Source organism: Numida meleagris, chromosome 3 (genome assembly GCF_002078875.1).
Source record: "Numida meleagris isolate 19003 breed g44 Domestic line chromosome 3, NumMel1.0, whole genome shotgun sequence".
Lineage (NCBI taxonomy): Eukaryota > Metazoa > Chordata > Aves > Galliformes > Numididae > Numida > Numida meleagris.
Genome location: NC_034411.1, coordinates 45394337 through 45682694, shown reverse-complemented (window position 1 = coordinate 45682694; position 288358 = coordinate 45394337). Strand labels below are relative to the sequence as shown.

The window sequence follows — 288358 nt, the reverse complement described above, 5'->3', positions numbered from 1 at the left end:
GCATTGATTGTTGAAATTTAAAAAAGGCTTACAGTTGATTGGTTTGAACGTACTAAATAGTAATAGATTCAAAAAGCTTCACTTTCTCAAAGCTATACTGTGCCTATGAAAGACAGCATGCAAACATTATGAATAGAGAAAACAGAGAAAGAATACTAGGAAAAAAGCCAAACGTAAAATTATCACTGAAAAACATAAAGATTAAGACATGGTGTAAAATTAAAGTCACCTATTTTGAATAACAATAATAATAAAAATTGTGATGGAACAGCACAGATTTCAGCTACCCTAGAAAACTTAGAATGAGAAGGAAAATTCCCTTGAAAATAAAAATAAATATGGATAGAATGAACAAGTGTGTCATGAGCTCAAACTTATGTTTTTAGATCAATTTGGGAAAGCAAACTAACAAAAAGAGCTATAGAACTGTTCAGCAATTAAAAAAATATATGATTTTTAAAGCCTAGTGTCAAATTGCAAGATACTTTAATCAGGCTTTCAGCTTGGAGAAAGATACAGATTTGCACATGGTTATTTGTTTTACATCTTCACTGGGAACATCATTCAGCTCTGCTGCATTGGCTTGAAGTGTGTATTTTTTTTTTTTTTTGATGAACAGATGACTTGTCCGTTAATCAAAGAGATGCTTCAAGCTACTGATTCAGTGAAGTCTATCGGTGGCATAGAAATATTTCTGCTGGCTTCAGAGGGCTTTTAGAAAGGCCTTGTGTATTCTCTAAATCTTTAAATTGGTTCCTACTCTTGTAGGAAAACAAGTTTAGGAACAGTAAAGAAAATGATTGCATCTCCTAACAAATGAATGAGAAATCAAGTGTTTCTTGTCAAGGATAGGTCCTTGCATGAGGAAATAACAACAGAGGAATTTATTTGAGACCTTGCCTGAAACAATTAATGTGAGTCACAACCTCCACGAAATATAGATAAGTTATCATTTTCCTGTCAGACGCAAATTCCATTCAAAGAACAAGTTTCTAAAGTACTTTGTACTTCCTCTAAACTCTTGTTGTTCTTTCCTGGTAAAGACACATTGATGGAAGGAACAAGTGAGAAATCAACTACAAGAAGTCATGGAGTAAGTAGTGAGTGGTCAGCACAGCTTAATATTTATTGGCCAGTTTTTTTATTTTTCAGTGTTATACTCCATGTTTTCTGGGTCTGGCCACTACATTCCCAGTCTCAGGCTGGTTTCCAAGGGAAGTGAATGCAGTGTCCTCTAAATTTCATTAATGGTTTCGTCCTTGATGATTCTTCTGCCCCAGTGTGTCAATACACAAAAATTAATCAGGGAGACTGTTCAGAAACACTAAGCACAGAGCAGGACCTACCTCCATTCCTCCGCTACGTGTGAAAGCCATTTTTATTAATTTTGCTACCTTAGTTTTGGTGAGGAGATAATTTGCTTGTTCTAGTGGATACTTCCTTTTTCTTTTTTCTAGAGGATGCTAGTGATGATTACTATTATCAGCATCAGAGCCACCTGAAACACGGGCCAAAGCATTAATTGTCTCAACCCTGGAGAGTTTACTCCAGAAGGAGGCAAGAGATGAAGAAATGAGATGTCATGGATGAGGCAGTAGCATGGTCAGAGATTCATATGCTCTGCCTACTCAGCTAACGGGTGGGTGTGGGGCACCACCCTAAACAGCCTGTTGCTTGCATTTTTAAGTAGCTACGAGAATAGAGGCGAGAAGGCGGCAAGCAGCTTGACTTCCCTGCCTGGGCAAATATGTCTGCTTCGTGTGTACCTGGAGCTCAAGAGTACTTCTGACGCACCTACATGTTAACACCTGTCCCATTCATGATGTCTCCCGAACAAAACACTACAGCAAGTTTCTTATGTATAAAACAGAGGCAGTATGCTTCACTGTCCCTCTTTTGTGACATAAAGAACAGACTGAGTAAGTGCTAAGCATATTACCTGGCTGGAAGGCATATAAGGTTCAAAATCTGTAGGTATTTATTTAGATTGTATAAATAACACTGACATGAGGCCTGATTCAGACATCTGAAAAATGACGTGAGGGTGCCTGATGCAGCAACACCTCACTTATTCCAAGTTAAACAACTCTGCAAATCAAACAGAACTTGCTGGGAAGCTGTGTGGGGTAGGCTGTAGAGAACAAAAAAGGATAAAAAAAAAGAATGGGTTGATTTGTGTAGAGATATATTGTTAAAGAAATACAGATTAAGAACATTCAAATATGGAAATACAAATATGTATCTACTATAACATATGTATATGTTGCATAGTGATTACTGCAAAGAAGTGTTAGATAGTTCATAAACATGGAGGATAAGGCAATCAGTACAGATTTAAAGATACAAGAGAAATTTTAAGATCATTATTAGAAAAAAAATGTGATGGTGCTAAAGAAAACAAAGCACCGGCATTTTGCCTGTGGGAGGTTGTGGGATCTTCTTCACCGCTGGAAGTTTCAAGAAGAGGTTTGATAAATTGCCACTGGATATTCCAAATCTGAATGTTCCTATCATGTTGTGGTTGAACTAGGTGACCCTTTTTGTTGTCCTTTTCTTCTAATTCTGTGAATTAGATTTAGGATCTAAAAAATTCCTCAAAATGATTGTACCCTCCAAAGGTACTGGCAGTCACTTTTTTCTTTTTTTCCCCCCCCCCCCCCTCCCTCCTGCAGAATGGCTTTTGCATTTGCCCTCTGCCTCTCTTCTCCAGTGGTCTTTCCGCACAACTTGTAGACATAGAAAGAGGAACTGTAACTGTAGGACTACAAGGCAATTTCCAGCTTTACATATCCACCATCCCCACTAACCTCCCTCGTTATTCCTACATGCTAGGTGCAGTTGGCAGGCTGCAGTGCTGCAGCTCGTCTGGTTCAGCATTTTGGTTTCCTGTGGAAAAAGAACAAGACACAGAATCCTTTCCCGAGGAAGACTTCCTGAGCAGAGTAACTCTTTTTAAAGAAAGATTTCTTCTTTTCCTAACTGCCCTGGAAACACTTAAATCTTTCTCAAAATGTTTCCAGTTTGAGCCTACAAGCATAATTTCATTCCACTGAGAGATCCCTCTGCCCTGGAGGATACTGAGAGCTCTTCGTTTGCCCCTGCTTCTCACAAAGTAATTGTGACTGCTGGTGTTGCCTCACCTTGATACTTCAATTGTTTTTAGCAGGAGGGCCCCTCAGCTATGAGGAGAAACACATGCAAGTCAGACTTGTTTGGGCCTGCTGTCCTGACCTCTGCAGCTGGTGGGGCTCTGGCTCTCACCCAGCTCTGCTCTCCTTTCCAGGCTCCCAGCAGCACCCCCGCAGAAAATTCTTTACCTAGAATAGCGAGATAATGAATTACCAGATAATAAAATGCTTTAGAAAGTTGTCCAGACCTAAATGGCCTTGTTAAATAAGAGACTGATACTCATTTTAGCTTGCACGAGCTCCAATCATTTTTGTATATAATTATGACCCACTTGAAGGACAGATCATTCAAATGGAGCACACTCAGAGTTATGTCTCCGTTAATAGACAGAAGATGTTGATTCTCTTGGCTGAACAGGCACCAGTTGAAGATGTCCCAGCTTAGTGTCTGCACACCCTTCTCAGGAAAGCAGCTGACAGTTATCCTTGCAGTTAGGTTGTTACTGATGTCTATCCTAAATTTTTTGCTGTACTATAGTCCTTTCCTTTCTTACAGTATATGGAAAAAATAAAAAAAAAAGCATCAAGTAAAATAGCAGAGTTGTAAAAATAACCCAGGACAGTAAAAACCTAATAGTTCCTAATAGTTGCTTGGTGTAAATGGATTGTTTACATAACAAATACAATGGCAGGCTTTTTTGAAATGGTATTGGTCAACTTGATGCAATGGTAGATTTGAACAACGTGCAAAATATCTCAAGCAAAACACATATAGCTCTAGCATATTGATAAGATAGACACGATAAATTTCAGCATTGCTAAAGCATGTAGTCTATGACAGTAATGTCTTAAACAGATATTTGAGAGTAAATATCTGAGCTGACCTTATTTAGGTGTCTGCTGTGCCTCATAGGCCTTTGCTGATTCACTTTCTTATGGCCACCCCTGTGCCACAGGGCCCCAGAGTCTACTGCTCCATTTGTGGTCCAGTTGTACCAGTCAGGCTGAGCAAAGTGTGCACATGGGCAATGCAAGAAAGAGCCACATCCCTGTTTCCCCTGTTGTTCATGTTTATTCTTCTCCTGTAAGTGGTCTTAGAGTGTCTTCAGCATAGCTGCAGCCAAAGCTAGACCGGCTGTATCTGCACTTGCTCTGACACCTCAGGTGATAAACACACTCTTGGCAGATGGGAAGCCTTGGGCTAAGCAAATCCTTCCAGATCCGTAGCTACAAGAAAAGCTTGGCTCAAGTCAACTCTGCACAAGGTGTTCTAATCAGCTCCTGCTGTGAAACAAGCTCTGACAGGGCTGGAGACAGTGTGAGTTCTACAGGAGTGAATGAAGAGAGACAGCTCTTGAAGGCTGTGAAGCAGTTCTGCTTGGAGGGGGCTTCACAGAAGCCTGGAGTGAGTTGTGCTGCCCTACCCCACTTTCACTGACAGCCACTTCTTGTACGTCCTCTGGTCTGGACTCAAAATATTGCCTACCACAGGAATTGCTTTGTGGAGATAGCTGTAAACACTTTCCTGATGGAAATGACAAGGAGAAAATTGTTTTGCTTCCTAAGGAACTGGGGCTAGGGTGAGCAGGGGCTGCCTATGGTTGTGTCAGGGCAAGGTTTGCAGCCTATCCTGCCCCTTCATTCCACCAGGAGCATGGCACTGAGGACACTGAGCACCTCCCTGGGCTTGGGTACAGGCTGAGGCTGTTCCATGGGCCTGCAGTGGGGCAGGGCTATGGGAAGCTGGAGCCTGGCAGTGCTGTGGCCTCATTGGGGCTGGGGCTTAGGGGTGGGCAGGAGCAGAAGGCTGGTGGTGCCTCTGACATGCTGACAACCACAGGCCAAGGGACTGAGGCAACAGGAGCTTTTCCCTCTATTTTGCACCTCATCTTAACTATAAATCCCTTTTCTCCACACAGTGCAGTTTCTTTTGTTATAAATGCCTTCTGTGCAGAAGATTCCTGTTTAGTTTCACATCTTTTAAGTGCCTTCCTGTTCTCCCCAGGCCAAGTTGGCATTCAGCACTGACTGCAGGGAAGAATCCGAGGCTAGAGGCATTTCTGGAGAGAAAAAGTCAGTGAAAGCAATTTCTTTCAATGGAGAAGCTGAGTATTCAGGACACTTGACTGCCTGCTATCTCTATGCCTGCAGATGTACAAATATTACACTTACAAGGGCCTTTTCAATGATTTTTTCCATGCTTACATTCATCATGTCCTTTCCTGCATGGTGTAGGGCTGGGAGCTGGGCTGGCACAGGGAGTGTTGTTGCAGTTGCCTCTTGGAAACTTTGGGACAAACTTACTCATTCCTCTTAGACATTTCATTAACTAAGGAGATAATAATCTGCTATGACATTTCTTAGTACACGTTTTACTGGCCTGAAAGTAAATGTCAAAACTGTACGTAAGGCCACAATGAGCTGCAGTGCTGGCCAGTATCTTACATGCACAGTGTCTGGACTATTTAGCCTTACATTTGCTTTGTCTCTGTCTGAGGTACTGTGTTGAAATTTATGCTTTTTGCCCTGTGAAAGGCCTCCCTTTAAGGGGAATCTTATTCCTTCTCATTTGAGGAAAGCATTTCCTACTCATACCTCTCCTTTCTGCCCAATAAAAGTGACAGTAATCAGCTGCATATCCAGTCACAGGCCACTGTTTTTAGGAAATCAAAAAGATTCCCAAAAAGCCATACCAACTGGGCTGATGAAAAAGCATCTGTCTGACAGAGGATAATGCTGGAAAATTTCTGTTTAAAAGCAAAACAATATTTTGAACAATTTTGTAAAGTACAATGGCTGCTATACAGAGTGGAATGGAACATAATAGAATAGTTCACTAGGAAAGGACCTTCAAAGGTTGCCTAGTCCAACTGCCTGACCAATTCAAGGCTAACCAAAAGTTAAAGCATATTAATGAAGCAGTACGGTTAGGTTGCAGTTGGACTTGACGATCTTGAAGGTCCTTTCCAACCTGAGCAATTCTATGATTCTATGATTCTAATGAGGGCATTATCCAAATGCCTCTTATACACTGATGGGCATCAGGCATCAACCATCTTGTTAGGAAGCCTGTTCCAGTGTTTGACCACCCTCACAGTACATAAATTTTTCCTGACATCCAGTCTGAACCTCCTCTGGCACTGTTTTGTTCCCTCATGTCCTCTCATCAGCACCTCCCTCTGCACTTCCTGTCCTCATGAAGTTGCAGAGAACAATGAGGTCACTTCTCAGCCTCCTCTTCTCTAGACTGGACAACCTCCGTGCCCTCAGCCTCTCCTCATAGGACATGCCTGCCATGCTTGGTGCCTCCTCTGGACACTTTCAAGGACCTTATCATCCTTCCTATATTGTGGAGACCAGAACTGCACATGATATTCAAGGTGAGACCACAACAATGCTAAATACAGTGGGAGAATCACCTTTTTTAACCAGCTAGGTGTACTGTGTTTAATGCAGTAACTAGACATGGGTAGCATATTTGCTATTTAAATTAAATCTTCTAGCAAAAGCAGCAAAGGGAATCAACACAGAAATAAATTTGGTTTTTGGAAGACCTAGATAAAAATGTTATCAGTTACTATGACATACCTATAGGATTACTAAGTACAGCACAGGTGAAACCATAGACATAAATGCATAGTGATTAAGATGAAATAAAGGTGATTTTTTTTAGGGGAGCAATATGGGCAACTGCATTTGTAATGTATTAACGGGTTTGAAATGAGTTGAAATGGGTGTTGTTTATCTTTATTGGGTTTGAAAGCTTTTTAAGTAAAGTAATAGAGATGTGTTAGTCTTGTGTTTTCATAAGACATAAGTCAAGACACTTGTAAAATTCATGTCAGACTATCATTACTTTTCTAATGAGTGGTTATAATACAAGTCATAATTAAATCAAATAGAATAACCGAAGTCTACTGCATAAATCTTCTAACTGATATTACTTCTAAATATATATATAAAGTGCATAGCTTAATGATAAAAACTGTTCAGCAGAAAAGTAACTACACACTGTAGTGTTCTCTCTGACAGATGTCATCTGCTTTGCTCTTGCCAAGATAATGGGCATGATATCAACTGTTAGAGTTCTACGCTGTTAGAAAACTTACTTAATACTAATAACTCCCATGCCATTATTCTCTTTCTACTGTGCAAGTGTACATTTATTATAATAAATCTAGTAACTTCTACACAATTTTTTAGGCAACAGATTTACAATTACCCTCCATCATTTGTACAGAATATCCAATGTGGGAAATATCTGGGTTATTTGTTACAAAGCTTTCTCAGCTCTTCGGAGAGGGCAAAAGTAGTAACTGGGGATATGGGATAAAAGACACAGTAACATTTTAACTGATAATATACAGGCAAACTTCCCTTAGGGCAGGGATGAACGAGTGCTCTGTCATACATGTCTTTGCTAGCAATCACAATTTTTAAATTGAAATTTAGAAGATAGATGCTGAAGAAGAAAGATGAAAGTTGCCTTGGCCTTTGAAATCTATATTGACTGCAGAGAGATAAACAAGGCAAGCATTTTTTTTTTTTTTTAAGAGTTAATGCGACCATATCATAGGCTGCAAAATTCACAGCTCAAACAGCCTGAAGTCCTTAAAAACTGATTTCAGTCTATTCTCTGCTCTCCAAGGAGAAGAGCAGGGTGATGAAAGTCTTGTGCAATAAATATTTGAATCTAGTCCAGGGTAACTGTTATTTACTCACACAGTAAAAATTACTCCTTGGGCTATGAATGGCAGATGATCTTTTGGGTCTGTTGACATTTCTAGACAGCTTGACAGTGTTTGTCTTAATGATTGCAGTTCACTATATTTTCAGACAGAAAACGAATTCTTATTTGACATATACTGGGAGAAATGATGTTGTGTGGATGCAGAGATGACCATGGTGGAATGAGCTACTGAAGTATGAATATAGAAGTGCAAAATGAAACATTAAAATAGCCATTCAGAGATCTGATTGTTTGTTAGTTTAATATTATAAAGCATGGCAAAGAGTAAGGTATTCCAAAATGCGTTGCAGACTGTTTGTTTTCTTTTGTTGCATGTCTTAAATTATCAGCAAGCAGTTAACTTACTTGTGTATACATAGCATATGGGGAAGACAATAATCCTCCTCCTTAGTAGTCCCCTTGATGGCTGTCAGGTAGGTTCCAGAGCATGGAAACTGCCAGTGCCATATCCTGCTGATTGAAAGAGGCTTTCACAAATCCCAAACTCAAATATGAAGAAACTTGGCATCCCACAATTTAGCTTCATGCCTTTATGACCTCTGGCAGCCACTGGGAGAAATCTTGAAGTGTAGCCATTAATAATAATGCAGGAGGTCAGTGAAAATGTTGAGAATGCAAAAGACCTAGAACAATGCAACATTTCTGTAGGTTTCCATGAGATCTATGAATATGTGAGGTTCAGCTAACAAACAGAGCAGGATGTTTTGAATGGGTTCTTCCCATGTATTGTAGGATACACTGAGCATACCGAAAGAGTGTAACAAGCCGTCAGTTAGACTACTTATCAGTGTTCATTTACAGTAATTTCTAATGGATGACATTTCTTTTTGATTTTTAGAATGTAATATGAATTCAGTGACGTACTTGGAATCTCACACTTCAAATACGCACACAGCTTTCCAGGAGAGGGCAGTCCATTCCCAGGACCAGTTGGCTCCCACTGTTGTTAATCCAGGAAGCATAACTAGAAACTCCGACAAAAAGAGAAGTTTCTTAGATGGAGCACAACCAAGGCCCCCAGATGTATTCCATATTGGGCAATCTGTATTGGAAAAGAAAAGCTATCAGTTTGCTTCTGTATTTTGAAAGAAGAATGAATGTAAATAAGTTAGTGACATCACATTGGTAATCGTAATGTGCAGGAAGGTGGCACAGAAGTGAATATATTGCCACAGCTGCACAAGGGTAAGTAAACAGCACAACCTGAGCTTTGACAGGGGAAGATTTTTCCCTATCTATTATGGAACTATCATAAATTGGTATGCTATAAATAGCTCTAGAGGCAGCAAGGAGCTAAGACTGACCTTATATTTTATTTCATTTTTCAATTCATTTCAAATCATTACATTTCAAATTTATGCTTCATATTTTTATGGAATGATGCGAGGGGATATTTCTGCAAAAAAAAGTAATGCAATGAGTCACTTCAGTTATGTTTCTTCACTTGCGATCCTCCCTGTCCCCTATCAGTCTCTCTACCATGGATGTGACTCACCCAAAAGAGCCTTGAACTCTGTTCTGGAGTAAAAGCAGAGCAGTAATATTGACAAGAAATTGCAGCTGCTGTAATTCACCTTAACAGCATCTGGCTCAGGCACTCCTAAGCTTGTTTGAGATACCATGTTCATGCCTTATGTTCCAGGGCTATTGAAATCTAGAGGAGAGACTGGATCCTATCCTGATGTGGTGTAGCAGCATCAGTGTAGTGCTCAACAGCAGCTGTTCAGGTACTTACATTGGCCTATTCGCAGCTATTGTTGTACTGCATTGTAATCTGCACAGCAGAAATCAATGTAAAAAAAAACTAGGCATGGAGAAGGAGAAAGTGATTGTTTAAAAAAGGGTCTAAAGGTGTTGATTTTACCCATTCACACTTATTTTGTCATAGATGTTATTTACTCACAGTTTTACAGTCAAATGCACACAACTACCAAGATCTTCCTGTCCAAGCAGTCTGACCAGGATTACTGGAGTATAATGTGAGGGACAAGGGGTGCTGATAATGAATTGTCATCGTATCTCTGGGTTACTTGTGATTAATGATGGCTAATTAGTTTTTGGACAAATCCTTTTCTAGGTATGTCTTCCTAATGGGCACAATTGGATGTGCAGAAACCTTGCTGCCCTCTTCCTGTTCTCCAAGCAAAGTTCTCTGGAGCAGTGAATATACTGAGAGGATCAAAGAACTAGGAAAGTAAACTTCAAAGAGCAGTGTACCTTTGGTAGGCTTGCAATAAGGATAGAAAATGATTGATTACACGATCCCAGGCTTTTCTTACCTCACAGGTATCTCTGCTACAATTAGTGGTCCCAGCACAGAAATTAAAGTTTTTAAATGTTTCATCCAAACATTCAGATCTATTGCATACCTTATTTTCAGTCATAGTGACTGTGATTATGTCTGTTTTAGGACAGTCTCGACTTTTTTTTTTAAATATTTTAAAATAATTTTTTAAATAATAAAATTTTTTAAATAATAAAAAACAAACAAACCAACCCCCAAAAGCCCACACCATAAATACAAAATAGATTGTTATCAAGAGCTTTGTACTGAGAGGAACTCTTGTCCTTTAACGTGTTCTCCCATTCTTTACTTGAATCAGCAAGACCTCTTTGCACTTTGTTCCTTAACAGGCTTTGAGATGGAATAATTTTAGTAAATAATTTAGTAAGGAGTATCAGAAAACATTTGATTTGGAAGTGGCAGGGGGGAGGAAGTTTACAAGTATTTTATAAGCTTAAGTTATTAAACTTAAGCTTGGAAAAATCTACCCAAATCAGAAGGAAAGTCCCTTTGTGTTATAAACCAGTGTTAACTTCACAGTGGTCCTCTGGTTGCCAGAGTGATTGTTGCAAGCTTAGAGAAATATCACTCCATAGCAGTACAAAAATAAGACAAATTCTCATGCTGGAGAAACATCTTAGTGTGAGCTCAGTATGAAATTTGGATCAAAGGCTGAGGAAAGAATGGTTCAGGTTTTGAATTTCCATTCAATTCTTGGTACAGTGAGTTTCCAGCTAGAAAGCTTGGATACTGAATTGAGCTTTTTGTGAACTGCCAACTGTTCAAAGATGGAGCTTTAATTCTCAATATTTTTTGCTACTGGGACAGAATCTTCACTTAAATATCATACAACCTTGCCAGAACAAATTTGATTTAATACATGTTTCTTCTCTTTTGGTGAATCCTGTAGGTAGTCACTTAGAAGAAGGCAGTGTTTCCCATTTGTAGCCCAACTGTGCAAAAGAGCCAAGGAATTTGGGAAATGGTATGCTGTAAGATACAATGGCACACAATGAGATGGACACAAATATGCAAATCATTTTCTTACACGTGCCTGAAGCTCCATGTCTTTTGTGTTTGGATTGAAAAATGAAGCTACTGCACAACTGCAAAATCTCCACCTGAAGAGTTGTGTGTGGGTCAAGTGTGTTGTTAGGTGAGTTCACAGCTGGAGGGACTGTATGGCTCAAAATCATCAGTGACTTGGTATCTGCCTCGGCCACAATGAGAAGCGGTCCCCAAGAGTCAAAACTGCAACCCATATGGTCAGTATCTTCACTAGTGACCCAAATGATGTACCTGACCGTACTATCATCAAATTTGAGGGTTACATTGAAGTAGGGGAATGCAGACCCCGCATCTGCACCAGGGATACAAGAAGCCTATGTGCTGGGAAGAAGCTTGCTGAGGAGGATGTCACAAAAAGAGCCTGCAAATAGTGTGAGATGAATATCAGACAACTGCATGCTCTCTGTAGGAATAAGGCACATTGCATATTGCAGTGCCTTAAAAAGAGTTAGGAAGCAGAACAAGGGAGGTTTTGTCCTTTTTTATCCAGAGCTGATGATGCTGTATCTGAAATCCTATGTCTGACTGTGAGTCATCAGTTCAGGAAGGAGTCTGAGAATCTGAGGAGAATCCAGATGAGCCAACAAATAGGGTTAGAGCACGTGGTATGTGGCCTTAGAGGAGAGGCAGAGAGAGTTGGGCTTGTTCAGTCTCACAAAGAGGAGAGTAATAGAAGTTCCTGTAGTGGCCTACAACTACTTGAAGGGGAGCAGCAAAGACAACAAACTCTTCTTGGTAGTACCTGACGAGATAACTAGTGGAAATGATCACACATTGGCTTTGATAGTTTGATTTGCAGACCAGGAAAGAAATCAATGAGAAGGGTGCTGCAGCATGGGAGCAAAGTCCAAGGGAAGCTGTGGAATACCCATACTTAGAGTTTTTCAGGCCTCGGTGAAACAAAGCCACTCATGACCTGACCTGTGGTTAGTGGCCCGCCTATCAAGAGTTATATAAATCTATGGCTCTGACATAATAATTACCACACTTGATGATTTCACAGTATTCTCAAGTTTTCTGGAAGTCTGTTAGGTAGCACAAAGGGCCATTAACATCTCCATCAGGCTTTCTGCAATACTCTTAAAATTAATGAATAAAGAACACAAAACCTCAGCTTGATGTTTTCCTAATTTCTATCACTAATACAAAATCTAACTTTTGAACAGTTTTTTTTACATTCTCTTTTATGACAAATTCATCTTCTGAACACATGCTTCTTTATTTATCTCAAAACCATTAGTTTGTAAGAAAATTTAATAAACATAGGAGAAGAGTTCTGTGTCGGCAGAGGCAGGCAGAAGATGCAGGATTCTAAGGGCTCCTGAGAAGCAAAACAAATCATAGAATGGGATTTTGCTAAGTGTTGGCACTGCCTTGATGCCTCTTAATTCAGTAGAATTCAACTGGCTCAACACTTACAATTCCTTAGACCAGATCTAAGAACATTTAGTCCCGTTTTCATAGTACTGGAAAAGTAGAAAAGGTTATTGCTCTTACATGCACAATGTAACTCATACTTTGAAAGGCTGAGGACCATTAAATTTTCATTTGCATGGTTGGCACACCCATGTCATATCCCATCCGTGTTTTAAGTAGTAGCGTCCAGGTAAAGTGCAAAGTCCTCTAAGTCTTCTGCTTGTCTCCTCTGCTAGATCTGAAGAGAGAGAGAAGATTTCTAGCTATTGCATCCAAAACCGTGTGATTGTAGAGGAAATTAATCACACAACAGCACAAATCAAGCAGAAGACAGAAAATGAAACATCAGAGCAATTGCAGATGCTGCTTGGAATAAGGCATGTTAAAGTGAGCTAGAAGAAGAAACAAGATTGCTGGGGAACTAGATTGGGCTAAATTCCCAGGTAGATGGAAATAAGCAGATGGAAGTATTCTATTCTCTCCTGCTTACATAAAGGAGTTTTTGATTGTTGATATCTGAGAAAAAAAATTGCTCTGAAGAATGTGCCTGTTAAAAATACCAGTTTGAAGACTATGTTGATTTGTAGGTTCTGCTACCAACCACCACATATACAACAAAAATATTTAGAAGGCTTCATTGTGCTGTTTAGGATGCAGTTAGAGTTAGTGAACTATTTCAAAGTAAAAACGTACTAAGCTCCTGTTCCCCACAGATATTTCAGGCTCTTTGCCACCCAATAGATCAAAATATATTGTTTATAATCTTTTCATTTTAAGTTTTTCATTTTCAAGTTTACATCATCCAGAAGAATCACACATCATTTTTAAAACCAAAGTTAAATTCAGATAGCTCTCGCTGTTGTAAGAAGCAAGGATCTGGGTATGTGCCCATTTTCAAGTATGTTATAAGTTCAAAAATTGCTCCTGCAAGGCTTTGCAAAGGGTACTCAGTATCTTGCAGTGCTACGATTTAATCTTGTCCTGCCTTTTTATTTTCAGAACGTGACTGGCCATTGCAATGCTTTACCATATGTAACACCATGGGACTACATCACTGCCTGAATCTCAGCAATAACTCTCTCTTAAATCCCCAGAAATTTAAGTGAGATGCACCTCAGCTCACGTATGGAGCTCTGCAAAAATGTGTGGGAACATTTCCCAGAACAGATGATGTGTAAAGTACAGAAATGGTACAAATTTGTTTCTTTACTATATTTCACAGAACATAGATTTTTACCAACTAAAAAGAAATAAAACAGTATTAATACAGTACAAGTAGCATGATATATTTTATCCATGAAACTGTATATTATATTCTTGATAAACTTAACAAAGTGTGTGGAGTCTTGGCTGTACAAAGATTCTCACTGAGTAATGCCTGATAACTATAGAATAGAATCATAGAATCATAGAGTCCTTAAAGTTGGAAGGGACCTTTAAAGGTCATCTAGTCCAACTCCTCTGCAATGAACAGGGACACCACAGCTAGATCAGGTTGCACAGGGCCTGATCCAAGCTGACCTTGAATGTCTCCAGGGATGGGAAAGCCACCAAATTTCTGGGCAACCTGTTCCAGTGCCCCACCACCCTCACTGTAAAAGATTTTTTCCTTATATCTAACCTAAATCTACCCTCTTTAAGCTTGAAACCATTTCCCCTTGTTCTATCACAACAGACCCTGCTAAAGAGTCTGTCCTCTTCTTTCCTGTAGCTCCCCTTTAGGTACTGAATGTCTGCTATCAGGTCACTTCGCAGCCTTCTCTTCTCCAAGCTGAACAGCCCCAGCTCTTTCAGCCTGTCCTCTTATGAGGGGTGTTCCATCCGTTGGGTCATCTATGTTGCCCTCCTCTGGACATGAGCCAGCGGGTCTGTGTCTCTCCTGTACTGAGAACTTCACATCTGGATGCAGTACTCCAGGGGAAGCCTCAACAATGCAGAGCAGAGGGGCAGGATCACCTCTCTCACCCTGCTGTTCATGTTTCTTTTGATGCAGACCAGGATACGGTTGGCTTTCTGGGCTGCAAGGGCACATTGCTGGCTCATGTCCAGCTTCCCGTTCACCAGTACCCCAGGTCTTTTTTAGCAGGGCTACACTCAATCCTTTCATCTCCCAGCTTGTATTGGTAGTGGGGGTTGCCACGACCCAGGTGCCAGACTTTGCACGTGGTTCACCTGGGCCCACTGCTCAAGCCTGTCTATGTCCCTTTGGATGGCATCCTATCCCTCTGATGTGTGGACTGTACCCCACAGTTTGGTGTCATCAGCAAACTTGCTGAGGGTGCCCTTGACCCCACTGTCAATGTCATTGATTAGGATATTGTATGGGTCCCAGCACTGACCCCTGGGGGACACCACTCATCCCTGATCTCCATACAGACATTGAGCCATTGACCACCACTCTCTGGAATCAGTCCTGCAGCCAGTTCTTCAACCATGATGAGGCACTCCTCTTTACTGACATTCCTTAGAATATATATGCAACTATGCAACTGCAGAAAGCATATTTTTTTTAATTTACATTTGACCTCAACAATATATTTCATGAATAGTAGCTCACCGTAAAAGTAAAATGATCTTTTTTTTTTTATTGTCAGAAATGGAGCAAACAACTTGTCAGTCCCTTCTAATTTTTTGGTCTAAGAATCTAGGAATGTGTCTATGCATGTAAGTTTCAATAGGGACTAGTTGTACCAAATTCACAGAGCATTTCCTCATGTAAGTGTTTGCATAGGGAAGATTAAATGGGACAGTGAGCAGAACAGTGTTTCTCTCCCTAAGAACATTAAAGAACTAAATCAGTTATTTTCCCCACCTTAATTCAGAACAGTGATGAAATGTCCAACAGCTTCATAGCTAGAAACTTTTCACGATAAAAAAGAAAATTAAACAAATCTGTTGATCAAAAAAGTGTAATTTGGGATAGAAGAGAAAACAGGAGATGAGTTGATACCAGGTTTCAACAAGGATTAATGCGGGAAGCAGTAATGGAAGAAAAAATGAGAGATGAAGGGAATGAAGAAGGCAGAAATCACATTAGTTATATTGGTTTCATCATTTCCATTGCAGTTTACAACTAAGGGTGGACCTGATAGCCATTGTGATTACTTTGTCATATAAAACACATTCTTGACCACTGGTAAATATTTAAGCCATTTAATTCTTCCATCTATTACTCTCTGAAGCACTTTAAGGACTATTACAGCTCTCCAGCGTTTATAAAGAGATACTTTTGGAGAGCAGACAGCTATTTTACCATACTCATGAATGACTATTCTTGAGCAGGTTCTTGAAGACTAATGACAACTCTTAAATTTTCAAGGGCAATTTGAAGGGACCTTCTTCATTTCTACTTAGTCCACAATTTGAGTTTTGTGGGGAAAAAAAAAAAGACTTTTTTTTTTTTTTGATCAAACACATTGTTGTGTTTTAACCCAGCAGATGGCTCAGCACCACACAGTTGGTCATTCAACCTCTCCCAGTGGGATGGGGGAGAAAATCAGGAAAATAAAACAAAGTAGAACTCTTGGGTTGAAATAAAACTATTTACTGTGATAGAGAAAAGGAAAAATATAATAGTTATGGCTATATGCATATATATGAATGTATATAACAAGTGATGCACAAGCATTTGCTCACCATCCCCCAGCCAATACCCAGCTAGCCCCTGAGTAGTGGAAGAGAGCAAGATGAACTTCCAACCCCTTCAAAACTCTCCTGCCACATGATGTCATATGGTATGGAATATCCCTTTGGCCAGTTTAAGTCAGCTGTCCTAATTCTGTTCCCTCTCAGCCAGTTGGGCCCTTTGATGAGAATGTCCTTGGCTCTGTATAACACTGCTTAGCAGCAACTATAAATGCTGGTGTGTTATCAGCATTGTTTTTCTCCTAGAACCAAAACATGGCATCACACCAGACACTGAAGAAAACAATTCCATCCCAGATGAAACTAAGACACACATCCTCTTCTACTTTCAAGTACTGGAAAGCAACTATGGGGAAAGGGGAGATCAACTGCCTAACACAAGATAAAAATGCAAAAAAAAAAAAAAAAGCATTTGGGAAATTCCTTGCTGTTCTACAGTGACAATACATCACCAGTGAGCTCCCGGTTTGGCATATCTTTTCTATGGTAATAAAAGGAGATGTTCCATGGTGGTATCTCTCTCAATAGCACTCCTTTACACTGGAAGATTGCATTGGCATATCTGCATCTGTAATGGCGAACTGAAGTGAGTTACTTAATTTTAGTATGTCTAAATCTATACATTAAAACTGTCATGGTTTTATGATTTTCGGTTATTGGTACTCCACATCATAACATCATGTAATGAATGTACCTGGTTCTCAGAAGAGAAGGACTACTACAGTCCCCACGGTACTTTGCTCCTCTGTTACCATTTTCCAGCTGGAGGGAAAAGATAAAAGCTTGCAGATCACGAGACCTCGTCCCTTTTTCCGCCCGTCTCTCGTCCTGGCAGCTCCTCGCTCTCCAGCCGTCTTATCGTCGGTAGTAGAGTAAGGCCTACCTTGATTTTGGGACATTCTCTCTCTCTGTATTGGATTTATCAGCTTAAATTGTAATTATATTGTATTATAGTGTGTTGTTTTGCATTCCGATATCTTATTTAGTAAATTAGTTTGTTTCTCCTCAGATTGTTGCCGCTGTTCTTTGCTCTCAGGGCCATCTCCTTACCCTTTTTTCCCTTTTCCCTTTTCCCGGGGTGTGGGCCCGTGGGTCCCCCGTCCCCTTCGTCACGGAACCAGGCCAAACACCCATAAACCGTTGACAAAAACAAACAAACAAACAAGGAATACCTTCAGGAAATAGATAAAAGTTAGTTAGAAAATTCAGACAGATTAGCAAGCAGTTGCAGGAATGTTTGAGAATAAAGACCAGAAGGCATTTGTAAGGGTATTTGGAAAGACTTCATGTACCAGATGGTATCTGCTAGGAGCATTTGCATTTAAACTTCACTTTTGCACACCAGATCTGTTTTTCATTAGGGAAGCAAAAGTTTCACATGCAGATCTAAAAATTCCTAACATGTATTTCTTCACAAGTTAGATTTGAGAGATTAATGCTCAGTGAGGGGGTGGGTGGTGTTTTTCAGCAGTGGTGACAGTGACAGTGGATCACCTTCACTGGTGCAGAATTTTAAGAGTGCGGCATGAAGGCTCTTGTTTGTGGCTGGTGAAAATGCATAGCTAATGGTGTTGACTACGCTGAAAAATAGTGTTTTGTAGCTGAGAATTTGCTGTATCAAATACTATTATTGTGCTCTTCTTACCTGTTGTAGTTTCCAAGGAAATAACAAGGAGGCATTATTTTCAGAGTGACCTATGTATAAAGCAATGAATTTATGAGCCATCTGTAATTCTCTCAATGTCTAATACAAATTCCTCATGATTTTCAAAAAAATCTCAGTTCATCTCCTCATCCAATTTTTTTCTCATAAAGAAATGTGCATTCTATCTGGTTCAAGCTGAGTGGAAGAGAATTTCTGTGGCATACATACTCAAGTGGGAGTGAGACTTATGCTGAATCTCTAAGCAGCAGCAAGAAAAGGAAAATGTGGCTTAAACTGTCTGACAAGGACTTTGAAACAAAAAATAAATACTGATTTTAAGACATAAGAGATATGCATCATCTTGGTTTGAAGGCCATTCCATTATAAGCAGAGGAATGGTGCAGGAAAATTAAACAGAACCGTCACAAAAATAAACTAGTCTAACATCTTACAGATACTTATCTTAGAAATGAACTTGGATTAATCAAAAATATTTAAAATTTAGCTTCTCTGAGGCACTATATTGCATTACCTGGAAGTAATAATGATGATCAGATAACCCAGTGTGCACAAAGCACATTCCTGCCACATTTTTGTAATTTTTCTATAAATTTATGTCACATGGCATTTTTGAGTTACTACAAAATTGTACAAAATATACAGACATGCTTGTTAATGTATCTTAAAAATGCAGTTGCAGATATAAAATAGACGTATTTTCTGTCTAAATGACCACACTATCATATTTGATGTTACACGAGATCAGACTATGCATTGTGTTCACTGAAATGTTCAGTCCAAATGCCCAAAGCTTTTAGAGATATCCTAAACAGTAACATACATTTTTAGAAAAATATATTACCATATTGCTTAGAATTTCATAAATCCACATATGTTGAAAAACAAATCTTCCAATACCTGGGCAAATGAAGGTGTCATTTTAATCTGTGAAGTCTATTTTGCTCCTACTTTTGTAAGCAATAAGAGAGTAACTACAAAGTTACCCTGGATTACAGGATATTCACCCATTGGCACACTTGCGCCAGCCCCTACAAAAGATTTTTCTCAAAGATGAGATGAGAGCTACAGACTCTCATGATTTGCTACAGATCGTTAATGTGGAACAAATTTACTAATAGTTGTGATTTAAATATACATGCTGCTAGTTTCAGATGATAGTCAGGCACCTTAATGATTATCCTTTATTTCTGGCAATCCTGAGCTATCACTGGTCTGATGCTCTTATAGCAGCTGTGGCAGCAGATCAGCAAACCTGAAAATTACAACCTGATTTTGCTAATTTGAATGTAATGCATAAAATTTTTACCAGAACATAGAAATGAAAGAGAAAGAACTCTGCCTTTGCTAATTCCCATTTTGGCCCAGCTGGCTGAGGCTGAAAGCCGTGTGTCAGTGCACAACACTTTACTGATTCCCACTGGAATTATAGATCAACAAACAAGTATGAGAAATGAAGTTAATCATTTTCTCAGTTCCAATCTCCATTCTTTAATTTCCAAACTTTACCTGGAAGCTAAGAACTTACAAAATAATATTTACATGCTTATACTGAGTAATGGGAAAAGTAAAGGCACTCTCATCTTACTTAACATGCTGTTATTCTGAAATTGTTATGCCTTGTTTTATCTAATTTAAGATGTAGATAACATTGCTGGAAATTATGGGCAATATCTCTACGTAGAATTCCAGGTTCTGCATGTTCAACCCCCACTGTCTGTGTTATGAAAGGGTGACAAAGGAGATAAGGAATGCAGGACTGAAAAGGACCTTCAGTCTACTTCCCTGTAATTGGAGAATTACCTTGCCATCACACGTGCAAAATTATCAAAGTCCAGTGTAAAATTGTGTACGTTGAAAGCTTATCTCCCATGCACTATTCCACCAGGAAGGCTGTGCTTAACCCTTACAGCTCTGGAAAACCCACGAAAGCAAGAACTGATGTAGATGGGGAAGGAGTTGGATGAACTGTCATTTACAAGACCATGAAATCTCAAAGGATTTGGAGTGAATTCACTCTAACCAAAATTTCTCTAATAAGATCTCCTAACAGCAGTTTGTTTGCACTGAAAACTATTTGAAAGCACCTGGCAAAGCCTAGAACTACACAGTCTCCTTAAGGCAGACTCTGCCTGAAGTCCTGGCAGCAGATTAAAACCAGAATTTCTCTTGTGGAAGTTCTTAGCTCCACAGACAAAAAAAGAAAGGCTTTAGTCCAGGTAGGTAGCTAACACATGAAAGACAGAAGTGGTTATAGTAATCATAGATGGGGGAAAAAACCTGAGCAGAGAGAGAAAAAGCAGTCCAGTTGTCCTAAGGCTTGACACTACTTTGTGTACTGTCATTTTCAAGAAGGAAGGACAGAACACACTGAAAAATGTATGATGGTTCTGGCGTTTGACCTCAGAGGTCCCATCTCTTTACCAACTGGATGTGCCAACACTTTGTGTTCGTGGTCCTGCTGTATAATGAAATAATTAACACTGGCCATGTTCAGGTACACCTGAGGACAGGAAGAGCTCTCCACATTACCTTTACAAATTGGAGGAACAATCAACAAAAAAATGAAGAGTAAGAGCTTAATTTTATCCAGACAAAACAGTTAAGAAAATATGAAGCGGAAAATAGCTTGATGTGCGGCAGTTGTTTGGAAAGAGTGACTGAATATTTCAGTTGTTCACAAGATGAGGAGGGCTTAGTATCAAAACTGTACAGTTTTGGCATAGCACTTCCAGTTTGAGAGAGGCCATTAAGAATGATCAATTATCTTGAAATATTATCTGTGAGGCAAGCCCACAAGAGGTAGACTTTTTGTAGTCAAGCGAAAACTTGCAGTTCTGTGGTAAGATGTTCTGTACTCATGATGCATAAACTTAAATTTAAGTTTGAAGGACTCCTGCTATGTCATAACAAGAAAGCCTTGGAGTAGAATATCTGAAAAGTTGTCTTAAGGGCAGATTATACAACATCTGATAGGACCAATATGGAGGAATTTGCTCTGTTGGAGGACAGAGGAGTAGAACAGATAATTATATTTTTCTCTGAAACTTTCTACTGTCTTGGACCTCCGCTCTTTTTGCTCTCAACAGTCCTTGATCTGTCATGTAGCACTTGGAACAAGTGTGTGTCAACTTCCACTACTAGTTTCAAAGATGTTTTTGTTTTTGCGCACTTTTACATATCTTATTTTCCTGTTCTGGTTTGAAGCACAAACTCCAAAGTTTGAACCTTTGAAAAAAGTTCAAACCTTACTGAATAGGTTTCAAGAAGCCCAGCTCTATGTTTTCAAGCTCTCTAATAATACAGATTTCTTATTCTACAAGCTCATTTTGCCATTTTGATGTTTCACCTTCTCTGCACTTAGAATATAGCAAGTGTTCTTAAATATTTTAGATGTTCAAGTTTTACTGTCATTACTGGATACCAGGGAAATTAAAATAGTAGAAATAAATAAAGTGTGCCTCTGGATTTGAGCTTTGTAATGGACAGCCAAAACGGCATTACTTTTTTTTTTTAAACTGTAATCACCAAGTTCAAACAGTAATGCCTGGATTACAACAGGGGATAAGCAATGCAAAATGAAAAGGAGGTTGCTGGCTAGCTGTCTGTAGCATTCTGAAGAGGAATAGAAAGCAGAGAATTTGGAACCTTTTAAGGGTAGGGATAGGAATTTTATTTCCTATAAACTGCAAAACAACTTTGAGTTAAAGTAATAAGCTAGTAAGTATGTAGATCAATTTAAAAGAAGTGTAGGAAAGTATTCAAGTGGCAAGTATTTTAACTGTGTTTTTGAACCGATAGAGGAGAGGATGGATTTGGAATTAAAAATAGTTGTTTAACAATATATAGAAAGCACCTAAAAGCTTTCAACAGCTTGAATTTTGAACTTTGCCTCAAAAATGTTCAGATGCTTTTGGCTGAGTAGTAGCTGCCGCCTGCAGCAGGAAGAATACTTCAGTGGATGATGGATTATCTGAAACTCAGTACCTGTTCCCCACAGCATGCAGTGAGATCAAGTGGCAGCATAATTTGTGAGGAATATACAGGAGCACCTTCTTGTGTCTTGTTCCTATCAGAAAAGAAATGCAGAACAGAACTAAGATAAAGATAAGATTAAGTTAAGATAAAGTTAAGATACTAGGTAAACACTCATTTCTAACTAGTCTGTAACTAGTCAACCAACAGATTCACTTTCCATCTGGGAATAAACATTTGGAAACAGTTTGTCCGACTCAGCATACACACAAGACTATATTGGGAAGAGCCACACCCTAGGAATTTTTATTTTTCTCATTGATTACAACACAAATTTAGTGAGACGAACATAGCAGGAGACATCTACACCACAGATCTTCGCATTTAATCAGATAAATCCACCTACAGTGAACATAGTCCAACTGAAAGAGAGCTTGCTTCACTTCCATTTGTTCTTAAGATTATGCTTAACAAGCGTTCCTTCCATGTTGACACACTCACCACTAATAGGATGGGAAAAACAATGAATCTTTGGGCAATTCATGCAATTTTCCATGCAAGTGGCATTCATACACACTTTGAGAAAGTTTACCCATTTTTCACATTACCGACACGTTCATATCATCAAAACAGTTTCTGTTTTGATTTACCCATTTTTTATATTCATAATGGATCACTTTGTTCCTTTTCTCATTTAGTCTTTATTGTCATATTATTAACTGGATATAATTTCTTTCCTATGCACAAATCAAACTAAAAATGCTAAAAAAAACTATATTTCATTCAAAATGTACACAGAATCATAGACTCATAGAATAATCTACATTGGAAAAGGCCTTCAAGATCACCAAGTTCAACCATAAATTTGACCTACCAATCCCATCACTAATGAAATCACCAGAATGCTACTCTAGTCACGAGGAGTTGTCACTGACTTCAGCGGAGCTAAAATATCACCCTCAACAATGTGATAAAGACAGCTGAGCAGACTTCAAAATGTACCTATGTAAAGAAAAGTAACTGAGTAATACTTGGTGTATTTGCAATGCTATATCAATATAGCAATGTAACCTCTTTTTTTTACACTTAAGAAATCATTATTATGCATCAGTTAGAAATAAGACTACTTTCTTTAGAAAATATCTGCTACTAGAAGTATGGCATCCATGTCTAAACTAACACACACTTGTAAAACTCAAGTTAGTCCACTGAAGTCTCTTGGCTGTTACCATCCATATATATATATATTTTTTGTAATAATAGTATACACTGCTGCTATTGAAAATATATATCCTGATATCAAAACAGCTAGTGCATTACTTATAGTCCTTTTGCAGACAAATTCAGTTTATTTATGTTTCAAGATGTCTTCAGTCAGACCTGAATTAACAAATATCTCAATCGTATTTTTTATCTATTCTGTTACTGTAAACGGTACAGAAACGACATACCTCTTTCTGAAATACCTACAATGCTTATTTCAGTAACCAAGTCTGAGAAGAAAAAGAAAATACGCAAAATACATGTTTTCCAGTGGAATCATGCACACGAATACTTGTTCTTGCCTTTTCTGTAGAAGGCATCTTGTGAAAAGTGTAAGGAAGAAGATCCTCTTCTTTCAAGGAAGCAAGAGATATCTTAATATAAGGCTGCACACCAACATCAACACAAATACCACTAAATTCCATTGAAATTCTTCCATTTTGAGAGGTACACTTTTTTAAAAAACATCTTGTTATTGTGCTCAGTTTGTTGTTTACTACTGAAGACTGAAATACTGAAGACCACAGCTCAAAAATGTATAGTAGTAATGAAAAACCCTTCCTTCTTCACAAACAGTTTTAATTTTCATAGAGGGAAAGCAAAAATAGAGGTAAAATGCAGGTACTTTCTAATTGATCTGCCTACAATTTACAAAATAATTTACTGTGGTTGCAGTTATCTGAGCATTATATAACATATGTAGGAGTCTTTTGTCCTTAGGCAGCAACAAGTCCTACAGTATAAGTATAGATGTGATCTGAGATCATACTTCAATTTTGGCAGAAGATAGTATGGAAACTTTCTTGCCATTGAATCTCCTTTGGTCTTCGGACTAGTCAGAAGGATCCAAGTCAAAGTAAGCTAAGCATGGAAATTGAATTTTCATTGATCCAATCCATCCTTGGATCTTACTACATTTCTGCACAAATTTCCTTTTGAGATTATGCTTTTCTGTGGATGTCTGGAAGTGTGCTGCTTATGACATTTTATTTGAAAAAAGGGTATAACAGCACAAAGTACAGCATTATAATGGTACTAGTAACCACATTGTCACTCATATGCACACTAAGCTAATTCACAACTCCTTCACTATTTATTTCCTCACCCATTCCACTGATCTAAATTTATCCAGAGCTAGATCACTCCCACAACACTGGTTATGTCTTGGTAACTTGAACCACTCTGCAACAATAAATGGAGTTAAACAACAGGAACGGCGTGACCAAGGTAAGGAAATTCAAGGTCTTTCTTGCAGTTTGGGAGCCATATGACTAAGTAATTTGCACTTTCTTTATGTCCCTAGGAAAGTAATTTATAATCAGAATGATAAACACTCAGAATAGCTCTTCCATGAATTCAACCTAGTGTTGAGATTGAAAAAGTTTAACCTTAGTAAATGTTTTGGAAGGTTCCTGCTTCAGTAATACAGATAAGAAAAGAGGAGCAGGCATGACATAAAAAGTGGAATAAGACTGAGTAATTAGGAAAGAAATGTTACAGATACCAGCAACGAAAGAGCAAGGAGAAATGAATCTATGAAAATGCAATGAAATGTTATGAAAACAGCAGGCCAAAAATACAGCTTTCATGACAATTTGAACCAGAAGACAGTATTAACAAGGCCAAGTTTCCATTAACTAGCCAAGATGCATTAACATTTTATTTAATGCGCAAACAAAATCAAATTCTATAAAGATCCCCATAACAGCAGCAAATTGAAAATGTGAAGCTTACGATGAGACATATAATAGAGAAAGACAAAGATTCCAAATAATTTATCAGTAGGAAATATTATTTGGCCTTGTTTTTCTGACTTCAAATACATACCCATATGCACTTTGTAAGGAGGGGGCAAACCCTCTAGCCTGACACAGCTTCTGCAGCTCAGTGTTCATCCAGTTAGAGGTTCCTTTTCCATTACTGAGTTATTCAGTGTTCCCCCTTTTGACACTGTGTTTCTGCATTTTGTCATGTCTGTAGGGGTGAGCCTTTTAACACATAACACAACACTGCGAGGCACTGTTAGAGAAGTGCAGCTAAGAAACTAACCATAGTAGTTAAGAAACTAACCATTGGCTATAGGCAGCTTCAGCACACCACTTGCAGGCCTTATCCAAAGATTAAACACGCAAATACAGTGATAATGACCTACTTCCGCAAGCCTTCATAGACTTTCTGCTAAGCTTTTTGTTGTCAGTTGCGTTTGCCTTAGATGTGAGTTACAAATCCTTGGAGGAAAATAAGCGTAGAGAATGAATAAAATGAAATGACAGTATTTTTAGACAAAAAAAAAATGGAAAATTAGACACAGAGCTTCCATTTTAAATTAGTTTTGTTAGACTAGGAAAAATCTTTTCAATATCCAGCTCTTCACACATTCCTGGACTGACTTGTTACACGCAGCCAGCAGCAAGTCATGATCTTGTGAAATATGAGTACCTGCAAATCTCAATTCCATTGTGGACACATACACACATTATTTCCTTTGCTACTCTGCATTTTTTCCTCTGATATCTGATGTTTCATAGTTCTCTATTGAGAAAAATATTGTAATGGCAGTGAAAAAGGAGTAGCATAACAGTCATGGGGTGTGATGTAATAACAGTAGGCACAGTGTTGCTCACAGTATCGCAGTGTTTGGTTGTTTTCTGAAGTGAATGAGCCTGGTGACCTTTAAATCTGTTCCTGCTACTTCTGCACTGTATTTCTTACCCACTGCCACTCCATCAAAGCCACTGGACCGTGTTCAGCACAGCAGAGCTCTGGAGGAGTCCATCATATTGGGAGTAAGTAAAGAAACTTTCAACTTCTATGCTCTGATTTCTTTGAGTTTCAGTCTTGCCTGTTTTGTTTGTTTGTTGTGTTTGTTTTTTGGGGGGAGAGGTGATTATTATTTTTTGTTGTTTTTGTTATTTTGTTATACGAGATGCCACATTTAAAAGAATCATCGCTTATTGATCATTGCTATTGCCATTAGAAGTATTACTGTGAGTTCTCCTGGCAGAGATTGGGACCCAGGACTCAGTGCCATACAGCTGAGCAGACCAACCAGGAGAAAGTTGCTTAGAAGTGAAACAGAGGTACAAAGAATAAAAACAATTTGACCAAAGATGGGAACTAAAGAGTGGCAAGGCCAGAAGCCCTAGTCGCTTCTTCTCATTGTTGGATTGTGTCCATTTTTCTCAGATAGCATTTCTGGTCTCTGGGTGCATTCTCCTTTCCCCTCTTGGNGTCGCTTCTTCTCATTGTTGGATTGTGTCCATTTTTCTCAGATAGCATTTCTGGTCTCTGGGTGCATTCTCCTTTCCCCTCTTGGGTGGGAGAGAGCTGAGAAGTAATAGGACACCTGCTGCCCACTGCAGGTCCCTGGCCTGGGCTCTGTGTGAGATGTCGCCCATGGGCTGGTGAGTACCAACCTGAATCCTGCTCTCGTAATCCTAGCATATGACACACTTTGTCTAAAGCAGTGCTCCCTCTCCCTGTGATTAAAATGAGGGTGACAACACATGCCCATCTTCTTCCTCCATGCCTGGGTAGTGAGTGTGAGCTTGCTGACAACTTTAAAAATGAAAAGCATCGCCTACCTTCCAAGAGGTACAGTTATATAAGGTACTCGTTAGCTTTGAGGCATGTTCCTACCACAAGTTACTGGTTTAGAAAGACATTTGGAAAGCTGCAAAAGTCCTTATTTCAGCCAAAGCACTGTAGTTTGGTACACAGTGATGCACATGGAGCTGAGTGATTTTCCTGGTTTTGCAGAAATCTTCCCTTGAGACCTGAATACCTAGAGGGCTGGTATTTTTATGTACCTAGCCTGTCTGACATTGTCCAGATAGCTATATGACTGAGTCTTACAAGGAAAAGAATCTCTGTCTTTTCAGTAAAAAGTGAGCTTTCACTTTTCAGTCAACAAATATTACTTTCCATGAAGCCTCAGTGGTGTGGTGCATTTCTGGAGGGGCTTTAGGATAGGATAGACTAGGAGCTGTTTCTTCAGGGAAGACAGACTAAAATTTTGATCCTCTCTTATTTTCCTGATGTTTGGGCAGTATATTTATTATCCTGTGGATTAGTACAAGCAATCAGATGGGGTCATCTGAAAGCTTCAGACTGCCTTCTGCATCCCAGAGAAATTGATTGACATATCTATGTATTATTACTGTATTTTGTTACAGTTACTTGTATAAAGTTAGCAAACCATCAGGCATACATAAATGCAGTTATAACGAACATAAATTCTGTATTTTGAGAGGATTTTTCTAGCACAAACAAGGAAATAAATCCAATGTGGTCATCTGCTGCAGCTTTTCTGAGTTATACATCCACTCTGTACAAACCTGAAATTTTCAGAAATGAGTGTAAACATAAAAAATCAATCTAGCTGTACAAAATACAATATATTTTGCTTTTATTAATCTAGTTTGATTAAATATTAAAATATTCCATTTATAAGGACATAGACATTTCAGATGATCTGGAATTTATAGTGACAGGCAGGGTAGTTTAATATTCACAGCACAAGCACCTTTTATCTTTACTTAGATCACAGCCTGATAAAAAGTTTCGGCTATCCCTGAAACCAGACTATTTCCCCAAAATGATCATTCTATTAACCCACTCCTCCGTATGCTGTCATTAGCAGGTTGATTGGCTTTGATGCTTGTATGATTTCACAGAACAAAGCAGCTGAATTTGAGCGGTCAAGCCATAGCAAATAGTTGGCATGATAACCTTGTAATCCAGCTCATCATAATAGTTCATCTGACTCTTCTTTACAAAGCAGATTGAAATGAATAGGGCAGCAGAAGAGACTGAGTGATGTGGCCTGCTGTGGTAACAGAGGTGACTAAAGTGGCAGTTCCTGGCCACGGCGCCTGGCTGCGTGACTCAGGCTGATAGGGATGGATGAGGCCATCCGCTGAAAGCTCCAGGTGTGACTCCTTCCCACACCTCTGCTGTGTGTGTTTGTTCTCCCACATGCTCATGCTCATTCTGACACCTCTTGCTGCATACCAGCGGCACCATGACTGATCTGAGTGTTCCTGAGTCCTTGATCCTAAATTCTGAGGGCTTGGCTCGTGTACATATGGTTTAACCAGGGAGACCTGCTGCCAGATGAGGTCTCTATCAGGTGACAGGATGGCTTGTTCCAAAGGGCAAGGGAGGTAAAGTAACTTCAACCTCAAAGACAACCTCAGAGCTCCCATGGATGCTAAGCAATGCCCCACATCACCCATTCTACTCAGCCAGTACCTGTAATCCCTCTGGTCAGGACAGCAGATGCTGTCAGATAGGAGCTTCTTCCATGAAATAGTCGCAGGCCACCTCTTAGTTTACCTCCTGGTACAGACCAGTGTGGGAAGAAGAAATTCCCTTTCCAGAGATCCCTGCTGCTGGTAGCCCTTGCCCAGCATGTCTTGTGAGGGCCAGGTCCTGACACCCAGGAGGCATCCGTCTTGTTGGGGTGCCCCCCACCTGGGTGGTCTGCTGCCCATAAAGCAATAAATCATTCCACAGTGTGTGAGGAGCAAATGTTCAGCAAGTCTGGCTGTTATTTGTCAGGGTCAGAGGAAGTGGCTTGGCTTTGTCATGCAGTGGGTTTAGAAAGAAACACAAAAAGGTGCAGCTGCTCTGGGCCCAAATGCAGAGCTGCAGGACACAGAGCCTGCCAGCCTGCCCTAGTCAGCCAGCTCAGGGGAAGTTCAGTGGGATTAGTGGGCCCATCTAATCACCTATTGGCAAGAAAAGCCATTCACCAGATTGCCCAGAGTAGTATTGGATGTCCCATCTCTGGAGGTGGTCAAGGCCAGGTTGGATGGGGCCCTGGGCGGCCTGATCTGGGGGGTGGCAACCTTGCCCATGTCAGGGGGTTGCAACTGGGTGGGTTTTGAGGCCCCTTCCAACTAAGCCATTCTATGATTCCATGTGCAGGTTCTGCCTCAGCATATCCCTCTGCAGAGGTTAGCAGCAAAGAGCAGAGGGACAGGGAATCAAGAAATCAAACAGAGTCCATAAAACAAACAGTGCCAACACTTCCCTATACCAAGAACTGCAGAAAAGGCTTCTGCAGTTTCAGGCAATCTCTCTGGGACATTTGGTGTCAGTGCAGAAAAAAGAGTTGGGTCATACAATTTTTATGAGGGCTCCTCCTGCCATTCTAATAGTTAGTTAATTTCACAGGTAGAAGAGTCACCTAGGATGCAAGGAGGGCATTACAAGCAAAGGAAGTTATTTGACAGAAATAAAATTATCTTGTGCAGATACTGTAAAAAAGCAAGAAGTTCTGCCTGCCTAAAAAATGCAAATTTTCTTTTGTTATAATTGCTCATCTAACCGGAAGAAGTCCATTTGGTTTCATGTCTTTTAAAATTCCTTCCTTTTCTTTCCAGAACAAGCTGGCATTCAGCACCGTAGGAAAGAATCCAAGCTAAGAGGCGTCTTTGTAGAGAAAATACTGTGAACACAGTTTCTTTCAATGGAGAAATTGAATGCTCAGGGCACTTGGCTAGCTGTCATCCTTATCCCTACAGATGTACAAATGTAATATTTAGCAAGGACCTTTTACATATTTTTTTCCATGCTTACGTTCACTGTGACTTTTCCTGCTGAGTACAGGGCTGGAAGTTGGTCTGGTAAACAGACTGTGTTATTATAATCACATTTTTTAAATCCTCTGGAAGAGCATGTGGGTTGCACATTTCACTCTAAAGCATTTAATTTGGAAAATGAGTAGCATAATAGCAGTTCCTATTAATGAAGGTTTTTTGTCTTTTTTTATAAAGTAACAGAAAAAGAGCATGGGCAAATTTATATTAAAAGAGCCAAGCATTTTGGGAAAAGGAAGAAAGGAAGGAAGAAAGAAAAGAAGGAATAACTTAAGCATTACATATGATTCTACAAAGCTGGACCTGTCTTACATCACTCCTTTACATAGTATTGTTTAGCTGTGTGTCACACACTCACTGGGTATTTTGGAGAATCCTGTTCAACAGTGATAACGAACTCTTGCGAAGATAATTTGGAACAGCATCAGATCGAACTAAGAACAAACATAATGATTTCTGCAAAAAGCAGAAAGAGCTCAATTGCAAAAAATATCACTATCAGTTTTGTTGGTAGTCCAGAAAGGGTAGCTCCTCAGGTCGATGGTGTGAATGTTCACTGAAGAGCAGGCTTTCAGCTCCGCAGAGCTAGAATTTGCAGAAAAGCAGAGTAACTCTTGCTTCTTGTGGGACTTGAGCCTGTTTTCTTTTCGATGTCTTGTTGCTATAACAGCTTGCTGTCCTGGAGGGAAGGTAGAAGGTGGAGAGAAAGTGAGTGTCCTTCCTACATGGCAGAAGGAACTGATACAGAACCAGTGCAGGGCAGACCACACTGCATAGTTACTTGCATAGTTCACCCAGCATGTATTTTGCTTCTTACACAGAACTGCCATTTTTGAAACGAACTTTAAAAATTACTTGGCAATGTGTCCTCATACTATCTCACTTACCAGCTGCCTTTGTTCTGGATTATACAGACCAATAATGTATCAGTGAGAGAACATTAGGACATAAGCCACTAATGGAGATAAAAATCAAGGTTATTTCCATGTCCTTCTTTTACATATTTAATGAAATGTTAAGTTAGGCTCTGTTGAATAACGTGCAAGAATCTGCCTTGCAGAAGCTATCAAAACATCGTTATACAACTAGCTACATTTGGCAAAGCATGCAGTCATCCAAAACACCTTTGCATAGTTTAAAATCTATTAATCTTTAGATTAATTACCAGAGTTGCACATGCCAGAATATTTTACAAGTTTGTCTCATTAAAATACGTGTAACATATTCATGTAGTTATGTACAGAAAAGAAAATAACAGAGAGCAGTAAATAGCTCAATTAATGCAACATGACTTTAAAACACAGAGACGCAACAAGTTCTAGAAAGGAAGGGCATATAGGAATTCTAGGCAAAATAAATCACTTGAAAATGAAAATGAGACATGGAGAATTTTCCATGGCATGGGCCTGCATACTGGTTAGTGGATTGCAATATTGCTACGTTTTAGTTAGAGAAATACAGGAGATCACTGCTGGAGCACTATACATACTCTTTTTACAGTCTTTTGCTTATTTGTGGTTTATTTGTGTTTTTTTATTATTATTATTTAAGAATTCTAGGGTTTTTTTGTTTGTTTGTGCTAATAAATACAATGACAGACACACCCTGTGCTCCTTTCCTGCTCCCCTAGACCAGCACATTGAGAACAGCTGGTGCCCTAAGGAGGTGCAGTGTGGTTGACTGACACTTGTGCAAGCAGGTTGGGGTAAGAACAGGCTGGCTACTGCTCTGATGAAGTGTTGGCTGGATTCTGATTCTGGACATTAGATAAAGTGCCTAGATCAAGGATTTGGATTGGAGGAGTTGTAAGGAGTTTCTATAGCACTGAGGATGCTAACATAGGGCACACAGGAAACTATTTTAACATAATAGTCTTAATTTGGATCTAAAATACGTATGTATAAAAGAAAACACGTGCTAGAGAAGAAAACTTATTTGCATTACTCTTGTAAGCTTTTAAAGCCTATGCTCTGGAATGAGGAAATCTCCCAGAGAGAGGCCTGAACAAACTGATTTCAGTACTTCACGTACTCCATCATGGCTTTAGACACCACACTGAGGCTACGAATTGGCCAAAATTGTTATTTATTTAATGTTTACAATACTGCAAAATGAAAAATTTCTACCTGGTTATTCACTGTTATCTTAAAAGAATAAGGAAAGTTCAATCAATTTCTATGCTCTTGCTTTCAGACTCTAAGGAAAAGTAGCAGAAGAGGAGGAGTTCTTCAGAGCAGCCCATCAGTCCCATTCACTGCAGAGAAGAAAGAACTGAGAACTTCAGTTTCAAGAGGCACTGTTGCACATTGATCTCTGTGGGCAAGCTCTGCTAACTGCCAAGGTTTGGGTTTCTTTTTTTAACAGCTTAGCATGGCTTTTAGCAAGCATAAATATAGCTGTACATATAGTGAGAAGCTATTTTTGAACATTTTGTTCACTGCTAAATACAGAATTGCTAACTCAAGCATTCAGAAGTCATGACTCAGGTCCCCAGAATGAGGAGGCTGGCCTTAGTATGTAGATCCCTTTTTTGTTTGCTGTCTGTTTTGCCTACTGAATCTTTAGAATGTCTCTGGATCATGTCTTCAGGCTTTTCACTTCAAAACTGAAAATAGAATTTTAATCTGAGTTTATATTTGCAAGCTCTTGGAGCCAGGACTTAAAGAATTCTTCCCTATGCTTTGATACAAATAGAAACCTTGGAAGCAGTGTAAAACAAAATCCTTGCATTCTTATCTCCAATTAGCTCTTTAAGAACTGTCAAGAGGCTTTCTTTGTTTATCTGCCTGCCAAAGTGTATGTCATCCTGGTTAGCTGAAATTTCTTTAGTCAAAAAGGGGAATATCACCGCTGACCAGACAGACCAGCACAGGACTGACCAATGCACCATTCATCTCCCACCTTCACTTGTTTTCAGAGCTTTGGCAGAAGGAGAGCACAATGGCTCCCTGTACATTAGTCAACCCAGCACAGAACAGCAGCAGTCTCTGAGTGAAGAAGCACTTGCTCATGCAGCATAAATATATAATGAATGTCACTCAGAACACAAATATCATAGCACAAATGTCAAATACTCCAAGGAATATTTGCAACAGGCATTAGCTTAAACTTGTTTGATGAATGTTTTGTACAAGTAATTTCAATTTGTGACGCATTTGGAAGGGCTTTTGTTTTGCAATTTCAAAAGCTGTTAACAGGCAGCTCATAAACAGGACAAGGATTTGACTTTGTCCAGTGAAAGGAAAATAATACATTGCTTGTCCAGTTGTAACCTTAAGCCCAATATGATTTTGTACATCCTCAGCTCCCACTCTCTAACAAATTTTAAACTTGGCTAATGTTGTTAGCAACTGAGCCTTCCCTGCAAGAATGGTTTATTGTCCTCCTTCCCTTGAAAGGATCCATTTTTAGACAATCAGTGTCATAAGAGCTGGTGACTGTTTCATTTCTAAGAGCACTTGAAAATATATTTTTGTGGATGAAGCACACTTTATTCACTATTATACTTTTCCTGGAAACACCTCAAAAACAAATTCCATACACCATGAATACATTGGCCTTTTCAACAGTATGGATTAGCAAGCTTCCCTTCTTCCTTTTAGCATCCTTCTGTACTGCAAGGCTCTCAACTGGTCTTTGCTGGCAATTAAATTGTTCTAGCACCATAATAGTCAATTATTGGTTCAGCAGTCATCTACGAAACAGCTGTTCTATTTTCTGTTTGCTCTCCTGAATTCCATATTTTGCCTTATACTGGCATCCTTTCACCTAAATAAAATTACTAAACGTACTAAAAATACTGTAATAATGCCAGGCTTTATTTGTCTGTAGCTCTCAAAGAAGGCTGTGTGCTTCTTTTACTCCCACACTTAAAAGTGGCAGTCTGCTTGATACCTATGAGGGAACAAATAGTCTGGCAGGGAAGGGCATGGGCAGGGCTTGCATCACCCTGACCCGTTCCTGCTTGTTGAGCCAGCTAGGCCACCGAAGTCAGAGGTTACACCTTCCCTAAACAGGTGTAACTTGAATTGTCCTGCAACTATACTAGGGAGCTAGGGAGAGAGAACCAGAGTCCCTGAACAATTTACTCTGGGGCTTTCTTCCTGTGGCTTTGTTGAAGTCCAACCGAGAGCAAAAGTCATGTTGTCCCTTCTCTTACCCTTGCAGATATAATGCAGCATGTAGCATGCTTATGACTCACATCACAATAACCTGAAAGTTAAGTCAGTATGGGCTGCTGCTACACATGGAGGTGAGGAGATGGAGCACTTGAGCAAAGAAGGCACAAGCAGAAGCTCTGCAGGGCCGTTCCCTGTCAGGCTCATGGCAAGTCAGGACTCTACAGAACAGGAACAAAGAGGCCTGCAGCAAAAAAGAGCAGGTTTAGGATGTGTCTGGCCATCTGCAGTGACCTCATCCTCCTGAAAAGCCTCAGGGATTTCTTGCCAGGTCACTGCTGAATTTGCAGGTCTTTGATTTTGCATGTGTTATATTTGAGGCTTAACCCTACTAAATGCAGATTAAATGCATATCTACATACCCTTGCAAATATGTTCAGAGATTGTGGGCCTGTCATTTCCCGCCATACCTTTGCTTTTCATGCAAAACAGTTTATCTTGATTTAATGATCTTGAGCCAGACTGAAAAATGTTAATCTTAATTATTTTCCTTATTTAAATGGAGTCTGAGGGTTTGGAAACAATTCTTTCCTTATCTAGCTCTTTAAAGAAATAAGAACCTTGAATATTAGGATTGGTGGTGGTGCTAAGGAGAACATGCAGACTTTTTTTTATAGCCAAGGAGTCCAGGTACTGCTCTGATAATGTGATTGGCAGACGGGGAGCACGCAGCTGGCTAAGCATTAGACAATTAGGCTGAGCAGCCCATCCAGCTGAGTTCTTTGCTCTTGGTAAAAAAAACAAGTGGCTTCTTGGCAGTGAAACTGGGTCTTATTCTATTGATAAGAATACATGTTTTTCCTACTTGCATGCACAATAAATGCAAATTTCACGGTAAGCTAATGATAGGTGTTCATAGTGTATGACAGTATCAGCTCAATTATTGATTTAGCTATTCTGGTAGAAAATGCACCTTATCAGTTTCATACTGCAATAAGAAGAGATTCATTTGCACTCACAAGCACTGCTGGAGCTATATTTATTGTTCTGATGGTTTATACCCAATATAAATACACCAAGAAACCCTTTTGCAGCTTTGCAGATTGTAAGGAATGAAGAGCACTCTGAGTAAGAAAGCGATTGAACAAATCGTCAAGTAATCCAAACATATGGAACGGAAAAATCAAGCAGTTTACAGAAGTGAGAGGCATGGTTCACATACATGTTGTAATCAATACATGACATAAATTAGTTTGCAACTAGTTATTTATAAGGTAGGCTTCTTGCTTTGAAAAGTAGCTACTACGTTTAGTCCAGTCAACTGCTGTTTAATGAATACTTCAAGCAGGTTAGTATAATGCTCAGTTACCACTAGAAAAGCAGCATCTACACTATCCTCTTTTTTCTGCTGTTCTACACTTTCTATTTCTGCTTTATATACCCATAATTGCTGACAGAACCTACCATTTAATATCAGATCTGGATGGGACATATCGTGGCTGTAACTATACTTACCTAAGGATATTTCTTAATTTCCCCCATGCATATTATACAACAAGTAAATCTTTCTAAATGTATCTTTCTAAATTAAAAGTTAAAATAAAGGCAAAGAATGAAGTATATTGAAAAGAGACAGGCAGAAAGACTAGCAGACCTGCTTTGTAACATCATGTAGGTAAGCTGGCTGATTCTTTACGTGGTTTTCAATACAGATACTGTATGTTTTTAGACAGTGTCTTTCACATTCTTTTTATATGCAAAAAAGACATTTTCATAATCAGCTTCTAAAACTCTGATTAGCAATGTGACAGTTTCATGCTGAATCCCCAGATTTATGCATGAATATAAGGCTCTGTGGATGTTAAACTAGTAATCAGATCCACTTGTGGTTTACATTAAAAATTGGTAGTAGCATTCCATGAGCCGTGGACCAAAGTGTCGGTGCTCAAATAGAAAAGACCTTTGTTTTCACATTTAAAAGGCTGCTTGCTTGTTACTGCTTTCTCAGGTCAGAATATTTAAAATTAATATAAGAATCATTTGACCTTACAGTTTAGATGAACCAGGACTCTGTCATGGTAATCCTACAGGCTGTGACTGTGACACCTACAATTTGCAGCTTTCTAGGAGACTCATACTTACTGCATTGCATCAGAGAGTAATTTTGATAGCTCTGCCCTTACCCTCTTTAGACAAATGATTACTACACACACAGAACTTCCCTTTCTGAGCTAGTGGCTCCAGGAGAGGGATCCATTCATAGTGAAATCCTCTCATTCAACACTCTTGTTGTCAGGCTGTTGTGGATATGGCATGGACATTTTGAACAGCTATAATAAATGTAGTATGAAAGGTAACTGAATAATACTAGTAGCATAAATAGATTTTAGGTACTTTCCACACTAAACACGCTTGCAGATTATTATTTGAATACAGACAGTGTGATAATTAAAATACATCAGACAGGCTTGATTTATTTGACATGTAAAATGTAATGATTTATGATTTATGGAATTTGAATATCAATTTTTTTTCATTAATTGAAGTATGAAAGCAAAATATATTGTTGATGTTAATTTTTCTGTACGAGTTTCTTAAAACACTTTACTTACAGTTCAGGCATAAAATGCAAAAAAGGCAGGATGGTCAACCTGGCTGTAAAACTTCAGAAGGAAACAACACAACTTTGTAAAGGAGGAGAAAGGAGACTTTCAACAAAGCTGTCCTCATATAAACAGTCTTTGTGCACCTTATTCTGACAGGAAGTTACTACTGAATATGCAGAATTGGCTACTGAACAGCAGTGTGAATTATGATATCTTAAAGAATAATTTAATTCTTACCTTCTGCTGCTCTCTATTTAAGATCCATAATTTAAAAAAGCAAACAACAACAACAAAAAAACCAGCAACAAAATCAAACACATAATTTGTGAGAGAACTGTAAATAATAACAAAACGTTGTGGTGCTGTGTGCTTTTAAATAGTTCTGTTTCTCAGTGATCTTTGCGTGTTGGAGTTTGCTTGTAATTGAAAAGCAGTTATGAGGTCAGTCAGGTCACTGAATCACAGAATGGCTGATGTGGAAAAGTACCTCTGAAGATCATCTAAACCCCAGCCCACTCCTCAAAGCAGGGGTCAGCTGGAGCAGGTTGTTTAGGGCCACAGTTAGTGGAGTTTTATATATCTCCAAGGATGGAAACTCCATAACCTCTCTAAGCAACCTGTGCAGTTGCTCAGCCAACCTAGCAGCAAGGAAAGGGTTTCTCATGTTTAAACAGAATTTCCTGAGTTCCAGTCCGTGTCTGTTGCCTCTTATCCTTTCACTGGACACCACTCCCAGACATCAAGTACTTATTCACTCTGGTAAGATTCTTCCTGAGCCTTCTGTCCTCCAGGCTGAACATTATGTGTCTCTCAGCTTCTCCTCAGATGTCAGATGCTGCATGCTATTAATCTTGGTGGGCCATTGGTGGATCCATTCCAAACAGATGGGCTATGGCTCAAAAAGTCCATCTAAAGTGTTAGTGTCCATCCAAAGAGTTAGTGAGAAGATAAATAATTCTATGATCTCATGCAGGCAGGTTGCAATTACACAACGTGTGATAAAGTTTTGTAACTGACCCATACTGAATGCTTCTGACAGGTGAACAAGCAAGCTCGTCAGCAGTCCCTCTCCAGATCTACCAAAAGAATAATGTGTGCTCATCCAATTTAAATCTGTTTGCTGAATCTCCAGATAAGCAATTTTTTTCCTAGCTCTCCAAAATGTCCGTGAACCATTAGAAAGCTAGAGTCTTTCAACTGAGTTCAGGATGCTTTATGTTAGCATCTTAATGTCTATACCTATGTAGCAGGACTAATTGACTACTGTCTCTGCTTAGATTAAGGAGGAAGAAATCTAGACTTCAAAATATGGATAAACATCAGAAACAGGGTTAAAAACATTAAAAACATGTAACGACACTCAGCCTGTAAGAGAGGAAGAACTGAGCAATGACAGATCCTCAGCTTCAACGGTCACCCCATTCTCCATCAACATGCTATTTAATTCTATTTTCCTTGATTAAAAACAAGAACTAAGAAAATTCTGTCACCTTTGTTTCTATTTCTGATTATCACTATAGTAGCAAGCAACCACTATGGATTTGAATCTATTCAGAGTGCAGCTACTCTTAAAAAAAAAAAAAAAAAAAAAAAAAGCCTGTTTTATCCTCACGGTCACAGTGAAACCCACACAAAGGTGGCAATATCAATCATCATTAAAAAAAAAAATTGCAAAGGCATTTGCAGTGCTAAGAAAAACAGAATATGGTTACAAGTTATGTTTGGGATACATAACATTTTAAAATAAAAATTGGTTAAAATCAGTGACATCACTTAAAAAGATTTCTCTTTGGATTTTTGGGGTTTTTTTGGTCTCAAGTAGAATACAGTCATGATATATCAGTGACAACATTGTCACATACAGCTGAGACTAACACTGTATCCATAAAGGTAATAGGAACTTTATCTGTGTTTTAAACAAAACCAATATAAACATGTAATGCTTGTTAATTAACACTGCTGTCTCAGATTATGTTACTGAACATTCCTTTGGCAGATGCACTAGAAATAAATATTTCCCTGGCAGTCTGCTCTTCCCTTAGCTTCAGTATGTTAGTGACTGCAAAGCGATGACTCCACTGCCCTTAGACTGGCTTACAGATGTGTGCATGGTTATCTTAGTAAACGACTTTTATCTAACATGTTCTTCACCCAAACTATTTCAAAGTCACTTCACATGCTTTTCTCTTTTTCTTTTCTTTCATTTTTTTTCTTTTTGTAGGAAAAGAAAAAAAGAAGGAAAAATTTTTTCCCTTAGGAATTAGAGGTCATTAATCAGATTTCAAATTGTTAAATGCTTTTTGTATGAATTTGGACAAATCTTTTTCTTGGGGGAGGCCTGTATCTGGAAACTATTATTTTGAAGGTTTCTGGACAATTTTAAACCTAGGAAAAAAAAAGCAAAATGATGCACCCTCTCATAATTACAACCAGAACACTTTCAATAAAACAGTTGCTATGGTTATAGAAAACAGTTACATTAAAATAAAAGCTAACAATAATTTTCAAATTTTGCAAAAAATTGATTTTCCTTTTTCCAAATCAAGGTTACATGGGTAACTCTAACTCACATGATAGTTAATATAGTGGAAGTAGATTATATTTTCTTTATGTGTAACATATTTTCCTGTCAACAAGTGAGAAAGAAGAAACTCTTATGTCACCTGTGAGATAACAGGATTACAAAGGAAAGAGAACTTTACAGGGGATCCACTGCCAAAAGGCAGAAGTTTTTCAAACTGTGTACAGAGGCAGTTCTGCTTGTTCCATGCAGCCTCTGCAACTGTGATGGATGCATGTACATTACTCAGGCAAATGGGGGACAGGAAGGAAGATGGCAGAAAAAAGGTGTAAATGGGATAAGATTCATGCTTTTGAGAAATAAGAGCTTCGCGAAGCGATTTTGAGTTTCAGGATTCAGCAGTCTGTCCTGGCGAAAACATACCACTGGACAGAGTAATTGTCAGGTGAGCAAACAGTCCTAAAACTTTGCCTTACAATTCATCACCTGGGCAACAACCAGTATGGATTTGTAATATACCTGGAGATCCTAGGGATCTCTCATCTCAGTTAAAGGTGCTAAGTAGGTCAAACAAATGCTGTATAATACCTGTGCATCTGTAGTGCTCTGATTCTTTAGAGAAGGATGTGTGAACTCCAATATACATAGTGGATAGGGAAAAGAGACTCTTTAAAATTGTATAGGATATGAGTTTTGTTTAGTTGAAAGTCAGGAGGGAGAGTAAAGAAAAATGGATGAAAGAGCTGTTAAGCTTTGACAACAAGTTTTTCATAGGTCTTCCAACATTTTCCTTTATAGTGTTCTGTTATATTTTTCTAGGAAAGTTTCAGAAATAACATTGATAACTAACTTCCAGGCCTCTTTCCAAACTGGCTCATAAAGGTGCTAAATGCGCAGATGCTCTATCTTCTGCAGCTGCTCAGCGGAGTGTGTCACAGAGACCACAGAGACAGCTCCATGGTATAAGGGTCATAAACTGGATTCCTCAACTGGCTATAGCTGGAGAGATTCCTGTTGCCAGGAAAGCAGATTATCTCACATCATTCAGCAGTTATTTCAAGTGCTGTGTGCTGTGTTTCCTATCAAGGATGTGTCTTAAAATAATCATCAGTACCTGTGAAGATGAAGAGACTTGAAACAATTACAGAAATAATGATAGGGAATAACAAGACACAAATGAGAATAAAAACTTGGAATGCACGGAAAAAAACATAAAATGGCAGGTGATTATCTCTGAAGGATCAATCTGTATAATTATTTAGAAGGATGAAAATAGTAATGTTCATAATGTGGTAACAGGTTTTTTTTTTAAACTAATGAAGTGGATGTAGGTGTAAGTGTAGATGTAGGTGTAAGGTAAGACAGAAACACGGAGGAATTTGAGACAGCAGGGGTTGCAGAATGAGATACAAACTTGTCATTCCCTAGACAGGGGTGCACTGTGACAAGGAGAGAATACGTTAGTGCCTATCGCTGTTCACCAGAACTGAACCATCAACAGGATTAAATCATGACAGATTAATTCACCTTGTGAAATCATGGGTGTTAAATTACTCCAGCTGATTCAGAGCAGAAGGTGGAATCCTCCAAACATTGCTGTATATATGAGTAACTACTCTGTTGGGGTTGTCCCATTGATTTTGATATGCCTATTATATAAATGAATTGATACGTATATAAATGTTTGGAGAGATTAACATTAAGTGAAGATTAACATTTTCTTATGGTTGCTTATAATGTCATAGAGCTGATGCAACAGCCACAATCTACTGAGATGAAGGAATATACCAGCTACACTACTTTCCTGTGACTACTATCACTTCACACAAAGCTGCTGGAAGGAAGATCAGTGGACCAGAGCTGTAGAAGATATTTCTAGGCAGGAAAGCTTGATATAGATCTCACAGCTGTTTTGCAGCTGCTGTAAGGCAGATGCACAACCGGTTATTTTAAAAGACAGAGTATGGAACTTTTAAATTGTTTTCTGAGCTGATAAAAAAATAAATAGCATCTCTACAACTTTTAATATAAGCAAGTGTTCAGACACGCAAGATCCACAAAAATACCAAGTGTTACATGCAATGAGGCACTAAATTGCACTGCCAGACATACATAGAAAGCAACTGGGTATGCTCTGGGTCTATAAAGCGTGGCTTCAGAGAATAGGCCTCAATTCTTTTAATATTTTATTATACCATATTGAACTCAAACGTAGACAAAGCACTGCCATGATCTTGGTCTTCCTTAAAAATATCCCACGGTTGGCTGCTGAGTATATCTATAATACAGTTAGGGAAAGAATTATAGTGTGATTCACAGGAACAAAGTTAGCTTTAAATGAACTCACACTGATACGTTCAAGCTGTACTAAATTCAGCTCAGGCTTTATTGGCAGGTCCAAAGTAAGTTGTTGCAGAGATATGAGCTACTGTAGCCACGGAAAATATTTTGAGTCTCTTTATATCTAAAGATGGTCATTTCCATGCCCAGTCTCTAGGTACCTTTGAGTATCTGTCAGTGATTGTAGCTCTGCCCAGGAGTACAGGCACTAAGCCCCAAGGCCAGCTCTACACACCAAAATCATACTGTTTTAAGCACAACTCAGGCTCATCCTTCCCTTATGTGGGTCATGTCATTTTAATAATGGCTGCACACAGTTGCCTTTTAGGACAGGAAGTACCAAAAAAAAAAAAAAAAAAAAACCCAAACCCTCAACAACAACAACAAAAAAAACAGAGTTGAAGTGATAAGACAGTAATCCCAGGAACGCTTCTGACCTCGTGCTACTGTTACTTACAAATACTCCTTTAATAGTGATGAGTCAATGATATCAGGCCCTGTGTGATCTGACATGCAGCGTGTGAGATGACAGCGTTTGGACAGAAATACTCTACCTCCGTCAAGCTTGCTGGCTCCTATTATAGCTTGGCTGTTAAATCATGCTGCTGAACAAGCTTTGGCAGTTATTATGCAAGCTTCTGCAGTGAATGAATCACAGTGGTTAACAGGTGATTGAACAGAGCTATATAGTGTGATTTCTTAATTTCTTTCAGAGGTTCATGCTTCAAAGCAATTGCAGCAAAGCTCAAGTCATATAACACTGAAAACAGAGTCCTCTTTCTTTTAGAAAAAAAACCCACTCCAAACATCCCAATCTTCTGTGAAAGCAACAAAACTGTAGATGGAAGAATCTGCATATTTCCAGGTAGAAACGCATCTTGGTATTTTATTTTGGCTCTGGGGTAAACAGCTGCGATATCTACATGAGAAAGAAATGTTGTCACGCGGTCTTCCTCATGTCAAGTGCAGGTATGGTTCATGCTTTATTCTTCACAGGTCTGCAGAAGAGCATTTCTAACCAATGACCAAGAAAAAATAACAATTCTATCTTCAGCAGATTTAACTAGAGCTGGACTAATTGTATCTAACAGGCTGCTTTCCAGTGCCGGCTGCTGAGGGTAGGACTATGTTTAATTAACTTCCCTTTGCTTTTAAATAGCTGTTAGTGGAAATGAAATAGTTTATTGGAAGGAAAACCTAAATCTACAAAATGTTTTTTGTCCAGGATTTTATTTTTGCACGTAATTCATAGAGCATAACCATTTGATTACCATGTTTCATTAACTCTGCTTAAAAAAAATAAATAAATCTGGCTAACATTCATGAGGTGAAAGGATGAAAGTTTGAGCCTGTGACAATTACTGAGAGAATCAACTAGAAAGATATTTTAATAACACATTTAAGTATTTACACAGACAATCTTTCTTTTCCTTATTTTTTTTTTGTATATAGAAAAAAGCTGTAGAACTCACAGATGACAAAAGCACACTTGCATGCACAGTCCTGTCTGATACTATAGTTTTGGGTCATGATTAATTGACATCTCAGGAGTTAAAATCCATTAAAATTACTAATATTTCAACTCATATTTTCTGCTACATCATTTATTGTGATGTCTCTTCTCTTTTTGTGCCTTTCTGTGTTTCAGCAGTAAAATCAAACTGAACAACTTTATCAATTTTCATGCACCTGTACACTTTTGATATACTTAGACTCACAAATTGGCAGTCAAGGAGTCTTTGATATAAAAGAGCATTTTTGCTCTTTTATAAATGAAGACAAAATCACTAGAAGAACTTCATATGTATCACTTTTTGTCACAGCTCTGCAATTTCTTTAATTTTTGCATGTCTAAATATCATCTCTAGTTAGGCTCTGACAGTCTTATGTCATCAGCTGTTTCCTGCGTCATCAGCTCCATACACTCCTGCCCGTCTGTGTTCTCTGCAGGCCCTTCATAAATCTCTTCTGTTAAGGAGATATATACAGAGATTTACACTCTCTCCTCTTGATTCTAGCAGCTATGTTGCTCACTTTGGCCTACTGTATGCAGGGAACTGCTGTTATATCAGTTACAGTCTTGCTTGGCATTATCTGTAGTTTTAGCATACTCTCCATTGGTATACCACAGGAATGTGATGCTGGGTTGCCCTATCAGGAAAGGGAAAGAGGCATGCTGGGAATTTTGTTCTGGATCTCCCCATTTGAGATGCTGCAGTGAACCCTAATTTACTTCAGTAAACCATCTACATGTTCATAGAAAGTAGTAGTTATGGGCAGTCCCCATCTCCACCTCTATCATGTGCCCCTGGAGTGTCGGCACATCCATGCTATCACATCATCACATCCATGCCATAAGACATCATTTTTTTTTGCTAGCTAATGAAAATGTTGTGCTTCTAACACAGCATTACAGTGACTGGTGTCAGATGACGACCCATAACATAACTGAAAATATTGCTAAAGCCATTGTCATGCAGTTATTTCACCAATGGCAGTGAACCTTTATTACCTGCAGTCATTCTAGAGAAATGTGCAAATTGTGAAATAAACAGTTTTGCTTTAGACTTGGGGAATTATGTTAGCATTTTACTTAGTTCTTAAACTTGGAGAGATACATGAATGGAGACTTCATAACTAAACACCAGTATCAGGCTAGAAATCTGTAAATTTATTGTATAGTTAATTTAACTGAGGAATTAATCACAAAGCAGAATTGAGCACTGATTCCAGTCCTTTCTGAGTTCAATTTTTACTCTTCAGAAATAATATAATATTAGAACTTATATTACCAATGCCAGGGTTTGCTGCTCTTCTTCCAGTCCTACAAAATATAAAAGATGAGGCTGTTACCAACTGGAATATTTAACCAACCCGTTGCATTTCTCTGTATTTCAAGGGCGTTAGCCCATATTCCTGCCAAGTTATAGATGTAGTTCAGGAAATTACATTTTTCCTCTTTGTATTTCCAAATGGATAATGTGGCTGCGGGTCTTTGTTTTAAGCTGATAAACAGCACTGCTGTAGGCTTTAGAATGTTTCTAAAGTGAAACAAGCTGTTCCAGGAGCATGAAGCCTGCTCCCCCCCTCACATCCCCATGCTTATAACTACTCTCTCCTGATTGTTCTTCTGTGAGAATGGAAATCACTGCAGGGCCTCCAGCCTTTCATGGCTCTGAACTATTTGGCTGGCTCCAACCTCTACATGTATAGATCATCACCCACATACCCAGAGCTGGTAAATGTACAGGTAAACCCCGCAGCCTTCCTCGCAGTAATCACTAACTTTGACTTTCCTTCTGTCCCTGGATGCTAACGTCCAAGCTGCTCACTCACTCACAGTGAAATGCTGATGTCGGTAACAGTTCTGTAAACCACCTGATGGATGGTAGCACTGAGATAACCAATAGGGAACAAGTGAGCGCACTGATCAACGTGGTTTCCTGAGAAACCCCGAAGAAACAACATGCATAATACGGCAGTAAGGCAGGGCTGTGTCCCCTCCGTTTCCTGGTGAGTGCACCATGGGATAAGAACGAGTAAATCACCAGGTTATGGTACTTTTTCCACATTACGCTGTTCTTCCTACCGCCCTGCGCGAGTGTCCCTTTGCTCTCGGGATGTGTTCCGAGCACTCATGGCCCTGAACGAGCCGGTCCAGTCACAGTCCGGACGAGACGCTCCGGAGCGGCGCTGTCTCAGCAACCTCACGGCCTGCTGTCGTGGGACAGCCGTCTCGGGCCCATCTCATCCCGCCGAGAGGCAGACAAGCGCCGAGACGGCAGCTCCCTGTATCCCCAAACAACCCGCGTAATCCGGCTCGCTCATCGGCTGGCGCTGCAATCAGCTCCTCCCGCTACCCCGCGCCGCCGCCCTCCCGTCCGAGACCGGGTCGCGAACACCGGGCGGTACCCCCGCCGCCGCCCCCTGGCCTTGCAGGCGACAACGCCCCGCTCCCGAGGCGCGCCCTGCTCCCACCGCCCAGAGGGCGGGCGGCCGCGGGACGGATAGCACCGCGCGTCCCGGGCGGGGAACGCTGCCTCCCCCGCACCGGTCCGGCCGCGGCGCAGCGAGCGCCTGTGGCTCGGCGGGTCCCTCCTCGCGCGCCGTAGCGATGCTCCCGGCTTCGCTGCCCTCTGAGGCTGATTCCAAGATGGCGGCCGCGCGGGCGGCTCTTGGCGGCCGGGTCCCTGCAGCCGGGTAGAGCTCCCACCCCCGTCCCCTCCTCCACCGCTGCACCTCTGGCGCCGCAGCGGGCCGGGCCGGGCCGCGCACTGCGTTCCGCCGCCATGGCGGCCTCGGTGCATGCATGAGAGACGTCGCCGCGCTGCTCCCTGCCGCCGCCGCCATGGAGGAGCCGTCGCCGCCGCCGGGGAGGTCAGTGCCGAGCGCTGCCAAATAGGGAGCTCCGTGCGGGTAGCGCGGGCCGGGGGCGGCTGCCAGATTGTGTCTGCACGGCGGGCGAGCCCTGCTGCAGGGCGGCGGGTGCGCGTCGCGCTCTGCCCGCGCCGTGCGCGGAGCTCCGGCTCTGCAGCCTCAGCGCTTTCGCACCGCGCCCACCGAGCCAGCGAGAGCTCCGATAAGAAATCTCTAGCGGCTGTGGTGGGTAAGGCAGTGCTTTGTGGGCGCTCGGCAATTAGCAGCTCATCGCCTCCTCCCCCCGGTCGGGCGGCGGAGTGGACCGGCGTTGCGAGGTGTTCTCCGGCTCTCGAGAGAACTTTTGCCGGAGTGGGGACGGACTGTGTTCTGCGGGGGCGGGGGGAACGCTGCGAGCGGCGGCCGTGGGCTGGGGGCGGACGGCGGAGTCGGGGCATCGCATCGCATCGCATCGTATCGCATCGCATCGCATCGCATCGCTGCTGCTGGCTGCATCCTCGTCGGGAGGTGCGGCTCCGGGAAAGGCTCCCGCACAGCGGCTGCGTTGTGTGCGCTGCTTCCAGCTCTGTGCCGCCGCCGCCTCGGAGCGAGCTGACCCCGCATGGGCTCTTCGCCTGCCCCGTCCGTGCCCCGCTGAGAGGTGGGGGTGCAGGTTGCTTCACGGCGTAGCGTTTCTAACTGGCTGCAGAAGCGTTGCATAAGTCCGAGTTGTTAGTTCGCTGGCGCTTGTTTCTCTTTTTAAAATAACATCCTGTTGATGCGCTTCGCTCCTCGCTAGGAGGCATTCAGGAAGCGTTTGGAAGCGCTCGGGTGATCGATGAGTTGCGCAGGGCTGGAGGCGGGCGGCGTGCCGCAGGTGTGCAGCGCGGCGTGCTTCGCGCTGCCGTGTGCCCCGCGCGGTGCGAGCTGCTGTTCTGCGCCGCAGGGACGGAGGGGACGTGGGGATGCTCGCGGTTTGCATTGAGGCTGTGGGGCTGAATAATGTCCGGTTTGGTTTTTTGCGGATGTATTTTAACGATCCGATTTTCTTACGTTGTGGGGAATGGCAGGAACAGAAGGAACGGGAAAGTTATTTCAAAATACTTTTGCGATATGTAATTATGAGTGCCAACAAGGCAAGTGAATGTGTAAGTGTCAAGGTCCCTTTTTACAGCAACTTCGAGGAGTGATACGTACAAGTTAAGCGGAAAATGCTTTCAAGTGAAGCTTGCGCACCAACGTGGACCTGGGCTGCCTTCGTGTAGAGGAGCAGTGCAGTGCCTCATTGGAATACACCCAGGCATTTCCTGTCTGGGGCCATTTCTGACCTCTGCTGGGTTCTCCTTATTAGCAGACAGTTTATGTGAGTCGGATGTGGGTGTGGATGGTGTGGTGGCAACCTTACCCGGCAAATGAAAACAGAATTAGTTATTTCGGAGTGAGCTGGTGGGTGGGAAGGAAATGTCGCAAAACAATTAGGTAGTCTTAATTGGTGTGGGGCAACGCATGCACTTTGCTGTGATTCACTTCGGTGTGGACTTGGTGTACGGCTTTAGAATTGCTTCTCTGGCTTTGTGCAATACTGTATTTCTGCATTACTTTTAAGAAAAAGCATCGGAGGCTTTTTTCAACATAACTAAAGTTTCTTTGGATTTTGGAGCTATTGTTAAGTATGTCATTCTTGCTTGTGAGGTCAGAATCTTGCTGAAATCACCATGATTCACCAGGCTGACAGTGTGAAATCCATTTGGTGGGATAGGCTGATTGCTTTCAGTCCTACTTGTGGCATACGAATGTGTTTTTATGTTCCTCTGGCTAGCACTGCGTCAGTATAATGCATTCTTTTTAAGTTAAATTTAATTTTGTTGGGCAAGTCCTTAGCCATTCTCATTTGCAAGACAGCTACATTTGTTTAAAAAGAAAGTTGATTGCTTTATTGTTGTGAGACAGCCTTTTGTGTCAGAAATCTTTTGATGTGTGAGGATTCTGTCTTGTCAGAGCAGAAATGCAGCGGTACCTTTTCTAAATGTAAGGTAAGCATGCAATACATTCGTGGCTTTATTTGGATGATACAGTTGTTCCAAGATGTCCCAAAGCATTTAATTTAGAACTCCTCTCTAAAAGCAAACTTTTTTTCCCCCCAGGTCTTCCTTTCCTTCTTGAATGTACACTTTAGGGTCAGGAGAGAAGGGAGGCAGCTCCAAACCAAATGAGGTGCTTGGAGCATGAGAGTAGATGCTGAATTTGAGACAGGATTGCACTTGTGTGATGGACAGGCTGCTGTGATTATGGATAAAGGAAATAATGCTCCTAGAAAGTTCTGTGAAGAATTCATGTTTAGGTATTGATTCTTGTTACCAAGCAAACAAAGAGTTTTCAAGGTCTTTCCCCTTGGGTAACGTAGAACACAAGATAAAACAGGTGTCTCTTTGGTACTTCATGTTCATGGCTTATAGGCTTTATATCTTCTCATCTCAAACTTAGGCACTCACAAGGACTTTATGGCACAAAATTCATTATGGCGATAAATGAGGCCTTAAGCATTTCCTTTGTTGGGATGCCATTTTCTTGGGCACACTGTAAGGGTGTGAGGAGCCATAGGGCTACTCTAACCTGTCCTTGATTGCTTGTAGACCTCTTTTGTCCTGGCGTAAATCCTGTGCAAGAGGTGAATGAAGGAGCGGGGCTGTGAATAGAGCAGGACAGAATAGGGAATGATGGTGGAGGCTTCCTCTGCACTCGGGAGTTTTTCAGTGGTCTGTCTCTCTTGTTGTCTGTTTGATGACAATCAATTGGGCTGTTAGTCTGCAGCATCTGTTGTTTGGGGGAAACTCGAGGTCATGACATGAATTGTGCTTAACGTACTTTTCTGCTTGCCAGACTGTATCTGTATGATTGATTGTATATCAGCAGCAAAAAAAGTTAAAATTATTAGCTTAGGATGATAGCTTCCACTGGAAAGTTGATTCAAGTGTAGTGATTTACCACTGCCTTCGTCTTCATTTTTTTCCCCATGCATAAATGAGGTAAGATGTAATCTCTGTTTTTAATGTATCACATTTTCTTGTTAGCATGTGCAAGATTGGGATGAGTGATTGCTCCACCTGCACGCAAACACGTGAAGTGCTTGCTGAGATGTCTATGGTATTTACAGCAGCAAGGATTACTCTGTGTTGTGTGGCTGCTGGAGTTGGTTTTGTGTCTGCTAATTACAGCTGCCCATGTCAAGATTGGTTTTACTATTATGTAAGCAAGTGGTATTGGCCCTTGTGGAATGCAAATTGTGCTGAGATGAAAAACAGATCTACCAAATCTAATGGAAATGTTGAGGAGTGTGCAGCGATACTTATTCTAGGGAGCGAGCTGGGACTTTTGGAAGATTTTAAAGATTTGGTTTCCGTGACAGCCACATATCATAAACCATTCCAAGTGTATTTTAGATACAGTTTAACAGAAGACCATTTTTTATGCTACCCACTACTGGTTAAGTAGCATGTTGGCCTTTGTCAGCGCAGGGAGGTATGGGTCCATCAGCTTTAGTTCTTCAGCTGTGCGGTTGGATTTGCCATTGTGTATGTGCCATTTATGTTTGCAGGGCTGTTGTTCTCCTTAAGGTTTCTTCTACTCTTCAGTATTAACTACGTTAATGCTATGTTTTGCCTGTAATCTAGTAACAATAGTTTATTCCTTTAAAAAGGTGAAAATTGTTCCATACTCAACCAGCTGCAAACATAAAGCCAAACTGCAATGTTTGCTCTTACCACCCTGATTTGTATGTTACCAGCTTGTCTGATGTTGGTTCACGTGCAGTCCAGCAACTCTGTGTGTAGGAGCACAGCAGCTTGCCGTGAACCTTCACCTGCTTTATTTTGGATTCAGACAAGCAGGACATAACTTCAGTGCCCAAATGAATGTCTGCTGCTGTCACGAGTTGGAGGAGGAGATTTGTTCTGCTCCTGTGTCCAGTTACCACTTAGTTGTGTTGACTGTTCTGAGGCACTGGAGAGAAGGAAGCTGGATACTGGATAGGCTGGGTGAAGCTTTCTTAGCTCCTGTTTCTCCAGGAAACTTTTTTGCAGCCTCTCTTTCTAGGCTTAAAAGTGAATGTGGAAATCTAACAAAACCATCAGCATTTTCGCAGTTTTTTTCCTGACATGCTACAGAGTGATGTCAGAATTAGATGGTTGCTCCTTTTTGTTAAAATAAGTTTTGATATAGTTTTAATCAAGTAATACCTTTTTGTATGGGGAGAGCACTGCGAGGAAGCTCAGATCACAATGTACATGCATATGCTATAAATGCTGTTATGTCATCATCCACATTTTCATGAAAACCTAAAATAGTCCAAGATGAAAAAATCAGTTAACTTTTTTGTTTCCAAATTTACTAGTGAAAAAGAACAGGAAGTCCTGATTATTATTATTATTATTTTTTCTGACATCAGAACATGAAGAACTGCCAAAACATTATGAGCTTTATTTTGTTTATTTTTATGCTTATTCCTAGTTGGTGTAACATGCAGGGAAAAGGAAATTTAAACAAGTCTCAATAACTGTTACTTCTGCTTGTAATAAAAAGGTATGATGAAAAGTAATTTCCGTTTTGGTTAATTTATTTTTAACTCATTTGATGGTTTCTGTCTTTTTGAAATTTATCAGATTTTACTGTCAGTTTGTGGTGCCTCAACACCTCTCTGCTCTTTCAATAACTCTTGTTGCATTTCCCTGTGACTGTACATCTTTCTGCCATAAATACAGTAACCAAATGGTTGGAAGCTTCTGCTCAAGAATTTTGGGAAAAGTGTCAAAGTATTAGTAATTTACCAAACTGACTGCAGGAGTTTCTGGGTCTCGAGAAGCAGAATATTTAGTTTGAGTTTCTCTCTTCAAATAAATGTAGCTGGTCTCGATAGAGATTTCTGGTGGCTTCATTCTGCAGTGACTTCATTCAAGTACCGTGCTCTGAAGATCTTTGTACAAGGGGGAGCAGGCTGCAGGCAAATGTGCTTGAGGTCTGCTCTAGATATGAAGGGTGTTCTTGCTTGCTGAGCCATTCTGTTCTTATTAAATGGCTCAAACTGAGAGTTGCCAAGGGGGAAAATGTGTCAATGGGAATCAATCATAGATGAACTGGTTGGCTCCAAGCTTTGAATTAGGTTGGTTTTTTTTTTTTTCCACGGTAATTACTTTTTTTTTTTTCCTTCTTGATTTCTGTGGAAATACTGTTTGTTCTATTGCAGTGAAGTCTTGCAACAAACTGCTGTTGACCTTGCAGCAGAAATACTTGTTTTGTTCTTCTCTTCAGCTGAATCTGGGATTTGTTGTCCTTGGTGCTTAACTGTTAGCGTGGCTCTTGCAGGGTAAGCCCATAGTTCCCAAGCTGGTGGATGCAAGTCAAGCCTTCATAGTGGCTTTGTGTGTTAGTGTTTGTGCAGCCGTGCAATAGGTTAATCTCTGAGTGGAAATAAGGTATAAATAGTGAGTGGAAGATGCTATTACAGTGCTGCTAACACATTCTGGCTATTTACTGATGAAGTTATAGTCTTTCTGTAATTTTTTCTGTGCCACGGTGCCCTTGTTCATAGTTTAATTTATAAATAAGCTATCGGAATTGTGTAATTCAACCAGTTCTTGGACTGATACAGGTATTACCTTAAGCATCTTCTGCTTTTATCATTGCTGCAGATATAGAATGGCATTAATTCTGAAGCTGGCCCAGAATGGAAGTTATGATTCTCATCTCCCAACAGCTCTGTCTTCTCTTCCACTCCCAAACTAAGGATTTCTGCCATAATGAGATTTGCTAGCATAGCATTATGTGTATTTGGTTGCCCAATCAAATTCAAAGTGATTTAAGTTGGAAAAATTCTGCTAACAAAAGCATTCCAGCTAAGCTGAATTGTTTTGGCAGAAGAAGTGAAGAACCAGGGTTGGTATGCTCAGTTACACCAGTGCATCCTGGGGGCTGGTGACCTCTGGCAAAGTGTCACTGGAAACCAGCAGGAGCAGTCATCTTCCAAGTTGCTTCACATGCAGCCAGAAGAGTGTGACTGAGGGAATTATTTCACATCATGCTCAGTGTGTTTGACCAGCAGGTTGCCTTTTCTTTCCCGTGGTCTCTTCCTGAGAGGAAGACAGGCTTGTTCTGCAGAGAAGGACTTTGGGTCCTGATGGACAAAAAGCTGGACATGAGGCAGCAGTGTGCTCTTGCAGCCCAGAAGGTCAACAGTATCCTGGGCTGCATCAACAGAGAGGTGGCCAGCAGGGCTAGGCAGGTGATTGCACCCCTCTACTCTGCCCTCGTGGGGTCCCATTTGGAGTACTGCATTCAGGCCTTGGGCCCCCTGTACAGGAGGTATGTGAAGCTGTTGGAGCAGGTCCAGAGGAGGGCCACAAAGATGATCAGAGGGCTTGAGCATCTCTGCTATGAAGAAAGGTTGAGGGAGTTAAGTTTGTTTAACTTGAGGAAGAGAAAGCTCTAGTGATACCTCACTGCAGCCTTCCAGTACTTGAAGGGAGCTTGCAAGCAGGAGGGGGACTGACTGTTTACACGGGTAAATAATGATAGGACAAGGGGGAATGGCTTTAAGCTAAAAGAGGAGAGATTTAGGTTAGATGTTAGGAAGGAATACTTTGTTCTGAGGATGGTGAGGTGCTGGAACAGGTTGCCCAGAGAGGTTATGGATGCCCCATCCCTAGAGGTGTTCAAGGCCAGGTTGGACTGGGCCCTGAGCAGCCTATTCTGGTGGGTGGCAGCCCTGCCCATGGTAGGGAGTTGGAACTAGGTGATATTTAAGGTCTCCTCCAACCTAAGCCATTCTGTGATTTCCCTGCATTCTTTCTGGATCTATCAGTAATGTGGCTGTATAGTTTTCACTTGAGCATCTTGGTCTGATGAGTAATTGATGTGCTGATGTACCAAAAAGTTAACATATTCCCCCATCAAGTCAACTGCTGAGTTTGATTGCTAGCTTCTGTGCACATACCGTGCCTTTCTCTGTTCCTCTGAAAGGAAAAAACATAATGATGTACAGCTCAGTTTGAATTATTATATGGTATTATTTCTTCTTTAAAATATTCTTTGGAGGTGCTTAGCAATTTGAAAAAAATACAGAAATGTGCTATATTTCTGCCTTAAGATGTTTTAAGGTGGCAGCATAATGAAATATTTTCCCCTTCCCTCAAATAACTTCTTGGCATTATCTTTGGCATCACTGTCTCTCCTTCAAACTTTCTTCTACCTTTAACATAAGTTTCAGGTTTGTTTTTCACCCACTTCTATTAGCCCTGACATTGATGTGCTTTACATTATATCTATTTTTAAGAGTAGAGAAAGTGATGAAAGGTTCAGTGTGACTCATAAATATTTACATCTTAGCTTTCTGAAGAGGTGGGACATGGATACTTTTAACAAGACAGGATTAGCCACTTCCTCTAGAAAGGAAGAATGCTGCAGATGGAAAGGTGTTAGTAGGGATATACAAATAGGCTTAGAGAAACATGCTTGAAAAACAGGTCCTGAGAAATGAAAGGAGTTAGCAGTCTTGCTTTTTACTTACCAACTGGAAGAAGAGCTGCAAGGGCAAACAGTGTTTTAAAGAACAATGCTTTTTCTTTGTGCTTTTTTTTTAATATTGTCTTCATGCCCGTAGAGGCAATAAGCTGAAGATCCCTTTTTCTGCTCATAATGTTTCTGTTAGGTCTTCAAACAGAAGCTCTCCTGCCAAGCTTTACTATCAACTTTGGTTATCCAGATGCCTCTTTTCTGGAGTAAAGCAATGACTACAAGATTTATGACCTGGAAACAAAGTTTTTGTTGCTGCTTTTTCCACCAGTTCGATTTTGCTTTCAATGCTTTTTGTTGTAGTGTTGAGATGTGGCACAGGTGTCCGTGTGTTCTTATTCTCTCTAACATTTGGGAAGGCAGAAGGTAACAGATGCCCGTTCCAGTTCCTTACACAAAAACATAGGTGTTTGCCAAGAAGCAATATTTTCCAAATGCGATGAAGTTTTCCTTTTTTTTTCCCTAAAGAGGACAACGATCCATGACCTGATAGAGAGATGATGCTCAATGGAAGTCTAATTATTTTTGCCATTCATACTTTGAAGATTTTTCTGTTCTTAAAAAATTATTGCATTAGAAGAACCTTTAAAAGGACCGTATCTGCTGTTTATCTTGGTAGTAGCAATTCCGATTCAGGAAAAAAGAAATGAAAAAGCTTGATGCTTAACCAAATGATCAGAATAACAGATTGAAAAGCCAGACATGTCCTTAGTTCCAAGTACAATTTAATTATACTGTTAAAAATCTTACATATTTCCAAGTTTGTAACAGTAAACCTTATTAATATGTGGACAGCAGTCATGAGTTATTAGTGACTAAGATTGAGTGCTGACTGCTTGCAAATGCTGAGCTGAGGCATATACATTCACATGTGAATACAAAAGCAAGCATCTTCATTACTGTATATCAGTATAATGCTTTAATGTGAATTAATTTTTTTTAGCTGTGTCTAGCTAGAAGTGTAGTCACAATAGGCATATGATGTACACCACTGCAGTCTTTGTGCTGGTTACAGAATTTTTATGTCCTGCTAACCAGGCTATTTTTTTTTCCTCATGAGCACTTAGCCAGATTTGCACAGGATTTCTTTAGCAAAAAATTTTATTTGTATGAACGGTGTGCAAATTCCTGCTGTTCTGTAAAAACCAAAAAATCCTAATCACACAACAACAAAAAACCACACCTTTTTGTCTTGCCTTTCTCCTGAAGGCTTTTATATTTCTTTTCTTGCCATTAATCTGTTTGTAATATGTACTTTAAATGCACCATCTGCAATCACTTGCATCTAAAATTTGCAAATGTAGATCAGTAAGAGAAAGCTGTATGCAAAAATGGTTTTATAGTTTTTTCTGCACAGAGTTCAGAAACTTTTCAGAACCAAGAAATTAGAGCTGCTGATGACAGAGTTGTGCCGTGTTTAGCAGCTCTAACTGCAGACTCCTTTGTTGTTCAGTTTCAACAGATGGCTCCCTAAAAGCACGCGTTTGCATTACTAGCAGCTGCAGCACGATCTTGATTTGCAATTCTGTGCTTGTCAGTATGTTGGTTATCTTGGAAATAAAATGTTTGCAACTGGATTTAGGGATAGCTATGTTGGTTTAAAGAAGGTTCACTTGGCAATATCTAGTGATTGTATTTCTATCCTCTTAGCTAATTGAAAATGTGCAATACAAAGAGCAGGCTAATGAAGTTTTTTCTTCCTACATATTTTGATTACCAGGCTGTATTCTGGTTAAAGAACATATGTGTGAAAAATTATCGCTTTACCTTTAAAACAAAGTTGTTGAGTGTCAAGAACTTGGTCGTTTGGTGGTGGATTTTGTACAGATCTTGCAGTGCAGTGCACGGGAATGGCAGCTTGCACTGGGAAGTACTGAGAAACCTCTCGGGTGTATGAGAGGTGTAAGCTCTTCAGGAGCTGTTTGCAGCAGCGCTGGGGAAGGCCGGGCTGGGGAACTCCTGTGGTGGCCTTGTTCTGGCTGCTGCCCTGTGTTACTGCTTAGTGCTGGGAGTTCAGGTGACCTCTGCTGCTTGGATTCCCAGAAGCTTTTAAGCTGTGTGTGGGATGGTGAGCTGTGGCTGAACCTGATACATGTAAGTGCCTAGTATATTTGAACTCCAGCTAATGAGAATCAAGGGCAGCTGGTAGAGAGGGAATTTTATCTCTGTGTTGCTCAGAGTTCTTCGTGTGGCTTATTTTCACTTGTTACAACCTTTGAAAGTTTTCATAATTCTTCCGTGAAGTGCAAAAAGCATTTACTGGTTAAATATCGCGCTCTTTGGTGTGACTTAATTCTAAAGTGTTCCAGTGTGGTCTTCGGTCTTTTCATTTGTCAGTTAATTTTTAATGACTGTATTTTTCTAATGGCTTATGCCCTTCAAATATTTTTAAACTCTGAAATCAGTGGCATCTCCACTGAGCTTGACTTTTTGGTTTTTCCTAAAATGTAGAGGATATGGGGTGCCTGGGTGTGCCCATAAAGCAGTGGAGATGAGGTGCTATGTGACTGCTGGTTTCCTACTACTGAAGGAACAGCTCCCAGACCATGTGCTGCCAGTCATGCTGCTTCATACTTCATACTCCAGTTCTTCCCTCTCCTGGTTTTGTTTGCAGACCTTTGAAAATCTGGGAGATATATCTCAATTTTCCTGATTGAGATGAAATGTTAGATATATTGCTAACACTTTGATTTAGTTTACAAATAAAATATCTGTTGTCAGCTACATGCAACAAGCTAAAGAAGTTCTCTCTCTCTCTCTCTTTTTTTTTTTTTTTTTTCAGATACTGATTGCAATGCATGGTGATGTAACACACTGTAGTTACTTGCTGGAACCTTTTTGGTTATTTATGCTTAGGTACATTTCAAAGCTGTTGGTTTTATTTATGTATTTATTTATTTTTTTAACCATGCTGCTCCTGCAACTTTCCTAATATTCCTGATTTATGTTTCTTGGCTATGGTCTCTTCTGTATTCCAAGAATAAAACTCATGAGAAACATTTTGCTCTTTAAAGTTGAGGATTGAGCAGCCTGCAAATATTCTACTGTGAAGGCTGTGCACTTCCAATTTTTCTCCTAAGCATTGGGCTTAACCTGTCCTAAGTACGTGTGAAAATGAGTAACTTCAGCAGTCATCCATCTAGATCTTCCTTTTCATGTGTACTCCTAAATGCAATTAGCGTGGTTTTCACTGGCTGTGGGGGAGAAGACCTGTAGTTCTTCGGAGCAACAAGAAATCTACTTTTATCAGTATTGCCAAACTATTTCAGTTAAAACAGTATTTAGGAACCAACGGTTCTGTGTAATAACCAATGCTGTCATTTGATTTAGGTTTGCCAGCAGCGCATTTTGAAGGTTTGTGGATTTAACTAGTCTTTGGCTAATTCAGAAGAGTAAGTAGCACACTAACATTACAAATGCTGTGTTAGTAATCTGTTAAAATGGCAACTGTTCTTTATACCAGAGAGTTGCTACTGATGTTCATGCATGTCTACAAGCTATTTGATTTTGTGTGCATGAGAAATCCTTACATCAGTATAGTCCTACCTGTGTACTTCCTTTAGTTCAGAACCTGTATATCTAATGCACTGCTGTACAATAAGGCTTTCATTGGTGAAAATGAATCTTCGTGTTCCCTGGCATTAATTGGGCTCTGGCTTTATTTACGTACTTCCCAAGCACACAAACCTTAATCTGAGCGTGCTGGATTTTTACACTTGAGTTACAGCTGATGTTCTCCTCCCTCTGAAAAGATCAGCCCATCTTGTCAACTGCTAGCATTGTGGTTGGGCATGGTTGCTATTTGACAGTGTGACTTCTGGTTCTGTATGTCTCGTGATAAATCTACTGATGTTTTTTAGAAATTAAAGAACTGTTTACTACATTAGCCAGAAAAAAAGTATCTGAATTGTAAGTAAGGCCTACTGGGTCCCACTGTATAGATATGTATATAGTTCAGGTGTGAGGTTGGAGGGCTTTTTGAATACATTTGAACTTCATGCCCTTTCATCAGGCGTAGCAGGAAAGACGAGCCAGTGGCTGCTGAGGAAGGAATTGACTTATGGGTCTTAAAGATCAGTTCAGCCAGCTTGGTGAAGAGGTATGGTCATTATGCTCTTAGAAGAGCTTACTCATTTAAAAACAAAAGGAAAACAGTGTCCTCACTGGTCTTTTACAGCAAGGTAAGCTGTCCTTGTTTAAAACTGTCTTGGCACTGAGCCCTTGTGCAAGCGCCTCGAGATGTGTTCTGCCAGGCCCCACAGAGCATCAGCACCCCACCCTCTGCCTTGAACGGCCAGTGAGATCACTGAACAAATAAATAGTTCCATAAGCATTGGAAGTAATGACTTCTTGTTTCATGTGGTCTGGTCTCTTGTGGTTGATCTGTCTTTGGCAAACTCAGAGGGGTGTGCTCTGCCTGAAGTTTTCTCTGCAGTAATGTTGTTTGCAAGAGTTCTTGGGAACAAAATCCTTTTGGTGTCCAAAAAGATGTAAACTTATGTTCTGCTTTCCAAGCTCAGCTTTTACAAGATTTGTCAGAGTAAATTATATCCAAAAAAGCTTCTTTGTTGTATTTGGCCTGTAGTGCTTACTCAAATCGGGTTGTTAGAAGACACACAAACAGCATGATTTCTCAGGGCTAGGAAACTATATATAAGTGTTGCTGATTTTGTGGGGATATTGCTATGGCCAAATCCACTGCAGGGCTCTCCTTAAGCTACAGATGGTGCTGCGGTACCACCCAAGTTGTTCTTCTTTGGTAACCTCTGAAGTTTATCTGCAGAAATTAGCAAGCTTGCCTGCCTTCTTCTTGAAGCTGTAATGTGAGAAAGTAATTTCACACACTAAATGCATCCATGTCTTTGGAGAGAGCAAGGCTGTTCTGCGTGTTATGATATTTATTTCTGGTTGTAGCTAAAGGCAAAGAGATGATGCAGTATCTGATTTTTTTTCTTAATCTTACTGTTGTGTTACTGGCTGGCGCTGTTCCGTCATATTTCTTCCTGCAGACACTCAGGCTCACTCTGCCAGAGCATGAGTAATGTTCCTTGTCTGCCTCAAAAATAGCAAGGAAAATGCTCCTTATGTTTCAGGTGGAATTGACATGGAAGTGATCAGGTACTGATGCTAGCCATATTCTGTCTGACTTTGGCCAGCTATTTCTTTGCCTCCATGATTTCCTCAGAGTCAAGATGGTGTTGCTTGCACACCTGCTTCAGAAATAAAATGTGTGAAGGGATGGGGGCAGCCTGCTTTTTTTTTCCCCTCATTCCAAGCTAATGGGGTGTGTGCTTTCCCAGGTAGATGTTAAAGCAAAGCATCTGCAGATGTGACACCAGCAAGAATTGGTGGTGGTAAGAAAACTGTGGAGATCCTGGTATCCTGGGAGAAGGAGAGGTCCTGCTGTCCCTTTTGAGCTGCAGCCCATCTGTGGCATTCAGTCCCAGGGGCTTGTTCTGGCCTCGGGGTCCTCTACTTCTCTTTCCTTCTCTCTCATTACCCTGTGTAGATAAACATCAGATGGCTAGAAAGGAGTGGCAAAAAGGTAAAAACCCTGTCCTGGTGCCATTTACATTCCCCCGAAGCCCCAGTTGCCCAAAGGATTTTATTATTTGTGGTACTTTCTAAGGTTGTGAACAATTCAAATGATACGTTATTGGTGGGGCAATGGGACCGTTCACAGACTGTCTTTGTTTGTTTCTATGTATAAATTTGCTTTGTAAATCTCCTAATATGTTAGTAAGCAACAGAAAACGTACTGAAGTTCAGTTGGTTGTTGTTGTTGTCCTCTGAGAGTAGTGTGGTTGCGGTACATCACTTGATTAGTCAGTGGAGATGGAGCTTGTAGTGTCACTGTGCCCAATTGCCACTCTGCTGAAGTAATCTTATGATGAGACAGAGCAAATGCTCCTGAAGAGGAGCGAAAGGCTATCTAACGTTACTAGTTGTTCACTGTCTTTGTCATGCTTTATTTTTAAAGCAAACCCTTATGTGAGGGTGCATGCGTGCCGTATCGTGCTTGTTTTATATCTGACCTCTTCTCCGGAGAAGAAGCTGGCACTGGAAGTTGTGCTTTGAGCTAGCCTAGAGTTTACATATGAAAACTGACGTGTGTGGTGGTTTGTTTTCTTTTGTTGGCTTGTTTTGGTTTGTTTATTTTTGCCATTTAGCTCAAAGCCAGACCGGCTCCTGGCATGGGCTTGTGCCAGAAGTGACTCAAAGGAGAGGCTGGGAGAGTTCTTGGAAGAGGAGAAGGGAAGACCAAAATCTCAATGATACAAAGTTCGATCGTATTGTTCTGCAATAGAGCGGTGTGATACCAGGCAGGGGTTTTTGGAATATGCCTGTTCCTTGCTGAAGGAGAAAACTTTACCCTGTGGTTCTATCATTGAAGGATTCAAACTAATTTAGAATTTGGGACAATTAAAAAGATAAGTCAACATTTTAAAAATGATGAATTGTCTTGTGATACTCTACATAAGGCTACTTTACCATGCTTGCTTAAATGTCTCTAAGAAGACTTCACGGTGTTCTTCCAGTACTTAAAGGGATCTCGTAAACAGGAGAGAGACAGACTTTTTATACATTTTTTGACAGTGATAGGATAAGAGGCAATGGCTTTAAACTAAAAGAGGGGAGATTTAGATTAGGTGTTAGGAGGAAATTCGTTACTCAGAGGGTGATGAGGCACTGGAACAGGTTGCCTGGAGAAACTGTGGATGCCCCATCTCTAGAGGCACTTAAGGCCGGGTTGGATGGGGCCCTGGGCAGCCTGAGCTGGTGTTAGCAGCCCTGCCCATGGCAGCAGGTTGGAACTGGCTGATCTTTAAGGTCCCTTCCAACGCACACTACTCTATGGTTCTGTGATTCTATAAAATGTAAATGGCAGTGAAAGGTCCCACTTGGGGCTGAAAAGCTATTGTGCTTGATTCTTTGCTGACTTTGCAAAGATGCATGCTTTGTTTTGAACTCAGTGATTCAGAATCCAGTTGCTAAGCTGACCGTCTGAACTTCAAATTTGAATAACATTCATAAAATTTCATTTTATCTTAATTTGATGTTTGCATAACCTGTGAGTTCTTTTAAAGTATTATCTGTATTTTTCCTAAGGGCCAAAGTTGTTGAGGCTAATTAAAAAGTTACTGTGAAGAACCTGTTATTTTCTTGCTACAGAAAAAAAGCTCTGGGCTTACTTCATATTAAAAATCAGTGGAAAATACATCAAATACATCCTGGTCTCATGGGCTAGATGTTGGTTTTGTGTGCGATGGAGATGTTTTCAGAAAACTGAAAGTTATCTGCATGGTGTGTGCGATTTAGAGGCATGGAGGATGGAAGGGAAGTCCTCTGCTGTTATTTCTGCCACTCAGTAGACTGACTTTCCTGTATTATATTTGAATTGTTGAACTTTGGTTTGTTTCATATACCTGTTGGTTTAGAGTTGCCACAAGTTTTCTGAGGAACAAATAAATTGTATGTAAGGTTTTCTTTACTTTGTATTCTCTTAGTGACACTCTCTGACTGTATATCCTCTTTACTATATGTTGGCTATGCTTTTCTTGGTTGAAATGTTGTCTGTATGAGTCTGAAAAAACGTGGTAAAAATTTACATGACTGTCACAGGAAAATGTGGAAGATTTGTGCTGGTTCACAGAATGCTTGGGATGCACTGATGGATTTGCTTTTTAAACAGATATTGCAAGTAAAAAATTCAGTATCTTTAGCATCTTGGTTTAACTTGATCTTTTCAGGAAAGAGCGCAAATCAGAAGATGCTACTTGCAAGATCTCTGAATCTGAACCAGATTCGTCTGAATCAGATGAAGCAAGTGCTGACACCTTCTATGGAACTTCTCCTCCTAGTACACCCCGCCAGATGAAGCGTATGTCAACAAAGCATCAGAAAAACAGCGTCGGGAGACCTGCTAGCCGCTCCACTTTGAAAGGTAGGTGTGTTTTTTTTTGTTGTTGTTTTTTCAGTTTTGGCTATAAAATGTCATAGTAGCATCCCTTTGTTTCCTAAAAAAGGAAACGTGCAGAATATGGAGTGGGACTCTGAGGTGCAAAATGAAAGGACAGTGAAAATGCAAGTGAAAGTGACTTTCACAGATTTCAACAAAGGAAGATTCATTTGGGTATAGTAAGCAATATTTTGCCATAAGAATGGTCAAACAGTGAATTTAAGAACTTTTATTGCTTTGTGTGATTTCTTTTAATTCTGTGTTGTTGTTTACTAGAAGATTAGTTTATAAACAGAGAAAATTGTGATACTAAAAAGAACAATAATTTATACTAATTCTTTGGCCATTGGTGCTGAGCATGTATTGAAGATTGATACCTTCATGAGAAATAGAGAGCTGTTGTTTATTGTTGTGAATAGATGTTGAATTTTTGGAGCAAGTTCTTTCTATTTGTGAGGGAATGGTTCATGTTTCTGGGATAATAAAATTATGTTCTTGGATGCTGTGAATGTATATTCAAAAATGTGGATGTGTTTTTAATCTTGAATGAATTGGATAGTGTTGTATACTGTAAAATATTTTTTCAGGTAAGATCATTTTGCTTAACTTTGCCTATATGTATGACCTGAGAAAGATTATTCTGTATTTAAAAGGTAAAATTAAAAAAAAGAAAAAGAAACACCTTAGAATGAGCTAGTTAAGAGCATCTATCTGCCTGTACATTCAAGGTCAGTTACTCAGATTAAATTGGTTTTATTTCAGTAAGAGAATTCATTCAGGGGTTAAGTTAATTTTAACTAATGAATTTAAAAAGTAATTTTGAGGTAAATTTTATTTAGACAACTGAAGGAATTTGACTTGATTTCTTGTGCTTCCAGTGTTTATTTCTTTGTTTAATTTGTCTCATCAACTTACATTTAGTATCAAAAAAACAAACTGGCACAATAAAACCTGTTTAAACTAGTTTATGAATCATTTCTTCTGTAGTCCAAGACTCAAGTGATTCAAGTTTTTAAGCTAATAAATGCGTTTCAGAGATACTCATAAGATGCAACCATGTCTTTTACCTGTTTCTTTGACTTGGATGTTATAAATGTCAGTTCAGTGATGCTTTCCTATTTTCTGAAGTGTTAAACTTGGACTATGTAAAGAGCAGCATATCTCTATCCCTTTTTAGTGCATTGGAAATGTGTGAAACTTATGCAACAGAATACTTAAACTGAAACCTCTGTCCACATCCCTCCCCTCCTCCCACACTTCCTGAAGTTCTCCTTTCCTATAAAATTAAGGATTATCCAAAGTGCTGAAAACTAGAGAAATATTGGAGGCTACAAAGGGAAGCTCTTTCATAGTTTATTTCAAGCTGTTATTATCCTTTTTCAGTCAAAACAAGAGGCTTAGATTTCTATTTATTTATTTAGAATCTCAGTGCATTTTGATGAAAATTTTATTTGGGGATGAGTTCTTTTTCACAGAGCAGGAATCTCTGAAAGCTTTCTGGTTAATTGAATAAATGGTAAGGAGTCCAGCAATCTTTACGTTCATCCTCTGTAACAGAAGACTTGATCTTTCTTATAGATGGTGGATACTAGAAAGCTCTGTGGCTCACTAAATACCAAGACCAGTAATTGAAAATGGAAAATCAAACCATGCAAAAGATACTTGTCTTTTGATACTCCTAAGCAAACATAAACTTCAGATGGTATTTTGCACCTCCACCCTTTCCTTTGAAGACGTCTTAATGCTTCTTTTTTTTTCTGTTCTTCTTTCTTGCCCTAAGTGAGAATTTGAAGCTCTTAATCAGGATAACTCAAACATCATAGAAGCAGGAGACACCAGACTTACTTGAACATCCACAACAGAAAGTGGTAAATACCACTTGGATCATACCATGTATAAATATCTTTTGTTGGAAGTTGTAATTATTGTCCTGGCAAAGCCCTTTGGAAATACGTAACAAATGTGAAAGTTTAGACTCCTTAAAATTCCTGAAGTGTCCCTGCTTGTAATTATTTTCTTCATGTTCTCTGAACACAGAAGAAAAAGTAGCACTTCTGATAAAATGGATGAGGATTTCACAGAGAAGTCTTGAAAAATACCTGCAGGTGAACTTTCAATCTGAGCTGATAATTTTCTTAGTCATTTTAGTGGATACATTGTTCTTCTCTGTAACTGCATCATTCTCATGCAGCTTATAGGATGGTGGCCAGTTCTGAAAGATGTCTTTATTAGTCTGTTTTGTATGTAATGGTCCACTCTATGAAGATTTTATTTGTTTAGTTTAGGAGAAAGATGCCATTGTCATAGATTAAATCAGCGGTGGATTGAATATAATCTATTTTCCATAAATGATCTCTACCTGCTGTACATATTTACTAAACTCTTGTTTCCAGGGTCACTGGCGGTGAACCAGAGAGTGCTTTTTTGAATGGAGCTGAGAAGGGCCTGTGGACTGGGGCACGAGACTCTTAATGGGCAGTGGTACTTGAAATATAAGGAAACCTAAGTAGGTGCTGCTGTTTATGAGGAGGAAGCTTAGAAACAGAGAAGCTGATAGTAAAATCTGATAAGTGAGCATGAGATCTTATGAATTTGTTCTTGCCCAAGATCCATTGTCAAGGTAACGAGACCGCCAAATTGCAGACGTTACAGGTATTATAAATCATGCACTTTCAGTCTTCTATTTCTCAGGTGCTTCACAAATTGTAGCATTATAGAGTTCTCAAATTGGAGTTGTGCATTTCTGGAGAGTCGGCAATCATGTATAAAAAAAGTTCTACAACAATATTAGACAAACTTAGCCTTCAGAAAACGGTGTGCCTGGGCAAATATTATTTATCTTTAGATATGGAAATTCAGCAAATGGGAAATGAATCTTGAATAAAGACTTTTGAATGTTAACACTTGAAATCATAGGTTTTCTCCACCTCCTTTCTGTTACTGTAGGAGGAAAAAAACAAAGTCCATTTGACTCCTAGCCACATGAGATCCATCTGCTTTAATATGAGAATAGGATTCTCTGTTCTTTTGCAACTTTTTAAGAGTTTGTGTCTTTTAAATGCTTTTCTGTCCTCCAGTTAGTTGAAAATGACTCACTACATAGAAACAGCAGAATGGATAGGATATATGTGCTATAAAGTACCAAGGTTTATTAAAGCCAAAAATTAAGGAAGTGTTTTTAAGACAAACTAAGGCCGAGAACATCTCTTCATGTATTTCAGAATTCTGTGCACTTGTTTAAGGAAAAAAGATTATAAAGCACATAATTATCGGAGAGGTTATTTTCTTTCTAGGGAAATAAATGAAATGAAAGTTTTTGTTATTTAGCTAAGTAGAGTTACCTTGATTGGAAGATACTTCATTGCTTTATCCTCATGGGAGACTAGAAGCAGTGGTGAAGAATCTCACTAAACTACCATCATCTTATGTTTCAGAATAGGTTAAAGGACAATGTAATTTGGAAGAAAGTGAACCCCCTTGCATTCCAAACTTGTCCTCAGATATCAGAAGGGCTGTGAGTGGCTGAGCTTAGTTTCTGAGTAATGTCCAATCTGGCACTATAAGTCTGGGGATGTTCAATATATGAGGGCACTAGCGGCGTTAGTCTAGCGGCGTTCAAACAGGCTCCCACAGCCACTCTTAAGAGTCTGGGCCATGCCCAGACTAAGAATGCTCATGGATAGATTAGTAAATAGTGCAGTTTATTAAAGAATTACCATGATTATGAATTCACAAACAGCATACTGCCCAATTCATCTAGCGACGTCTGAATGGGCTCCCTGGACCACTCTTTAAGAGTTTGGGCTGCACCCAGACTAAGAGTGCTCATGGCTAGATTAGTGCATTTTATTAAAGCAACAGATTACAGGTTCTTTTGAATTGCTGGTGATAAATACACTGTCTGCAAAGCATGTGAGGTTAACCAAGAACATGAATAATACGTCTGACTACAAATACATTATAAACATCTCCGAGATTTCTAAGTTTCCTTGGGAAGCACTCAGTATAACCGAGTGTGTGAATTTACCCTGTAGGCATTCCTATGGGGGGAAGAAAGGCTCAGCCTGCTTACTGGTCCCAGAAGTCAGAGATGCTCCGTGTCTGACATCCAATGATATCTTCCCTGACATCCTCCCTCTCTTAAGCCATTTTTGTACTATTTCTTATTTTTCAGGTGGAACTTGAGTGACTCTATCATATATACCTTTGTTTATGTATAATTGTCTCACCTCTCTTTTAAAGATATAGGCTAAAAAATAAAGAGCACAGGCTCAGTGAGGGGTTGTCACTCCTTGAAGGCAAGTAGTGTTTGGGGTAGAAATGTGTTCTGGTATTACAGTGATCATATGATGAGCATAGTTCACCCAAAGGATGGCACTTCGTCAAGAGATGGCAGACTGTTGGCCCAAGGGAGCAAATACGCATCTTATCAGTTCTGTAGTACTATCAAGTTCCCATCTATCACAGAACCTGACCATAGTGTCTTCACTCTGCTCTACCTTCCATGCCATTCCTCTTAGAGTCAGCACATCAAGCTCCCCGATATTGCCAACACCTAAGGTTGCCTAGAGAACTCCTGTGGAATAGGTGCCATCCATGCCAGCTGCACTCTGCTTTTGTACCCCTGTGAACAGTGTTGTACCTTAATTTCCAAGTCACTTGTAGCAATTATTCCACAATAGGAAATAGGAAAGCAAATTATGTGCTGAAAATAGTCACAGAAATTCAACCATAGTCAAGGATCAAGGGTAGGGCAAATGTTTGTGTTCTAGCTTAACATGAACTAGAGAATTCATGAAATTGAGATATGCAATAAATCTGTCTCATGTGGCACAAGTGATGGGAAATTATGTGAAAACCATGGTGGTACAGAACTACAGAGCAAAAGTTGTTAGTGAAAAACAAGAATTATTAAAATTATGACGATTATAAGTAAGAGTATTTTAAGTTGAGATTATGTAAACGAGTAACTTTTTGAGCAAGTGATGCAGTTGCACATCTTTGAATGGCCTCATTTTGTGCTTGATAGCACATGAGACACAGGAACCATGATAGAGTATACTCATTGACAGAAACTGAATGCTATAATCAGAAGCTAAATAGAGGAACACGGATCTGTCACTTTGGATGGGCAATAATTGCTTTTGGATGCTGTTTACTTTTGGATGTTTTCGTTCTTTCTGACTCAGATCCTGTCCCCGTGCACTCATTAACTTCTAGTTATCAGCTGTTTTAGCTGATAGGGTCTCAAATGCAATTTCCTTATATTTTCTTTACAGCTACACCTCAGTCTGCATTGATTCAGCTGAACCTGTAAGTTTCTTTCGTAGGGAAGCTGTTAGTTCTTATCCCCCTTTTTTTCTGGAAGGACTTCTCAGCAGCAGCTTTTATGTGCAGGGAGCCTGTGCAGGCTCAGGGGAAGAGGCAAAGGCTGATTGCAGCCACCTGTGTGATTTTTGTTATGACTGTGATTCATACAATGGGAATGTACTCAGTACTCAAAGGAATTTTGGTTATTTGTCATTTTTTAATTCAAGTTGCTGCTTATTTATATACTATGATGTGTTCATGGATGCAGCTTGTATTGTCTGTCTTAATAAAGGGTATAAAAATTAGTGCTGTCTGTTAAATAGCATTCCACATAAGGTGCTAGCAAGAGTGTGCACATTAGTATACTGTTCCTATTACATCTTACTACTTCATTGCATTTCAGACTGACTTGAAGAAGAAGGTTCCTATTTTCATCTTTTGATCAGTTGGTTTTTTTATTTCCATTTTTGAGTGAACTCTGAGATCTCAGACTCTAGTGTGCCCCTCCTCTTCCCCCTCAAGTCAGTTGTTGCTTAGTCATAAAACCTCTCTGCCTCATGCAGTGTTAGAAGTAATAGCAGCTGAATAACTGTTAGTATGGCTCAACTTGCTTTATAAGTTAAGTCATGTCTATAATATAGAACTACAATAAAATTTCTAGTAGCAACTTATTCAGTTGTACCATTGACTTTAACATTTATTGTAGAATTGTCAGGTATATTCAAGTCATTAGCATTTGTTTATGCAATGACATTATTTTGAAACAATTTGTGGGTTATTGTGTGAGGGCTTTGTTAGGATTGATGAATACTCAAGTATTAAGACACTTCAGATGTCTCATAATCGTGTTTTTAACTTGTTTTTCTGTTTCGTTGGGGTGGGAAATTGAAGATGAATATAAGAGGAGAATAATGTTAAAAATATAAAATTAAGTGTTTTAGAAGCCATGGTAACTATAATGTAAGTTCAGAAAGTGATTTAATTTATTTTTCACGGTTGCCAACACTTTTAACATCAAAGAGCTTTTAAGTCAATCCACTGCTAATCTATCTCAGAATTTGAGAGGTTTGGTGTGTATGCGTTTCATCTCTGCTAACTGCCTTAATTGTCCTGCTTTCCTGCAAATGCAAGGCATGTGTTCTTGCTGCTTTCTCTTTCTTAGCTTTTTGGGCTATTGTCTCCTTTCAGCAGTGCCGGTTGTGACGTGGAATGCAAGCTAATATGCTCAGCAGTGCTCTCAGTCTTAGGCTGGTGCTGGCCTAATATCAGCAGATAGCAACCAGTAAGAATTTGGTGCTGCTGTCTGACACAGAGTGTTTGAATAGATAAACGTAGAATCAGCAACAGCGAATTTCATAGCTCATCACCTAGATTCACTGGTAGCTTTCCATTTCCAGGGGCGTAACTGTGCCTGTATTCTTTGTGTGTTGTCAGCTGTTGTACTTCGTAGCTACTGAGAGAAAGACGCAAAAATGCCTGAAATGGAAGTACTATAAAAGTGTTATTGGTAAACTTAGTATTTGCAAAGAGCAGCTTCTGTGCTAAAAATCTTGAATTATGTTTGATTCTGGATGTATGGTAACATATACTTAATACTGTAAAGTTTCTCAATGCCACCACATATTATAAGATGAAGAACTTGCAGCATTTTAAGAAAAAAATGTTTAAACATGCATATAGAATGCAGCTGAATGCTTTAAAACTGCTTTACTGACCACATCTTTTGTATTTGCCCTTGTAGACCTGTTATAACATTTCAGATTCCAAATTTATAAACAAATCAGATGGTATCTAAATGAAATACCAATAGCTTCATAGACAGTTATGCTTCTCCTAAGTATTTTGCGTATAGAAATAAATTATCCCCAGAATTACACTTGCTTCAGCTTTTGTGTGGTTAATCTGACATGCTGCCTGCTCCCCACTCCCTGACAACGGGGTTATTTAATAGAAAGGCATGTTCTGAAAGTAGAATTCCAGATTACTTTGGTTACAAGTCTTGGTACAATTACTGAGTCCAAGTACTTAGACCTGAAACCAAGCAGCTTTTTTTTTTTTTTAGTATTTGTTTGAAAAGCTTGATTTAGTTTGCATTCTTGAGAAAATTACTTGGCTGGAATCAGAAGTATGATTAAGTCTTCTAGAATGACAATCATTTGCCATAACCATGAAATTCTTTTCTCCTTCTGCATGTCCCTACTTTTTTCTATGCCAAACTTTCAGTTTTTATAGCAATACAGATGGTGGTTTTAAAGTACCAGTAACAGCCCTGTTGACTATTCTACTCTCCAGTCATTTTTCTTCTTTAGTCATTCAGTGAGAACCAGGATCTTCATGCTGTCCTCTTCTGAGGCTTTGTGTTTCTCCTTTCTTTCTTATATCCTTTAGAAGATACTTTCTTCTTTTTCAGAATGAAGTGCTATTATGCACATTGTGGCCTACCACAATGCTGGGGGGGGGGTATGGTTCATCTCTGGCAAGGATTGATTATATTTTTTTAGATATGAGGAGTGGAAGAAAACAGTGTGGCAGGTCACACCATTATTAATTTGCATGTAGCTCATTAACAGCTGAAAACATGGTTTGTAATGACTGTTTGAGATTTTAAGATTAAGGTTTGGCAATCTTCCTTATCAAGATACGTTGCTGAGCTAATCCTTCGAAAGACAATGTCTAGTGAAATGTTATTTCCAAGCAATAGGTTAGTTGTAATATATATTAACTCTTATGAGTATGTAATTAAAAGAGATTAAAAAAATCCATTCATGTGTACCATTGGAGTTTGGCAGTCTTAAGCAAGCTTTGATCTTCAAGCAGAAGTTTTCCAGGAATTTGAACATCATCTCTGCAGCATTCTGGTCTTTGTTCATGTCTTGGACTAGAAAGTTGAGAAACATTTTGGTACTCTTAACTGTTGGGTGTAGGGGATTTGGAGAAAGAAGCTGTCAGCCTGTAGCAGGCATGTGAGCCAGAACTGTGAAGAGTGAAAATATGTACAAGGATCCTGCAGAACGGGATGAAAAGTTGATCACCAGCAAAAGGAGTTTGAAAGGTGTGGCAGAAACAAATGGGTAGATAGAGCAGAAGCTGGTTGGGGATTAGGAAGATGGAGAACAGAAGCTGGAGGGGAAGTTAACTGAAGAGAAGATAATCAGATAAGGAGTGATCTATTGTGTTTTTAATGCTCTATTTTTATTAATCCCTTGTTTTTGTCAATAAGTTGCCTGATGGAGTTACTATGATAGCTTAGAGATAAGGAAAGAAGAGTGAAATAGATGGCATCTTGAAAAAATTCTGTGATGACTTATTTTCAACTTTTATTTGTTATTTTAGACCTCCAAAGGGGTTAGTATGCCAAAAACTTGTCTGAGTTTCCAAATTACCTGTTGGGCTAAAAAAAGTTACTGTCTTTAGCAGCAAACCTTGAGTGTGATCCTTTGGCAGAATGCCTGATTTATTTAGGATTTTTCCTTTAACCTAAGAAGCTCTGCTTAAATGTGGAGTTTGTTGGCAGATCTCTGTAAGCCTCCAAAGAGAGATGTTAAAAAATGCCAGAATTTGTTCTGCATGGGTTATCTGGCACTTGGTTGAGGGGTTGTTCTCTACCACCTGACGAGAACTCTTACTCCAACCTGAACACCTGGCAGCATAAGCTTCCAGATGTGCTTTGCTTGGAAACTGAGAGGGCATACTTTTCAGAGGGTCCCAGAACACTTGGAAAAGAGGAAGAGAATACGGATTTCATGAGAGTGTCTGTGTACTTGTTTGCCTTACCTGGCCAAGCCTCTAATGTTAGAGGTGAACCTGAAAGCTTTTTCAGCAAGGATTTCTTTCTGGTTTTTAAACTCAGATTGGAGACTAAATTAGAAAGATGAAATAATGTTTAAAACAGAATTCTAAATTGCACATAGCTAGAGGCATTTTTTTTGTTATTTTCCCCACCTGTCCTGTAGTCCAGCTGCAGAAGCTGGAGACTCTTGCTCTTAGTCATCAGCTGTGTGGGATGCTTTTCTTTCAGTATATCTTGTTTAGAGGAATGATGTTCATGACTTGTATTTTTAACTTTATAGTAAGCAGATATTCTCCTCCTTTTCTAGGACCTTAGAAGCTGCGTAGACTTAAAATTCTGTATGTATATGTATATATTTCTCCTTTTGAACAAATCTAGAGCTGGAGCTTGAACAAGCTGAAGTGATTGATGCCTCTTGCTGCTGCCATCAAAAAGAATCTGAATCTGATCACTATCACTGAGGTCTGAGTTAAAGTTTTTGAGGTATACACTCTTTTCAGTTCCCCATTAGGGGCTGAATATTTCTGCCTTTGCATTCTTCAGCTAGCATCTTCCTGTGAATATAAATGACTATAACGTGCATTCTTATTTATTGAGCTGTTACCTTACTCTTAAAACTTCTGTAACATCCTAGAAATTATTTATCACAAGAGTACCTGAGGTTTCAGGAGAATTTGTTAGTTAGCTTTCTCTGAAGATTGCACGTATGTGGTATTATATGGTATATGGCACTGAATATGACAGATCTGGGAGGAAAGTGCTTTTTCCACATATTTCTCCACTTGCTTCTGTTTCAGACAGCTCTGCAGCGCTAATACGATGCCTTTGCATTGTACATTATATATACACTTTGAGCTTTGTTATCGCACGATTTTTTTTCCTCCAGAGAACTGCTCTCTTACCTGAATAGAGGTTGAATGAAATTTTCTAATGAGAAAAACTGATTCTTGTATGGTTGTACCTTCTTTTGTTGTAGATATAGGAAGATACGTTGTGAATGAAACAAGAATGAAGAGTGATCTGGTAATTAAGGCAATTAAATATATCATTTGATGTCATTGATGATGATATCATTCTGCCAGAAGAATTTTTGTGATGCTAGGCAAATAGCACAAATGAAAGTCTTCGTGTGTGATTATTAATTGTCCATTTCTTGTTTTCCCAAAAGAAAGCCAGAATTTCTGGGATGTTGATTGCAAAAGCATTGAGAATTTGAGGTGCAGTTGAAGTTGGGAAGCTTTGAATACAAAGTGTTCAACATTATGTAAAGTTGAGCAATAGCTCTTTCTATTTTTGGTTTTGTGGTAAGGATGAAGACAAATGAATAGAATGGGGAAGAAGGATTCTGGTGCTCAGGTAGTGTATTAGGACTACAAAGGGTTTCCAGAACGAAGATCCATGAGTCAGGATCGGATCATTCAAGCTAAGTTTCAGAATCCATACGTTCTTCAGTTTTTGAGATGGCTCATATAATGGAATTTCTTTAATTCTTTTTGACCTAGAAATCTTAATAATATTCTGTTGCATTTTGAGTTTTTATTTTTGAGCTTGTGGAACAAATATATAGAAAATGAATTTGGAAACATACTTTTCTTCTTGATCGTAATCACTTCTCTATAGATGACATATTCAGGATGATGTAAATTCTCTTGAGGTCCTTTCTACATAAGAAGTAAAATAAGAGGAGAAAAAAAATCCTTTGGTATTACTATTGATTCTGCTATACTAATGGTAATTTATAAGACTTCATTTTACTTCTACCCCTGCTTTTTTTGTTTTACTGGTATTAGGAAATGTTATATGCATGCCCAAGAAATATGATTGGAAGCTGGTTGAATGATGCATTTTCTTGTTGGTTTAGTCAGATTCATTCTCTCTTTTTTTCTTTTATTACAGAAAAGATGAGTATACCACCTCAATCTGTGCATAAAGACAATGGGAAACCCATTGAGAATGTGGAGGAGCACAGCTATAAGCACGGGAAAAAAATTCGAGACACCCTAAGGACGACAGAACGAGATCACAAGAAAAATGTACAGTGCTCATTTATGTTAGACTCAGTTGGTGGGTCTCTGCCAAAAAAAACAATTCCAGATGTTGATCTCAATAAGCCTTACCTCAGCCTTGGCTGTAGCAATGCTAAGCTTCCAGTCTCTGTGCCCATGCCAATTGCCAGAACTGCACGCCAGACTTCTAGGACTGATTGCCCAGCAGACCGCTTAAAATTCTTTGAAACCTTGCGGCTTTTGTTAAAACTTACCTCAGTCTCAAAGAAAAAGGACAGAGAGCAAAGAGGACAGGAAAGCACCTCTGCTGTCTGGCTGAACCGATCCAATGAACTGATCTGGCTGGAGCTGCAAGCTTGGCATGCTGGCCGGAGCATTAATGACCAAGACCTCTATCTCTATGCAGCCCGTCAAGCTATCCCGGATATTATCAATGAAATACTTACATTCAAAGTGAACTATGGAAGCTTCTCCTATGTAAAAAATGGAGCCAGTCTCAATGGTACGTCAGGAGAAGGAGTTTGCAAAGCAACGCATGGAACTAGTGCTTTGGGTTACTCAAGTTACCATGAACACCTCCATCGCCAGCGGATCTCATTTGAGCAAGTAAAGCGAATAATGGAGCTGCTAGAGTATATAGAAGCACTTTATCCATCTCTGCAGGCTCTTCAAAAGGACTACGAAAAGTATGCTGCAAAGGACTTCCAAGACAGAGTGCAGGCACTCTGTCTGTGGTTGAACATTACAAAAGACTTAAATCAAAAACTAAGGATTATGGGGACTGTTTTGGGCATCAAAAATCTCTCTGACATTGGCTGGCCAGTGTTTGAAATTCCTTCTCCTCGACCATCTAAGGACGATGATCCAGAGGATGAAGAAGCTGATAGGGAAACTGAAGTAAAGGAATCCTCAGGAACATGCACAGAGGAGAGTGATGGCGAAGAACAAATCTCTGAGGAGAATGTTGAGGAACTTAGACAAGCCATCAAGAACAATTTTACTAATCAGCCAAATTTTGACTTTCAGGACCATTTTTCAAGGAAACCCGATAGGCTTGAATCTGGGGATGACTCTGCCTCTTGGATTATTCCAGAATGCAGTGCTGAGGCAGTCTGCAGCAAACACTGTTTGACTTCTATTTACAGGCCATTTGTAGACAAAGCACTGAAGCAAATGGGGTTGAGGAAGCTAATTTTAAGACTGCACAAGCTAATGCATGGTTCATTGCAAAGGGCTCGTATGGCGTTGGTAAGGAGTGATTGCCCACTGGAGGTAGGTTGTTACTGGTGTCAATGAGTGCCTCCATCTACAGTACTGTTTTTAATTGAAACTGGAGGAATTAGAGCCATACAGAAGTATTGATTGCTTTGCTGTTTTTGGAAAATGATGTATGTTATGATTAAAAGCCCTATTCTACTTCTGCTGAAGTGAATCTGTTATTTGACTTGAATTAGAATCTGTGAAGCTCATACAATTTCTAATGGCCAGAGCCACAAGTCAGAACAAGTTAGCTATGGAAGTGTTATATTTTACGTCTCTTCAAGACTGAATGTCTCTCTGCAAGACATCCTTTATCAAAACATAATTATTGTTTTGCTTTTTTTCATTACCTAAATGAATGAAATACTGTGGTGGTGGATTATGCTTGAGGCCAGGTTGGATAAGTAAATGGACTCTCTTGAAATCTATCAAAGCAAGTCTTGTTAGCGTGCTACCTTTTTCAACTACCTCTTAATTTTTTTTTCTTTGGATGAAACTATATTCTCAATAAAGAATAATTGTGAGTTAATAAAACTATGAGATAAGGAATAAATGATGGATAATAACCTAAGTTTCATATGGTAACTTGTGGCAGAACACAGTTTTTTTAAACTGTAATCTAACTTCAATTTCGTAAATTTCATTTTAGGAAGAGCTAGTAGTTAGGATTATTTGCCCTCCTTGATGATGTGGCAAAGTCTGAGGCCTAATGATGGATTCTGGTTTAAGGATTTCTAAGCTAACATTCCCCTTCTAATATTGCTATTGTATGTGATGTGGAACACATTACTGATCTCTAAGTGTGTGTCACATTTGCAAGAGAAACAGGAATGCTTATCTCCCTTGGAAGTTATTTTTAAGGATAACTGAACGTATAAAGTGATTGGATTTTAAAAATGTTTTTATTTATGCTGTTGCTGATGTAGAAATTACTGTAAAAAAACAGAGCATTAAAATAGATTGGGACCTCTAAAGAGTCATGTACATAAGCAAAACTTACAGGTATCTGTTGCAGTAAGCAAAACTTAGGTGGAAAGTTTAGCTTAATGTACAGGCAGAGATATCTTTTAAAAAGAAAGGAAATAAAATATAATTTGGGAGGATTGAGAATTATTTTGAACCATTTAGTAATTTAACAGTGGTTGATTTGTATAAGATGTAAGGAGAATCTTTTCTCTCCTTCTCTATTTTTATGACTTCGAGTGTTCATTTTCTTTAATTATTCCATTTTCTTTGGAGTATTGTCCACTTTTAAGAAATGATATCATAACTGAACATGAACATTAAAAAGTCATAAACTTTCCTGCTCCAAAATTAAATGAAGGCAATGAAAAAAGAGAAACTTGTGTTTATCAGAAGTATAGTACTTTCTGTAGCAAAAGGTGATGTCACACTAACATGAAAGAGAGGTTTCTAATAGTTTTGAATCGGTTGGTCTTTGTGACTGGCAGTATATTGAAAGTAGAAATTAGTAGATGAATGGTAATTTCATCTTAAGTGTACATAAATACTTATACAGATGGGTGTTTTTAGAGTTTTTAAGGTACAAGTTTGATTCATCATAGTTGCGCTTTGATATTTTAGCAAGGCTTAAGCACTATAGACTGTTTTATGGAGAAGCTGTATAATTTGATTCTCAAAGAAAAATGACTATTATTTTTTATTGTATATAAAATTAAAGAAGTTATTTTATTAGAACATTATTTAAAGCCATTGTATCCTGTTTGTTGTTTATTCAACTGGCTGCACATTCTGATTTTATGCAGGATCTTAATAAATGGGTTGGGTTTTTTGTTTTCTGGTTTTTGTTTGTTTGCTTGTTTTAAAGAAGCATAGACACTTGAGAGTATTTGATATTGGACCCGTTGAAGATTAAGATTAGTCAAGCTGAACAATAGAAGGTTAAATGTCTAAAACTAAGTCCTAATGTCATGTGCTGATGTCCTAATATTAGGAAATTAAATGGCACATTTATTCAATTTTGTTTCATTACTTTTATTCATATCTTAGTTCTTTAATATTTTTAAAATAGCTAGATTTTTCCAACAGTATGCTTGCATTGCTATGAGGATTGTGTTTCTCAAATATTTTATTGTTCTGTAGAGATGAAGCATCTTCATAATTTATTATTAATGAAAGTCTCTTGTGTAAAAGCCTTTTGCACTGGTGATATTCTTCAGAAGCTAGATTTATTTAAAAGAGATTTAATAAAAAGAAGACATTAATATGTCTCTTAAGAAGCTGATCAACTAGTGATTAGACTTCAGCTAAACTAGGTGTAGAGGAAATCCCCACTGATGAACGTTTGATATCTGCATAATGAGCTAGTGGTTTTTAAACCACATGAGAATCTGCAGCTCATAACATTTTGTACTAACATTAGACTGTAATGAATGTGCTGTCCCATCCTCTGTGCTAATTGAGAAACTAAATTAAATTGAAAAAATAAATACATTAAAAAATGGACTTTGTACCTGTAATTCTGTGTTGCTCTTCAGAGAAAGCAGAGCGCTTTAGGCATAAATGAAAAAAAAATGTGTAGGTGTAAAATAATAAACTTAAAATTTTTTTTTTTCTGTTAGATAATGAGCTTAAAAATGACTTAATTTTTTTTATCTTTGTATGCCTCACTGTAGAGCCTAATCTTATTTCTGAGGTTTTCCTTTCCTTTGAAGTGATGTTTTTTAAATTTAGTGTTGAAGAAAAACCTAGAACATGCTAATTATATCTAATATACAAATAAAAGATATTCATACTTAGCAGCTATGCAGGAAGAATTAGAATAAAATGGACTTAATCTTAAACAAATCTTATATTCTGTATCATGTATTTTTATCACTAAGATCTGCACACATGTTAAGATACACATTTTCTTCCTAGATTAAAACCCTCGATGACTACATGCGCAGTTTTTCATTGAGTATTATCAGAAGACATATAGTTTAGATATCTAGAGTGTACAGTTCAGATATTTTCAATTATTTTCTCTAAGAAATGTCATTTCATTTAAACGTATTTTTCATTTAAATGAAAAAATAAGTTCAGTAATAGAAAAAAGCAATTTGATCTATTTTTCTATCTTCCTTTTTAAATTTCATTTTCAATTTCTTATACCTACCAAAATTTAGAGTGTATTATTTTACAAGTTTTGTTCAGCTTAGCTAGTGACACTTCTGTGAACATTACATTACTTTACAATGTGGAGTTTTGTATAGAACAGTTGGAAAACAGAAGTTGTAGAAGCACCGTGAATTAAAAAAAAAAAGATGTTACTTGCCTGACCTAACAGAGTGCAGACTTGTTTCTTAATTCGTAGTTATTAGTGTAAGGCCTTTTTATTTTTTATTCTTATTTATAATATATTGTGAAAATGTCAAGTACTGTACCTCATAAGAATCTGAGTGTATATATATTCCTATATTATATTAGGCTTAATTGATATGTTCATGATAACCTCAAACATCAGTTTCTTCCTTTGTAGTGAAGTGATTTTTAATCTTTTATCAGTGATTTAATTATTTTAAAGCAGAAACATAAAGTAAAAAATTGTGTTGTTCGCTCCCAAGGGTGCATTAGTGTTAACCTCAGTCTGGTGATCCTGAAATAAATAAATAAATACAATAGTGTTAGCTTTAAAAAGAACAAGAGGAGAAAATAAACCACCACCTAAACAAAAAATAAAAATAGAATTGAAACTTCTGTGGTTGATTTGCCAATTAATTAATAGGCAGCTCTAACAGAACCTTACCTTTTAAAAATAGTGTTTTTTTTGTATGCTGCTTTAATCAGACCCTAAATCGTAAAGAGTTTGGGGATCCTTTTTATGATACCTATTTCTTGTTACAGTTTTCAGAATGTCCAGATCCCATGTTGTGTTCAGATTATGTGCAGTTATTAAATTCCCCACCTTGCTGTGAGCATAAATGCAGCACTGTATCATGGGAAGAGCTGAAATCCATGGATTTGCCGTCTTTTGAACCTGCATTCTTGGTCCTTTGCCGAGTCCTGCTCAATGTTATCCATGAATGTCTCAAGCTAAGGTTGGAACAAAGACCTGCTGGGGAGCCATCTCTTTTGAGTATTAAACAGGTTTGCTTCAAGTGTTTTTAATTTTTTTTCTATTTGAAATTACTCTGTGTCTTTCATTTAATGAGGTCATCTGTTTAGATTTGTTTAAGAAGTGAAAGTATATAATTATGTAATAATTTCTATAAATTGTCTTTATTTCATATGGAGATGTGGTTTTTCCATGGTAAACAGCTGGTTATGTATGCCTCTCTGATTTAGACTTCCAGGAATCAAAACTGGTGATTAAAGAATTATCAGCCAGAGAAGGTAAATAGCGTTTGTTCCATTTGCACTACAAGCTATGTAATCTTGTCCAGCACACTTATCTGTACGTGGATTTCCTAGACAGAGTAACCAGTTTCATGGGGACAGATTTAAGGATTTGTATATATGTTATACATTTCATTTGATCCTTTTTTCTTTGTGCATGTAAGACCTCTACCAATATGGTGTGGACACGTAGTGTAAGTTGACTAAGAAGAAAAACGGAATGAAGAGAAATCCATGAGGATTTCTCTTCTGGTAATCATCTCATTTGAGAAAGGCTGTTCAGATAGTATGTCTTGGACTGGACTTAGAAAAACATTGATCTAAACTCATGTCCCTGCTCCCTGGAGAATATAACCAGAATATGGCTTTGTCAGGTGGTCTTTCAGGGTAAACTTTTAAATACGCTCTCTGGCTGAGTATGATTTCACATTCCAGTTATCCAGTACTCAAAACATCGATTGCTAAGGTACTTTATGGCCTCAACCAAATAAGTTTCTGACAAGTCTTTTAGTGAGGTACTTAAAATTTCAATCTTAAGGGTCATATTTATAGAATAGTATACTTTATTACAAGGTGCAACATCCTTCTTTCCCAGAGACAGATTATATTTTTTCCCCTTATGTTGCATTTATGGATTTTGAGTTGTGCAGAAGTGACCATTTCTTTCTGGAAAACAATGTATTTATTACTAACTGCTTTGATTGTATGTACTGTCTCACTAATTATATTGAAAAAATGAATTTAACTCAGCAAATGCTTGCTATCCCACACAGTATTCGGTAGTTCAAGTTCGTTCTCACCTGTCCTGAATTTGTGCTGAGAAGTGGAGGGGAGCACGGGTGTGTGCATGCACTTAGGCTTTGTTTCTGTTAGGTTTCTATTTAACAATTAGTCACTTTTTGTCCGTTACAAACTGTGTTGAGTTCCTCATAGTGCCATGATCTTCTGCAAAATAACTGTTACATCTCTGGACTTTTCACGCCAGTTTGCCTATTCTGATGGTGGTAGAAGGTACTGTCATAAAAGCGTTTTCCTAACAAAATTCAGTGGAGAAATTAGATCAGTACGCCTGAAGATTTTTATTTCCAGATTACAGGATACTGTATTAGAAGAGTGCAATTGACATACTTTCTTCTTCAAGATCCATTAGATCTGTAACCAGAAGCACTGTAGCATACTGTAAGTTGGTGCAGGTGCTGATTTCTTACTTGGGAGTTCCGTTATCCACACATTTGTTAACGAGGCAATGTTTTAATAATTAAAGAAGGCGGCAGTCAAAGGATTTGTTTTTGGATGGTAAAAACAGTATCTATCAGCACTCTATCTGGTTGGCCTTAACAGCACATGTTGCTTCCTGAAATTTTTGGATCAGCAGTCCTTGATGTCAGCTGACAACATTTTGTGCATAATGCATATTGACTGTTACTGTCATGTAACACACTTTGCTCTTAGGTAGCCTGACCTGGCTGAAAAGGGAAAAGTTGCAGCTACGTGGTGTCTGCCTAGTGACTATTTCCATCTGGAGCAGAACCACAGTGTCCTGACTAGTTGACTGGTTCTGCTTGATTGGATTATATGTATTAGGTATAGTTATAGGTCATTTAGAGTAGGTGTTGATGTAACTTTAGCAAATTTGAAATGGATAAATTTAAATGTTTGGGGACAGATAATGAATTCGTAGGTCAAGTAAACACTTAAAAAAAAAAAAATTGTAAAATTGCTCGCTCTAAACTGCGGTACTCCAGAGGCTCTGTGACCCATTCCACCTCCTCTGCAGAAAAGAGGAGCTTCTACAAGCACCCTGAACAAAAAATGACTTCTCAAACAAACCAATATTGGTTATTTTATTATTTACAAATTTAATTAATTGATTTATAAATATTACCAATAACGGTAATCGACCATGTTTTTGATTTGCTTATTGCCTTGTAAATTTATATTCCTGAAGCTGTCATTTAAAATTAGCATTACATTTTTTTTAGTTTGCTTTTTAGGTAAACCCTGTGCTCTGTTATTGAATAACACTATACCTTACTGTATGGGCAGTACTATTTAAACAAGAAATCTGTTTTTAATGGTGCTTCAGTAGTATTTTATCTTGGAATAGACAAGTGATCCCGTGCAACTTTTAGAAGTACTTTTCTAGTATCTATAAAGTACACCATAATATGTAGTAAAGTCTTAGGGAGGAGTGATACTGCCAAGTCCCACCTGTCTCTGTGGATAACGGATTGATAATTAGAAATCAATTTTAAATTCTTTGAACAAATGACATTTTTCTTTTGTGGGTGTCAACGGTTTACGGGCGTTAGGCCCGATTCCGTGACGAAGGGGACGGGGGACCCACGGGCCCACGTCCCGGGAAAAGGGGAAAGGGGAAAAGGGTAGGGAGATGGCCCTGAGAGCAAAGAACAGCGGCAACAATCTGAGGAGAAACAAACTAATTTACTAAATAAGATATCAGAATGCAAAACCACACACTATAATACAATATAATTACAATTTAAGCTGATAAATCCAATGCAGGGAGAGAGAATGTCCCAAAATCAAGGTAGGCCTTACTCTACTACCGACGATAAGACGGCTGGAGAGCGAGGTGCTGCCAAGACGAGAGATGGTGGAAAAAGTGATGAGGTCTCGTGATCTGCAAGTATTTATACTGTGAGCTTTTATCTTTTCCCTCCGGCTGGAAAATGGTAACAGAGGAGCAAAGTACCGTGGGGACTGTAGTAGTCCTTCTCTTCTGAGGACCAGGTACATTCACTACATGATGTTATGATGTGGAGTACCAATAACCGAAAATCATAAAACCATGACAGTGGGTCCAGTGGTAAAATGAAACAATAGATTAGCACTGTGTACACTGTATGGGATTGAGTGGAGAGTGGAGAGCACACTTTAATTTTTAAATAAGACACACTGGGGACATAAATGTCTGATTTTTAGATTTCCACATTATAGTAAATTATAAAAAGCATAAGTAAACTGTGGTGGTTTTTTTCCCTTTTTTTTCCTTGAACTGTTAACAGATCTTGGACTGAGTTTAGAAAGCTACCATTGTTTTTCCCCTGCATGCTGAGAAGACACAATGTAGTGTGTTTTGGCCTGTAAAAGATTCAAAAGAACTCTTGCCATATTGTGGCTGTGGGTTTTTTGCTTTCATGCCATTGTACCTTCTCATACATTGAGATAGTGATATTGTCTTTTGCCAGGACAAAAGGAATTCAAAAAGGTTAATTGACCAACAACTCCATCCCCTCTGACCACCCTTCTCTTCCCTCTTTTGATCTCAGACTCTTAATGAATTTGGTGCTCAAAAAAAGGTCAGGATGTCAGACCTGGAGACTGATGATAATTTCAAATAATACACGTGTAGCTCTGGAAGGGATTTTGAGAGAGGCATTTGCTAGTGTGGGTTTGAAATCTATTGTGTTATGTACTCCTGTGTTTGTGCTTGTGCATGTTTCTTTAAACAAATAAAAGGTGTAAGCTTTCAGGTAAGGATGACCGCTGTCTATTGATCAGAAGATCTTTTGCACGATATTAGCCTTTTCCAGTGAAACAGCTAAAGGGGTACCAACTGCTTTTCAAGCACAGGTTTTGGAGTCGTGGACACCCAGTCAATAGATTGAAAATCTAATTTGTGTAGTAATGTATTTCTCATAAGTCTCCAAGTGTCTGACAAATGCGCTGCATGTTATTCCTGCCTTGCTGCTGTTCAAAGTGGTGTTTGATCTTTGTGAGGCCTCTTGCCCACTTCCACATTCTTAGTCTGTCCAACAAGGTGCTTACTGTGACCCTGGGTGGAAAACAGAATATGAAATGTCAACTCCCATCCCAGTTTACAGTTATGTGGTGAACGATGTGATGGTAATTGGGTAATACTGGAGAACTAGTGCAGATCTCTCCTGGAGACATACAGAGTGACCTGCATGCATTTCCAAAAGCTTTTAGAAATTGCTCATTGATAAACTAAGATAAACATCTGACAAAATTAATTTTTCATGTCGTGGAGACAATTTAAGAGTAGTGTCTTGACTGACTCCAGTTTTTGGGTTTTTCTTTTGCAGCTAGTGAGAGAGTGTAAGGAGGTTCTGAAGGGTGGCCTTTTAATGAAGCAATATTACCAATTTATGTTGCGTGAGGTGTTGGATGACTTGCAAAAGATTGATTGCAACATTGATGCTTTTGAAGAGGACCTGCATAAAATGTTAATGGTAAGCTTCAAAACAGGAGAAGGCATTTGGAGTTCTACTAAGAGTATTGATCTGAATAATACTCATAGATGTGTATTGTTCCCTCTAGATATAGATATTGCTAATCTGTTGTTCTCCTGCATTAACATAATGTTATTCTTTTAGTGGACTTGTAAAGATAATATAATAGCCATTGTCATTTAAAACAAACTAGCATTCAAAAACAATACTCATTCTTGTTTGCTAGACTGTGGAAGAGTAGACCTGTAAATAGCATGTGCTTAAAAGAAAATGCTTCATAAATAGACCTGTCAATTGCATAGTTTTTTTAAGTGTTTAATAACCTTTTAGTGATGAATTAAAAAATACAATTGTTTGACTAACATCATGTCTTAATACCTTAATACCTTACATTCATCAACGAAAGGTGCCTTATTTTTAATTTGTGTTCATTATTGCAATAATTGAAGCACAGAAGTATTTTCAAGGTAAGTGCTTTACTTCTGAATAATCCTAAATGAAATATTTCTATCAAGTAAATTTAATTTGAATTACTGTTCCTTTAGATGTGACCTATTTATATTATTTTTATGAGTTGTATAGGTTTAGTCCTCAGTGTTCTGGGGGAAAAATGCAAAACAAAGAACAATGAGATCTACTTCAGTACCTTGTTTACTAGTGTTTTATCAGCAGAGCTGTTGGTTCTATCAGTTGTTGAGGATACATAGCTTTTTCCTGTTACCTGCTTTTTGTTACCTGTAATGAGGAAAATACACTGTTGCACCTGAAGTTTCTTAGGCAGCTTGTCTGTCTTTATTGCCATCTGAAATTTCAAGCAACTTCCAGCAGAAATGACCTGTCTAGGTGAAAGGAAAATTATTCACTTAGTCTGTTTTGAAATTCCTTACTTATTTTGTTAGGTAGCTGTAGAGTTTTTTGTGCTGTGAGGCAAGAGCTTGAACTTTGACAGCAGTTTTAATTATGTAAGGATCTTGCTTTTTGTAAGTCGTGAAAGGGCTGGTGACAGGACTGTGCAAGCTGAAATAATCTTACAGAATTCAGAACAGCACCACAGTGTCTGCCCCCCCTGGAGTAGAGTTTTAAGATTTTTCATAACACTGTGATCTGAAAATACCTGAAACGGATAGGAAATTTTATCCATTTCTAATGAGGACCATTTGTTGATTTTATGGATTATCCAACAAAAACATGTAGTTAAGTAGTTGCTTTTTTTTTTTCTTTTTTTTTTTTTGCGTTCAGCATGATCCCTAAGGGCAAATGTTGAAAGAATTGTGCTTACCTGGATTTTTTTGTTAGTTTAAAACTGTAATAATGAAAAAAAGATGAGAAGTAAGGGTCAATATAAGGGGATATAAGGTATAACACAGAATCTGAGGGGCTTGTTATCTGCACTTGTCCGTACCCAGGAGTATGGATCCAAATCTTTTGGAATAATCCACTTAATAAAAGATTTAGAAATTGTTTTTCAGTAGTTCTGCTTTAAAGAACTCTAGCTACAGTATGTATTCACCAATACTGTGGTGGATATCAGCACAGCAAGTAAGGTGGTGATACTGCAAGTATTTTCGGGAAAGTATTGTAGAGAGTATACTTTAGTACCACTTTTTATTTCCTGAGTCATAAGTGTCACCATCTTTGTGGAAACACATAACTCATTTTCATTGGTAGCAAACAAAACATGTAGAAATGTTTTCTATGAATTGTATAATACTAAGTTTGCTTGTTGATCTGAGAAGTTGTAGTCCTTAGTTGCAGGTTGTGTAACAATTTCTGTTAAAATTATCTCTTTCCATATGCAGGTTTACTTTGATTATATGCGAAGCTGGATCCAAATGCTACAGCAGTTACCTCAAGCATCTCATAGTTTAAAAAATCTCCTAGAGGAAGAATGGAACTTCACCAAAGAAATAACTCCCTATATAAGAGGAGGAGAAGCTCAAGCTGGAAAACTATTCTGGTAGGTTTTAATTACTCTGTTTATGACGTCAATTTGTACCAGGCTTTTATGCAAGTTAGTACTTGTTCAGGGTTCCCAAATTGGGCTTCTTGAGGCTCCAGTAAGCAGTTAATAGTCTTTCTGTGAACTCTTGGATTGTTGCAATGAATGTAGCTACAGGACTCAGTAAGCGCAGATTGCTCTTACTCTAGCTATAACTGGAATGACTACTAATATGGAAAGCCCCTGTTCCTGCTAGCCCCACATACGTATAGTAACTGAGGGCCCCCAAGATGCTCCTTGTTTCTGCAGACAGACTTGGCAACACGGCTCTCTTGCATTGGACAGTGTAGGAGGAAGTTTAAGGTGCCATGCTACCTGAATAAGACTGATGTTCCACCATTTCTGTTGCTACAGTGATATTGCAGGAATGCTGCTGAAATCTACAGGAATATTTTTAGATTCTGGACTACAAGACAGTTGTGATGAATTTTGGGCCAGTGCCGATGACAGTACTGCGTCAGATGAAATAAGGTATTAAGCCCTTTGGCTTAACAATAATAAACACACTTGTATTTCTTTACCTCTGACAGATGCATACTGTATTTTAATTCTTAGAATGAAAACTTAGTAAATGTGACATTCTGTAGACTTTTTTGATGATATTTCTGTATGTAGTAATACTGAATCATTCTTTTGAAACCTAATAGCCTTCTTTTAATTCAGGGTATCAGAAATTGTTATCTAACATTCTTTAAATGCTCTTTATATATCCTTAACAAAAATGTGCTTGGACAAGTTCAATTGATTTCAATCAGCTGCTTGAAAATATTTTTTTTCTGTGCTCTTTCTATTGATATATGTGTTAAAAAATCTAATAGCTGTGTAAACGTTAACATGCTTTATTAAAACACTGTCACTTCATTGCTACCAATGTTTCAGGAGGTCTGTCATAGAGACCAGCCGAGCACTGAAAGAACTGTTTCATGAAGCTAGAGAAAGGGCCTCCAAGGCTCTTGGATTTGCTAAAATGCTGAGGAAGGTAAGTTAACAGTAGAGTTTCATGTGATTTTCTGATGTTCGCTATTATTTATATGCTTTAAATAAATATAGTTTGAAAGTATATTCTTTTGTTTTGATGTTGCTTTTAGGACCTTGAAATAGCAGCAGAGTTTGCATTGTCAGCCCCTGTCCGAGATCTTCTGAATGCTCTGAAAACAAAGGAGTATGTGAAGGTAAATTCAGCTTAAAGGCATGAAATTAGTGTAGAGATGCTAAGCAAAACACCAAAGGGTATTTATATTAATATTTTCAATTTTTTAATGTCACCTGTGTATCTCAACATTTTAAATGTCATGTATTTAATACTGAATAGTGGCAGTAGAATTATTTTCTTTGCCAGTGTTAGTGTGAGAACAATAGCTTATGTTTTGGGAAATCAAAGTCTTAATTCCTTGTCTTTCCAAAGATTTGTGATTTAGGAAATGCAACTTTGCTGCAATAGCACTTCCCCATTTTGTGAGAGAGGAATAATAATACTTAGTAAGGAGTGGACATATGGTGATGGGTTGATGGTTGGACTGGCTGACCTTAGTGGTCCTTTCCAACCTTAATGATTCTATGGTTATATTAACTGTTTCTAGAAAACTGCTGCACAGCAAAATTAAATTAACTGTTGGGCACAGATGCCCAAAACTTACTGCGTTATAAACTCCTACACAAATGGTTTCATGCTGGGTCATCAAGTCTTTATTGTAATTTGAATTTAAATAAATCAGCTGTTTCAATGAATTATATTTATTTGGATCTGCTACACTATTTTTTGTCCTTATATGTGTTTAAAGTATGTAATTTCCAATTGGGTAACAATTGATTAACTCTGCATGAGAAATTTCCTGTTGGATTTAAATGAGTGATTGCTAAAAGGGGACATTAGTTTGAGGGAAGACAGACAAATTCATAGGAGAGACACACATCAGGTGTTGCTAAATATGTGGATAAAATTGTTTTGGATCAGATGACCTTCAGAACTCCTTTCCAGCTTAAGCTAATCTGTTAAAACAAACAAACAAACAAAAAAAAAAACCAACGAAAAATGGGAAAACCTGTTTAGCAGAATTTAAAGAATTCACAGACAAGAGTTTAGCAGACAAGAGTTTAGCAGGACTCTTGTCTGTGAATTGTTTAAAAGTGAGAGCAGTTAGGGAAATTTTCAGTTTATGTTTACTTTTAAAAAATACTGTTTCCTAGTCACTCTGCTGCTCTGAGACACAATACTGGATTTCGTTAAAGGCAGTATCATTGTTCCTATGCACATTGTTGAAGAAAAAATGGAATCTTGACTTTGAAAAGTTTGTGAGCATGTGGGTTAAATAATCCATTGTGAAGTCTTGAGGTTTATCTGCTTTTATGCATTGCCCTCTCCCCTTTTTTAAGTTTCTCAAGAAGACACATATTTTGGTGATAACACTTCATATACTGGCCCTCTAGCATTGTGTAGGGAGTTGAATTTTTTAAAAGCCTTTTCACTCAGATGCAGATTAGTTTTGGAAAACTATTTTAAATTTCATTAACAATTTTACAGTTTTTATTTTGACCTTTGGATGATAGTGATTTTAATTAAGAAATATATCTGCTTTATGGTAAAGATGTTGAGCGCAGTGTTTTGTCTTAGCTTGATGACATCCAACTCTGAAAAGAAAGAGCTAAACTTAAACTCTATGTCAGTTACCTTATGACAGATCACAGAAATCAGCTATTTTGCTGTTTTCACAGTCCGATTCTGATTCCTGACTTGGTTAAAAATATTGCTTTAGCATGCATATTGTACAGCTGCTTGAGATAACTTCTTGTTTAAATTTTACTTATCTCAGGAGAAAGTGAAATTCATTCATTCAGTCTCATTTTATTTTCTTCTACAGGTACAAATTCCTGGACTCGAGAATTTACAAGTATTTGTCCCAAATAGTATTGCAGGTGAAAAGTCTGTGATTTTGCAGCTCCTAAATGCAGCTGCTGGAAAAGATTGCTCAAAAGATTCAGATGAGGTTGCATATGAGGCCTATTTACTAATGACCAAACACAGTGACAAAGACCATGAATTAGGTGACATGTGGAGCGCATGGGAGGGCCAGCCAGTCAAAGTAGTGCCACAAGTGGAAACTGTTGATACACTGCGAAGCATGCAGGTGGGTTTGCTTCTTTTTGTTTTGCCTGTTTGTGTGATCTCCACACTTCTTTGAAGACTTCTCCTTTCAGACTAACCAAAGTGATTTAAGTGAGACATGTTCCTTTTTATGCATAGTAATTTAAATTATAGCGTAAGATTGATTCTTAGCTGCATTAGTAGACTCTATTGAATTTTAATATTTCTTAAAATTAATCTCTACCGTGTACATTTTCCAGGGATAGATTTTTGTAGTAAGATATTTTAAATATCTAATTTGGTGTTCAGATGGGTTGGACTTCATGTTTTATTAAGAACTCACCAGTCTTAAAGAATGTAGGTCAGTTGTGTGCTTTCCACACACTGACAAATGAAACAAATTAGTTTCAATCTTGAGTGAATTGTGATGTTTGAAGTAAAATTTCTGTGGAGTTACTGGATGTTCAGCAGCTCTTCAGGAAGAAATATTTCCAGTCATGCTTCCCTTAATTCCAAGCCAGTGGGTGTTCCTGCCAGTAGTTCTGCTATGCTATAGTATCTGAGCCAGCTGTAACTCCCTGCCCATCCTGTTCTCATGCTGTTATGTTAAGCTAAGTGAATTTTCCTTTTAGTATGTCATGCATTTCCTTGGATCCCTACCATAAATGGGCTCTTCTGTCTACTAACAGAGTGACTTTCCGTATCACTGGGCCAGGCCTCTGATGTTCTGAGGGCTACAGCAACTACGGGCAGTTGAAAATATCACTCCTGTATATAGCAGTGTTTATCTGTAGGCATGACTAAACAATTAAAAAAAAGGCTTTTAATAAAGTTTTTAGAATTTCATTGGACTCCTAGTAGAGGTAACATTTCATTCAGTAAGTGAAAACAGCAAATATGGAATTTAGTTTGCAAACAGCATCCCATCTAACTTAGATAACATACTGTGGATGCGTTTATGTTTGTGTCTATATAGCATTTAATAATCTCTTCTAAATTGTATGTTGAAAAGTTAAGAGGTAAACAGTTCTTCTGAAAGGTTGTGTCCTGTGTTGTAAATAGCATGCTTTAATTATAAATTAGAGAAAATATTTAAACTTGAGAAATGTTTTTTTTAAAAAAACAGAAGAATGCCATGAAAATTAAAAAAATTTTGAGCTTGAAAGTATTGTTTACTGGGGAGGTTTAAAAAATGCAGATGAACTAAGTATTGTTTAGTAATATTTTTCGCTCCTTTTTCTGTATTTTGAAATGGACAGTGTAGGATATGAACCACAGTGCCAGGGCAAAGATAGCACCATTTGCTATTATATGTACTTTTATAAAAGTCTGTAATATCAGAGTTCTGGTTTTCCAAATGTACTCTTATATTTCAGTAATTTTCAAAGTCTGAGCAAACGCTGTGGGTTAAATCAATTTTTTTTTTTTCAGTTCCCCTCAAATATATTACCTCACTTGGATAAAATCTGCTTATTTTTGATGATTGTTACCTCTGTCAGCTTGGAGAAAGTATAATTATTATACTTAGATACTGTCTTTGTATAACTATTTTGAAGACAATTTTTAACATAGAGTTTCCCAATTTTCAAAAAGTTAATCATCTTTCCAGAAATGAATAGTAGTGTATTCCCATTGAAAACTTCCTGTGGCATTTAACCTTATAGACGCCTGCCTGAAAGATGAGTGTTTATGAAGGTCTGTTGCCAGCATCAAGCTTTTCTGTATGAATTAAGAATTCTGATGAGTAGCAAAGAGAGAAACCGTATAATATGTTAGAATTCCAAAAATTTCCAGTTGGAATTTTGCAATGCAGGATGTGTTTGTAGAGGGAAGGTTTTGTTTATAAGGACTAGTGGTATCTCATATTCCTAGGTTGACAACCTCCTTCTCGTAGTCATTCAGTCTGCCCACCTTGTGAGTCAGCGAAAAGCTTTCCAGCAGTCTATTGAAGGGCTCATATCGCTCCACCAGGAACAGACATCCAGCCAGCCAATCATTGCCAAGGCTCTGCAGCAACTAAAGGTAAGCAGTATTCCAGATTATCTCAGTAAAAATGGTTTTACTTTGATCACTGATAAGTAGAGATGTGTAAGGAGACTTGATTGCAATGCTAATGACATTCTGCAGCTGTAATTTGTGTAAGATCATTGGAATTTATTTTCAGTACAATTTTCATTCTGTTTTTGCTAAGGATGTGTGAGTATAATTTTGAGCAATATTAGTATGAGCATTTTTATAGTAGTCATACAGGAAACAAGTCAGTAACGCAATAGAAGTATAGTAACAGAAAAAATAACATCTTTGTTTGAGGGCATTATTGGAGGAAAGTGATTGATTTGATAAAAATAAATTCTGTCAAAATCCAGGATCTGTAAGGAGTGACTCTTTTTTCTGTATTTGGAGGGGATGACCGCTTGTGATCATGTGATGTGTAAATGAGTAGGTCTTGTTCTTTGTTTACTACTTTTCTGTTCGTTTGTTTTTTAGTGTTTCTGGATCCTTAAAAAAATAAGAGATTTCTGTGGTGAATTTGCAGTATCAGGGCCCTGTGTTTCCTCTTGAGTTTAGTAGAAGCTATGTACACATCATGGTTAAAATACCACCAAAGACTTGGTCACATTATAGATAGTAAAACTCATTTTCTTTTTTATTTCCTTTGGTTTCGTTGTTTTTAAAGTTAGTCTCATACAAGCAAACAAACTGAATTGCGATACTACCGTTAATTATAAGACTTGCTTAATGCAAGTTGTGAAAAGTATTTGCTTTTCTGAGACTGAATTAATTGTGGTGACATTAAAGTACATTTGCATTTAAAATAATGTAACCATCAGATTTGCATTTGCCTTAATCTACTCAATAGTAGAATATAAATAATATTTTTTTATTATTATTATTTTTTGTTTTGTTTAGAATGATGCATTGCAGCTATGTAATAAGATAAGCAGTGCCATTGACAGAGTTGATCATATGTTCACATCTGAGTTTGATGCTGAAGTTGATGAATCTGAATCTGCCACTTTGCAGCAATACTACCGGGAAGCCATGATTCAGGCTTATAATTTTGGGTTTGAGGTAAGGAAACAAAAAATTAATGACAGTAATAACTATGATTTGTTTTGTGAATTTGACAGGAAACGGTTGTAGTTTCTTTTTTACTTTGGTACAAATAATTTAACTACCTGTGAAAATATGAAGAATTCTAGCAGAACACTTAAAAAATATGAGTTGCCACAGAAATCCTGTGTGAAAAAAGACTGAAACAGAAAAGAGGGATATTACAGACTCCAGTTAGTAATGTCTGAAACTTCAAAAGGCATTAAGAACTTGCTAAATTCAAGTGTAGTCTTGAAACTCTGCTGGCAGGTTACATTTTAGATGAAATCAGAAATATTTTTTGGTATTGAGCGTCATTGTGTAACTTGGCTTCTCACTCTTTTTCAACCTGGAGTAGCACAAAAAGACATTTGAGCCTTCCTTTCGAAGTTTATGATGGTTCTTTGATGTAGTGAATATAGCTTTTGAGTGTCTTCCCTACAGTGCTGATGAGCAAATGTCATGTTTTTATAATATATAATGTTTCCTTGTTTGATTCCTGTGACCTTTGTAAGTTTCTAGATTTTTTTGAGATTGTGTAGTACAGTAACGTCCTTCTAAGAATAGTCTTCAAAAAAAAAAAAAAAAAAAAAACAGCTGGTATTTCTGGTTTGTTTGTTTTTTTTTTTAATGTATATATACAACTCCGTTTTTTTTCTCTGGATTATCTGTAATATAACTGAAAATAAACGTTACTTTGAGGTTCAACCTCTGATTACGGGGCTGAGCATTTATGTAGGATATTACTTAAATGCTGTGTATGCTGTTAAACATCGGCATATGCCCATATGTACACAATAATACAATATGACATAAGTGCTGCCCCTCACATTTTGTGTCATATACTTTTAAAATTTCGTACTGTAATCATGCAATTGCTAGCATGAAATCATTTTGTTTAAGAATAGGATGTGGTTGTTAACCCTGTGCAAAGTTTTGTTATCCTGCAAATACTCTGGTGGATATTCCAAATAATACTTTTGATATTACTGTTATTATTTGAAAAGTAATTTTTAATTTGTTACAGTACCATAAAGAAGTTGTTCGTCTGATGTCTGGAGAATTCAGGCAGAAAATTGGAGACAAGTATATCAGCTTTGCCAGAAAATGGATGAACTATGTGCTAACAAAATGTGAGAGTGGCCGAGGCACTCGACCCAGGTATCAGCAAACTTGTTAAAGTCATAGTAAAATGTGTTACTTTCAAATAATATGCAGAACTCTTCATGCTGTGAACAGTGCTTAATTGTTTAGAAGCATTTCTTTTAAACTATTAATGCTTCTTGGATTTTGAAAGTAATTTGAAATGTAAATACGTAAAGCCAAATGAATTCCCTAGCTGCTTTGCAGAGTCTTCTGCTGAACATCTTGCCTTCTGTTAGTTGTTATGAAGAAAAGGTGGAGATCATTGAACTCAAACAGTTCAGAAACTAGGTATGGGCCATTAGCTCTGGACAAAAGTAGTATGCAACCAGGCGTCAATGAAGACTGCTGAATATGCAACAGTCATTCTCAGAGTATTGTACAGAGAAAGGAGTGTTGTCTTGTGCATTTGCAGAAATGATGTCCACATAAAAGCTTTTGCCTCCTGTACAAGTCCTTTCTATCAGTCTCTTCTGAAAGTATGGCCCACAGATGAGGAAAAAGTGTTTCCACTCGGGTGAAAATTCCTCAGATTGATGATTGCATGTAAATATTAGAATTCAGCCTTTGTATTTGTGAATGGTTTTTGTTGCAGTCGAAATTACTCCTGCTTGCATGTGACTCCTTTTCCCAGTTTTATTTCAAAACCTCTTTTTTCGTATGTAACCTAATCTCAGAAATTAAATGGATTGAACAACATTTTCTGCTTTGAGTAGTATGAAGCTATAGTTAAACTAACTATAACTAGAACTACATTAGAATCGTAGAATCATAGAATCACAGAATGGCCTGGGTTGAAAAGGACCTCAAAGATCATCGAGTCTCAACCCCCCTGCTAAGTGCAGGGTCGCCAACCACTAGACCAGGCTGCCCAGAGCCATGTCCAGTCTGGGCTTGAATGCCTCCAGGGACGGGGCATCCACAACCTCCCTGGGCAACCTGTTCCAGTGCGTCACCACCTTCTGTGTGGAAAAACTTCCTTCTAACATCTAACCTAAATCTCCCCTGTCTCAGCTTAAAACCATTCCCTTCAAGTATTGGAAGGCCACAATGAGGTCTCCCCGGAGCCTTCTCTTCTCCAAACTAAACAAGCCCAGTTCCCTCAACCTTTCCTCATAGGAGAGGTGCTCCAGCCCTCTGATCATCTTGGTCGCCCTCCTCTGCACTCGTTCCAAGAGCTCCACGTCCTTCTTGTGCTGGGGGCTCCAGGCCTGGACACAGTACTCCAGATGGGGCCTCACAAGAGCTGAGTAGAGGGGGACCACCACCTCCCTCTCCCTGCTTAGACGTATTGAAATGTATGTTTCCTCAGCCTGTTGAGAGTATTGCTGGGCCTAGTGGTCTCTCAAATTGTGCTTAGAGTTAGTGCTGTGAAACTCTATTGATGGACACTAACAGAAAAAAAAAAAAGAGGAATTGCATTATTTTAAGGATGTAAACTAGGGGCTGGGACACCTGAACAAGAAGAATGGTACTGTAGCTTGATTTATTTATGTGGTTTTGCAGTATTTTGTAGCTGGTATATCAGAATTTTATGGAATTCTGTTGCTTTGTAATAGATGCTTTATACTGATCTGTGCTAGCAGATGTTTGGTTGTTTTTTTTTTTCCTTAAAGAATAGTGCTGGTCAGTCTTTCGTGGAGGATGTCTGTTTTACTTGCAGGCAGAAGAGGAGGAAAGAATGGGTAGTCTGAAGCATGTCTGGATAGCCTAGTTAGCTTGCTGAGATAATTTACTTGTATTTTGTAGATCACCCCTGCCAGTTTTAGTTAGCAGTGTTGGGTTGGTGGTTGGGAAGTAGCTAAAGGCACAACTCACTCAAGCCAAGTTAATTGTTTGTTCTTTACCAGTCAAGGCTCTGAAACCAGTGATGCCCAATTTGTGCTGATCAGATTCTTAAAAAATCATTAGTATTCTTTTTATCTTGTTTCAAAAATGATAATTTAGGAAGGGGACATTGTGGTTTGGCTTGTTACTCTAAAACATCATGAGTGAATTGATGGTACCATCCCTGAAGGTAGGACATACATGAATATTTAATGGCTTAGTATGGTACATACATATATATTCAGCGGTCTGTTTGCTTCATTTGGCAGTGTCCTTGTTAAAATCGGGCTTTATCTGCATGTAACTCAGCAAATATTAGTAGAAGTTAATAGAATACATTACCTTTAATATATTAAATTGTTTTCTTATTTTTCCTCTTGAAAGTGTGAAAAAAATCTTTGTAACTACCGTTCACTTTTCTTTGATGTTGTTGAAACTCTTGTGATGGCTTCAGTCAAAGAGTAATTCATTCTGTCTATCTTTGAGATAGGTGGGCAACTCAAGGTTTTGATTTTCTTCAAGCCATTGAACCAGCATTTATTTCGGCTCTCCCAGAAGATGATTTCTTGGTATGGAATAAGTTATTCTGATCGTTATTTATTTTGAAATAATTGCAAAGCTTTTCTGTCACTGTCTGTTATCAGGAGTGTTTTTTATAAAGCTGTGTCTGGCTACAGATGCTCTGAAAATTGCTATTGTGTGTAACTGATGATGATGATGACATCTCTTCAGCTTATAAAATAATGAATAGTGTATGGTTATGACCACTGGCTTTAATATTTTCAAATTGCTGACAGTTTGCCTGTGCTGTCTTGGGAGGCTATCTTCTTCTGTCTCTGGGGAAATTTGATAGAAGCTTTACTGCAGAGTTAAAACATGTAGTTGTCCTAATAAATTTCTGAATACAAGCTTCTGAGTCTTAGCACCCAATGTTCACTTACTTTATGAATACAAAAGCACAATTGCTTAAGCGTATTTATTCAAATTGTGCCAACATCAAATTGATTTTAAGGAATGTCTCTTTTGTTTTTACTATGAAAAAACAGTAGACTGGCTTTTTTTCTTTGCTCTGCCTTCTCCTTTCTCCTGTGGAAATAAAATCCTGAGAATTTATTTCTGATCTTGATACAGTACAACAGAGAAGTGAAAGTACAGTTGCCATAAAGTAGCAGATATGAGTGTCGCTGATTTTTTTTAGTTTCAAGATCTGTTATGAAATGCCAACCACTTTAGTCTTGCTTAATACAGAAACTATGTAGTTTAGTTTCTACTTACATTTTTGTCAACAGCTCTCAAGTAAGTTACGTTTTTTTCTTCTGTGTCTATGTTGTTGTAAAAGAGTCATCTGCCTAAATGACAAGGTTAAGCTTGTGATGGTAATACACCAATACTGTAGTTTCAGGAAGTAGCCCCTCAGCTTTACTTATCTGATTTGATGTAGTTTCTAAGGTACCTGCTATTTCCAAGAGTAATGTGTGTATATTTTAGGGTTACTGTCTTGCTAGAGATCATTATTTAGAGGGAAGCCTCTAAGGAGGAAAGAATGCCTTTGACATTAATAACTGGTAATTTTGTCCATAAGTGGAATTGATACTTTCTTGTGACCATGAAAGTGTGCTAACAAGCAGTCATGCTGGAGTTAATTTGTTGACTGTTGTAAAATACCTTGACATTTCCTCAAATAGGGTTTTTATGACCAAAGTTTCACATGTACAAAGAAAATTCAAAGCCAATATTATGTAATGTAGATTAAGTTCGGACTTGTACAAGTGGGAGAGAAGGGGAGAAAAACCAAAACCTTAACTGCATTTCTGAAGTTTTGCTTTGTTAAAGCTGGATTTCAGTTTTGGAGAGCATTACTTGAAGCTCCTTATGGTAATTTAGTCTGACTGCTGTATAACAGCAGCTTACGGCATTTTACCAAGAAATGCCTATGTCATTTCTAATCTCTTATTCAAATAATACCTGATGTCATTAAAAAAAAAAAAAGTCTGCAGTTGACTCTCTAGATTTAAAGCGGAGATAGTTTTGAGCTCAGTCTAAGTTGATAAGATACACCAATCACAGACTAAACACTTTTTTTTTAATTTAAAAAATTGAAAAATTTAAGCACTGTTATTCAGTTAGTCTAGCTTCAAGTTCTAGTCTTTTAAGTTTTTGAATTTCTGAAAGAAATGCTGACTGGGTCTGAATGACTGGTATTTAGAAGTGGCTTTCGTAGCAGCTACTGAAGAACATGATTTTATTTTGCCCTGGTGTTCTGACAAGTGAATTGAATCAGAGTCAGATTTAATAGTTTGTGCAAGGTTACATGGACAGTTGTGAGTACAATTCATAATTCAGCTCAGATTGCCTGAGCCTAAGTTCAGTGATTTGACTACTAAACATTCTTTCCCGAAAGCTTTACTTAGTTCTTGGGTAGGTTAGGAAAGTGGATTTCTTTTATTGTGCAGTGCATCGTATTCATTCTTTTACAGACTTTCATCTTGTGATTCAGGCTGTCATACTCTCACCCATATTCTTTGGCTGTTTCTTCTTGAGTTGGATCAGGGAAAGGAGAGAAGGCAGCAGAGGTTGTTGTAACATTTTCTCAGTTCCAGCAAACTTAATTGTACATTTTTATAAGTGATGGATAATTTTAAGTTTCACTAGCTTTATATTATGAAATATTTTTATGATGAATCATTGTTCAGTTTTCATGGTTACTGCATTTTGGCAAGGTCAACAGACAAGGCAAAATTAAGACTTTCTATGTTAAAAAAAAAAATCAGTCAAAACCCTTTTATGCATCCAGAAGTTTAATATCATTGGTAAATTGGGGAATGAAGTGTGTAAATTTTGAGATACTACGTATTTAACCATTATCATTTTATTACTTTGAGATTTACCATATAGTTATGAAGTCTCTTGGAGTGTAAAATGTCATCACATTTTCTGTTTGCATTTTCTAGAGTTTACAGGCTCTGATGAATGAGTGCATTGGCCATGTTATTGGAAAACCTCACAGTCCTGTTACAGGTCTGTACCTTGGTAAGGCAGAAGTTACTGGTGTTGGTTCTTGAGTTTTGCTTCTATTATATTATAATTTTGATTGTAAAGTCATTTTAAAAATTTAGAAAGAGAAATAAAGATTTTATTTCAAGGCTTTTGTGATTCTTGATGGGAAATTGTGATTGTCTGAGGAAAATGTAGATAAATGGTGGTTTTACTCAAGAAATTTAGAAGCTTTACAGATGCTTTTCTCTGATTTTGCCCTTGAATCCTTGTGCAGTTTTGCAGGTCTCCTGGAGGATTGTGTTTTCTAAAGGTTGGTTAAAGAAGCGGTTTTAACTTTAGGCAGACAGTCACAGCTCCCTCTCCCAAATTTTCTTTGTGGTGCTACAGGTGTTCACACTCCTGACAGACTTTTGTATAAGTGTTGAGGTACAGAGCAGATACATTTGGTGGCATGAGATAGAGCTGTAGGAAATAATTCTCTGGTACCAAAATTTGTCATAGCTTAAAAAATACTTTTGTTTGGCATTAGAAGAAAATCAAGATATTTCATTATTTATTGTGAGAAAAATGATGTTTCCTCAGCTGTGTTTTTCTTCTACATACCTCTCTCTCAGCACTGTTCCTCTCTTCTTCCTCCCAAGTTCATTGAGTGGTTTAACTTTCAAAATACCACATCTTCTTCCTGTCTTTCTCCTCATGCCCACTTCCTGGATAGGGTTGATAGCCGAAGACATGAGGGGAAGGTAAATTGACTTGGCCAAGAGGAAGTTTTTCAGTATTTTGGGAAAGTTTCACTTTTAATGAGTAACTCTTGTAGCTGGGAAACCTTTCACAATCTAAGTTAGTATAATCCTTTGCATAAATTACTGCCTACATATTAGTCGAGTTCTGTACTGTGATGCAAAACCTGTACATTCACTCTTTATACTGTATTGTAAATAAATATAACTAAACATAAACTGTATCCTAGCTGCAGATATTCCTTTCTGTCTCATGATCAGGAGTAAAATAAGAATTCCTACTTCCATTTGTATTCTGTTTTGAGTGACTTAAATCCACTGTGATCTTTGCCCCCTTTCCCAAAGCTGAGGATTCAGCTGCATTCATGCTGTTGCCTATAGATACACAGCAGGGTGTCTCCTGGTGTTTCATCCTCTCTTTTTCCTTTGTGAAGCAGTATATATCCACCTTCGTGGGCTGGATTCTACCTTCTGCTAGTGTCCTTGCAAATTATAACAGGGAAACCAATACTGGTCCTGACAGTTTTTGTTTTTCCTGGTATTGCGAACAAGACAGAAAACAAGCTTGCCATGATTAAACAAGCCTTGCAGAAAGTGAACTGTTCTGGGTTTTGATTAGCAATCAGCTATCTAGTGTCACCATATTTTTCTGACTGCTTAGGGAGAGGCTGGTGAATGGGAAGACACTGTAAACTTATTTTCTGGGCACTGAATGAGCTAGACATAAGGTCAGCGTGGCTGATTTATGTATGACCCTTTTGCTGTTCACCATTTATTTGCAGACTGGCATGGGAAGAGCAATAGTATTGGTAAAACTGTCATATATTTTTTTCCCTAGTTCATTTTGGTTTCTATTGCCTGAGAAACCCAATTTTGATGCAAAGTGGACGTAATAGTGTTGTTTGCTTTTTAATTATTATTCAATTTGTTAATATTTATTTTGAAGTAAGATAATAAAACATCCTTAAACTATGAAGCTGAGGATTTAGTTTTAAATTTTCTAATTGCTGTTTTTTTGTTTTCTTAGAAATTTTAATAATTTTCTAAATGAATGTTACACGATACAATGTGAATTATATTTATTATTCATAGCTTTGTAATAGCTCTATTTAAAATTTGAATGATCAGGGAATTTTCTTAAAGGAAAGGAAAATATGTACTGGTTTGCACATAATTCTATGAAGTTGCAGTTAGTATTAATTTTGTGTCTTGAAATGTCCTCAACAGAGCTTTTTTGACATTTGAGTCAAGATCTTAATCTTGTTTGTTTGTTTGTTTGTTTGCAGCTATTCATCGAAACAGTCCCCGTCCTGTAAAAGTACCTCGATGTCATAGTGATCCACCAAATCCTCATCTTATCATCCCCACTCCTGAAGGCTTCAGGTAGCATGAGTTTAGATTTCTAAACTGTTTCATCCTCTCATGGCTGTGCTGACTCTTGGAACGCCATGGGTGGAACATCATATCTTTCCTCTTGGAGGCAAAACTGCTAGAAAAAACTAGCATGTTAGTGATCTCAATTTTATAGAAGTGCTTTTAAAGACAGTACAGCTTCTTTCTTTTCCTCTCCTTCTGTCTCTTTATTTTACAGTTTTTACTGGTGCATGCTTCCCGGCTTTGAGGTCACTCTTGTCCTTCTTGTCTTTCCTGAAAACTCTGTAAAAATGGAACAAGTTTTAGTTCAGGGAAAACTGCTTGATAGCAAGACTTGTTGTTTTTTTTTTCTTTCCCTACTTAGAATCTCAGTCTACATGACTGCAATAGTGGTTTCTGTAGTTTAGCTTTAGGTAACATTTGAACAGCCGTAGCATTCTGGAATATGGTGGCATTTCTGCATCGTTAACAATCTTTGACAACTTAAAAACAGTGAATGGGTTTGCTTCCCACTGAAAGAGTAGACATGAAAATTTTCATATAAACCTCGCCATGAATCTTTTTTTACACAGAAGGTCTTCAAGAACAGCAGCACAGTCAAGCTACACACTTGACTTTTATGAGAATTGCTTAGCTGCTGGCAGATGCTGACATTAATCTAAAGATGTGGGGGTCATTATTTTAAGGATGATTTTTCTTGTACGTATTGACATTTCCTGAGGCTTCTGAGACCCAAGATTGTTTCACAGATAAGTCTTTATGTACTTGGAAGACATTTAAAGCCATGCCTCAATGTGCACACTTCAAAGTTTCTTTTTTAAAGTAAACTTTCAGCTCCATCCATTATTATTTTTTGAACTCTTTCCTGAAGTTTTTCTTCTTGCCACAGCACACGGAGTGTCCCTTGCGATGCACGGAACCCTTGCAACGTTACTGTCAGTCGCCCCGCTCCCATCGGTAGCGACTCAGCTCAACCCAAATCTGTCAGCAGTGCAAATGATACCAGGTAGCTCAACGCCATGACATAGCAGTCTCATTCTACTTACATCATCCATATAACTGTTTCCACCTACTTGCATTCCAGTAGATCATTTACACCATGCTTTTCCGTCCCATCAAATTTTCCACTGGCCTCATTCATGTTTGACTTGAGTAGAATCTTATGTTGTAGAAATTGATGATAAACCCATTCTCAGAATTAAAATCTCTAAACAAAATTAGTAGTTTGAGTATGTGCTCCTGACATTTTGAGTCAGTAGATAACAAACTTACTAAGTAAAAATGTCCGTGAAATTAACATAATCCTGTCAGTTTGGTATAACTTTACTAAATTGTATTGATAACTAACACTTGGCACTAAGTTGACTCTTACATATATATCAACCCAAAATGTGGTATTTATTTTGTGTGTTTTGTTTTTATCTTTGTTTTTGTTTTGTTAGATAACAGTTTTGGCATTGTTATTACCTGCCATCGTTATTTTGAAACATTAGATGGTGGCAAACAAGATTAGACAAGTAAAATATTTCATTCAATAAATGCAATTTTCAGTTGCTACGGATGCTAACCGGACCACAAAAGCACATATTAAGGTCTTAAGAGGGAATTAAATTGCAACTTTGTATATAGTATCCTTCCTGCAAGTCTATTTTGTTGACAAAAGGCCTGAATTTTTGTCATTCATACTATCTGTTTTTATCCTTCATGCTTCCATTTTAAGCCCTCTCTTGGAGGAAAAAAAAAAAAAAAAAAAAGACAAAGGCAGTAATCTGCAGTGCTATGCACTTGAAAAGCCCCTTTCAAGTAAGTAAAATTCTAGAGATTTTTTCACTGGGAGGTTCTGGCAGCTTTATATGCATACAGGGTAAAGATTAATTTGTTTTTATGATTTTGAAAATCAAATGCAGAACTTGTTTGGTTTTTTGACTTCATGCAACAAATGAAGAGGATTTTTAACTTGAGTATTTACAGTGCTTCAAGCCAAGGTATCTCTTTGCTTGAAGATAGTTTTTTAGAGGGGAGATAGGAGCCTCTTTTTCAGTTTCTGTAGTCTTTGTTGTGATTTTATACCAAATGAAATGGTCACTGTTATAATTTGACACACTTGAATACAGTGACGTGGTTTCTGTATGTGCATCTTCCAAACTTCAATCAAAATTTGTGTAGGTTAGCATTTTGACCTTTTTTTTCTTGTGCTGGAAGATAGTCATTAAGAATAAAAGAAATAAGAGTTCTACTTTTAAATGCAATTCAATATACAGTACTTTAATGGATTGTAATATGAAAGTCAATGTGAATGCAGTGCTTTAGTCTAATGGCTATGCCTGTTTATGACATGCTTGTGATTTTTGTAGAACTCTGTTTTTTCTTTTTCTGGTGGTTAGCATTAAAATATCTTGTGACTTTTTTTTTCACACACTGCTTGGATTTTTAATTAGTGTTGCTTAACCACCTGTTCTCTATAGGATATCTGCTGGTTGTTATTTAGTTGGTTTTGTTAAAAGGATGGCCAAATATTACAATATAATGTATTTATTGCAAGTTTCTGCTGTTAGTGTAGTCAAAAGAACTTATGACATGTTGCAGTCCTAATTACAGGTTTCATTTATTTGTGCTTCAATAGAGAAGTGAAATCTGTTGGGTAAGAAAATGGTGTTTGGCTCTGTATGCCAGAGGTGTGGGGTCCAGCTGCTGGAATAGTGCAGAAACATGAACTTTGTACACTTTCCAGAATCTCATTAGACATTTATGGCATGATTATAAGCATTACATAACCATAAAAGGTTGAATGTAGAAACTTGATACATCAGTTGCACTGGGCAGTGCATAGTACACAAGTGCCACCACAGTTCTGTTGAAGTTTTGCTTTAAAAAGAAAAAAAAAACAACAAAAAAACACAACAACTGTTCAATGTAACTGGAAAGTAAAATCCAGAGCAGTAATATTTATTCACATTGAGCTTGATGATGGTCATTAATTTATACCACGTTTATACTAATGACCTATATAAAAGTTTAATTTCTGAGCTAGCTGAGGTTATTAATCATCATTTTATATTTATCCAGGATCAGAGATGAAATGTAGCAAGTATCTCTCAGTCTATTTCTGTGCCTAAGAACATGCAGGCAGTCTTTATAGACACGGCAGTAAAGGATTTGGATGGCTAGGATGCGGCTAAGGTGGATTTTAGGCATTTGGATTCAAAGTTTTGACACTTAGACTTCTCTATTCACTTACTACCTTATTCTAGAGACACCAGGAGTTTTTGAGCTCTTTGTGCAATTAGAAATGTTACTCTTTATCTCCCTAGTATTAGTGATTAAAAACTCAACTTCCCAAAGAGCTTTGAGGGTTTTTGCTTGTTCAGTTCCTCCTCAAACTTCAACAGTCTAGTTGAAGTTGCAGGCAGTATAGAACAAACATCATGTTGAGAACATTCACATGGGAGTAGAGTACCCTGATCTGTGGCTTCTGTTTTCAAGGTTGCGTGTGTTGCTTTTTTATACATATATAATTAGAAAAACACATTATAGGACAGGGAGGTCTTCTCATACATATTCAGCTGTTGTGTTCCCAGCTGTCTTTCATCCCTTTGTCACTGTTAACCGTTGGTGAAGGATTTAAGTGTTCCTCATTTTCCAGTAATGTTTAGCTCATTCTTCTAAAACATTAGGAGGCATCAATCACAGCTCTTCCCCACCATGCCTTAAAAAATGAAAGAGAGCCTTGTGTAAAAGGGATTTACCGTAGAAAGTTTTGCAGTTTTTACTGTAAAACCTGAGTAGATTGATCAATATCTTGGTAGCTGGAAAAAGGTGCCTGAAGACTTAAGGGCTTAAGACTCATTTCTCTCAGTACTGTTTCTCTTTCTGTTCAACATGCTTATTCATCTGGGTCTTATTCTGAGGTATTGAATTGTACTCTGCTTTTTGGAGGATGTAAGGCCTGGGCTACGGATAATTTAACTTCGTGTGTCCTGTCTGCTGAGTTGTGGCTCTACCCACTAGTTCTTACTTAGTGATGATGGGCTATGACTTTGTACTTGTCATGCTCTAGAAGCATATGAATTAGGTTACCATTCTTCATCTGATAATGTGGCTCAGGTTATCACCAAGTTGAAATCACTTCCGACTGTATATCCAAACCTGGCACCAGCCACGTCCTCCAGCAACTGTTACAAATCAGTAGTAGAGAGTCTTATGACCAACAGTGGCTTCACATAATTAATGCTTTAAAAGCTGAAGGTTTTTATTATTGACAGTGGCATAGTGAAAATTATATAAAAAGTCTTCAACTGGGGAAAAAATAGCAGCAGGTTTTTCCATTTGCATCTCAGCATCGGTTTTTCTTTCATGGTTCATGTCCTAGGCTTCATAGTTTTTTTTTTTCTCTTTCAAACTGCAGTTAAATTGTCATTAGTAGTTATTTAGTGCAATATTAATTAGTATGATGGCTCTGTTTAACAGGGGTTCCAGTGTCCCCGAAAATGATCGACTGGCTTCAATAGCAGCCGAGTTGCAGTTCAGATCCCTTAGTCGTCACTCCAGTCCCACTGAAGAGCGAGAAGGTGATTGTCACAATACTAGGTTGTGACTTGAATATGCTGATGATTTATGTCATTAACATATTTTTATCTGCTCCCAGTTCTTAACTCTCTCAATGTTTTTCACATTTTCCATTCAGACTTAGATTTTTAACTTCCAGATTTGTACTTTAAGTTCTTTGGTTTTCAGATGTAACTGTTCTCTTGCTTTCCTCTTTTTTTGAATTATACCTGAAGGAATTTCCTGGTGTCTTACTAAGTTTACATTATTCTAAATGAAATGAGTACCGTGGTTGCTGAATTATACCCCATCAGATAGTAAATTTCTAAGTGCTGTTACTGTAGTGTAAACTGGACCCACTGAGGCAGTGAAGAGTTTCCAATCAAATTCTTTAACTACCGCTGCAGTATTCATAGAATCATAGAATGGCCTGGGTTGTAAAGGACCTCGAAGATCATCTAGATCTTTGATCATCAACCCCCCTGCTGAGTGCAGGGTCACAAACCACTAGACCAGGCTAGTGGTCTAGGGCAGACGTGCCCAGAGCCATGTCCAGCCTGGCCTTGAACACCTGCAGGGACAGGGCATCCACAGCCCCCCTGGGCAACCTGTTCCAGTGTGTCACCACTCTCTGAGTGAAAAACTTCCTCCTAAGTCACATATTACAGATACTTGCTGTTACCTGAATTCAGAACAGCAGAGGTGACTTTGTCCTGATCAAGGCTGTTACCGAACTCTGGCAACCCTTTTTGTATTACCCTTGCACGCAGAGAACCAATACCCGGTCCTGACCAGCTGCTGCACAAAGCACATCAATATGATGAGCAGCAAAATGGCGTTTATTGGTAAAAGCTACAGAACTATATAATATTTCTTATCTTTTACTAGACTGTTCCAGAAGCTCACGCGGGCTTCTGGCCAATCATATTGAATCTCCCGCTTCTGACCTCTTACTTCCGAAAGGCCATGTACAGGGTAGTTATACACCTTGTTATGAAAACAAAGATGTACAGCCTCTCCTGTAGGCCAACCAATAGCAAGCGAATGGGGAAGGGCCTTCTGCGTTACAGCCCGAGTGCTCCGTAACACGCCTAATACACAACACAAGGCTCCTCCTTCAGGTGTACCCAACCCCTGTATGTGTGGTATTTTTTGTAATAAAAACAGAATCACAGTGTGGCTGAGCTTAGAAAGGCCTTCTGGGTCCATCTGCTCCAACCTGGCTCCAGGAGGGGCACTCAAAGCAGAATGCTCAGGCCCACATACAGGTGGGTTCTGAAGATCTCGAAGGAGGAGACTCCACAGCCTGTGCCAGTGCTCAGTTACCTGCACAGCAGGAAGAAGTGCTTCCCAGTGGTCAGATGGAACATCTTGCGTTCCAGTTTGTGCCCATTACTTCCTGTCCTGGCACTGGGCACAATTGAAACGAGCCTGGCTGTGTCTTTTTTGCACCCTTCCTTCAGGTAATCCTACACATAAATAAGATCACCTCCTAAGTCTCCTCTTGTAAGATTATGTTCTCTGTGCAAATTAGAATGAAGTATGAAATCACAAACAAAGCAGAGCTGATACTGTGGTCATTCTGCAAAATGAAGCAAAACGAATATAGTAGAAATTTATCCTAAGTGTTGTGTTTTATTTTGTTTTAAGAAGACAGTGAAATTATTGTTTGTCACAGGCTTAATCCCTTTTTAATATGTATGTTTGAATGGGAAACTGACTTAGATTGGAATGAAGCAAGTCTTTTTCTGAGGAAGCTTGGAAGCTTACTTTCCTACTGAGTTGTATCCCACATGTGATTCTGCATGCCCTGACTTGAAATGCTTCCTCAGTTGTTGAAGAGCTCTCTTCCTCTATACATTATATCTCATTTCAGAATAGCTTTTGTAGAATCACAGAATGATTAAGGTTGAAAAAGACCTCTAAGATAATCTAGTCCAGTCATCCACCTACCACCAATATTGCCCACTAAACTGTGTCTCTCATAACTTGTTTTCTAAAGATAAATAATTTTTTAATTTAAGAGCTTACATTGCTTTATGTACTTCTAGGGTATATTAGTCCTGGTATGTAAGATTTCAGTTTCTGCTGTATATGACTGCATAATCCTTAATATGAGATAAAGCCACTTTTATGCTGACAGTATTATTTCTCTAGAACCATCATATCCAAAAGGAGATTCAAGTGGCTCATCCCGGCGGAGTTGGGAGCTCAGAACCTTAATCAACCAGACCAAAGGTAGGAGTCGAGGAGTCACTGTAATGTAGCATTTCCTAAACTATTGTTGTGTTATAAGGCTGAATTTTAATGCTCATTTGAAAAGGTTTTCACAGCTGTGTTCCCATAAAGGGGATTTATATATATTTTTTTCTGAAATCTAGAAGACTTCTTTTTCAACATAAACACTGAGTAAACTGAGTTGGTTTAAACAGGAAGAAAAAGAGGAATGAGGGGTAACCAGAAAATTTCTAAAGGAATACTGCAAAGGGAACTGCTCTTACTGTACACTGTAGATAAGACAAGGATTAAAAAGTGGTATTAATTATAGGCAGGCAGAAGAATATGGGGATATTTCAGTATCTCCATCTTTTGGAAGCTGTTAGAAAAAGGTTAAACTACTGTCTATCAAGAGTGACAGATGCATGATTTTTCTTCTTAACAAGGAGGGTATAAATGATTGCTTTATTGAAATTTTTCTAGCTTCACTGGCTAGGATTCAGTTTCATGATAAGACTTCAAATCTGGAGTTATGTAATACCTCTAAATATTTGAAATAACAGAAATCTCTTACAATTTGTTAGAGTAAAAACTTAACTGCCCTTCTGTCCTTAATGACCCTAACACATTTCCATTATCTACTTGTGGTTAAAAAAAAATCATTGCATTTAAAACATTTAACTTCCTTTAAACAATTAAAAAATGAGTAGAAAAGTACTAGTATTCTTATTTTCCTTTAGTTTCATATTTGATTCATATGTGATTTCTAAAATGCTTTATTCTTTTGCTACATCTTAAGTGTGGTGCACAAAATAGTCATCTTCTAGGTCAAGTCCCTTGATATGATATCAAAAGGTAACAAAATAAAATATAAAAATAGAGAATATTTCTCAATCATTTAAATTGTTCATCGCTCTTTTAGACACTGTTTCCAAACAAGCACCAATTGAAGCTGTTCAAAAGTCTGTTCAATTGTTTGAAGAAAGGAGATACAGAGAGATGAGGAGGAAGAACATCATTGGCCAAGTTTGTGACACACCAAAATCTTACGATAATGTCATGCATGTAGGTTTGAGAAAAGTGACTTTCAAGTGGCAAAGAGGAAACAAAATTGGTAAGTTTGTTATACATTCATTTATGAGACTGGAAAAAAAGGTTAATTTTTTGAAGGAAGTCTGAGACCATCTTTTGAAATCTTGCATCTTTGCGTAGATAATACCAGCTTCACTGAAATCAGGATCTTGAACTACAAAATTCAATTGCAGCTAGGATTTCCTTTATGCAGAAGTTCAGTGAAGTTATCCCTGCCCAAATAATGAGAAGCGAAGGAGTAAAATAATTAGGTCAGGATGATTACTTATGTATGATCCTGCAGTTCCTGCACACATTCAACTCTATAAAAGATTTGTTGAGTTCTGCTTTTGGAAGAACCACAAATATGAGTGGAAATGAGCACAATCTTTGGGATTTGTTTTATTCACCAATATTGTTGTTGCTTCCCACATATGACTATTATTTCCTCTCTGGTCCAGGAGTTGTGGGAAAATCCTCATACGTGAGTGGTTTTCTTTCAGATCAGCCTCTTCAGTTGATAAAAAATGAAAACATGACATTGAATTCAGGACTATGAATGTTTTATTAGGTGCTACAGGTTAAAAGCTACTTGAAATTTTAAATGAGAATATAGGTAAATTACTTTGGCAAGGTGAGTTCAGTTGATATGAGTTATTCAATGTAGAGTAATTAATTTGTCTTATTTTAACTGCAGGTGAAGGCCAATATGGGAAGGTATATACCTGTATTAGTGTTGACACTGGAGAGCTGATGGCTATGAAAGAAGTGAGTATTTAGTGTATGAGAATCACTGCTGCTCTTACCTTTTTTCCAAACCAAATATACATGAGTTGTTGGGCAGTAAGGGCTTCTGAACATTGTTGTTAGCTAGCTCGAAAAGGATAGGAAGACAAATTGTTTCTTCATGTAGCCACAATTGCTATTTGTTGCTTGTTTTTCTTTATGTTCCTTAAGCCTTTTCTTTCAGTGTATGAGTTTTAACTTCAGCGTATGTAAAAAGCATATGGATAATTCCACATGGAGTAAAATGAATGTTGAATGAATATTAATATGTGTGAACTATAATGAAGAGATCTTAAATTATTTTGGAAAGAGTTTTCTGAGTTGTAGAAACAGTGTACAAGTTTGTCTTACTTTACAGTATTTCACATTTTATTTACTTTTTCTTCATTTCTTTGATAAAAAGATAGAAAGTGTCACATCAGATGTTTTTCAGCTTCTCCTGTAGTTTAAGTAAGCTAGGCTGAGTCACAAAGCTGTTGATAAACCTGTTGGTTACAGAAAACCTGATTTTCATTATAGAAGTAAAAGTAAAGCTGTGTAGGCGTAGAGATCCTTCTCCCCTGCAACATTCTGTTTTTAAAAACACGTATATTGTTTAGTTTTACTGCATTTCCATATCCTTACACAGTGACGACCATCAAGTGTTCACAGTAGTTACCATGGCAGCCATTCGGTGCTTGAGCAATGACATTATTATGAGCCAGTTTTTCCATATACACTATATGTATATGAGCTCACAAAAGTATGGAAAAGAAAAGCTGGGCTTGTGCTTAACTTCTTTTGTGCTGTAGTCATGCACTGAGTAATACCAACTTTGAAGGTTTGAAGTGACATTTCTCCCCATCAGATAGAAGTGCTTCATTTCTTCAGACTTCGCTGTCTTAACCACAGAATCATCAATATCTCTACAAATAATAATGGAAGAGGTTTTCTGCAAATGCACAGTGTTCTGACTTTGGAGAGTTAGAGTATGTGAAACACTTGAACGCCATTTGCACAAACTGTAGCAGGAGTTGTTGTGCAGAACAAAACAATTGTAATGTCCTAGTTAAAAGAAAAAGCTTTTATGTTTTTAGTGGTTGTCTTGTACACAATCAATGAAATTTCTGTGTTCTACCAGAATAGTAAAAATAGCCTTTCCCACAACTTTCTGAGGATTTTGCTTATTTTTGTGTGAGTGGGAGCCTTAAATCAGTTTTGCAGACGATTGGTGATTTTTTTCCCTCCGAGAAAAATGCATCTCAGCATATTGTAGGAGAACTAATGAAAACTGTGCCTTTAATCAAAGCCTTTATGATTATTTTTGTTTCATGCCACACCTTTTCCTTGCAGCTGCCTCATTTTCAGTAAAGAAACCCCTCAAAGCAAATCCCTAAATCTCCCTTGATGAAATACACGGTAATTATTCTTTCTTGAGAGAAAGCTGTCACTGATGTTATTCTCAGATCCTCTTGTACCACTACATTTAAGCTAGAAGGCAAGCTCTGAAGAGATACACACACGTGGATACATGTGTAACATTTAAGTAACGGCTTTTCTACTTGTAAATGGAGATGGAATTTTGGAACAACTTCTGTGATCATACTGTTTTGGAGAAAAAAATTCCAACTTTCAGCTGCTTTCTTGATTTTTATATTTTTTCTTGTTATAGTTCCTTAACAGTTTGAAAGTTAATAGCAGTAAAATAATGAAAAATATTTCTTGCAGATAAGATTTCAACCTAATGATCACAAAACCATCAAAGAAACAGCCGATGAACTGAAGATTTTTGAAGGCATTAAACACCCTAATCTCGTTCGGTATTTTGGTGTGGAGCTCCATAGGGTAAGAAAACATCAGTCATGGGAGTGGTTGTATATAGGGCCGAGAAAATTTCAAGAAGCTTTGGTTCACTGGAGGTTTTACTTCAGAACATTCTAGTTTAACTTAATTGTCTAGATGCCTCTGTGAACTGCAGTGGTGTGTCTTTCTGCCTATGAATATTAAGATCTTTCTAAAATGTAGTTTACAGAAATTTGCTGGAACTGATACATAAACAAAGAGGGTTCACAGTAAGTGAGTAGAGTGAGTGATGCTGCAGCTATTCAGTGCTGCAGCTCCATTTGACTGTTCCAAGTGCAAACTGTGTTATGTACTTTTTGGTAACTTTTGTGTGTAGGTGAAGACTAAAGAACCAGTCTAAAACTTGTCAGTGTCAGCAGCAATGTTTTCTTACCTGAGCAACAGAAACCTAGGTGTCTTAAAGAGTTGGATCTCACAGCTGTGTGTTGAGATACCTGATTTTTTTTCCTACTCTCTGCTTTCCATATGCCTATCCCCCCTTCCAAGTCTCAGCTCTTTCCTGTATCTCTACCTGTTCCCCAGTAGGGAGCAGGAGTGTGAAGTGTTGAGCTGGAAAACAGCGTGTTTTTGACTGACTTAATCAAAATGGATGTGTTGATTGCCTGCTCACTGCTGTTTTGGAAGGGGACAAAGGTTGCTTTCTCTCTGCATTTCTTTACTTGAAGACACAACTTTGGGTGTCTATGCCACTGGGTCATTAGTTTCTCAGGCTAGTTCTAAGAGTTCAGCATCTTTGCCATCTTTTTGTCTTTTAAGTCTGGCTGCATTTGGCTGCGAGTTCCAAAATGGGCTTGGAGAGAGAAAGGGAACGAGTACCAAAGTTTTCTTTAAAGGGAGCTGGAATTGGCATGCTTGTTTGGGGAGCAAGCATAACAAAACCTTGCCCTCCTCAAACAATCAACACGTTAGTGCAGAAACTGGGGAAAAAAATGCATCTTTCTAACTTCTTGCTAAATATGCAAAGGGCCTTTTTGTATTTTTGCTTAATATGCCTGTAAGATTTCCAAAGTGCTGTTTGGTTATACCACCACATAGTATCAGTTTCGTACAAGTGACACAGATAGATTTGGGAAAGAGATTTTCCAGAGTTGCAAAAGAGAATATTAGGATGAAGCATGCCCAAGAGAATAGAGTTTTGAAGAGATGATTTGTTAAATATTCTGTAGTCAGAGGTAATTCCACTAAAACTTGCCCTTTCACAAACAGTTAAAGGTAGAAGGAAAACTTAGTCCTAATTCAGCAGTTAAAGAAAATTAAAATCAACGACATTTGGTTTGATTCCCGCAACAGGAAGAGATGTACATCTTCATGGAGTACTGCGATGAGGGCACTCTGGAGGAGGTATCAAAACTGGGCCTTCAGGAGCATGTCATTAGGCTCTACACAAAGCAAATCACGATTGCTATCAATGTACTACATGAACATGGCATTGTTCATCGAGACATTAAAGGTAATGTGAACCAAAAAGGTAATGTTGTTTTAGTGTTGTAGAAGAAGGTGGGGGGGGGGGGTGAAGGACAGGATGGGACTTTTTTCAGATACTGCACGCATTATCTATACAACAGATGAGTAAAATATCTTTCACATGTTTTTCAATTTCCAGTTTACAAGTTGGCTAGTTAAATGTTCCTTTTTAAGCACAGAACATAAAAAATAAAAATAAAAACATTCACAGATGGCATTGCAAACTCATAAATTCTGCCCATGATTTATGTAGTTTTTGTAGAGGTGGTGAGGATGGTTGAGGATTCTTCCAAACTCAAATGTTGGTCCTTGTATTTCTACCATTAACGTACTGAGTTATGTAATGCTGTTTTTCTTCTCAGCTGAGCAGGAAACTATGGCATTTTCTGGGAGCTGACAAGCAGTGTACTATGCTAGAGTGGTCCAGCAGAACTTTTCCTAGCAATTCCCATTCTGCAGAAGAGTTTTAGTTTTTCAGACAAAAAGTTGATTAAGCACAATAATAAAAGCTTTGTTAAAAGAAGTTTAATGGATATGGTAAAAATACGTATCATGGCTGTTTTGTTGTTGTTTTTTTTTTTTTCCTCATACATTTATCTGCTCATGCCTGGCTCTCAGGTTTTGCTTACAAAGTAAGCAGAATGGAACTACAGTAACTGAAGGGGAGTTGGTTTTGGTATTTGCTTAAGATACCCGGTGTCAGTCTGCATTTCACATTCATTTTTCTTTTCCTGCACCTTCCAAGAACATCTTCCATTTTTAGTTATCTTGTTTTTGTTAGTTTGACGTATTTTGCTCACCTCTGGCAAAAACTTAACAGAAATTAGGGGAACAGTGCACAGAATATGCCCCGTGAATGCTCATTTTATGACAAGGCAGAGCAACCCAACGATGCTGGGTTTCTATGTCCCTCTTGCTCACAGGGTTTTGAACCATCGCAGCAGTGTAGGAGGTTCCCAGTTGCTCTTGGTCCTTTGGCCTCGTGCTTCTCATTTGGGAAAAGAACTATCTACGATCCAGAGGCCTCCCACCCAGGTAGGCCACTCTTGAGTCAGTTTTGGCTTTTTTTCCTAGAAAACACTTTCCCTCACACCCATTCCCCAGCAGTCTTGTCTTTTCTGGTTCTCCTTCCTGACCAAAGGTTTCTCTGCAATTGTGGATTTCCCTCCGTGCTTTTCACAGTGCCTTCCTTGTCCTTTACTTGATCATTCCACATCCAGGTTATCCTTAGCTGGATTGCGCTCTCCTGGAAGCTCATGATCCAAATCAAAGGCTGACTGACAGAGATTTCTTTTGTGCTGCTCTGTGTCATTGCTGATTTCTGGATATGTTTCCAATTAGGTCTTCTTCTCGTCAGGGAAATGCACTGAAGTGAGAAGAGCTGTTTAACAGAACTGTAATGCTATGTTATCCGAGGGCATTTCTATTGCAGCAGGTTCCTCATACCAAATGCTGGGGCATTCCTTGAGAGTAATAGCAGCTACAGAGGGTCGCTTCTGACAGAACTGTGTGTAGACTTTCTCTAAACTTGAATGGCAGAATTTGAAGGCAGACTGCAGAGAGGGTATTTCTATAAAGGCTGCCTTATGGTTACATTGCAAGCCTCTTGCTCTATCTCCTTTTGTGCTGAAATTGCATCCTCAAGTTCTCAGGCAACAGCCGTAAAGAAAACTCTGTTTTTACTTTTAGCATAATACCAGAAGATTTACAAATGCTCAGTTAGTTACTCTTATTTTTCTCATAGGGAAGAATGATAATGTGTCATTCAGACTGTGTTAAAACTGCTTTTCTATGGGAATCTCACTGACAGATCACACTAGATCTCTCAGGGCCAGTTTGCCAAATATCACTGTGGATCTGTTTCTTTCAGCATCAGATAAATAATTACTTTTAAGAATTGTTTCATCGCATCCCACAGTTGGCATTAACAAGCACCTGGTGTTCAGAAATTAAGTCATGAGGTTAGTAGTGTCCACTGGGGCAACTACTGCCCTTCAGATGCTGCTTTGGCATCCAGTTCTGTAAGTGTAAAAGATGCAGCAAGGCCGAGCTGTGGTGAATCCTTTTTCAGTCTGTGGTTGTGAGAGATGCTGAGAGTAGCATTGGTTGCAGACCGGGCGCTACTTTTTATTAGCCTGCATCTATGTATGAAGAAGCTGGTGCCAGTATGCCGTAGGTGAGTCAGTCTTTTTGGATGCTTGTACTTTATCCTACCTACTGGATTTTAACCTCTGTGGCTAAGTCCAGGTTTCCTCAGTTATAATTACTTCTCTTTTTGCAAGGAAGCTGTATCTCAGAATGATAATGATGGAATATTTAATGCTGAAGAGAACCTCTGGACATCTCTGGCTGAGCCCTGTGCTCAAAGCAGGACCAGCCTCAGTATCAGATCCAGTGTCAAGTTAGGTCAGATTGCTCAGGATCGTGTCTGTTTGAGTGACGAGTATCTCCAGGGATGGGGATTCCCTCTTTCTTGGGTCTCATCCCAGTGACTGACCATCCTCATTGCAAAGAACGTCTTCCTAATATCTCCCTGGAATTTGCAGATGCTGCTGTTTGTGTCCATTGCCCTGTACCATTTCACTGTGTGTCTTTGAGGAAAATTCTGTTTCAATCTTCATGATACTGTTGAAGTTGAAAACAGCAATAATTTCCCTCTCTCTGCACACTCCCCCAGCCTTCTCTTCCTCAAGCTAAACAAACCCATCTCTCAGCCTTTCCTTGCATGTCATGCGTGGCAGCCCTCTGACCGTCTTGATGACCCTGGGCTGGCCTTGATGCAGTCTGTCAACATCTGCCTTGTATCGAGCAGCCGCAGAACAAGACACAGCACTCCAAGTGTGGTCTCAAGTGCTGAATTGAGAAAAGTTAATCGTAAGGTCATGCCTAGTGCCCTCTATTTGGGAGAGCAGGGCATGTTACATAGTGCTCAAATTACATTTTCAGCCTGAATACAGAAAATGAAGGCATTGTATCTGAAACGTCAGTAAATCAGAAACCTGTGAATGAGACGCTCCAGGCCATGAAGTCTTCATCAAAGTGTTATTGTACTCTTGGTAACTTTTCTGTTGGCTCTCTCAGAATTTCTGCAATTCCTGCCTTCATCTCTTTGTGATGAGCAGAGGGAAGGAAGGTCATTCAACAAGAGGCAGAAGGTTATTCAACAGGAGACTATGGGCATCTCATGCTTTCTAAGAGCCTGTGGAAAAGAGGATGATGAAGCTGATTTTCTCATCAAAGGGTAGCATTTGGCCTGAAGCAAGTGGTTTCTTGAATGCATTTGGCTATTTTGCTGCTAAAGCACTGCTGAGGAGTGGCTATGAGCTGCCCTGTTGGTGAAATTATGCCATGTAAGTCATGGGGATTTTGGCAGTGCTGCTTGGGCTCACAGTATTGAGACCAGCGGCTCTGGAATATCACACTGGTGTCAGTTCTCACTGTGCTTAATATGGGACTGATCCTCTAAACTTGAGTTTAAATGCTTTGAGTCACAGCTGTTTGCTCTAGCAAGAGTACCACTATTGGTGGTGTAAGTGGCAGCAGTGTTTTGCAGAGCTGTGCTACTTCCTTCCCTTCACTAAGTACAATGGAGCTGCTTTGATAGTGCATGTGTAGGAGAGAAGGAACAGGTAAAGGTGTTGAGCCTTTTTATTGTTTTAGTCGTGGTTTCTGGTTTTACTTTGCTTATTAGCCATACAGGTATGGTAGGAATTTTGTTACATTTCCATTCACATTGACTGTCAAGGGTAAAAAGGATCGTGCATCCGCAAAGAACTGCTTTTCCATCCCCTGTTCTCTTACCCAGGTCCTGCTGGCTTCTGTGCAGGTTTCATCTATCTAATGAGATCTTTTTTAAAACTCCTTCTAGAGCTCGGTCTTGTTCTCCAAAGCACAGACCGAATGGTGTAGAGGCTCCAGCAGACAGCGCGTCAGTGGAGGACTCATTCAGCACCCAGAAAATGTCAGCAATGGGAGTCTTCGAGTTCTCTCTTTTTCTGTCTGGTGAAATTTTGAAATTTAGGTTTGTTGCATTTGACAGTTTTCAGGAGGAAGGCTGATAGGAGCTTTCGCAGTAACATTTATGCTAGAAAAGTGCCATTATTTTTTTTTCCTTTTTTTCAAGGATCTGAGAAGCTTTAGAGGTAGTTTCTAAAGTGCATTAAGTCAAGTTATCATATTAGCTTCATATTCAGTCAGCAGGGAAGTCTTGGACTTTGGCTCAGGCCCTTTCCACCCACTTGAGTTGCTTCGGAACCTTCTTTGTAGCCTTTTGTGATATTTGCATGTTGCTTTCTTGAGGAACCAGAGTGTGGTTTCAGGAACATTCTTGTGAAATATTTGCTAGTGATGGCCAGCATTCCTTTGCTTTTTGTGTGGGCTTACTGTACCCACTGGCTATGTGACAAATCATCTGAAAAAGAAAAGCTGTGCCTGGCTGAGCTGATCTTGAGCATGCGCAGGCACCTGAATGCTGAGATAGGAAAACGGAGGGACACAATGTCTACAAGAGTAGTATTTACTGAAAGTTAATTCTCCTTTCAGAAGGTTTATAATAGTCAAAGGTTGGAATTTATTTCTGTTAACAAATTCTGTTGTTTCTCCTCCTTAATGCCTAGCGCCTCTTGGACTAAATACATTTTGCTTTAGTTATCAAGCATTCTCATAGCTGTAGGGGGAGTCCTTTGAGAAGTGGGTAGTTTGGGGGTTTCATTGACTTGCACTGCCTTTTTTGACTTGAGCTCTGTAAGGACTCTTGATATTCCATTCAAATCTTGGAGGTGCCCAGGCAAGCTAGCTGGGCATTAAGTCATTAACCAAGAGAACATAATAGAAAGGAGGAGGAGCCAACAGTTCACGCACTGGCCCATGTTCAAGGTGAAACAAAAATGAGAAACTTCTTTTGAAAGATCATATTCAAAAGAGCCCTTTCTAAAGAATCTTCTGTGTGACATGGGGAAAGGCGCTGTGTAACGAACCCCTGCGGGCCATTCTGTTCTGTGCATACCATTGATCTTTCCTGAAGAGAACTCACAGCTCAAGAGGCATTTCTGCCAGGTGACTTGCAACCTACCTGTGGTTTCATTGTGATTCTTGCAGGATTGGCCTGACCTGTACAGGGAACTCCTTCTGTGCTGTTCTCTCTTGCCTGTCAGCATGTGTTTTGGCAGGATGCTGGATGAAAAACACCCACTGTTTATCAAAAGCACTTGGCTTATTTTGCAGTGTTGTGTAGAGCAAGTGACCTGAAGCCAACTGCAGGTTTCTCTTGGAGAATTTCAATTATGCTAGGGGAATTTTTGGTAGTGTAAGCTGGCAGTGTAGCCAGATGGTAGCCCTCCTCCAGAAATTAGTCTGGAAGTAGAGTGAAAAAGGAGTGGGCATTTGGTGATTTATGTAATAAATGCTATAAGCTCAATTCTGTATGTCTCTCATGATGACACAGATGTATTGTATCATCTGTCTTGACTCAGCAGAACTGAAAAGATGGACACTGGGAGGTATGCATCAATGGTCTCTGCCACTGAGCTTCTTAAGAACAGCTGTTTTTTCGTGGTGCAACTCACAAGGATAAGCACCGACATACATGAATTTCTGGAGGAGTATTTTCTCATAATGAAGCATATGTGTGGAAAGCCTGCTGTAGTGTTTTGTACTTTGAACATTTCTTGTTGTCATCTTCCAGTATGTTTAGTATTAACTGAAACTCATTGAAAAGCCAGCTGCCTGATTGGTAGGGTACCCTTTGGGGAACATCTCTAATGCTATCAAATTCCCCACTTACTTAATCCACCAGTACAAATCTAAGTGTGAATTCAGCTACCGTGTAACTTGCAATAGTGTGTCATGTTGAGAAGTCCTCCTGCCTCAGTTCAGCACTGGTTTGACAGTTTTTCCTGTTTCTCTTTGTGTTTTGTAGGAGCCAACATCTTTCTTACCTCATCTGGACTCATTAAACTGGGAGACTTTGGCTGCTCAGTGAAACTAAAGAACAACACTCAGACAATGCCTGGAGAAGTGAACAGTACGTTGGGTACCGCAGGTAAGGAAGCAGGCATGAGGCAGAAACTTGGCTAGTTACCGTAAAGGAAGATACCTCTGTCAAAAGTAAAACAATATGGCTCAGGGAAACTTTGTTTAGCCTTTACTAGTAAGATGTGCTTTACATCCATAAGCCAAAAAAATCAGCAAATGTTGTAACTGGAAAGATAAAATGTTATTTGTCTGGTTAACTATAAAGGTTCTAGACATATGTTTTCTGGGATATTGTCTTTCTCTATAGCCTTACTGAAACAGTAGCGTTCTTAGGGAACAACTGCTTAATCTCTTTGTTTTAAAAAAACAAAAAAAAAAAACAAAGCATGTACTGTACCAGTACTTTCACCATCACTTTTCAAAGCGAAAGACAGTTATGCTGCAAATGTGTCAAAGAACAAGAAACCAAAGCCAGCATGTGACAAAACTTAGCAAGAAAAGCTAAGTGGTAATTCATTACTGATGTATTAAAAAGGATTTGTTTTGCTCAGTTAATCACTTAAGTATATACTGTTCCTTCTGCTGTATAAAGTGATGACATTGTGTGTCTTGTTTCAAAGCATACATGGCTCCAGAAGTAATTACGAGAGCGAAAGGAGAAGGGCACGGACGTGCAGCGGATATCTGGAGCCTGGGCTGTGTTGTTATAGAGATGGTCACAGGCAAGGTACGTGTGTTATCTACTAACAGAATGCGAAATGTCCTTAGCAGTTTCTCTAAAAATCTCTGACCTCGCTCCTAACAGTAAGTCCAAAAGTATCAGGGAGGCTTTTAACTTCCCGGGGCATGGAAACATAGGCTTTATTCCATCGTCAGTTACTCACTAAACTTTGCACTTAGCACTTCTGTTCCCTGTTGCAGAGGCCTTGGCACGAATATGAGCACAACTTCCAGATCATGTATAGAGTTGGGATGGGTCATAAACCTCCTATTCCTGACAAAGTGAGTCCTGAAGGGAAAGACTTCCTTTGCCACTGCCTGGAAAGTGACCCAAAGATGAGGTGGACAGCCAGCCAGCTCCTCGACCATCCTTTTGTCAAGGTTTGTCTCACAGCTTTGGCTGCAAAGACTGCAGCTTGGCTGTTATGTGCAGCTGTGTCACAGGGCTTTGTATCTTGGTGGGAGGCTGATACTAAGTCGATGCCCAACAGAAAGCAAGGTGTGGAAAGCTGAGGAAGCACATGCATTGTTGCTCACAGCTGCAAGAACGTGGCACCATGCAGTAGTATGCTTTGCTTCCCTCGAGGTGCATTATCCTTATGTTGAAGACTTGTCAAACTTCATGGCACTTAATTGGATTTGGAGGGCTATATGTGTGCCTAAAGCTTCAGTGAGTACATACGCACAGACAACTGTAACAAAGACAAATGGGTCCCCACCAGAAAAAGTGAAACAAGCAAATGCTTAAGAAATCTACTGTCCTTCTGTTAAAGGGTCAGCCTTTAATTTCACTGTGTTATTGACTGTTTGCCTGGCACTTGGCATTACTCTAACAAGCTGAAGTTATTGCATGATTTTTGGTCTAATTTTTAGCTGAGAATGTTTTTGCCTGGTCTTAAGCAATGCATTTGAGTGTAGTAGTAATGGTAGCTAAACCCCATCTGTCACAGAGGCAGAATAAATTGTTGTGGTGACAGTGGAAACATCAGTTGTCAGATAAGAACAGTTGTAATGCATTACATCATTATAACAAGGGAGAAAGAAAACTTACTTAAAAGATGTCCCTTCTGTTCAATGAAAAGTGCTAAAGAGATGGAACTACCGCTGTCTTTTTGCTGCAGTAGAGACACAAATGAATTCCTTGCCTCTTGTCTCCTTCACAGGTTTGCACAGATGAAGAATGAAGTTATTCAGTTGATGGCCTTTTTTATGCTGGCAAAAATACCTTTTAAACACTACTGTATGTAATATTTACATAAAGACTGTGCTGAGAAACAGTATAAAAGTTGACTTACGAAGACTGCACAAGTGACACGCGTCACTTTCTCTGCTGCTCCTGTATGTTTTACTTGGCACATGTTGCTCATGTGACGGTGTCTGCAAGTTGAAAGAAGCTGCATGTTTCAGTGAAAGTGCCATTACTACTGTATATGGACCACACTTTTTTTTGTTCTTTCTCCTGTTTCTCATTTGATTGAGAACCGTAATGTTAATATGTAGTATTTTTGAACTCTTTAGGTTCAGAAAAATGCTGTAGTGTTATCAGGCGTTATGGACCTTGTTTTTTAAATCTGTTTGTTGAGTGCACTGACTGTGAACTTTTACTGGTTTTTTGTTTATTTGTTTTTGGCAAGCTTCGGATTTGTTATGCACAAGGCTGATTAATGAAATTTAAAAAAAAACAGTTTTTTTCTCAATAAATGGTTTATTTTAGGAGTTCTTGGTGAAGGGTTTTTCTTCTGAAAGTAACTGTGGAACAACAGGAGATGAGGGGAGGAGATAAACCGTTAACTCGTAAGACTGCAGAGCTAACAGAAGTAAGTGTCTCTTACAGTGCTGTAGTCAGTATCTTGTCAAATACAAATATCTAAGAAGCATAGTGCACTACACAAGAGGTAAAAGAATTAAGGGTCTCCCTTCACTCCCTCCTGAGGAAATAAAGTGATGTGCACTTACTTAGGCTATCTGGTATGTTAGGGATAGAGTCCAGGGCTGAATTAACTCAACTTTCTTCTTGGACGCCAGAACTACAGAGAATGGTGGCAGTGTGCCATGCTGACTAAAAGGAGAATCAGTTAAGATTATTCCTGTATAGTGTTTGGCTAAAACAAGAATCTCTTTTAAGAACTTTTAAAATCACTTTCTGATCCTAGACTTTAATCTCCCTTTATTTTTTTTAATAGTCATCAATCTCAAAAAATGGAGACATTAGAAGAGGTTAGCAATTAGAAGAGGCAGTCTGCAATGTTTGCTCTATTGAGGTATGATTATTTTGTTTGGCCTGCTTTGTCAAATATTTACCTTATAACTGTTATTTGTAAACTCCAGTGCACGTTTACCTATTCTTTTTACAGCTTTAGACCTTAAAATGGGTAAGTTGTTAAGCAGAGAACTCCCTTTTAATATTCTGTCTCTCTCTCTCCTCTTAATGTAGAAACTGCTGGTTTATTATAGGTGAGGCACAGCTGGATGAGCTGCTGAGAAGGTATCACAAAATGACATTTAAATCCAGAAATGCACCATCTTCACTGGGCGGGTCACCAGTGCCCTATATCTAGGCTTTCAAAAAATACAATGCTCAATTAAGACAAAGAACTTTTCCTGTCTTTCCTACTTTCCGTTATGACAGGAGGGGAATTACACCGTCATCCTAAGCAACCGAGTAGGAAAGTACATGAGGTTGACGTCCACCCCTGGCCTGCTGTGCTCTTCACATTTTTGGCACACCACAGGTATCCCAGCAGTTTGTCTCCTCCTTTGTCTTGTTTGAGGTGTCACTGAAGAGAAGCGGGAATCGAGAACAGCTTTCAGGAGTCAGGAGAAAGGCGACAACTGCGAGGAGGTTGTTACTGCAGCCCAAAAGAAAACTCATTCACTGCACTTGAGCTTTTTATATTTTTATTTTTTTTTTGTATAAACAAATGTAAGACTACTTTTGTTAAGGCAGTTGTAGACCATACAGTTGTTTGTGATGAAGAAGGGCAAACACTGATTCCTACTGACATACGTCATTCTTTTAATACAGTGAACAGGGCTAGTTTACCTTTGGCAAGTACAATAAGTCTTCTCTGTTGGCCAGTGAACATTAGAAGTACCTTGGGTTGCAGCCCTTGTCTGCTGGGACTTCCAGAAGGATCCAAGGACTGGCGTCTTTGGCCCTAGGCCTGTTATGATGTCTGCTCCAAGAGAAATCTGTATGAAATATTCTAAATGCTCATTGAGAAGTACTTATGTGTTTGGTATTTTCCTCTTGGAGAAGCAGTACTGTATGCATTTACAGAAAAAAGGAGTAAGATTGATAAGGGATGTTAAATGTCTTTCTATCAGCATGTTAAGTCAATTGTTCTTTAAAAAGGGGGAAAAAGAAGAGCTAATCTTTATCACACGAATATGTATTTGCTGCTCAGAACTACTTTCACCTACCTGTGGGGTTCATTCTACCATGATGAAATGCTAGCTTGAAGAGATGTTTTCTCTCTTCCCTTCCCACCCATTTGCAAAGAATTGTGTACAGTATCTTCAGGGCTGGCTCACTTCCACACCTAATGCATTATTGTAGTCTTTCAGATGTACACACTGCCCATTACAATTGTGTTTTCCACTGTTAAGATTGTTTTAGCCAATATGGGTGCATGTGCTTTAAGAGATGATAGCTTTACAAGCATAACAGTATCCTCTGGGCTCTGGCTACATTTTGTATGTTCAAAAAATAAACCAAAGTCCACGATTATTTTTTGACACATCATACAACTTATTCCAGAATGCTTCAGAGCATAGGGAATGCATGCACACAAGAGACAAAAGCCTACAAAACGAGACCCTCACGAGACTCAAGGCCAATTTCTTCCTTCATATCATACTTCTCACTAACTGCATTCACTCTCAACAGATACTAGTTACTGCCACATGCTAAATGCACCACTGCAGCTGCTCTTTAGATACTGCCTATTTGAAGGATTACTTTCTTGATGATCTGATGGTACCGAACAGCAAATGCATATTTCATGGAATGATTCATACACTGTTGTATTAGCCTCTGTTGCTTCTGGCTTCAGTTTTATTATAACAAAAGATAAATGATCTTTACCAGCTGCTAAAAATAGAACTCTATGAAAATGTAACACTGAACATGCCAAGAATACTCCCCACTGCTTGGTATCGATATCTTTCGGGTTTAAAATTTTGTTGTTTTGTTCCCTTAACTGATAGCAGTTGCAAGTCTCCTCTCTTAAGAGCAAAACAACAACAAACGAAGAGGAGGACACCCAGCAATCAGTACTAGGGACGTGAGAGAAGCACAGTTTTCCCAGCGGACTTCATCCTACTTTTATTTAATTGAGAAGGATGTCAGTAAACTCCGTACAGGCATAAAAAACTGCAAGCCATACCTCTGTCCTAGGTCCTTCTCCCACTTGCCTTTTTTTTTTCCCCAAAAGAAAAGCAGAAGATAATTTAAATATTACCTCAGACAATGTTAAGAGGCACTACATAAAGTAATTTTTCAGAAAAGACAGACAAGCAGATTAATTAGGTTTACAATGTAGGGGTGTGGGGCAGTAACTTTTAACAAACACTTTGTATTACTTCGTTACAGCACGCCCAGTTGTTTTCTGTTTCCATTGCTGTTAGGAAGGCCTAGAATTTGAATCTGTGTTTAAAGCTGAAAGTAATTTGTTAGCTATTTTTCTTTTTACAAACTATGAATGGCATTTATTCTCAGAAGTTTCAGCTATACCGCTAAGTATTGCGTAGGGAAATTTGTGATGGGGGGTAGCTTAGCTCTCTGCTCAGGCCACAGGTCCAAATTCCACTCCAGGTTGTGCCACTGCAAGGCTCTGAGCCAACAACAGGCCCCTAGCCAGTCTGACTAGGGCCGATGTGGTGCTCACTGGGGGAATAAATTCTAGATGTAAAAAAACTCTACTGCACTCCTGTCAGTTCAGTAGAGTTGCAATACTGGTATGACCAAGCAGTGCATCTTACTGTATTTGAACACTGACAAATTATTGTTTTTTAAACTGCTAACGTGTGAGCTAGACAGCTATCAGTTTTAATCATCTTGTAGCAATCTTCTGGCATTTATCCCTTCCTTAGAGCAAGTTAAGATAAAGCCCATACCTCAGCAACCGTCAGTTAGTTTCCGGGTCGAGTCTCATCGTACCAGCACACTGAATGTTTTCTCTTCAAAACTTAAGACGCTTTATATGAAAACAAACCAACCAAACAAATGCAGACCTCTTGGGGAAGAGTGTACGAAGGAGTCCCTCTTTCAAGAGCATAATCCAGCCCAATCCCCAGGAGAAAAATAACAGGACTGCAAATTCAGATATGCATGGCAATTGCTCATCCTACCCTTCCTTTGACCTCACTTGAAGGACCATGATATGCACTTAAGAGTTTTCAGAGGTTGCATTTGTTCCCTTTGGGTTGAAGCAGTCTCTGAAGATACTACTTTTGTTTCTGCTTGTTGTCATTGTTGCCATAGGTAGAGCCCTTGTTAATTTCTGTAACACCTATCATCCATCTGACACCAACGGAAGCTGCAAAATAAAAAGAAAATAAAGTTAAAAGCTCCGCTTGCAGGCAGAGACTGAAGGTCTGTACATACACAGCATTTTGAAAGAGACAATCAGCATTCTCTGCTTTACAGTGTGACTGTGAAGTACTGTATCGTATAGTGCTACAGCATTAAACTACTATACCCACACTCCCATTTGTCAGATAACTTACACACAGTTACTCTGTTGTGGAAAAACCTGTTTTTGTTTTGCTGGCCTAAGTCAAGACTTAGTCAGGTCTTGACTTAGGCCAGATGGCTGCCCTGCCAGACAGAGGGACCTCAGCAGGGTGGATAATCCAGAAGTTCAAAGGGCAATACCTGGACAGGAATAACCCTGTGCACCAGGACAGGCTGGAGGGCATCATGCAGTGCACAGTGCCGAAAGAGAGATGGTTCCTAGCAAGCTCACTGTTACTTACAGTGCACTGTTAATCCATGAATGGAAACACAAACAGTTGGAATGAGCAAAGGATTTTGCTCACAAAAAAAAACCAGAAAAAAAGAAAGAAGTCTTTGACATTTAAACACTTACTTATGAGCTAGAAGACAGAGGAGGATCTAACACAGAGCCTGCAGTCTGGGATCGTAACATAACAGTAAGCATGAACTCGTTAAGGCTGTAACCGAAGGGATATAAACCACATCTGGAGATGGACATGGAGCGTAAATAGGAGCGACTGTTATAGCAACCACACAGCACAGTGGGGATTTCATAAAGTTCCAGGAATGCTGCTGCCTGGACACCAAAAAATACCTATCTCAGTAGTTCAGATTTTTTCCTTCTCCTTTGCTCTCTGATGGAAACTGTTACTGCCCTTCCACTCTCATTTCACCCCACAGTTCTCGGCACCCTGGGGAAGGCTGGGTGCACGAAAAGACTGCTCATATTTGCCAAGCCTGTGGAAGCACAGCAGAGAGAAGTAAGTGGTGAGGTGCTGCAGGTGCTTCTCCCTATGCTGACTTGTCTCTTCTCCTCTTAGAGTTCAACTTCCCCGAGGCATACTCTCCCAGTAGCTTCTGGGCAGCGTTTCAGTGTTCCCCCCCAAGAATACATCCCCATCGTGGTAGGGTGCTGCTCACCTAATTATGGGTGGCGTAAGATGAAAAGTGATGGGCTCAAAGCCGGGTGAGAGGGCTACACTTCAAGAAGAGGGTGAAAACACAATTACGGCTGAGGAATACCCAATCCAAGCATTAGGTAGGAGAGGTGAGCACCATTGAGCTACCTGGGATGAAAGGAGCAGCAACATAAAAACTGCTCTTCAGGTATGAGGTAGCTGCACACTGGGGGCCTCTTTGATACCCAGAGTCTGATTCTAGTGCTGCAGTAGACAAAGCCTTGGCATTCCGCGTTATGTCAACTTTGGAAACAAAAGCTTTCCTACATTTTTTTCAAAAACCTCATCAAACATCACAGGACGATCTCTTCACATTACTACTCGCAGATGGAATGCTCTCATCAATATCTACCAAACTTTTGTAGGTAGCGTAGTTCCAAAATGGTTTTGTGACTACAGTAAGTACCACATATGAGAACTGAAAAAAAAACGACCACAGAATTAGGGCAAAACCTCTTCTGCAGCACGGCAACTAACAGACTAACTACATTCCCCTTACAGAATGTGTTGTTGCAGCATATACGAAGACAACTTCCTGTTGTAAATAGGCCTCATTCAGCCAAATCAGAACTGCAAATGAAGGAAAAGGCTAAAAGGGAATCAGTTTCTATTTGGTTTTATTAAGAGGGAAAGCTACAGTTTTCTTCCTTACTGTTGCAGGGTGCTACAGGGAAGCTGCCAAATAGCATGTCAGTACAGTGCCTCATGCCTACAAACAATTCTTACCTTACCATATGTTCCAATGACAGCATCATGTTTAAGGACTTACTCTGCTGTTGTTTAAAATACAAATACGCTATGGGAAAGGAGACGAAGAAATCAAAGAGAAACTGTGGCTAACCATCAGCTGTGAGACTTTAAGCCCTCTCCTGAACAGCAGGAGAGAGAAGCTGTCTGCTGGGGCATCCCTGTGGTGCTCCATGGCAAGGAGCAGGAGGTAGCAGAGCTCCTGCCGTTTTTCTGCCCATCACTGCCCACCCACCAACTGACACAAGATGTTGCTACAGACCTGCTCTGCCTGCTGGAGCACCAGGGGCTGAAAGAGGGCAGAGTTAACACAAATCAACATAGTTCTGAACACGGAATCTGTTTCTTGAACATTTTTTAGCTCCAAGAAAACCACTACCCACATACATCATAGTACCACAACCCTCATCACAAACCTTTGCTCAGAGCAGAGGCTTTCCCCTTTTCCCTCACACCTCAGGAACCGCTCTCATCTGTTTCCTGTTTTGCACCACACAGCAACTGTAGCAGGGATACAGAAATCTCCCATATGCAGTCTGCTGAACAGTTGTGTTGTATTAGGTTATACATTGAAATGAACTTGTACAACTGAAGCTTATACTAATTGTAGAAATTTCTATTTAATATCTATCTTATCCACTATAAAGGAGAAGAAAGAAGCAAGTAGTGACAACAGCAAACATCAAACCCTGCAGTTTCAGGCACCACGCTCCAAGGCCAGACTGTCTGGCAGCTCCACCAACAGGCAGAATCCTGCACACGGTTTGAATCCTCGAGGTGTTGTAAAACCTCCCACAGCACTGCTGGCTTACCCTCTACTCACCTTTCTCTCATCTTATCCTTGCTGCCCAGATCACATCGTGCCCCGACCCTCTGGTCCGCATTCTGCACTTGGACACTGTCACGTCAAGACTCCCCCATTTGCGATCTATGGAAGCAGGTTTTCTAATAGCACAGTCCACACGCTCTATAGCAGATACACAACAGCTCCTGCAGAATTGAAGCTGGCTCATTACTGTTTACGCTTGCTTCAAATGAAATACTTCTGTCTCTAACTGATACATAACTGCTGGAGCCATGCCATGAACTCACATGCCTAATGCTAAAAGCATAATGGTATCTAAGAGCTACTGTCAGATACAAATATGAACATCTGACAGACTCACTGCTTTAACACTGTGATACCAGCTCCAAGTTTTAAACAGTATCTGTGAGTTCAGTACATAAATCGCTTGCCATGTGGCCTATGAAACTACAGCTGCTGGAGCAGGTCCAGAGGAGGGGCACGAAGATGATCAGAGAGCTGGAGCGCCTCTCCTATGAAGAGGGGCCGAGGCAGCTGGGCTTGTTCAGTCCGGAGAAGAGAAGGTTCTGGGGAGACCTCATTGTGGTCTTCCAGTACTTAAAGGGACCTTATAAACAGGAGGAAGACTGACTTTATACACCATCTGATAGGACAGGGGGGATCGGATTTAAAATAAAAGAGGGGAGATTTAGATTAGATATGAAGAGGAAATTCTTTACTCAGAGGGTGGCGAGGCTCTGGGATGAACCACCCAGAGAAGCTGTGGATCCCCATCCCTGGAGGCACTCAAGACCAGGTTGGATGGGGCCCTGGGCAGCCTGATCTGGTAGGTGGCAGCCCTGCCCACGGCAGGGGGTTGGAACAAGGTTATCTTTAACATCCATTCCAACCCAAGCCATTATGTGATTCAAAAGAGACTTTTGTCCTTTGAGCTGCTTGAGCATTTATCCTCTGGAGCAGGGACTGCCTTGTGTCAGTTCAAGTAGCATCACAAAGGGCTCCTGGTCCCAGACCAGTAGTTAGATATTCGCACAATGCAATGATTATTATGAGTATAAATAGCCAAGCTGCTGCACAGCAAGGCAAGAGGGGATGGCTCAGCACTCTCAGTATAAAGAGAAGACATTGTTTATTTAGGGCTGAAAGGGTCTGAGCTGAACCAGCAGAGCTATATATATACACATTGGTTATTCATTCCTCAGACCTGAGAGTTAGGTTGTGAGGTACTACTGTTTTCACTCCAGCTTGACTGCCATGGGGCATTTCTCTTACACATTGTTCCACCTGAACAGCCACTAACAAGCCAGTAAGCATTTTACTGAGAACACAATTAGCAAGGGCTGTTGGAAAGACAAATAATGCTCTGAAAACACACCAGAGGATCAGGTTGTAGAACCTCCCAGACCCTCCTCCCTTTTCTATCACAGAATACTCAGCATAGGTGCAGATAGCACAATGGTAAAGGTAATGTTATCGTGTACTGAAGCCTGGCCTTTGAAACAGTGAAGTCTATCTATAATGGGTGATTTGGGACCACAGTAGAGAAACTGCAACCTGCAGCATCCTGCAAATGTTGCTGATAACGTATGGTGCATCAATGCAAATCATACAGTGGACTGTTAATCTCACCATTCTTAATGTGCTCCTCAGCTGTGCTTTTGCAGCCTGGAAGCTCATGCCATTATTCTGGAAGCTGACTGCTGCTATAGTTCACCCTTAGATCCTGCATCACAAATAACCTGAAAAAAGTCCTTTTGATTCCGAGGACTCACAGCAGCCTATTAATCTTGCCTTGTGGCCAGAAGCAGAAGAAAGAGCTAAGTGGGGTGTAAGATATCCCCCCAAAAGTTTGTTTTCCTGCCCATTCTTAATAGAATCAGACTTTTTTCTTTACAGGGTCTATCCCTCCCTTCCTGATAAAGCAGATGTGACTAGACTGTAAAGACCATCTATATTTACTATCAAGAGATACTAAGATGATAACAAATTTGGTGGTGTCAGGGTTGGGGGGTTGTTATTAATGGCTAAATCCAGAAATATCACATATGACAATGCATTAAAGCTTCTGTCCCTGAGGTTGAAATCCAAACCCCTGAATTATGCAGTGAGGCTCCCTGTAGAGGGTCCACAGGGCATAAGGCATCTTGGAATGGCATCTGAACAACAAGCCCACAGAGTGGAGATGCTGAATTAAGAGGAGAATGCTGAAGAAATGAGGAGGAGTTAAAAAAAAAAAAAAAGTCACAATAGCTGAGCTTCAGTGCCCCATTAGACTATAGTTCCACTGCCCAGTACCAAACAGACTACTCGAGCATTTCTTCCAAAGGCAGAATATCAAGTACTATTGCCAGAGAAGTAGCATTTGCAGTGGTGTCATACCTCATCCCATTCACTGTTGTGAAATTCTGTTTCTTTTTAAAGCATATTTATAATATACTCAGATGTTAAAGCGATGAAGCCTTAAGTACATGAGACAGCGGCCATACAAGATACTTGCTTTATAAATGTATGGCTTATTCTGGATAGGAACTTGTTCATCCAACACATACTCACTACCCCAAAAAGTGCAGACACCCAAATGCAATTTTGTCTGCCAGTCTGGGCTGGTTCCTCCTCCTGTGAAGAACATCATAGGAAATCTCCCTCCTTTTCTGTGGGTCAGCTCCTTGTTTTGTTTTCCTTCCTCTTTTTAGGTAACATAACCACCTTAACCACAAACCAAGACAACCCAGAAGTGCCACAGGTACTGTAGGTATCACCTATGGGAGTCTATGCCTTAAGCTGCATAAATCAGACCAGATGGCCACAACAGGCTGTCCCTGTCTTAAATCACAAGTTTATGGATTTCCAATGAATTATGTACCAGACTACAATCACATTACAGAATTCTCAGAGTAAATAAGCTTTCAGTACTTGTAGACATTCAAGGTGAAATCCAGCACCACACTACAGAGAGGAAGAAATCCTCTTGTAGGCAACCCGCTGGAAACTTATTATTTGATTTCAACAGAAACAGAAAATTTTGTATGTAGATCTTAAAAAAACATAATACAACTATACAAAGACAAATAAGCAAAGGATCTACCTAAGCTATTCCAGGCAGAAATTCACCAGTCATATATTTAGTCACAGAGGTTTAGTAAGGCTCAGTAAGTCAAGTCAATTATCCTGTAAGTAAACTTGTTTGAGAAAACTTACCCATTACAATGACAAATCCAAAACTAGCCAATGTTAGTGATGATCCACTGTTGATCATGTTGACGAGCAGCTTGAATAAGGGATATAGCAGCAATAAGGCCCAGAAAAGCCAATTCAAAAGCGTCCATGGTCGTCGGGGTGGTACTATAGGGACTGCTGGGTAGGTTCCTGTTCGGTAGTACTCTTCCTGGAATGCATCCTGGTAGAACAAAGGAGGGCAACAATTAAATCCCCATCTGCCAACAAAACTATCCATTCCTGACTTTGATGTTTTGTCTGCATGTTTGTAACCCTGGGGGGAGATCAAAGACCAAGTCATGGCTGGAAAGCATGCACTTTGAAGTCAATGAGCATATAATCAGAAAAAAGAGCTCACATGGATGCATATGCATCCTCCCTTTCTCTTACACACAGAAGCCTGAAAAACAGCATGCCTAGAGAGTATAACAAACCCAGTAAGGGAAAATGAGTGAGGAGATGTACGCTCTTGCAGCTGTGTAGACATCACTGTTGCACTTCTTGCAAGAGCTGCAGCCACTGGACAAATAGTAGTGGTAAGCCAGAGAAGTATTTGGGCTGCATCTGCAGCAGCAGATCCTCTGCTCCTTAATGTTTTTCCATACACTGCTCTAAAACAGCCCCGTCAGAAAAGGTGAACAGACACCATCTTGTATCATCCTCCAAAGAACGCCTCCCACTCCTGTTCACTTTGTCCCACAGATATAGTCTAACTTATCTTGAAAGAATCTTTCACTGTTTTTGATCTTCTTGTTTAGCAGAAGAGGAAGATAGTAGGGTAGGGTTTTGTTTGGTCTGTGGTTTTGGGGTGTGTGTGGCGCTGTGTTTTGTTTTGGTTTTTGAAGCACAGAAGGTTTAGAATTCAGTACCTTGCTCTAAAGCTTACATGGCTGAACAGCATTGCCTTCAGCAGCGCGGTCAACATAACATATCAAAGCTGGTGGGAAAAAAAACCAAACATCTTCCTTCTGGTTCCAAAGCAAAGATTATTAATCTGATTAACACAAGACTAGCTAATTGAGTCAGAATTACACTAATGTAAGGAACCCCAATTAAGTCAGAATGAAGGGCCACATTTCTTCAAAGAAAGGAATGCCTCATGATGGTTTCAAAAAATGCAGGCAAAGCCAAGATTGTCCTAATCGACCACAAGAAGATTAGTTCTACTATGCCATGATTTTACATTTACTTATGCTTCAGTTGACATGGACAATTCTTTAATTATTTAATGGCAATTTGAGCAATTACAGGCTGCTACCATTTTTTTCTAATTCAAAGGGAGCATTTAACTTTTAAGAGATTACACAGTAATTAAAGCATTGCTTTCTCTTTACTGAGATTAGAAAAATTATGACTGCTTTGCTCATGCAAACTAGATTGTACTAGGATCGTTATGACCAATTAATTAGCTGTCTTCAATAAATTATACAACGTATGAAATTTTCTTTACAGTGCTTTGAGAATTTCAGTTTATGACTGGTTTAACACAGTTACTTATCATCGGCAAATTGAATTCTACTATATACAATTGGGCTTCTAAATATCAGCATTACCTAGAAAAATACGAATAATTTCTGACTGTTACTGGTAACACCATTAGGGGGCCTATTACTACAGACTGCAACACAGACACTTAAAACAAGCAGAATATTTTCCCTCTTGTCGGCTCCGCAAAGCACTGGAGTCAGCAAAACCACTGACCCTGTCTCACCAAGATGTTTGAGACAGATGTAAGAAATACATAATGGATAAATGGATGTCACTGTGTTCACCTCCACTAACATACTATACACCACTGTGGGGAACAGCTCCTCAATTCAGTTAGGATTCCTTGCCCTTAAAAACATCCCTGTTCCTCACAGAACAGATCTGTGTGTTGATCTGTCTTCTGAGACTTAGAGGGTGCCTATGGTACCCACGTACAGCTCAAGACAGTATTTAAATCCATTATACACATCAATATTCCCCTCAACCACCTCCCCCACAATCATCTCCTTTCATTCCCCAGCATGCAGAGATTCTTTTCTGTTTGCAACGAGTTTCACCCACTCAAGAATCATTTTCAGACGTGGAAGAATGCTGTCCTTAATGATTCCACCAAACTTGAGTTTCTTCAGACACTGAGGTGAAAAACTGGGAAAATCCATTGTCTTGCAAGAATCTAACTGGATTCTTGCCCCCTGCGCCCACCAGGGAGATCTAGCTACAGAAGGATGCCACTGCTCTTCCAAGAAGAAACCCTCAAAGAACGAGTATCCAAAAATATATTCTTAGTTCCCAAACACTCGAGTTCTGTACTCTTTCCCTCTTCACTTACCCTTTACTAATTCCCTGAGGCATTCTGGCATATATTTTCACGCCCTGTTTTCCATGCTTCTCTTACAAATGAGAAGAATCAGAAACTCACTTTCTTTTTAATGGAAATTAAGACTCTCAAGCAGAACTCCTATTTCAGGAGCTGAAGCTGTAAAGAGGTACAAAGAAAAAAAACATGCAAGGGCTAGCAGAGCCGTGACAATTATACAATACCTCTTCAGACTGGGCACTAACATGCACTAACATGCTCAATCTATTTCTTCTTAAAGTCAAGGGGAGTCCTTCTAGTAGTAACAGTTTAATAAAAGAAAAATGAAAAAAAAAAAAGAAAGAAAAAAGGCTATTTGCAACCCAAGTTGCACCTTTGTTATGAGCCAGCATTAACTAAAACACTGCTGGCAGTCTGTGGAAGGACAAAATTCACCCCCAGGAGAGGAAGAAGCACAAGGGCATGGCATCTGTGTATGGCTGGAACCATAGGAAGGACAACAGTGTTTGGTTTATAATAGGGAGTGCCACTGTTCATCTGTAAAGGTCCCGTTTGGTACATTAGCAGCAGTGGCTAAATCAGAAACCAGGAGTCTGAAGTAAAAAGAACATAAGGCAGATTCCCAGAGAGCAGTATCTCTGATTGAGGAGCATGAAACTGAGCCCAGGCAGTGTAAAAAACACAATACAAGCTTTTCTCAAAGACTGGCTCCATTATTAATGATTAAAAAGGGTCATGTTCCTTGATGTCCACTAACATCATATTTCTTTCCTCATTCAAACAGCTTCGTGTCCCTGATGATTGTGAGTGCCTGGCACTCCAGCCTTGTCCTGTGGCATGCCACAGCCACTACGTTACGCTGCTAGAATACAATCCAGCTCTGCTCAGTAGTGAAGGGAAGGATAGAGGAGCTTACCATTAACTTAATCCCACGCTCAGATGCTAGAAGCAAAATGTACAGTGTCATGCTTTGGGGAGAGCAGGACTCTTTAGGAGTGATTTTTTCACATATAAGCTAGAGCAGTTTGATTCACAGCTTGCAGAATGACCCTGCTTCTGCTCACCCCTTTTATTACCACGGCCTTGCAAAAAAGACAGGGCAGCAATTACTCTTGGAGCTTCACAGCTGATGAATGCCCCTGAGTGCACCTGCACAATGAGAGGCACATCATGGGGCAACTCTGCAAAGAGCACATAATTCATCTGTGAAGGTGTCCCAGAGCTGGCAGCCAGTGCACAGTGCAGAAAAAGCTCAGATTGCCGTGAACCAACCGTGCTGCATGCTCTCTCCCATAAGGGTATTGCAAAATTACAAATATCACTAAGAACAAGCAACAGCACATGCAACTGTAATGCAAGATAAAACGGGGAATCTAATTTTCAGTAGCGTGCATACCTTGTCTTATTTTAAAACAGTAAGTGGAGTGCTACAACCAAAATAGACAAAGCAGCTGGTGAGTGCATATCTTGAAATGAATTACTGTCCTTTGAATACAACTTCGTTACTTTTTATCATTAATATTTACTGACTCTGGAGATATAAGCCTAAAACAGAATTCATTTTTGGAAGCAACACTTGAGTATCAATGCTGCATATCATCTCACCTAAGAGTCAAATGTTGTCTACCAGAAATATGGCAGAAAGGTGAAGCAGAATTGCATTTCCACTCTCCACAAGGGCTTTCATTATCTCAGAACTCTTTAACAAGTTATCCCTGCTCTGTACCCTCCTGAACAGTCTGATTTCACAGAGACGAATGACTGCAATGAAATAACATCAAACAGTTGAAGAGGAACATGCCATCTTCCAATTCAAAATCGATCAGCTAACAGAAAAAACAAAACAACAACAACAAAAACCCAAACCCAAAACATCCACACTAACAAAAAGCTTCTCAAGGAAAGGAAAACAACATATGCTCCTTCCTCCTATACTTAGATGGGAAACTATGGACTCAATCAACCAGCAAACTAAGTGGTTAGGAAAAAAGTAGGATAGATATACACTCTGTTTGCACTAGAAATAACTGCCAGAGAGAGAATAACAGAAAACAAAGTGAGTTACTGCAAAGGATGTAATAGAGAATTCAAGAAAACAATTCCCACATTCTCATTTAATTTACGTTCCTGCAAATATCTAAACATTATCTTAGCAACATGAAACATGGTTAGAAATAAAGGTCTAGTAGCAGGAAATTGACTTTTGCAATGTTCAACAATATGCCCATTTTCATTAATATTCTTGTAGAGAGAGAGCACAGGCCTATAGGTGACATAATGCCATTCTGCAGAAATGCATTAGAGGCAGGGACTGAATCAGTTGTGGAAGGCACAACTTACAGAAAGGGAGGATCAAAGGCAGTTGGTCTGTAACTGGAGACTAAATACTCATTTACTTTGCATATTCCTGTAGACAAGCCGCTTGCAGGTGACATTAATTAAACTAGGAGTGGTCGTGGTTTGAAGCGGAGAAAGATTGGGGCACAGTCAATACAGAAATGCTAACGTGGTGTTCTGGGTTGAGTACAACAAACTGCATCGCAGAACTTTACTGCAGTAATGAGTGGAAAACAGAACTTGGCTACAGTCTAAAATTTCTAAATCCTAAGCATTGCTGTATGCCAGTCTAAATACATAACTGAGATCATATCATGCCTTGTGCACTTATGACTCCCACTGACTGAAATGGGAACGCTGTGTGTGTTCTAAGAGCACACTCCCAATCACTATCTCTTACGTTCATAGAAACAAAACCCGTGACAAACAGATTCTGAAATCCTGAAGGATGAATACAAAAGCATTTGAAAAAAATCAATGGGCATCTACAAGCATGCAGTCATTACTATTCTGCAACTGTCCTATGATTAAGAATCCTAAATGCATGCTCCCATTGCTATGCACACAATGTGAAAGCAATTTATCAGCTTATCTGGTTAATGTTGGATATTTGCCTTGTAAAAGAGACAGGTTAAAACAGGGACAAACGTTTTAATATACTAAAGCAAAATACACTTCATTTAGCCCACTAATTACTTCTTGATTTAGGAGGTGCCTCTTCTATCAAAGAGGAGGCAGTTGCTACTTTGTATACTTCCTCCATAGTAGAGTCTTAAAAATACTCCCTCACTGAGGCTTGCTTAAGTTTCCTTCCTCCTGCTCTTTAAAAAAAAAAAAAAAAAAAGGCAACTATGACTGACAGCTCAAGGCCTCTTTGCAACTGGAGAAGCACAACACTTGTCTGGAAAAACAAACAACAAACCCACAAGCCCCCAAAGCACAACCACTGCACATGAACACTGTAAAGATCTACTAATGGTATAAAGAACTGAGTACCAGTGGCTCATGAGCTTTCTTTAGACAAAACACCAACCTTTTCTTGATATAGTCTGTGGAGCCAATTAGAACACTCCTGCTCATCTTCTGGGATTTCTTCTAATGGAATCCGCCTGCCAATAGCAAACAAGAGAAACAGTAGAATATTAAATAATTCCGCTCTGACAAACAGCACTTACATTGCAGAGACAGATCATCCATCTGACAGGGAAACTCACTATACTCTCCCCACCACTCTTACTTATTAGATAATTTGTGGTAACAGCACCCAGATCAGCAAAGTATAGTTTGCTTCTAGAGTTACCTTCAATTCTCATACGTATCTGAAACTCAAATACTGATTTCTGAAATAGTAATACATTCTACCTGAGCTCACTTTCTAGCCAAAGGTTTGCAGTTTTCTGTTTCTAAAGAAAGGTACTGAATGAGCTGACTTCCTACCTCACTTAAGGAGCTCAAGGCTGTGCTTAACAAGCTAGGCACCAGAGAGAACACACTATTCTCCCCATAACTAGGGTAAAGCAGATCTAATATTTTTCAGGTAACTTTTCTGATTCATTTCATTTTTTTAAATGTGCATGCAGCTTTAGATAATTTCCAGCAAAATTTCCAGCTTTAGATAATTTCCAGTTTCGTTCACAGAAAAACCCTACTTAGAAAAAAAAAATTCAACAAATTATGTGAACTTTGGTCAAGAATTCTGTGACAGAAAAAAATCCCTTTGTCATCTTCACTTAAGAATGCCAATAACAATTTTTAATAGATTTTATATTTTTCAGTAAAATGTACACTTTAATTCTTCTCAGTTGAGAACAACATTGGATTAACTTCCTTCAGCAAAGGAGAAAATACTTCTCATAGTCAAGACACTCCTGTTTGTAGTTAAATAGAAGAGGTGTGACACTACTGTTTTATATCCTTAATTTATAATATTCTAAGAAAACAAACATCAGAAGTCACAATTTAAGCAGAGACAAACAATGCGATCCAAATTTTACAAACTTCTATGCGCAACACCTACAACGCTTCAATAAGGAAGTATGGAAGATTTTGAAGAACATTTGTGATTGCCTCAATTAACTGTCAAAACAGACTGAGCCATGAAGTTTACTCTGCCTCTAAGAGCTTGTTGCGAAGCTCAAGAGGACAGAATGGCAAACAGTAAGCCCAAGTCATAGAAAGCAATTTCCACGCTACATCAAATTGATCTGGAGCAGGCTGGAAGGGTGCAAAGGGAGACACAGAAAGATGCACACCTCTACGCTGTTGGAGGAATGGCCCACACAGCTAGGACGGGACAGCTGATCCTGCATGAACACTAGCCAGCCAAATCATATACACAAAACAAGGCCACAAGTCTGAGGTGCTCATGACAGCCAAGTAGGTAAGCAAACTCATGTAGCATCCATGAAGAATCAAGAGATTGCCCCTGGCAAAAATAATTCTCAATCAAAGTTTTTTTTTAACAGGCAGAAAAGAGGAGGTAAGAAGAAAAGGTCACCAGAATCTATTTCAAGACAATTCAATTGGACCAGCAAATTACTTACAATGATTATTTATGGGATGACTTCTAGGCTCCCATGCACCCATCCTAACCCATCACATACCTCAAGTACCTGCACAGCATGAGCACTGCTGGAAGAACCTAGCTTGGGATGGGAGATCTTTGAAATTGGTTCATCAGTTTAAAGATTCTGGGAAGCCATTGGAGTGTTCATTGTTTACAGAAACATTAGTGCTACAGAATCCTTGCTTTTTTAAAATTTCATTACATAGCCACACAAGGCAGTCAAACTTACCAACAGCTACACCAGAGATGAGAACAGTCCTGAGCCTGGCTTCCATCTAGAAGCAAACCACTGTGCCAGAGGGGAAGTGTGCCGGTGAGGTTTCTTGACTCCCATCTCTGGCACAGGACTCAACTAAAAAAATAATAATAAAATCCCGGAGAGCTCCAGTGGGGTCTTCATGTCCTCATGTATTTACAGTTACAGAACTTTACACAAAACCCTGACCAACCCATATGAGTTTTTCCATCTGGAGCGCTGTGACGCCAGGTTGATAGAGATTTGCTACAACCATTACCCGCTTGAAAATATTTCCTTATTTGTGCAAGTATACACTCTTGTGTGCCAAAAAGGAATTAAAATGTAGATTACTTGCCTTACATATAAATCTGCATGATATTTCTTTCCATTTAGAACGCCCAGCAATGTTGGATTCTCGTTATTTCTAAAATTGAGGGTAGAATCATAGACTGCTGAAACTACAAGAAGAAAAACAGGTTATGTGACTAGAGAAGTAACAGAATGGAAAAATCAGTCATTCACTCTCAGGCAAGGAGAATGTTTACACATGAAGTGATCAGCAACAGCACCATAGTTTGAGCTACCATCAAAGTAAAGATAACGATGGAATATTCAACATGCAGATTATCAGAAGCCAAATTTCCAGTGGCCCTTATATTATATTGCTATATACTTATATTATATTACTATATTAGTATTATATTACTGGTTTAACAGGAATTATCCCAGTAGAATGGATGAGTTTGGTCTCCATGCTTGTCTCCTTCCTCCAGCAGACATCAAACACTGAGCACAGGGAACATAATGACAGTTCATAAATCACAGGACAGTGATAGAAGGACTAGAAGCCCAGTGCTTGGAAAATTATCAGCTTTCTCAGCTTTCTCTGAATTACACACTCCTCTCTATGTCCTCCTACTGGGCAAATAAGCAGGCAGATAAACACACAAACAATGAACAATATATACGGTTTGTCTAAGAATGGGTAAAGTTCGTCTGAGATATATCCTGCAGCCAGAGGGCTTGATGCAACTGTTATTTAGGGTACAAAACAATTTCCCCTTCACATCCATTCATGGATAACAAAGGCATTTGCTACAGGGCAAAGGCAGGGACAGATTAACAGAACACGACCTGTGTGAGCTGGACTACTGCTAAGGCGACATGCAGCAATGACGAATATAATATCTAAGTTCCAAAGAACTAAACTGCAAGGAAGCTTTTAGCCTGAAGAGAACACTTTCTGCATTTCAGTAACAGCAAAAGCATTTGGCAAGCGAGGGTCTTAGTTGGACTAGGAGAGTGACAAAAAATAGTTTCTACAAAGAAAGAGTTCACTGTTTTTAACTCAGAAAAAGTGTTTCAAAATTAAGAGATTCTTTGAACACAGGAGACAATTTTTTTTTATAAACTCATGGTACCAGCATGTCTATGGCAAGGGGGTTGGGACTAGATGATTTTTAAGGTCTCTTCCCACTCAAACCATTCTATGATTCTAATGTATCCCTATATGCACTGTTTTTCTGATATGCCAGAAAACAACTGAAACTGATTGTATATCATTTTATGAAATCTAAGATCAATGGCATCAACAACAACTGAACTGACCAACATGTGCTTCATTTTTTCTGCTCTAGTTTTGCAATAATGAACACTACAGTGGACTTCTATTGTTAAAGGTGTTGACCCCTCTATGGAAGCATTATTGTTACATAAAATAGATTTAGGTTTATTTTTGAAGTTTATCTATGTGAGACAGTTATGGCTTGGCCATAACATCCAGCCCAGCAGAAATTCCCCCACAAAGCAGAATTTATAGTCTAGAACAGAATCCCATTTAGTGCTGCAAGGAAATCCTGGAAATAGAGGCCCAAACTGTGTCAATGCATAACGACTGTATCCCTCACTATTAAGTCTTTTTTGTTCTACAGCTGGGTTTTTATCCCAAGCTCATAACTATAAATTATAAGCCAAAATCTCTTTCAAGTACACTACTTTCAGTGTACAATAAAAATAGATTATTTTAAAAAGAAAAAAAAGTAATTTCCTATCTCCATTTTAAAGCTCTGAAGTGCAGAACAATTTTACTAATCCACTCTAATTGACTAACAGAATGTAGCTGAAAGAATACAAAACCTTAATCTGGATTGTACAAAGTAGACTTGTTAGTTTACAATAATCTCAAATTATTAAAGAATAACAACAAAATGAAAACAATAAAGGAAAGTATGACGCATCCAGCACTTGTCCTTTTTGCCTTTTAGAAGACACTGACATTAGAGTTTTGATACATTTTGGGTTCTTGTTCATCACATTAGAAAATGATTCTCCTGTTTTGAAAAAAACTGCAGAGTTGGTCAGGGTGATCTTTACGCGCTGGTAGGTCACACACCATTTTCCGTCACTCCACCAAAACAAAATAAAACAAAGCAAAACCAAGCCAAACCACACCAAACCGAACTCTCCTTTTCCAGTTTGCAACTTGTCTGTATTTTGATATGCAGCCCAGCTCTTTTTCGTATCACACAGATCTTTTGCTGGCAAAGCAGTGTCAAATCCAAGATAACAACAACGGATGCAGGAGTAAATAGACCCCTATTATATCTGGATATAAAGTAACTGAAGAGCTAAGCTTTTCCATTTTAAAAGTGCAGGAAAAGAAGTATTGTGGAAGTGTCAAAGAAAAAGATCACACGGGATTAAAATTTGCCAGAAAGCATTTGCCAAAGCAGCATATTAGTATAATGTATGACATACTGAAATTGTTTGGCATTAGATGTGTACTTTGTACATATTATTTTATATACATTTATATATATATACACACAATTATATACATATTTGTACATAACTAGAACTGGAAATCTCGTTACTTTCACATTCAAAAGCTTAAGAAATTTCATGTCCTAAATCAAGTAAAAAATACCTTTCACAGTATCTTCAAAACATTCCAACTGTCTTAGTCTCACACCAGTTTACACAGTTCTTTAGAAGTTTTGCTTTATGAAATAATATTTTCCTCAAAGAAATTATCTTTAAAAATCTTTTTCATTAAAAAAGAAAGATATTTCATTATTTTGAAGCCTTCTGAGAGAACAACATTCTATTTAAATTGCTATTTTCTGACATTAAATAAAAATTATAAATATTATTTTTGTTTTGTAATCTATATCTATTTTGGTTCTCTGTACAGAATTCTGATAAAGAACTATAAGGGTTGAGAAATCCTTGCATTGTGTATTTAGAGTATTTTTCTTACACTTGCTTTTTTGTTTTAACTGGCCTCTTGAATTTCATGCATTATTTTGCAGACATCGAGGACCATGCCTGAATGAATGTCCAACAAATCAACCTGCCAGCAACATAACCTCATTCTAGCAAATAATGATCTGAAGTGAAGATTCAGGATCAGAGTGGGGAAGAAGAGGTGGAATTCACCGTACTGTCAAGTATGACAGACATTTTGGCACAATCCTTTAACATATAGTAGCTGGTTATCATGCTCCAAAGTAATCTACCTGCTCAAACTTGCTAACTTGCTCAGGTAGGACCTGAGCAGGGGTCTAAACACTGAAGAATTCCAGGACTGAAGAGCAGCTCATGAAAAACAAAAAGTCAACCCAACAGCATAGTCATATTGAACTCCATGAGAACATCACTGTGGAATTTGTCCTCATGTGCTCCCTCTAGGATAGTAGTTTCCAGCACGCGCAATTGGAAGAAGTTGACAACTTGGAATTATCCACAATCCATCTTGAGGTATATTTATGAGGTAGCCTAACTAAACAAAAACAGCTGAAATGAACGGCCCAATATATAGACAGGCAACAGAAATAGCTAATAAATACATCTTTTCTAGTATTTATGACATTTATCTTTACTGTGAGTAAAGGATAGGTATTTTAGAAACAGATCTACGTTTTCATTTGCTTCCAGGTGAACAGTACAGGCAGCAAACTCTACACTACAATCTAACAACTTATTAGAACAGCACACAACCTCTAGAAATTACGTTCCTGGGGACTCCAAGTGATACTAGTGAACTGGTAGAGATGACCACCAATAAAAATATCAGAACAAATTTGAAAATATTGGAAGCAAGCTGTGTTTAAGGACACTGGAATTTGTGAAAGTCACTGAAGGGAAGAGAATTCCGTTCTTACTTATTAAGGAAAGAGAATAAATAAGCCTGTCTGTTTCATGTAGAATATTTTAATAGGGAAGTATTTCTCAAAATGACCATTAGAATAAGAATTCTGAATGTCATTCAGTGTCATTCTGAATGGCACTTGCAGCCACTACAGTAGAATCAACCTCTTGAGGTGATAGTATTCTACACAGGCACCACTGGCAAAGATACTCTTGCTATTATAAAAAGGCCCCTGTGATTTCTTAGAGATGGAAAAAAAACCCTTCATTGGAGGTTTTGACAATAAAAATGCGTTCACTCAAACAGGTGTATAAAGTTCTCTCTATTAAACTTTTAGTGGGAGTAGGGGGAATAAATTAATTAGGAGGTAAGTTTCTTTGTTACTTGTGTGAAAGACATTTTTTCCCAACTATATCTGCGTATACTGACAGATAGGGTATCTACTGGTGCAGAGACAATTTCTCATATATGCACATGAAATAAACTCCATCTGAGGCTAAGTTTTTCAAAACATGAGTTTGTTAGACTGATTTCATCTTCACCTGTTTCCAACAGATACAAAACTACTAGACTAAGTGACATCAGAAGTTGAAACAAAGTTTTAGAAAGCATCAACCTTTGATCGCTGCTTTTGTGTCTGAATTACACCTCTACAATCACAGCAACCACCACCCACTCATCCTACAGTACTTCCACCTCAGATAGCTGGAATCATACCATTTTTAGAAAGAAGAGCTAAGAAAAGAGGAAAACGAAAAGCTGACCTCAGTCACAGCCAGCTTGGAACTGGCGTTTAGCTTTCCTTCACTGCTATGACAAGCCACAGCTAACTTCCTTAGCAAGGCACTCCAGCTAGATCCACCATCCTTTCTGGAAGAGCAGAAAGTACATTAGCCTAAGTGGCAGGTCCCAAAAGAGGCTTGGGTAGCTTAGAGCCATGCCTTTTATAGACATGCAGGGATATCCTGCTCCAACTTAGTCACTGAAATGGATGTGAATCAACCTCCAAGAGTCATTCTTGTGGATCATTAGAGATGTCACTGAACTGAAGCTATGAACATTTGCATGTCGCCATTGCTTTTTCTCCAGAAGCACACAAAAGCATCATTACAGCAGTCACACTAATACTGTTTGGAACAAGTAATCTGGTTGCAATATGAGGGATACAGCCAACTGCTGTGCCACATTATGAAGTAGAGTGTAACACTGAGACTAGGGATTTACAGTGAAGAACTTAAATAGTACTACTTATTAATGTAAATATTCAAAAGAAAAAAATGTCCAAATTACTACTTTATGCATAAAGCCTCTGCATATGTTGACACCTATAGCAACACTTTTTTTCCTTATAACATTGATACTCCCTACCACTTATAACATGGTATATGCTCTGTGCCTGGAAACATTCGAGGTCAGGCTCTGAGCAACCTGATCTAGCTGTAGGTGTCCCTGTTCCTTGCAGTGGAGAGATGGCCTAGATGGCCTTTAAAATGATGGTCACATGTACCCCTTGTCTCTGTAAGAGAGAAACAAATAATAACCCAGATCTAATTACCTCTCTCTTACTCCAAAAAGTGACAGTGCAAGTAAAGCAACAAACCCACAAGAACTGCAACAATTATCAGGGATCATCAGGTTTTTCCCTCTGTTGACTGGGTTTAAGTTACAACATAGTTTCAACAGCAACTATCTATGAACTTTCAGTGCTTCTTCCCCAACCCTCACAAAGGAAACCTTGCCTCCTTGGCCTCACCCTGATAGATCTAGCAAGGATTGAGGTAGTAACATACTGTTCCCTAAATAAGTAATTTAAGGAATTTAAGTCATTGTTGTCCTGAAAGTATATCAAATATTTAGGATTCTAAGAAGGGCTATGTAGCTTATGCTATGCATATCCCAAACTTTTTATAAATGGCACTTGAGTTCCCTGAAATTATTTCCTTCTGAAATATTTTCACATAAATCAGCTGCTTGCCCACAGTCACACTGTGTTTTGTTTTGCTTCATACTGAACAGCGACAAGAAAAAAAGGTCACCGCTAAAATCACCTGTCCTTGACTCTCAGCTCAAGACTCCGGAGGTCAGAGAGTTCTGACTCAGATCTTCTTCAGTGCCTCAAGTCTTTCTCCCCTCCTCCTCAGCAAAATAGTCTTATTCAAAAGGGAAGGTTAAACTGTGCCCTTCAGGAAGTTGCACATAACTTCCATCTACTTCACATAACAGAAGAGATCCAAGCAATGCCACCCCAATCCCATTTTGGGGCTGGGAAATCACTGATGCCTGACAAGCTACAATGGTGATATCATCTACCTGACTTGAGAGAGGATATGAAGAAGAGACATGACAGACAGCAAGACAGCTGACTGCAAAGCTTTTTTTTACATCAGTTATCCCAGATATGCCAGATGAAAACACGTCTTCAAAGACAAAAGAAGCTTTGACATTAACTTCAGTCACGGTAGAACATTTTCTTCTAAACCACTAACTACTTTGTCTTCCTTATATATCAGCCTTCTAACAGTATGTAAATCCACCAATGCCCAAAATGAAATGCTGTAGCAATTTAGCACCATCTTTCCCTTCTCCATGAAGTACACAGCAGAAGACATAGCTGGATTTTATTAGTCAAACAAAATCACTTTAATGGCACTTGTGCCACATTCTTACTGACAGCACTCTGAAGTTGGTTAAATTCAAATCAGGTAACCAAAAGGAGACCGGGGGGATACCGAACAACATTAACAAGGAAATATTTACTCATGTTCTGTAATTTGTTTCTGAACTTCTCCTACAGATATCTTCAGAAAAAGTCAACTCCCCACATGTCTGCTCCACAAAGGTTACCAAAATTCTAAGGAGCATATTTACTCAGAAATTTTAAAGCATAACATTTTTTGATTAAGAGATGATATTTATATTTGCCACAAGAAAACATTTCGGATACCTTCTTAGATTCTCTGAAGTGATTTATTGGTTTCACTTGGAATAAGAATTCTTAGTAGTACAGTAAAAACTAAGAATTATTATCCCTTGGGAATACATAGAAAATCTGGAACTTGGGATTCCCCAGTACAATAACAGACCACAAAGCAAAAATAAGAAACTAACCAAGCCGCCCTTGGCTTTTACTAGTCAAACCTGATCTTAATTTTCACAGACTAGTAGAAGAAAGCTCAGAAAAGATTCCAGCACTCTTCTGATAGAACCTGCACTATGAGGAAAAGAAGAGCACGGCAAAGTGACAGCAGTTACATAAAATAACCATTTAGCATTGTTCCTTGTGACTTTCCTTACCTACATTTCTCAAACACTGCACAGTGACAGCAAATCCTTTTGTTCGTGGCAGTAGGTGATACTTGAGCTTTGGCAAGCCTTTGGCTTCAGCCACCTGCATGCTAGCCTGGTGCTTCTGTTCTGTGAATCTTGTGCCCTCACAATGAATCAGGAACTAAAAAGCAAGAAATAACCGCAGTTAGAAAGCAGCTCAGGTTTTCTACATATGCCTGACCACAGCCATCTCTAATTCCCACCGATATGGTCCAAACACACACTGCTAGCAGGGACATGAGTAGCCAGATACACTACTAGGTAATTTAATTGCCCTGGAACTATTTAAAAAAGAAAGACTCTCTCAATTGCCTCCACCCATGTAACTTGCCATCCTGTGGTATTTAACTTCAAAGTTAAATTTATTTTAACTTTAACTTTAAAACCTTTTTAAGCTTTGCTGCTCATGGTTAAATGACTTGATTTCTCTAATGGGTCACTTCTCTAAAGAGGTGTTAGAAAACAGTCAAAACATATTTTCTGTTGCAAATCTCTTACTGACGCCAAGGTGCTCTGCTACCAGATGTCTGTCTGAACCAAACACAATTCTAGGAAATGCCTCTTTAGCCCACTTGCTTTCACTATGGCACAAGAACCACAAGCAACAGCAGATACTACCTTTGATGACAAGGACGGGGCTGATAACATGCGTAGGGAAGTAGATGCAGGAAAACTGTAAGTCTCAACCCCTTATGAACTACATAGTTTAACTGCTCAGACATGAACAATTACAATTTTGCCAGTGTCAGGCAAGGGAGACCACAGGGATCTCTGGAGATGTACCACTTGCTCATCTGCTTTCTGCCAAACTTGAATCCAAACTAATGCATCAGAGAGCAGTGCGTATTGCATCAGCTATGCCTCAATAACCCACAGCAAAAATTTAGCCCGTTAGATGAAGAAACTGAAGAAATCTGTCCAAGTTTCCAGCTTCAGTTCCAGCCTAAGAATTTTTACTCACTTATAACATGCACCATGTTAAATAGTCAGATGAAACATAAAGAAACTGCTGAGAAAATCCTTCTAACACACCTAGCACGCTCTGCCTTTCTACCTACAAGGTGCTACCACTGTGCCTTTTGACATTACATCATTCCACCACAATTGAATAAATCCAACTGTGCAACAGCAACTAAATATTTCCTATAACAGGCATAGCCCTTTCTCAGAAATTCCTTCATAGCAGTGTATAAAGGATGGTGGCAATCTGAGTTTACCAATTAGCACTGAACTGCCTACGTCTGCAAAAACGCATTCAACACCTTTTAAGAGTGACAGAGCACTGACACTCCTCCTCCTGCTCCTATATTTAGAGAAATTTAATCTGCTTTAGATGAGGGGTTGGACTCGATGATCTCTAGAGATCCCTTCTAACACCTACAGTTCCATGATACTGTGAAAGTTTATTAATGATCACAGTGGGGACATTTTTCAGATAACATCTGTAGGGCTCCACAGAGGTAGAAAATAGGATAGATTATTATATCAGAAATTCAAGACAGAATTCAGCTCTCTTAAAATATTCTCCTGATACTGCCAGGAAGTTCATGAATCAAAGTTCTCATAAGCAACGTGGTTACCACCAGACATTGCCTATGCCTTCATCCTTCCAAGCACTGCAGCACCTCCTACTCCTCTCATTAGTCATTACTCACCCAAAAGTTTTCAGGGTAGTCCCGGAGATTCAGCAACTTCTGCATGACTGTTTTCCGATCTTCCTCCCACTTACGCTTGCAGAAGACTATCTCCAGGAAATACCACATCCAGCCAATGATAGGCATGTAGGAGAGCTCCTTCTTTGCCAGCACTTTGGAACTCTGAAAGATAGAGTGAAAGGAAGACAGAATCACACTAGTTACTGAGTTCTGTTTGGACGTGGCACATGTATAGCTGGATATTAATGTATTGATTCATATATGGATCAGTTCCAGTTTTAAAACCAGTACAAAAGCAAAACAAAGCGAATTTTTCCTTGAGTGACATAACAGCCAAATGTACTAAACACTCATAAAGCCTGCGCTGTACAGCAGCATATCGAGGCATACTTCTGTATCACAAATGCTTTCCCAATGGGGAATTCTTAAACAACACTAGAAACAGCAGCAGCAATACAAATACTTTGTGTTCAGATTTGTTTATGGAAGGGCAGAAATACTTATACTAGTGAACTACTCTTCAGAGCATTCTTCTGGAATAAAATAAGCACCATTCTTGTTTCACAGGCTTGACGACACTGAAGTGATTAATCCATACTCTGCATAACAAGCCTATTGCTTATCAAGGGTTCAACTCGTTTCAAATCTCAAATCTTACACTAGAACTCAGTCCTGTTATTACCTCAGAACAGCTCTCCTTTGGGCAGATCTGACTCCAATTGCTCATTTTCTACCTTCCAAGCCACCCTGCATTGGTAAGCTGTCTTACTTTCCTATTCAATGGATAAAACAGTATGTCCCTGTGTGTGTGTGTACACAAAAATTATTTCAGCACTTCTTGAGATAGCTGCATTTTCCTAGAGGATAGATGGAGCAATTACACGGTCCAGTTTCTATCCCTGATATCATTATAAGCATTACCATGCTTGTGCTCTGCAGATGAGTTCCAGGACATAGCATGTGACCAGAAGAAATTATTTACTGGTAGAAATTATGAGCAACTGCTATTTGCTTTTATTTCCCTTCTTAGTTGCTGTTGTTCATTTGGTTAGTAGGAGAAGAGACTTGACCTAATTCTTTATCTCAGTTCATTTCTCGCATCTGCTCTCTTTCCTTGAGGAAGGAAAATACCTTAAATAATTAACCTATCTAAAAGCTCATAGGATTGGAAGGCAAATGCACATAAATAGCTTCCAAGTGACTGTTACAGAGAAGAAGTGCAAAAAAAGACATGAGAATTCAATTTCTAAGAATGCAAGAATTAACGCTGTCAAATGATTTAATACTTTGTAATGAAGTTATCTCTCCCAGTCATTTGGTGACTGAGTGATGGGCCCAGACCAGGCCCCCAATGCCCGCTCTCCCACAAGGAGCAGCTGGAAGACTCAATGCATGGAGCCGAAGCAGACTTTCTTCAATTTCAGTTTTTCCTGGACATTAATCCATGCTGCACAGCAGCAGTAGCACTGAGCCCAGTCTCCTCTTCCAGCTCCCCAGACCAGTCACAGGGAAAGGCTCTCCTCCCACCACCTTCCTTAGCTCTCAAACTTTTTTTGTCACAGTATTGCTTTTTCTTTTCTCAGTTACTCTTGATAAAAGTCATCCTTTTTTTTTTTTTCCAAAATAAATCTAAACGGTTTCAGTATACACTTTTAAAAATCTCCATGGTGCATTTTTTGTTATTGGCCACATAGAACATCCACTGAAAACACACACCAGTACAGAAGCTCTTTCATACTCCTCTCCTGTACAAGACTGAGGAAGATACCTGAGCCAATGCTTTGCCCCATTAAAAGCCCAAAAGATGCCAAGCGTTCCCAGCTGAGGGAAGTAGGACAAAACCTTAGGGAACTGCTACCCACACCTCAGTCACAACCAGGTTGGCCGTTAGCCAGCAGCCCAGCTGAAATCCTAGCAGAAGCCACCAATTTGTTAGGCAAGCAGCAGCAGTCACACGCCATTCACCCCCAAAACCAAAAGAAACAAAGACAGGCCTGATGTGAGCTGCAGTGCCACAAGGCGCAGCATGACCACAACGGTAGAGCAGATGTTTGAGTTCTTCCACAGGACACACTCCTCTGCATTTTCTGTGTCACAGCATTTTTGAAATTTAGAAACGCTTTTCACATGAATGTGAATGCACATCTTAAATGCACATAAAAAGGAATTACATCTCTTAATGCTACTTTGTGCACCTCACCTACCCCAGAAGAAGAAGGAAGACTGATGACACAGAAGCATTTGGCAAAAGAATGCTATGCAGTCACTACACTGGTATGAGTGCTCTTCTGTGGGAGGGACAAATTAGGCCTGGCCCTGGGGTGCTCTGATATCTCTTACAACAATGACAGCTACAGTCTGCTCTGTTTCAGCTGTCTACGTATCCACAGCTCCCATGTAAATATGAAAGGAAGAACACGGATGTGGTTCATTTCTGCCACCAATTTTCGCTTCACCAAAGTGCTTTGGAAAATATGTGACAGTCAACCTCTAACCTTTAAAATTCAGCTCACTCAACAGAATAAACTGAGTAAATCATCACCTCTTTATGAAATGTACATTGCCTTCCTGAAGGAATTTAAACATTTCCACTGCTTGGAGCTGTGCAAGTCCAACAGACATCTTATGAAATCACTGCTGGTCAAGGACAGCTTATCTATGGTCATAGCACTTTAATGCAGGTTCATTTCTTTCGACCAAGTTAGTTCGGATAGAAATACCCACAAAATTCTCCTTGTGCACTAGCACCACATACAAAATTTAATTTTAAAAGGTCATTTTAGATATGTTCATATAGCTTTGCTGATTTATGTCTCCAGCCTCAGTTATTCAGCACCTTTTAATCACAGAGTGCAACAAACAGCACAAAATCTACTTGCAAGCTGAGGACGTCTAACAAAATTTGTTCTACAATTTCAAAAAAAAATTATTGTAGCTGCAAGCCAGTAACAGCAGGCAATTTATGTTGTAAATTATTTTCTCTATCGGCTGCCCTCACCGCTGACATACTTTTGATAATTGTTTGCTCTATTTTTGAAATACAGCACTCTTTCACATTATAGTATTAGGTCACAAAGACAGAAAGATGGATTTCTTTAGGCGGAGGGGGAGGGTCCACACATTCTCCGTGTTGGAAAGGTAACAGCAATATTTTAGTGGATGTATGCCCAAGCATATGCTAAGATGCTGTATTAAATGCAAATAATAATGTGTTTTTGTCTAACTGCATGAACATAACTGCATAACAATCATATAACTTCTATTAATATATTAAAATGTACAAACAAACCAGTGCTAAAAAGTAATCAATAGTCACACATCTATCATTCCCACACAGCAACCTAGGGAAAGACACCTATATTTACGGTCATGCTCAGTTTCTCCAATAACAAGCTTCAACATAAATAACGTTTATTTAAAATTCATTTTTTCTGGCATATGAAACAGATAACTAGGGTTAAAAATGACTACACAGGCTGAGCAATACCTGTGTTCAGTGGAAGACGAACGAGTAGATTTAGCTTTAAACTGGAGGTAATTTTTGCTGGTATAAATATCATCTCAGGAAAAGAATTACTAAAATGACTAAAAAGGTAATTTGGCACTGCTTGTTTATATCGAGCAATGAATCAGAAGAGCCCAGTGTACCCTGGCAGGGAGTATACCAGTCTGTTCTCAGTGCAAGTCCTGAATAATGTCTTACATAGAACGTGACTTTGTCTTGATTACTCCCAGGCTTTATGAAGTTTGCTTCCTTCTCCTAATTTCCAACAGCTACCAAAAGTCTTCTACAATTTGGTGCTACTAACACATGCTAGTAGCTTCACTTGCATAGTGCCTAGCTGCAAGTAGCAAGATAATCTGTGGCTTAAAATAAACTGCAGGAGAAAAAGCAAGCAGAGAATTGCTTCTTGATGTGGTTTTTGCCTTCACCGCTCTAAATGAATAGGTCTCTGGCTCTCACTCAGCACTGTCAAGCCAGTACCTCCTAGCACTTTGAATGGGTGCTCCATGAGTATCGCATTAAAGAAAGTAATTAAAAAGTAAAATAAATGGGTTTTTTTTTGTTTCTTTTTTACTCTGTTCCATCCTACTCCAAACATATACATATACACATGTCCTCCAGTGGCACAGCACAGTACACAGCACCTCCACTGGCTCTTTTTGCCAGGTTTTCTTCTGTAGACAAATAAATCTTTCATGAAATTTGAGAACCTCATGCCATCTAGGCATAAGAATCAAATAACAAGAAGACACAGTATCACAAACCTAACACCAATGTACAAGAGACTAAACTCCCCCCACCACAACTTTCTCCTCTCCTCGTCTCCCTGAAAAAGGGAAAAAACAAAAACAATCAAAACCACAGTAATAGAATATTATAAACCCAATGGGACTGTATCAATTTAGCCACAAAGACAGAAGAGAAAGCCAGTATGAAGAAGAGAGATGAAAGGATAAGAACAATGCACAGATTGAATGTCTGTTGCTGTCGTGGTTTTGTGATTTTCAGTTGTTGGTATTCCACATCATAACATCATGTAGCATATGTACTTGGTTCTCAGAAGAGAAGGACTACTACATTCCCCACGGTACTTTACTCCTCTGTTACCATTTCCGGCCAGAGGGAAAAGATAAAAACTTGCAGATCACGAGACCTTGACCCTTCTCTTTCCACCTGTCTCTCGTCCTGGCAGCACCTCGCTCCCCAGCCGTCTTACTGTTGGTAGTAGAGTAAGGCCTACCTTGACTTTTGGACATTCTCTCTCGCTCTATTGGATTTATCAGCTTAAATTGTAATTATACTGTATTATAATGTGTTGTTTTGCATTCCGATATCTTATTTAGTAAATTAGTTTGTTACTCCTCAGACTGTTGCTGCTGTTTTTGCTCTCAGGCCCATTTCCCTACCCTTTTTTTCCCTTTTTCCCATCCCATTCATCACGGAACCGGGCCGAATGCCTGTAAACCGTTGACAGTTGCAAAAAAGATCAGCAGGGACAGCTGTCACATTGTGTTTTAAAATAAATAAATAAACAGAGGGAAAGATAAAGATATATTTTTTCTGGTGCCAGGAAAGACTAGAAAGGTTTAAGGAGTTTAATTTTCTTTTAATATGAGCAAAACCACCACCACCAAAAAAAACCCCAAACCAAAAAATCATAAGAATTTATTGGCTTCATTTAACACAAATTCAAGGCATAAAATGGAGTCTGGATACACACTTGCAATATTGTTAACAGCACGGTCATTGTCTATCACAGCTGTAGGGCGCTGCTGCACGTTACAACACTACCATTCTCTCTGCCTTTTGCAGCTAAACACAATCACTCCCACTCCTTTGGCCATGATTTGTCTTCATCTTCTTTCTCTTCATCCTCCCCAGCCATCTCTCCTTTTTTTCAGAGAATTTGGTATGACACGAGAGAGAAGGGGTGCCTGAAACATGATGTACCAGGCAGATAAGTACCGGAACAGATACTGGAAGTGTCATGAGCAAAATTCCAACAGCAGGGGACACAACATCAGCTTAGTGAGATGTTGGTAGATGTCTATAAGGTCTACACAGACACTTTGCAGAGTATAAAGCTAAACTACATTAAATATAAAGCCCCATTGACTCACAATGTCCCTGAGCCACAAATTGCTAGAGGCTAGGACAACCCCTAGAAATTTCTCTGTATGCTCACCTTGCTCTTGCAACTCATTCCCAAACATCTGCTTCTTGCTTCTGTTAGAAGAAAGGGCAAGACTAGCCCCCAGCATAATGGCTCTTACATTCTTAATTGTGGTGCCACAACAAATCCTGCAGTTTTGTACCCTGCAAGCTGGTGTAAGGCAGCATGAAGTCACACCAAGATACACACCTCACCCCTAGGCTTCCATCTACTCCTGTGCTGCACCAAATCAAGTACCAGGAAAACAACACAGTAAATCCAGTTAGGAAACTATCTTAGGATGAAAATTGGGGTGGAGAGGTGCTGGCTTTTGGTGTCTGTTTGGCTTGAACCTAGTTTATGATGAACCATGACTGGTTACCTCTACAGGGAAATGTACTGCTTTCCTGTGCCAAGACATCTATGCAAATAAAAGCATATGGGAATAATTTCCTCCTGGAACATTTTCTGGGAAGTAAAACCACAGTACATTAATCAAGACTGAAATAGCTTAAAAAATAATTACAAAAAGATATATCAGTTCCTAAAAGAATTCTAAGATTAGCAAAGATACAAATTGAAATAATAACTCAGCATTTAAAGACAGGAAGAACTATTTTCAGTTCACGCAGCACAGTAATTGTGCAATAGTTTATGTGGTGGCTTTCCTACGTGTAGGCAGCAATATGCAAAATTAAAAAATAATCCTGATTATCTTGGGAAAACTATTAAAAAACATCATTAAAACCAATGAAATTCAATCCAACCAGACAGCACCAACGTAAAACAAAAGACCTTTGACCTTGTAGGCCCTTACTAGTTTGTATAGAAACAATCCTTTAATTTTCTACAATGGCGCTTTCTGAAGAAGGTCCTGACCCTCTACAATAGCTTTATCTACAGAACTGCAATCATTAGGGTAGACTGTTTAATTTTGTAAGCCTAAAGCACCACTGTGTAACTAGCACACAGAAGGGAGAATGCTTTTGGCATACACGTGTCTGCTGTGAACAGGTTTCCCTGCATCCACTGTTGTCTTTGATGATACTCTCCAGCTCTGGGCTTGAGTGCCAGGCATGACAGTAAAATAGCTCCACGGTAACCTGAAGTCAACAGCCACATCAGTAATAAACAGGACCTTTAAATCTGTGTGTGTTCTGTGGTGATTTTTTTTTTGTTTGTTTGTTTTAAAGCAGACCTTGTGTCTATAATTTGAAAGGGGTTAAAATGGTGCCTAAACATACAGAAAAAGCAAACTGCTCAAAGGAAAGGCTCAGAGTAGAAAAAGTCAGATTCATACAAACCAAGTTCAGGACTTTTGAGAGCAGCCAGTAGCAAAGTTAGAAGAAGATGCTATAGAAGACTGCCAAAACGAGACATTAGTCTGCTTTCTTAAAAGAGTAAAACAGTTTTCTAAATCAACTGTAGGTAGAAATTATCACCACCATCACAGAATTAAGTTAAACTGGCTTAGGAGAGGTGCTAGAATCACCTCCATGACCTGACAGGGAAAAGAAGAAAAACTGAAACAAAGGCACACATACTCCTAGCCTTACATAATAGTATATTCAATTGTTGAAAACTAATTTATCCACTCTTTATTATTTACCACTTGACTACTGCTTTCACTTCACATGGCTGCTCTTCCATTCTAGAGCCAAAGTGAGCACATGATTCAAGCTCTAGCTGTGTGTTTGGTGGATTTGCAAGATGACTCTAAAGGCAAACAAAGTCTACAGTTTACTGGGAAAGAATCACAGAGCAGCTCACCTTTCTGCAGCACAATCAACCAAAAAGGCACCTAGCAAGCACACAGAAAGAAACAATTGTAAAACCTCCACAGGTTAAAAATCTTAATCAGTTTTAACTGCAATACTTACAAAAATTTCTACGAACATCCAAGAAATCCTGGTCTCCACGTACTTCCACTGCACTGATTTAAGATCATCTCACTGAATGAAATTTGAGCAGATATATCACCTTACTGTCCCAGTTTGGGCTGGGATAAAATTAGTTTTCTTCATTGTAGCTGGTACGGCACTGTGCTTTTGATTTAGGATATTTCAATTCTTGCAGAGCAGTGCTTACACTGTGTCAAGGACTTTCCAGCTCCTCATGCTGCCCTTACATGGAAGAAGCTTAGGTATGCAAAAGAAGCTCGGAGTGAACAATCAGGACAGCTGACCAAAACTTATCAGAGGGTGCTGTGCTCAGCACTGTAAGCTGGATGAAATAAAAAGGAGAGAGGGAGCATGTAGTGATTCAGGGGAATGGTGGTTGTCTTCCCAAGAAACCATTACATGTAGTAAGCCCTGCTTTCATGGAAGTAGCTGAGCATCCACCTGCTGATAGGAAGTTGTGAGCCCCTTCTTTTGCTTTACCTAGTAATCTGTGTTCATCTCCACCCATGAGTTCTTACAATTTTATTTTTCTGATTCTCACCCCATCCCACTGCGAGGGGTCTGAGTGAGCGGCTGTGTAGCATTGTGCTGCCTGCTGGGGTTAAACCACAACAATTACAAACAAACCAAAGATTTTACTTGTGTGATTTTCAGCCCATCCAAGAAGAGGAAGCTTATTTAAAATGCTAATCAAAACTTACCCCCAGGACTCCAAATCTTTCACAGAAATTCCAGCCACAGAGAAAGTCTATTTCAAAGTTGTGATTAAGGATTACGATGGCATTCTCCTTCCCGTACTTGTGGTAACTCTCTGGATCAGTGTAGAGGGTACAATTGGTGCCTGACCACCATTCCAGTAACATTACCATCTCTAAAATAAAGAGCAAATAATAAATGAAGGTAACAAATTATATGCAAAGTCACAAATTAGTAATGTATTGAAAAACATCATTTGTCTCAAAAAACACATGGCAAAAAAAGGACGCAGAAAGCAGCAGGAGAGACAAAGGAAATAAGGAGGTAGCATGGCAAGAGAAGGAATTTTCCACAGTGATACTGAGAAAAGGAGTGTCAATTACTTGAAAATTACAAATTTAATATTAAACTGTATTATCAAAAAACATGTAAAAATAGCATTTATGGTTTATAGTAGTACAACAAAATTACATGAAAATCAAAACAAGCTTGCAGGAGGAATAAACAGACCTGCACATGGGTCCCTGTACTCCTAGGAGTTCTGCACACAAAACTTCTGTGAAGCACTGACAGCAAACAGGACCTCAATCCATGTCAGGATCATTTGGCTCCAGGCTAGATAGGCTCAAACTGCAGTGCTTTCAGAAAGTCTTACTTGTAGTGTAGGTGACAGTACAGCCAGTGACTGCGTTTTGCACTCAGTCTGACTGCTCGTGCTGGTAGCCCAATGACAGTCCCAAGCAAAGAGCTAGAGCTGGCAAACCCACAGCACTCTCCCCTTCAAGGCACACTCAGAGAAGTCGCTGGTCCTCAAACTCACTCAGAAAAACTCAACCGTTCCAAAGGGGACTGTTATCTGAGGTATCCCACACACATAGCAGACTTCAGCATCTACCCAACAGAAGAGCTGCCGCCTGGGAAAGTTCCATCCAAGGCAACGTGCCCATTCCAGATAACTGTGAGAAAACACCGATGCCAGCTTTGGCTACACTGTGTCAGGACAAAATCCTCTGTCCTGAAAGCCTCTGTACTGTTCAAGGTGACCAGAACTAGGGCCTTGATTCAAATGTCACCACAGTAAACTGAAAGGCTGCATTTTAATTTGACAGCTGGAATCAACAGCATGGACACGTATCCATGAATCATACCTGTAAGCACCTAGTTCAGTCAGATTTCCTGGTTGTAAGATTTTGTTTTGTCATTGTCTTATTTTATTCAGCTGATGGTGCTACTATTTTGTTTTCCTCCTCCACTTCAATACTTTTCAAGTTTCCTTAAAATGCCCAGAGCTGGCATGAAACTGACATTAACAAACTCTAACAAAAGAAGAAGCCCTGACACATCAGGGCCTTCCTAAAGTCACCCAGAGTTGGGCCTAAAAACACGTGCAGGTTAATGCTTATATTGAAGCCAGCTCACTTTGCCCCCCAGTCTCCTTTGCCATACAAATGTCTGTCCCAACATAAAGCCTGTGACAGGCTGGGCTGCCCAGAGCTAGCCAACATGACCCAGAACACCAGCCTCCAGTGGGCACTGAGGCACAGGGTCAATCATCTCACTTCCACATACCTTACAAAAGTCAGTTAACTTCGTCCATGTAAGTCTAACACGAGCACCTCTCCAGACTGCTTCACCCTTGTGCTTTATGTATTCTGTGTAACACAATTTTGATTTGGCCTAAAGTGACATCAGTGTCCAAATGTCACCATTGTTAAGTCACATTCAAGTGACAGTTTGAAAATGACCCTTCAGCATTTTGAAAGTTCTGTCCCAAGCTCCAGAAACAAGCATCAAGGAACAGGCCAGAGAAATGTTCAAAAGTTGAATGTTGAGAGGATCAACTTAAAACTGTTTTTCTGTTTTACTATATTTCCTTAATTCTATTCAAATCTTCTCTACAGACATGCTTCTGCCAGCTGGGGCTGTCCAGCAGAAGAACTTCTCACATGAACCTTCTCCTAATTCTGTACTACACTGTCAATGTCCTAAAACTAAATGAAGACTGAACTATATATCAGATGGCAAAACTCTTGATTTTCTGTTGAGAATTACACTGCTACCCACTAGGGTGTTTGACAAACAAACAAACAGCAACAAAAAAAAACAAAAAGAAGTGGTATCTAAAATCATGAATTAAATGGCACACGGGTGAAAAAGAAGCAACTGTAAATCAATTAAAAGAAACCATAAACAGAAGAACTTCTAAAAACAGTATAATTATAGACCAGAAAGCAGCTTGGGCATCTGGAATCAGGTCTGCTGCACGTATACCTTATGCATCATCCTTTTAACTTGTCAGAAGTAGCAGTTATATGTTCCACTACAACAGATGCACTCTGCATTTGGCAGGAGTGAATCAATCATTCATAGCAAAGCCAATAGCTCAGACAGGATACAGAACTGCCATCCCCAGGGCAAAGATAAGAGTTTGGCTGGCGAAGTGTACAGAGCCAAGAGGAGTTATTAATACGAAACACATCTGCACATCCTTTTGCTGATAAAATAGTTAAGCAAAGGGAGCGGGAAGAGCCTGTAACAAAGAAATCAGTGTTAAGCGCCTCAAAACTGCTCTGGATTAGCACTCAGATTTATTCCTAAAACTTTAAGAAACAGATACTTGGAGAGATAGGAGAGTGAAAGCTGTTTAAAACAAAACTGTACTTAAAAGCTGGAGAGTGGTTCCTCAGCAGCCTCCTAGTGACTATCACACAGGTTTTACCTTTCTATTTGCTTATCCTATTATCAAGTACAGGTGAGAATTCAGCCTCATATTTGTTTTGCTTGTAATTACAAGCCTGACCAGCAGACTTGTGAATTTAACCTTTAATTAAGAAAGTTTTTCTGGTCTGGGGCAAGAAGCTTGGAGAGCTTTATCTTGATGAAGAGGGAAATAAAAAAGCAGTGGCTGTCCTTTAGGAACCCATGGCCGAGGAAGATCTAAAGGGACCACAGGATAAATGTGCTCTCAAGGTGGAAAAGGAGGTGATAAGTGACGTTTGCTTCCTGCCAAAGCTATCACAATACTTCTCCATTGAAGCAAAGGTCTAACATGAGGGGCTACTCTTTGCTCAGAGAGAAGCACCTTTTCCTCACGGCATATGTCCCTGCTGGAAGGATGAGATATCTGAGATGCTTTCCTGGCTTCAGGTAAATCCCAGCGCATCACACATCCTCTTTCACCTCAGAGAAGATCAAAAGCAGGCCAGACTGCTTATGGCCCCTGTTTATTTCTGATCAGAGCAGGCGTAGGGGAACTGTTAGGCCACGACTTGAACTGGTGATTGAGCACCTGGTGAGGGGTGTGGCTGGCCTAGGGAGCACAGGCAAATTGTTGGCACCTGTGCTCTCCATGTGACCAGAAGGGGTGGAACCACCCTGGGCTCATATAAGGGCCAGCCACGAAAGGAGAGCATCTCTTAGAGCTAGTGTGCCTCATAGCCAAAGGACCCCTTCACCAGTTGCCCTAAACTCCCCCAAACACAGGGAAACTGAATAATTTTTAAAATATTTGCAAACATTTACAGAATCTGCAATCACATTCTAGGGTGGAACACTGAGAAGGAATTTAGCGACAGCTTCTTGTTTGTCTGTTGCTTAGCTAGAAACCTTAGCCATAAGAGAACAAATGACTGCCAGACAGGATTTTCTCTTCTCTCACCTTTACTGCCATTAAGCCTATTGCCTAAAACAAAAAAGTAGAGATGATGACTATGAGGCCCTCTTGAAGAAAAAGCCAGCTTTACCTGAGGGGGGAAAAAAGATACATCTTCAAAGTCATCCCCTTTCAAGTGCTTTTTTCATATTTTAATTTTCCCCCAACAATTTGAACAAAATGAATAATGTACCAGGCATCTCACTACACAGGTACGCCACATGCATAGAGCTCTTCACGTTTTCAGCTTCAAGTACAACTCAAAGAAGCACAGACAAAAATATGTCTGTACGTACTTTTGATTCTGCAGGCTTCACGTGACCAGGATTTGTGTCTGAATTAGGTACTGCAGAAGTATGTCCCTGCTTCTCACCTCACATGCCCATTTGTCACTGGTGTGTTGCTGAAAGCAGAAACTGAACCCTTTCGTAGTAACATCTTACAGCCTCTCAGTTCTTAACACGTATTTTTCTTAAATCTTTCTATTCTTTCTTTTCCCTCCTCCCAACATCCCTTCTCTTTATGGCTCTCAGCAATGACTAGTAATGCCATTTTGCAGTACTCTTGCATCATGCCATCAGCTTACACCCAGAATCTCCCACAGAAATGTATTACCCAGAAACTCCTTGTGGTAGTTCAGCAGCACAAGGTCACTCACACATGCTCTCTTGCCAACTCCAAAGAGCAAACAACCAGTGAAAGCCTTCTTTTCTTTGTACACCAGCCAGACTATATAACTAAACATCAGTTTACATAGGAAAAAAGTTAAAAACAAAATACAATCCTTCCTCCCAACCAGGGCTGGTCCAAAATTTCTAGCGTAAGGCTTTTCCCTACCCCTTTTTCAAGAGGTTTTGGAGTTTGAATTTCCCAGCTGGGCTGGTCAGTTCACATTCACTCACATCATGGGAGTTCCCAGCTTACAGACTCACTCCTCCACTGACGCTTCCACACAATTCATGCATAGGAGAGGAGAAAAAAAAATACGAAATCTCTCATGTCTGCTTGGAAAGGAGCATTCCTGCAGTAAGTTACAACCAGATTCAGGAGCGGCTGATCATAGGGAGAAAGCGTGCTTTCAAATGCCTAATACTGATTCTTTGTCTACCTGAGAATGTCTATTTTTCTACCCTGAAAGAAAAAAAAAAAACCTTCATCCTGCTACATATAATGGCATCTACCCTTTGTGAGGTTAGACTGCTTCCTGCCCCTTCAGTGCCACAATCTGATCTGCCTCAGTGCCTGTACTTCAAGAACAAACAACTGACAAGAGAACATCTCTGATGCTAACTAGTTAAGTGAAAAACATTTAAGGGAAACACACAAAGAATTTACTGAGACTTGTTATTTTCCATCTCACAGTTTTGAGAGAATGAGTCATTAAAACAGCTAACACTAATCTTCTAACCTTGCCTGACTTTCGTCAGTAAATTTCTTCAGCTGGACCAGAGGTTTGAAACCCTGGATGATGCATACTATCTCAACTGCAAAGCTACTTAGGAGGTTTTAAAAAAACTTCAGGTATTGGCAACTCCACAGCTCCTGACACACACTGTTCCAGTGCTTCACTACACCATCTACCCTCACTAGTCATTTATTTTGGTTGTCTATTCATTCCCTGCAGCAAGTAATTATAAGGAAAAACCTGAAGACCAGCATTCTGTTCTAAGCTTGCACTGATTAGGTACAGGAAAGAACAGGAGCTCAGAGCTGGGACATTACTGAATGTCCAGGAGACGATGTATTATAAAAAGCTTACACATATTTTCTGTCTGGCACTGCCTTCACAATTCTGCTCCAAGCAGATTCTCATTCTCTACTCTGCAGGTGAGTAAGGGAGCAACAGTGAGGTACAATGGAGAAATCTAGTCAACTCCAAGACAGAGGTTTGGTTTTCAACCAGTACAAAAATGTTTAAGAAGAGTGTTTTAAACAGAAGAGGAAACCAAAACCCACACTTCTCTTGCCTTAGCCCCTAGCCCACCCTTAATTACCCTAATCTGGTCATTTAAACATTTTTACCTTTGGACTTATTTTTGTTCCCCTTTCAAGTTGTTTTTAGCAAACGAGTGGAGAGTGATGGCAGAGGATCATGCACACAAATTTAAAACAATAACAAAAATAAAGAAACCCTCTCCCTATTGGCTGCAGGTCTGCTCTTGGAGATTTTTGTCCCAGTCCCTGTGGGAGATCCTGTCAGCAACTCCCTTGAATAACACTTCAAGGACTTGCATGGCTGTGCTTTTAGGGCCAGAAATCACCAACAGAGGAATCCAGAAATGATTATTTAATTCCCCACCCAGCACAATAAATTACTGGATGTGCTTTCAAGGCAAAAGATAAATGCAGTCCACCCCTTTCATATACTCAAGCTGAGAGACTCATTTATTTCAGCATTTGCTTGCAGGAAGTTCCTTTAATGTAGTTTTTCTTCACTGATCTTATAATCCAGCAAAGACCATGTGCTTTTTTTTTTTTTTTGCCACAAGTAACTGAGGTCAATATAGAATGTGATGATCAAAGGAGTTAGTACCAACCAACACTGGAAAACAACATGCAGCTTGGCAAGTTTCCATGACACCAACATCTGCTTTGTACAGACATGAAACCAGGCAGTCACATCTCTTGTGGATGTGGTTTCTTATTGTCCAAAACACCACCGGTTTTCTAATATTGCACATAGGAACACCACCACAGAACTGCTTAGCAAATAAGAAACGGTAGCAAGCCACTCACTGCAAGTCTCTGTGCAAAAGGAACACCAGTCTTATTTCAGCATTTTCTTTTAAGCAACTTCCTGTTTGTTTAAACACATTGAAAATAATTTTTTCTTTTTCCTAGGTTTTACTACCTTTAAGCCAGCGTATCTTAAATTTAAGGGACACGTTCCCACTTAGCTGCTTTCAGTACATATTTTCACTGTTAAGACTTGTACAACACGATCATCACATTTAAAACAACGACGCCATTGCTCAGCTCTCCATTGGAATTAGTTATCACCAGGAGGGAGGTGACAGCCCAAAACAAAACCAAAAGACTACCAAATCCAGCTTGCAAGTAGCCCCAAGTAGTTCACTGGGAAAAAGTCTAGTCTTGTAGAAGATAGTTCATTGAGAAAAAGAAACAACATAAATCTGTCCTGAGCACACATGCTATTTTTTTTTTAAACTTTGTAACTTACTGATAATAATGTCAAAGGTGATGAGAGATACAAAAATGAACATGACATGCGAGTTGAAAGCCCAACTCCAAATGTTGATCTTGGCCACAGACCTGCTGCTGCTCACTGGAATCTGGAAAGGAGTCAAAAGAACTCCTTGCTGTCTTTATACCAGTCTTCTGTTCAGAACAGACTCCACATCAGACTTCTAAATACATTGGAGAGAAATGCATAGAAGCTTAACTCAGAATTAAAGCTGATGAGTTGTAAAGAGGAACACTGATTCCTCTCAAACAAAGCCTAGTCTATGATTTGCCAAAAACATTCAAAAGATTGCTGGAAATTATGATTATGAAATTACAGTTTTTGTCACCTCCATGATTCCTGTGTACCACCAACTAATGTCACTGTTCCACTGATGATTCCCCTTCTTCCTCTGTCTTCCTTCCCAGATCCACAAGCACCAACCCTCCTTCTCCCCTATCTCAGGCTAATGGGTGAATAGCAAAATTAAATTCAAACAGAGGACAGCTGACTGAAGGTTAACCTGAAGGTTCCAACTCTCTTTTAAGCTTTAAGAAGGATTTCTGCGTGCAAATTCTTTCCAAAGACTCAGGCAAGACAACTGGTTCTAACAAGAAAAATTACTTTTGACTGCAAAGTTGCATCATTTACATTATCCATTTTGCTTAACCCCAGTTGTGTTCAGTCAATCAGACCACATCATGCCAAACAGAAAAAATATGAGATACACTACAGCCTACCGTTATCCATGCAAAGACAAGATAAGATGTCAAAGCATCTCAGTCCCTCAGATTATTCCCTCGGGATCTCTGTAGCACAAGCTAACTATTCCCATGTAATTTAACACATCTGATTGTGTTAAATTCCCCAGGACCTGTTTTGACCACTCCCCATAACTTATCAGAAGCAGGTTTATATGACATTATCTGATAATTCTCATTCTATAGACAAAAGAGAGACCCCAAATCTAACACATCCAGGCTACACTGAGCCATTCATATGGTATGGTAAAAGAAATTGCCATTAAATGAAAGAGAAATTGAAGATTAGTAAACTACTGTAAAGGAGAACCATGCTAAAAAGTGCAACTATCTGTTGTTGTCTTTTACTCAGTCTGGGTAAAGAAGGATCTCCATGAAACATTTTGGACATTGGATACTAAGGTATCCAATTCTTATTAATAAATTTTGTCAGTGATTCGAAGTCAGAACACACTTTACAAATCAGATGACCTTGAGGGGTAAGGTAAAAGAAATGGCATTAATTTTGATAGCACAAGCCTTGCAGAATTAATAAAACAGAAATGATACAGGACAGAGGGATCTGGCAACATTAGCTTACTTTCTGGTCTACTCTTATTATGCAGCTCTAAGAAGGAAAAAAAGATGGCATTAGGATGTTCTTTCCCAGGGAAAAAAGGAATGGCTTGTTGCAATAGTGAGATCATCTCTGGGTCAGCACAACAGTATCAGACATTCATGCTCAGGAAATAAAACCTGAAACAAAGCAGATGTAAACCAGGGCTACCAGGGTGACAGTAAACCGGAACAGCTTGGCTCACTTAAACTATCAAAAAAACATGCAGAAAGAGGATTGCGATGCCCTCACAAATATGGCTTACGGATGTGGGAGGTTAGCAGCAGGGAAAGATAGCAATTTAAGCTAAATACCATTGGCACAAGAACAGCTGTGTAAAGTGACTGGAAGCACAGATATCTGTATGTTCTCAAGCTTCTTCTAGTTCCTTTAACAGATACTCCTATTTCCTATCACTAGAAAAAAAGTGCAATATTTTCCAAACAGACCATACGATAGACCAATTCCCCTCCTCTTCCACCACTGCAAAGCTATCCCACCACAGATGAGGAGGAAGCCAGCATCTCCCAGGCAAAGGCTTCTGGTTTAAGGAGGGAAGTGTCAGTCCAAGGGAGTTCTCAGTCAAAAATCACCTTCCAGGGTAAGGATCTCAAAATCTGAGCATGCACAAAAGCGAACATGAATCAAGTTAATGGATGTCTTAGTCTTCCCTATTATTTACTCAATCACAGTTGAATTTGCTGACATAATGAATCATTAGCATTTCCTTAATTAGAGGGCTATTGGCAGTGTCCATGCTTAGGATGCAGAACAGCTCACACGTTCCTGTGACTTTTATTTTTTTTTTCTATATGCACTGCTTGCAAGTACTAATTAAATCATACAATGATTAGAAAAGTTATTTGACTCAAGTGAATTTTTTTGTGTTTAATGCACATAGGAATGGAAGCTATTTTCACAAATCTCTCCTTCTAGCACATATTCTGACAAAAGTCTTCATTTCTACATAGATCTGGGCAGCCTGGTCTAGTGGTTGGCGACCCTGCACTCAGCAGGGGGTTTGAGACTAGATGATCTTTGAAGTCCCTTTCAACCCAGGCCATTCTATGATCAAGTTTCAAATCAAACCAGAATTTAGACTTTGGAAAGAAAGCAGTTCAAAACTAGAAAGCACATCAAGAGAGAAAATCCTACTGTTCTCATTGCTATAGATCCATGTCTTCAACATGTTTAACCTTCACTTTCAGATGCTGATAAAATGGATGGAAATTAATCTCTGAGAAATATGACTGATGATAAAAGAGACTACCAGTTGCTATAGAAAGTAATCTCTAGCACAAATCAGGAGAAATGGAGAATTTAATTAGGAAACTGAGCAAAAGGTAATTCAAAACCTAAGAAAATCTGTGGTGCTATTAAGTAAACCCTCTAGTTAGTAATAGCTACATTTCACAGAGGTGTAAAAACAGAAGGAATTAAAGTCTGCAAAAAACAGCAAAGTAAGAAAACCAGGCTAGTGACAGCCAAGCTTCCATTCATATTTCCACTTACTGTTGATTTCAGATAATGAGCGTGCTTCTGAAGAAACAACCATATATTACCAGAAGTAATATGCTATGAATAATGTATTTTTAGGAGTTAAGGCAGATAACTTGTACTTAAGTCTTCCTATGAAAGACTGAAAATCTGTCTGAATTTCAGGATGGGAAACAAGTTGACTTCGTAACTATATTGTACCATCGCAGTTAATTCAGCATTCATTTAACAAATAGTCACTGAACCTCTATCACTCTGAGAACACTGTTCAGGACAAAACCATTACTCATTTTTCACTTGCATTCCCTGAATTCCCTGTCTCTGCCTGTAATCTTACAACATCTCATTGCGTGAGGTCTTGAGAGAAAAGAGCTATGTCTCCTGATACTTATTTCAGCTTCCAAATTCCTAACAGTGACTTTCACCAAGTGTACCTTGAAGGGACAATAAGGTCACAAACTACAAGTCAAACAAATGGCTTTCATGAATTAAAAATAAAGTTCAACAGATCAAATATACCCATCAAGTACTCATAAAGATGTGACACTTGCATGGGGTGTGGAGTGTAACTCCTCAAATTGAAGTTATCGGAATAGATAAATACATTAAAAAAAATACTTCCTAAAACAAAGAAAGAATGCAGTACACATCAGAAATACTACATTCAGTCAAGACAGACATACTCCCAAAAACTCAGTAATATAACACCACAGGTAAGGGACAGCTGTGCCTCTCAGATAACATTCAGTTTGATTACTTTAACATTTTCTCAAGCTTAACTGCAGGAAGAAAGTTAGAAGAATCTCCATGCATCCTGGTCTGCTCAGAAAGCTGGCAGCTTGTTTGCTCCAGCAGGAGAGGATGCATATGCCCTGCTGGCATTTCACTCTTCAACTTTATCACAAATATTTCAAGCAAAACAAGATTAAAGAAACAACATAAAATACTTCAAGACTCTCACAGGTGTTAAGCCACTTGAAACTATTAGAGACACAGTAGTAGCCCCATTTGTTGGCCGTTGCATCAGATCCACAAAGAGCAGGCTGGAGATGTTAGGTTGCTAGCTGGCACTGTGCCTGAAGTCTGCGAGGTTCCATGCAAGCCACTTAGATCTTCTCTAAAGTCTGGAAAAAGCTAAAACCTTCTACAAAGCCGGAAAGCCAAAAGTCAGTGCAAATAAATGCTATTTACCGTATGAATTTAATAATCTTATTTGAAGGCTTAGGCAAATAAGACTGTTACTTACACCGCTCCTTCAATGTATTTAAAACAGCTTGCACCACAACAATCAAGGAGAGGAAGCACATAAGGGTACTCCAGTCCTCTCTCATTATGGGCCTGTTTTTTGAAAACTGCAACTTTTACCAGTTCAGATCCTTTTCCAGTTACAACGTAGGCTGATAGCAGTGGAAGAAGCTACATCAGCAAATTCATTTGAATTGGCTTGCTGTGGTTATCATTCCTTGTAATTTCTTTCTGACTGCTAGAGTGTGACTGGGAAGCTTGTGAAAACACAGCAGTGGGGAAAAAGGGCGACACTAGAGCCAGATAGCATGCAAAGGCTCCTCCAGTAGCCTGGCCCTGTGAGATGATGCCTGCTTGGAGGTTTCCAAAGAATAAACTCATCCTGGAATTCTGCAAATCCAGGTCTTGCAGCACATCTCGCAGTACTCCTTGACACAGTGCTTAAATAAGACAGACATCTTGAAGTTCTTAAAGGAAGACAACTTTTATGAACTTTGTGCAAAGCATACACGTTCTTGCACAGGAAGACACATAGGAGGGAGTAGAGCAAAGGCAGCACATGCAGTGTAAAGAGCGAGCCCCCAGGAAAGCAGGTGGGAAGGTGTTCTTTTATAGAGCTTGGGGCACACACGGGCTGCTGTAAGCAGAGCACAATGATAGTTGCTCAAAGGCATGCTCTGCGCAGAGGTAGCCTGTGACTGGCAAAGAGTAACATGCTAAAAGAACGGTTCATAAATGCACAGTTTGGAACATTAATGTACAAACCAAACCACCAATTTAAAATGATAACAACCCCCCTTCCTCCTGCCAACATGCTCAGTAATTTTGCTAATCTAACTTTAAGATTAAAATAATGGATTAGGAGACAGGATGATGTATTAGATGTGTTGTGGAGTTAAAAATCAAAATTAAAAATAAATAAATCCAATTCTACCCCCAGCTGGTTTTGTAAACTATAAAAACCAAGCACAATTGTAAGCTGAAATGTGATTTTTGCATTAGTCTTAATTAAACACTTTTTCCTCAATACTGGTGATACACACTCCTCCCTTTTTCTTTTTCTTTTTAATATACACTGACATTTACTTAAGTTGGCCAGATCCTCAACTGGTATAAAAATAATCTTCAACTTCTGTGTAGTCAGTGCTACAGCAAATTGAGGAACTCGAAATAAGGAAGAGACTCTTCACACCCATTACAAAGCTAAGGCTCTATCTGTGGTTTGTTCTTCTTGGCAATTTGACCTCAATGCTTGGTTAGTCACTGAGATAAAACTTACTGCACATACACATGCAAGAATTGGCTAATGTAACAAGTGAAAAATACTTGGCATTATTGAAACATTCCGGCTGAAATTTTGATGGCAGACGTTACCAACTGCAGTTCTGGTGCTTTCTGTGCCTCAGCTCCCTGAATGTGATCCATTTCATGTTCTTACAGAATGAAGACAAGAGCTTTATCAATAAAAGTGTTTCACGCTTTTGAAGGACCGTCATCAACATTTTCTCAGATGAAACATACTGAATTAGGTCCAAAACTACTGCCAATTTAGTATGGCTATGCCTGCATTGCTGAAATGCAGCCAGGCTATAATTGCTTTGGGAGCCAAAATCAGAACCAGATTTAATGAACTATTTTAAGTGCACAAGCTTTCAAAGAATCCTGAAAGTTATAGAGTATTTCAAATCTTCATAGGGGTACTACATACAACAGGCAGTTGAGAACTTGTGATTAAAAGAGGACAGAACCTTTGCACCTCAAGGTGTGCCTCTGGTACTCAAGCTAGCAGCTCTGCTGTGGCCACAAGCCAGCCCTTGCCCAGACCCTGTCCAGTTACCACTCTGTGCTGACACAACACCACCTCATGCCAGCTTCCATCTCTCCATTCCTGCATTCCTCTTCCATCTCTCATTCCTGCATTGCCCTCCCATTCAAAATGCGCACTGATCATTCTGGTTTAACCAAATGGATTCTCCCCTCTTTCTAACCTAAGGCCCACAAAACATAGACCATATTTTTAGTTCATGGGAAGCAGAAAACATGTTAAGTCTGCATATGTGCTCTTGAAACAAGAGCTTTCAACTGGCGCTGCTTTCTCAAGTGCAATCTGGAGCTAGAGAGGTGGAGGAATGTGGAAACACTGTTCAGATCTTTAGTCATTGTTCCTTTTAAACCATCTCCATATTGAAAGCTAAAAGCAACCCTCCCCTATGGAAAAAACAGCTGCACACTTCACACATCTCATTTCACGGCTTTTTTCTGTCTTTTATCCCTGGACAAGCTGCCTACAAAACAGCTTCATCTCTCCAAGTTACACTGCGTGTGGAACAAAGCCAGCCTTGCAAGCACAACGGGTTTAACACATACGCAGAACTTCAGTAGTCACTGTTTTGAAATGCTCTTTTTAAACCCTCTGGGGAAATTAATTATTAAACAGCCACGTGTCAGAGAGATTTGTCTCACATTTGAGGGCTCCTCTTATCCTTCCTCCCCAAGGAATTTAGCAATACTCCTATGTTTCAGCAAACCAGGAGCTCCTTGTGGCAACAGGACCAGTCAGTGCCGATAACAATCAAGCAGACAATCACCAGAGCTGCCCCCAAAGGCCAGCATGCAACTCCTTGCTGTTGACTTAATAAGGCACCAAAGAGGGAAGTAGGAATGACCTTCCAATTGCAATACCGTAGTTTAGCAAAACTGCCCAAGACAAGCTGATGCCATTCTATTGTTTTTCCCTACTGAAGTTTATTTTCCGTATCTCAAGAAAGCTATCCTACCACAAAAGCATCTACCTGCACCAGACTCCGCCCATATATGACAGCCAACAAGCTTCCTATCTCTCTTTTGGCCGCCTTCATTTAAAAACGGGATTATGACTACTGCACTTTCTCACATCAACAAGTCAATGACATGAGCTGGAAACAAAGCACAGAATCATGCATCCTGACTCTTAATGATTTATGAAGGTCAGCAACAGCATTACATTCCATCCAATCTAAGTCAAACTACTCCACAGTATTTTCAACCTTCTCATACTGTTCCCAGGAACAACATCTGAAAAACAGCTCTGAAGATTATTACAGCACTTCAAAATCCTACAGAACACAGGAATAATCTAGCATACCACTACTCTTAAAGGAGATCCAGTTTCTATCTTTCCAGCACAGACAAAGAACTTCTCAGTGACTTCTTTACATGCCCTACACATCACATAGCACCAAACATTAGCCCTAAGTCACTAAGTATTACCTACGAGGCTTGGGATGCTCCCAGGACATTGCTTGCCCTTCTACTCACTTGCACTTGCATAATGGGTTATTTGTTTTCCACATGGAGAAATATACCATTTCTTTTCAGAATGAAGTCCAAACATCAGACTCATGGATCTACTATTCCAGCCTTTTGAATTCTCATCTGAGGACTGCATGCACTTACAGGAAAATATATCAAATACAATCAAGGAAATCTAAATCACCATCTAGGAAATCCTGAATTTTAGTCATGAATTAATGAAGATTCTACGACTAGGTTTGCATTCAATTTCTGGAAAAATAACCAAATCCAATCAGTAAAATAACTCTGAATACTGAAGGGTTAATATGTCCTGTCATTTGTATGAGGAACAGCATTGCAAAAAGCAAAGTCAGATAAACCCCATTAAAAATGTTTCCAATTTGAAGGAAGTAAGAGATTCTTAAGTATTCTGTATCTACCTTGCCAATATAGAACCTTCAGCAAACTGTACAGAGTGTTAGCACATTGCACATCTTTGGATAAGACCCCATTTGAGCTAGGGAAAAGGTCTGGAAAATGTCAGAGAACACTGAGTTTGTTTGCTTTTAGAAAAAAAAAAACCAATAAGAGATTCTCCACAGCATTCAAGGATGGTACCGGAAAGGCGCTACTTTACGGCAGCAAAGCAATATTAAGAAGAGCACCTGTCAGAAGCTTCACAGCCGCAGATCTCCCACACTCTCCCAAAAACAAGGGTAAGTTGCTTTAGAAGTGGCAGTCAAAAATTAAGCCTGTACAATCACTCTATCTCCTTACTTACCACAACCAGCAGATTCATTCATCAAAATCGTTTGTTAGAAGTACATACTGATTCCTGGATTTTTGGTCTTAAGTACATACCCATGTAAGCACCAATGAGTAGTGAGAAATCTAGGTAAAATGAAAAAAAAAAAAAAAACCAAACAACCTCACGTATTAGGATGTTCACCTGTGTTTTAACCTTCAATGAAAACTCTACACTCATAGGTGCAATATAGCGTTCCTAAATCAGATTTCAAATAAGTGAAGAATAATCAGACTGAAGTGCGCTTTCCCCTTCAACACCATGAGACAACACAAATGTTTGGTACTGACACCCCAATGTAATTTGAGTACAGAAAGAGCATACAACTTAAGAATACCAATAAAAGTGGGCTAACAGAAGAACAGAATCTACCCACAAACAATCATACAGTAATCTCTATTATCTCTCTCCCTTTGGTCTTTTATTTTGCTTTGAACATTGTTTCAGCAAGGACCAAAATGGGTCTGACAAAATGATAACTGCCTCCCCCAAGCCCAAGCAGACTAAAGAACTGTCTTGCACACATTTCCATTTGCCTCTCTACCCAGCATTAAAGGATTCAGAATTCCAAATACTGTGTTGAAAGAAGCATGTTTAAGAAGAGATCACTACAAGACAGATGTAAATGATATTCAGCAACATACATTTAGAATGCCCAACAAGACCTTGCTACCTTAACAATAGTCTCTAAGTGAGAAAATAACATAATCCTCAAGTAAGAAGTTTTAACCTGATGTTTGCAAACAAGTCACAAACTATCTTGCCATAAAGGAGTACCAAGCACGTGCAATCAGAAGTTCTTTCCACTCAAGTATCACAATGAAAGACCTCAGACAACTGCTGAAAGGAAATACAGCTTCCCACTGGTTTCAAAAAGTTCCTGCACAAAATGGTTAAGACATCACTGGAGAAGCTGCTGAAATCCTTGACATACAAAGAGCCTAAAAATTTACTCCACAACATGTTGTTATGTGACTTTCACACTTTTGAGAGAGGGAGAAACACCAGGGTACGTGCTTCTAGTGATGCACGCTGCTTAAAAGGGAGCAGAACAGTAGGAGATGTAGCCAACTGACAGCAAGCCCCAAGACAAGACACATTCCATCTCACCTGCATGTTACACCAGCAGATGAATTCCCTGACCTAACAGAACACAAAATTCCTCCAGTAGTTCTGCCTACGGAAATAGTGCTCTTCCCCAGATGGTAAGGAAATACAAACTGGCAGTTGTGCTTGTAAGTATTGACGGTGATCCATGAGGTATTTTCTCCATCTCTGCAGGAAAGTTATCTAAGATTAAGAGGCTCTCCTTCAGATGTTGTTCTATTCTAGCAATAAAAATCATCCCTGGAGCTAAGGTGGGGGTTTCTACAAATATTCAAGGTCTCTTAAGAAGAATCTGGTCCTCTGACTGTAATACTCACCCTTACCAAGGCAACAACTCTAGCAACTTTTTCAGCGCAGAACTCATTTCAGAGTAGAAGAGATCAACCTGGACCTTTTGGACAGCTTCAAAAGGGAGATCACCCATGAAACCAAATATGAAATAATAAAAGAGAAGTAAACTACATACACTCATGTCCGGTCATGCCTACACAAGCTTGTGTGACAGCAGACAGTCGGATACTGGGTCTCATGCCATAATATGCTGAGAGAATATTTAGCAATAAGAAAACATGTCAAAATCATGGTCACGAACAAAAATGGTGTAATCCCCCCACTACCTCTAAAATAGATCCTGATTGATTTCATGAATGGCATTATATAGCCTACCACTTGAAGAAAAAAAATTTATTTCAGATTTATTTTATATGGCATACATGCTGATGTCTACTTTTTCTTCTTTTTTTCCCCCCTGTCTACTCAGGTCTCTGTGCTACTGTAACTGTTCTGCCCTCCCTAGCAGAATTTATCTAGATTAAAACTAAACAAGGACACCTCTTTAGCACAGTGTTTTCTACAGTCATCCCCATGGTTTGGCTTGAGTGAAAATAAGAAAGGCTAAGGTGATGCTCTCAGAACGTTCCAATCAACATTTTTTCTTCCCATGACTATCAAATCCGGCCTTCAATTTTTCCTCAGGATTTGTTGTAAACTTTGCATAGTGTTTACAAGTGGTTTCATATGGATCTGCCTCGTGGAACCTAAATAAGAAAGACTTACATGAGCAAGTAACAGCACTTGAGAAAAAGTAATTTCATACACATTACTGGAAACAGCCCTGCAAATAGGCTAAGAAAACAACTCCAAATAACATATGAAAGCTCTTTGTTACACCTATGGTGACAAGCATGTTTCGGTTTGTATTATAAATAAAACTCTACAGATTTATAAGAAGGATACTGAGGTGTACTTCAAACAACACCAAACTGCCTCCTCTGAGCTACAAGATTACAATAGAGGGAACTTCAGAAATAAGAAAACTCTGCCTTTTAAGGGCCCTCTTGTTTCCCATCCCTTCCTGCCTATTCAACTGCACCAGCATCACTTTGGTACAAACAACATGCAAAATGGCCAAGAAATCCTCTGAACTTCATGTGGGCACTGGGAATGCATGCCATCAAATAAAAACTTGAGGATTAACATGGCCCTGATACTACCACACATCCTTATCTGGATGCCCATTTCTTGTACTGTGATGCTTATAGTTGTACACGGGAGGAATTAGTTTTACTGTTTCATAACAATCAGCTAAGATGACGATCAAGAAGCAGTTCTCAGTTTCACCTGATTTTGTTTCTAGAAAGCTCAGTTATAAGAAGAATCAATTTCCATCTTGTTTTCTCTGCAGTCTGTGAGCAGGCATCAAGAGGTGCCCATTTGCATGCAAAGAAGGGCCTTCCCCTCAGAGGGATTTACAAACTGCAGCCAACACACTGTAACTTTACCCAGAGGTGTAATAACATCCCTTTCAAAGCACAGGAACAGCTATTAGTACTACTATAATTAATTTATAAAGGCAAATTAGAAGCTAAGACAATTGTTTTTAAAACCCTTATGTATCCTTCCACACAATCGTACTCTTATTGGCAGATCTTTCGTTCATGCAGCACAAAGTTCATCATCTTGGGCTGAGAGTCAGTGAAAGGCCAGTTAGTCATTCCCATGAGGAGCACAGGCTGCTTCTCAACAGAAGGAGAAGCTAATTTTCCACCAAGATAGGGGCAGCAAGAGGACAAGTTATCAATCACTGCTCCACTCTTAGCCAAATACATTCCTGAGTAAGCACACCCAACACCATTAAAGAAGCCATTCATCCAACATGTGTGTGTGTCAGTCTCAGCGCATGGCAGAGTTACGTCCCAGGCAGCCAGCAGGTGCCCAGCATACCTTGCTCACCCTGCAGTAGCACTGCACCAGCCTACAAAGCACAAAACAGTTCTGGACGTACAAGTCACCCTCCCACTGCCTCCACAAGCTGCACAAGCATGTGCACACATAGCACCATAGCCAAGACAACCTGCTCTCTCTACAAGCTTGGCCAACTTCACAGGCAGGTGCAGAAGAGCTGCGCATATCCTTCGTGGTGGTTTGCTTTCCCCAGGTAACAAGAAAGAAAACGTACTCTCATCTCTTCCAATTTAGGTACAAGCATCGACAAGAACTGAGATGTGTTCCTCGCTTGCTTTCTTAGCACTCTCCTTGGCTCTCCATTTGTTGGAAGAAGAGACTGAGAACAAAGTGCCCCAAAATCATTTAAAAATAGAAAATAAGACCGATTGCTTGCCTAACCTACATTCCAATGCCATTTTCCAAATGCACTTATTTTTAAAACTTGTTAACATCTTCCACAGGTTTGCAGTGTTCAATTTCCCCACTAGAGCTGCACTTTACAGAGTTCAGTATCAGGAAGAACTTATCAGGGCTGACATTTTACAAAATGGGGTTAGTAGATAATTGAATCAGTCAGTGAATACACACTTGGAGCCAGAAAATATTGACTGAAAGTTCTAAGCCCAAAGGTCTTTTTTTTTTCCTTACATTTGAAATATAATAGAAGTTGTGAAACTCTTGGCACTTTTCAAGAGCAACAATGACAAAAGAATAAACAAGATTCCCTCTTTGATTGTTGAATTTATCCACTCTCTGCAACTAACACTCCAGTAAGCACTGAGGCATACAGGGTAAGGAAGACTACAGCTAACCACTACCTTGCAGATATTTGTCAAAGGGGTTAATGGGACAAAAAAGAGAGTTTATTCACAGTAAAAGACATAAAGTAACTTGGACATCTAAAAGCAACTCAAATTACAATCTGTCGAATGGCCACCCTTTGAAGAGCAAGAGACTTAAGCTGAACAAGGCTTCCAATGTGCAATTAAGAACTTTTCACCAGCTCCAATTGCCTAAAATAAAAAAAAAAAGCACAGACCACCAAAAAAAACCCCGCATATTTAACAGAACCAATACTTTTCAGAACCAATAATACTGGCATCAGAAAGTACCCCTCATCTCTAAAACATAACAAATCTGGTCAGTACAGAAGCTAAACTCACCCAACCTGACCAACTCATGATTCACAATTGGCTTGAACACAGCTTCAGTAACTGGAGTCAAGAAGTTAACTGTGTGCAGTTCTGTTCCCTTCCCTTAAAACCAAGTTATTGCTCTAGTAAATACTTCCTACTATAAATTCAAACAAGATACAAAGATTTTACTTCTTTTCTAACTTTAATCAATAAGCAGTAGTTTATACTATATGACATTAGCCTGCTGGGTTGTCAGTTGATATGGTAAGAAGATAGAGAGCTACTGCCATATTCACAGCACAGTGGATAAGCAGCAGCTCACACAGCTATGTCTTCAACTATGGCATGAAGACACTTATTTGAGGTGGTCTGACTCAATTCAGATAAGCAGATACGCAAGCATCTCCAACTCAGGCTGAACTACTGCAGTGAGGACAAGTCATTAACCACAAGAACAGACTAGCTTCCTGCATGCAGCATGATAGCAGAAATCGCACTTTGAAAAATGAGAATATTACATTCCCATACTAGAAAGAAGAAGGGAAGAGAAGGGGTAGAGGAAAACTTCACCACCATTCAAAATACAAGAATACTTTCCCAAGGGCATGGTGTCTAGGGTGAAATGCTCTCCTCCAAATCCAACAGTTGGGTTGACTTAGTGATTCAGGCTTTAACAGCCACTCAAGGCAATGTGATGCATATCACCACTGCAAGGCACAGGGCTCCGTACATTCTCCACAGCAAAGTTTCAGCATCTCAAACAGTAGGTTGAATTTCCACTACTTTCATCAGGCCTACACAGATGCAGCTTACATTATGTGTTCATCAGCACACCAACGCCCCCCAAAAGTCATTATATTACACACACACTACTACAAAAACACGTCAGTTTTGACTAACTGTTCTTTCAAATACCTTTTTTAATGAACTGTCATTTTCCCCTTTTCAAACCTCACTCAGATAAAGGTGAGTCATTTGCCAGTTTGCAAAGCTCTGTTGTAAAGCTCAAATAACTGTCTTTCACCTAGAGCTAGTCTGTTCTGAGCATGACTATGCAGAAATCTCACAACAGAACCTGTTCCAGTGGAGACTAAAGACTAGATTAACAACTCTGAATAAAAAGCCATCTACCCAATCAAGGACAAGCATGTAGTATTATATGCTCCTATTTACATAGTGACCAGCTGCTGGTATAGATGAGACCATGCTGAGGGCAGCTAAAGGCTTCAGCCTAAAGACTCTCAAGCCAGATGTCTCTGCATCAAGTAGACAAAAGACTGAATGGGGCAGAAGGTATTGCCTTAAAAATAATATAGCTATAAAAAACTTCCTCTGTCCTAAAGGAAAATTTACACACTGTGTTTTCTACATTCCATGGCTTCAAACATATTCTGTGCCACCAGAAAAAAAGTAAAAACTTGGCCACATTCATGGCATTGTTCACATATAGAAATGAATACTACTTGCAAACTTACAACTTCAGGGACGTATGTATGGACAACAAACATGAAATTCCTTTATTACATTTGTCCCTTTATCACAGAAATAATAAAACAGAATCTGCGATTTATTTGGGCTCATACATCCTGATGCAGCTTTGAAATTTGAAACAAAAGTCTGCTCAAAAAGCAATGCTTTGAAGAATAGCACGGCAGACTCACTGACGATAGGTAAATAAAGCCTCCGTTTGAGATATGTGGCAGATTTCTCCCTCAAGTGGTTAACTATGATTACTAACAATGCTTCCCCCTTCTCACATTCCTAGCAGTGAGTAGGTAGCCTGGAGGAAACCATGTTGCTGCATTCCTGCAACACATCTCTTAATCATTGTGTTGAAGGGCTGTTTCCTTCATATGAAACCACCCATAACTTATTCGTCATTGACAGTAACATTGCACTCAGATCATCCTTAGGGAGCTTCATAAGGCATGCAATTTTTAACAGTTTCAGTTTTAGAAACCACTTTGAAGTTTCAGAAAGACCCAGGTCAGTTGCTGTGGAACACGGACACATTTAACAGCACATGCAGCTACCAGACACAGGGACTTGTGTATTTGTTAACAGCTTCTGGTGAGATTGCACTTTCCTGCAAGTTGATAGCAATTATGTTGAAGTCAGAGTTACACTACAATAAATCATTGCTGGAGCTCTGCCATAGCTCTTTAGAAACAAACATATAAGCAGACTGGTATTATCGAGATGCTCTGATCATCCAGTGCTGATGGGTGGAGATTCTACCTGCCTCCTATTAACGAAGAAGAAATAAAAGGATATAGATCTCAGTCATCGTACTGGAACAGTGAGTCAACAGTCAGTGAGCTGTCACGTCTCCCAGCAGTTGTATGGTTTTGGCCTTTCTACAAGTTACATCTGGAGCACATGCTCTGCACTCCCCTAGAGACTCCCATTTCTTTCAACGCTTACAGGCTACCCGTTGTACTGTACGTTATCAACTATATGCTTACACTGAGTACATAGAGATGCAGCTTAAGGTCTGAAATGCTTATTCAAGCAAACAATTTACAAGTGGCTTAAGAAAGCAACACATTGAATTAGTGTTGTTTTTTTTTTAAACTATTTCCTCTTTCTGAATAGCATTCACATATGAAAGCTTTACAATGATTAAAAACAAAATCATGCGTAAGAGATTGAAAGTGCTATCAGAAATGACTTGTTAACAATGTAAACCTACAGATAGTGCATGTCAGTGAGTTATGCTATTACTTGGTCAATATTTTTCATTTGGCTTAATGAAACGTGATGGACAGACAAATGAAAGGCAGTCTTTCTTCATTATTCTGAGTCAAGCAAGTATCCCAAGATCAAAGAGCAAAACATTTCAGCAGAACAGTATATTTCAACAATGCATACATCTCTTCACACAAATGCAAGCGCTGTAGGAAGCAGTAATGAACTTTATACATGTTACTTTGACATCTATTTCAGAAATTTTTTTTAACAATTCCCTCACGACAAAATATGAAAATAGCTTAAAACAAAATAAAACAAAACAAAATCTTACGGCTTGAAATGCAGTAAGCCAGTCTGCAGTTGATCTTCCTGAACAGTTGCTTGTTGATAGGCCAAAGTATAAGTGTAAAGAGTTGAATGAAGTTAATGATCAGTCCTGACACTATAAATATGTAGCAGATCAGCAGGTGGCAAATGAACTGAGACTTCAGAAAGCCAACGATGTCCATGATTTGGTGAGAAAGCAAGAGGGTACCGTCAGACACAAAATTCAGAAGACAACCTGCAAAACCAAATAGTATCAGCGGTTACAGAATGCATTTGTTTTCACAAACAGATTAATACAGATGTCCCACTGTACATTTAAATATCTGAATGAAAGTTAATGTCTTTATTTAGAGAAAGGCCTGATTAAAATATTTGCAAGAGTAAGCATGGAAAGAGAATACCATATTACTGTATCAATTTACATTTGGCTTTGGAAACAAATTTTCACATTTCAATTCTAATTCTGCAAAAGACATGAGCATGTGACTCCATTCCGCACAGTGTCATCCTCCTCTATCAGGTCTTCATTGCTAACATATGAGCAAAACAATCTACTTATATTTTGAATTGTCAGTACTTCATAAGACACATGCTGTGGCCTCCGCTATATTTAAGAGCAGCTCCAAAATTTGCAAGTCTCAAAGCACGCTGTCTCAACAAAGGTTTGACAAGTGTTTTTCTGGAAGTGTTCATGATACTTTATCCAAAGAACTGTATCACAGCTGGGACTTTTACCATACCCACAGTAGGATAGTTCTTTAATTATGGTCCCATGACCTCTCTTTATGTGCGGTATTTTTTCTAACTTGAAATTTATTTCCTATTCAAGACTATTCCATAAATTTCTCAGAATCCAGGGGGGGCACAGAGCACATTCCACATTACCATAAACAATTTCATATCTGTATCTGGGTAACCTTGCATGGCTACGTTATGCAACACCCTAAAAAGGTGTTTCCAACTTTCACTCTATTCAGGACTATTTACTTTCAGATAACTTTACCAAAAGGTTTGCTTTATTTGTGTATGTATACGAAAGTCCAAAACACTGCTGGCTTTTATTTTTTTAAGCCACATTTGTCTAATGATTGATACTGTGACACTTCCGTTCAACCTTATTTAAAGGAAGCTGGCAAACTAGGAAGCTTAAATACAGGTGTACAGTACTAGCAGGGGTACGAACAAAATTTGCTTCTTTTACTTGGCTGAGGAAAAAAATCCAATGCATCAGAGATCCCACTGCCTTCTCTGCAACCCAGAGCAATTCCTTATCACACGCATGGTTTTAAACTAAATATAAATAAATAAAAATTGAAATATGTTTCACAGTGTCACTTTCCTCAGTACATCCCATGCATAATCAAGAAAGGGTCTTTAAATATACACACACACCATGTATATCCATTCCAGAGAACAGGAAAGTACACTGATGATATGCATGGGAGTAGCTGTGCTGATTTTGAGCAGTATTCCTCAGTATGCACACAGCCTAAGACTTCAATGTTATCATAGGAAGATAAAAACTCAAAAGTTTTCTGCCCCATTGCAGAAGAGAGTAATGACTCATTTCATTTGCATAAGGTTGTTACAAGCAAACAAAAACTTCTGTGCACACTCACTTCATTCTTGTCTGTCGAAAATAAATACAAGGTTTGCAGCTTTATGTTTAGAATTTTTGCCTTCCTCTGCAGGCTGTTCCAACCATGCTCCCAAACCAAGAGGCAGCAGCAGCTTCCACCTTTACTGGCTTGTTCCCTTGTTACATTCAAATACCAGTTGATTTTGGCAGAAGAATAAAAGCTTGGCTATGCGCAATATACACAATTTGTTCAATTATTCCTTGACACTGTAACTCCGACAGTTATGCTCCATAAACCCAGAAAGGAAACATCAATAGCAGCAGTGTTTCCAGAAAACCAGTTCTCGGGTTACTTAAAAAGGTCTGTACAATTTTGGAAATGACCGATCCAACCTTAGCAGCTGAGAATCCAGAGGAAACATCCTCTTGCCAAGTACACCAGCCTGTCAAAAACCATATTGAACCTCTGCAGCCATTGTTACCACCAGCTCTCGGCTCACTTGTTAGGAGAAAAAAATATCAATACATGATCTCTCAGTAATCAATACCCTAGTCTTTTGAATGTGATTAAGGAAGAGGTGCTGCCACACTGATCCCTTCCTAAACCATCTCTCCTTGTGAGGCTCAGGAGAGTTTGTCCAGGGAGGAAGCCCTGAGACAGTATTTCTGAATATGTCAATCATAGCCAATAACAAAACAGCAGTGGTCAGCATCCCACGGAATTAACTGATAAAAAAATCTTAATGCCCATTCTTTTCGTTTATACAAGACTGCACCATGCGAAGCAGTGAGTCTAGATCAGTGTCCTGAAACATTTGTTTTACTGCCCTTGCTGACGATGCTTACTACAAGAATATGCTTACACAAAAGAATTGCTACAAAGCAATAGGAAGATATTCAGCCAGGTTTTCAACCGCAAGGAAGATGAAGTAAAAATTAAGAAAGAGAAACTGTGTTGTGGGATGATTTATATAAAGTGTTTATGGCAGTCCCAAGCCTATTATTAGCAGTTAAAATGTGTCCTTTGTGTATTACAGACATTGTTCCCTTTATCTTGCCATACTATTCAATATCAAAGCAGACACCATCTGTAGCTCAGAGCTGCAGAGCAGGCCAGTGGTCATTGTAGTAAGCACTGTCATTATACTTGTAGAAAACTTTTCCAGCTTTGACCAACTGTGTTCTACAGATAACATTTCTTAGGATGGCAGGCAATTTATAACATGGCTTCGCCTGAATACCTTGTTTTTGCTGAAAGTTAAATAGAATGAGAAATGTTGTCTAGTAGGAATCATTGTAGTGATTCATCCTGGAGCCCTCTGTCTTACACTGTCAGGACAGAATCAAATACTGAACAGAGGGAAAAAACAAACAGTAGTAAAGCCAAGTTTTGAATAGGTATACAGTGAAAGAAAAATACTTTTCTAATTCAGACTATATTACTTTATTGAGTATCAGGATTAGATCATTTATTTTAAACTGTTAGATTGAAAGAAAACAGTGGCTTACAAGCGGATGGTTTAAAAGACTGCAAAATGCCTGAAACCTCAATGATTGGTTTTAGCCTACTGTCCTTGGTTAAAACTGATCAAAAGCTGTTTGTGCTAGTTAGCCCACTTAATTCACAAAGATCAGGAAGAGAACATATCCAAAGAACCACCCATGAAACAAAGTGAAAGCATGGCCTACTTACAGTGGAGACCTGGAAATTCACTATTTGATAAGATCAACAAAAATCTCCAGTAGTAAGCAGCTGACTGACAGTATTTATGAAGAAGAAAAGCAGTTAACTGACAGTCTGTGAGGAGAAAGAACTAACCAGAATGCTAGTACATCATTTCATTTTTTCTACTGCAACAGTGGTTAAACTACATTAAAATGTTATATTTTATGCGCACCGTTTACTTCATGTTGGAGCTGTAAAACAAAGCTTCACAGAATTAAAAGAGACGCTGATGAGCTGAATGTGATAAAATGTATTTTCTGTCTTATTGTTTGGTGAAGCCACAGTGGAATACTTAAAACTCATTTCTTCCTCATGCTCATACCTCAGACATGAGATTTCAATTCTGTAATGCTTCCATGAAATGTTTTACAAGTAAACTAAAACTACTTAAGCAGTACCACTGAAATGAACGTAACCTAACTTGCCAAAAAAACTAAGAAGAAATTAGAGACATTGCTTGTATTTTAGTTTTCTGAGAAGTAATGAGACTAGAGATACCAGAGATTGATTTTCTCTTCTGATTAAATGAGTTATTTTTCCTACATAGCACCAATTCAGCGTTTTGTTTGCTCACACAAACTTATTCTTTATACCATTTTTTTTCAATATGATACTGATAGGACTATTTCCATTACTCAAACTCCAAGAAGAGCAGCTCATTCTTCATACAGGCTATAAAGAAGTTGAAAATTAATTTTCAAGAATCAAGACTGATCTTGTCAGAAGTCTAGAAAAGCTTGCTTTCTAAGAGTTCACAGGAATTTTTCCCACAAGCTCAGCCTTACTTAAGTTCCTCATGGGTAATATCAATGTCACACTGGTCCAAGTGATAAAAGGATCAGGTCTTTAATTCTTAATCCTTGATGCTAGTTTAATAAACTACACTGATTTCCTTACAGATAATGGCTGAAAATTACAGCAATCTTCTATAAAACAAAAGGGCCAATTGATGCATTTTCTCAGAAGCTATTAAGATCAGATTGCTGCCAAGAAGCTCTCCTCTATCAGACACCCCTTAAAACAAGTTAGGAGAAAAAGGCCAGCCAGTGCATCAAAAACAGATAGGAATGTTCTTTAATATGTTCTTTAATAACAGTTTTCAGTTGGATATGAAACAAAAGACTCAAACCCCAAATGTCTGTCTTGGGAACAAGTCAACAAGCATCTATTCACATGATTAAAAGTCACAGGATTAGATTTAAAAGAAGATGATCATTCATTCTCTCCAATTCTTCCCCTAGTTCCATTCTTCAGCAAGATCCACTCTGTTTTCTACTTAAACTAGTCTCTGCATTCCCTTCTGCTTGGAAAAGAAATGGTCAGGAGGACACAGAAAAGACAAGACAACATTACACCAGTGATATACAAGGTGAACACCTCTCTTCTGGCAGAGGCTGCTGCCAATTAACTACACTACATAGTACTTCAAAGTCTGCAAGAGATTTCAGACTACAACTAGGGCTTATCTTAAAGAACAAAACTGTTTGCATTTTTACAGAAAGCATGAGAATGAAGCTGAGAACTGTCACCCACCTTGTTCAGGGGTTATTCGCTTTGGCATCTGGGCTAAGCTAATACTGCATATACTTACAACTATAGGCAGGACAGCATTGGAACTGGTTATTTTCAGAAAAGCACGTTTCAAGCCTACACAAAAGTTTTTTGCTCATGTTTACTCTTTGATAAAGTGCTAACACTTAAAATTTAAATGCTCTGCTGCAATTTAAGGAAAAACAAGCATACAATGATGACACCTATTCTTCCAATTTCTTGTCTAAATCAGATTCTTGGATAGAGAAGAGTAAGCACAGGTCAGATTACAGCAGTTTCTATACGGCCTCTAAGTGCCTTTCAATTGCCATCAGAACAGCAGAGATAGCAGCATTGTATTTCATATCAGAGTTCATCTTAGCACTGCTTCTGTATATGGAATATATAGGCAAGGCAGCCACAGGAAGCCCTTGTGCTCTTCCTATCAGTGGACATCAAAAGTCAGCAACAGCAAGGCTGTGTCCACAGGTGTACTTGCTTTCAAGGGGTATGCATTTATACACGCCATGACAAAAAAAAGGTCTGAAGGAAGAGTCACCTATATGCCTCATGCTTAACCAGAGTTTGAATCGCTTCTCCCTCTCCTCCAAAGACAACTACCGTAGCATCACCTCTTCAGAAAAGTCCCAGACTGGGGAAACATTTTAGCATATCTTACACCCTTTCCCTACAGGAACTCCAGAAAGCTTTTCAGCTTTCCTGAGAGGGCACACATTCCTAATCCGCTTATTTTGTAACCCACTCAGCTACAAAGGAGAGATCACTCCATCTGTTTTAAAGGCTGAAGAATGAATACTATCTACCAGCAAATTTCCAGCTTAGAGAATTGACATACGTATTGGGTTCACACAGCAAGACTTTGGCAGTGGTGGGATGGTCTCTGTGAGCACAGCCCAGAAGCTGCCCCTTGTCATATCAGAGGCCAGCTCCGAAAGGGACCCACACCCCTGCCACGGCTGAGCCATGAGTGACACTGGGTGCACCCTTGGGAAAGCAGATTTAAGAGAGGGGAAAACTGCTGTGCAACAGCAGCTGGGAGAGTGGAGTGAGAAGTACAAGAGAAACAGCCCTGCAGGCAACAAGGTCAGTGCAGCAGGGCAGGAGGTGCTCCAGGTGCACAGCAGCAGCTCCCTGCAGCCCAGGAGAGGCCCATAGTGGAGCAGGCTGCCCTCTGCAGCCCACAGGCACCACGGAGCAGCTCTGCACACACAGCCACGGAGGAACCCTAAGTGCAGCAGTGGCTGAGGCCTGACAGAGACACAGCCCATGGAGAGCCCCGGGGCCAAAGCTGCAGCCCATGCGGACCACTCCAGTCCTAAAGGATAGGCCCTATGGTACAGAGCTGCGTTGGGGCTGTGCTTGGAGAGCTGCAGCCTGTGGGACGCTCACATAGGATTGGTTCAGGAAAGATCCCACAGGGGCAGACAGCAATCACAAAGGAGTGGCAGAGACAGAAGTTCATGGATTGACCACAGCCCCCATTCCCCGTTCCCCTGTACTGCTCAGAGGGAAGAGGTAGAAGAGGGTGAATGGTGGAGATGGATGGAGGGCAGGAAGGGAAAAGTTTTTAATTCACTTTTAGTTCTCACTGCTCTAGTCTGTTAGGCAATAAATTACATTAATCACCCTACACTGAGTCTGTTTACCCCATGACAGTAACTGCTGAGTGATCTCCTTGCCCTCTCCTCAACCCTTGAACCTCTTTGCACCCTGCTTTCTCCCTCACTGCTTTGAGGGGGAGTGAACAAGCAGCGTGGCAGAGTTTAACCACCAATGTGAAGTCACCACACTACAAAACTGAATTTTTATTTATCTTCTATTAAGCACAGAGACAATTAGCATCACAGAGTCCAAACTAAAGAAACAAAAGTAACCCAAGCTTTTCCCCCGTTCTGCTTTCTTCTCGCTGTCATCTAATGTTAGAGCAAGATAGCCATGTCAGCCCTTCATGCTCGCCAGAATATGAGTTCTTTATCCCTGCACACATATTGTCTGCTGGTAGAACACTGCATAGATGCTGTTTGTACTGACAGCCTCAGGGCTTGCCCCCTTACCGCATGGAAAAGCATCACACAAAGGGAAGCTGGCTAATTGGGAGAGGCATGCACAGTCCAGAAAAGGGAAGGCAAGATGGTGAGCTGCTGCCAAGTTTGGGTGAACAGCAACTCAATGTTGCTGCTTTTTCCAGAAGAATTAAATATTCAGGAAGGAGGAGGCTGAAAGAGGGCACCAAAGGGAGCTGCGCTTAAACACAGGGCAGTCTAGAACTCCTGGGGGTGCTGAGTTTAGGGAACACAGGGCCAGCAGAGCTTGATGTTGAGGGAAACATTTATTTGATGGAGGTAAACTCTTTGAAGTTAGGCACTTCTTTTCCAGGCCCCTACAGCAATTCTGAAAAAATGTGACTGGGTGAAGCATGGCAGTCATCTGGGGTGAAGGATAGGATGTTCACAAAAATGGCAGTAGAAGGCAAGTTCCTTCTTTCCTGCATGCCAAATGTTGCCCTTCAGCAGTTTCCCACCCAAGTTCCTGGATTTTAATTCTTTACAATATATATATTTCACAAAAGCACAACTATCTGCTTTTTGCTTGGGAAAAATAAAAGAAAGAGCTGCATGAAGATACTTAAGAGCTGAAGGACTCTATCAGAGTTCAGTTCCGTATACCACAGAGTTCCTCTGATTCCTCTTACTTTCTCTACATCCATCAATCCAACAAGTTACTTGTGCAGCCAAGATGGACAATATGAACACTAGATAAATTTAGGACTAAACAAACACAAGCTTACAAGAAAATATTTAAGAACCTAAGCATGGTGTGAACTAGACTATCTCACAGATGTAAGTGACCTGGACAGTTCCTCAGACGTAACTGAGGTGAACAACACACACAGTCCATGACAAGTATCTGTATCACATACTTGGGGCCAATGTTATACTCGCTCTCAAGTCACCACAGGCAACATTAAGTGCCCAGTCAAAGGTAACCAGGATTGTGTATTATTGTTATCTGGCACTCTCCTCCTCCAAAAATAAATAAATATGCAAAACCCTCAAAACACATTTCTACCAAGGCTCTTCAGTGAGCAAGCAGCTTGCTGCTGAAGTACAAGAGGCTCAAACAACAACATCTGAATGTCCACAAAAAACCCATCCTTCTCTCATATATACTCTACATACTATATCTGTTAATATATATTATAAATAATATATTAATATGTTTTATATATACATATGTATGCACATGCATATGCTTTTGTGCTGATTAATGAATTTGTACCGAACACTCAAGCTGTATGAGGTACATGAGGCAATTCCCTATTTGAGGGACAGAGATGAGTCCTCAGTGCACAGCCTGGGGGTAATATCTCAGTGGTGAGATTCATAACACTGCTTCCACGCACAGAAAATTAACAAATTAAAAATTAAGAAGATGGGAGGGACAGGAGAGCAGGACATTGCCACTTGCATCATGGCACTTATCCAGCATCAAGGGCACACTTCACAACCTCTGTGTTGGGCATTTCAGGAATAGATCCAACACGAGACTAGCTAGCAAGTTCTACAATGCTTTTTCATAATAAGTTTTTTAGAAGAGCCAGAAGAAAAGAGGTGAGATGGTGGGGGCTGGAGGCAACAGACAAAGGTTCATTCAGTAGCTCGCCTTAAACCAGGGTTAACTTAAAAAAAAAAGTGCTGGGAGCACTCTTCACAGGAGGCCTCTCCTATGAAGACTCATGGCGGGATCGATGCCCGCATTCTCTTGATTTTGGGACATTCTCTCTCTCTGTATTGGATTTATCAGCTTAAATTGTAATTATATTGTATTATAGTATATTGTTTTGCATTCCGATATTTTATTTAGTAAATTAGTTTTGTTTCTCCTCAGATTGTTGCCGCTGTTCTTTGCTCTCAGGGCCATCTCCTTACCCTTTTCCCCTTTCCCCTTTTCCCGGAACGTGGGCCCGTGGGTCCCCCATCCCCTTCGTCACGGAATCGGGCCTAGCGCCCGTAAACCGTTGACACTTGTCCAACACTGATCACTTTTGTCTTTTCAAAGAGTTGTAATCACATTCACAACAACACAAGGGCTAGTGCAAGGTACAGGAACTGCCTACACTCCTGACAGACAAACTCCTTCCCCTGCATCCAAACCAGCTTTCGGTGTGAGGCACCAATGAAACACAGGTCACACTATTAGTTTAAAGCTTTAAATATTTAATACTCCTGTTCTTACCCCTAGTTAGGTAATTAAGAAGTTAAGACTACAAAATTATTACTTTCAACTCCAGGTCAGCAGCAGACAGCTTTCTACACCATTAACACACTGTTTAATGCAGGCAGAGAAGTTTTGCATCCACTCACAATAGACCTGGAGCGTAAGCAACTCCATTTGTACATATGGAAGATCAAATTCCTTATTGATAGGATTAGAAAACATTACAGATTTTTGGTACTCATTTCAGATGAAAGGAGTGGACGGATCCAGGCAAAGCTCTAGTCATTCAGCAGACCTGACAAGATCTGCCTTGCTACTCCTGTCTTAGATACTGGGAGCTCACAAGGCTGTTCCAAAGCTTGACAGTCACATGGCCAATCCATGGCAGAGCCAAGTTTAGAGCCATGGCCTGCCAGGTTCCCAGGGTCCATCCTCTTTTATTTGCCTTCTTGCCTGTGCTCCAGTATCCCTTGCAACAGCTTCTGACAGACTAGGTACACATAACAGAGAGGGAAAGGATGCACCCAACATAGCCAGGACCTTCAGCGGCAGCAGACGGTGTAAGTAGTATAAATGCAGACTGCTCAAACCAGGATGCATGTACAGATCTCACGGTCTCTACTTTCCATCCATTTCTCTGTTCCTCAAGAAACAGAAATCAAGTATTCAGCAATTTAGATGGGGCTGTACCATAAACTAGAAGGTACAGCTTTCATACCAAATCGATAGCATTGTGTGCACATGTGCACAACAAACGCAGATCTCTGTCACTTTATGTATCCAAAAAGGAATTAAAGCTGGAGAGCACCAAGTTCTCCCCCTCTCCTGCAGACCCAGGTGCTGCCAGGGCACATGGCGTTATCTATGGATCTGTGTCCGTTGACAGGGGGACAGCAGGCCCACAGGCCCAGAAAAGATAGAAAGGAGGAAAAAAAGCTGTCGGCCGTTTACGGGCCGGCCGGGCCTGGGGATGCGGCAGGGGACCCGCGGACCCACGCCCTGGGGTTAGACAAAGGGAAGAGGAGAAAGGTAGGGAAATCGTAGACAGATCTAAAACAAAACAGCAGCACCAATCTGAGGAGCAACGTTAATTTACTAAATATGATATAGAAATTGAGTCCAGCAGATCAAAACAGAGAATTCCAAGCTGTGATTCTTACTCTGTAAGCTGCAGGGGGACCATGTGCTTCTCTGCCGCATAGGAAGAGAGAGATTCTGGGCCTGCCAGGCGGCCCCACCACCCCCTCCAGACGTAAAGACCCCCGGGGCATGCAGCTCCTCCACTCCCCCTCGGAGAACCAAGCACCCAAAAAAGGCAGTCCCCAGAACTCAGGACATTAACTCTTTAACTGCCAGTGCTTTAGATGATGTTATGATGTGGAATACTGACAACAACAAAAAAAAAAAATCACAAAACTATGACAACAGGCCAGGCAGCACCCACTGCACTTCCTCCTCACAGGGGTATGAGGGAACAGCGCCGACCTCTTTTGTGAGAGGACCCAAAAGCTTCCAGGACAAATCACAAGATGCAATTAGCAGTGCTGGAAACAAGAAGTGCCATCCACCTGATTACAACTCCAGTGAGCTGTTTGGTTGGTTGGACTTTTTTTTTTTTCCATCTTCTGTCAGTAATTTTGAAGGACCGTATCCTTCAGCTAATCTATTTGCGTATTTTTAATTAGTATGAAACAGCATTCATTAATATGCTCTTTGAATACTGGAGAAACGCTAAACAAAAAAGGAAATCTTTTGTTTAACAAGACTTATCTTTGTTCACCTTCAAGTATTAATTGAATTTGTTTGTATGCTAGCACATGACACTGAAGAGTATGAGGTACCTGAATTTCTCCTTTATGAAAAATCACATACTACAACTGAAACAGCAATGTATGCACAAGATGTAGCCCATGCCAATCACAGGAAAATATTTATGTTTTTATTTTCCATGGATGCAGCAGGGAAGCTTCCAGATGTACTGTTCCAAGAAAAGCAACTTCTACCTCAGAGAGGTAACACCCAATACTAGAAACACACGGGTCTTACAGCTGAGATTTTTTTTGGCATGCTCCCCTCCCAAGAAAAAAAAAGATTCTAGCATCAGCAAAAGTCTCAGCTGCACTCACATACCAAGCAATCAGACATTCAGATGCCAGGTTAAAAAAAACAACACAACAGAACAACAAATAAATAGTGGCAACTGCTTTTTATCCATGCTTCAGTGGTCATACTCTGCATCAATTTTCACTCATCTCCGCCTCAAAGATGTACGTTTCCAAACTGTTTTGCTACACAATGAGCTCAGAACTCATCCAGTCTCCTCATCCTCCCCCATCATCAGTCCCCTAGCAGACTGATTTAATCTGAGAACTCCAGAGAATAAAAGCCTTTACCACAGACATGGGCTTTATCAAGTCCAATAATAAAGGGAAGTTTCATTTTGGTCCTCATTCAAATCCTGCTGATGCCAAAAGAAATCTCTCGACAAGCTTCGCTGGGTCTTGTTATTTGGAAAACATTATCCCCCAGAAACTGCCAAGTGTCTTATAATTAATCAGTGTACTCTCAGTACCTGAAGTTACAGCTAGTCAAAGACACCTTAGACTTACAGCAAAATGATTTATTTGGATACAGTGCATTTACTTGACCTGCATTTACTTGCAGGTGTGCCAAGATGTTACAGTTCCCAAACATTCTGGTAAGAATCCAGTAGCATTTTTACAAACTTTCGAGGAAGAAAATTAAGTACATCAACACCTACCTGGATTTTCTCTGCACAACTTCAGGAGCCTATACCCTTCTAAAAGCTTGGCCTTGAGCCTTTGTCCTGGTAATTTCAAATGAACACAGGATAGTTTTACAAGGCTTCATTTCAGAATGAAGCTCTTCTGTCTCCATCTCAGGAGAAACGCAGTACTTATGCACACTCTCAGAGGATTATGCATATCCATGTGAACACTAGGCAGCAACACAACAAAGGCTCAATGAATTTAGGAACCATACCCTTCTAGTTATCCTTCTGCTTAATTATAACCTTATTGTGCCCCTGTCACCTTTGGGTGACAAGAAAGGACAGTCTCTTTCAATTACTTTACACCTCTAGATGCTTGTTTTACATTTGTTGGTTGTAGGAAGACAGTGGTATCCCTGCTACCTAGTGCCTGTTGATTTGGTGACACTGATGTTACTTAATTGTTTTTAAACGCAATTTTCACCAGTACAATGAAAAGAAACTCTGTGCAAGCTTGAGCACTGTCTAAACATATACTCAGAACCATAAAATCAACTAAGGCACCGTTAACCCTTGACAAGTCACCTGTGGCAAAGTGAGAAAACCTCAATTCAAGAGTCATCAGCTACACAGAGTGCTTCCAGAAGTGCAAAGCAACATCAGCAATAATGGTATTTCCCAAAGTACTGAAAAGCATGGTAATAAGAGAAAGACAATGATATTCGAAGAAAGAGCGTGGAGAAAGGAGTAGAAGTAGGACATTATTTACTTTCACACCGTTGTCCTCACATGAAATCATGTGCAATTTCTACACATGGATTTCCCCCAAACGTTTTCTTTTCCTGTCTCTAAAAACAAGTTTTCAGTTAGGTATCCCCCTGTTCTCTGAGAGGCGAAAAAAAGATTGCATGATCTGCCAGCTGAGTCTGTACAGGCAAGCCTTCCCATTCACCTGGATCCTGCTGGAGAAACACAACTGAAATTTCGTTTTGTTGATCAGACAAAAAGCAAATAAGTCATATTCTGACACATTTTTCTCAAATGTTGCAGATACAGTAAACAATCATGCATGTACATGAGAGCACAATGCTTGTCTCTGCCTGCAAGCTCCTAAACTTCTGGCAAGTAAACCCTCCCTCAGTGATCTTTGACTTCCTTCCAGCCTAGAACTGGTTAATTGCCTTTCCCTGTTCCTATTGTTTATGCTACAGCAAAAACCTCAAGCCAGGTCAGGCCATTTGCAAGCAACAGAAAATGACTTGTGTTATACCCTGCCAGTACGAGCTTAACAAAGCAGACAGAAGGGCTGAAGGTGAAAGCAGAGTTGTAGAAGTAAGAAGATTAAGTTCAAAATAAAGAGCAGACGACTATGAGGACAGTAACCCAGCATCTCCCAGGTGTGGGCTCACTACAGCTGTTGGCCTGCCCCGTCCAGCTTCTAATGCTCCTCGTGTTCCCTTTCAGGAAAACCGCTACGGCCATTATCTTTTCCTCACATTATCTAAGAGCGGACTTTACAGCATCACTGTCCTTGCCACAGAACTCAGTTATTCTCACTCATTTCCATTTCCTCTTTTTCTGACCTCACTTTGACCCTACCACATCTCCATTCTGAGGCACTGGAGGAAGAAAGGGGAAAAAGAAAAAAAAAAAAAGAAAAATCAAGAAAACGAAATGATTCAGCAGTTTCTGGGAAGCACAGGAGCATTAGTCAGAGGTGATAAGGGTAATAGCCACAGCGAGCTGTGAATGGCGACCAAACAACGGACTGCTGGATACACTTCCCCAAGCCCCTGAAACTGAATAGCTGGGGAAAGCCAGCCCTCACCAGAAGCAGTTCAGAAAAAGACACAATCAGCTGTCCAGCACCAGCGCTGAAATAAAATGAGTGTACAGGTACTGCTCTCCAGCCATATTCCTTTCTTACAGACAAGCCCACTGCATCCTACCGAGCTAAACAAACACACCTGGGAAGACAGCTGCCCCACATAAAGTTCTCTCTAATTAAGGAGATCTACGGCTGCAAAAGCTTTCATTGACTTAAGGATATGCACAGTGCACTAAAATGCATTGCTGTTCTCTTGTTCCTCTTCTCCCTTATCAGGATATACAAGCAACAGCAGTGATGCAGTTTGTTAGGGAAGTGTTCCTCTACATCAAGCAGCAGACATTTGACTTCTTAAAATTAAAGACTGAATTACTAGTACAAGTCCTAAGGGCCGCAGGCACACGTGCAAGAATGGCATTTGCTAGCCTCAGCAGAGTCATAACAGTACCTGCCTGGGTTGAAGAGATTACCAGAGGCACTCTTGCCAGCCTTCATCTTTCAGCAAGAAAATGAAGGTTTAGAAAGCAAGACAATAAACCGCCTCTTTTTGGCAGGACAGAGCACAGCCATAGGATTCTAACCCATCACCTTCAAGACAGCCTTTCTCCTCTATGTTGCAGTAAGTACGTCAGGCTGTAAATGATGCATAACCATCACCCCGGGAAAGCACGGTTCCCTCCTGAGAAGCTGAACAGTTTCACTGCTTCCCAATTTTGAGTGGACAGAGCAAGGCCTGCTGCAGACAGCTGCCCCCCAAGCTGACACTAACTGGGTCTCGAGAACTACAGTCGAAGTACTGCTCCTGGAGCTATCCCCTGTTCTGTGCCCCTAGGCTAGCACTGTCCCCTCTGTGCAGTTTCTCCACTCAGAAAATACAATGCTTACAGCTTCTTGTGAAGCACGTACTTACACCTGTTAATTAAATGCTTACCAACAACACAGCCAAACTTTGCTTGAGAGCAACTTTTACCCACTAGCAGCTTACAATGCCGCCTCTGTTCATTGCAGGCATATTTTCTGATATATTCTTCCACATGAACTCTGGCCCTCTTTTTTCTACAACACACTGCTACATTTTTAGGTACAGCTTGTTCAGGCATTGTTACGTAGAACACTAAAAGGAAAAAGCAAAGCTATGCATAAATTCATAAAAATTCCTACAATGAACATAAATGGATTTTCATCCATAGTACAGCAGAACGTATTCAGAAAAAAACACAGCATTATATCTGTCACAAACAGCTAGAGAAAGTTGCTGGGCAGTAAAGGACAGCACACATTTACAGCACATCAACTTACTGCAGTCAGCACTTATGCAAAGGTAGCCCTGGCATATTATACACCGATTAGTGTATGTTTAAAGTGCTGTTAATATCCACATGAGAAGTTAGTGAAGAAAGAAGGCCGCAGCTTTGAGCTTATGTTGGTCTACACTCCTACTGTTCCCCACTCCGCCAGCTTTTAGTTCCCTTGCAACTCACTCTCATGGAGAAGTGGTTATCAGCAGCAGCTGAGGCTATGAGTGTCCATACAAATCCCTGTGCTGGGTGCATGTCTGTTTGTACAGAAGCGCTCACGGGATTTTTTGGGAGGGTGGGGGTGAGAGGGAGCTTCTCGCATCCTTCTCCCACTTGTAAGGATTTCAGTTTCCATGCAGCAGCAATGTTATGCTGTCCCACACAAAAACCTGCGTAAGGCACATCACTCTGGAGCTATACACGTAGTACTGAAATAGTTATAACTTAGGAACATATAATAATGACCCAAACCCTCCACATGACGTTGTTTAAACAGGCTCTTTATTCTGTTCTCTTTCCAGCCTTAAATACGCACATGCTTACTGAGAAAATTATACAAAGGGTTGGCCTTGGTTCCACAATCCCTCCTCGGAGCTCCCTCCATTCCTGCTGCTATCAGCACAACACCTCAGTCCGGTCGTGGCCATTGTTCCCCTCGCCAGAAGCCTCCTTAGGAAGGCAGGACGGCAGCGGGAAGGAGAGCAGAGCTCCACAGGCGAGCGCACCGCCAGGCAGAGGCTCCCGTCCTCCGTCCCCCGGCGCTCGCAACGCCTCGGCTCACACCAACCAGCCCCGCTACCTGTGCCTGCGGCCGAGCCGGGCTGCGCGGGCAACCCTACGTAGAGAAACTACAGCCCACCACCACCACCACCACCCCCGCCCCCGCCCGTTTCCCCGGCAACCCCACCGCGCTGACAGGGGACGACGGGACGGAGCGAGGCGGGGGGACGCCCCCCACCACCCGGCCGGGCTGCAGCGTCCCGCCGGGGCGAGGCCGCCGCTCTCCTCCCGTTTCCACGGAAACCCCGGGGCGGCGCGAGGCGCCGGAAGATTCTCGGCGGCAGACACAGCGCGGCGCGGCCGGCAGCGGCGGGGGGAGAGCCGGCCCGGAGCGGCGGGTGGGGGAATGAACCGAGGAACTCGTGGCCGCAGCCCGCCTCGCGCACACACCCCCACACCCCGCCCGGCCGCCGGCGCTGATGGGCTGGGGAGGGCGGCTCTTTGTTGTTTGTTTCCAAACCAGGCACCAGCAGCCTCGAGAGGCGCAGCCCCGCACCTGAGGAGCCCTCCGGCCGCCAGGGGAAGAGCACGTACCTGGCGCCGCCGAGCCTGGGCATGGGTGCGCGCTGAGGCGCCTGGAGCCGGCGGCACCGCGCCGAGCCGAGCCGCGGCTCGCCAACTGCCACTAGTTTGCACGCGCTGGGAGGCGGACGGCTCGGGCGGGGCTGCCTGGCTCCACCCGCCGGGCGGCTCCCTGGCCCCCTCGCCTTCCCTCCCCGCCGCCATGTCACTTCCTCCCCGAGCCGGGGGGGAAACTTCTCCCCGGGCGGCAGGGCTAGTTCGTTTTGGGACGGCTCTGAGAACGGAACGCCAGGCTGCCCCGACCCCTGGCAGGGATGAAAATGGGGTAGATATGGGGCAGGCTGGGCTGTGGCGGCACGCAGGCTCTCTGGGGACGGGTCTGGTGGCGGGGTGAAGGGCACCTGTGTGCGTCTGCCGCTCGAGGGAGAAATTGGGGAATAGAATAGCGGCTGCTCCGCCTGGGCACCATGAGAGATGCAGGTGGCAGCCATGCAAGCGAGCAGCGGGTGGCCCTGACGCGCTGGGATCGCCGCCTGTGGGAGTGCAAACGTGTGCTGTCCGGCTTTCGCTGTGGTGTCAAAAGTGGCTTCCTGAATAGGGAACAGCAAGAGCCGCGTCTGTTAAATACCCAGAGTATCAGAAGGTGATCATGCTGGGGATGACACGTCATCACGGGCGGCACTGTCAGCTCCACACGTCAGGCAGTTACACTGGGGCTGGAACACTCTGGTATGATCTGTGACATTCTGGTCCATAGCAGCCATACGGCATCCCTACTCATCCTGAACATAGAAATATTTATTTTTTAATACTTCAAGCAAACACTAAACCACAGAAGTTTAGACTGGATATAAGGAAGAAGTTTTTTACAATAGAGGTGGTGAGGCACTGGGACAGGCTGCCTGGAGGGGTGGTGGATGCCTGGAGACATCCAAGGTCAGGCTGGACAGGGCTCTGAGCAACTTGATCGAGCCGTAGGTGTCCCTGTTCATTGCAGGGGAGTTGGACCAGATAGCTTTTAAGGGATCCTTCCAACTCTAAGGATTCTATGATTTGAAGTTGTTCAATGGAGAGGCAAAAGAAGGATATATAAGCAAGACTTCCTACCTAGTCCACGGATAACATTCAGTACCAAGTAACAGGGAAGCATACCATCTAAAATGCCCCACATCGGAAGAGCAAGATGCTGTGTCTATCAGAGAGCAGCAAGGGCGAGGCAGCTGCACAAGTGAAGATGAGTCTGGAGCAGAGAGCTGACTACAGCACAAGCAATAACCTCACCAGCCAGAGAACAGTGCAGGGAGCAGGGTGTGCTGTTGATCCCCTGCAAGATGAAGCAGTAAGTGGTGCAGAGTTTGTTCAGGCAGTCTAACTAGGAGATGGGGTCAGAGAGAGAGTCAAAGCTGCAATGTGGGTCCATCCAGGAAATAAGGCCAGAGACAGAACTGACAGCACATCCACCTCCTACATAGCTCATGCAGGAGCTTAACCTCCAGACCAGAACTTAAATGGAGCCTATCTCTGTGGGCAGAGCATGTGGATGCAGGTCTCAGGTAAGGCTGGTCTGGGCTGTTATGACCTGATGGTGACCTGAGGGTTTTGTAAGATTCTTCTTGGTGAATACATACACTCTTGAAGGAGGTCAAGATTTATCATGTCTGTTCCATTCAGTCATGAAAGTGTTGAATCCAGCTCACTAATATACTCAGGCTAGTAGTGGTCTAACTACTGAGGATTAGTACAGGGTATTTTCACAGCCATACTTTAAAAGGCTGATCCTGTGGACACATCTTAGAAAGGGACACTTCTGGGTAGGGAGATGAGATTGTAATCCCTAAGTGAGGTAGTCCGTAACACAGCTGTTACCTAAGCATCTCCTACCAGCTATTTTAAGCAGCTTTGTGTGCTACACATACAGATTTTCTGGGTCTTAGTTGAAGGCATCTCCTTCAGGATCTAGGTATTTTCTTAAGGGCCAAGTATTCAGAAATCAGGCATCTAGTACTGAGTGTGGTAGTACCCATATATATTTTCTGATCTGGCTTTGAGACCAAATTCCCTGCAGCTAATTAATTTTACATTCCTCATTTTCTGAGAAATTATAAGAAAAAAAATCTGGCTTCTTGTTTTCATTAGTATTAAGCTGCAGCTTAACACGACAATTCATGGATGCTTTACACCTGAGAAAAATATCCAGTAGGGAAATAATTCTCAATTTGATGAAATGTGTCTGTTTATCAAAAATCTAACCAGGAAAATGGGAATAATGTGACCCTTTTATTTAAATTGAAGTTTGAAAAACAAGCGTGCCAATCTGATAAAGCTGTTAGATTCCATGATAATGACTGAGACTGAAAAGCCGATAGCAAAAAATGCTTCTGTAATTAAGAGCAAGGTTTGTCAGGTCCTCACTGCGTATTTTTTTTAGGTGCTATCAACACGGATGATAGAAGGGAATCAGATGAACTTTCCTTAAGCTCTAACCTCCAGAGCAGCAAATAGAGTGGATTAAGATTTGTATGGTTAATTAAAAATCCCACCATACAGCCAAGGACAACTAAATTGAGTATCTTCAGGTCTCAGTTTTGGCATTTCCTTCTTCTGAGTGCTTGAATTTGCACTTTCAATTAAGTTATTTTCTTGTTGCTTGCAGGCACATAAATAGGTTATTTGCATTGGGCAAGACTCAGGAGTTGAGTCAGGAACTTAAACCAGGTGATGACTGCTGCAATGCCAGGGCCATTTCTAACTGTGCTTAAAATGGGTAACTTTCAGGGAATTTTTCTGCAAGTAAAGCAAGCAAACAAGCAAATGAAAAACAAACAAAAACCTTCTGCTGGGCTAGAGATGCACTCAGATCATGAAGGCATCCAGGTATCTCTCATGACAGAAGTGAAATTGCTTGCTTGTTCTAACAGGCAGACCCCAACCCTACTCACACTTTTAAGTGCTTTAAGAATCTGATTTCAGAAATTTGATTTAGTTAAGAGCTTGTCTATTCTTGGAAGCTCTGCAGTTCTAGCTATGCCAGCCTAGTGATAGAAGCAGCACCCATAGTACTGATGCGGCTAGACTGATGGGGTCTATGCTGTGTAGGGATATGCTTTGATGCACTGCTGTGAGCAGCTGGGCTCAGGAAGCCCAGTTTGCTACTGCTGCATATCTCATGGTTAGATTCTCTGATGTCTAATAAGATGTATATTATAAATGACACATTCCCCTCATTTAAAGCATTCATAATGTTCCTCTTCTGTGTAGGCTGAATGTAATAAAGGTTTTACTGCCAGCTATCCCTCTGTGTGGGCAATAACAGGAAGTCTTTCCTGTACTTGACTTATCTGTCTTTATGAAATCTGTGGGAAAGTAATTGTATCTGAGATCTCCACTTCTTTTGGGGGGCTTGATTAAAATCAACAAACAAGTACAAGAGTCTTGGCTATGATTAATACGTATAGTACAGTTTGATATTTTTTTTTACTTAGGAAGCCAGATGAAAATGTACACGGGCCAATAAATGTTAACTGTTGGAAAACAAAAATGAAAGGTAACACGCATGCAGGTGTATCAGTTTAAATATGCTAGTGTGGGATGGCAGTGAAAATCGCTCTTTTGGCCCAAGTAACTGGCTTTACTGAGCCAGTTTTTCTACCTCAGCTATACAGAGGTTCCACCTTCTTCAAAGAAAAAAAGTAACCACAAGAAAGAGTGCTGTGTGAAGTGCATTAGAGGAATTTCAGCTCCTTGACTGTCTAACTCAACCCTTTACAAAGTCTTGTACGTTTGGAAAGACTGCTGCCATGCAGAGTTGTGGGAAAAAAAGGACTCAGTCATTTCCATCGAATACCACTCCTCTAATAAATACCAGGGATCATACCATAAAAAAGTTTAAAAAATGACTCTTTGCAGAATTTGACCCATTTTTTTCCCATCTACTGACATCCACAAAATAAGCATTCCTTACACAAGTGCAATAAAAATTTCCAGGTCTGTTTTAAGACTCCAGCGTGAACCTACCTACAAGGAAAGGAGGGGCCATTGTTTCTCTCTACACACAAATGTAATACAGTATATCACAGATCATTTTCACTCTTTTCTTAAAGCAATGAAGACATCATTGCATACCGCCTTGGGCCCGCAACTGTTGGCTCAGGTGACTACCTTCAGAGTATCCGTACATGCAAATGACAGAGCAGACATTTTTCAGACACAGCCTACAAAACTACATGCACAGGAGGGGCTAAGCAACCAAAAATGTGAGGGCTTCAAAGGGACCCTGGAAACAGAAAGATGCCAGTATCTGTCATGGTCATGGGTATGTGCGTGGGGGTGAAATTCCCTGAAGATCTTAGAGGAAAGATCACTTTGCAGCTGCAAATTAAGCGTTGTTTAGCCGGTACTTGGGAAACTATCACTCTTCCAGAAGCAGAGAGAAGAAATAGAGTAGAAAAAAATCTTGGTCTGAACAGCTTGGAAGTCAGAGAAGCTCAGACCCTGTAGTAACAAATGCTGTTTATGCCCAACTCTGTTTACATTGAGTTTACCAGGGAAGAGACACGCTGGCTGCTCTCCAGGTTTTCAAGGGCAGTACCTGATCTGAATATATAGCTACACAGACTTTAGCAGTCAGAAACAAATCCACACAGCCATCCTTTTTGCTTGTACCTCAGCTAGAAAAGGAAATTATTTCAGTATTATTTCAGGGGCAAGGCCGCTTGATGTTTCAATAGTGAGTAGAGACGAGCTTGGTGAGCCTGCTACTTGGAACTTTTGCAAACTTACTGGAAAGGACAATCTCTGCAATAAGCGTATACTGCTTGATCTCTCGTAATGAATTCTGTAGAAGCGTCCTCTCCCTGTGGATGGCTGCACGCTCACCCTGCCCATAAAAGACAGCAGCTGTAAGCCATGCTTAAAGCATTCATCTTTATTCTGCCAGGGAGCAACTCCAGATCCCTTGCCAAATTTACACTGAAGCTAGCATTTGATTATCTCATTGTCATTCAACTACACAGAAGTGGAGAGGTCATTAAAAACAATCCTTTAACAAGTGGCAGGCAAAATACTCATCCTTATGTGTTGCTCACTGAAGGACATGTTGCCCACATGCACCTCTCACCAATTCTGCACCACATTTTCTGTGCTGGAGATAGAAGGCAGGATACAACCCTTGCCTCAATCAGCTGTTGCAGTCTCTATCCAGTGTTCCCTGATGTGCTACTTTTTGTAAAGATCGCCATATCTTAAGGGACCATCAAGGAGCTGTCTGCTTCCCAAAGAAAACTGTGGGTTAAACCCTGGTTAGGTGGCAGGAAATATCCACTGTGCAACGCTCTTCACATGGACGTGGAAATAATTTGTTGGATATGGATATAATGTATTCCAGTGCAGTCTGATGTATTTGAAGAATTGATTTGTGTCAGATTTTAGTCTGTATATTTCAATGGAACTCAATAATTATTCAGAAAACCCCTACGCTTTGGAGACATTCTGGGAAGTATGGTTATTGAGGGCTTGAGGGTTACATTTAGTGGTGCACCATATAAAGTAAGGTACTCAGAGGGAGAAAAGTTGACCCCTCAAAAATGGAGATAACTGACATTCAGTATTGTTGATTTCTTTCTTAAATTGAGGCAGTGGTTGAGGAAATAGACTTTTATATAAAAAGGCATTAGCTAAAAGCTAATTAGGTGGAACCAGAATGCTTACAGTTCTTGTAAATGTCTACTATGTACATTAAGGAATGAAATAAAGTGGGGACAAGATCTTTGATACCAAACTGCAGAAGCAGATTGTATAAGAAACGGTAACAGGGAATGCAGAGACAAACAGCATTAGAAGCCCAGGGTTAGAGAAAAGAGGATGAAAGATTCAGAAAAGGTTTTGCATTGATTTTGCTTCAGACTGCCTATTATGTATTTGAAAAAAATATGATACAGTCTACAATATATGTAGACTGCCTTATTCTCCTAAATACAGCAAATCTGCGTGTTCTGTATGGAAAACACATGGGGCATTACTTTTCCTCTATTTTCCCCCAGTTAATCATTCTACCCCTCTAAACCTGTGGTGTGGGGAACCTACACAGGAGACAGGTCTCCTGCCTTGACCCCCTTAGTTCTTTGTTTCTTATCATCTGTCCTGATCTTTCACTGTGATGTTTCACTGATTTCAGTGAACATGGGCACAGATCCTGAACTGCCTTTTGCATAAGGATGCCATATTCAGAAAAATATTAAGTTACAGAGAAAAGGGAAGTAGTTCCTGAATATAAAACACTTAGGTAAGTATGGAAATCTTAATAAAAAAGAATGTTTTTACATAAAATAACTGGAAATCATATTAAGATATCAGATCATCTCTTGGCAAGAGGGAGCAAAGTACCATGAATAAAGAAGACTGAAACAACAATCAGGCTGAACACACGTGAGAAAAATGACAGAGTAGTTCTCAGTAGCACCAGCCTTGTAGTGCTAAGGGTATTTAAGACATCTCAGTGATATTAAGACAGGCTGTAAGGACAAGGAAACATTGCTGGAAGTGTGATGTTATACTTCCTGAAGTATAATTGGCTCAATGTGGAAGAATCTATAAATGGCTGTCATCTACTAATTATTCACCTTTGAATCCTTAACTGTAAAATGTTATGCATTTGGTTCCAACTCCATACCATACCCTGCTGGCCTGCAGCCTGTGCATGGGGCAAAGCTTAAAATGACTTGCTAGGGATGTATGAAGGGCTTGTAATGCAGGTGCATTTGGTATATGCAGGTCTTTGTGCAGGTGCAAACTAAGTAATGATTGCGTACCTTGTCCACTTCCACGACACTGCCAGCCAAGGTGCAATGGCAGAGCCACAGCCACTGCAGGACATAGAAGTCCAGGCTATTTCCATGAGAGCTTGCTTTGGCCTCCAGCTGCTGAATTTTTGTCTGCCTCAGTGCTTAGCATGGCCTCCAGCACAAACCACAGCAACAGCCCCGCACTGCTGCAGGATAAGGGCCATGATTCTCCATGTCCACTGAAGTCAGCCCTTCTGTCTTTGCTTCATGGCACAAGCTGCCCTGCTGGATCTTCCTTCCCCCATTCTGTGGAAGGCTTGGTTTAAGGGTTTAAGAGTAGCTAGTGGTATGATAACAGGGTGTGGAGCTGGTCAGCAGGCTGAATCCAGCACAACAGAGTGCTGAATTAATGGCCGCTTATTCAGATGATTCCTTTGTGGTCTACATGAAATTACAATTGTGAATTTGAAATTGCAGTCCACTTCCTCTGGAAAAAATACTGCAATTGATAGTAATTAGCAACCTCTTACAAACCATTGGCAGGCTGTCCTGAAACCAATCCTCACATTCCCCAGACATTGCATTCCTGAGGCAGCTGGGTCCCTGTTTACCATTTGATACATTCCTCAGGCCTGAGGCAAAGGCCTGGCTCCAAATACCTGTCCAGTAGGAAACTATGCTAAGTGACCTGATGGCTAAATGCCCAAAAGGCTCAGCCAGAAGCTGTGAAATTCTCCCAGTCAGCCCTGGAGGGGTGAGCGTCCTGAAGATGGACACTTAAATGCAGCCTGTCTCTTGGCTGGTATCAATACTAAGGGTGTACCTTGGAACAGTTGCTAAGCCAGATCTCCTAAGAAGACTGAATGCTTCACAGATGGGATTCAAGCACTCAGGGCTGTATGTTACAACCACAAGTTTAGATAATCCCTCCTGGAAACTATTATATATGGTACACAGAATGGACTGTTTTCTGGGAAATACTGACTGTAACCCAGAATCAGAATTACTTTGACTAGGCACAAGCTTGTGTTAGAAGGCATAAAAATGTCATTAGAAACACCAACAATGTGGTTTTATAGAAATGCAGAAGGAAATACAGAAGTACCAAATCTGAGTGCAGTACATGTCACATATTTTTTGCATGATGTATTCAAAATTGATTGGACCAATGGACCTCAACTGCTAATAAGAGACACCTATTGCTCTGCAGAGAATCCTCAATGTAATCCTACTGTCAGTGTCATTTATCACACAAGTTCAGGTATTTGTGAGCTCATGTCAGCAAATGTTAGCGAAAGTCTTGTACACATACAGCCTGATAAGTCTATGTCCTGGAAATGCCAGCTCAAACCCAGCCCTTTGGCACAGCAACAGGTTTAACACAACAGTTTTCAGAGTGATTCAACACAGACTTGTTCATATTCTCAATTCCATGCTAGCAGAATCCTAGAAACCCCACTGTGTCATGCTTTTTTTTTTCCAGTCTGAATAACACAGCTAATGTCATTTCCTACTCACCAACAACCAGATGACTAAGAATCAGGAGTCCGAGAAACTCTGAGCTCTGGGGTCTGTCACTTGGCATTTCAAGCACAAAACAGTCTAAATAAACGCACTGAATTTACCGCTTTTCACACCTTTTTTGAACCACTTGTGTCCTAAGTCTTATTATCACTACCAACAATCACTGTGAACACTGCCTGCTGCCTTCAAGGCATGGTAGCCATAATGGTAGCATGAATCAGAATTAGATACACTAACTGTAGTAAATCAACAGCACTGAGCAATCCCATTTCATTAACATCAGCAACTCATCACCAGCTGCACCTTCGAGACAGATGGCTGCAGCTGACTCCCAAGGCTTTGCTTTCTCTTGCCACCCACAGTGGGTTGAAGTGACAGAGTAGTCTGAGTTTGTTTATACACTGAAAATGTCCTCTTCTGTCCTGTAGCCTTCTTTTGCCATCTCTTTTTCTTAATGAGGGGAAAATCAAGGGAAAAAAAAAAAAGACCTTTATTTCAGGACGAATAAAGGAGTTCCAAAATCCAAGGCTGAAAGATTTACATCTTACACTAGCACCATTAAAAGACCTACATTGGCTACTGCGATACCATAACAACAAGTGATTAAAAAAGCCTTTTTCTGGGGGGAATTAATTCTACATAGTAGGTAGGAAATGCTTTTTTTTTTTTTCCTTTTTCCTATCTTAATTCAAATACCATTCTTAGGCAAAGAAATGAACTCAGAAAATAAACCTTCTGCATTGTCACTGATCAAACAACCCCAGTTGTACTCCGCCTCCTGCACTGAGTTGTGCCAAAGACACTTTCCAAAGTCCACTTGAAATTAAGAAAGCTTCTGTGAAGACAACTTATAGCCAGCTCTATTCACTCACCAAGACATATGGAGTTTCAAATAGCAGTAACCTGCCTGCACAGGGCCCTCCATCATGTGGAAAAACAAGTAAGGGAAAAATGTATCTCTTAAGAAACATCTTTCCCATTTTTTTTTCCACTTAAAGCAGTCCTAATTTGTTGTTTTTTTCTTTTTTTCTTTCAGTTTTTCATATACTAAAATCACACCTGGTTATTTACAGTGTATTTTTGGAAGCATGGCCATCTATACTTCTAAAATAATTTAGAACAAATTACTTTATATTGGAAGTTAGCAGCAAATAGGAGCTGGCACAGTAATGGCAGAGAGAGTGGGTTAACAGAACAAATACTCACAAGGGAAGAAAATACAGTAAGATAAGACTTCCCTGACTCCAAATATCACCTCATGCTACAGTGTCTGGCACTCAAGCTGATAAAAATAGAGTTATTAAGAAGATCCTTAAGTGTTTGTGGACCAGCTGATTGCATCGCATTAATTAGGCAAGAGCTGAATTCCCCTAATGTTGCATTCAGCCCACCGACTGACTGCAAATCACACTGGGGAAGGTTGTGGTTGCTCTGTTCGGAGGCAGTGTGAGGGCAGGTGGGCATGGACATGCAGCTCCACAGAGGGAAATACATACCCTGTCCTGACATGCATCTGGTCAGTGCACAGTATGGGGAACCTTGCCTTCTGCTGTCTAAATGTTTATTGGGGCGTGATCTATAAACAGTTTTGGAGAGAGTTAATTGATGTAAACCTGACATAGATTCATAGATCTCCACAGCACTAGGTACTGATTTACACTAGAGGAGACTGTAGCCCTTCAACTGTACTCTACCAATATAGTTAAGGGAATTCTTATCAGTCAGACTCTGGCAAATCTTGCAGAGGCATTTTCAGGTATTATTGGTCTCCATGCTGTCCCTTCTGTCCTCTTGGGATTATGGATCCTATAGGAGAGGCAGGAGCAACATATGCCTGTGTCTTAACTGTGCCAAGGCATAGTCCAAACTTTCAACAAAGTCACCCTCCAAGGCTAACTGTTCACTTCTAACTGCTCGTTGGGATGAGGTGAGTCACAGGAGAAGGGCAAGGCACAAGGACAGCCATGGCTATGTCTTCAGCCACATCAGCAAAGTTCTTTAGAGGACACTTATCAAGGTCTTCACTGCAACCAGATCTGTGCAGAGAGGTAATGGAGGCACAGGACTGCTTTCCCTTCTCCACACTTAGCTCTCCTAAGGAGGTGGCAGTACAAAGACATGTGACAGATCTTGAAATGACTCTGAGAGTGAACTGTTGATACAGCATGAGATGATGCACTTCCCAGAGCCGGCAAGTGCTTTGATGCACTGCTTCAGTTTGCATTTATATGCTATACATACAAACAGCAAAAAGTATTATACAATGTCAAAGGTAGAAATGCCAGAATGAAAGCAGCCTGTGTAAACTTATTGCCTTCTCGTACGTTACTTGGGTTACTCACATGTTACCTGTATGTTCCATTGGTTTTAATTTCTATGGCTTGTCCCTTCCCTTTTTCAAAGCACAGAAGAAGCAGGCCTCACTTGCTGAGAAGTTATTCAAAACCAGCTTTTTTTTTCCCAACACCAGCTGCAAGTTTAAACCCTCATGGGCATTTTTAATGGTACTCTTCTAGTGTCCAAGTTCATTTTCACAGCTTACCTGCAAAGTGAAGCTAGGGGAATAAGTCTGATTCTGCTGTCCTTGCTCAAGTCAGTGAGCAGCTTCCTTCATGATTACTGATGCTGCTTTTCAGAAAAAGGGAAGAACAGTCAGGGCCCTTTTATGGCTATTCTGTTTGTGCTTCCTCTAAATGCTCCCTTTGCACTAAAAAAAGGTATATGGAAGCGTGATACTCCTCATCTGGGATGAGGTAGATTCTGATCAGAGAAATGCAATTGAACTTAGTAACAAATTCAAACAAGGAATCTGGATTCTCCACATCCTGGAGAAGGATGTGCCATTAAATCCAGATTTTGGATATGTAGTTCTCCCATTACCTTATGTACAACCTCTAGTCACATAAATCCTCATACACAGCCTCTTTCAGTGATAATGCATGGCACTCTTGGCTAGCAGAGACTGACATGTGCAGAGGTAACCTAAAAACAGACAGAAGAAAGAGGATGTAATTGTGATATTATCCTGCTTAACAGCTTCCTCTGTTTTACAGAGCAGGACATTTGATAACACAGCCATTTGTGTGTACAGGGTGAAAACTGTCATTTAGATATAATAGCTACTATCACTATTAACAAAAACTGTACCATCAGCATATAAGAGACGGTAACACCTAAAGGGAAAAGCATCTTTAACACTTCCCTTCACAGCAAAACTTTTCCAATTGCATATGAACTCTTAGCTTTCAAATTTTATTTTCCTACCATTTACCAATAGAAAGGCTACTTTTGAATGAATCCTGATCAAAACGTTGGTGCTAGTTCAGTAGACTTATGGTACTATTGTTACCATGAGCAGCTGTGACACAAAAAAAACACAATGCTTGTAATTAGGAAGTGAAGATGGCATAAAGCTTTACATTAAAAGTAAAACCAAAATACTTCCCCCCCCCTCTTACTGGAGTAGGACATGAATGAACTGCAAAGGCTTTACAGCTACATGGAAAGATTTAGTATGATAATGTTTTCCTCACAGAATGTGAAATTCTTAGGGTTTCCAGAAACATTAAAACATATTTTGGAGAAATGGTGTCTGACAAGGCATTGCTTTTTACAGAGTGGATGCCCTAAGGGCACTTACTTGGTGGTGCTGACATTTTCTGCTGGGTTTTCCACTGAGCAGTCTGCTAAAATGTTATGTGTGCTTTCATGTTATGACCATGAAGAATTTAATTCTTGTTTTCTTATGAAAAAACCTGCTATAGCATTGGAGAGAATTTTTTATTCCTACAGAAAGAAATTAAAACTCTGTAAATGTTACAGATTAGCATGTGTTCCAAGAAGCACATAGCACGTATGTTTTTATCTCCTAAATGTGGAATACCTTCTTAATATTCTACTCAATGTCTCTAGAATGCTATTTATTTAGTTGCTCCTAGGTGGTAATTCTGGGAAAAAGCTTGAAAATGCATAAAAGGCAAAGAAGACAACATCTTATTTAAACTTCAGGTTTTTTAGATACCGCAGTAAAGAGTGAAAATAGCTCTTCTAAAATGTGTCCCATTTATATATATTAAAATTATTATCTAGCAATACAGCTTACATTCTACCAGACATCACCGTATATAACCTCAATTAGGAAAAAGAGAAAAGTTTAAGAATCCCCCTGAAATAAACTAAATGGGAAAGTCCGAGGATGTGATTATCTGGCATTATTTCAAACACTGTCACCTACCGATAAACTGCTATTAGAATCCCCTCTGGAAAAAACTCTCTCTGTTCCTTCCTTGCCAATAAATAGGGTCTGACCTGGAATGTGGCAGAGCAAAGATCAAGATCATTGAAATTCCCTTCACATCTTTCCTACTCTCATCTTTCCCCCTGGAGCGTTACATGCTGAGAAGCTGCATGAAGTGAGAAGGCTGGTCCAATGATCCATTTATCACCAAACTGCTGCAACAGAAATAAGTTTGACTGCAATCACCTGTGACAAATGTCCTCCCTAGCGATTTGGGAATTATGTTGCCTGTGCCCAAGTGATCTTTAAATGGTAGCAAAAAGCAAGCTGTCTGCAGCTGATGTAATCCCACCAGTGCAAGATATTTAACTGAGCTACCTGAGTTAAGAGTTTGGTTGCTCCAAACTTAATCAGTAGTCAAGAGACAGATAAGGAACATTTGGTGAAAATGAATCAGATAATTTTTGCAATTTTCATCACTGACGTATTTTGCTTAAATATTTTAATTAATGCCAGCCTTGCTTTCCCCACAAATTGGTAGAAACAACATCTCTTAATGCCCAGATTCTGGCTTGGAATCCAACAAACTTCATGCTTCCTGTGCAGCCCCAAAAGAGAGAATGGGCAGAAACGAATCCATTTATCACAGCTGTCTATCCAAATGTATGCAACTCTTCCCTTAGGTTAATAGGGAACTTCTGGTTTCAGTTCAGTGTGGGAATTAAAACTGAAGACTGGATGCTTAATAATTCATGTAGCCATTATTTAATGATAAAATGAGGTTGTTCAGCTTCCTTAGCTTTACCTCTCTGACTTTATTATGTGCTCCCTAATAGCACAGTGAGAATTTAATGTAAATATATATGTTTGTTTGTTTATTCCTAGCTTCCTCGCTGTCTGACCCTGTTTGTCTGTGGAGCTGTCTTTCAGTCCTCCTGCAGAAGCTTTTCAATATTAGCCAATTTCAACCAAGTTTGGCCAAGGCAAAAAGAACCAAAAGGTACTACATCTATAAAATCAGACTGCCATCAAGCAGAAAAACTGTGAGTATCCCTATTAAGGAAAATTCTTCACCCTTAATGCAGCCCTTCTTAGGCCTTGGAGCACTTGTGGAGGCCAAGGGAGGAGGCAATTTACGCTGCCATGATCACATGTTCAGCAGAATCTGAGCCACCTAGTTCAGACCAAGTTTGTTGTATTGAGTGTGGCTGGGGGGGACTGTATTTCCTTCATAGCAGCCTGTATGGTGATTTGTTTTGCATTTTTGACTTAAACAGTGTTGCTAACACACAAGTGCTTCGGCTGTTGCTGATACATTGAAGCTCTCTCTGCTTCTCTGTACCCTGGTGAGTGGGCCAGGGACAGGCAAGGGGTTGGGAGGGTACAGAGCTGGGACAGCTGACCTGATCTCACCAAGAGGTTACTCCATGGTGAATAATGTCATGCTCAGCAACAAAAACTGGGAGGTTTTCTTTCTAAAGTAGCTGTTGTTTGGAGACTGACTGGGCATCAGTCTGATTGTGGGTGGTGGAGAGTGACTGCTTTTCCATCACTATTTGTCTCTTTCCTCCTGTTATTAAACTATCTTTACCTCAGCCCACGTGTATTTTGTAACTTGCTTTTGCTCTACATTCACCTACATCTGCATGAGATCTACCAGTAGCACTAAAGGCAAACTCTGAGGATAAAAAACTGAAACAAGTTTGGTTAACAAATAAGTTATCAATCTGGAGCTATTCAAACCCATCAAGCTATCAGATTCACTGAAAATAGAAGCTTTACAGTACTGTAAGGTTGTTTAAAAAAAAAAGAAAAGTTATGGTAGCACTTGGAGAAAACATTTACAACATTCACAAACATGTTTAAGGATGATTACCTATATTTGCTCACTTTGCAGTAACTTGCTTCTATCCTGTGATACACAGCAGTAGATAGCATAATGTATAATTGCAAAAAACAAAAACAAACAAAAACAAAAAAAAACAAAAAAAAACCATGATAAATTGTCAGAAAGAAAGTGTAGATAACTGATAAACTGGAGGTGCACCTTTTAGAAACAAGCTTTGGGAAATGCAGACTGTCAGGATGGTTATGATGTGTCAGCATAGTGTATCTGTGAAGAGCATGCTGTGATCCTGGAACGTGCCGGAAGTGTTTCTGGTAGAGACATGAGGGCCACGGTGAGACAGTTCATGCCATTATATGCAAAATCCCATCACTCATATTTGAAAAAAAAAGGTAAAATCTAAATAACTTGATTCTAGGAGGATGAGAGAAATGGTGAACCAAGCTTCTGAGTTTGGCTTACTTAATCTGAAAAACAACAACAAACAGAGTGGAAATGTGATTGCTCTCTAGAATAGTCAGGGAACGAAGGGAGTACTGAACACAAATGGTAAAATGAAAACTTTAAGCTTGGAAAGTATATTGATAAAAGAGTAACTAGTTATAAACTGGCCATTCAGTACGTGAAATGAAAATGTGTTTCATCATTAGCAGCCAGAATTGGGTTCCAAAATTGCTTTGCAATGAAGTAAATGAGACTGAAAAAAATTGCTTACAAGAGCCTTCTGTAAGCATATCGAAAATCTTACATAGCAAGGTGTCTGTGGGAGCAGGCTGGACACAACAAGCTAACAAGACCTTTCTGCTCCCAAGAGCTTAATATTATGAAAAGAAAAAAAAAGAAAACAAATATGGTGCAAGTATCAGGAAATCCTCCTGGTAGGGAGATTTCTCTGTTAATGCCATTGACTAGCCAAGGAAGCTGTTGAATGAGAGAGAATGACTGGATTAATAAGAAAGACTTCTGGATTTCACTCTGCAAGCAGTTAAATAATTGTTCTGACAGTCCTCGAAGTTTGAAATTTCATTTGGGATTATATCAAATAAAGCCTGGAGAACAAAGTTGGGGGAACATATATGGATGCCCCTGGAAACATCAAGACCCACGTACCTCTTACACATGCTCTCTTCCATAGTGGAGTGAGGCATCAAGAAAACCCATTCTTCTTTGGATAAAGCAGTGTTGCATAACAGCAAATATAAATAATTTCTTTGACACTTGGTAAAGCTCTGCTAAGACCTTTTATATTCAATGTAAACATGTAAGTAAATAGTATTTACAAATAGTAAAAGAATAGCATGAAGTATGTATTGCTTGCTGGAAATGTAACAAAAGAAACACTGGATGTATTCATTACAACGGGCTCTAGATAATGGATATTTTGTGTTCTCTGACGAAGCCAACATTGATTTAAAGTTTCTCAGGGCCAGATTTTTTCATAAAGCTCCACATCCAGAATCAGAGAAGTTTCAGTTTGCTTTGTATTTTTATTTACTCAACTCTGCCCAAAGCTTTACAGAAAGGAGGACTAAAAATGAAATGCCACTGATTGTTTTTTAACTTGTGCATAGTGAATGTCATATGAAAAGAGACCATTCATCTCAGGAGGAGACATCCCACCATGATACCTTGTTGCTAGTGCTGTTTAGAACCCTATGTTTGCTTTCTTTAAAATTCAACAAATTGAGTCAATAAAAATATCCTGTGTTGTACTTCTGAAAGAAACCAAAGACCTGAGTGACTGCAGCTTAGCTAAGAAGTACCTTAATATTCACTAAGTACAGCCTGAATAACATTTTGGTATGGTCTTATAATCAGTTACATCACTGCTAAAACTTATGATCTCAAATCAGATTTGATTTAAGCTTCATTAACTGACTAATTTTAATTTAAATATCACAGCCTTTTTTGCCTTTGAGAAGCAAATTTAAAAAAAAAAAGACAAGCAAACCTGCCATTTATTGCATCAGTGAGCATTTGAAATGTCAGTGTGGCTTACTGATGTGTTTTTTTTTTGTTTGTTTTAACTCCATTACCTCTGGTACACACATACTTAGGCCACTCATTAAAAAAAAATGCAAACCTTTTACCATATTGTGATCTCTTTACTTTGGAAAAGAGCAGTGCAGAGTTTTCCAGGATTAACTTCCAGGGATAAACAAGCTCGGTTGTCTGATCTTATCCAGCAGCATTTACCATTTATTTCAAGAAAAAAAACCATTATGTTGGCCCCAACAGAAGTAGTGTCTGAACACTATTTCATTTTATTGATTGCTGCTTTTTATTTTAGCAGTGCCTTTTAATCATTGCTTGAAATCCTCACCCAACCAGTTTTGAGGCTAGAAAATAAAGTTGGCAGTCTACAGAGACTACTGTTTATGAGGCAGACAATACAGTCATGTACCAACTAAGAATGAGTATACCAAATATTGCTTCAGCTGTACTTAACTAAAGCTTTTAAAAGTACATTGGTACTTAATGGATTTGAGTTTGCACTAAGGCGAGGTGGAGAGAGTGGGCACAAATATGTTTTAAAGATGAAATATTAAATGAACAAAGAAACAAGGAGAAAGCTGGGACATTAAGTTCTCCCAGAGATCTCCTATGTACTACTAAAAAGTCAAGCTAAATGGTGTTTTCAAAGCCTTTAAATTTCTCTTCTCCCAGTGAAGCCAGTAGTTCAAACTCACAGTGGTTACACAGGATGTCATATTAGGTCACAGTTTAGGCCACTGAAAAACCTTTTAAAATTTTATTTTCCTCGTGTCCTTCCTGCTTCACTGGGCCCACATCATTGTTGTGCTGGCATAAGGTTGCCACCCACTGTGGTGTGGCCACAGCTTTTCCCTGTGTAGGAATGCAGCCATGGGGAGAGGGCTGGCACACACCTGAGTGCTTGTCTATGTGTGGTCTGGTTGTTCTGTCTGGACTGAACTCCCTGACTGTAAAATACAGATAATGGCATTTCCCTGCTGACATGGATTTTGTGGATTCCTCAAGCTTTCAAGAGATAAAAGCCAAACAAATAATGCAATGTGACGTCTTGCTTCATATTTCATCTACTGGCATAGAACCATTGTTCCATTATTCAGATAAAGATGACACAGATAAGAAAAAATTAAAAGCAAAGAAAAAAGCTCTATTGATAATAATGAAGTAAAATGGCATATGACCTGATCTCTACAAAATAATTCCTGCAGATACAAAGACCACTACATTAAATAAGATTATCCATATGGTAAATGAGCTTCTCAACACTTGCCCACCTTACTGCTTGCTTAAAGCCATTTAAATTTTTCTGGTCTGCATGAAATTACCCCAAATACGAGAAGGGGCTACTCACTGCATGTACTTTTGTAACTCCTAGACCAGGCATCTCTGAGTACAATCTTGCAACCAGTTCCTCATCCATCAAATGGTCCACCCATCAAAACCATATACTTCCAATTTAGAGAGAAGGGTGTTATATAGATTGACTAGTTTGTCCAGGAAGGACTTGCCTGTGGTGAAGCCATGTTGGTTGTCAAGTATCACCTCCCTCTCTTCCACGTGCCTTAGCACAGCTTCCAGGAGGATCAGTTCCATGGCCTTCCCCAGCAGAGTTGAGGCTGACACATTGGTTGTTCCCTGGGTCATCATTTCTATTCTTCTTAAAATGGGTGCAATAATTGCTGAAGGACTGCCAGGACCAAGCAGACACCGGGTTTCCTTCTGTTGGCTGCTTTTGTCCAGAGCTTGCTTTTTCAGGCTTAGCTGTTGCTTGAGGAGGAACTGAAAGAAGCATGTGAATTTTGCTGCCTGGGAACAAAACCGTGCTGTTAAAGAATCAGACCACAGCTCTCCATTGCTATGTAGGGTATTCATATGCAAAAGGCAAAAAGCACTACTTAATTGTCCTTTGAGAGTGTGACTTTTCCAGTAGTGGTGTAATCTTTCTTCTGAGGTGCCAGTAACTGATTTCTTTTTAAGGTTTACATTTTAAAAAGAAATCAGTTGGACTGTAGTTGGCAACAAGGTAAGGGCAGACAAACAAAACATATTTTAGTCAAAGTCACGGCTCCTAAAATATTATTTATGCTAAGCTTTGAGATATGCTTTGTCCTTAGGGAGACAAGATGTTACATATTTTCTTCTTAATCTACACAGTCTTCAGATTTCACTGTCAGCTGGAATTGAATATTAGACATTTTCTGTATTGTTATAGAGCTGAATTATTATAGAGATAATTATTATTGAATACTTCAGCATATATTCTGTACTTAATCCATTTAACACACATTAAATGGAGCTCGGGCTGCAGTACCAGGAACAAGTCTCTAATTGTATTCACCTAAAAGATAAAGAAGGTTTGAGGTGAAGCGACTCCAGTTAACAAAGGCAAACTTAGATGTAAAAAGATGCAGACTTCTTCTTTTGCTTTATATCACTGTAATGAATTATCTTCTTTCAACATTAAGTTTTAGTGTTTCCAGAGTGCATTGCTAGTGGCAAACACAAACCCACAAGCTCCTGAAACCTCTGCATCTGCTTATGCCCTCAGTTTGCCTCCTGTTTTGTGCTTGAGTCATGTTTCCTTTCCCCACCCTGCGGCTGACAGGAGTTATTTCCAGAGGCATGAGTGCCCTGCCAAAGGGAGCATTTGCCAGGGCTGGCTTCATGAATGCTGGCAAAAAATGACAGTTTGTAAGTTTTAAGAAAAGGGCTCCTCCATGTCCCCACTCCACTGTAACAATGACAGAGCATAGAGGAGACCCACAGTCCTGCTTGTACATGTGGAGCTGCACCCAGTCCTTGGCAAGAACTTTTCCATCACACCTCTGCCACGACCAGCTGTGCTTGAAACTTACCAGGACCCCCATCTGCACCGCACAGCATGTCTGTACCCAAACCTCTGAGGCTACTGAACCAACTGATAGCTAAAGCTGGGTGGGACAAATCCCACCTGATAGGGTGAGATTTTGGCTCACGGATGAAATAAGGTTAAGAGACTGCAGAGACACCCAAGACTTGGTTTGTTCTGTTTCGCTTTGGTTTAAATGACAGTTTCAATAAGTTTTAAAACAAATGTTTTAGATTCTTTAAAGGTACTTTTCCATGCAGAATAAAAAAGAAGAAAGAAATGTAGAAATTCTAGGACCACTTCACACATTTCTATAGGCAATCTAGCATACTTACTGTGTCAGCAGAGCATTCATCTTATTTTTGCATGCCCTCTACATCGTGAGAACCATGAAAATTAAACTTACTGTAAACCGAAGTGAGGTACAGATGGTTGTACCATCTCAAACTGTATGTATACAGACACAGATACATATATATTAATACAGAGAAGATCAGGATGTGTTCTATCAAAGTCTGCAGAAGCCACACTTTTTTTTGGCAAGTGGGTGTTATATGGTTGCAAACTGTGAATCTGGACTGTGAGAAGTCGTCTTAGGTGGCAAGGGGCTATAAAGTCACTCTCTAAAAGTGAATAATACTGAGTCAGTGCCTTTATTCTGAACTCCTTTATTCTCCTTTCTTGCCCTTGCTTATGTCTTTGATAAATGTTCATAATCCCATCTTCTTATGACTTCTTCCCAAGAAAGAGATCTTTCTGTTGTAGCCTTATGACTCATGGTCAGTCATGCCCTGCCCAGGCCAGAAAGAAATACTGGAACTGATCTATATGGTTCCTTGACTTCAACGGACCTTTATCCAGGAGCCTGCTGTTATCTACATGTATCTACATGACAATTAAAAATTAAAATATTATCTTGTTAGGATAGCTCTAACTCAGTGAAAGTGTCTTACAGTAGACAAGTTGTTTTTTTTTTGTTTGTTTGTTTGTTTTTGACTCTGTAAGAAAGGCACTAAGCGAAAATGGGAAAGAGATCCAGACTTCTCCCATGAAACTTAGCATAAAACTGAAATTATTCACGGAGATTTTTCCCAAGCCTGTTGGTAAAAAGCCATGAAATGATAAAACAGACCTAGGTGCAGGAAATCAAGTAATGAAATAATCAGAGCTAACAGTAAAATATCTTCATTAAGATAATGTACATAAATGAGCTACATCACATTATTCTATTGCACTCCTGTGCTCTAATAAAACCATTTCTGCACACATCTTAGTTCACTGGTGCTAAAAAGGAAAATGGCCTTTACCCGGTGGCCACTGTGCTCTCTTTGCCACTTTCTTTCTCCCACAGCATTTTCTTAATTCTATCAGTTCACTCTCATTTTTGGTACCTCAGCCCTTCATCCTTTTTTTTTTCTTAGACTTTTAAGGTGATTTCCAGCTGAGACAGAGGAGTACTCCACTGCTTTTAACAGTTAGCCATTCCTGTACAGTCTGGGATTTCTTTGTACCTTGAGATTGTTGATCTGCACTGACTGATACAAGGCACACCCATACTTTCAGAACTCTACAGTCTGAATTAACAGCACCACACAAGCTGTTAATTCAGACCTGATACAAGAAGTTCACGTCCCTGGAATTTATTTTCTTCTAAGAGTATGCTTTAATCAAAGGGCTAGCCTCTCAGCTGGGAATCAGCTGAGTTTAATCTGTCAAGGAAATGCACTATCCATGACACCCATCATCTTTGTACTCACCTACCTTGTATAAAAATAAATACATAAGAAATGAAGACATTTTTGACAACTTTATTTACTGTGTGCTTTTTCTCAAACTGAATTGTAGAAATCCTTACCTGACATGTTGAGATGAACAATACCCATTTCATTTTAGATTAGGACAGCAATGTAAAGGACATGAAACAATAAGATTGTTCAGGCTTGGGAATGGTATAAAGCTTTACTTATTGTGTAAACACTGTAAAATGAAAGTAGTTCCTCATTGTTTGAGCTGTGAATACATTTTCAGAAATATAACCATATTCTGATTCAATTTAAATTGATGGTGAAGGAAACCCCCGAGAAGGCTCCCCCTGCTTCCCCTTGCTATGTCCAAAGTATTGCTGTAAACACAAGATAAATGAAACGCTAGGAGCCTAGATTGTGCAACACTTAATCATATCCAATCACCACTGCAACACTCAATAGCTACAGCTGAAACTGCATTCATCCTCAACTGATCTATCAGAGGTAACATAGTCTGTGAAGAGTATATAGGCAGATTTCATGCTGTGCGTTACAAATACACAAGCTCAAATCTGGCATAAAGCTGGCTGTTTCTATGAGAATTTGGTTTGAAAGCAAGAACCCTACAGAAAACCTGTTCAGAAGGAACCCTGAGTAAATACTGAACAGCTAGTGTCTTCCATCTGCTAAAAAGCTATTAAGCTGTTAAGAAATACAGTCTTAAAATCAAAAATTGTGCTGAATGAGCAAAGGAGTTGGTGCTGGGACTCTCCTCCATAGCCCCTGATACACACAAGCACCTGCTGCTCTCTTGCAGGAGTTAGGGATTTCTGACTAGAAATATCAAGCAAGTTCCTCATGGTAAACCTGTCTGCTCTCCATGCTGACAGACTGCAGATATTCAGAAAGGTGAAATGTAACCGTCTTTGTACCACAATGAGTAAGTCTGTCCATTAAAACAATTTCTCTTTTTACTTAGTGGATTTAAAACCCTTGGCATACCTTCAATGTGAGTTTAGCACGATTTCATAGACAAGCAAGAAAAAAACAACAAACTGAGCTAAATTCTGAACTCTCCATCCCTGAAACCACTGGGAGTTTTGTTTAAGCAAGGAGTTCAGAATGTGACCCTGAGGAAAGCCAGCTGCAGCAGCAATGCCAGCTAGCCCCTGGGCCGCTGTGCCATCAGTCAAACCAGTGATTGCCCATGCAGGTTCTGTTCCACTCCAGGCCACAGTTCCAGCACCACTCAAACCTGCACTGAGGCTGGGGACATTTCATGTGCATGCAGCCACCTGCAAAACAGCAAAAGAATGGCTTTGGTACTTGGCAAGCACTCACAGACATTAATCAACTATTAAAAGTTTTAAAATCAACTTCTGTTGGCCTTCAATTACTAACCAAGTAAAATATTTAGTAAAAGAGAAATACAAACCTGAAGACTTCTCCTCGGCTTTCTAAATCTCATTACTCCTTCTTCTATTGGGGTGCAATGTGCTGGTGTTGTTTGAGGGACTGCAGGAGTAGGAACTGCTGTACTGTCTGACATTTGGAGGGGCTGTGCAAGGGACACGGAACAGCAATGGCAGGCTCTAAAAGCGCTCATGGAGGTGTCTGCTCCAGGGTAGTCTACGCTAGTAGAGTTGTGAGCCAGAAGCTGAACTAAATTATTAGGTTTTAAAATTTGGATTCAACATTGGAGGGATTTGCAGACAGTAAATCAGGAGACAGATTTTGCTGACTGACTGCTGATTCTATAAAAATGGCATTAGTAATTTAAGTTGACTTGACCTTCTTAATATCTGAAGCAGCCTTTTGATCACATCCATGTTTCCTTTGTGTTGGGTTTCTTACTTGCCCATACTGTGAGAGCAGCTTTAATCTCTCTGCTCACATCCTTGATGATATGTTTAGTTTGTAATATATAAAACATTAACATTGTCAAAGGTCATTACAAAAATGTACTTCAAATGGAAATTATGTTACTCACCACACACAGAAATCTCTTGTATAATTCAAACAGAATGAAAACCATGCAGTAAGAAGTGCTGAAATGTCATCTCAGTTTGACTCTAGATGGTGATAGGATGTACAAGGAGTGTGTGTTTCCTACTGTACGACCTGCTACCCTTATACAACCTTTCCTATAAATGCCACTCCAGAAGGTAAAAACAACAGGGACAAGAACTGATCTGTTAAAATAGGCCAATCTGCTTCATTTGACAGAGGGAGAAAACTAGCTATGATGGCAAGGTCTATTCAACACACCAAAGATTTCGTATTTATGTAAGAGATGCAGTTCATCAGACATTTTTATCTTATTTAAATCAAAGTGTACTGATGGCCAGCCTTCAAAACACGTTTCACTTAAAGTTTAGACCCAATCCTCTCTTACAATTCATATTAAGCCATCACTGGATGAAATGGATCTCAATCGTGATGCAGGAACCAGAGTCCAATAGGCACTCTGTGTCAAGGATGTGCTCTACCTGCTAAGCTACATCAATCAAGTTCTCTGCTATACAGGCACTGAGATCAGCAGCCAGAGTGCCTCAAGCAATGTGGCCCACAGCTCTGTGAGAACAGCAGGCCTCTGAGAGACACAGATATGTATTTCAACTCACTCAGACTGGCAACAGAGCTGTGGGACAGTGCTTTGCTCTTTCATGTTGGCTCTACAGAAAAGTTATTGGCATTTAGAAGGATTCTACAATGCCTGTAGAAATACAGGCTCATGCAGAAAAGTTATGGGCATAAAAATATACAGCATTGCCACTGTCCCTTGAAAAAAAAATGTCCACAAAAACCTTTGGGGAGGGAAGGCAGAATTACTCTCTTGTGTGGAGTGAGTGCGCACCTCCCAAAAGAGGACTGCTGGCAGATTTCAGTACACAATCACCAGCCTCTTGACACCAGCTGTACTCAGGGAGATGCAAAGTGTTCCTTTCAGTCAGCCCAGAAGCTGGAACGTGCAGTACTCTTTACCAGAGAAGAAAGGAGGCACTACACTTTTCACGCTTTGTGCCTTAATTCACGGGGCCACTGAGGTGGGAAGGCACAGGGAAGAAGCAGGAGCTCAGGGAATTTTAGAGCCACTCAGGCACTCAGCAACAGATGGGCAGCATCCATGCTGGCAGCAGGTTATCCCAGTTCACTGTACTGGATTTTTCAGCATGGCCTGAAGGCCACCTGACTACAGATGAGACAAGGCTGTTCTGCATGATGATCATCCCCAGAACGCCTTCTGCAAGCATGATTCTACGAGAACACTTGTACACCTGTCCCAGCCAGTTCTAGACTGCCAGAGGAACCATGGCCTCCCAGCAGCCAGCCCCATCAAGGATCTCCTGGCCTTCTGTGCTTTCGGAGAAGCAGGCAGACTACCGCAGTTCCCAGGAAGTCTTGTCAGTTTGACTTCTCAAGGACATTAATCATTTTTTGCTCACAGCTGTTAAAAAGTTTTCACTAACAAGCAGGCACAAGTTTAGTTTGTAAGTGGTGGTTTGAAAATCAGTCATTTATGCATGACTACAACTTTTTGGGGAGTACAACTAAAGTAAATGCTGCTGAGATACCATTCCCTTTTGAAAATCTGTTATTTAAAATTGGAACATATTTTGATAGAATGCAATTAACAAAGGTGTTTTGTTAAAGGACTTTAGGTGCCTTTTTATCTTCTGACTCAGTACAAATCCATGGTATTGTTACATGAGAAACAATGGGCTGCCAGCAGTTTACAAATGACAGTCTGGAAGCTGGAACATGCAGTACCCACTATCAGAGAAGACAGCAAGCACTGCCCTTTCAACCTTCACGCCTTAATTCACAGAATCACTGGGGTGGGAAGGGACCTTGGGAGATGATCCAACTCAGTTTTCTTCTGCCCACAGCAGGGTCAACTAAAGCAGCCTGCTCAGGGTCATGCCAAGTCAGGCTTTGAACGTTTCTTAGAATGGAGACTCCACAACCAGTCTGGGGAGCCTATCCCAGTCTTCAACCACCCTCATGGTGAAAAGTATTTTCATATACATTTCATCATTGCATTTGGAATTGGGCTCATTACCTCTTATCCTCTCACTCGGAACTACTGAGAAGAGTCTGACTGTGTTCTTTACCATCCCATCAGGTATTTTTGCACATTGCTAAGATTCCCCTCAGCTTTCTGTTCTCCAGGATGAACAGACTCAACTCTTGCAGCTTCTCATGACATGCTCCTTCCTCTAAATTAATCACCGCTGTAGCCCCTTCACTGGCCATGCTCTGCTGTATCCACATGTTTATTGGGGAGCTCAGAACTGGACCTAGTATACAATCAAAGAATTAGCTAGGTTGGAGTCCAACCATCCAGTCCAACCATCCACCTACCACCACCAACCCCACTAAACTATGTCTCCCAACGCTGTATCTAAACGTTTCTTGAACACCTCCAGGGATGGTGACTCCACCACCTCCCTGGGCAGCCCATTCCAGCACCTGACCACTCTTTCAGAAAAGTAGTATTTCCTAATGTCCAGCCTAAATCTCCCCTGGCGCAACTTGAGGCCATTCCCCCTCATCCTGTCACTAGTTACAAGAGAGAAGAGGCTGACCCCCAGCTCACTACAACCTCCCTTCAGGTAGTTATAGAGAGCGATGAGGTCTCCCCTGAGCCTCCTCTTCTCCAGACTGAACAATCCCAGCTCCCTCAGCCGCTCCTCATAAGGCCTGTGCTCCAGACCCCTCACCAGCTTCGTCGCCCTCCTCTGGACATGCTCCAGGGCCTCAATGTCTTTCTTGCAGTGAGGGGCCCAAAACTGGACACAGTACTCGAGGTGGGGCCTCACCAGTGCTGAGTACAGAGGGACAATGACTTCCCTACTCCTGCTGGCAACACTATTTCTGATACAAGCCAGGATGCCACTGGCTTTCTTGGCCACCTGGGCACACTGCTGGCTCATGCTCAGCCGAGCATCGACCAACACCCCCAGGTCCGTTTCCTCCAGTAGTACTCCAGACATGTCTCATCAGAGCTGAGTAGAGTAGAAGGATCACCTCCCCTGATCTGCCGGTGATGCTTTTGTTCATGCAGCCCAGGATACAGCTGACTTTCTTTGCTGCACGGGCACTGCTGGCTTGTGCTCAACTTGTACACCAGGACATTCAGGTCTTTTTCTGTAAAGCTTTCCAGTCAGTTGGTCCCTAGCTTTACTAGTGTATGGGGTTATTTCTCCCCAGGCTCAGGACCTTTGCACTTACTTTTGTTGAACTTCATGGGGTTTCACTCAGCACATTTCCCAGCCTGCTGAGGTTCTTCTGAATGGCAGCATTACCAACTGGTTCCACTACATTGAAATACTTCTAACTTGCTTCTGGGTCTTAGGCATTTTGCATTAAGAGGTACTGTTCTGACATGGGTCTGGCCATAAGCAAGGAAAGGTCTGTTCCTGCTTACAATCTATTTTGAATAACTATTTTCTTCCAGGGGAAAAATATAATGGCCTTTATTTATTTTTTGATACATTGGTGATTTTTATAAGCAATTTCCCTAGTTGGAATTATATAAATTATATCACAGTGTCAAATAGGGATATTCTATTTATGATGTATTACAACAACTGCCTATATATTAATAATGAAGTTACACAGTGTAGGATAAAGAAAAGCTCCTAGCACTGCTTCCAGCCTAACCAGAAGGTTTTTTTATTCGTGTATTCTCATACCATAAGTATGAACAGTCAGAATTACTGTCTATTTGTAATCCAGTTCAACCTTCTGGCTTTCCAGCTCATTTTATGAGCCTGTAAATAACTTTTCTGACCTACTCCTCTGTTATCTCTCTTTTGCTGCCTACCTTGCTCTCTACACTTTGCCAAATCTTATCTCCCCTTCCTACTCTTGAATTCATGCTTTCAGTCCTTCTGCTCCTTGTGCTTGAAATCTCCCACTTTCCATCTGCCAGCTACCTTCAGTTCTTTTCTTTCCTCATACCCTGGATTTCAGGATTTTGTCCTATTTCTTCCTCAGTAATATTTCCATAGTATCACTGCTTCAAATGTTTTCTCTTTACAGTTTGCAGTGTCTCATTTAGCATTTTCAAAGTCTCATTTGTATAACTGATGCCACAAAATGGAGAAGCAATCTCTATACTTAATATTCACATAATATTTAGGCAAACATTTTAAGATATTTTGATCAATTCACCTTCATACAATTAAATCTTGGAACAGCACATTCTACAAAGCATAGCCTATTTGCTTTTCCTGTTCCCTGCTTTAACCAATCCAGTGCTAACAGATTACTTTTCATCCACAGGGAAGGCACTGATCAGTGCAAGCAGTTTGTCAGGACTCACATTTCTTCCTCAGACTTGATCTTCTACTGTGGGCATTTCAATTAGTTGAGATTCATTTCATTTCAATTCAGCTATATACTGTCTAGAAATCTACACCAGATCTAATTCTCCTACATCCCACTTTTAGATGTTACTCTTCTGGACCTCATTAGACACATGCTTTGTTTCCATGTCAGATGAGTTTTGTCCTGTAAATGTCTATTTTTTTCATTCAAAAATCTATACGACTAACTGGACATTCAGTCATATTAATGCTACACCCAGTGTAGCATTTTCTTTGTCTATCACATAGCTGAGTGTTTTGTTGGGCTTAGTCAGTGGCTTCATAACTAAGTGTTTTCGATTTATTGCTTTCAAGATAACTTAGATAAGCAGCAGAGGGAACATTCAAGCTTTGTGCCCTTCCTCTCTTGTCATAATAGCATGCATATGTGCACATGCTTGTTCATATACGTATGTTGTAACATTAATTTTACATGACAGTTAAGTACCAGTTATTTAACAAATTTACCATTTTTCTCCACTGGAATATGGCAGTTGGGGCATGGCTTGGTTGTTTTCTTGATTGTTTCTTTAGATGCCTCTTCCCATCGGGCTTGCATGGCTGCATTTTCATCAACTACATACCCCTGCAAAGAGAAACTATTTACTCATGAGTGCAAACTGCATTTTTTATTTTGAAGCAAAAATTCCACCCCTCTCACAAATCATTTTCCCCTGGTGGGCATAGCACATGCATTAGGTTGGAGGACAGGCTGCCCTCCCTGCTGGGGCTGTGTGCCAACTGGAGGAGATCCTGCAGACAGGTGGAGGTCAGGGGCATCCTCCAACTCCCTGCCCACACGGCCCCACAGGAGGGCACAGAAAGCACTGAGCTGTGCTGCAGATGCACCCAGGCAAGTAAAGCAAAAGGTGAAGCTTGGAATCAGGTGAACTCAGCTGAGTACTGACATTTTATACAGGTTTGATATTTGCTTCAGGGATTAAAACTCTTTTTGCAAGAAATGCAAAACACTGAAGCAATGCGATACCTCCAGCAAGGCTCCTAGAAGAAAGCTGTTTTTTCATAATAAAACATAGAATCATAGAATCATAGAATGAGCTAGGTTGGAAAAGACCTACAAGATCACCTAGTCCAACCATCCACCTACCACCACCAACCCCACTAAACTATGTCTCCCAACGCTATATCTAAATGTTTCTTGAACACCTCCAGGGATGGTGACTCCACCACCTCCCTGGGCAGCCCATTCCAGCACCTGACCACTCTTTCAGAAAAGTAGTATTTCCTAATGTCCAGCCTAAATCTCCCCTGGCACAACTTGAAGCCATTCCCCCTCGTCCTGTCACTAGTTACAAGAGAGAAGAGGCTGACCCCCAGCTCACTACAACCTCCCTTCAGGTAGTTGAGGTCTCCCCTGAGCCTCCTCTTCTCCAGACTGAACAATCCCAGCTCCCTCAGCCGCTCCTCATAAGGCCTGTGCTCCAGACCCCTCACCAGCTTCGTCGCCCTCCTCTGAACACGCTCCAAGGCCTCAATGTCTTTTTTGCAGTGAGGGGCCCAAAACTGGACACAGTACTCGAAGTGGGGCCTCACTAGGGCTGAGTACAGAGGGAGAATGACTTCCCTACTCCTACTGGCAACACTATTTCTGATACAAGCCAGGATGCCATTGGCCTTCTTGGCCACCTGGGCACACTGCTGGCTCATGCTCAGCCGAGCGTCGACTAATACCCCTAGGTCCGTTTCCTCCATACAACTTTCGAGCCACTCTGCCCCAAGCCTGTAGCGTTGCCTGGGGTTGTTGCGGCCAAAGTGCAGGACCCGGCACTTGGTCTTGTTGAACCTCATCCCGTTGGCTTCAGCCCAGAGATCCAGCCTGTCCAGATCTCTCTGTAGGGCCTCTCTACCCCCAGGCAGATCAACACTTCCTGCCAGCTTGGTGTCGTCTGCAAACTTACTGAGGGTGCTCTCAATGCCCTCATCCAGGTCATCAATAAAGATATTGAAGAGGACAGGCCCCAGCACTGACCCCTGGGGAACACCACTCATGACTGGTCGCCAGCTGGATTTAACTCCATTAACCACCACTCTCTGGGCCCGGCCCTCCAGCCAGCTCCTTACACAGCAAAGGGTGTACCTGTCCAAGCCACAGGCTGCCAGCTTCTCCAAGAGAATACTGTGGGAGACAGTGTCAAAGGCTTTGCTGAAGTCTAGGTAGACCACATCAACAGCCTTTCCCTCGTCCACCACTCGGGTCACTCGATCATAGAAGGAGATCAGGTTGGTCAAGCAGGACCTGCCCTTCACAAACCCATGCTGGCTAGGCCTGATCCCCTGGTTGTCCTGCAAATGCCGTGTGATCTCCCTCAGACCATATTCCTTTGTTTATGTGATTGAGATTTCATTCAAATATAGTCTTGTGCAAATGTATGAGGCTTCATAGAGAAGAAACAAAGGTTTTGAAGGAAAAGTAACAAAAGTCCTGGTGAATAATGAAAGCAGGCATCTCCCCAGCCAGAATAACACAGACAGCAAAAGTCATCATGAATAGGGCTGTAAAAGGGACTCCTGTGTTTGTCCTATTTATGAGTGGGACGAAATTACATAATCTACACAAGTGTCCTACTTGGCAATTTCCTACCTAGAATGATAAAACAAGGACAAAAGAGACGGCAGCGCCCTGGGTAATTTCTATCATACAGGATTGGAAACTATGTTCAAAAGTAAACATTGTGTTTTGTTCCAGCCTTGAAAAGCTGCTCTATCTATTAGTACTGTGGTAGTTTTTTTTCAAGTATGTGGAAAAACAATGACCTTAAACTAAATTATATCCTTTGTAAAAATTGTTACAGCTTCTTTGTGTTTCTGCCTTCTAGATAAATACAGACTGCTCTGTGAATCAACTTGTATCCCGTTTGTGTGGATTTCTAAAATATTTATTTCTAACAAGTCAGGAAAAGGAAATTGGCCCAACTTTGAAACATGCGTTATGATCCTGACTCTGACTGATTTCTACTGAGCTGCTACGGATAACACACAAGACATGTTGCAGAGCCAGGGAGCAAGATGTAGTTGGTTATTTCTTGGCTGAAGTCACCCGAGTTCAGATGGAGTAACAAAGAGCAGCGTCTCAAGAACACTCATCTAGTGGTCATTGCATCATACATCTAAAATAATCAGCCTCATTTAATCAGAAAACCTTGAAAATGTGTTTATGCTCTCATTTCCTTTATTTTATTACTTTTATCAGTCACCGGAGCCCTTTAAACCCTTCTACTGATCCTCACATGTCTCCCATTTGCCAGTATTTCTGATGCAGAGGCAGCAAAAGCAAACAAAGTTGTCTCAGCTCTATCCTAGAAGTGATTTTTACTTTTACTTCTCTGCTTCTGAGTGGGGAGTTAGGCTCTGCACACTGCTGCTTTATTCAGCAGTTCAGCAAAGGGTGACATCTCTTGAACGGTGCATTAGGAAATTTTGGGAAACAGAAAATGCTATTCAGGCTAATAGCAAAGAACATAATCATAATGCTGACTTCACAACACCTTGATCTGTAAAGAAGGGTGATTTTAGCAAGTGATCTGAGCTAACACAGAGAGGCCTGAACAGAAGACATGGAGGGTGGGAACAGCAGTGGGGCCTCGGTTTGCCCAGTGACAGAAGGAAGAGGATATTAATATCATCTGGTTGCAACAGCAATTAATTATTTAGTGTCCATGAAGATGATACAAGATGAAAATCACTACTGCAGCAAAAAACATTACTATTATTTTCAGAATAATAGCTACACGAGAAGACCAGATGCAATTTTAATTTTTGTAATCAACTCAGAAGAGCTCTAAAGTGGCTCCATTTTTTTCCCAAATAGTCCAAATCCAAATGATGTGATTTAGTACTTGGAAATGTATTTTTTCCGTATCTTCATGTCTTTATTGTGCCATAATAGGAAATAACACTGAGGCAAAATTTCAGACACCAAATTGCTAATTTGATTTGTATAAAGATATTTGACCTTAGTTCTAAAAGCAAAGATGAACTTTGGAATGCTCAGAAATAATTAAAATAAACAAGTGCAAGCTGCGCATACACAATTCACCGAGAAAGAACAAACTGATGACAACAGCAGAGTGAATTATTATCTTAATGTTTTCCTTTGCAAAACCTCTAGCATGAAATAGATTCAGCAGCATGTTATTTCCAGCCCATTAGAGCTGAAACATCCCTCTTATGCCCAGTACTGCTGAATGCTGACTTAAAAAACTTCCTGCTACAGGAAGCAAATGCAGAAAAATGGTGCACTGATAGAGTCTCTCTAATTCATTAAAGAAATCATACCTCTCAGATCTATGAGCCTCTAGTGTTCATGTGCTTTATATAGCGCTCCACATACAGTGACTGCAAGCACATGTATTTATCTTCATTTTCTCCTCAAATTATAAAGGAAAAATTATACAGCAGTTCTCCGTTAGCAATGTCTATTTGTGTTACCTTTCACCCTAAGCTAGCAGACTTCACCTTGACAATGGGATAGGTAACAGACAAGAGCTCTCAGCCAGAGGTGGCTCACACCTGCCTGGGCTTGGATAGGAAGCTCTGCAATACTCCAGCTATGCACCACATGGGACAGGAGACTTTGCTACACTTGTGATGCAGTATGCTCCAGGTTCCCAGTTATCACAGGGTATTTGTCAGAGCATTACTGAAAAGCTACTAGGCTCCATCCATTCCACTTTATGATTTTTTTTCGATTCCCAATTCTTCCGCATATGATGACAAGGAGTGAACATTCATAAATAACAGGAAGCTCCAGATGAGCTGTTGCAAGCATTTTTCAGCCTCCCCTCTGCAATACCCTCTTAGTGAGATGGTGAAAGAGTTCACCTTGCTATCTCTGGGTCACACTGAAGGATGAAGATTTATTTCTGTTCCATTCCTATGCTGAGTCTTTTGGAAAAACTAAGAGGGATAAAAAGACCACAGAGACTGCTGAGCCCCACACAATATTAGAAGAAATCACGTACATGGAAAGTTCTTCATGCAGTTAACCAACATCGGGCACTACAGAGACAGACAGCATGCTCAAACAGAAACAAAGCATCCTTCTTTAATGTAGCAGCTCATTCAGGTAATGGGGCACATGACACCTTGTCAGTAGAATTATGTAAAGCAATCGAGTATGTGGTCAGTCAGCAACTAACCAAGCAGTACCATTGAGAGTAAAAACATGCATGGCTTGTGAAAAAACATCAGAAGCTTTAGATATATAATGTTAAATTCAGATGCCATCATATTAGACTCTTATGTAAGCACTCTTCTCTTATGACCATGCTCAATTTGCGTAGCACAGACAACATCTGAAAACTGAAAACCTGTAGTTCAGAATAAAATATGAAGCTGCTAACATTACGTTGTGCTCAGCTTGGGTGAATGTGGTTTCTGGACTCCTGCTTGTTTGTTGTTGCTGTTTATTTCCACTCTGATAAGCAAAAGAGCTGCTCACGTATTATTTAAAAAATGCATCCAGTGCAATTTCCTTTTCTTCAGAGATACTTCACCTTTTGTTCAGAAATTCTTTTATCAGTTAATTTTTTCAGTTAATCTTATGTGGCAAAATCAGATTTAAAAAGGAGAAATAGAGATATGTAAAATTACGACTATGTAAAACTACAGCATTTTAAAAAGGCTTTGGTTTCTCAGAAGAGAAAGTGTTACTCATTCTCCACCATGAATGTGAGAAAAACTACAAAAACTTGCAAGGGTTTTAAAAAAAGACAAATAATAATTCATTGTACACAAAGCAATGTTCAGCCTTCCATAACATTTACATTAACACTGCCTATAACTATTTTGGGTGAGAGCTCCAAGCAAAAGCAGCCTCATCTTTTGAAATCTGATCTACAGGGGATGGTGACAGCCCAACTTCAATTTCTTTTGTTTTCTCAACTTCCACTGGGCTGTCTAATGAACACATTTGCACGAAGTAACCTTTACTGGTGTCTTTTACTTACTCTAACTTTTACTGGGATAAAATAGCATACATATAGGATATCAGATAGGCTAGAGGAGCTTTGAAAAAAAAATTGTTTGAGTAATTTAAGATGTCAAAATGCCAAAAATCTTATAAAGAGAGGTGCACTCATCTATGGGACCAGTGCTCTTATCTAGAGAAAGACTTGCACTAATCAAAACCCTAAAATGGAAATAGATCAGGAACTGGAAAGATATCCATCAATGCCATTATGTTTTATTCACAGGAAAAACAGTGTCAGTACCACTCAGGTCCAGCTAAACTCACATGAAGCAGCTTTGTGTGAGCCAATTTGCCTGATGTACCTAGGGAATTCTACTGTAAAAAAGAACTGGTTTGTGATGGCAGTAAGTAGCTAACATCCAAGTTCCATGTTATACACGGAGTACTGTGTCTGATATGAGATGAAAGCGATTTTTACCAAATAAAATTGGAGAGTTCCGGTTTGGTGACAATGCACATCAAGATTCTCACACTGCATATTGGGGATGTTCATATCAGAATAAATTAAACTCAAGTAGCTGGTAGATACTGAATGATCACCATTCTAAAGCAGATATCTAGTCTGATACAAGTCATTCTCATATAACTATTTTGCACCAATGGAAAGAAGAATGTGCTTTTTCCTGTAAGTGGCAACACAGCTGCAATGGACTGTCAGCTTAACCTCTTAAACAAAGGCAGCTTGTCACATCTTTCTATTTTACTGTGGCCCAAAATACAAAAGCTAAATTCTCTCTATATAGTTCCCATCTATTCCTCATTAGATAGAAAGTTAAGACTTACTCTCAGATTTCTTCCAGTGCATCTTTATTTATAACACAGGGATTCATTTTAGAGGGCATTTCTGGATTATAGTTATTTTCCTTGTTCCTTTAGTTAGTCATCTGTGAGTTGAAGTGTCCTGTGCCTGATGCTGGGCATATAGCAATTACCGAACCCAAGCCTCAGTTTCTTTTCCTATTGTGTAAGATACTTAAGAAATTGAGCTACATGTACCATTTTTGTACAGCCATATTTTATTTAACTTTTTAAACCTATCTGATGGGAAAAAAATCAATAGTCTAATAATAGATGTTCCAGATTTCATACTGTGATTCAAGACTTGTTGAAAGATATTTTATATGGAGTACTTCTCCACTAGCCTTTTCTTTCACTAAAATGCAGGGAAATAATTCTTGTTTTTGAGGTCAGCATTTACCATTTAGCATTGCAATTAACTTTCCCCTTCTTTCCAGTAGAAAAAGAAGCTTACACAGATGGGCCCTTGTGAACCTAATGAGACTTACAACAAGGTTTTGCACTCGAGTCAGGGTAATCTCGGATATGTGTACAGTCTAGGAGAAGAACTCCCTGACTGTAGCCCAGCTGAGAAGAACTGTTGAGTCAGTAGTGCGCTCTTGCAGCCCAGAAGGCCAACAGTATCCTGGGCTGCATCAGCAGAGGGGTGACCAGCAGGGAGAGGGAGGTGATTGTCCTCCTCCACTCAGCTCTTGTGAGGCCCAAGTGGAGTACTGCGTCCAGGCCTGGGGCCACCAGCACAGCAAGGATGTGGAACTGTTTGTTGGAGCAGGTCCAGAGGAGGGCCATGAAGATGATTAGAGGGCTGGAGCACCTTTCCTATGATGAAAGGTTGAGGGAGTTGGGATTGTTTAGGTTGAAGAAGAAAAGACTCTAGGATGACCTCATTATTGCCTCCCAGTATTTAAAGGGAGATTATAAACAGGAGAGAAATCAACTTTTTACACAGGTAGATAGTGACAGGACAAGGAGGAATGGTTTCAAACTAAAGGAGGAAAGATTTAGATTAGATTATTAAATGTTAGGGAAGTTTTTCACTGAGTAGGTGGTGAGGCACTAGAACAAGCTGCCCAGAGAGGTTGTAAATGCCCCATCCCTGGAGGTGTTCAAGGCCAGGTTGGATGGGGCCCTGATCTAGTACTTAATCTAGCAGTTGGCAGCCCTGCCTGTGGCAGAGGGTTTGGAACTTGATGATCCTTGAGGTCCCTTCCAACCCAAGCCATTCCATGATTCTATGAAATGACATGTTTCTCATTTTAATTCTTGGCCATAGCACACCATTTCAAATACCACACCTTTTGTCTTCTGCCATTCTAAAAGCAGCACGAAAAGTTTGCTGTAATAATGAAGAAACAATTCTGTAAGTGATATTTGTAGTATTTTACAGCATGAACACAAAACATCGATAAGCAAGAGCTGATTCAGAAAGTCACATACCTGTGGAATCCAATATAACATATATCTTTTCCCTAATAACTCACCCTTCACTGAAGCTTCAAAGAAAAAAATTTGCTACTTCTTCAATATAATATGTAGGTTGCTCTGCAAGTAATGCCTCCTGTTTTTTTTTCATGGAAATTGCAACAGATACAAAAAGCACAGTAACACTATTTGATAAAGCAAATTCTCAGCTACAAAACACTATTTTTCAACATAGTCGCTACCATTAGCTGTGCATTTTTTACCAGCAATGAACAAGAGCCAGCATGCCATGCTTGCAAAAATCTGCATTAGTGAAAGTGACCAATCGTCACTATTACCACTGCTGAAATGCACCACCCACCGCCTCACTATGCTCTTACAATATTGTAAGAAATACATTGCATCAAACCTGATTTTCATGAAGTGTTAGCTTAATATTTAGTATTTTAACATTACAATAATTCGGCTAAAGATTTTCTGTGAGTGCCTTTGTTTGGGAATTTCACATTAGAATTAAATTCTGAAATAGCTCTTGTTCACAGTGAGCCAATATGCTTTTCTGTATAACTACAGAAAACTATCACCTACGTAGAGACCAGCCTTCACAACTCTTTGTGCTCGCTGGAAATCTACAGCAAAAACATCACAAAAGATTAGACAGACAGATGTTCAGGGATTGGGAAGAGAAACCTAGCAAGACACAGCTAGGTATTTTATACCACCTACTGGCAATTTAAAGATCTGCATACATGAGGCAATGGGAGTAAACAAAGGGCTGGAGGTTCACTTCCAGCCCAAGCGAGACAGGAGCCTTTCCAGGAACTATAACACAAAAGACTTCACTAAGGTGCTAGGTGATATTACAGGCTTTCCTGGATGTGGGTGCACCTGGGTGTGTTTTCATGCTATGCCTGTGCAAGCACAGAGCCGCTAAGAGCACTTCTGAGAAGTTATCAGATGGCTCTGTTTCAGAGCTTATCACTTGCTTGAAGGCTTATGACCAAGTTAGGTTTTAATCCTGCAACTGCAGGCAGGATCCAGGTAACATATACTGATGAACTGGATCAGATCTGGAAAAAAATGTACTTCCAAGCTTTGCCATGTCTCGGCTGAGGAACTGGACTACTTCTGGTTTGTTCTGATGGGCTCCTGGGCTGGCAAGAGCTCTGGGTAAGTTATACACTGCCAGTGGCAGAAAAAAAGTTGACATCTGAATCTTGCAACAACTATTGGGGCATAGTAGAGACTGGGACCCAAATAACAAGCAACTGAGGTTGGATTCAAAGAGGGCAGGTTTGGAGACTAGAAAGCCAGTAGGTTGTTCAGGCAGGACCTGCTCTTGCTGAAACCATGCTGGTTGTCTTGTATCACCTCTCTCTCTTCTATATGCCTTAGCATAGCTTCCAGGAGGATCTGCTCCATGATCTTCTCCAGCATGGAGGTGAGGCTGACAGGTCAGACTCTGGGTTGTCCTTTCTACCCTTCTTAAAAATGGGTGCTGTATTATCTTTTTTCCAGTCACCCAGGACCTCATCTGACTGCCACAACTTTTCAAACACCATTGAGAATGGCTTGGCAACTACATCAACCAGTTTGCTCAGCAGTCTGGAATGCATGTCATTGGAACCCACAGACTTATGAATGTTCAGGTTCCTCAGGTGAACTTGATCTTTGCTTGCAGTGGGAAGGACATTCCTCCCCCACTCCCCACCTTCCAACCCATCTGCTTGAGAGGTGTGTGAAGAGCAGCTGTCACTGAAGACTGAGGCAAAAAAGTTGTTCAATAAGTCCTACATAACACAAGAGAAACATCAGAAACGTTGCATATTCGTAATTTTAACTATCACAGAATCATAGAATGGCTTAGGTTGGAGGAGACATTAAAGATCATCCATTTCCAACCCCTCTACTGCAGGCAGGGCTTCCACCCACCAGATCAGGCTGCTCAAGGCCCCATTCAACCAGCTTTGAATTCCTCCAGAGACGCAGCATCCACAAGCTCTCCGGGCAGCCTGTTCCAACGTCTCACCACCCTCTGAGTAAAAAAATTCTTCCCAATGTTTAACCGAAATTTCCTCTGTTTTAGTTTGAAGTAAGTCCCCCTTGTCCTATCATTATCTACCAGTGTAAAAAGTTGATTTCCCTCCTGTTTATAATCTTTCTTTAAATATCAGAAGACCATAATGATGGACTTCTGAGGCTTACCACTTGTGACAGGCCTCCACAGAGCAGTTGACAACAACCCTCTGGCTAAGACCATCTAACCCATTATTTATCCACCTAACAGTCCAGACTTCAAATCCATATCTCCCCAGTTTAGAGATAAGGATGTGGTGTGAGACCATGTCAAAGGCCTTGCACAAGTCCAGGTAGACGAAATTTGAATGGTAAGTCCTGCTGTTACTGTAATGGACTAAAAATATTTCTTTTGATTGGATTGCTAATATTTTGATAAGTCTGACAATAAAATCTTGACTTTGCACACACAGTGAACCTGGTCTGAAATGAACACCTTCACTAGGGAGCAAGATTTTTTCAGTGTAAGAAAATGGCAGAAGTTCACACAAACTATTCTGTAACATGTAATGGAAACTGTTAATTTGTAGCTGCATCAACACCTAAATATTTATGTTTAGTGTTGGATTTTCCTGGATCACACAGTTTGCATGGCTGGGGCTGCTAGAACTAGATGAGCAGCAATGCAGGCTTGGACTAAGAATAGATATCCTTGTTAGGATTTTAATAGCTAAGCTTGGAGCGGAAGAAACCACTTGGCAAGCTTTAAGACACCACCCACCAGGGATGTTTTATCTAGGCTTAGGTTTACAGCAGTTGTTGGGCTAGTGTTAATAGCACAGTTCGTTCAAATGGACTGGATTTACATCTGGGTCCTACAAAGTCTTCCAGACAGTGTTTATGGATTGTTAAATTAGACACTGGATATCTTCTTCTAGGTTCAAACCTTTGAATGCAGAATACTGGAGGGATTTGTTTACAGTCATGCTATAGAATTCTATAATGATGTTTAATTTATCCTATTTACAAAATTCGTAGCAGCCTTTTTAAAAAGCAAACCTGATAACAAGCTGTTAGCTCTTTACACTCGCACTTTCATTGGGTTGGGAGGACAAGATAATTGGCAGCTAAACCTGTCTTGGGAAAACATTTTATTGTCCTGTGGCAAGTGAACAAGAAGGTGTATTATTTGCCCTGGTAAAAATCAAACTGTTCAGAAAGGTTTTGTGCCAGTTTAGCTAGGCTAATGTTAAGTTGTGGATTTAGAGAGGAAGCTGTTTTATGGCTGGATTCCCCCACCGTATATGAGTGAGGTTAAAAGGGGACAGGAAGCTTGGTTTTGTGGTGTAGATAGCAGGTGCTATGCAGTTACTTCTAAACCTAAATCTGGCTGGAGTCACCTTTATGGTATCATTGATTCCATCATACACACTGTGCCTTTTAATCCATCAAACATGATTATTTCTCACTTCCTAATCTTCAAACAGCTCTAAGAAGCTGCAATGGTTTTAAAAGAAAGCTTGTAAATCGAAGTTGGCTCAGATACATTTTTTTCCCCTAGAAATAATCAGTACATTCTTAGGATGAGTTTTCAACAGGAGATCAAGGCTAAAAATGGAAACTTCAGTAGAAAGAGGACATTTTATCCATCCCTATAGATTATACAATATCTGCATATAGATCTGTAAGACCTCAATATAGCAGTATTTAATGCTAGGTTATTCTCTGCATTCCCATGGCTGGATTTATCTTTTCTATCACAAACAGCAAGCAGGGAGGTGCCTGGTGCCAGGCCTCATGCTTCCCCGCTCCTGCTGGGGCAGGGGGATGGCATGGGCAGCCCCCAGGCAGCACAGCTCTTCTCGCTCTCAGTGTTGTCATCAACACCTGGCCACCCATTTTTTCCACAACAGCACTTGGCTTTGCTTCAAGTTTGTTTCCATTCCTCATGATCCACTACATTCATAGCCACCATATTGACTTTGGCCGAAATCTATCTACAGTGTTTCCTCTTATGCTGGAAATGTCAAGACATGCAGGCGTGTGTAGAAACATTAAGGAAAGGGAAGATTCCTTTCACTTCTGTAGCCACCAGAGGATAAAATAAAACCTGTATTTTCCTGATAGAAAACATTTTCCTGAGACTACACATCCCATGATTTTGTGATCTACCAATTCTGGAGGGGAATGGTTTGGTGACTGAATATGTGGTTGACCCTTAAATCTGACTATTAGCTGTTGTGGCAGTAAGATCTGTTTGTAAAATAAATGAAATGGAAAGGATCCTGACTAGGGGAAAGAGTAAGAGTCAAACTGATGGAACTCAGCCCTAAAAGGCAACCCTGGAAATGTATTGTTCCTAACTAGAGAGAGATGGTCAAAGTTGTCACAGTCCGAAAAATAGTACAATAATAGCAAATTCTCAAAAAAGTAATTCTCAAAAGCTCTCACACACAGGATTCTGCCTCGAACAGGACAAAAAGAACAAAAGAAAGCAGAAAGTACAGGTGGATAAATATTTAAATTAATTTCAGTGAAATCAATGAAACAGTCCCACATGCACTTCTTTCCACATAGGCTTCGTGAATGTTTTGCATGTTTTGCATACGCCTGTGATGTATGCAAGACAACTTCTCACTGATACAATTCAGATGAAAAGAGCCATCTCACTAGCACTTCGACAGGCACTGCGTTAGCTAGCTCCGTTTGCTAGAAGCGAGTGAAAACATTTCTTCAGTGGCACATCACCACCTTGTGGAAGAGTTCGATCAGTGCATCTCACTTTCTAAGAACAGGAAGGCTGATCTAAGTCAATTGACTTCAACGCAAGTTGGAGTGTGAATGAATTTTAAATAGTCTGTGGTCTTCTCTGTACTGGGGAACTGATTTGCATAGCTAAAAGAGAAATTCTGATACCGTTTAACTATTCTTGGAACAGCTTATCAAGAGCACTGGAAATTTTTCATGAGCAGTTAAAACGATCACTTTACTTTGGAACATCAATAGTAATCGACTTCCCTAAGTTAACAGATCTAATTGGGTAAAGTGAGACTTGGGATGTAGCACTCACACGATTATCAGGAGAAGCTAGGGCAATATGCGAGTGTTTAAAATAAACCACTTCTTCCTATGATCTTCTAACTTTTCCTGGCATAGCTTTGTCTTTTGCCAGCATGGAAATTATACAAGCTCTAACCTTCAATGACTCAAAATTGTTGAAGTACTTTGTACAGCGACAAGAAGACTGCTCAAGGATTTCAGTATTCCAGGCAAAACTCTTGACATAAATAGCTTAGTGGATATAAGGCACATTATTCATGTTGAGATATATTCAATTTCTAGCTCTACGTAATTTGGGTAAGATTTTGAGCTTTGTTCTTCTACTTCACCAAGTTACTGGGTACTCTCGCTTAAGAATCTTCCAGTGTCTTTCTGGAAGCTTTTTTGTTTTTACATAAATGTGAATGGGAAATGGAACATTTTTCTAAGGCTGCTGCAAACAAAAGAAGCTTATTCTTCGTGGAGGACAGCTAAGCTGCTCCTTGTCGCAAAGTAATGTGAATGCCAGAATTATACACGTGGCTTCAAAAAAGGGGTTGCACAAATTTATGGAATAAAAATCTGCTGTTGGCCGCTAAATACAAAATTCTATACCTGAATCACAAGTCTCTAGAAGCCGGGAAAATATTCAGGGAATGGGGCACCATTATACTCATGAACTCCTCTCCAGGCATCAGTAACTGAGAGCTGTCAGAGAAAGGGCTCTGGGCTAGATGGATTTTGAGTCTCCTACAACACATCACTTCCAGGACACTGGAGGCAGATGTCCTACATGCCAGGATACAGTCTGTTTAATTCTGTCTTGATAAGCATTGATTCTTTTTTATGAAGTAGAAGAGCTTCACTAAGAAAAGTTAAAGAGAAACATCTCTACATGGGTCATAGCCTCGTGCATTGTCTCCAAAGTATAGTAAATGAACCACCTCATGGTAACACTTGGGAAAGGTTCCCTTCAGGTTTCCATCTCCATCTCCATCTCTACATTGAAGGAGTGAGATGTCCCAAATGCCAGCTTCAGACAGCACCTGCCTGTAGGCACTGACAGGAGCTGTGCATGTGTAGCCGAGAGCTGGCTGCACACCCTGTCGGCACCTGCTTACAATACTGCATCTGCTGTGTTGAACTGCCTGGGGCCTAGGTTAGCTTTACCTCTTAACACTGAGCATACCAGACATCTGAATTTCAGTGTTTTACTTCCCAGAATGTCATGGTCCTTACTCTTTTTCCCTTTTCCCTTTCACACAGGGCATGGGCCCATGGGTCCCCCGTCCCATTCGTCATGGAACTGGGCCAAACGCCCATAAACCATTGACACAGAAGATCAGCTTGACCATCAAGCTGTGAGATATTTATATATTTAGGGGGAACCTATCCTGTTTTTTGTTGTTGTTGTTTGTTTTGTTTTAAAAGATTGTGATTTATTTGTCATGGAGAGCAGGGAAACTTCAGTCACTTCAATCTCAAACAAACAGAAATGGCGGGAAAGAAAAGCTATTTCCTGTCCAGGGCTTTAGCTACAATAGCCAGAGAATTACGGAACAGCCTAGAGTAATTATCACCTAACAGCTTCTAGCCCAGGCAATCCATTTTTTATTCCTCTAAGCTAAAACATAAATTATCAACAGCACTTTCTCCACAGGCTCTGTAAAAGCCCTGTTATCCAGTCCAAACCCACTGGTGCACTGAATATAAGCTGCAAGGCAGCAAGACTTTAAGAAAGCTTGTCAGAGGTGTTCACATTGAATAGAGACAGCCCCAGAAGCCCAATGGGAAGGGCATTTCTTTATCAACTAATGGCAGACCTCTGTGTGCTCCTGACAACTCAGCTGCTCTGTCAATCAAAGCAACTGAAATCTGCCACAAAGTCAACCCCAATGGCCAGAGCAATTCATCATGAATATAATTGTTTTGGCTTAGGATTATAATTAGGATCCACGTAACAAATGTCACTCTTGCTGGGCAAAGGAGCATGATCAAGATGCAATATATTGTGGGGATCTCTACCTTCTGGGCCACAGCTCCCTGTGTGCTGAAGAAAGAGCTGCATTCATCCTCGTGGTATTCTTCTTTACATTCACGGCAGAACACAAACTGGAAAACAAACCAAAACACAGAAATGATAAAAACACATTAGGGATGCAGACAGTAGATTACAGCTGTGAGGAGTCATATAGCAGATGATCTCTTGCCCTCCTCATCCCATTAAATTCCCATAATCCTCCAAATTGTGCATCTCATGATACAATCTGACCATTAACACAACAATTTTGCAGTGATTATCATATACTTCTTCGGTGAAAGAAAATAAATGCCATTATTAAAAACGAGATCTTGCTACACGGTCGATTTAGGGACAAAATCATACTAGATACTTCTGAGTGTGTTTCTGCTGTAACAAAATCTATACAAGAAAGGTGGTGGCTGAAACAGGTAGTTCTGCTTCATAGTGTTTGCTAATGGAAGCAGCCTATTCATACCTCTGAGTCAAATGCATTCGCTATGGAAAACTGTTACTGAATTTAGTAGGAGATGATCATTTTATATAAGTTATACAAAACATCATTTTCTAGAAAATTATACCCTTGCCATGGACGTTTATAGACTGGTTTAAAAAGTCCACAGTAAGAACACAATGATAGGTTACTTAGTATGGGTTTTAAGGGTCTCCCTCTAGACCCTTATTACATTTCTAGCAATTGTTCTGAATTCATCTTCCTTCAATAATATTTTTCTTTACATAAGAGTAAAGTCTTTTGCAGATGCATAAAACAATTGTCCCTCTCCCAGCCTGAGCTGCTTCTCCTACCTAAACTGGTTCATATGTATCACATTCAATGCCTTTTTTTAAACTCTAAAATGAAGATATCTGTCTTGACATGTGTCAAAATCTTTGACTCATCAATGCTGCATTAAATCCTGTGTCCTTGCAGGTAAGAGGAAAAGTCAATAATGTAAAACGAGTCTCTCTTTTGCTGTTTTAAAGCCACACTGTCCTGATGCCAGTCTAGACTCTGAAAGATCTCTCAGCAGTAAGCTGTTCTGACCAGTATTATAAGCAAGACTGATAAAACAGCCTTGATTTTCCGATACAGAGCTGCATTCGCTTGTAATGAATAAAGGATATCAGGAGGACATGACACTGGAACATTTGTCTGACACAAATTCCATCTTTTCCAATTTCATTTTGAAGTCTTTCAAGACTTATTGTCACTTTTCTAAGAACTACTGAAAATTGTATTTCATTGTCATGCTAAAGAAATGATGCTTTTATGAATAGCAGCATTGTGCAATTCCAAAAGGGTTGAGTCTATTATTCAAAAAGCCAGGGAAATTTCAAGTGCAGAAGTGGAGTGAATGCTCTAGCTTCCAGAGATATTGAATCAAATCACTTGCTTGCTCTCTTGCCTCTTCTCTTACTATTTTGTCAGTGATTTAAAACGTTTTCTTTTACTTCAGCTGACACTGATCTCTTAATTCCCATGTGCTTCTTAGCAAACAGTAACGATGAAGGCACTTCTGCAAGGTATGCTATATGAAAGGCTGCGCTATTATAATACACTATCATGCAATTGCAACAATTTGCACTCAAAAGTTTTTCATTTTTGCTGAACACTGTCCAAGCATACGGAGACATACTCTCTCAGAATGTCCAATATCTCCAAGATTTGTTATCATTTAGCAACTAAAGGCTTAGGCTTAACTGCACCTCTTTGGGTGTGAGCTATCCTCTTTTTCCTTCCTGACTTTATTTCTTATGAACATGTCTGGCGGAAAACATTTGTCTGAAAGGGCTTTGTATTCAGTTGCTTTATCACTGCACAGAATGCCTCAGCTTCCTTTATTCTCTCCAATCTCCTAAAATTGCAGTTTTAAACATTTCATAAATATTAAAAAGCAGGATGTATTGGAGAAAGGTTAAAAACAAAAACAAAAACAGGACACATATATTGCAAAGATATTCCAGCTGCCTCACAATGTAGTTTAGGAAGTGTTGCTATTTATTACAACAATGAAATCCATAATCTCATTCCGTATTATATAAGGATGTGAAATGCATTTTCTCTCTAAAGACGCCACTTTCTATTCTTACATTTAAATAAAAACTCTTCAAGAGCAAGATCAAACTGTTTACCAACGTTTTCCCCACAGGCTTGCTCTAGTGGAAGTGTGCATAAGTGTGTAAACTGGGCTATCCACTAACCATTTTCTATCTCGCAAGTAAGTCCATGAGTGACCCTGTCACATGCTTGTGATGAGACAAAGCTTGATTTTTTTGTTGAGCCAGGATACTCTTTTCACATCTGATTAGATAATGGATGAGATGTAAAATCAGTTCTGTGGCAAAAGAACACCCCGGAGGCTGATCGGTTTGTCAGAATAAATAGGCATCTCCAAACAGAAACACATTAAGCACTCCCTTTTTATGGCAAAGCATGCATCATAAAGAAAATGCACGTCATTTACAACAAACAGCAGTTTGTGGTAGCTCCATTCATTTTTTACCTTCAAACATGAAAAATATAATAAGCTTTCAGTAATGAAATACAGCAACTGCAAAAATGCTGTCATTTAACTTGTATTTTGTGGCTTCATTAATATTAACTCTGTTATTTTGCCCTTGGAAATAAAAAGATCTAAGTTGTTCATTCGGGATTTAACACTTTTGCATAAATCTAATATTAGGATGTGTTTAAAATTACTGTAAGTAGTGCAATTACTAACAACAGTCACACTTTCCCTTTATTTGCTGAAAAACTGGCAGATTACTATGATAACACAAACTGTTCAAGAACAGTGTATTTAGCACTTACTATTGTTACCCCTGAAAGACACTTCAGTTGTAAAACAACTAGCACAAAGGATAAATCCCAAAGGTCCCAAACCTACCCTTTAGGCTTATGCATTAAAATGAGGATTAGCAGGAAAATTCCCAAAGCACTTAAGGGATTTGGGCACTGGAAATTAATATAAACTGCATGCATGCTATTACAGGCTTTGGAATATCTGCAAAAATGTATGAGATAGGTCTAAGCAGAAACCCTGAATCTAAATAACCTCAAAACAGGAGGTAGTAAAAGTCTCAACAGAGATCCAGATCCTGTTTTTAAAGTCCTCCCATCTCTATGATCACTCAGTTAAAATGTAAAATCAGTCCAAACTCTGTTCAGTTGAAGGGACCCCAGAGGTGAAACGTGCAGAGTGCCACGACCGATGTTGAAAGAATCACTGGATAATGAAATGGAGCGATAGGCTTAGTTATTCCTGACCGGGCAATTCATAGTTTCAAGTTTGGAAGAGGGAGCCGGAAAGGAAAATGAGTTCATCATTTATATGCTGAGCAGTTTGGTTTTTTTTTTTTTTTTGGAAACAGGATTTTGCCCTTTTCTTTTTCAAAGATTTGCTTTCTTTTGTATGATGCACCATAACTCTCATTTTCTTGCCTACTGCATATGTCTCATTTTTCATTTCTAGCTCTGATAATATCTTCCTATAATGCTTGCAAAGTATTCCTGTTAAAATAAGATTTCTTCCAACTTCAGTACAATACTCCCAGTCTTGAATCCCCATGCAAAGCTTTAAGTTTTGGCTCCCTACTGTTACTTTTAGGTTACTCCTCAACTAAAGGTTCCTTTTCTGTCTCACTTTCACCTCCTCTCGTGTGTACAACAAAATGAAGGCAAATTTGCTGAGGTAGTCACAGCTGGGGCTTAAGCTGCAGCACTATTAATGCTCTGTTAGGGACTTCAGTGTACACTGGAAACTCAGGTGTGCACCCAGATTTCTTACCAGACTTGTGCAGTCTATATTGACATTTGGGCTGCTGTTTTCTCTCCAACATCTACTGCTATTAGCTAGACAGACTGTGTGTGACATATGATTTGGCCAAAACAAACAATCAAATCTAGGAAAGACCAACTAATACCTCTGGTACAGTGTTCTAATGGCCCTTCAAAATCACTGTTAAGAATTGTATCTAACTTCTACTTTAGCTATTTCTGCATTCAGCTTCCAGCTACCTTCTGCTCACATTTCTAAGCTAAAACTGTCTTTCAGTATCTCCTATTTTCTTCTTGTGAAAGTACTTATGTCTTGTAATCATTATACTTCTGAATCTTCTTCAACATAAGCAGAGAAACCTTAAATTTCCTATTCTCTTTCCTCAGCCCCAAGTAATATTCATGGCACTTTTCTGGGGACTGGCTTTTGTCATTAATTATATTTGACTGATCTTTGTGCTGCTGCAATGCTGTATCAGTGGAATCTTTCTATTTACTTCTGGGTCACTGTCAAGTATTGAATTGTGACAGGTTTACAATCAGTCCATACTGAATACTGTTAGCAATACTCTCCTGATCATGGATGACTTTCTGTGATCTGTCAGTTTTTAAACCTCACGACCACTGCCCAGTGAGGCATGCACACTCTGCCATCTGACAGCGATGAGACAATCCAGCTGTACACATCCTAAACATTTCAGCTAGAACTCAGTCCCCCGAAAACCTTTCTGGATATATTATGTTGGTGATTTCCTCATCAGAATATTTTGTAGTTTGAAGTTTTGTGTAATTACTTCTTTATCAAAACTTGTAATCTCATTGCAGAATGAAATCTAATATAACGTATTGTCATAGAGAATACGCTGACTACCAGTCTTATCAAAATTGCTTTTTCTTCTCTGTTCTTCTGCCTTTTTTCTTTGATCTTCCTTCACTCATTCAGAGCTGGCTGTCTAGGACAGTCAGTACATATGGGAATCAGGAAAATTAAAGCTACTGAATGAAGGCACAATCAACATCCTGCCAGTAGTGTAAAACTAGCATGCAAGAGAGGCCAAGATCTCTCAAAACTAATTCCATATGAGCAAACAAAAATCACAGATCCATCACCTTCCACTTAAAATGCAGCGATTACGACTTTTACCTTGCCTTTTCAGGAAAACATGTATTTCAGGAAATCAACCTTCAACACCTCCACTCACTTCTTTCTCTGCAATCAAGTCCCCCCGGACCTCTAAACAAAACAAAGGAGCACTACATTACAACCATAACTCAAGCTAAATGTGAAATAAACCACAGGTGACAGCAGTTAACTTTGTTATTTAATGAGCTGTCAGAAAATGCATGTGGAGCACTATTGTAATGAGAGAAGTCTAAAGTATATTTAAAAAAGAATACAAAGGAAGCAATGCATAATCTAAGACATACGTGGAATAAGGTAGCCTCATTTTTACGTGTTTAAACACATTTTTGGTCATACATTACACATCAAAGCAAAAAAAAATATCATTCTGTGATACTTGTATGGCTTTGAACTTCAGAGCATTGGAGCATCTTGGAACTGCAAGTAAACCTCACTCTACTCCCATGAAGCAACAAAGCTCTGCTATTTCTGCTTTAGTGACCGGAGCCTAATTCATAGAAACCCTTAGTCAGAAATCATTAGAATGCAATGATGTCAATTAAACTGATGTGAAAACCTGAATGTCATTGAGGATACACTCCAAAGAGACCAGTTCAGGATCACAAAGCTGCACTGTAAGGGAGAAAATTTCCAATTTTTAAGCATTGGGCTTCCTGCAAATAATTTCAGATTGCTACTCAAAAGAACCACACCAGCAATGAACAAGAGCCTGCACTCCAAACTCGCAAAAATCTGCAACAGGGGAGGTGATACGCTGTCGCTTTCACCACTGCTGAAATGCACCACCCGCTGCCTCACTGTGCTCATATCCACTGGTTGGTCTCCATCAACATTCAGCAAGTGTTGATTAATGTCAATGGGTGCCACTTTTTCCACACGGAGGAATTCATTTCCACCCCTTTGCTTCATATGCACTTCCGTGTCAAATGCCATTCCATCAGAGTGCCCCTCTGCTGCCGTCTCTCGCACAGCAACAGCATGTAATGGAATACTGGTAGGAAGCTTCAGCCTCCACTGCCACACCACTGACATCTGCCTCTGACACTGTGGGCCGACATAATGAAATAGGAGGCATTACTTTCAGAGTAGCCCTTGTATATACTCTTACTTTGAATAAGAAAGCAATCTAATTCTTGGCTGGAGTTCAAATGTCCAGAAACAAGACCAAAGCATTTTTTTTACTTTGAAACAGTGTACTTTATTACGTATTTCCATCTAAAGTTAGTCAACCCTTAAAAAACAACAACAAACACCAACTAAACAAAAACCACACAACCAAATGTCATACTCCTTGCTGTGCCACTGCTGTGAACCACACATTTCAGATACTGGACTGACTTTGCCTCTGGCACTTCTATATCCAGCACTGAGTGTGAGACCACCAGCTACATGCCCTATCTTTTGATATGTTTTGTGCTTACAAGCAATAACCTTTTAAATCAGAATATTTACCATCTGCAGCAGCTACATGCACTTAGGATTTGTGGCTTTGCCAATTGTCAGTTACAGAAAACCTGCAAATACTACAATGAAGATAAATGGCACAGCAGAAAAAGCATCCATTTTTAATGACACCTGTTTTAACAGATATAATGCAACTGAAAAGCATGGTAGTGGTGCTCACAGAGTAATTTTGGTATTTTTTCTTACAATAAAGTACATACTCTTACTATTCATATTTCATCTAAAATTAAACCTTTGTGAGGAGCGTGACAATCTGTCAAAACATGGTGTCAAACATATAGCTGCAGCTTCTGTGTAGCTTTTGCAATCTAAGGGCAATTTACTATCAATATTATAAGAAGCAATTTTCTATAAACATTAAAAGCTTTAAGCATAGGACTGCATTGAAATGTCTTAGAGATTTCAGTGTTTTTCTTTTGAATCTAAGCCTCTCTCCTGACTTCTCCAAAACAACCTGCGGGCTCATTCCCTCAGGTCTAGATGGCAGCATGCAAACACCAAGCCTCTTCAGTGAGTGATGATGAGTTGGTGTCTGCAGACAGACAGACCTTCCTGGAGCTTGCCTTGCATCAGGCTGCATTAACCTAGGGATAGCCTGGTGAAACAGGCAGACAACCCCTCTCAGACCTCCCCAGATCTCCTGTTTGCTGATTTATGTGGATAGGCAATCTTCTTCACCCAGCTCCTGTCTGAAACGCCCTGAGCTCTGTGGGTTGCACAGGATAGAACAGAAGTAGGAAGCTGAGTGGAGCCCAAATACTTCTCTAGGAAGAAATGCACAGCTTTTACCGTGAGCAGAACAATCTTGTACCCTGGAGTGCTGGGAAGAGATGCCCAGACTGATGCTGACCAAGCTACCTCTGGAAAAGGAAGCCAAATAAACTTAAAAGCAGGCAGATGCCTACAGCAGCAGGCTGGTAAACACAGCAAGATACTCATGTCCCTAATATTCACCTCACCTGTGTGAAAGCTCTGGAATGCTGAAGAGTGAGCCAGGCTTCCAGTTTGCCACACTTCAGGGACAGTGATGGGGAAAATTGTAGTTATCTTGAAATGCTATTAGAAAGTGTGAGACAAAGCATTCTATAACACGTAGAACAGCACATCTTTTCAAAATATTTTTACTGCAGAAGGTGTAGCACACTACATGTGTGATGTCAAAAAATTGACTTTTTTGGAAAAAAGCTGGAAGGAAACTACATTAAAAGATCATAAAAAGTCTGTAAAAGATGTTATTGCTGAATGCATGTATCTGTTCCAGCAAATGTCACCAAGAAGGAATTTTACTGCTTGTGGCTTTAGCTCTGTCTGTAGCAGCTTTGGAGCTCAATTAATACACCCTCGCACAGTAAGACAAACCTATTTCCCTATGATAATACTGCTGCTATGCATACATGCCCTGCAAATTGGAGCATCCGGCTGCACACAGATATGTGCAAACAGACCTGGAATTCTGATGGATTCATTAACGTGGTTCTTGAAATGAACTACTGAACATGAAAGTTGGGAAGCTGACGAGAGTCAAGCAATTACCTTGTGCCTAATTCACACCGAATTACAATAGAAATCAAACCCCTCCTTTCCCTGAATTCTTTTTTAAAATCCCTGACATAACCTTGGCACCACACACGTGAACTTTATTCCATGCTACTCAGACTGTGTTCCTGTAGCCACACTTAAGAAGCATGTATTCATTCACCTCCTGATTGTCAGGCTTAATCTAAATAATAATAATTTTTAAAAAGATGGAAAAATTATAATAATAAAATAATCCACCTAGCAATACTGAAAAATTTCCAGAAGATGGCAGCAGTGAAACAGGAATCAGACAGGCTTTGCTAAGCTTTCGCAATTGAAAAAGATTCTGAAAATATCGGTCAACAGCTAAGATCCAGTCCAGCTGACACATGCAAAACTAGTCCTGACATGACAGTCTCATAAAGAAGAAATGGTATTCAGATGCACTGAAACTCATAAGAAGAAGCAAGGGGCACTCCTTGCTTCAAGGACGTTGCATCTTATTTCTCTTGAATTTGGCAACAGCTGAAGCTCCATAAAAAGAACAGAAATATGGCAATCTAGGAAATAAAATAGCATAAATATATCTCAGATAACTATGGTGTTGCTTTAAGCATTTTATTGGCTTCACATTATCTCCTAGGTGTATCAGTTCCTTTTTACAACTACATGTAGTCACGTAGCCTACGTGCCAGGCAGAACACAAAATAATGAACAAATCTCTGTGAGTCTCTCTTCTAAGGGAACGCCTAGCTTCTGCACAAGGCTCCAGTGAGAGTGCATTTCCTCATCGTAACTGGATTAAGCATGGTATTAGGATCTGTCTCTGAGAGAAATTATTTTTTAGGGAGAGGGTGGGAGGGAGGAGGGAGGGAGACCTTAAACCTCTATTCTGCTTCCAGTGAAAAAATCTGAGAGTAACTGAAACTACAATCAGCAAATTCAAACCATGCTCCTTTCAAAGACTCTGTTTTTGAACCATGGATGTGCACACTGTTTGGTTCAAATACAGAACATGAATATTACAAAAAAAAAATCCCACTTTAGATTATTCTAATTAGAGATATTTCTAAGCTAGAATAATGACACTGAATGACACAGAGAAACCTTGGGCAAATTGCAAAAATGGATGAAAACTTGGCATTAAGCCTCAGTCGAATGTTAGATGTAGCAAAATTACACCATCATCATCTCCAAGCTCTGAAAGACAGATTTAGAAACAGGCTCTGCAATGCAAAGTCATCTGAAAAGTGAATAAACTAAAATAAAAAAAAATTGTTTAGAAGAGAAGCAAGAAAGAAATTGAAAGAAATGTTGAAAACCTTCAGATCTGGTTCTCCTCAATGGGGCATCATCTGTGCAAAATGTTCTGTAAACACTGCTGGAGAAAGCATTGGGATAACGATGAAAACATCACGCTTCATCTGTCAAGGAAGAAAAGCAGGTAGCTTCTCAAGAAACACAGCTTGCTGATCAAAAATCAATGATAGCTGGGCTGGTTCATGCCAGGAGTCCCCTGTTACAACCCAGACCACCCGTTAAGGATCTTTCAATTTATACTCCTTGTTTTCAGTGCAAAGGCTAGTTATGTGGCTTCAAGTCATTTTCAGAAAAAAAAGAGAGTTTTTTAAAAGCTACGCAGTTTGTGCTAATTGTGTTCACGGAGTATATATCTAGTCGATATTGTGACTTCTTGTCAGACCTTTCAAACAGATCCTTTTCTGGTTTGTTGATTACAGACTTTTTTTTTTGATCGATTATCCAAGCTACCAAAAATGACCCTTGAAATGTGAGCTCAGGACGTAAGCTGGTTTACAGGAAAGCAAACCTAGTGTGGCACCTGTCTCTGCATCCTTTTGATGAACCACACAATAAGCATTTTAGCAACAGAAATTCCATATTCAGAATATGGAATATATGTTCTATATATACAAATCACTTTCTGTCTGGTTTAAACAGGCATGAAATCATGTAAGAAGGCACTATGAAAGGCATGTTACTTTCAATACAGATGCAAAGTTCTCCAGCTTTTCGTTCTCTGAACATCTATGTGATTTACCAGTAAAGAGTATAAAATCTTGGATGGTTGTACAGAAGTCTTGACACACACAGGTACAGATGTTCAGTGCACTCCTAGGACACAAAGCTGTCATAAATCCCACTGCTAGTAAATACATAATAGAGGACTACAACTTGGGCAAAACATCAGATGGCAAGAAGACAAATCAATCACAGTGCATCTGAGTAGAAGCGCTGGAAGGAGCAAAGGTTTCCTGACATGTCAGAAGAGCTTGATTCAGTCCCTTCAGGTAACACTAGGTAATCCTGAAGCCTTCTGACACGTCTGATTTTAAGAAGAACTCTGAACTGGCACAGTTTAATGACAGAATTAATGACTGTAGTGCAAATGATGTATTTCTTTACAATAAACGTGCATGGCTGATGAATGCTTCATTTATTTACTATTTCTAAGAAACAGATTTGGTAGGGCTTACTGTTTGTTTTTAACAAGAAACAGAGTTGAAAAATTCATCTTATGTGATAATTAGGTTGCGCCCTGATGATCTGATTACATGTGAAATTGCTTGCTAACATGGCCAGATCATGGAAATGGGTATGGCTCCATTTTCTCCAGCAGAGCTATATTGATTTACAGCTGCTCAGAATCAGGGCCTACCTGCCAGTTTCTGACGTCTACTTTATGAATTCATACAGCTCTATGTCATCAAGAGTCATTAGACAAGCAGAGCACACATCTCAATATTTTTCATTTGAGACATTCTGCTGTAGTAATTCACCTCCTTCTGGGCCACCGTCTCTCATTACTCTTCAAATGCATTCCATCTATATTCTTTTCTCCCTCATTTTTCTGGCTGCATTTACATCTTGACTCTCTTCACTGTACTTCTGAAACAAAATTCGAGCTCTTCTCTTTTTCTTTTCCTTTCTGTTTTTTTTTTAATCTTTTTTTTAAAATCTTTTCTTCCATGTCTTTAAACCCTCACTGTCATAAAGCACGTTATTTACATTTCTCTTATTTTTTGCTCCCTCTCTCCAAATATCTTCACTTTCCTTTTATTCATACCAGAAAGCAGCCTCTCACATTGCTCTTGACCATATAAATAACCTCATAATCACTTAATAAAAGCAATAATATGCTTGTAACAACAATAAAAATGTTATTATACCAACATCGGCAAGAATAATACCATTGTCTAACAGATGGTGTATCATTTCTTCCTCTCATCCCCTTCCCTAATCTCAAAGGGCTCTGAAGCAGTCACACCTGGAAGCCTTCCAGCTATGAAACCACGTGACTTTGGAGTGCTCATGGGTAGGAACAAAAAGGTATGTGTTTGAAGACATTCACCTTTTCTACCTCAGGAGGCATCCTGAAGGCACTATATGCAAATCAGACAATGGTAAGTAGGGTAGCATGATCTAAATCCTATATTCAGAACCTGCCTAAAAAGAAGACAATTAATCGAGGGGAGGGGAAGGGAGAGAGAGAGAAGCTTTGCTTTTTTTTCTATATAAAACTTAGTCTGAAGAAATTATTAGTCTGTGTCTATTTCCTCTACTTGAACATATGTGCCTGTGGTTCAATTCCGTCATTAATTACAATACTTAGGCCTTTTGAGTTTTTGAATAACTCAAAGAAAAACAATATCAGTGGATCACAGTTAAATAGCAATATACCGTTTACCTTGAAATAATTATTATCTAGTGGAAAATGTATTTTTTTTTCCTCTTTTCCTTTAAACATTTGACTTTCTTTGCTTCTGGGAATTTAATGCAAAAAGAAAAAAGAAAATAGGCACTGTTAGTGTATGACTCCACTGTACTTTTGTTCCTCTACTTCAAAGGCAACCTGCCAGCTCACACAGAAAACAAAGAAAGGTTACTATTGCAAACTGTATTAAAAGCAATCAACAATAATGGATGGCCCCAAACCACTACTGCTCCCAGTTGTCTTATTGCAGTATTTGGGGGCTATTACTGTAGCTTTTTATTAAATAAGGATCATTAGTAAACCTTGTTTTTATTTTATGTTGTGCTACTTTTATGGAGTATGTTTACTGCAGCTGTGTGCCACAACAATGCTCTACAAGCTCCTTCTGCCTTCCATCAGATTACTGGATATGCAGAAGGTCAGAATTTTTCTATAAGCAGCAAAACAAAAAGAAGTAGAGCTTGATTGCTTATATGAAAGTGGAAAAGTCATGTTTGTCAAACAGAGAAGAATGTAATGTGTTTCTGTACGTTCTAATAAGTGCTGGAGAATTTCACTGGAGCATCAAGTGTGCATCACGATTCTCAGCTGCGATATGAGAAAATTGTACTCTGTGAAAACTTGACAGATACTAAAGCAAAAGGAAACAATTTGATTTACAATTCAAATAATCTGTATTTTCCATTAACAAAATTTGTTATTTTTTTCCAATTAAAAATGGTGCAGATCTTCAAAGCTCTAGTTCCATTAGCAACATTTTGTTTAATCTCATCCTTGAGGAACAATTTAGAAACTAAATCCATGCTTACGTTTACCTCATTTTATAGAGCCTCTGCTCAGGGATTCTGGCACTCAAGGAGTCGGTACCTAGTTCCAGGAATATGGTTTGTGCCTGTTCCTTCTTAAGGTAAGAACAGAAAGTCAAAACTTTAACAACTGTTTCCACTAGCTTGTCCACCATCCTGGATTCTTGAATTAACTACCAAGCCATCTGCTCAATATACACATACCAGCAGAATTACATGACAACACCTTTTCTTGATGAAAACACAGACAACCTTCCAAAAGGAAATGATATTGCATAATACAAAAACATGATTTTACGTATTTGTAATACAGGCCACTTGGACTAGTAATCTCACAGCAGATGTAACAAAGGAATTATCTTTCAAGTCAAAGAATAACGCACACATTTGCTATTTTTTTGAGAAACCTTCATTTAAAGAAAATGTTTCCCTGATTTTTGATGGTATCATTGTTTCTATGGGATCCACTTAAAGGTTTTATTCTTACATAATGACTGCTAAGGATGTGTACACACGGCTGTATACAAGGAATTAAGATGTATAATTCCTAAGGAGAGCAGTGTCTAACGCCTCAGAGTAGCAAGCTAGACATTAGATCCATGTTAAGAATGACCTTCGGTGAAGCCATTTGGATAACCTAACTGAAAAGATCTTTTCATTTAATTCAACTTATCTAAGATCTTGCATTAGAAATATAAAATGACAAGTAATTGAAACACCTGATTTCTTCTGTGAGGCCTTCCCAATATTTAAGGGTTTTTTTGCACATGATAATTGAGAAGTCAACATACAGCCAGTTTTTGTAAATGGTTTTACTGGTGTCTTCTATACTGAATTTTTTTATTAAGTGAGAGAATAATTTGAAATATTGGTGGTGGTCTTTGTGTTGCTGTTGGGCCATAGCAGCACACTTGCAGCTCGGCTCTCAAAACCTATCTCCAATTGTATGGTTTTTCAAAGAAATCTAGTACTAAACTGATCCTTTTCTTGACTTTGGTCTAAGAGCCTTTCTATTATACACATCTGATACACAATGGATGTGCATCTTAGCACTGAACTGTAGACAATGGGAAAGCTATAAACATATAAAAGTAGCATTTCTGCTAAGACCCTGACAGTAAGCTTGTCCATCAACTGCAGAAAATGTAAGGCTTAACAAGATGTGTGGTACTGTGAGATAACGCATGCCTTGGGGGTGTTGTGAAGAATGAGGCAGAAGCAAATGCTTTTAGTGACCTGCCAGTGTTATCTTACAGTAACATACACACCTTGGAATAGCCTAGAAAATTATAAAATAGCCCTAAACTCACAGAAAACTAAATATATTATTTTAATTTAACAGCTAAACAAAAGAAATGAGGTACATACTAACTAATTGGCCAGTAAAGAGCAAATAGCTTATGAAATGTTTCATTTCTGAACTGCTGAGGAGAATAATAGGCAGGGTCACAGGTGAATGAAATAAAATGTCATGTACATTCTTCATGCTATTCAAGCATAGCAACTTCCCCAAAAGGTTCTTCATTAAAACAAAAAATGCAATAATGGAAGAGATATTTTGGAAAGATTTTTCAGGTAAGTTAATATTTCCCAAGACGGACTCCTATATATAGTTCTGACTGGCATTTGGAATGCCATAGTTACTTCACTGGACCATACTACAGCTCCATCTAGAATCAAATTTTGTAGCCTTTTGAGTTTATTCCTGTAGATATCTATAACTAAAATAATCCAGTATTTCCAATAATATTTACATCTTGCAAAATTTAGTGGGTTTGCATTTTCTAGCACAGAATCGTTTTCTAAATCATCAACACTATTTTCAACACAGCTACTTTTAAACAACTATAAGTAATTTACCATTTTGCCCTGAAATATTGCAGTCCTGCATAATGTTCAGCAAGTACAAGAGACTACTCCAGATTTACAGGGCTTTGCCTTTTGTATTTGAGGGAAAATAAAAACCAACATCACCAACCAGAACATGTAACCAGCTCAGGTGTATCAGATTAAATATTAAGGTATATTAAAATAGTTAAGTTCCAGGTCTCTCTTGCAGCAATCTTTCAAAAATGCAGTTAACAAACTTTCTCAGCCATATTCTTTAAAAACAAAAATATCCTTCATTATTTGAATGGACAATCAATTACAGATAAAATATTTGACTGCCATAGTCGTGCAAGTATGGATTGGAACTCAACTTTTGAGAGTCTCTTACCAGACTACTTGTCTTAATGTCTTCTTGAAGCAGTGACTTCCATATTAGCAAAACACTTCACATTCAAGAGAGACCTTCTCTTGCATTTCATTTGAGTGAGTCTTTTAAAATTCATAAGCAAGATGATGAAAATACAGCTTTGATACAAGGGCACAGGAATGAATGAATACCTCAACATACAAAGTGCACAACAGCCAGACTGTACAGACTGAGAATTTCTTAAAATCTTATTTTAGCTGTAGGGATAAACCCATGCTGTTATTTCATGTGATATTATTTATTGAATACTAAATTTGCTGAAAAGTAGTACTTTGCTCAAGGGGGTCTCTTCAGACAGGTATTATCTTTTACTGAGCTGGTCAATACAGCTGGAATACCAGACAGGGTTTTGGGTTATAAACATTCCTCAGTTTGATCCAACAACAAAATGCTCCCAGGGATGAAAGAAACTGGGAAAGCTTTTCTGCAAGCATTAGCCATGAAGAAGATAGTTTTGCAGACATTTGTATAATGAGTTTGAGAGATCGTATGGATTTTGTGGTGTTTAATCAGGCTTGAGCTCATAAGGTGGCTTAGGGATTTTGAAAGATCTCTCTCTCCTTTCTATCCCACGACTCAGGTGTTGGACTCGATGAACTGTATGGGTCCCTTCCAACACGGGATATTCTATGGTTCTGTGATTCTACCTGTTTATAAAACTAGAAATACGTGGTTATATATGGTTAGGTGGAAATACATGTGATAACATATGGTTAAAATTGGCCCATGGATTCAAAAGTTTCTATGGGTTCAAAACCATTCTGTGATTCTACGAAAAGTTACTAAATGGGCATGAAAGATCAACAAAGACATGGAAATCACACTACTGCATTAGGCTTATTTCCATACAAAGTCAGGATAAAAAAATGTGAGCTTGTTTCATGCTTTCTGACAGAGTGAGTCTGCTGATAAAGGGGGAACACGAAGGTGGAGCAGGTGCTCAGTGATGAGCACAGGGTAAGGACTTAGATAATAGAAAACAGAGCGATGTTTCCCATTGTTAAATCCACTGCTTTCTGTACTCTCTCTATCACTTTCTTTCATGCTCCTATAACTCTCTATCCTTTTTCTGCTGTACGTTCTGAAAGGCAGAGAGATATCTTTTAAAGTCCCTCAATAGGTTTTTGGTAACCTATTTTATGTGATCATTAGCCTTCATATTAATCTTAAAAGTTCTTCATTATTCTTTCATCTTTTGATTTTCACATTACTTAGTTTCAATTTTTTTTTTTGCTCTCTGCAGATGCAGATGAGAAGAAAGAGATTCACCTACATCTAGGTTAGCTTTTCGTATTCTAATCCCAAACACTTTCAATAGAGTACTATAAAGGTGTTATTCTTTCTGTCTTTCTTTCATGGAAAGAAAATTGTATATTTTCCAACATTTTAGCCCTTAAATACTGGAAACGTGTTACCATTTTAGTTGTTCTGCTTTGCTCCTTTTTTCAAGAGCAATTATACCCCAAAGCATAGGACACAGGACACGGGTTATAGCATTTTTACACAATTTAACTGGTGCCTTACGTAACAGCAACATCTCCTCCCAGGCTTTGCTTCACTTTGTTTACCCTTGCAAAATAATCTAGCATCTGATTTGCTTTCAGCACTGCAGCTGTATTTTAGTCCAAAGGCTAGGGACTTTTCTATTAAAAAAACTCCCAAATTTCTCCCTGATTTTATGTATAATTGTATAATTACCATTCTGTACTGGAACTACCTTTTTTTAACTAATTTTTTATATTTTTTTGGTGGGTGCTTACTAGCAAGGCATCTGAATGTTGTTTCCTTTGTTTCCTTTGTTGCTTCCTTTCGGTCTCCCTGCCAATTCACTCATGGAAAGACGACAACATAGTGCTCACAACACCACAGCTGTTTCCAAGAGAATTCTGATGACCCAAACAAATGTGAGCTTGCAGACAAAAGCTGTCAAGAAACATGCACTTATAAAGATTAAAGCAAAAAATAAGCTTTTACTTATGCCATTATTAACTGTGGTAAGCTGTGAATCATCTGTGTCTGTGTTTTAAGATATGAAGAGATCGAGATGTCATCAAGAGATAAAACATTAACATTTTAAAGATACATGTTTTATAGCTTTCAGGCTATGATCTGATATACTACAACACTGAATGCAGACGAGGGCTCTGGCAAACACACAGTCCATTTACCATGCACAAAAAAAATGTATAATAAATAAATATCTAAGGACAGAAATGTACCTGTACAGATGGAAAATACTTTCCTGTTTCTGTCATGCTTATTTGCAAGAAAAAGTGGGGCAGTTCAGCTTCATGGCTTCAAGAGGTCCAGCCATAACATACTGTAAGAACACATCACTGTATGGTTAGGAAAAATGCCTGCTGAGTTCAAAAGACCTGAAGTCAACTGGGATTTTTTTCTGTAATTACCATTTTGAAATAATTAATCTCCATAGTGTTTGTCTTTCAATCTTCTTACGAGAACCATGTTTAAGTAAATAAATGAATTGTATTGGAACCAAATCTAATCACTGCAAAGATGTTTTCATGTCCTTTGCACAACATGGTAGCATTTATTAAAACAGACAGCATCTACGACTATGCAGACCCCTTTGGCGTGTGTTTGGGAAGGGGCCCGTGAACAGGATCCTGCAGCTTCAGGTGCAGTGGACAGAGCCAAGACCCACCCACAAAACCTCAAGCCCCAGAGCCCTGCAGACAGGTCCCATTCCAGGGCCAAAACATGTCTTAATTCTGTCTCCCACATAACCTGCCTCATTTCAGTGATACCTATCTTCACAGATCCAAAGACTTACTAATGAGAGAGATGCATGAGAGGAAGGCTGGAAAAAATAAAGATTTCAGCCTCCTGACTGTGCAGACATCTTCAGCCCAATGTCTATCACTCTTTCAGAAGTGTACCTGGGTTTCCCAAGCAAGCAAAGAACTGTTAAAAGAAAGTACCTTCAAATGCTCTTTTATCCTACTATTTCCGTACAAAAGACCATGGTGCTGGTGCGTACTTCAGGCTAGATCCAATAAAGGACCTAGGTGCACAGAAGTTAAATACTGCAATATTTAATGTTCTGGAATGAAATTCAGGATCTTGTGCACCTACAGCAATATGATTTAGGTTTTTCAGAGAAGCACAGAGCTGCTGGCAGAAAGAGGTGTTGTTAACTCTCAGTGACCTACCAGTTAGACAGGTTACTAGAGCTTGGACCTGCACTGAAGTGAATAGGTGGAATTTTACAAGTAGACAAAAAGCAGATTAAACAGACATTTTTTGCAATGCAAGTAAGACATGGATGGAATTCCACTGTTATGTATGCAAGGAGACATCACTCGTCATCCTGGATGGAAATCTGCAGCAAGATGAGAAAGTTTGTAAATGACACTGTGTTGTTCAGACAGGCGAGGACAAAAGGTAACGGGGAAGAACTGAAGAACCATACAGAACTTTATGACTGGATGATAAAATGGGAAGTTAAATTCGGTCTATATTCTGTGGCTTTTCACCTTCATCTAATACAAGATTTAGGAGCCATCAAATGAAGATAGTAGGAATGAAGTTCAAAGCAGTTGACTAGGAAGTAAGCAGTTCTCACTGGTGTGGGCAATACATTGTGAATCTGATAGCCAAAGGATGTTAAGCACACTAAAAATCTATACCTCAGCACAGGCTGGCTGAGTACATGGAAGAGAAAGCCAACAGAAATAATTACAGGCACGTACATCTCAGTGAACCTCTTCAGCGAAGAACTGGAGTCAGGAAAGTGATAAGAGTTACTTGCACTGCTCCTACTCTCTCCTGGACACCTGTGTGTGACTGCTTGGTGATAGCAAGTGAGTTTGGAGGGCCCCAGGCCTGGCACAGTATGGCTCTTGCCCTCTGATAAGCCTGTCCCACTTCTGCTTGAGTGCAGGGTGCAGGCGTGTGCTGGTGCTCAGCCTGGGCCAAGGGCAGGAGGCACTGCAGGGACAGGCAGGGCACGGTGAGGCCATGTGGGTTTTCCATGATGGAGCAGGCAGGAGCACAGCAATACTTGGCATATGTCAGTGTCAGGATTTAGTGTCAGAGGTTATCACGGTGCTGGTACCAGGGTAATAGCACTGGCACTGGTACCAGCAACCTTAGCTGCCAGCAAGCCATGGCAGTGGGAACTCATTGGGCAGCTGAGCCAACAATGAGACCTAAGCGCATGTCTTGTCAGCTCTGCTTGCTGACCATGAAGAGTTCCAGGAGCTCATCTGTCCCATGGCTTCTGAAGCTATGTTGAAGACCTTGCAAATGCCAGAAACAGCTCAAAGTGGAAAGCACTGCTCACTAGCGTGCAGCTTCATTTGCACTCAGCTGCATCTTCTGAGATGTCCCTACTGGAACAGCAGCGCTGAAACTCACTTTTTATATATGAGATGCTGACTACATGAAAACAGGTCTGGCACAACATTAAGCAATAACAAACTACATATGGAACAAGAATTTTAAACCAAAATTTAACCAAGGGCTTCAAAAACAACTTTTCTCCCCAGTCTGTTGCAAATTACACAGCCTTCAGTATGATCTTAAAGAAACAGCAGTTCTTGACAGCAGCTAGCCCCTTTTTTCATTACTGGAGCTCTTCCAGCTTCTCCAGATCAATAATGCTCCTATGTATCTTTATAAATCTGAGTAGCAGATCCATTCTCATAAAGTTGTCCCTATTTTTCTTTTCTGCTAAAAAGCTGAATCAAATAGTATTTTTAATGGATATTTGAAACAGGAAGATCAAATTCCCTCAGTTATACCATGAACAAAACCCCAAAATAAATGTTACATATCTTGGCACATTTTTTCCCTTGAAATTCCTGGGATCAAAAGTATTTATTATTTTTTTTCCCCCTTTTTTAACATTGCTTTTTCCAGCCCTGGAGGTTCTATAATGTGAATTGACCAGGTTAAAAGATGCCTATGTTTCTTAATCTATTAAAAAATTAAACCATTATAGTCTACAAAACTGACAGTGTTTCTACATTTTGCAGTGGTTAAAAATGTTTACTTTTAGAAACAGCATGGATAATTAAATGAGGCTACCTGAGTCTGTTCTTCTTCCCAGCACATTTTAATTTTTGTATTCAAGATCTTTTACACCATCGTAGCAGTATACAGCTGTTCATTCTGCGCTGAAAGGACTACTGCAGAAATTAAAGAAAACAAACTTTTCACTGATCACTGTGTCTTAAAATTAATTTTACAACATCCGTAATCTGAATAGATTAAACAATTTGGTAATTTCATTTTAAAATTCAGTTACACTTTCTAATTTAGTATTTTCTATGTATATAATTATCAAACAGAGGAAACTAGGCTGCTGATCTGTGTATGCTCCTCCACGTTTCTAAGGTTTTTGGAGGAACTTTGTCATGTTTAAACAATGTCATAATTTAAACAAAAAGCATGTACATAAAGTCATGTGCATAATGAACTATAAATATAGGCGAAAGTAAGATGAACATAAGTGAACTACTCAAACAGTTAAGTAGAAATACAGGATAAATTACATCTTGAATGTAAACTGATTGTAAATAAATGATGAGAAAAAAACATAATATTCCTTTCTTTAGGAGCGTTAAAAATGAAACAGGTTATCTTTCCACTGTCAGCAGAGGAGTTTTCCACAACATGTTGAAGCTGCCAGATAACACACAGATCTGCTAGTAAACCTGGCTTACTGGTAGGGTTCTTGTATGTGGGGAAGCCAATATGATTGCTTTGTCTATCTTGGAGGTATAGCTTTGCCAATGGAAGTAACATGTCCATGGCTGTGGCTGTTGATTATGATACAATCTGTTAACAGAATTATGCTCTAACGTTATTTGATGACCTAGCATATTGAAAATAACCTCCAAGGTAGCTAACAGTACTCTGAAACACACATATCTTTGCAATTTAAGAAGAGAAAACTGGAGAAACTAACTTCTGATTCTGACTCTGCCTCTGACTCACTGTGCAATTGTCAGCAGTTTGAAACTCCTGAACCATATCCCCTGTTTATTGAATGTGTTTTTTTGGGAAGTTATTCAGAAAATTCCCAAACTTGCAAACTGAACACCCCATTTGTCTTGTCAGAAGATGGATTCCTTTTAATTCTGCCTATGGAAATGGTACTCATTCCCCTTGTTCCAGTCATTTCTATTGTTCTACCGACCAAAATTTGAGTATTCCAGCAAGGGACCATGTATCTAAGTACTTCCTAATGGTTGTGAGATGGAGCTCATTACTGCAGATTTTGGGATGTGTACGTGAACATCTGCACTGTTCTGAGAATGGAGAGGGCAGAACCTTCCTCCACATTTCACAACTCGGCTGCACTGGGGCTCTCTAAGGCATGCAGAAAATGGACACACAAAAAGACACCTCCTTGCTGAGGTGATGCTGAGGATGCGATTACTTTTCAGCTTTTTAAAGAATGCTATAACTGGCAACAAAACGGAGCCAACTGTAACCAAGGAAACCACTGTGAAATAACCACAGAGTAAGTGAACACAACCACTGTGAAAGTTACATCTGCAGCTGACATGAACATCTAGAAATTCCGCTACAAGCTACAAAAAAACCTATGCCATCTTACTAATGGGCTTTTAAATGGAATAAATAACACAAGCAGTGGTTTGGTCTATGGCTGCTCAGCAGAGACAGGAGGGGCTCTGTGTATAGCAGAAATCTGGGGCTCCACTGTATTCTGGGAGTGGGGCTCCAATGGAAATATGATATCAGCTCTAATTCAATTCAAAATGTCACGTTTTCAACTTACCTGTGAAGTTCACAAGCAGTCGTTCAAAATTGGTATTACAAGCTATACACACCGTAGAACTTTAGAAAAAGCCCTTGACCAACAAAGAGCACATTAAGCAGAAGAGCTGTAAAAGAAAGAATGGTATGCGCAGGTTGCATGCAAAGGAAATGTACATAGTTTGGATATATTTAAATACATTTCCTTAGTTTCAGAGAGATGTGGTGGCGTTTTGTTGCTAATGCCTGGTTTTATTTTTATTTTTATCAAATGCAAGTAACTCTGAATTTCAAAGCAACAGGATGTTCACTGTTAGCTCTACTCTCCTCACCCTCCACTGATTTCTGTGTGTGAGAGGCACCCCAATTTACTCATCTGAGGAAGCCTATTTACCTGAACAGAAGCATTAAAAAATTAGAAAGCATTTCCCAACATCTTTTAGATACAAGTATCCCAAAGCTGAAGATCAGGAAAACTGTAAATTCTTCAGTGTCATCAAACAATTCTGAACCTAAATACCCCAGCCTCATGCATCCTCCACTCTGCAGCTGATCTTTATTCAACTAATACATTTCCTATCAGCAAAAGCTTCTTTTGTCTCCATCTTTTGTAAACACAGTTCTGGCAACTTCACTTACTCAGAACAATGCCCTTCACTGCAAATATTCTCTTTGCGTTCAATGGTGTTGCTTTTGAAGTAAGATACTGGTGAATGTGATTATTTTTTCTATTCAACCACCAGGAACAGATCCTATGATTGCCTACCACGGAATAATACAGTAGAGACCCGGAATCTCTTATTTTCATTTGAAAATATATTCCTCTCCTACTTTCCTCGGTCTTTTTTTCCCTCTCCCTGAAGTGGAAAATACCAGTGTCCTAATCGTGTACACATTTATTTGAAATACAAAAAACACAAAAATGTGGAGCTATGATAACTTCAAACATAAAACTAGACATCAAAGATTTCCTACAACCGAATGAAGCAAAGACTTTCAAGAGAATGTAAGTAAAAACAATAGAAACTGTACCAAAGTTTGGACCTGGATTTAAACTTCTGCTGTAGGCTTACAAGAGGCCCCAGACTGTTAATACTTAGTAACCTAATAAATAGGGAATTTTGCTCCCAAGCAACATCTGAGTACTGTATATTGTTGGGAATGTCAGCTCTGGGATACACAGTACACTGAATTACAGTACACAACTTTTAGAACTGTGGCAGGAAAACAGAGGTCAGACAACACGCAAAAGGAGTAGGGTTGTTAAAGACTATTCCCTTAAACAGCATTCATACTCTGATACAAGAGAAGAGGGAATTATTTGAATAAGGATTTTATACATATGTATGTATATATACACACATACATACATCCGTATGTAGCATCAAGGTAATTTTTCTCCAAACAATGCTCAAGGCTGATTATATATGAAAGGCAAATCATTCTCTCATCCAACAGAGGATGGTCTCTCCAGATTGGAATATCAACAGAGAACTGTGGTAAAATTCTTTAGTTGTCAAAGATTACATTATACATGGGCTGTAAACTAATGGATCTTGCTTCTAAATACAGACACTCTTCCCATTCACAGAAAATTGAACTTATTCCAAAAAGGAGAAACATCGAGTATTCACTTTCTTTCTAAAATTATCTGACAGTCTGTCATTCCTCCAAAAGACTGTGAAACAACAGCAGCCATGTCACCTGAAGTTTTCTAATGCACTGTTCACATAACTAATAAAGCCATATGGATGGACTGAACTTTATTGGAAACAACATCCGCATATGCAAAAGCTTGTTTCCTGTTCACTTATGATACATTGCCGATGGCTGTGACTAAGACAAGAGTACATATTAGCTATGTCTGTGCATCTGAGTCAAGGCTGGGTATGCTAATATGACATTTTCTTAACTTTTGACTTCCTAGCTCTTCAACCATAAAATTTTTGTAACAGATTTTTAAAAGGACCTTATTTATCTATAGCAAAATTGTCATTTCAGGGATAACTTAATGGTCTTAATTATGATTTCTTACTCCTCTGAGGTTGTACATTATTAAGAGAGCACAGCTGTGTCTAGGACTACAGATAAAATAACACGAAGGAATAATCTTTGAAAGGATTTTTTGTACAACCAAAGCATACAACTGTATTGTTGAGTTTACCAGGCTGTCTGTGATTGTGGACCTGCCTCACAGATTCTTCACTATTCACCATACACCATATGTACGGTTCTATTCAAATGTCTGTGCCATACACTAGCTACTTTTGTTATGAGTGTTTTTCACTTATAGTGTGACTAAAGGCTTTAAAGAAATGCAGTACAAATATGATCACTCTCAAAATGCCCATTCCTGCTATGGACTGAGATCACTTTCCATCTCAAAAGAAAATACTGCTGCTCTGTGCCCATGTAGGAAAGAAGTATCTATTAAAGTGGAAACTTCCTTTTTTTGCTTTGTAAAATTCACCAGCATGTTACAATGGATACTTCAAACTGCATGCAAGTTAGAAGCAAAACCTGACATGTCAGCGACTGTCCTCATTGTGCAATGCTTTCAAGTAGGGTCAATGATCATAGGGAAACCATTCTCTTTTCTCAAATTTCAGATGATGCTAAACACAAATTGGAAAAAAAAAAAAAAAGCAGCTTATCTGAAGAAGAAAAGTCTCTCCATCATGACACATTTTTATTGCTACTTATCAGTTTGTGTCTCCATTCTGAGTGATGTGTTTGCCCACATGCTGGACTGACTCTGCAGCCCTTCCCGTACATGCCCTGCCTAGCAGACAGAGCAAGGTGACTCAGTCTAGACAGGACTGCAGGGCAGCAGGGAGGCATCTGCTGTCTTCCCTACAAGATCTGGTCAAGCTCCTATCAAGACATTTAATAAATGTGAAAGCAGATAACAAGAATTTGTCTTTTTGCCTCTGGCATTTCCATACCCAGGGCGGCTTTTGAATTTACAAGGGCACCAGCTGCTAGAAAGTTCTCATAGAAAGGCAGAGCTGAAGAATGATCTCCCCAGAAGATGACCACAGCCCCGGGCACAGCTGGGAAACAGACAAGTAGCTGAGCATACATCTAGATCACAAATCTGAAATGGCAGGACTTCAATTTACCTTGGAGGAACTACAGACCCAGAGGGAAGGCCTTTGAACTACCAGTGACACCCAGAAAAATAAAAAACACCACTCCCTGTGCCAAGGGAATGAAAAAAAAGAGAGAAACACAGAGGGGAAGGGGACCTCCTCAGCCACAAATGGCTAGCAGCACCAACCTGCCCCTACCCAAACTCAAGTTTATGTAGCTTGGGCTGGCAGGAGTTACTTCAAGAAGGGCCAAATGGTATGCCCTTCTCTACTCTGTAGCACATCTTTACCTTCATAAACATGAAAATCCTGTGCTCACGCCAACCCAAAATATGATGAAAGTAAAGAAAGTAGTTCTGAAAAGGTTGTGTTTGCTCTCAGAATGCCTTGCTGAGGCAGCGTGCAATCTGTGTGTCTCTTTTTATGTTCTTGACACCAGAGGAGAACGGAATGAGGGAAATTACATCTGAAATAGCAAATGTAGGGGTTTTGAGTCACCACCCAGAAGCATCTTTTTATAGATGAAAACTGCAATTGTTTTGACAAGCAAAATGTACTTCTTTTTTTTCTTTTTCCTTTTTTTTCTTTTTTTTTTTCATCTAATTTGACTTATCTGGGTTTTCTTTTTATTGATAGTTTTTCCTGGCCACAATGTCAATTTTCTGTTTACTGCTTTTTCTAAGTAAGACACCATTTTGTTTCCATTTGTAATTAAGCATTAAAAATTACAGCACTGTTCAGTCATAAGGGCTGAATTCAGTTATAGCCTTTACTAGTTAGAGTTGGTTCTTCCAAACAGTGGGAGAGATAGAAAGCAAACACATTCATTTGTTGCATCACAGCAAATATGTTCTCCAGAAGTAAAATAGACATGAATTTCTAAATTCTGACTTCGTATTAGAGGTCACTTCCATTCAGGATGGAATGGAAACTGTTATTTGAAAATCCTTATTGCAAAAGATTTTAATGTTTTCTACAAGTATTTCTGTGAAATATAACAGAATTTGTTTTTATGAACATTAGCACAAATAAAACTTGACAGAACTATGTGTTTGCAATGGGAAAGTGAGCAAAGCCGAAATGCATTTAAGATCAAACGATAGTCACTTTAAAATTGTGCCACTTTTTGAAGAAAAAGCTTTCAATGATATTATAATTCCAATATGAAATACCACCCCTACTATGAAAGCCTTCTTTTCAAATTGGGCAATAACTTGAAAACTCAGCTGTGAAGTACTTGCAATATTTTTAATGCTCTTATGTAAGTCAGCATTAATTCACAGAGAATAACGTAGAAGGGACAAGAAATCAGATTGTAAAATTCACTACTTTGCCAACTTCAGTATATTTCATCTGACTTCAATATTTGTATTCTCATTCATGGAAATATTAGATTCACTATGAAAATATAGCAACTGTGGCTGTGAAAACCTATATGCTGCACAAGGACTTCTAGTCTTAGTCCAGTTTAGTTTTGTTTAGCTTCAGATTTCAGACATTTGCTCTTGCTAAACTCTTCCATTTCCAGGTTTTGCAGTTCTCTGATGGATTATAATATCTATTCCCCAGAAGAGAGATCAGTCACCCCTCAGTCTCTTTTCTGCTGACTTAAAGGAAATGGGCTGCTTTACATTTTAAGATACTTTCTCTAGTTGTAGAATAAATTCTTTGGCTCTTATCTGACTCTTCTAAAATTTTCTAATGTTCCTGGTCATGACATCCCTGTTCTCACTTCAGGATCATCTGTTCCCGTTGCATCATACTGTGAATGCATGGGTACTTGCATGGCCCTCATGACCCACAGCTCCTTGTCAAGGTCACCACTTTCTTAAATGTGGACCTCTGTTTGGGAGGCAGTTGTATAACTGTGTAGATAGCTAAATAAGAAAGGCTTTTTGTTTGCGATCTCAGTTGCTCAAAATGACTGCATCTTTGTTTACAGTTCCCACCGGTCTTCATGTCATCCTCAAGTTCTGTCATGGGTCATTTCCATTCACCTCTAGAACATTGGCTAAGATGTGGCTTTGTACCAATGCCTGCTAAAGTCCAATGAAATCACCCCTATTCATGACAATTTCTCATTGGCAGAAGCTTTTTGACATCTGTTCAGTACATTAAATTGTCATAAGTTACTAAGTCAAACCCCTATAATAAATCATAGTACATCATTTCTATCCTATTATATTCATCAACCAGATGCGTCATTACATCTGAGATTTAAATCATGTGTTGACAAGATCTCTTCTTAAAAAAGTTGTGCTTTTTGAAATTGATTACTTCCTTGCCCTTAAAGGGCAAGGTTATTATTAATTTAATTTCATTGGCATTCTCATTTTTTGTCAGGGATAGATGTCAGGGTAACCAGTGCACAGTTATCAGGAACATCCTGCTTGACATTTTTAATAGAGAAAATATACTATGCACTGCAACAACAACTAGTACTTCATCACTGCTGTTACTTTATTTTACCAGAATTTCCTCTGTTCTGAGATTTATTAGAAAGAGCATCGATAGACTATAGATCTCCTTATCTGACTCTTTCAGAACTTCTGAATACATGTTGCCGAATCTACTTTAAAATATTTATGCCAAATACACATTTCTGCAGTCTTTTCGAGTTATTTAAAGCCTGAAAATTCTCCTTGTGAAATCAAATGCTTTAAACTGCCTCCATATATAGGCCCAAAACAATTTTAGAACATTTTCTACCTTTTTGTGCACTATCAATAACTTTGCTGACTGGATCTTAAGATGAGATTGTGCTAAACTTGGGATTTCTTTAATAGCAGGCATACTAATCTGTTATTCTTATTCTCTTCCATTTTTAATGTCCCTAAAAGCCATGAATTCTTTATTTACCTCAATCTTTAATTCCTTTTATTGATTTTCTGTATTTGAGAACTTCTAATTGATATTAATTACTATCTATTTTTCCTTTGTCCTATTTGCTTTATTCTGCTTTTTGCCTCTTTTTTTTTTTTACCTCTGTTGTAGATGAACTATCCAAAGCTCTCTTCTACACTGAATCTGCTATGGTCAATAATGAATTATGTTTCTTGAATAATCACAACTAGACATTAACCCATCTCTAAGGGTTTATTTTTCATTTCAAGAACAGTATTTTTGTAATACTTATATTTCCAAACATATAACAACTGCACTGTAAATTAGCAACTATATTTTGTAAAGATATTCCTTTCTCACTGTGCTCAAGCAAACATATTGTACATTTCGTACCATTTTATATTTATGTAAGCAATCATGCTTACAAAACCTTACAGAATAGTATCTAGGAAAACAGGAACAAGCCTTGTGATTTTGGCCTGTGCAGGCATGCGCATTTCCTTATTGTGATCACTACTTATGAGAGCCTGATGTAATTTTCAAGCTATTCATAAGTCAGATCCTTACTAAAGTCTTTTACAATTTAATTAAAATGGTTTTCTTTTGTGTCTTCCTAATTCAGCGTTGTTGTAACTTCCATGAAGAATTTAACTATACTGGTTATTGTCAGGATGACAGGTTGAGAAATCTAGTTAATACCTTATTCCCAATTAACAATAGTATTTCATTAAAAATGAAACTATTTCATTAAAAATTAATATAAATGCAGAGCATAGAGACAAAATTATTTATAAAGAAATTTAACTACATTGTTGCTTTGTGAATGATAATGAACTTTTCTCAGACAGTATATAAAAATACAGCATTTTAATGGGTTTGATTAGTTTTCTGTGGCTTCTATACTTTTAAAAGTTAGGTGCCACCATCATGAGGTATTTCTCTTCTTGGTTATGTTTAAACTCAACATTCACTTAATTAAAACCAGAGTAAAAGCCCTCATTAATCTCTGACCACTTAGTTCTCATACAGACTTGTTGCCTGACTGTATTTACTTCTTTTTCCCTTCTCTCTACAACTCAAAAAGGTCATTCTTGCCTCCGGCTTTTTTCTCCAAAACCACATTTTTTTTTATTTCTTCCTTCATTTACACCTCTATCACTCTTTCATCTACTAATTTCTCAATGGACTTCTTTCAGAGCCTCAGCTCTTTTTCCTCCTTTGTCAAGATCTGCCTATGTTGATAATAAGGGTAAATACTTTGGGTACATCTCACTGAATCTCAGATGAGATCAATTAGTATTTTCCTTATCTACACCATCACCTGAAGATGGTAGCATTGCTTTCCACATCGTGGTTTGTTCTTATTAGCCTTATTAGGACTTTTTCTCTCTTTTAAGCTTGTTTTTTAACAACAAGGATGGGGAATTGCTTACAGTGGGGAAAGAATTTGTTTTCCAGAGACCAACAGACAAATTCATGGACATAGCAAAATTCACATAGATTTGGCAGTGAGATATGGAGCTGGTCAGGATTTGAGATGGACCAGCAGCTAGGTTTGAACTGAGAGAACAGTAACATTGACTTTGGGCTTCCTGAGATTAGATAAGACTGTAGCTATGTATGTGTATACAATCTGGTACCTCCAAACTGAGCCTGAAGCATCAGTATGGGAAAATGCAGCTGTCACTACTCCTTTGTGTTAAGCACTCTAGTGAAGTAGAGCAGCTGTGTATTTCCTTCTAGGTATAACTGCTTATTGCATGTTTTATATGGCTACTAAATATGAATTCTAGTAAAATACTGCTCTGAAGTCTATGGGTGACAAGAGAGCTATATATTCAAGCATTATCCCATTTCTGGATACGTATGGTCCTTGGCAGCATTTGTCTTTCCAGCTGTCCATGACCACACAGAAATCAGCAATAGGACTGCAACTCTCTACCAAAATTTTTGCAGGTCCCTGCTGACTTTTTTTGAGAATCTCCTTGAACAGACCACAGAGAACAACAAACTAATGTAACTTCAAGAGTAGCCTTTGAAGATATTTAAAATGAGTGAGCATGAAGTGTGCACTGGTAGAGAAGTGAACTGGATGGCATTTCCCAGCTCTGATACTTCAGAAGCTCTGAAGTCTGCATATTGGTGGAGAATACAGTGATTGTGAGAACCAGTGTGAGTGCCTACACCATCCACTTCAAACCTTGCTGCCATGGGCAGGGCTGCCATCCACCAGATCAGGCTGCCCAGGGCCCAATCCAACTGGACACAGAAAGCCTCCATGGATGGGGCATCCACAGCTGCCCTGGGCAGCCTGTGCTGATGCCTCACCACCACTACTCAAGAGAGGTGAAACATTTTTCTTGATTTTGTAAGGGATTTTGGTATGCGAGGTTTACAGTCATATTTATCCATGATCATAAGCCATGTATCTCAGAACTAAAGTAGCATCAGAACACTTTTTGCTGCTTAAGGTATTACAGAGTAAGGGTAGCTCATGACAGCTTACTTTAACAAAGTGCCAAAACTGTTATGAGTCTGGAATGGGACAGCATGCTATAAAATATACTTCAATAATCAGAACAAAGAGTGTTTGGCATGGTTCTAACACAGTCTCATGCATGAGAGAAGACAGTGAGTCTGAGACTGTGCCGCTGCACTTCATTAACCTGTCCCACATCTTAATCCAGACTGAACTAAGCTCTGCCACTGATTACTTTCTACAATCTATGCTAATTTATGTGGCTCTCTAGCATGGCTGCTTTAAAAACAGAAAGTGATCCATGAACTTGGATTTCCTTCCCCTGTTGCTATGTAAGGTCCACACAGCAAGCAGTGAGAATTAAGCAGGGCAGCTTGTTTTGCTTTTAATCAATTGCACAGACACGCAAGAAAGAGAGTAATCCTTCTGCACACTTTGTTTAGAGGAAATTAAAGCTTTCAGAAGGATAAAAAATATATACACTTATCAACTAAATTTCAAGATTTACCCACAGTTATATTCAAGCAAGATGAAGAAAGAATCTTCCTTCAATTTTAAAAGATCTAAAGGCGAAAACAGCTGCGACAGAACTTTACTGCATAAAATGTGCTCTACCAGTTTGCCTATGTTTTATAATTACAGTGTGCTTAACAATTCCCTGTATTTCCTAAACAGAGGGGCAGAATTTTCAGGCCAAACATTTTTATTTTCAGTGTTATCCTATTGACATTTAAGCAGCAGTGCATGAGCTCTTAGCAATTGACCTGAAGCTGGAAAATACATCTGAGACCAATGACAATTTGACCAGTATCAGAAATAGTAAAAAATTTAAAAACAACATCATAATTAGAAGTTTTTGCATGTTGTTTCAATTCTGAACAACTTCAAGCTGCATGGAAGGCTCCTCCAAATAAGAACCACTGGTAAGCTATTTTCATGTCTAGTATCCATGTTTCAAAATTCCGAGATTTCAGGCTTCTTTGGATTATATTCTCAGTTAAAATAAATACACAATTTTGTCACTTTATGAGTGAAAACAAAGCAAGCACTTACAGGTTTTGACTACATCCCTTGAGAAGAAACTTTCATACACAGCCACTACCTAATGCAAGAACATTAGGTCCCCACAGTAATGTAACTAGACTTCTGTGCACCATCAATTTGTTCTCCAGGTAGAAAGCAAAATTTGAAAGGCATAAAGCAGATTAATGCTCCCCACAGTTGCTTAAGCTACTGGATTTTGCCTATGATACTATCTAAATTTAGTATCTTATTAAATTAAGTCTCAGAGATGAAGACAGCTATCCTTGATACATCAGAAGCAGTGGCATAACAAGAAAAGAGTTGACAGCCCTAATGTTCTTGGGAATAAGAAAACCTTTAATTTAGTCACCTTCATAGGTTTCATGTGGTTTTAATGCCCTCAGCTGAGAAAAGATGCCCAGGAAATTGCAATCTTGTTCTATTAAAATTAGTTTTCTGGATTCAGTGTCAAGCTCAGGTTTTCTTAAGACATCTGAATACTTGCTTTAGAATATTATCTTATTCTGTTGTGCTGTCCTATGTACTAAAATGTCCATGATAAATTGATATCATATGCTATGAAAGCTTCTGCTTATTCATGCAATAAAGGTAGTACTGTGTTTCCATCAAGAAGAATGTACAAATTTCTGCTTCAGAGAAATCCCAGTTAAGTCCAAGATGTATTCCTTAAAGTTGATCTATTGCTGCAGATGTACATAACCTTGAAAGCAACTTTGGGAAGAGATATGGCACTGAAAATTAATATTTAATTTTTGGTATTCTTGAAATAATTACAGTGCTCTACATCTGAGCTAGAAGACAAGAACGCCTTTTAAATTTCCTCAAAAGTATGGTTTTCCTCAGTTTTATCTTCAATCTCATTTTTCTTTCTTAATGGAAGAGATACAAACGTTTTTTTTTGCAGTTTCCTCAGTTTCCAGAGTCACTTCAGAATATTCTCTTTACAAAAGATTTGTGTCCTAGTTTGATGCCTCTTCCTGCCTTTATTTTGGCTTTTATTGCTTGAAAGGTAAAATTTTCCTTGTCTTCTTAACCCAGTTCAAAAATGTGTGTGAGTAGACAAGAATGAATTCAACACTGATGTCACATTTTTCTCTTGGCTGGAACATGATTTAATAAAGACCTCTTTCCATTTGGAACGTGGTTTAAAGTGATTTATTTATAACTTACATAGTGGACCCTTTCTCACGTAGTACACACAAACGTGTAACTACATAGTGTGGTGGGAGCACTTGTCTGGTAATACTGGAGTAAAGAAATGAAGGCTAAACTTGTGAATTATTTATATTTACATTCTACACAATGTTTATACTTACCATATTGCTATATGAAGTCCTTTGAAAAGGTTTAACTGCCAGTGCTCTTAGCTATGCAAACCTGACACTTCCAGTTTGGTGGGCCACGTGAACTAGTTATCTAACAAGCTTGCCTAGCATTGATCAGTGGAAATGAATAAAAATATCACTGTTACAAACATCATCTTAGTGGCAAACAGAGTAAAACAGACAGGTGTTTCACTCCAGAGGTTTGTCCTTCAAGATCAAAGATGTTTTAGCAGGGTAACCTTACACTACTACTGATATCATTGTGTAATTGTTTAATGAAAAGAAGATCCAATTTCCAGAATTTTCAGCATAGTACCCTTAACAATTTTTTTGTAGATATTAGAAAATAAATTTATTAAAAAAAAACTATGAAGAAGGAACTTAATAGGTATGGCTACAGGTAAAGTTTTTACTAAGTGGTTTTTCTTCCTATTAAGTTCACATCTTAGGACAGACTAACACAATGGCACCTATCAGCGTAGATCTGATTTTGATTATTTTTCTGTAAGATAAATGTGAGGAAGACAGGAGTCTGAGAACAATCAACTAAGACAGAGGATGTGGGAGACTATTAAGATTAGCTTGGAAAAAAGTGCTGACAACTAAACAAAGAAGTTGATCCTCCTGGGAAGAAGCAGGAGAAACAATTTAAAAATGGATACATAGAAGCTACATAGCATACCAGTGATTCAAAGTCTTCTGACCTTTAGAAGGACAACGTTACCCATTTAAATCATTTTTTGTTTTGTCAGCTATAGCGTACAAGCTCCTATACGGTCAAGCTATTTAATCATTACTTAATTACAGGAAAACCAAGATGAACTAAATAAATGTGAAGAGTTCTGGCATAAACACTGACCTGAGCTGCCTATTTACTTTCTGTACCAAAATGAATCCACATCTGTCACTTCTTCCAGAGGAAAGTTGCTTTGTGGGCTGACAGATTTGCTGATGACACCACTCTGCTGCACAGAACAAGCTTAGAAGAGATCTTGCCAAAACCTGTAATAGAGTTTATTGCTGCTCCTTTTCATCTTGGAGGTTTGCGTATGTTGGACTTCAGTGATTTTCCTTTGGCAGACATACTGCAAATTTTAAATCTTATGAAGGCTGCAAAGATGGCTGCATCTTTTAATTAGCATTTACATATCTAAACTAATGATTAACTGAAGCCTCAACATCTCTTGAAGAATTTTGAAACATTTTATGTCTAAGTGAAGGTAGGAAAGAAATTACTCTCTGTTAAGTTTGGAATTTTGAATGGTAGACTTCCACTTTCATAGAGGCTTTACAGGTCCCAGCAAGTAGCAAAAACCCATCATCGTTCTAAAGGGTTGTTGTCAGCAGCTACGAATCCACTTCTTTCAAATTAACTGTTTTGAGATGGGCTAAAACCATGAGTGTGCTTTGCAATCATTGTAGTATTGCATGGTTGAATCAGGCAGCATTTCTTAAGTGTCATGAACCTTGGCCTCAGCACAATATAGAAGATGCTTTTTTCTTCTTTCTCCTTTTGAATCAAATGTATTAAAAGCACCTAAGACTTTCTCAAAGCAATGTAGCCATTTTTTTTCCCAAATGAAGAAACATTTAATGCTAAGTTGTTAGCATCTGACATGTCAAGAATGTTAAAACATAAAATCCTCACACTTTCACTAGCAGCTCTAAGAAAAGCTGATAAAAAACATAGCTGGAGGGATTGGGTGGAACAGACAGACCCAGCGTGACTCTAGCTGATCTAACAGATGGGGCTCCATACCACTAGATGCTTCTGCTGTTCAGCAATGGTTCTGAAAGAAAGTGCTTCTTCCTGCAGCCTTGAAGGCCTTTAATTTACTGTGAGTTTTTAAGTGTGTTAAACTATTGATGCCTTTGCTTGTTTACATATACTTCTGCAGTTCTGAAGGGCTGTCTTCTTATTTCCAGCAGCTGCTTTTTTAGCCAGAAGCTCAAAATACACAGAAATAATAATAATAATAATAATGGTAATACTACTCTGAAGATGCGCCTCAACACATACTTCCCTTCATACACTGAAAAACACTATGAAATTACCTCTCATGCTGTGCTTAGTCATCAAAGCCTCCTATCACAACTAGTGCCCTAAGAAAGACGAAAGACAAAAGGGAGTCATTCTGTGGTTCTGGCATTCTTCCTATATCCCTTAAAGAGATCTCTTCCACAATATAAGGCTCTTGTTCCCCCTAGGAATATAAAGTGATGATTTCAGGGTTGTAGGTATCTGTTCATCTGAAGAGCACCAGCTAGAAACAAACACATTATTTGGCTTGGACTCCCCACTGAGCACCATTCTCTTTACTGTTGCTGAGAATACCCCAGCTTTTTTTAATGTTTTTGAGAGCCTCAACAATCCCGGACTACTCACTTCGTGCTAAAAATATTTTCCTTCTTGATCTTCACAAACTGTATGCAGAATAGCTTTGAACTGGTTGTTAAAATAAGTCATCAAAAGGACAATAAACTGAGCTCCTCATTTCCTCCCACCAGAGTCAACCCTGCTGACTGTATTCTTTTTTCTGAGGTGCAGCTGGTGGCACAAGGATATTACTGTTCCTGCAGTCTTCTCTTTCAAGGGGGTAAGATATATTTCATCCAACAAATAAACTTCTCCCCTAGAAAGGCTGATGGAAACGGTTTCACAAAAACCCTTGTATGTTAAAAGACCAACTCATTAAGTCATCATCTGTTTTTTCTTACTGAAATATTGAATGGATATTTAATTGCTGCAACTGCTACTAGCAGGATTTGCAGTCTACCCTAAAGAGACAACCTCCCTCATTTCAGAATACAGCCCATAGAGTTTCAAAAATGTATCTATTAACTCATACGTATACTGAGCTGAAATCTGTAAGGAGGAGTAAGAATCTCCTAAACAACAAGACATATCAGTTTCTGCAGCTCCCTTTTTAGGGCTTCCTTATTGGTGAAATCTACAGGAAAACTCTATAGGCTTGGAAGTGTGTTTGGGACATCAGTCACTGGTACTGTTGACAAATTAACTGAGAATTAATGAAGTTCTATGACATTGTAAGATCCTTAAAAAGGCATTTTAAGCTTAACTTGACCTAATTAGATATACTGTCTTACAATATATATATTATTCCACAAAACTTGTTTAAAAGAATATTTAAGTCAGAAAGCTTTTTTATTTACATTCCATTTTTTAATCCAGCCTCTCTGTGGCACTGCAAGCTCAACATAAAACACTCTCGGTGTTTCCTGAGTTGTTCAGAATGCCTAAGTAGAAAACTGTTTTCTTTGTCTCTTTATCACAATCACATCTTGAAAAAATTATGACATGTCTATATAGCTTAGCAAAAGAAGTACTTGGTGGGGGCAGCATGGACTCAATTGTTATTTCCAGCTAATGCTTTCTCTTGATACAATCCCACCCTTTTGATAGGAACAATGTTATCCTATCTAGAATAACCGATCGTGCCCACTGCATTACAGCTGAGAAATTAAACTTTTTCTCCCGCTGGAATCTAAACAGATGTGATCTAGGTTGTCTAGGTATTACACATAGAAATAAAACACTTAGTATTGTACAACAGCCTATTACAGAGATAAAGTGCTGCAATCCTGATAAAGTTATAGAAAGGGAAAAGAAACATTATTTCACTGTGAGAGCATTTTGTGGATAACAAGCAACAAAGCAACATTTATTTTGTGTGCTAATAATTAATGGACAGCGCAGGCTGCAGTTTTGTATTTTTCTGGTCTATGCCATCTCTCTAACTGTTCTTTTTCTTTACTGTGCAATCAACTCCTTCATGGAAAGGAGTTTCTTTTTTATCTAAGTTTGGCTTCCAGTATATGGTTTTCTTTAAAAACCCAAACTGTGATCAGCTCAAATAGTAATTTTAAAGAGGTACTGCAGTTGTTTTAAAGATGGCTACATGGTACAACCCCTTATCTAACCTGCACCTTGAATAACCCATACATTTAAATGTACTTGGACTCAGAAAGAAACTCTTGGACAAGCTATGTTTACAGAGAAGCATGAGAAAGGAGGCATAGAAAGGGAGGAAGATCTGGGGGACCAGGAGCTGTGACGATATGGGAGAAGACAGAAATCAAAGCTAGACTCTCCCCTATTAGACTTGCACTGCTGATGAATGACAGCTGTTTCTTTTTTTTTTCCCCTCATTCTTAGTTTTAGGAGATAGCACATGGGCTGAAAGTATAACTGTATGGATTTTTGCTGAATGCAACACTGTAGACTGATTTAAGGTGATGTTCTAAAAAGATGTTTTAAAACATGTATTTCAAAGTATGACCTGCTGGATTTGTAAACAGTCATAAGTATGTACACTTTTCTCTTTCATTTCACTAGGACTGGATTGTGAGATAGATTGAGTGAGACATTTTTATATTTTCAGATCGAAGGATAAATTCACAATTGCAGGAAAAATCCCAAGTGTTCAGGAGTTTAGGTTTCAGGTAAATGCAAACAAGGCAATCAGAAACAAAATACAACAAAACAAAAGTCTGAATATGAAATGTGGGAGAAGATGCCCCAAGAGCAAAAGGCAAGTACCTGAGCCCACATGGACCAACCAGGGAGGGTGCCCCTTCTCACACTGGCAACCCTGCCCCATGCTGAGGGGCTGCCTGATCCTGAGCTCGGTGTAAGACTGCACACTCACAGACAGCAATGGCAACCTTGGCATTCCTATCTGAATTAATAACAGCAACAACAGTTTCCGTCTTCTATGAAGGTTGCTCCAAAAGTAATGTCTCCTGCTTATTTCCATGGAAACTACAACAGTTACAAAGAGCACAATAACACTATTTGACAAAGCAAATCCTCAGCTACTAAATGCCATTTTTTAATACAGTCATTACCAGTAGCTATGCATTTTTACCAGTGATGAACAACAGCCTTCATGCCTCACATAATAATGTGCAGCAGTGGAGGAGATCCATTGTTGCCACTGCTGAAATGCACCACCCACCGCCTCACTGTGCTCACATCCACTGTTTGGTCTCCATAAATACTCAGCAAGCATTCATGGGTGCTGTTCTTTCCACATCGAGGAATTCAGTGCCACACCTTTGCTTCACCTGCACTCCCACATCAGATGCCATTTTGTCAGACTGCCCGTCTGCTGCCATCTGCCACACGGCAACGACATGTAACAGGATACTGGTGGGAAGGTCCAGCCTCTACTGCCATGCCACCGATGTCCATCTCTGATGTCTTAGGCCAACAGAATAAAATAGGAGACACTGCTTTACAGAGCAGCCCTTGTACATGCAATTAAAAGAGAAATATGTGAAGATATAAGAAAGAGGCTCTTCACAAACTCAGTGGGCTTTACATACATTTTAATCTCCACTTTAAGACAGATTACATCAGGTATAGGGTAACTAAGACTCAATTTTTAAATAGGAGCACCTGAAACTGAACATCTGTTTCCACATTTGTATTTCAGGGCTATGTTAATTAGTATTTCCTAGGAGAGGATGTTCCTGCAATTAAGTCCACCTGGGACACTGAATATCTGCTTTTTGTTTCTATTTCTCTCACAGACTTTTTGTCTCACAATGGCATTAATGTGAGAAATGTATCTCTATGCCAAGGTAACAAATGCTACCAAAAAGCTATTGAGAAATATCTTCTTATTATAATAGTGAATAATAGTCTATTATTTCTCATGTCACCATTTGGATTTTAGTGACTATTTTAGACACTCAAGTGAAAATTTGTCTCTTGGATATTTGTCATGTTTAAATATCGACTGTAATAGAAGCACAGTCCACAACCTTTACATCAGGCCTTAGCCTTAAAAACTAAACCACATTTACTTTTCAATATTGTTCTTCTTTTGATCTACAAATTCAAGATTTGCAAGTTTACAGAAACACAGAAGAGAAAGATAAATCTGAGATCCTGATTTTAAAATAATAAATTATTCATTTATTAAATTAATAATATTTATTAAAGTAGTAATATAAAACAAACAATGACTTAGATAATATAGCTTGGTATTCGTGTATTCGGAAAGAATATGATGGGTATGCAATTTTATTCCTCTTTTGGTGAAGCTGTCAAAATGGACAAAAATATATAACTATATTCATTTTATCCCCAGGCAGCTCTAACTGCAAAATGAAAAAGAAATTACGTATGGTAATAAGTATCAAAGAAATGCTACCATAAAAAACTACCTATTTATATTAAAATCCTTTTTTGATCTGGAAAGGAAGTAATAGAAAACCCAGCGAATACAGTTTACAAACTTATGCAAGACTTGAAAATACTTGTCACGTAAGCTCCAATACATCCATTACTAAAGGTCGGCAATGAAAAAGAAAACAGATTCCCAGAAGCCCGAGAGAAAAATGTTCTTGAAACAGCAAGGTCACACAGCAGTGTGTGCTCAGAAAACACTGAGGTCTATCACATCAAAGAGTGACAATGTGTGTACTGTTCAAACCTGAAGGAGGGTATTGGTTATTGGTAAGCCTCAGCATTGGAGTACTGAACATTTCCCATCCAGATACATCTTGGCAGCATTCTCCTTTGTCCATGCATGTTAAGACCAAATCTAATCCCTTCCTTAGCTTGGCTGGTTCACCTTTATCTTCATGGAAAGTAGCATAATTTTAGGGGCAAAACAATTTGCCAAGGAAAGTAATAAAGTGTATTACGAAACAAAACAAAACAAATTAAAAACAAAGAAAAAAAAAGACAAAAATCTGCTGTACCTATGTCACCATTTAAGTCCTACTGAAATCTTCACGCCAATTCACCTGTTCAGAGTGAATTAAATGGAACACCTTAGCAAAATCATAAGAAAGCAATTCTTTAATTTAGAAGGAGGAAAAAGAAATTCTGAAACATATTTCTTTATCATTCATAATAGCATAGTGTAAGCATGAGTGGACTTAATCTTTGTGTACTTGATCAAAGGCTGGGTGCAGCTTCCCTCACTGGAAATTACTGAGCTGCTGTGCAGAGATCAGCATGGCCTTGGCTTACTGTTTCATGTTTCTGCTCCTGTGTTCAGACATACATGTCCACGTCTACAGTGCAAACTCATCAGCATTGTGCTGAAAGACTGAGGCTCCTGGTTTACAGCTCATCTCTGTATCAGATGAACAGAGACTACATAGAAGGTTTTGACTCAATTACTTTTTATAGAATACATGAAATTTAAAAAAACCTATGGATATTTGATTGGAATAAACACTTTCCGTGAAATGGTACCTACTGTTGCACCCCCTTGAAAAGTTTTGATGAAATTGTCAGGACTTCTCATGCCTCAGTAGGTCCCAAAGCAAACAACCTCTATTTCCAGTGAGGAAAATGGCCACAGATGTAGAACTGTCTTTACACTTTTATAACCTTTCACTTTTCTGTGGCACAGATTCCTGATCCACTTTGACAGGTTAATATACATCACTTATAGCCTGCATCACCCCTGCTAAGACAACTGTCTTGCACAGAAGCCAACCAACTGCCCTGAATCAATCCTTTTGAGAGACAGAACACTTGAAAGCAAAATCTCATTCTCGTCACTCCTGTACCTGTTCTCCCTGGAACCCCGGGATTCTCCACAGTTAAAACAGGAAAAAATATAGCAAGAAAATAGGAATACTATCAGCTGCAGGTGCAAAGAAATAATCCTCAACAGCAGTCAGAACTCATAAACTGACTGTGACAGATTATCCAAGTAATTGCCCTTGCAATGAGCCACAAATTCCTTTTGTTTTATCTATTGCTTTTTGGCCTTGTAAATTCTAGAATAAATATCTCCTAAACTGCTTTTTGTTGATCAGCCCCTTAATGATATGGTTTAATATCATCATTAAATCTTCTATTCATCTTTTTTCTGCGTTACATATTTTTCCTATTTCTACTGGTACCTGACTCATACAAATATTACTACTACTATTGCAAATTGAACTGCCTTATTTTGATGACTCCCGCGTTAAGCAGTTTTTTTTCTTTAATTCTCTTGGACAACTATTAGTAACATAAAATAGGTAACTCTACTATAGACGTATATGAAACTAGACCTGAATATATTGACATCTGTATTAGGTGGTTGACATTCATATTAGCATGGCAGTGTATAAAGCATGACACTGTTTTATATCCCAAGTAATAAAGAAGATGAATGAACTGCATCTCCTTAAATAATCACCCAGAGAATCAGACCTTAATCCTGCTTTCTTCATGGTGCAAGAATATGTTCTCACGTATTAGTGCTTCTATTCTAATTCTTCCACATTTGCTGGATTGCTCTCAGTATTAATACTGTAATGCTTATTTAAGATTCTCTCCCATAGAAAAGCTATTCATTCAGTGTTCTCTCATTGTACAAAACGTAATATACCTTCCCCTCACTTTCACCATTATACAAATCTTTTCTCCAAGCTATTTCTCAGCTTGTCTCCTTCTGAGCCTTCATTAAATCCATATCCTAGTCTTTCTCCTTCCTGCTGCCATGTTGCTCATTCTCCTCCAGAACTTCCTCCTTGTCTCTTACTTTTTATAGCCTGTGCTGAAAATTGAATTTCCATTTTTGCTCCCTTTTGCCTTCTGGGACCTCAGATTTTGCTGACTCTTGTCCTCAAAACTAATGTCCTTCCTTTGCTCTCTAGTAGTTACACCTTTAGCCTGTGCAATCTCTGGAGCAACCTCCTCACCTTTTTCAGCTTTTTTGGTAATAGTTCTAAGTACCTTGCCCTTAACTCTATTTTCTTCTCTAATATGTTTTTGGGGTGACTAAATCCATGGACATATATTTAATGTGGCAATTCATAGACCTCTGCTGCATACTTGCCTCTGCCATCCACACATTTCTGATGCAATTCCAATGCCTGCTTATGAATTTGTAGTTTTGCCATAAAATTAAATACAATGTATATTTAAACTAGAACACGTTATTTTTCTGCCTACCACATCTTTTTATATCTTTCATTTCTTTGTGATGCTTTGTTTTTCTTATCCATTCATCTATTTGGAGATGTTTGAGGAGAACTGTGTTGGCATGTGTTCTGATAAACTAAAATATCCTTTTTTTTCCTGCTTCTATTCAGATTGCTGCTGCAGAGATCATTCACCTAACCAGTACCTTTAAGTACTCTCTGCATCCTCCTTTACCTCTTTATTTTTTACCCTACTTAGCAAGAGCTTCTTGTCACTTCTTTCAAAACCTTTCACAGACTTTTCTTCCTTTACATACCAGTTGTCCTTCACCAATGCAGAACACTGATTCTCATTCCTACCTGAGCATTGTGATAATGTCAGCCTCAATCACCCAATCTTATTGCTTTCTATCTTAGTGCCCTTCCAGCTCACAAAAGCTCCCTATAAATAGCCACAAGGAATTTCTTTCTCCCGTTTCACATCACTGACAGTAAAGCATCTGTTTTCTTTAGTGTCTACTTAACAAAAGCAGTTGAGAATAATTAGGACACTCATCTGCTGAGACTCTTGCGTCTTGTCCTCATATTTTTTCCCATGTATCCACACTTCTCCATCTCAAGCTGCTGTCTTATGTCTTATTCTTATTATTTGTTTTTATTATTTTTTATTATTTTTATTGTTTTTATTATTTATTTTTTATTATTTATTTGTTTTGCTTTGTTACCATCTTTCTTAGAGTGGAATTTGTTCTTTGGCTAATACATATGAATTGGACAGCAGAAAACAACTGCATGTGTCTGAACACAGGTATGAGTTGGCATACATAAGATCAGAAGAACAGCAGAAATAGATTAATGAAGTTTATAGTTTCAAACTCAGCAAATCTACTTATATTTTTACTATTGTTATTTCATATTTATCTAACTTCAAAACAAGTTAAAACTGTAACTGTTCCAGAAATATTTAACTTTATTAAAAAAATAAATAAAAAACCCAACAAATCAACCAAAACATACCATTCTCTGTTCTCCTCCCCATCCTGCCGAAGATAGAAAGTGAATATTAGCAGCTATCCAATAGGGATTTATTCCAGTGGTACTGCCTTGGCAATTGCCTGTCACTATCATCAGCAAGCCTGCAGGAATCACTGTTTAAAATCTATAGCTGTATACTTAGAAAAATCAAAAGCTTTCCAAAGCACATTGACACACTCTGGTTCTTTGCCCTAAATGACAGTGACAAGATGCTTAGGATAGTTTCTGATCAAACAACGGAACAGAAAGCACACAGCTCTATAATTAGGTCTAAATCCTTTGGCTGAATGAAAGCCTGTTATGGAGACTGAAAGTGGAGTTTGGAAATCCAGAGCTCGACACTGTCAATGCTACACATTATAACCAAGAACATTAGGGAGTCTATTATACAGAGGCAACCACACGCCCACACAATAAAAGCTGTGTGCTCATGTTGTCTTTCCCCTGTAAAGCTTTCTGGAAAAAATAATAATAATAAAAACATATAGAGCAATTTTGAGTCAGGATTTCAAAGACTGCAAAATCATTATCTGACACAGGGAGAACTATCATATGGAAAATGACTACCTTCAGTATTACCTTGAATGCTTGGAAAGCTTTATAGAAAAATGAGAAACATTTTTTCCTTATTACTAAGCTTTCAAAAAATTTTTGTACATGCAGTATCATTGTACTAGTAAATGCAGCACTTAGCTCCACAGTGTGCCAGACACTGTGATGCCCAGGTGACAAACACCATCAGCCATTGCCAGGAAGGCTTGCAACCCTGACTGACTGTAAGGAACTTCTGACAATGTCTTCAGAATTTTGAAATGTCCTTTCATTTTCATCATCTTTTTGAGAAGGGAAGACTGAAACATCATTAACTAAGTAAAAAGAGATGTAAAACAACTTTTTGGTACTAGAACACTAGTCAATGAGACATTATCCAGCCGTGCTTCCTACCTCATTTGAGATCCTGGCATGTTATCATGTATTCTTCTCCTGCATTTGATTTAGATCTCTGGTGAGATTTAATGACAGGAAACATATGGAATAGGATTATTCTGGCTCCACATTTTAAGTGAGGGCTTTGCCCCTCTCTAATTCAAGTTGCAGTTTCTCCATAAGTTGTCTTTACAAAGCGCTCTGATAAGCCATACTGCCATTTCAGTACTGGGCCATGTTTTGGAGCCACAGAGACTGAACAAGAAAGAAAAAGGGGGAAAAAAAAACCCCACCAAAACGTCATACCTGTTAGAGTTCTGTAAACTGCTTTTTTTTTTTTTCACAGTAGTAGTAGAGAAAGCTCTATATGAGACTATACCTTGTTTACATCACATAACCACATAATCTTTGGAAAATTATTTACAGTCCAGCTTTCTCTTACCTCTAGGGCAGAAGCCACTGAGAAGGTAGAATGTCAGCCTCTTTCTGTGAAGAAAGCCAAATTACATAAATGATGAGACACAGATGAACTTACAAATTTAGGGTCTTGGACCACTTGCTATTTTAGTAGACCTTTTACTTGTGATAGTAAGATGCTACAAAAAAAAAAAAAAAAATGATGAGAGACTGAGAGAGTGGTATCCGTGCTGGAGTTGGCTAACCATTTCCAATTCTCATTTTCACAAACTGTTATTAGTTTAAAGTTAGGTAACCTGATGTATCACTTTCTCCTTCAGGAAGTGGTAGGATGCTTTTCAGTGAGCAAAAGGAAGCTAGTGGGAGCAAGGGAGAGTTTGGGACACCGCAGCACAGGGCAGTCTTCCCTGTAAAACACTCCCCTCTTCTGCTAAAGTATCTGGAGGGTTCAGTGTTCAGCTGGTATTGAGTTTTAAAAGGACATTGCTTCTGAGCTTTTTAAAGAGACCAAAGTCCTTTCTGGTGTTTCTGGAAAAATGCTAAATATTTTAGATATTTTAATATGGAAAACTGCATGTTGCTCAGCAGGTCTGAGATTTCAGCACCAACCTGCACTTATGGAGTGAGATCTTCAGCTGGTGTAAACTGATATAGATGTTTTGTTTTCAAGAAGCAAAGCCAATTTACATCAACTGGGAATTGCAAATACAGCTGGTAAAGCATTTTTGGATCTTTGATACATAATTAATAAATAATAATATTCATTCAGCAAATAGTTTCTCTAGATAATTAATAACTGAAACATTTACTAATTCTTCATCTGTGGAGGAAAACTGTTTGTCAGTTCTGTACTTAATATACAACTGGTTTCAAACAAAACATATTTCTCCTTGAATAAACTTCTTAATTTGTATTTGCTAAGTCTCTTTGAAAAATTATTTTAAAACGCTCTGCTAAACAGGATCTAGGAAAGTAAATTAAAGCTCTAAATGGTAGATACTTTTTAATATAATTTGTTCTCTTTCTGCTCATGTGTACCCCTCCACGATTATATCGTTGTTGACATTTTGCACGAGACATGGTAAGGTCAGGGTGAGTGGTACTTTATGCAATTCAACAGAAAGACCATGTGATACCACTTCCTCATTCAGCTCACAGGAAAACCCAAGCTGTCTAGTGAGTACAGATAAAATGCAGAGCACCAGACCAAAACAGGTTTGCTGGCTCCAGCAGAATGGGAAGACTGGTTTTAGCAGCAAGATGCAAATGTATACATCTTATAATTCACAGCACTGAAAGAGAAAAAAAGGGGCAGTCTCTGTGAGATGGCAATGTGTAAAGTACTGTGAAAAGTGCATTCTTGCTGAATGAATCAAATCATAAGCAAGGCTGAACTTCTCTCACAATTAATTACCTATATGAAACAAATGGGAGACATATGCATTTTTACTTTACCACTGATGCTGCAGCTACACATTAACCAAACACAGACTTCTTTTAAGACTATGAGCTGATTTAGCCATTTATTTATTTTCCAGTTTCCATCATAGAGTACAAATTCTTATCTGCTTTGCATGCACTGGATAATGTAGCATATGCTTTCCTATTACTGAATGGCTAATAACTTTCTAAATTAGTCTGAAGGCCTAAGGCAAGGATTGGATGGTTAGTACATTTGACCAGTCATTAAAGTGTCTCTCACTGGAAAGAAAACCCTCTTAGCCAAAATGGTACTAAGGTTTTACATTAGCAGTCTATCCAACCTCTACCTCAAAGTTTTCATCTGATAAATTGCTTTTCTATAAGATTCTGTCAAGGAGGTGGGGGAATCCTCTTTTACCTTGTTGCAAATATTAGACACGTCCTGAAATCCAAACTACTCTCTAAATACTGCTGTAGTGATGCTTGCAATAAAAATATAAAAAAAGATAGTAATATTTTCTGTAGAAGTAAACTAAAATACACCTCCTGCAAAACAAAACAAAACAAACAAAAAAACAGCACAACAAACAAGCACAACAGCCTCAAAGCAAACAAACAAAAGTACCAAAAAACCCCTCCAACATGCTTGTTCAACAGCATAAGCTCATAATCATATTGCCATTTACTTTTTTTTTCTCCGGAGAAGCATTCTTTGGTAGTGTAATGTGATATGAAGAGATTTGAAAAGTCCAACATTGGTTCAAGGGACACAATGTCCACAATACTGATGTTTCAAAGGGGTTACTTCAGACCAGTTTCAGTCTGTCTTTGGACTGAATACTCATTAGAAGCAGGAATGCATTATATGAACTCTTGGACCTCGTTGTTCAGTTTAATTTCTTGAGGGAAAAAGGCCAGTTGATGTGCCCTGAGATCATGCTACTATGTGGATCCAAGTGCAGTGAGCTGAAATAATTGAGAAATTTGCTTCAAAAGAGCTCTTCTGAGATGAAAATCCAAAGGCCAACACACATTCTGGTATTCTGTGATACTGTGAATATTTAACAACTTTATTTCCAATCTGAAGGTTGTAATTATTTAATGCAAATAAGAATTCTCTTCCTCCTATTCCTTCACACTCTTAGCATGCTGTCACTTTGCAAAAAGTTTTGCAAAAATTGGTCAACTATTGAACTAAATGAAAGAAAATGTACATTTTTATACCAGTGAGGTATTTTAAACATTTACTTTTTCGAATCCTTCTGATATGAAAAAAAAATAGATGAAGACTTGGAAAATTATGCTTGCCTGGAGCATCTTGAAATATGAAAGGAAAATATCTTAATTGGTATCTTCTGATTCTCGGTTAAATCTGAGTTTTCAAATAGCTCTTCATCTGCATGAGCCAAGGGACCTTAATTATGGTGGCATGATTCAGCTTGTCTTTGGTCCACCCAGTGCTGCTCAGAACACCTGCCCAGATATGAAAGGCTATCTGGTAGTACAGAAACCAGCTCAAATTTAGAAATTGAACACATTCACAAACATAACTTTCCCCTACTACACAGTGATCATTGATAAAACAGACATTGATGCCATAGTCTAATGAGATCAAAGTGTCATCACCTAACTACATAAGCTGTACCCAGCTCCTATGCTTAAAGCTTCTGAACTTAGAGCTAACTTCTAGGTCCACGTCCATTGACTTAGGTTAGATTTAAAATTTAGGGCCTTTAGCTTAATTCCTATCTGTTGCAATTGATTTATTGTTGATTTTTCTGATTAAGAGTTACTATATGAGAAACAGGTATTTCTGGTGTTCTGCTAAAATAAGAAGCCTGCAATGGAACACATATTGTGCAGACTTTGTGTGAAATGGCTTGCACAGAAGCTCTGCAAGGTGTCCAGCAATGGGCCACATCACTTGCTTCAGAAGACAGAAGAAGCTTCCCATAATTCACTTTCCTGTGGCTGTGACCAGTTGATGATCTGCCTGGTATATTTTGTGTTTGGGCCTCTGATACCATTGTTTAATCTTTCTAGAAATTTTTGAAAGTAACCACAGAGAGAACTTTCCTGATGCTAGCATTTTTCTTCAAAGAAAATGTTCAATCTCTTTGGTACAGGGGCAGATTAATTATTTGAAAGGTTTGTGAATATCTCTTCATATATATCTGTTCACTCATCACTTTCTTTTGTCTCTCACTGTTTGTTAAGGCATCAGGGTGCTGCCTGGACTATACAGTTTTGCTGAAGTCCATGCAGCTCTGCTGAGTTTGACCTTCTCAGAATCAAGAACTTAACTCCTTGAATTCAAGACAAAAAGCTAGAACTTCAGGTTGGACAGCAAAAGCAGCTCTCAAGGGATGTATTTAACAACTTCTATTTCTCAAGGATGAGTGTTGATCTCATGGGCATGACTGCTGCTGCCATACTGGCCTCCCTCACTGTTTACCAGAGATGACTGAAACACCTTTGGACTTTTGAGGCTTGCAAAAAGCTTTGCTCAAAACCCTAAACTGCTTTAAAAGTTTCACATTCTTCCAAGTTCCTTTTAACAGATAGCAATGGGGAAGTCTTCAGCAGAAATACTTTGTCTTTTATTCTAGAAAAAGTACAGGAATGATTTTACTTCCTTAGCTATATAAAAATAAAAAGACAGCAGGAACTGCAATTGTTTCTCCTTAACCACCCCAGGACCAGCTCTGCACTGCAGGATTAAGGTATCTGTATCTACAGAGGGGCTATACTTTGAAGGATAATCAGCAACGACTAGATTATCAATCACATACCATCTCAGTTATAGGTAGCTATGTGATATAGGGACAGGCAGCTGTTTGGAAACGTTTTTTTGGCTTGAAATTTGCGGCATCACTTGATTCTCCTAGATGGATGATCTCTTGGCTGACTCTGAACGTAGGTGGAGCTGTGCCATCTGAACACATGTGCCATCTAAATTACTTGGCCAGTACCATTAGAGGTTCAGTGCCAAGCGACCGCAGGTTTAGACAGGCAGCATACATAATATTGTAAATGCTGGCTCCTCTGTAAAAAATCCTATCTTCTCTGACAATGCTAAAAAATTGACTTTACTTGTCATCCAACCTGTGAATGCACCTGTTGGTGCTTACAGAAACCCTCTTCCCCCAGCCAGATCCTCAAAGCAATAAACGACCGGTCAAATGGTGCTGGGCAAGACAGGTCCTCAAACACCAAGGAAATTAAAAAACAAAACAAAACACAACACCCTCTATTTAGATATTACAAAAATAAGTAGGTGTATTCAAAAGAGAAAGGTCTCCAGGAACTCAGTACAATCACGAAGTCTCTTGCAGGATTTCTGACCTCATTGTGACAAGTCCAATTAAGTTAAGCAGTTTTTTCAAAACACTGCAGTGGGATATCAACACAACACTTAGCTAGCCACACCTTTCACACTGTCTACCTGTACTTATACCCATATTTCCTGGTAAAATCTGGACAGCCCAGATTATGCTTCATTGGTAGAAGAACTGTCCAGAAGTGATGAAACACTGCCAACAATTCAGAAAATGTTTGACTGCACAGAGTGCTGATAGAAAGAAATTTTGGCCAAATTGCTTATGCAGGCACATTTCTGGGATTTTTTTTTGTTTGTTTTTTTTTACTTTACAAAATAACTTATTAAGTCACTCACTGGAAGGCAACCAAATACCAATCCCTAGCATTCACTGAGGACTAGGCAAAGTTAATTACTGTGGTTCCTATCACTTTGTCACCTATTTTGAATCTGACAGGTCTGGATGTAGATGCAGATTTGCAGGAGTAGGTAACTTGTAGGTAAGAGTGCTGGCAATATAGGAATAGGTTAAACATTGTAACTATTGCTGCCAAAGGAGTGCCTAATCTTAAAATACAGAAGAGATCTGCACTGCTAGAAATCGTTCCCCTTTACCCTTAAATCAAAGACACAGACGCATTCACCTTTGGACGATTTACAAACTCAGCCAACTAAGTTGTAGAGAAAATGCTGCCTTTGAGTTAGTTCTTGGATATGAAAGAAAAGTTCCATGATTATCTATCAACTAGCTGAACTTCTGAGGGACTTCCTCTGGAAGAGATGCCTGCGTCAACGAAAAATGGTATAAAAAAAACCTCCCAAAAATATTTTTTTCTTTTTCCTAGGAAGCTTGTTGGAGAAGAGGAAAACAGAAAAGCTCTGTGACTTCAAATCAATGCTAGTATTTAAAGAGTGAAATAGCTAAAGAAAAATCCTTCCCAGTTTTCAGTATTGAAGGAAACAGCTGATGACTTACTGACCCATGCCATTGGCATCACACAGTAATTCATTTTAAGAGTGCTGGAGGCAAACTAGAATTACTGCGACTTCAGTATGCTTCCTCCTGACTCTTATTGGGAAGTACCCTAATAGCAACAAAATGAACTCACTTTCTAGTTATGTATTTCAATTTGTCACACACAAAACAGACAAAAAAACCCAAGCCTATCTCAGTTTACATGTTATTGACTGAAAAACTACTGGGTGAGCTAAGGTGAACTTCAGTTTAATATGGACCAACATTTTTCCCCTAATTAAACACAGTGAGACACTTAAGGAAGCAAGGTTTCTTAATTAACTTAGATGATGCCAAATAACTTTTTCCTGAGGAAAAGCCAAAAGCACTTAATATTCCAATACAGTTAATTTTCAGATAGAAGTATTATTTTTCTATTTGAGGACAGCATGTACAATTTTTAACTACAGAAAAAAAGCAGTTCTGGCTTTGGGATGATTTTAAGTCATATTTGCCGATTCAAAGAATATTACTTAAATACAGACACACAAAGGTAATTAATGGACTGATCATCAGGTATTCTATTATCCACCTTTAAATTCTGCTTATTGGCAGAATTCAAATATTACTGCAATTACAGATAATTTGTTCAGTGCAAAACAATACAGTTTCAAGCAATTCTCTTCCATTCTGCCAGGTTTTTATATACTGCTCATCATCGCAGTTTCTGAATACCTTTCAAAAGTTCAAGGAACAATGCAGCTAATGTTTTGTACATATTTATTTTCCTAGAGTATCCCCACAGGGAACAGAGTATATCGTCTTGTTCCAGTAGAGATTTTTGTTTTGCTGCTTACGTTAACAGAGATTCATATGTGTGACAGAGAAAACAAGGTCAGAGACTGTCTGTGTGGAGGAATGATAAGCAGAGTGGTAGCTGTTTATTTCTGCTAAAATGAGCAGCAGCAGAGCATGATTTTTCAAAGTGAATAATGAAAAAATACCTTAGCTGTACACACACACACACACACACATTATGTATGTATGAAAAAATTGCTCTTTGAAACAGGCACAGTACAATCAGTTCGCAAGATGAGAACGCTTCACATCTTTAGCTCATCACCTCAAACTATATATTTTTATTATCATTTTTTGGGAAGGAAAAGCGAGTAGAGAAGCTGTTTTGATTCTGTCTGGGCTCTGTCTGTTTTGATCTGAACTAAACAGTAATCATCATAATGAAAAATTGTTCACCTAGAAAGAAATAATGCAGCATGGAGTGATAGGCTCTGTAGAACCAAAACTAGTTATGAACATAAGACATAAGGCTCAGAAGGATTTGTGCTCTTTCACACTTTTAAAAATCTCCTGAAGTTTTGGTTTAATTCTCTCAGAGTTACCCAGTCAATTCCACTCACTGGAATGGAATGATGTGTAGATCATGAAAGAAATATCATACCCTTCATCTCTACATGACAGAGGTACTCCCTTTTTTCCAAAGCACAGCCTGTAATTTAAGTGCTCAGAATCAGAAGTGGGAGTATGGAACCCCTGAAGCTGTGAACAAGTTTCTTAATTTTGCAATTCCAGTCTTTCCATCTGCAAAAACTGGGGGTAATACTTTCCTGTACTGCAACAAATAGACATTAATGAGACTGCTTGCTGCCTCCTGCTGTGGGACAGGTGTCTGGTGCTTGAGCCAAGAAAAGAAATGAGGTTTCTTACTAACACTTATGCTTATAATGCCTACCACAAATGTCCTTCAGTAATTCAAATATGCAATATATTAAGAATGTAGGTTGAAAACGAGTACTGCTTTTGTAGTATAAAAACAGTACATTAATTTACACTCGATCTTGCTATTACTTTCAAGTATTAGTATTGAGATCTAATTGTTTTTAAAATTTTGAGAGATGCATATCTCATATCTGTCTCTTAAGCATTACCTGTATTCATGCTGAGTCATAGTTGGAGGGCACCTTTGAGAAATGCTTTCACTAGTCTTTAAACACACACACACACACACACACACACACACACACACAAATGTGTCAGATTCTTGTGTTCCTTGAGACGCTGAAGTCACATATTTGGTCTCACAGGTTACCTCCTACACCTACAGCATAAAACCAGCTCCCATATTATGCCCTGCTTGGCACACTGCGTTGGCTTTTGACTCTTTTGCATTTTAGCTTTACCATGCCTTAGCACTGTCTGATATATGTATCCCTAAGACAGATTTCTACTTAGGCACCATAAACAAAGTGAAACCTAAGATGTAAAGCATCACATAAGTGAAAAGACTGATCCATTAAAGAAATCCATTAGCTCAGTAATTATTGCCAAGAAGCTGGGTATTTGGACTGGCTCTTTTTCATAGCCTTCTTTATTTTCCTTCCAGAGTGGTAATCACAGCTTGCTTCCTCTGGCATGGAAAATAATTTCCTGCATATTCTTTCTGACAGCATCACAGGAGCAGAAGACTTGTGTTTCCCTCCCAGAGCCAGGAGAAGCTGTGTGGTAAATGCAGTAGCCTTCTACTTGTAAGGAGGTAGAGCACTATACAACAATACTGAGTTAAATTCTGCAGCAAAGCTGACTGATATCTGCTGTGTGCCAGCACTGAAACCTTAAGCATGCTGGAAAATCCCCGCTACCATGAAACACATTCACTGATTTTTGTATTAAACACCAAAGTGAATTTTACGTACTAGTGTGTTGTTTTCCACATCATTTAGTTTAGCATTTATATTCCATCTTTTTTTTTTTTTTCTGTATTTAAGTTGCCAACACATTTCCAGTAAGAACTGGGGACCTTGCCAGAGTGACTGATTTAAGTCTAATTTGTTCCTAGACTGTGTGGGACAAAGCCATGACATAAAATTGCCACTATCACAAAGCACTTAATTATTTTTCAGTTCCTGAAACACTTGACAAATAACTCCTTACTAGTGGATGCATGAAGGTTGCCTAAATCACCAACTCTATCAATTACCCCACAGAGCTTGAAGAAGTTGAAATTCTGTATCTCCATAATTCATAAACTTCTGCTGGCTTCTTACCAGAGCTGAAGATGACAGGATAGAAGATATTTAAGATATTTTGAAACCTCAAATGCTTTAAGAATCTTGTATCCAAATGTTTAAAATGAATGAAAAAAAAAAAAAGAAAGCTTTCTGTTTAGGTGCAAATGAAGCAGTGAAGTGGGAACAGAAATAATGGCAGGAAATCATTCTACCAGCAGAAGCTGCTGCCTTTCTTCAGGAACTCTTGTGAATTTTATAATTCAATAACTTCCACTACATCAGTGAATCATTATTCCACTATTTATTAAATTCTTTTGTAGTCACAAAATCCTATCAAGGGTCTCCTTTCATTTTAAGTCTATCTGCCAGGCTTCATTCCTAGTCCCTTTAGACTACTTTTATGATAATAATGCTGAGAAGTCTACATTAAGTTGGATATAAAGAAAATGGAGAAATCCTTGAAATCAAGCAGAGTTCATCTTTGTTAAACTGCAATAACCTACTGTACACTTCAGCTGAATACTGTTTGCCATATCCTCCCTGGAGTACTGCCGTTCTGCTGGATACTAGTATGTGAGCAAATTGAACAGAAAATAATGCAATATTTCTTTCAGCTCTACATTCTACTGATATAAGGCAATGTCTTTAGAGATGTGCACATACTCCTGGGTTTCCCAGCTTACTAATATCTAACTGATGATAAAACCAAGATTTCTATGAAACTGCTTATTTAACTATTATGACTTCTCTGACATAGTACAAAAATTTCACTTTCTTGTTTGATTTTTTAATTTAGTGTTTTAAAAAGAAATACAAAACAAATAATCCATGCCATATGCCTAATCAACTATTGAGCTACAGGATGTAATGCTGAAATTGCTTATAGCATTGACAGAGAGAAGAAAGGCGGATTATCATTACCTTGACGCTGCCCTGATGAAGATTTTCTATACGTCACTGAACAGACCAGTTAAGAACAAATTTTTAAAGATGTCTGAGCACCAAGGTATGCAGCAAGTTATGTTTCTCAAAACATCCTGCACAATATTTCTGCACCTGTAAACAGGGATAACAGCATTCCAATACTTCACAAAGATGCCCTAAAACATAAATTCATGAGAATATGGAGCTCTGTTCTCTGGACAGTATGGCCCTTCTAACGATGAGTTATAGAAAACTGTTCTTAATTTACACTGAGAAAAGCTGTAAGAAGAAAAGCAATGTCTCCCCTGGTGTAAAACTTTTGACACTGAATAAAGAACCTGGCTGGATGGAAAATCTATGAAATGTATCTCCTTACTGTCCTACCTCTGCCCACAAAACTTCTATACATCTGATCACCTTTTCTCCTTTTCTGACTTTTCTCATCCTTTCTGCAACAGGGAAAGATGTGGTAAGAAATACACATATACACATAGACAC

General features: G+C 39.4%; 3 protein-coding genes and 1 long non-coding RNA gene across 11 annotated transcripts in view; 1 reads left to right on the top strand and 3 right to left on the bottom strand.

The window, feature by feature from the left end:
* On the top strand, positions 45536–118771 carry MAP3K4 (mitogen-activated protein kinase kinase kinase 4). Of its 5 annotated transcripts, none has more exons than XM_021389778.1 (27): positions 45540–45759; positions 61053–61246; positions 72258–73639; positions 77474–77716; positions 82036–82182; positions 83982–84139; positions 84536–84652; positions 85061–85160; positions 85270–85353; positions 87040–87306; positions 89136–89285; positions 90174–90335; positions 91384–91517; positions 93817–93895; positions 96278–96356; positions 98350–98446; positions 99327–99443; positions 102905–103005; positions 105140–105220; positions 106122–106313; positions 106968–107038; positions 108764–108880; positions 110189–110348; positions 116280–116402; positions 116956–117062; positions 117257–117436; positions 118219–118771. In XM_021389778.1, exons 1-27 carry the CDS (start codon positions 45692–45694, stop codon positions 118237–118239), a joined length of 4731 nt encoding a protein of 1576 aa, XP_021245453.1. In that variant the 5' UTR covers positions 45540–45691; the 3' UTR covers positions 118240–118771. The 5 variants fall into 5 exon arrangements, 4 of the variants coding, with proteins under 4 accessions (XP_021245453.1, XP_021245454.1, XP_021245455.1 ...); XM_021389779.1 differs by having other exon boundaries at positions 45541–45759; positions 96278–96344; XM_021389780.1 differs by lacking the exon at positions 99327–99443 and having other exon boundaries at positions 45541–45759.
* On the bottom strand, positions 119937–192223 carry AGPAT4 (1-acylglycerol-3-phosphate O-acyltransferase 4). 3 transcript variants are annotated; one of them, XM_021389782.1, is made up of 9 exons: positions 192078–192223; positions 175837–176067; positions 153339–153508; positions 145080–145241; positions 143392–143545; positions 136303–136405; positions 134177–134252; positions 128484–128682; positions 119937–122595 (listed from the first exon to the last, which is right to left on the bottom strand). In XM_021389782.1, exons 2-9 carry the CDS (start codon positions 176012–176014, stop codon positions 122504–122506), a joined length of 1134 nt encoding a protein of 377 aa, XP_021245457.1. In that variant the 5' UTR covers positions 176015–176067; positions 192078–192223; the 3' UTR covers positions 119937–122503. The 3 variants fall into 3 exon arrangements, with proteins under 3 accessions (XP_021245457.1, XP_021245458.1, XP_021245459.1); XM_021389783.1 differs by lacking the exons at positions 175837–176067; positions 192078–192223 and adding an exon at positions 154903–154987; XM_021389784.1 differs by lacking the exons at positions 175837–176067; positions 192078–192223 and adding an exon at positions 153844–154097.
* LOC110396962 lies at positions 200424–203352 on the bottom strand. Its single transcript, XR_002437416.1, has 3 exons — positions 203249–203352; positions 202911–202993; positions 200424–200818 (listed from the first exon to the last, which is right to left on the bottom strand). It is a non-coding gene; the product is annotated as an uncharacterized LOC110396962 (long non-coding RNA).
* PRKN (parkin RBR E3 ubiquitin protein ligase) overlaps positions 213084–288358 on the bottom strand; it is a 712245-nt gene continuing 636970 nt past the window's right edge. Inside the window, exons 10-12 of one of the 2 annotated variants that reach the window (XM_021391068.1) lie at positions 234703–234789; positions 219879–219996; positions 213084–214331 (exon numbers count right to left, since the gene is read on the bottom strand). In XM_021391068.1, the coding sequence (XP_021246743.1) occupies positions 214222–214331; positions 219879–219996; positions 234703–234789 (315 nt within the window). In that variant the 3' untranslated portion in view covers positions 213084–214221. Of the gene's footprint in view, positions 214332–214352; positions 217338–219878; positions 219997–234702; positions 234790–288358 lie in introns of those variants that run through there. The other variant, XM_021391066.1, reaches the window with a different exon arrangement.

Coding starts and splice junctions, on each gene's coding strand:
- MAP3K4 (XM_021389778.1), top strand. CDS start 45,692: ATGAGAGACGTCGCCGCGCTGCTCCCTGCCGCCGCCGCCATGGAGGAG. Junction 82,183..83,981: donor ACCTGCATAAAATGTTAATG/GTAAGCTTCAAA, acceptor TTCCATATGCAG/GTTTACTTTGATTATATGCG. Junction 96,357..98,349: donor TGTTACAGGTCTGTACCTTG/GTAAGGCAGAAG, acceptor GTTTGTTTGCAG/CTATTCATCGAAACAGTCCC.
- AGPAT4 (XM_021389782.1), bottom strand. CDS start 176,014: ATGGACATCGTTGGCTTTCTGAAGTCTCAGTTCATTTGCCACCTGCTG. Junction 136,406..143,391: donor GCAGTGTTTGAGAAATGTAG/GTAAGGAAAGTC, acceptor TTCTTCTTGTAG/TTTCAGCAGTCTATGATTCT. Junction 122,596..128,483: donor TGGATTTGTCATTGTAATGG/GTAAGTTTTCTC, acceptor TTTATTTTGCAG/CTTCCGTTGGTGTCAGATGG.